This window comes from Salvelinus alpinus, chromosome 8, assembly GCF_045679555.1.
Source record: "Salvelinus alpinus chromosome 8, SLU_Salpinus.1, whole genome shotgun sequence".
NCBI classification, from domain to species: Eukaryota; Metazoa; Chordata; class Actinopteri; order Salmoniformes; family Salmonidae; genus Salvelinus; species Salvelinus alpinus.
The window spans coordinates 37633451-37876957 of record NC_092093.1 but is presented as its reverse complement, the minus strand read 5'-3'; the positions used below and the strand labels follow the sequence as shown (position 1 = coordinate 37876957).

Here is a 243507-nt window from a genome sequence, read left to right as displayed (position 1 = left end):
TGTGATTTCCTTGACAGATCGAGTTCCCTTAATCCGATGGTCGTCACTTCCGGTTCTAATCCTCACCACAGGAAGTGCCAGCAGATCAGAGAGGGAGGGATAGGCGAAGCTACTGGAAAATCTTTAGTACTGTAGTCTCAGCTGGTAATTGCTTGGTATTCATAATCATAAACTATTTAATTTCCTAAACGAAATAGTATGTTTGAAAGTAACACGAACTTCCGTGAAGAAATTAATTCCATTGCCGTAAATTCCATACCAAGGTGTGGTGCACAAAGCAGCAGGTTGAATTGTTTGCGTTTTTCCATAAAATCTACATTTAAATGTATACAACTAAGTTGGACGAATAGTCATAAATTGATCAAATACAATATAAAAATATAAGACAGGGATGAAAATCAAGACCTTTATTTTTAAAATAAGTTTCACGCGCCTCACTTAACAGTATAAAACAATTTATTTGCAAGAATGCAAAAACAATTGTTAGCCACCAACAACTGTTTAAACTGGTAACAGCTTTTCAGAGTCAATTGTATACAAAACCTGATTAAGTTGTTGTCTCCTTTATGCGATCCAGGAAATACATTTTTTTTTTTAAGCTGCAGTATCCCATTTGAACTGGATAAACCAAGTCATATCCAGCTAACTCAGATACTAATTACATGCTCAACATGATTCAAAACACTTGTCACATACTTAAAATGTGACAAAAAGGCAGCTCATAGATGTCTGATCGATATTCATGTTGTACATCATGATTAGGCAAATTTCTGTACACAAAGTAGACTGATGGCTCTCAAACTTAAATGTGAATGCAACCTTCCAAATGGGTTGCCTGAAAACCCAATGTTGAATTGCATATAATGCTACATTGGGTTTCCAGGCAACCAAAAGGAATGGATCATATACAAAATACTTACTATCCTATCCCAGAAAGAAAAAGGGACAATGCAATGCTTCTGAAAAAGGCATGTCTTTCCTTCAAGCTTTTACAAGAATGTTGAATTATTATGTTGAACTATTATACAACCTGTAAATACATTATATGAATAAGCACATAGCCAATGCAGTTCAAACCATATGAAAGCAGGGTTTGTTCCTTCATTCACTCATTACATGAGATTATTTAATATGCCCAGCTTGACTGTTGGCAGTGTTAGAATAACAGCATGCAGCACCTATAATAAACAAACTACATGTGCTCTGCTGTTGCCCTTGTGCTTGTTAGTAGGTGGAACAAGCCCTGCTTTCATCAATTACGTTTCCATACTTAGAGTAGACAGGGCAGTTGTATCCTCTGTACTGAGGTAGTTAACCAACCCTTTAAAGACGAGTTCTGAAAATAACCACTTTCCTGGAATGCCTGACCATTTATGCCAGGTGGTTAAACCTAAAAACCTGCTAAACATTATATTAAAGCCAATCAAAATCAAAACAGAATTAAATATGTCTATTCCATCGTAAAGCTGCATTATGCATCAAAATATACATTGGCGTCAAGCTCCTCTGAGCCACTTCAAACTTAGACAAAGTGCAAAAGGCATAACTACATTTCGGGATGAACAGTCCACTGGGAACTCAACATCTTCAATAGTCATTTTAAAAATGGCATATTATTTGGAGACATGGGGGAGGTGGCAAGCTTATAATAACAAAGGCGTGGCTGTGGTTTAGGATTTTCTGGAACACTTGCCGTGGATAATGAGCTTTCTGCACATGTGCAGTATCTTTTTTTTTTTACGTAACTGCTGCCCACAGTAGTGTCTGCTCAGTGCTCCACTGCTGCTTCCACTTAATGTTGTAGCCTACACTATATACAGAGATATGTTTTTTTAGTCTATGCTTAAGACATGGTCAACATGTTCACCCTATGCTTTCCATGCCTCAAGCGTGACTTAATGTAATTATTTTCAGGAGGGGTGTTACATGCAGCCATCATGTTCGTACAAACTTTGTCGGTTGTAACAGGGCTCCGGGCAGCCGAGCGGAAATGGAGGAAAACTCGCCTCCCTGCGGACCTGGCATCCTTTCACTCCCTCCTCTCTACATTCTCCTCTTCTGTCTCTGCTGCTAAAGCCAATTTCTACCACTCTAAATTCCAAGCATCTGCCTCTAACCCTAGGAAGCTCTTTGCCACCTTCTCCTCCCTCCTGAATCCTCCTCCCCCTCCTCCCCCCTCCTCCCTCTCTGCTGATGACTTCGTCAACCATTTTGAAAAGAAGGTCGACGACATCCGATCCTCGTTTGCTAAGTCAAACGACACCGCTGGTTCTGCTCACACTGCCCTACCCTGTGCTTTGACCTCTTTCTCCCCTCTCTCTCCAGATGAAATCTCGCGTCTTGTGACGGCCGGCCGCCCAACAACCTGCCCGCTTGACCCTATCCCCTCCTCTCTTCTCCAGACCATTTCCGGAGACCTTCTCCCTTACCTCACCTCGCTCATTAACTCATCCTTGACCGCTGGCTACGTCCCTTCCGTCTTCAAGAGAGCGAGAGTTGCACCCCTTCTGAAAAAACCTACACTCGATCCCTCCGATGTCAACAACTACAGACCAGTATCCCTTCTTTCTTTTCTCTCCAAAACTCTTGAACGTGCCGTCCTTGGCCAGCTCTCCTGCTATCTCTCTCAGAATGACCTTCTTGATCCAAATCAGTCAGGTTTCAAGACTAGTCATTCAACTGAGACTGCTCTTCTCTGTGTCACGGAGGCGCTCCGCACTGCTAAAGCTAACTCTCTCTCCTCTGCTCTCATCCTTCTAGACCTATCGGCTGCCTTTGATACTGTGAACCATCAGATCCTCCTCTCCACCCTCTCCGAGCTGGGCATCTCCGGCGCGGCCCACGCTTGGATTGCGTCCTACCTGACAGGTCGCTCCTACCAGGTGGCGTGGCGAGAATCTGTCTCCGCACCACGTGCTCTCACCACTGGTGTCCCCCAGGGCTTTGTTCTAGGCCCTCTCCTATTCTCGCTATACACCAAGTCACTTGGCTCTGTCATATCCTCACATGGTCTCTCCTATCATTGCTATGCAGACGACACACAATTAATCTTCTCCTTTCCCCCCTCTGATAACCAGGTGGTGAATCGCATCTCTGCATGTCTGGCAGACATATCAGTGTGGATGACGGATCACCACCTCAAGCTGAACCTCGGCAAGACGGAGCTGCTCTTCCTCCCGGGGAAGGACTGCCCGTTCCATGATCTCGCCATCACGGTTGACAACTCCATTGTGTCCTCCTCCCAGAGTGCTAAGAACCTTGGCGTGATCCTGGACAACACCCTGTCGTTCTCAACTAACATCAAGGCGGTGACCCGTTCCTGTAGGTTCATGCTCTACAACATTCGCAGAGTACGACCCTGCCTCACGCAGGAAGCGGCGCAGGTCCTAATCCAGGCACTTGTCATCTCCCGTCTGGATTACTGCAACTCGCTGTTGGCTGGGCTCCCTGCCTGTGCCATTAAACCCCTACAACTCATCCAGAACGCCGCAGCCCGTCTGGTGTTCAACTTTCCCAAGTTCTCTCACGTCACCCCGCTCCTCCGCTCTCTCCACTGGCTTCCAGTTGAAGCTCGCATCCGCTACAAGACCATGGTGCTTGCCTACGGAGCTGTGAGGAGAACGGCACCTCCGTACCTTCAGGCTCTGATCAGGCCCTACACCCAAACAAGGGCACTGCGTTCATCCACCTCTGGCCTGCTCGCCTCCCTACCTCTGAGGAAGTACAGTTCCCGCTCAGCCCAGTCAAAACTGTTCGCTGCTCTGGCACCCCAATGGTGGAACAAACTCCCTCACGACGCCAGGTCAGCGGAGTCAATCACCACCTTCCGGAGACACCTGAAACCCCACCTCTTTAAGGAATACCTAGGATAGGATAAAGTAATCCTTCTAACCCCCCCCCCTTAAAAGAGTTAGATGCACTATTGTAAAGTGGTTGTTCCACTGGATATCATAAGGTGAATGCACCAATTTGTAAGTCGCTCTGGATAAGAGCGTCTGCTAAATGACTTAAATGTAATGTAAATGTAAATGTAACAGTTGTCTGTTGCAAACATAAGCAGTCTAGCGAGTCCATGTTCTTTTTAGTTGCCGAGTTAAACATGCAGCTACTTAGGCAAGAATATCAAACACAGGCAGTCAAAATAGTGATTTAATGTTATTTTCTCATCGCAAACATTGGCTAGTTATTTTTTCCAGCAATCATCGCTACGATATGGCAGCATACTATGAAGATTATGACAAATAGTATGCAGTCTAAGCAGTAGTTGACAAAACGACGCAAGCAATAATAAACGCGCCGGGCGATGCAAAACACTCGCCCATTGTCAGACACTGGTTACGGGTCAAAATACATGCTCAACTGTCCAGAGTTGGAACAGCTAGGCCGCTTACTCGTGCGGTACTTGCATGATAATTGAAACGCAAATTAGTAGTTAGTAGGGTCTGGGTGTGGTTGAAACGCAGATCATTTTTTGCCCCAAAGCAAAACTCAAGTGGGTAGTTCCATGCAGCTATTTAGGCAGCATATGAAACACAAGCAAGACACAGAGACACAGTCTAGTTAGCGATTTAATGTTATTTTCTCATCATTACAAGCATTGGCTAAGCAGGAGGCAGACAGGCAGACAAAGTAGTAGTGTTCTTTTCCCCCCCAGGAACTCTGGCTAGTGGCTACGATATGACTATAAAGCCTTAGCCTACTTCACACAAAAACCTGACAGTTTTTTCTCCAATGGAATGAATGTGTAAGGACTGTGTCCTGCTTGTGCAACTGCAATATCCGTTACAACAGACAATGGTTGTACAGCCTTCATAATATATTTTGGGGAACGTTAGATCAAATCACTTGGGGGTTATTTCAGCTGTTCAGAAATATGAGAAAGACATAGGCTACATCAGCATGGCCCAAAAGAGGGTGAGTAAAAAGAGAAACGTGAGGGGAGTGTGAGCAGCAGCTACAAAGTGTGCGTAAAAGAACATGCGCATGTAAAATAATATGTGCAGAATATGATCCCGATCCTTAGCTTTGAGAGAGGTTTTCAGAGGTGTGAAAACCCTATTTGCAGCAACGGTCTAAAAAGTCCAAGCAACAAGTGTCTTGAGTTTGCCCTTTTGATTATCTTCTAATCTGGCAGATATGCTCCTGTAAAGTTGGAATATCATTGGACCATTGAGTTGACCTTACCATCACTTCAATTGGCAGCTTCCAGTATAACCCCACATAGCAGGTCAGTCTTCATAGTGACAGGTCAGGACCGGCCTCGACCCCTTTTCCCTGCTAGTCAGGTAACAAAAGGACGCAATTAGAAGATAGATCACAACAGATGACCACATAACATCCAGCTAGCTACCCACAAGTAACTACAGAACACAGTCCAATGCACATTAAAGACAAACAAATTAACTTGAGTAAGGAAAAAGCAAAGGGTTCTAGTCATTCACCAAGACGTCTACACCCTTCAGCTTCACATGCAACAAGGCTATGCCGTCAGGAAAAGGTAGAGCAGAACAGTGGCCTTGCTGTGTTATTTTAAAGGTGACCAGTCAAGTGGTTGGGATATGGAAAGATTGGGGGTTATGTCCAAACTACAAGCACTATGTACAGACAGTTCATGCATGACAATTATTCCCATCGTTGCTCAATTTGAGATAGAGCCTTCGGGGACAAGAACATCTTCACAGACTAATTTTTTAATAGCCAAAGGGATATATTTGAACTGGCCATCAGAGAAAGACTCCACTTTATGACATTTCTTTAAAACGGGAATCCATTTAATTTGGGCTACGAAATTGTGAAATCTAAATCGAGAATTTTTGAGATACGGTCTCGAATCAAAAAACTTAACTCAAATGGAGAACGTCTCTACACATACGTAACACTTCAATTGTGGAATAAGCCGACTACTGAAATAAGTAATACATTTTTTTATGGAATGCAAAAGTGAAGTTGCTGCACGTGGCAAACATAGGCAAACCTTTAGTTATTTTCTTCCACAAGGAGCCTTAAATTTGAAGGTAATTTGAAGAGAATTTTCCGAAACATGAATTTGAAACACAATTTGAGGTTTTGTACACTTCTGCGTGTATGTTTATTAAAGCAGACAAATAGCAAAAAAATACAAGCCAAAATGTAAAGCCCAATAAATAGGACTAGTCTTTTTTTTTCCTTCTTTGATTTTTTACAAGACACGCCATTTCCTAGCATTATCTTCTGTAACATACAAATTGTGGTTTCATTTGTTTTAAATAGGTACATGTTTAGGAGACATTAGTTTAGTTGCTGTTAGCTACTTAAAACATGGAATCACTAAAAACATACATAAAACTACAGCCAAATAAAAACAGCTGGATCACATGATTGCACATTTTTAAATGTTTAAACCTGATTATGGAAATCGCATTAATCAACTTTGAAAGAATAAAAACCAGTTAGCCAAAAACAGTTGGAAGTGTGACTACTGTTCAAATCCAAGCGGATTATTAAAATATATACAAAATAAATCTTGCCAGATGTCACCAAATTGGGAAAAAAGTGAGGCAACTATATGGATTTAGGGCCAATCAGATCAAGTCTCTAAAAAAGGATTTGGAATTAAAGCCCTAATGTTCTACTTCCACTGTTGCCCAAAATAATCCTGATAAAACTCCTGGTTGTCAGATTTGTAACCATAGTTACCAGAACGATCACCACCTTGGAGCGGTTGCTGAGCAATGGGTTGAGAGCCCCAGTTCTGATTATTGGTCTGGCGCCGCTTGGAATCTGGCTGGTTGTACCCATCAGCTTTGCGCTTTCCTCCTACATTTCCACCGCGGTCACCCCTCGCACCACGTACCCCGCCGCGGCCTCTCTGTTGCACACCTCCTCTGCTTGATCCTGGACCACCACGAGGGGAAAAGCCACCTCTGCCCCTGGGAGCGCCTGGCCTGCCTCTGGCTGGGGATGCCCCCCGTGCACCTCTGCCCCCTCTTCCTCTAGCGGGAGCCTGAAAGTCATCATAGCCGTAGTAGTCGTAGTCGTATTCCCCGCGGTAGTTGGGGTAATCATAACCATAATAATCGTAGTAATCATCGTAGCCATAATAGTCGGGTGGGTAAGAATAACCTCCCCTACCTCGGCCGCCTCTTGTGGGAGGGGGCAACTGAGGGGGGCCGTAGTTGTAATAATAATCATCATCATCATACCTATGGGAGAAACAAGCAGAACCTGACAAAAATGTTCAAGGCACTGAACACACATGGACTCATTGTTCTGATTTGATGACTAAAGCCTTGTTCACACTGGCAGTTTAAAGTGACTCAAATCCAATTTTCATACATATCACATTAGAATCTGTTACTTTTCCTGCAGGCTGAACAGCCAAAAATCACATGGAATCAGATAATTCAACACACATTTCAAACCTTCATATATACATTCATGTACATACTACCCCAATTGGCCCGACCAACCAGTGCACCCGCACATTGGCTAACCGGGCTATCTGCATTGTGTCCCGCCACCCACCACCCGCCAACCCCTCTTTTACGCTACTGCTACTCTCTGTTTATCATATATGCAGTCACTTTAACCATATCTACATGTACATACTACCTCAATCAGCCTGACTAACCGGTGCCCGTATGTAGCCTCGCTACTGTTATAGCCTCACTTCTGTGTATAGCCTCGCTACTGTTATTTTACACTGTCTTTTTACTGTTGTTTTTATTTCTTTACTTAACTATTGTTCACCTAATACCTTTTTTGCATTGTTGGTTAGAGCCTGTAAGTAAGCATTTCACTGTAAGGTCTACACCCGTTGTATTCGGCACATGTGACAAATAAACTTTGATTTTAAACCACCTTCGTAGGTGGTTTGAAATCAGATACAAATCTGATTCCTGGCCATGCGACTTTTCTGAATGGTAAAATATGATTTATTTGCCCCCAAATGTTTTTTTAGACTGTTATTAGGCACATCTTGTTGCTTGTTAGCTGCTCTGTTGACAGTTTGACAAGAACAAACTGTAGGTAACTAGCTTGTTAACTGTTTACAAACAAATGATTGATAGGAAGCACAAGCACCGCCAAAACAGCCTACACCACTGCACACACACCCGTCATTACTATGACAACTAGCATAGCCATGTCAGCAAATAACTTCCATCTAAACACCCACAAATCTGATTTGGTCACTTGTACCTTGCCATTTTGACAGTCAGTACTTCAAAACAGATTTGAAAAACAAAACAGATGTGAACATTAGGGCCTGCAGTGTAAACAAGGCTTTAGAATCAATCAGTCATGCACCAATTTCAAATTGGGCGCAAAAAATATATTTTATAAAGACATGTCTTACATGTTTGTTTTGGCTGCTTGTCTCTGAGCTTTGCGTTCCTTCCTCTTCTGATCGGGGGGCTTTGCAAAGACTATGTCAATGTGCTCTCCTTCCAGAACTTTGCCATTCATTTGAGCCAACGCCTGTGGAGATGATGGCAAACTACAGTCATCATACAATTACACACCCTCAATGTCATTTACTTACCACAGTGTATTCTCATTATATTATCACTCAATATAAAGTACCTTGACTGCAGCGTCCCTCTCATCAAAGTGAACGAAGGCGTAATCTTTCAGCTTTTTCACTCGCTCCAGTTTCCCAAACTGGCCGAAGGATTTTTCAAGTATTTCTTCCGTAACACTGTTCGCAAGGTTTCGTACAAACAAAACTTTGACCTGTGGGTTGAAATGCACAATGGGAAACGTGTTAAGAACTTCAACTACATGGGTTACACACAGGCATCAGTGTGATCTGCACCCACTTAAAGACTAGTGGTTGTATTGTGTTAATTGAAAGACATCCAAGGTTGATCAAGCATCAACTGCAAGCCTATAAAGCGAGACTTCAGGTTGGAAATATATCAAATGAAAATCTCCAGTGTTGCTTACAGTTACAGTTTTGACTTAAAACCAGCTTGAAAATCTATGGCAAGACTTGAAAATGGCTGTCCAGCAATGATCAACAACCAACTTGACAGAGTTTGAAGAATATTACAAATAATAATGTGCAAATATTGTACAATCCAGGTGTGCACAGCTCTTAGAGACTTACCCAGAAATACTCACAGCTGCAAATCTGTGCCAAAGGTGGTTATAACATGGGTGCGACTACATATGAAAATGTGATACCGGCTGTCATTTTCAATAAATTTGCAAACATTTCTAAAAACGTGTTTTCACTTTGTCATTATGGGGTATTGTGTGCAGATGTGTGAGACATCTATTTAATCCATTTTGAATTCTGGCTGTAAGAAAACGTGGAATAAGTCGAGGGGTATGAATACATTCTGAAGGCACTGTATACAGTGCACTACTTTTGAGCAGGTCCAATGGGCCCTGGTCAAAAGCAGTGCACTATATAGGGAATTAAGTGCCCTTTGGGACATAACACCTTGTTTCTCCAGTGTTTCATCACTTTGTAGTCAGCAGATCACTTACCTTGGCCATAACCTCTGGATCTGGGTCCTCGATGGGGTCTGCCCATTCCACAGTAACCATGTTCCCCCACACTTTCACCTTGCCACTCATTAGCCTGCGTCTGGCCTGAGCAGCAGTTTTATGGTCCTCGTATTCCAAAAAGCAAAAACCTCTGTTCTTCTTTTTGTCATCTGGCTGATGGTACAGTATGACATCATTAAGACCCTCTGTTAGAAATAGAAAAAGTTAAGCGAGGTTTGAGCAAAATGTGATCATGTATTTAGTTACAACTACAAGACCTGTTGTTGACATAATCAAATGAAAAGTGCCCATCTCACCCATAAACAAAGATCTTTCTTACCTGTGACTTTAGCAAACTCCTCCACAATCTGTTCTTTCGTTTTACTCTTGGGGATGGAGCCGACGAACAGCCGGTTATTGGCAACAGATATACACACTCCAATGTGTTTGCCGGGGCGTATTTCATGATTATTACACTGGGGAAAGAGGAACTCATCAACCAGTGTGACAAGGATAAATATGAAACAGCCATGGCACAGACTATGCCAAAGTTCATACTTCCAAACTGACTGATAGGCTGAAGAGACAGACCATAACTGGAAGCATGGGGATACACTGACCAGGTTTACAGCCTCCGAGGCAGCCTCTTTAGTGCAGAAGGTAACAAAGGCGTAGCCCCTGTTCAAGCCACTCAGGGGGTCCATCATTAGACGTAGATCCCAGATAGGTCCCGCCTTCTCAAAGAGGGGCACCAGCTCATCCTCAAACAAGTCTCGAGGAATTTTCCCAACAAATATCTGCAAAGGGAGGTCATGAAACAAGTCATGAAAAAACATTTGTGAGCAGCTAAGAAAGTGGTCAGTTCTGGAAATGTAAAATATTTATGGGAATCAAGGAGACGAGCGGTATTTTTTTTTTTTTTTTTTTGGCCCAGTCAGATCTTAGCGGTAAGCTCTCAGTGTAACAAGAGTCACTCCAGAATTACAAACGTCATCATAAGGCCAAACAGAGATTTGTCGACATTTGATGGTCTTATTCAAAAGTGTTTGTTCACTGAAAGATAAAGACCTTACCTCTGTTCCAATAGTGGGTTGAGCACCTGAATACACAGACTCAGGGGGGGGGCCTCCATACTTCCGCTGACCCGTTGTCACATCAAGTGTATAGATGGTTCTATCAAGCAGAGCCTGTCATTATCAAAATAAAAATATTTCATGTTGCTGTAACCACACACAGACACCGCTTGATTTTTCACACAACCACAATAAATCAGCTATGCAAAAAATGTGACCGCGTAGCCGAAACTGACAGACTTTTGTAACATTGGTATAATACTCTGACGAGCTAAGTCAAGATCAAGTCTGCCAACAAATGAGCAAGACTCTTACAATCTGCTATGCCAAGATATTGGAAAAGAGGCATGCCTTCATCTCTACAAAGAGTAAACTTCCTTCCTGGTGTTGACATACTTTTATTTTCGCCTCATCTGGTCCTTTCGTGGGATCTGAAACTTTGGTCCCTTGCTTCTCCCTCTGTCTATAAGTCTTCATTACTCCACAGAGGAAGGCACTTTTGTTCTGAAAAGGAAAGTTTACGCTTTTAGTACTCCCTGCGTTTCATTAAATAATCCTCAACTAAGTGTAACGCAGCGGCCACTTACTTGCACATGCGACAGATCACTTTCCTTAAAATCAAGCAGGACTTGTAGAGCACCTTCTTCGTTAAATTCTTTCAATGCTTCAATAGCCCTTTCATCTAGGTCACTGTGCGCTACCAGGCCTGTAGAAGGGTGACATTTCAAATATAACCACTGTTTGCCAATGAAATCACAAAGAACTCATGGGATTATGTCCAATCAGATCTTAGCGGTAAACCATCACAGCAATGTTGAGTTGCTCCAGTATTTGAGTATAGAGATCATCATGTGGACAACCAAAAAAAAAAAAAATTGTCACCATTGCTAGAAATAGCAACCAGTCAGGCTAGTTGTACATTATAAAATTTGAAGAATAATGATTTATGCTTACAGAAACCAAGGAAATACACACGAACAAGCTCATCAAAGGAGGGAAAAAGTATCTCACTAACTGCACGGACAACCAAAGCATTAATCCTACTGCATGAACCAGGTCAGCTGTACATGCACAAGTCAATTCAGACATCTGAACACCCCCCCTACGCTTTTCTTTTGCTCCCCCCGGAGACCATATCAAGACAACAACACAACACCCTCCCCCCAGGATTCGCAGAGTTCCATCCTTAAATAAAGACATGCTCCGGAAACTTTGGTTAGCAACAACAAAGCATATTTTAAAGCTCCCGCTTTGGGCTGGATGTGTCAATGTGTAGTTTATACATGCATAGCCTATTAGCAGAATTATTGTTAGCCATAGCAAAGCTCGTCAACTCCACCCAGAAACAATGGATTCAAATTCACAGTTCTTTGTTCTTTGTTATGGTGGGGATAGCTTTGTTTGTAAATATATCACACAAAGTTGCAAAGGTAAATAAATACAGGTTTCTAATAGAAATACAAACTAAAAAGGAAGAACATGACAACAACAAAAAACAGTTAGGTTATGCATAACATGCACTTACCTGATATGTAAATTGCATCTAGTTTTTCTGCAACTTTCTGTGGTAAACCAGCATCTAATAAAGTCTGGAAATTGTCTGAATGGATAACTTCAGCTGTAGTTGTGTCCACTTCAGTTATGTCTATTGGTTCCTCTGTACCATTCCCATTTACATGATCGGTCATCTGATCGGTCGCCATCTGTTTAATGCAATGATGAGTAAAATTATTTGAATGACTGTTCCAATAACTTAAGCACCTACTGCACTTAGCCAATTCAAATAAGCAAAACATAGCATTCAGGCATATCATCATTGCTTGCCTGGATATCCAAAGTTGAATTGCATTTAATACTATGTCGGGTAGAAATGAGTGTTTGAATCAGGAAAGTTTCCTCCCTCTACAAGCCAGAGTGTTTAATAAAATTATATTTTAACGTACTTTAACGTTTGTCTGTGCAGTGGGTCCTTTTGTCGGCAGCAATTATGAGACAATATATTCACAGGAATGTACAATTACATCAACTCTGTAAAGTGCTGGTAGTGTTCAGATCTCTGAAGCATGCACAGAACCATGTAAACGAGCTCAACAAGCATGCATGCATCTCCTGCATATCTTTTTTATATTGTGCGCATGCTTCAGGTGAATGATTTCTTAATTTCAGGCGAAGGGTACTGCTATGGGATCCCCCATGGCTCCTAACTATGCTAATTTGTATGTGGGTTACATTGAGAAACATTCTATTTCCAATTCTTTCAAAAACAAATTCGTGCCTAACATAAGTATTTGGAAACGGTATATTGATCGTAAGTTTGTTGAGGGCTGATAGTTGTCACCCACTTCCCTTGAAAAACAGTTTGCCCTACAGCCAATTCTGTCAATCAAAAGAATTTGTAAAAAACAATCAGATTTCAACAGAAATATGGCTGAGACGCAAAGAAAATTCAAGGGGAGGGGGTACAAAAATGGTCAGATTAATACTGCCATTGAGAAAATTCAATTCAAAACAAAACGAGACGTGACCTTTTTCAAGGTCAGTCTTGCAAAAATAAGCATTCTTGCGTTCTAACTACCCGCTATTCAAAGTGCTCTGAACAAATTAAGAGAATCATTCACAAACATTGGCACATTCTAAGATCCGATGATAGTATCGGTAATGTGTTTTCTGCCCCCGTATTCTCGCGGGGCAGAAACCTCAGAGATCAACTGGTAAACTCTGATTTACCACCCCAAGATATCCCTGCACAACGTGTATTTGCTCCCCAACTGGATGGAAACTGGCTGTGCTCAATGTAATGGCACTTATAAATGTAGATCCTTCAAACACCCCCAAACAGGGAAACAGATCCCAATTAAAGGTGTTATCACGTGCTCCACTAAGGCAGTTATTTATCTTATAACTTGTCCTTGTGGTAAAAAATGATGTGGGTAAAACAAAGCGCGAATTAAAAGTACGCATCTTGGAGCATCGTTGCACCATTAGGCGCAAAAACTCGACATACCAGTTGCGGCCCACTTTTTGGAAGAAAACCACTCGATTTCGTCTCTACGTTATATTGGCATCGAACATGTCACCCTCCCTAGGAAAGGGGGTGATCTCGACAATTTATTGTTAAAACGAGAGGCTGCTTGGATCTTTAATTTAAAGACCCTTCAGACTTTGATCTGAAGCCATTCTTGTGATTATGATATTGTAAATGTTTGTAGACTTATGTAGCCAAATTGTATCTATGATCGTAAACTATCCATTTATGTTTTTTTGTATGCTATTTTAATATGAGAATTAACCAATGATATCAGGCCACACCCGGCCATGATTACAGACACCTGTGTGTCTTTTGACACTATATAAATGAGTCATCCCGCAGTGTTTGTCATTATACCCTGATGAAGACAGCTTGTGTGTCGAAACGTTAGCCATAAATATTTTTGCATCTGAGCTCCTAGGTTGTGCGGCTCTCCTTTATTTTCTCAAGTGTTCCACTCCCCTAGCCAGCACCTCGCCTAAAGGTGTGCGTTTCTTTAGCCTCTAGAATATGAATGCACTACCAGCGCTCTGAAAAGTTGATGTCATTATACATTCCTAATGCCAAAAAGACCAACCGGTAAAGTATGTTAAAATATAATTTTATTCAACATTCGGGACTGATTCAAAAGCTAATTTCTGTCCAACTTTTAGAATTAAATGTAATTAAACGTCGGGTTTCCACGCAACATTGCATACAGAGAAGCATTTAATTCATTGTCCTGGCAAGTTTAGTGCACAGGTGACAAATCAACCCACCTATGCTCATGCTAATCACGAAACTACTACAATGAAGACAAATAGCTAACGTGATAAAAGCCATCAGTTATGTTACGTCGATGGTCTTGTTTTAGCTAGCTACTATAGTGCCTGAACAATTTGTCAGGACACCAGGCATTATACTGAACATATTGCTACTTAACTTAATTGGGAGTCATTGGTTTACCATTAACTACATTCAGTTAGCTCGCTAACATTTGGTTTGAGTTGTTGGACTACCAATTCGAGCAGAACCAACTAGTTACTTACTGTAGTTAACGTTACATGTGCTTTTGTGCACAACGATATTTTTTCTGGCGAAGCTCATACGGTCTGCTACTTAATTAGCTTCCAATGCATTGCTAAACAAGCCAGCGAGTGCAGCTTAACTACGTTACTGTAACGTAATTGGAAACAATTAACGTTAGTTAAATAGTTAGCCAAGAAATGCTTGAATGTCAGTTAAATGTAATTGACTTAACTAACGATGTTAAGACTTCCGTGTTTGCAATCCCGTTAACCAGCCCATACACGAGACATCCACGCCGCGTAGCCAATGCTAGCTATAGTTCTACGTAACCGGTTGCTAGCTAAAGCGAATAAGCTAGCTAGCGAACGTTAATTAACCTTTGTCATGCGTTTCTCGTCTGAAATGTCACACCGCTTCCGCAACGTTAGTGGAACTACTCCATTGGCGCCGGCCTGGTCTCCAGGCGCAAAATATCTAGCAAACTCTGGAATTAATTTTCAAAATGTCGAGTAGGACTCTTAGGAGTAACGTTGTTAACGTTACTTAGCTAGCTAACCACTTTCCACATTGTTTTAAAAACACAGCCAGAACAAAAGTCAATTATCCGCGTGAATTCACCATTTAACACATGTAAATACTTACCATTCGATAGTTCACCAAGGTGCACGTTGCCGATTTTGTCTGATTTCAGGGTGTTTAAAAAAAATAAAAACTACGATTCCCGGCATAAGGTTAGGTCAGGCTCCTGTCCGGATAATGCGAAATGGCGGCTAGTTGACTGACGCTGCGAGTGTTGTCACTAGTTACCTCAGCCACAAAGTCAAAACTGACTATAAATAATGAAAACATACGTTTTGATCTCGATTTAGGTTAGGCATGTGGTTAGATTTAAAGTCAGATTTGAAAAATAGATTTGGTAGAAATGGGCGGGGTTTATGACTTTGTAGCTGTGGTAACTAATGACGTGCGCTCCGAGTGCTTCCACATATATGGGGTTTCAGCAACCGCTAACCACGGGCTGTTGTATTTTCGCTGGACTGGGAGCATGCACATTTTGGCACAGAACAGAAGCAATGGCATATGTGAGGATCTGTGTTTATTGCACTATAACCCAATACTATATCACATGTGATATAATATTAGTAACTGTTAGCCTGGGCGCCTGTGTGTGTGTGCTGAAAGTAACATTGTGCCCCAGATAGTGTGCTGAGAAGCTGTGGTTAACCTTGAGTGAGAACAGTATGCTTTCTATGCAGGTGCAAATAGCTCAAACAATGTTACAGAACTGTCTGACCTCAGTCTCTGGGGTGTGGGAGCATAATCTACATAGAAACAGCGCCGGACACCAAGGAGCGCCAAGAGGCTGGGACCAGTCTGAGCGCCGGCGATAGGCTGAGCAAGTTTAAACCACGCTCAGCCTCTACTGTGATAGGCCAACAGACGGGTTGGAACTACGTCTATCACCGTATAAGAACAGCTGTTTACTTACATCCTGCCAGTTCTCTGTTCTGCCCTGCGAGGTGATACAGAGAACCCGTATATATGAAAATTGCATTTACCATTTATCGCTTGAGTTTAATAAAAATACTTAAAGTATGTTCGGTGACGCTGAATCACATTTTGTCCTGATACCAGATTTGAATTGACGCAAATCCCTAATACATAGTAAATGTATTTGTCCAGAACAAACGGAGACAAAGGTGTTAAATATTTAAGGCATCATAGCTATCTTCATCACTCTTCATGTCCCATGAATTAGTTATTCGCACAAGAAAAGGTATTGGGGCATATGGACCCAAATGAAAGTGTACAGTGCATTTAGAAAGTATTCACACCCCTTGACTTTTTCCACGTTTTGTTTTACAGCCTGAATTTTGAATTGATTAAATATAGATTTTTTTTGTCACTGACCTATACACAATACCCCAAAATGGTTAGTGGAATTTGTTTTTTGACATACTGCGTAAATTTGTTATGGCAAGCCTAAATAAATTTAGGTTTAACCCCCCCCACAGGCAAAATCCTAAAGGTTAACCTAGTACAGTCTGCTTTTCACCAGACACTGGGAGATGAATTCCCCTTTCAACAGGACAATAACCTAAAGCAGAAGGCCAAATCTAAACTGGAGTTGCTTACCAAGTTAGTTTTGACTTAAATCTGCTTAAATCTAGGAAAGACCTGAACATGTTTGTCTAGCAATGATCAACAACCAATTTGACTGAGCTTGATTAAAGAATAATGGCCAAATGTTGTACAATCCTGGTTTGGAATGCTCTTACACAGAACCCAAACCGGCAATACTCCGACAATTAATCCACATACAACGGCCAACCGAATCGTTTCTAGTCATCTCTCCTCCTTCCAGGCTTTTTCATCTTTGAATTTATATGGTGAATGGCATCTACACTTACCACGACAACCGGCAAACCATTTTGTCTTTCAATCACCCACGTGGGTATAACCAATGAGGAGATGGCACTGGGTACCTGCTTCTATAAACCAATGAGGAGATGGGAGAGGCAAGACTTGCAGTGCGATCTGCGTCAGAAATAGAAATTAGTTCTATTTGATCCCTTGGCGTCGCAGACGCTCGTTGGCGCCTGAGCAGTGTGGGTGCAATAATTGAATAACATGGATTTCTAAATTTATTTTGCGGTGCACGCGACGTGTCCTGTCTGGTCAGCATGTTAAGAAAGGCACATAGCTGTAATCACTGCCAAAGGTGATTCTAACATGATTTGACAGGGGGCTGAATACTTATCTAATCAATATACTGTATAAAAGTGGAATTTTTCTTCCACTTTGACAGAGTATTTTGTGTAGATCGTTAACAAAAATGACAATTAAATCCATGTTAATCCCACTTTGTAACACCAAAATGTGAGAAGTCAAGGGGTGTGAATACTTTCTGACGGCACTATAGGTGGACCCAAGTTATGTAATCTTCAGAACAGCCAGACAAATAAGCATTTCAAAAGCATTATTTTTCAAGGCTTCACATAATTTCATAAAGAAATGTAAATTATTCTGGACAAGACAACCATAATTTCATATTACATTATGCAGTGCTAGTACTGATCCTTAGAGCTAATTTCATCTCATTCAGGTTTATGCCTCTGTCTCGGGGTCAGATGAATTGGATTCAGATTAAGTCAGAGTCATGAGTCAGACATTTCAGATGAGTCAGATGTAGAGTCAGACGAGGCCAACAATGCATCCAATTTAATATTTGAATCGCTTTCGGACTCTGTCTGAGATAAAGAGATCCTGATCCTTGATGGGGACTGTCTTCTGTTTGACTGGTTGGCTTATGGTGCTCGAGGCTTCTGACTCAGCCAGCGCAGTTCTGGAATCACGTTCAGGTGCATGCTCTTCTACAATTTGGTCTGTACTGTTCAGCTCATTAACTGGTACCTGCCTTTCAAGAGAAATACCTGGTAAATTACCAGTACCTTTCACCCCTTCAGGTCATCTATTGCATTTCACTAGCACCTAAGGTACACAATTTAAGATTTTTTTTAGGGGTTTCTAGGGAAGACACAATCTTCATTGAAAGTGCATTATAGTCCAGGAAACTGTCCATTGAAATAAAATAAAGCTAAAATGTATTCACTTTAAATTTGTAGCTGTGGTTAAAAACAGAATTACGTCAACAGGAGGATGTTCCTGGATAGGTTCTGCCTGATGTAGGACTTGCAACCTCTGGGGGACTATAGTCCCATGCGCTCCACCTGCCACTGTTCGGTTTTTGGGCTTGACCACAGCTACCTGGGGAGGGAGGGAACACAATTTGCATTGCTTCAGTTGTGCTGCTACAGTAAAATGAAAAACATAGCTACATTATTGCAAAGTGATGGAGGCCCTCCCCTATTACCTTTTCCAATGGCTTTTGAGAAGGACGGGGAGAATTGAGGAAGTATGAATTGACAAAGGGTCAAAGGTATTACCTTCTTACATCTCTCCTCGGGCTCCATGGACTCTTCGAACCCAACATCACATGTGATTCATGCATGTCATTACGACTTGCTCCAAGTGCAACACCATCTCAAGTCTATGGTAAGGTCCTTGGAACTATTAGTCTAATATCTTGTAGATCTCCACGTTGTGGATAATAAGCAATGCTGTGGGAAACTTTCACCCTTGAAACATGTTTTGATTGATAAGGTCCATGTTGAGAAAGCCACGTGCAAAGCATTTTAAATATCAGTTGTCAAACCGTACCTCTACAGAATAGTCTTTCTCCATTCTCTCAAATGACAATTGCTCCTTCACCTTGAGCCAATTATGCCAAATTCATTAGAGCTGTGTCATACCACTATGAAATTGAACATGGCGTGTTCCTTAGGAATTACATATCCCCAATATGATTTTTTAGAGAACTTAGCTCTATAGAATTGAAACAATGACACATTTTGTCATAAGATCAGACATGGTGAGGTCATTAGATTCCAAAAGCCATCATTCTCAGCCAAAGGAGAATGATGCTTAGGTGACAAACCCCTAAGCAGTGAAACCAAAAACTCAAGACAGAATGCACTTAGCTAAATTATCTTTATTAAAAGAAAAGTTAATACAGTTAATACACAAAACACTACAGTCAATATGAAAAAAACTCTGCGCTAATTTAGTGCTTTGTCATTTAGCTTTGTAGATTAAAATAAGGCAAAGCTGTAGTCTCTGCATTGCCAGTGATGGTCAGCCCTGATACAGATCACAATGAGTATGGTTACATGCACACAATAATACGATTATTGTGGATAGTCAGATTAATATAATAGTTAAAACATTTACATGCTTTGCAAGAAGATCAATTTCCCTAATAATCCTGTTTACATGGACACATCTGAAATCAGTCTACCTGATGCCATGGAACTTAAGTAAATGCACCTATACAAGGTGTCGAAAGCGTTCCACAGGGATGCTGGCCCATGTTGACCATCCTTCCAGCAGTTGTGTCAAGTTGGCTGGATGTCCTTTGGGTGGTGGACAATTCTTGATACACACAGGAAACTGTTGAACATGAAAAACCCAGCAGCATTGCAGTTCTTGACACAAACTGGTGCGCCTGGCACCTACTACCATTACCTGTTCAAAGGCAATTCAATATTTTGTCTTTCCCATTCACCCTCTGAATGGCACACATACACAATCCATGTCTCAATTGTCTCAAGGCTTAAAAATCTTTCTTTAACCCACTTCCTCCCATTCATCTACACTGATTGAAGTGGATTTAACAAGTGACATCCATAAGGCATCATAGCTTTCACCTGGATTCACCTGGTTAGTCTGTCATGGAAAGAGCAGGTGTTCTTAATGTTTTGTATACTCAGTGTACATCCAGTAAACTCATAACAATCTAAGCATAAGAGTGTAATAAGAGTGCAATAGCATGGCCTCTATTAATCAATCCATGCAGTGAGTCCAGATAAACGTTTAGAATTCTTTGGTTTAATTCCACCCATTCATATGAAGTGTCTCAGTCTCTTCTATTCTTCCTTTAGAATTATAGAATGTTTCACATAAACAATGTTCATCCATTAGGAGCAGTGGTATAGAGTCGGGAATCTTGATAGTCAACACACCAAAACAAAAGCAACAGTATGGTGCCTCAATAGTCAATGTATACAATCAAACACTGATATACTGTAGCTTCAGACTGATAACCCTCAATGAAAATAATAAAGAGCAGTGGACTGATTTCTCCAACTACCAGCATGAAACACAAAAAGAAAGTTGTTTCTCAAAACCACGTACAGTATTCATCAAGGCGTAACAAAGTATTTCTCACACTTAGTAACCCTTAATAACCAATACCAAAATAGTTTGTCACTACCTCGTTGGTGAAATATCCAAACAGTCATCCAACCCATGACCTTGTAGATAATCAACCTTTGATTATCAGAACCTGAAAGTCACAAGAATAATAGTCAATAAAAGAAAATAATAAAGCCAATTTTGTTTCAACTCAGTCTCTGTTGATTTATTTATTTCTGTATAGACAGGAGTAGGCTCATTAGGCTATATGAGCCTACTCCTCTGTAAACTGGTCATCTCGCTATACCTCTTCGCAAGACCCACTGGTTGATGCTTATATATAAAACCCTCTTAGACCACACTCCGCCCTGAGATACTTACTGCAGCCCTCATCCTCCACATACAACACCCATACTGCCAGTCACATTCTGTCAAAGGTATCCAAAGCACACACATCCCTGGGTCGCTCTTTTCAGTTCGCTGCAGCTAGCGACTGGAACGAGCTGCAAAAAACCACTCAAACTGGACATTTTTTTTTTATCTCCATCTCTTCATTCAAAGCTTCAGTCATGGACATTCTTACTGACATTTGTGGCTGCTTCGCCTGATGTATTGTTGTCTCTACCTTCTCGCCCTTTGTGCTGATGTCTTTGCCCAATAATGTTTGTACCATGTTTTGTGCTGCTGCCATGTTGTGCTGCTACCATGTTGTCATGTTGTGTTGCTGCCATGCTATGTTGTCTTGGGTCTCTTTATGTAGTGGTGTGTCTCTTGTCGTGATGTATGTTTTGTCCGATATTTTTTTTTTTTTTTTTTTTTATTCCCAGCCCCCGTCCCCGCAGGATGCCTTTTGGTAGGCCATCATTGTAAATAAGAATTTGTTCTTAACTGACTTGCCTAGTTAAATAAATACAATTTTGGCTTTTAATTAAATGTACTTGTTAGTCTATTATCCCCCATAGTAGAAAAGTTGACCTATGCTATTGGTCAACTTGTAGAGAAAGAAATAGCACAAACTGACTCTGGGACAGTTGTGGGATGATAGATCCCAAATGCATACAACCAGTAGGCCTAGATGGTGCCAGGAAAATAACCAGTAGGCCTAGCTACATGGTGCCAGGAAAATAACCTCTCCCTCAATGTCAACAAAACGAAGGAGCTGATCGTGGACTTCAGGAGACAGCAGAGGGAACACGCTCCTATCCACATTAACGGGGCCGCAGTGGAGAAGGTGCAAAGCTTGAAGTTCCTTGTCGTACACGTCACTGACAATCTGAAATGGTCCACCCACACCGACCATGTAGTAAAGAAGGACAAACAGCGCCTCTTCAATAACAGGAGGCTGAAGAAATTTGGCTTGCCCCCTAATACTCTCAAACTTTTACAGATGCACCATTGAGAGCATCCTGTATCACATTGCCTTGTATGGCAACTGCACCGTCCGCAACCGCAGGGCTCTCTAGAGGGTGATGTGGTCAGCCCAATTGCCATCACTAGCCGGCCTACACCCAGTACCCTGTCCTGAACTTAATCACTGTCACTACCTGGCAACCACCCGGTTACTCATCCCTGCACCTTAGAGGATGCTGCGCTATGTACATAGATATGGAACACTGGTCACTTTTAGGTTTACCCATTTCATATGTACTGTATTCTAGTCAAGGCCATCATATTCAACTATTGATGTACATATACCATTCTATCCATGTATTCTTTAGATATACACTATATATTCTATCCATAATGTCTAGACAGCCCATCACTCATATACACAGTGCAGTCGGAAAGTATTCAGGACCCTTGACTTTTTCCACATTTTGTTGCAGCCTTATTCTAAAATTGATTCAATTGTTTTCCCCAACACAGAATACCCCATAATGACAAAGCAGCAAAAACAGATTTAGAAATGTTTGCGAATTTATTACAATTTTTTTTTTTTTTATTCTGACCCTTTACTCAGTATTTTATTGAAGCACCTTTGGCAGTCTTCTTGGGTACAAGCTTGGCACACTTGTATTTGGGGAGTTTCTCCCAATCTTCTCTGCAGATCCTCTCAAGCTCTGTCAGGTTGAATGGGGAGCGTCGCTGCACCGCCATTTTCAGATCTCTCCAGAGATGGTCGATCGGGTTCAAGTCCGTGCTCTGGCTGGGCCACTCAAGGACATTCAGAGACTTATCCCGAAGCCACTCCTGCATTCATTTGGCTGTGTGCTTAAGGTTGTTGTCCTGTTGGAAGGTGAACCTTTGCCCAAGTCTGAGGTCCTGAGCACTCTGGAGCTGGTTTTCATTAAGGATCTCTGTACTTTGCTCTGTTCATCTTTGCCTCGATCCTGACTAGTCTCCCAGTCCCTGCCGCTGAAAAACATCCCCACAGCATGATGCTGCCACCACCATGCTTCACCGTAGGAATGGTGCCAGGTTTCCTCCAGACATGACGCTTGGCATTCAGGCCAAAGAGTTCAACTTGGTTTCATCAGAGCAGAGAATCTTGTTTTTCATGGTCTGAGAGTCCTTTAGGTGCCTTTTGGCAAACTCCAAGCGAGCTGTCATGTGCCTTTTACTGAACAGTGGCTTCCATCTGGCCACTCCACCATAAAGGCCTGATTGGTGGAGTGTTGCAGAGATGGGAAAACCTTCCAGAAGGACAACCATCCAAACAGAGGAACTCTGGAGCTCTTTCAGAGTGACCATAGGGTTCTTGGTAACCTCCCTGATCAAGGCCCTTCCCCCCCGATTGCTCAGTTTGGCTGGGCGGCCAGCTCTAGAAAGAGTCTTGGTGGTTCCCAACTTCTTCCATTTAAGAATGATGGAGCCACTGTGTTCTTGGGGACCTTCAATACTGCAGAAATGTTTTGGTACCTTTCCCCAGATCTGTGCCTCAACAATCCTGTCTCAGAGCTCTACGCAAAAAATTTTCAGCCTCATGGCTTGGTTTTTGCTCTGACATAGACTGTCATCTGAGGTACCTTATATAGACAGGTGTGTGCCTGTCCAAATCATGTCCAATCAATTGAATTTACCACAGGTGGACTCCAATCAAGTTATAGATACGTCTCAAGGATGATAAATAGAAACAGTACACACCTGAGCTCAATTTCGGGTCTCATAGCAAATGGTTTGAATGCTTATGTAAATATGGTATACTGTATATAAATACTCCAGACTCTGAGATTGCTCATACTAATATTTCAATATTTCTTCATTCCATTATTCACACCCTGATCAGTTTCACCTGTTTTTGTGCTTGTCTCCACCCTCCTCCAGGTGTCGCCCATTTCCCCATTATCCCTGTGTATTTATACCTGTGTTTTCTGTTTGTCTGTTGCTAGTTCATCTTGTCAAGCCTACCAGTGGTTTTCCCATACTCCTCTGCCTGCCCTGACCCTGCCTGCCGTTCTGTACCTTGTGACACTGCCCTGGGTTACTGACCTCTGCCTTCCCTGAGCCTGCCTGCCGTTCTGTACCTTTCAAACTCTGCTCTGGATTACTGACCTCTGTCTGCCCTTGACCTGTCGTTTGCTTGCCCCCTGTTTTTGTAATAAACTTTCGTTACTTCGAACTATCTGGGTCTCATCCTACGGTCTGAAAATACGAACTGGCCATGACTGACCCTGCAGACTCGGACCAGCTCCGCAATGCCATCTCCTCCCAAGGAGCCACTATTGGGAGACACGAGGAGTTACTTCGAGGTCTTCTGGACGGATTCCAGACCTTGGCAGAACACCTTGACTGTGCCTTGAATACATTGCTGGAGCAATTCCGCGGATTACCTATGAGACAGCTGGCCACCACAGTAGCCTTTCAGCCCCCCAGTAACACCGCTGTCAGCAGTGCGCCTCTCCAAGACACCCTTGCTTCCCGAGAACCTTCTTACCACCTCCAGAACGCTTCGCAAATGAATAAATCCGTCCAATATATATATTTTTTAAATAGTTATGAATTGAACTTTAATTAAATGAGTTGACTTCACATGGGATGATTTCACTGAACAAGAAAAGAAAGGGAATATTGAATGATCCCCAATGATCCATCACATCTCCCAAAAACCTTTTTCAACATACATCTGTAAAATGACAGTCTAGAAACTAAAACTTTGGTTGTCTTCCTCTCAGGCTTCCATGTCTTCTCCCTGGACCACCTCTTGAACATCAGACTGAGGCCTCATCTTCACTGTCACTTTCCAACCTTGTTGAGGATGGCTTGTTGTCAGGCGCAAAAAGCCTCAAATTTGCCCGGCTGGCCACCAATTTTTCAACCCTTCTACTGGTCAGCCTGTTGCGTGCTTTGGTGTGTGTGTGTTCCCAAACAAGGACCAGTTGCGCTCTGAGGCGGCTGACATTGGTGGGATTTGGAGGATGGAGGCAACAGGGGAAAGAGCCTCAGATCCACAAAGTCCCTTCCACCAGGTGGCTGATGAGATATGTTGGCACGACTGCCATATTGCATCTCCATCCCAAAGCCCTTGCTTGGAAGTGTACTTCGCCAGACTGCCAAGAACCTTGCCCTCGTCCAGGCCAAGGTGGCGAGACACGGTAGTGATGACACCATAGTCCTTGTTGATCTCTGCACCAGACAGGATGCTCTTGCCAGCATACTTGAGGTCCAATATGTACACTGCGTATGGGCTTTAGGCAGAAGTCTTCACGCTTTTTAAAAATGTATTTCAGAACTGCAGTTTCCTCTGATTGGAGCAACAGTGAAGTGGGCAGGGAGGTACAGAATTATTTTCTTACATCTGCAAGCAGAGTCTGAACATCAGACAGGATGGCATTGTCCCCCTCAATCCGTGCAATGGCTACTGCTATCGGTTTCAGGCTGCTTACCACTCTCTCCCAAAATACATCATCCAGGAGAATCCTCTTGATGGGGCTGTCGATATTGGCAGACTGTGATATGGCCATTTCTTGGAGAGACTCCTTCCCCTCCAGGAGACTGTCAAACATGATGACAACACCATCCCAACGGGTGTTGCTGGGCAGTTTCAATGTGGTGCTCTTATTCTTCTCACTTTGCTTGGTGAGGTAGATTGCTGTTATAACTTGTTGACCTTTCACATACCTAACCATTTCCTTAGCTCTCTTGTAGAGTGTATCCATTGTTTTCAGTGCCATGTCCTTGGGGAACAAATTCAATGCATGAGCAGCACAGCCAATGGGTGTGATGTGAGGGTAGGACTCCAGAAGTGAACCAGTTGCATACACCGCTCGAGCAAGACATTCATCAGCATTTCTCTGACTACGTTCCTCCATTGAGTCAAACACGTCTGATTCCAGGAGGACCATGAGCTGTTGCTATCGATAAGGTGTCTGATTCATCATTTTCACCTCGACTAGAAGTAGAGGGACTTTTGTCAGAGGTTGTGAGCTCTGAGGGAACTTTATATGCACTTGGCCAGATTCTGTGTCTTATGTTCTTCACATATGATTTGGCACAGTATTTGCAAATGTACACAGCTTCTCCTTCTACATTAGCTGCAGTGAAATGTTTCCACACATCAGATAGTGCCCGTGGCATTTTCCTTTAAAGATTAGAAAAAATAGATTTAAAAAAACAAATACAATTCCATGTACAGATAAATAGTTAAGCAGTTAGATTAAACAACTCCTTTGTAAGATACATGTTTCATTTTAAAACATTTATGGAAACTGTGTGGGCTCAATAGCATCTCATTAGGGTGCAAGATCTTGAGAATCAGCTGTACATGTGATGGGAGAATGCACTGTGCATGCAGAGGGTTGCAATTCCATTGAATTGGGGATAGTTTAACCAAAATATGCCACAAGACCTAGAAATGCCTTGTGTATCTCACAAAGGTTAACTGTTAGCTAACTTTTTTTGATGAATTTAAGCAAAATTCACAGGCTGAACTTCCCATGGAAATATTTCTGAAAAATTCCGGAAATTTACCCGAAAGTTTCCGACCCTTTGCAACCCTAGTCAGGAACCTGTCGGGCGTTTCTCTCCCAGTGTTCCCTCATCTTCGAGCTGCAGCCCTCGTCCTTCCTCTCGAACCGCTCGAAGATGGCGTGTCTCATAACGCTAATGTCCGGGAGGGCTCTTGCCTGGGCTACAGTGGTGTGGGAACAACAATCTGCCGTGTGTTTCAGCCTGGAGAAGTTCGTAGCTGAGGTAAAAAATGTTTTAGATTCTCTGTTGTCCGGGAGAGAGGCTGCCTGTAAATTACTCCAGCTTTGCCAAGACTCCCACGGTGTGGCGGACTATGTGGTTGATTTCCACACATTGGCTGCCGAGAGTGCCTGGAACCTGGAATCCCTGTTCGACACATTCCTTCATGGTCTCCGACCGGGATCCGCAGTTCTCGTCCCAGTTCTGGAAGGCGTTCTGCACACTCATTGGGTCGTCGGCCAGCCTGTCCTCCGGGTTCCACCCTCGGTCCAACGGCCAGTCGGAGTGAGCCAATCAAGATCTGGAGACGACTCTTTGCTGCCTGGTCTCTGCCAATTCCACCACCTGGAACCAGCAACTCGTGTGGGTTGAATACGCCCGCAACACCCTCCCCTGCTCTGCCACCAGGCTCTCACCTTTTCGATGGTTCCCTGGGTTATCAGCCCCCACTCTTTCCGGAGCAAGAGGAAGCGGTCGGCATACCCTCGGCCCAGATGTTTGTCCATCGCCGTACCTGGATGAGAGTCCAGTCGGCTCTTCTCAAGACTACCTCCAGGTATCAGCTACAAGTGGACCGCCACTGGACCCTGGCTCCCCGGTATCGTCTCGGGCAGAGGGTATGGCTGTCCACCCGAGATCTGCCCCTCCGGGTGGAGTCCCGCAAACTTTCCCCCCGTTTTATCGTCCCTTTCCCCATCTCCAAGATCATTAGCCCCTCTGCTGTTTGTCTTCTGTTGCCCCGTACCCTCCGTATACATCCCACTTTTCATGTGTCTTGACTGGGAGGGAGAGGTGCTGGATCCCTGCTAGGGACATCCTGGACCCAGGCCTCATCGCTGAGTTCCAACGCCAGCACCCCGGTCAACAAGGTAGGACACCAAGTGGCACCCCTAGAGGGGGGTGGGTACTGTCACACCCTGATCTGTTTCACCTGTCTTTGTGCTTGTCTCCACCCCCCTCCAGGTGTCGCTCATCTTCCCCATTATCCCCAGTGTATTTATACCGGTGTTCTCTGTTTGTTGCCAGTTCGTTTTGTCAAGCCTACCAGTGTTAACCGTGCTCCTGTCTTGCACTAGTTCCAGTTTTCTAGTTTTCCCGGATTTGACCATTCTGCCTGCCCCGAGCCTGCTTGCCATTCTGTACCTTGTGACACTGCCCTGGAATACTGAACTCTGCCTGCCTGCCGTTCTGTACCTTTCGGACTCTGCTCTGGATTACTGACCTCTGCCTGCCTTTGACCTGTCGTTTGCCTGCCCCCTGTTTTTGTAATAAACCTTTGTTACTTCGAACTGTCTGCATCTGGGTCTTTTCTTGAGGTCTGAACTTCTGATTTATGTGTATTGTTAGATATTACTGCACTGTTGGAGCTAGGAACACAAAGACAGGTGAAACAGATCAGGGTGTGACAGTTAACTACAGTACAAGGTGGCAGAATGATATCATGAATGATATATAGAATGATATCATTTACATCAATCCAGTGGGTATTTGTTTTGCAAAATACCATCACGTGTGCTACAAAAATGCCACTAAACAGCCTCTTGCTAGGTGCCCATTGGAATTAAAGGGTATCCACTCAAAAATCAAAATTTGGGGGAAATGGAAACCTGGAAAAACTAAACAGAGACAACGGAATTTGGGGAAAAACTCAACTGAATCAGGCAAACATTTTTGCAGATTTTATAGGGCCATAAATGTTACAGCGCTTGTTTACGGAAAACAATACATTAGTAAAACCAAAAGCTTACTTTGAAGTGGAAGATTGCCAGTGTTTTGTTGATAGTCATAACCAGCTAGCTAACGTAGCATCCCTCTGTTTGAGCAGGGTGTTTGATTAGGCTAAATAGCTGCATTTGCTAGCTAAGTAAGTGAAACTGAAACTGGGGATAAAAAGACTCTCTATCTCTTGCTTCTCCTTCATTTTGGAAGAAACTACTCACCACATAATATAACCTGCAGTGCTAGCTAGCTGTAGCTTATGCTTTCAGTACTAGATTCATTCTCTGATCCTTTGATTGTGTGGACATGTCAGTTCATGCTGCAAGAGCTCTGATAGGTTGAAGGACATCTTCTGGAAATTGTCATAATTACTGTCTAAGTCTATGGAAGGGGGTGAGAACCACGAGCCTCCTAGGTTTTGTATTAAAGTCAATGTACCCATAGGATGTCGGAAACTAGCTGTCCTGCGGCTACACCATCGTGAGGAAGAGGAAGAGAGAGGCCCAACTTGGCAGAAAATCTGTCTCCCTTCAACAGGTGGCGTTTCTTTGTTGGTGATATGGTGTGATTGGGACACCAAGGAACTTGAAACTCTCTACCTGCTCCACTACAGCCCCATCGATTTTAATGGGGCTACCACTGTTGTGACATCAGCAAACTTAATGATGGTGTTGGAGTTGTGCTTGGCCACGCAGTCGCGGGGGAAGATGGAGTACAAGAGGGGACTAAGCACGCACCCCTGTGGGTCCCCAGTGTTGAGGATCAGTGTGGTTGATGTGTTGTTACCTACATTTACCACCTGGGGGCGGCCCATCAGGAAGTCCAGGATCCAGTTGCAGAGGGAGGTGTTTAGTTTCAGGTTACTTAGCTTAGTGATGAGTTTTGTGGGCACTATGGTGTCCGCTTATTTCTACAATTTCTCTCCTTATACAGTGGGGAGAACAAGTATTTGATACACTGACGATTTTGCAGGTTTTCCTACTTACAAAGCATGTAGAGGTCTGTAATTTTTATCATAGGTACACTTCAACCTATGTTGTTACACAAAAATCCAGAAAATCACATTGTATGATTTTTAAGTAATTAATTAGCATTTTATTGCATGACATAAGTATTTGATCACCTACCAACCAGTAAGAATTCCGGCTCTCACAGACCTGTTAGTTTTTCTTTAAGAAGCGCTCCTGTTCTCCACTCATTACCTGTATTAACTGCACCTGTTTGAACTCGTTACCTGTATAAAAGACACCTGTCCACACACTCAATCAAACAGACTCCAACCTCTCCACAATGGCCAAGACCAGAGAGCTGTGTAAGGACATCAGGGATAAAATTGTAGACCTGCACAAGGCTGGGATGGGCTACAGGACAATAGGCAAGCAGCTTGGTGAGAAGGCAACAACTGTTGGCACAATTATTAGAAAATCGAAGAAGTTCAAGATGACGGTCAATCACCCTCGGTCTGGGGCTCCATGCAAGATCTCACCTCGTGGGGCATCAATGATCATGAGGAAGGTGAGGGATCAGCCTAGAACTACACGGCAGGACCTGGTCAATGACCTGAAGAGAGCTGGGACCACAGTCTCAAAGAAAACCATTAGTAACACACTACGCCGTCATGGATTAAAATCCTGCAGCACACGCAAGGTCCCCCTGCTCAAGCCAGCGCATGTCCAGGCCCGTCTGAAGTTTGCCAATGACCATCTGGATGATCCAGAGGAGGAATGGGAGAAGGTCATGTGGTCTGATGAGACAAAAATAGAGCTTTTTGGTCTAAACTCCACTCGCCGTGTTTGGAGGAAGAAGAAGGATGAGTACAACCCCAAGAACACCATCCCAACCGTGAAGCATGGAGGTGGAAACATCATTCTTTGGGGATGCTTTTCTGCAAAGGGGACAGGACGACTGCACCGTATTGAGGGGAGGATGGATGGGGCCATGTATCGCGAGATCTTGGCCAACAACCTCCTTCCCTCAGTAAGAGCATTGACGATGGGTCGTGGCTGGGTCTTCCAGCATGACAACGACCCGAAACACACAGCCAGGGCAACTAAGGAGTGGCTCCGTAAGAAGCATCTCAAGGTCCTGGAGTGGCCTAGCCAGTCTCCAGACCTGAACCCAATAGAAAATCTTTGGAGGGAGATGAAAGTCCGTATTGCAGAGCGACAGCCCCGAAACCTGAAGGATCTGGAGAAGGTCTGTATGGAGGAGTGGGCCAAAATCCCTGCTGCAGTGTGTGCAAACCTGGTCAAGAACTACAGGAAACGTATGATCTCTGTAATTGCAAACAAAGGTTTCTGTACCAAATATTAAGTTCTGCTTTTCTGATGTATCATACTTATGTCATGCAATAAAATGCAAATGAATTACTTAAAAATCATACAATGTGATTTTCTGGATTTTTGTTTTAGATTCCGTCTCTCACAGTTGAAGTGTACATATGATAAAAATTACAGACCTCTACATGCTTTGTAAGTAGGAAAACCTGCAAAATCGGCAGTGTCAAATACTTGTTCTCCCCACTGTATGCAGAAATAGCTCTGCCATTTTTTGGTTGCTAAAATTCTAATAGTTCCCCTAATTTCAGTTTATATGACAAAACAAGCAATGTATAGTGTAGAGAATCATTGTACCATCTGTAACGCTCGTCCTCCTCCTCGTCTGAGGATGAGCATGGATCGGACCAAAACGCAGCGTGGGTTGAATACATATTTGTTTATTTAAGAAAGACGAAACAACTCTTAAACAAACTACAAAACAATAAACGACGTGAACAGACCTGAACTTGTGAACATAAAACATGAACGCACGAACAGGAAGGAACACACGAATGAAATAAACGAACGAAAACAGTCCCGTGTGGCACAAACACTGACACAGGCACAAACACCCACCAACAAACAGTGAGAACAGCCTACCTAAATATGGTTCTCAATCAGAGGAAACGTAAAACACCTGCCCCTGATTGAGAACCATATCAGGCTAATTGAACATGAACCCAACATAGAAACACATAACATAGAATGCCCACCCAGCTCACGTCCTGACCAACTAAACAAAGACAAAACAAAGGAAATAAGGTCAGGAACGTGACACCATCTAAACTAATGTGAAATATATTTTCAATTACCAGAAATATTGTATTTTTAGGTGTTTGAAGCTGGTGTACAAAACCGAAAGTAAAAGATGCAAAAATGAAACTTAATTAAGAACTGGATGCATAGAAATAGCTGAAATAGAACCGTTCTACTGCTTCTTTGACTTGCTTTCAATGAGAGACATATCTATAACTCACCTTTCTATGTGAATTTGGTCAGTCTCCCAAAAAGTTACATATTACAGCTTTAAAATCTGATTTTAAACATAAACCTAACCCTAACCACACTCAGTGTTGGGGAAGCTACTTAGAAAATATTATGTAGTTAACAAGCTACCAATTACTTCACACTGGAAGAAGTTAAGCTACACTAAAGCTACCCTTAAGAAAAATATAGTTTACTTAACTAAGTTACTTTGAGAAAGTAGTTCACTACATACAAACTACTTTGTGATAATTATCATATTTAAATCTGAAGTGTCAGACAACAAATTGAAAGAATAGATCCCTCTGGAGTCAGATGTTAACAGAATATGTAATGTAGCATATTAAACACATAAATTATGTTTCAAAAGAGAATTAGGCAGTTCTGATGCCGAAAAATAAAGGAAATTCTTCCCTACTTCACCCATATTTTATTTTTGCAAAACAAGTAGTGTGTAGTTTCAGTAGCTAGATACACATCAAAACAGTAATTAACCACTGAAAACACTACCAAGATTTGAATGTAGTTCTACAACCACCATGCTACTGCAAAATGGAGTTAAATTAGTAGTGGAACTACATGTGGTTCACTACTCACCAACACTGACCACAATGCTAACCTTATCCCTGATTTTAAATTAAGACCAAAAAGCATATTTTTGTTGTCATTCCTTTTTAAGATATAGCACTTTTTTATTTGCACATTTTGTAACATATTTATAATCGAATTCATCAAACGATTCAAAATGGCAGATTCAGGCATTGGCGAAAGTTTCACGTAGGTGAATATCTTTTTTTTCATCCAGCCAATGAAATCGCGTTTACTCGCTCCAAAGGCGCTGATTGGATGCATTCATTTATGATGCTGATTTTTGACGTATCAGCTAGGCGCGGAATTTGAAATACCCTACCAGCAAAGTCCGTTCTTATTATAGATCAATGGCAAAGACAGTTTCACAGTACTCTGTGACACCAGCCATGCTAGCGACACAGATAGAATAAGCCACCAGTGTCTTTGTTAGCGACGCGAATGCAATACTTGGTATTTAGCTACTGAATTCATGTAACTTAGATTTGCGTGTAATTGCTCATATTTGTGTTGTTGGAATTTGGAGTGGGAACCGCCAGTCTGCTGTTCAGTCCACACCATGAATGTTGGTTCACATTTACAGTAAGTTCGGTAACTTAGCTAGCTAACTGCTTTTATTTTTCCACACCCAGCTAACGTTAATCCTGATTCCTTGCTAGCTAACAGTAGCTAGCCAACTAATGTTAAGTAACTATTTCCTATTTTGCTGCTTGGTGAATAATACAAGATTTGATACTAGAGTTTCTTTGCTGATACAATTTACAGTAATACTTTGTTTTGATTGACATAAACGTATTGTCATCCATGCTAGAAGTTAGCTAGCTACAGTAACAGTTAAGCAGAAGAGGAAGGGGTTCAAACTGCGGTTGAGTTTTTAATCAAATTAATTGGCTTTACAGGAGCTTTGAGGAAAGTTTGAGCAACTATACTGGAGACGACCCCCTAGATCCATGGGACAGGTACTGTAACTTGTGCATGCGTTTTATTCCATTATTATCTTCATAGAGGGGGCCACAAACAAAAGTAAACAATAAAGGGTTATGCATCTGTCATTGATGGGATATTTTTGCATGCAAATCTCACCTGGTTTGTGAGTAACAACTTTTTTTTGTGTGTGAATATTTATTGGTGTGTAACTATCTTTACCATACTTTTACATTATTTCAGATTTATTGAATATCTAGAGAAGAGATTACCTGCTGAAGACGCCAAGGGGATGTCTCTTGTGCTAGATCGTCTAGTACAAAGATTTCTCCAAGAGGAGCGCTACTCCAATGACATCCGATACGTAAACTACTGCATCAAATGTGCAAGTTATTATGATGAGCCCATCAAACTGTACAGTCACATATACAGTAAGGGTATTGGCACCAGAGCTGCAGTCCTTTATGTGGCGTGGGCTCAACAGTTTGAGCAGCAGGGCCTGCTTCAACAGGCTGACGCCGTCTACCAGAGAGCCATGGAGAACCAAGCTGAGCCAGTTGACACTGTCCTTCAGCAATACAGGTTAGTTTGAATTACATGTCAAAATTAAGGACTCTATTGACTGAAAGTTTTAGCCTTTCCATGTTGGGTTTATTGTTGATACATCTAAATGTATTCACAGGAGGTTCCAAACCAGCGCTTCTAGAGGTGGGACAGGGGCATCAGGTGAGACTGTTTTCTTCCTTGTGGACTGGTTCTTTGACTAACGTATCCACAATCTAACCTGAATTTGTTTATGAAAACAGAAGGTGTACGGAATCCTCTTCAGACTTCTCACTTGGTAAATCAACTGCAATCCCACAGAGAGCCTGGCCCACAGTACAAGGTGAGTTACCACATTTTTTTGTCTTCAAAATGTTTATAAATGGCTTCAGAATCATTTCTCATGTTTGTTCATAGAAAGTGATCAACAGAGAAATATAAATGTTTCTGCCACAGGACCCCGAAGGTCTGTCCCAACTCCCTGCAGACCGAACAGTTCGCATGTAAGTCTTTATAACGTAATAACAAAACGTTTTAGTGTGCGTGTGTGTATATATTTTTTGTTTGTTGAAAAGTTACATTGTATTCCCTCTAATGAAACGACTCTCTCGCAGAATCTCCCGGTCTGAAAATGTGGTGGTAAATAAACCCAATCAAGGCCCGGCTGTAAACTTGCAAACAGTGTCGATGTACCATACTGAAGACCTCATCTGCGAAGGGTCTGAACTTTGCTTCGAGGAGGTCCGAGCCAGACGATACTTTGTGAGATGCAAGCAAGTGGAGAAGCAGAGAGAGTTTGGTAGGATCATATGACTTTCTAACGCAGCGATGTTGCATCCCACTCCTCTAACAGTAGAAATGCAAGGCTGTATTTTATCGTGGAGTCAGACATCAATATGAACTGGCCACATGACATCCTTTACAGACACCCGTTATCTAAATCAAATGCACCAACAGCTGAGTGTGTGCCTCACTACCACAGTGCCAACTGTGAGCTTTGACCAATGTTTGTTTGTGTTATATTACCAGAGGAACGTCAGAGGTTGGCTAGAGAGCAGGAGGAGGAAGTGATAAGGATGAACCAACTGCTGGAGGAGCTGGAGAGTAACCTCGGTGTGAGCTCTACAGTCCAGGGAAGCTCAGCTATTGCTCCACAAGTGCAGGTAAGAGAATCCACATGGCTCCTTAACTTCAGTTGTTTCTATTGTCGTGGTTCCCAGAGAATTTGTATGACCCTTTTTTTAAATGTGGCATGCACTTCTGTTTTCAGGCATCCTGCACACCTGCAACAGGACTGAATCCTGGGTTCCTACAACAGTCCTTTAGGCACCCTCCACTCTCAAACAACCTCGGAATCAAACCCACTCCAGGCTTGAGACTGAACAGTGGACAGGACCCCAGAAAAGGCACGGTGAAGGAACCTGCGGCCCACACTCAGCGCGTCCATCTCAGGGTTCCCATCACAGACACCCTGCTCTCACAGATGTCCTCTCCCCCATCTGGACATGTGGAAGAGGAAAACACCTCCCATAGCTGCTCCTTTCAGCTGCCAAAAGAACCAATGGGTCACTTGCGTCAATGTACAGAAGCACCAAAACCATCTGCAGTTGCTCCCCAGGCATATTCTCTACAGGCCTCTCTGGTTCAACCCCAACCAAGACAAAACCCTAAGCCTATTAGATTGTCATTTGGATCGGCCCCAAAGAAGCCAGCAGCCTATGAATCTGAGTTGCAGCACGGGGCAGATCCTCTCCAGGATGTTCGCTCCCAGTCCCAACTCGGTGGCTTAGTGAACTACCTCAGCAGCAGCTTCCAGCAGCACAATGGCAGAGATTCCCAGTAAGTGATAATGAGTCATCATGTCTAAAGATTAGTCCGGGTTTCAGATGTCATTATTCACAACCAGAATTTATTATGTGTCTCTAGCCTATTTAGCTCTGGCAGGGCGAGACACCTCAGAGATGTAGATAATGAATTTGTTTTAAATTATTTAGCCTTTTATCGTCTAAGCTAATCATTTCCCTTTGTTTTTCCAGTGAGGTGTCTGTCAGTGAAGGTACTGAGTCGGAGGTGAAATTAGATGGTAAGTAAAATATCATAATCTGGGCTCTTTATTCCCCTAATTAGTTTCCGTATGTGAATTAAAAGGTTTAATTACACCGTCCCTCACTCTCTCTGTCAGTATCACAGGGAGGGACTGGGAACCTGTCCCATATCACTCCTAACACTTCTCTGGGACTGGTGCAAGCCACCCCGTCCCGGGTTCTCCCATCCCCAACAGTCAACACACGGGAGGCACTTGGTGAGTGGGGTACTCAACTCTTTTCATTTACTGAAATGAAGGCATTTCTTCATACATGTATTGGTCAATCAATCATAGTGTGTTGTGTTCAGATATTGGTGATTTAAATTCAAAGGCAGAAAATTGGTGCTCAAATCAATCACTTCCGTTGTGCTATCTGCTACACTCAATCCCTTTTTTGGTGGAGATATTCAAATGTATTACCACCATACATGTGTATGGTAAAGGCAGTACAACCAATGGAGATTTAGCATAGAGAGATCCTATTAAATTACTAGAGGGGCTATGTCATGAACCTGAATAAAAGTTCCAGAATGGGGTGAAAATGGCAGCCATATTGGTCAGGGAGGAATGAATGGCAGTACAGTGATAATCCTGATTTTTCTTATGCAGGAAAATAAAAGTAAGGCATGTGATGCAGTGCATTTGGAAAGTATTTAGACCTCTTCCATTTTTCCACATTTTGTTACTTTACAGCCTTATTCTAAAATGGATGATATAATTTCTTCCCCTCGTCAATCTACGCACAATACCCCATAATGACAAAGTGAAAACAGGTTTTTAGAAATTTTAGCAAATGTATTACAAATTAAAAACAGAAGTACCTTATTTACATAAGTACTCAGACACTTTGTTATGAGACTTGAAATTGAGCTCAAGTGCATCCTGTTTCCATTGATCATTCTTGAGATGTTTCTACAACTTGATTGGAGTCCACCTGTGGTAAATTCAATTGATTGGACATGATTTGGAAAGGCACACACCTGTCTATGTAAGGTCCCACAGTTGACCGTGCATGTCAGAGCAAAAACCAAGCCATGAGGTTGAAGGAATTGTCTGTAGAGCTCCAAGACAGGATTGTCGAGGCACAGATCTGGGGAAGAGTACCAAAAACATTCTGCAGCATTGAAGGTCCCCAAGAATGCATGGCTCTCGACCTTCACCTCTCCCAAGTCCGTACGGGAGTTGCAGCGATGAGACAAGACTGTAACTACTACAGCTAGCACTGCGATGCAGTGCCTTGGACCACTGCGCCACTCGGGAGGCCCCACAAAGAGATTCTTGATGAACACCCCAGCCTGAACGCTCTGGAGCAGGTTAAGGTTCACCTTCCAACAGAACAACGACCCTAAGCACACAGCCAAGACAACACAGGATTGGCTTGGAGACAAGTCTCTGAATGTCCTTGAGTGGCCCTGCCAGAGCCCGGACTTGAACCCGATCGAACATGTCTGGAGAGACCTGAAAATAGCTGTGCAGCGACGCTCCCCATCCAACCTGACAGAGCTTGACAGGATCTGCAGAGAAGAATGGGAGAATCTCCCCATATGAAGGTGTGCCAAGCTTGTAGCGTCATACCCAAGAAGACTCGAGGCTGTAATCGCGGCCAACGGTGCTTTTACAAAGTACTGTGTAAAGGGTCTGAATACTTATGCAAATGTAAAATTTCAGTATTTTATTACATTTCTAAAAAACAGTTTTTGCTTTGTCAGTATGGGCTATTGTGTGTAGATTGATGAGGGGGAAATAACTATTTAATCAATTTTAGAATAAGGCTGTAACGTCACAAAATGTGGAAAAAGTCAAGGGGTCTGAATACTTTCCGAATGCACTATATATCAGAAATTGTGTAATGGAATTGTCAACCTAAAATATTGTCATATAATTATACATACTATATACAGGTTTTATACACATTTTCTGTATAAATAGCCTCTAAAATATATGGAAACAGACCATAAATATATCAGATTTGGTTTTCTTGGAAAGCTGTGAGTGCTATTATATGATAGAATATCAGTAGTCGTTGTATTTACAACATGTCTAATCCTATCGTCAACTGATTTCAGCCAGTATATGGATAATGACTGTGGATTGACTATTGTTTGAATGGAATGTTGGCATATTGGCAGTTAATTAGAAAAATTGATGCAATTATTCCTGTAAAACTAGCTGGCTAGCTACAGTAGCTAACAAACATGCAGTGCAGGTAAATGATTCAAATTCATTATTTTACACCCTATCTTATCACAGCACTGGCAAACCATGGTTTACCAATTCCCTGACCAAAATGGCTGACCTTTATCATCCCATCCATAAGAAGGTTCATGTCCATTCTAGAATTCTAATTCCTAATTATATGGTCCTTTTTAGTATCTCACCTCTCTTTATCTTCACCTCCAGATGCGATCATGGACATGTTCCAGGCTCCAACCCTCATGCAGGAGGAACAGTTCCCCAGCATGTCAATGCATCAGGCTGAGAAGAGCTTTGATGCTGTCTACCACAGAATGGGTAATTCAATTCCCCCTTCGATTGTAACTTCTCAACTTTTTGTTTGTCTGTAGGTCAAATCAGAAGTGTATTTACAATTGCAAAACACTTCACAGTAAAATGAGAGGTAAAAGAAAACAACAATCAATAAAAGATGCATAATGGCAGGTCACCCTTTTTGATTTTACATTGTGGTTAAATGTCTTTCTTTCTCTTTTTTAAATTATTATTTAAAGGAAGCACCTCTTTGTTCAGCAAGCCCCCCAATGCAGTGCCTTTCGCAATCTTTCAGGATGAGAACGAAAACAAGGAGAACTGCAGGTGAAGCATTCTTCTCCTGCATCCCATTTTCTTTGCTATCAAAGTAAATTTATGAACACTGCTTTATGATGCTTTTCCTGCTCCATTTAGTGCTACTATGGTGGACAAGGCTAAGCCACCAAGGGCTCTAGCAGAAATCGCTGTATCTAAAAGAGAGAAACAAGATGTAAGTGCAAAATTACATGGTGACATACTCATCTTCATTTAGCAAGGACTCAATGAAAGAATATGGTTGGGTTATGTTAAGTTGTGTACACAATGCAAACCTTTATCGTTTTGTGTGTGTGTGTTTGCTTAGGAATCTCCTTCGGAATTGATACCAGATGAAAGCACTATGTGGGGAGCACGCTACAACTCCCTGGCCACCTGCCCCAACAGCACCAGAGACTTTTCCCTGTCGGCCCACCTGGTCTCCACGCCCTTCCAAAACAAAGCTCCTTCCTCCTGGAACTTTGAGCAGGACCAAGGTAGCCCTCTATCTGAGCTCATGCATAGTATGCATGCATCCCAATTGCCACCATAGGGCTCTGGTCAAAAGTAATGCACTACATAGGGAATAGGGTGCCATTTGGGATGCAACCATGAGCTGTTCAGAAATCAAATGCCCTCACCTGGTAAAAGGTGTCTGTAGTTCAGAACAACAATGTGGTCTAAAGCAAGTACTTGACCTTTTTTGTCTGACTTTTTATTTTTTCTCCTCCCTCTAGAAAATGATCACCCCAGAGGCTTTAGTGGTCCAGAAGAGGGCCCTTTCCTGCGACAGCCCACTAAACTCAGGTACTTACTGGTAACCTGATATTGTAGACTACCAGTAACTGCAGTGTACTGTACATTTTCACTCGAATGCTCGTTGGTCAATGTTTTTGAAGTGTAGTCAAGTGTTTGGGTCAAACGCATGTAGTTGCCTCCATGGTGGAGATAATGAGTTTGTTTCCCTCCCTCAGCCCTATCATAGAGCAGAGCCCACCTGATGGGATATCTGAGACCGGCGCTGAGTGCTCTATGAGGGCGCAGGGCTTTGCTGAGCAGGGCACCATCGTGGGGGAAGGGCTAGCCCTGGCCCAGCGAAGCCTGGCTGCCTGCTCCATGACTGAGGTGCAGCATCATGCCCCGGCCGCACTGTCCTTCAGAGACCAGACTGCCCCCCTGGCTCATACTGAGGGGGCAGGGGCCAAAAGCCCTCCTCCCAAGGCCTCTAAACCAGACTGGGATGTCTATGTGAGCCCAGAGCAGTCTTTAAAGCCAGCCTGTCCTCTCTCACAGCGTGCACCTGTGGAAGAGGCATCCCTTTCAAAGAGCCAGATTGATGCCTTCAAATCCAACTTTGATGTTTCAACTAGTCCAGAGAAAGCCCCAACACCTGCTTTCGATATCCCAATGAGCCCAGAGTGTGCACCCAAGCCAGACTGGTTAGTGGTAAAAAGCCCAGAGGTTGGGGTTGAACTCGATCTGGACTTGGATGCCTTCATGAGTCCCTGTCAGGGTCAGAGAACAGATGGCTTCCCTCTGAAGACCATGGACATCCCTATGAGTCCAGAACCATCAAAGTTTGGCTTGGATGTTACCATGAGTCCAGTCCATCCGTCATCAAAGTTCAGAATGGATATTCCTATGAGTCCAGCTCCAGAGGTGAGGTACGGCATGGATATTCCTATGAGCCCAGAACAAGGGTCAGAGTTGTTCTCTGACCCCTGGGATGATGAGCTGATCTCCTCCCTGCTCTCCAAACTGCCCATGCCACTCACCTCCCAGCCAAACTTCATCACCTGGCAGTGCAAAGTCCCCAGCATCGCACCCAAGATGACCATCAAGATGGGTAAGAAAGTCTTGGTGTGTTTACTGGCAGTGACTTAAAAAGAATTCACCCTATTTTTATATATTTTTTATATAAAAATCGCTTTGATGGTCATCCACAGGTGAAGTCTCCTTACGGGTTGACTGCGTCCTCGGACAGGGTGCCTTTGCCACGGTCTACCAGGCAACTGACCTGACAACCTCAGAGAAGATGATTTTAAAGGTAGGAATGATAACATGATGGCTTTATAGTGACCGTATCCTCACAATTCATGCACTCCTATTGAATGCTTGATTGTCAGTTCTTGTATGTATCTTGATCTGTACATGTAGGTGCAGAAACCAGCCAATCCATGGGAGTTTTACATCAACACTCAGCTGAATGCCCGGCTGCAGCCCAGCGTGCGCCACCTCTTCAGCAACATCCACTCTGCCCACTTCTTTCAGAACGGCAGCGTGCTATTGGGCGAGCTCCACAACTGTGGCACCCTATTGGTGGGTAGTAACCGCTCTTCATCACCCACCATATTTTCTCAAACAATTGAACGTCAGGGCTACGTCTGTGTGCACTTGTTCACTTCCCTTCACTGATTTGAAAGGAAATGACTGGTATTAAAAATAGGATGGAAACTCCCTGTAGCCCATGTCTCTACCAATCCAATGCTTTTAGATATGTGGAAAGTAATGAACAAGTTTACACTAAAAGAGAAAGGAGATTGGGATGCACCCAAAGACGCCACACCGGAGGACTAAATGGAGTTAAACATGTTTATTACTCCCCTCCAGAACGCTGTGAACCTGTACAAAAACCTGACTGACAAGGTGATGCCCCAGCCTCTGGTGATTTACTTCACTGTCTGCATGCTGCACATGGTGGAACAGCTGCACAGCATCCACATCGTTCACGCTGACATCAAACCAGACAACTTCCTGCTGGGAGATAGGTAGGGATGGCTCCTTACTGGTGGTTATGTCTCTCGGATGTATTTCTGTTTTTGTTTTCCCTGTAGTCATTTCTAGTAACGGGTGGATGCAGTACTCTACCAGGGATTACCAGTGGCTCTTCACTGTGCTAATTGTCTGTTGTGTTTTAGGTTCCTGGAGAACAAGTCCTTTGACCCAGATAACCTGAATCATGGCCTTGCCCTGATTGACCTGGGTCAGAGCATTGACATGACTCTGTTCCCAGAGGGCACTTCGTTCACTGCCAAGTGTATGACCTCTGGCTTCCAGTGTACAGAGATGAAGAGTGGGAGACCATGGAACTACCAGGTAAAGTGTGTCTGTCGGTGTCAAGTGCGTGTCCTGTAGTGATATGGGTGGATGTCCGATACGACCGGTTGAGAATATTAACTACGTTTCTTTGTGTTTTAGACCGACTATTTTGGAATAGCTGGAACGGTGTACTGCATGATTTTTGGAACATACATGCAAGTAACACAGGAGGGTGGTGTGTGGAAGACAAATGCAGTATTTAGAAGGTAACCCTTGAGTAGGAGTGCTAATGGCTTTTATGGTTTCCCTACTTTTTGTTGCTCCAAGTAATCGCTTGAATATTTTTGTTTGGGTTTTGAAAACATCTCCCCCTTTTGACCCAAAATATTTCTAGCATAGTTCAAATTCACACTACTTTCTCCTTCCCTCTCTCTTCTCCAGAAATCCCCACAGTGATCTGTGGACAGAGTTCTTCCACACTCTGCTGAATGTGCCTGACTGCAACTCCCTGCCATGCCTGCGGAGCCTGCGCAGTAGACTGAGCACCGTGCTCCAACAGAACTACAGCAACAAGCTGCCGTCGCTGAAGACCCGCCTGGTCATCCAGCTGTTAGAAAGCCGGTCGGCACGGAGATAGAACTCCCTGAGAACCTTGATACTCCTGGGTGCTGTTCAGTAGGTATAGAATGGAAGAAAGTGGTCTGAAACTGAGTGGAACAAGGAGATGCTGTGTGAACTTGTCCACTAAGAAACACTTGTTTTTGTGTTTCGTAACAAAACGTTGTCAACACGAGCCTAATGTACACAACCATGGATGATGGGTATTACTGCCATGTCTCGTCTCTACTCCATTTGTAAATACAAAAGATTTACCTTGAGTTGGGTCTTGAATTGGCTACCTTGAATAACCTTTTTATGCATTTTTTATATATTTTTGTCCATTTTGTAAATGACATAAATAGGGAGATTGATGTTGGAGATGTTATGGTGTATTTTCATTTGTAAATAATTAAAAACCTTTTCAGTCTGCCAAGTGTAGTCATGGTCAAGTCATGGTCATGGACTCTGGCTTTCAGTTGGGTCCCAACAGAGATCATTGGAGTGCGGTCCGCATTTCTGATGCTTCTGGGTGAGCACGTGCAGTCGGACTACATGGGGATTAAAATATTTGTATTGTCCTGTAGATTATTTGGATATGGTTGTCTTTCTGCTTTATGAGTTGGCCTACCTATTGTATTACATTGAAACAGTGGGCTGCCTATGCGTGGGCAGAGAATGACGTGGCAGTTCTATTTTCAAGGAATGTAACTTTTAAAATGATTACACCACAGGAGGTTGGTGACACCTTAATTGGGGAGAACAGGCTCGTGGTAATGACTAGAGCAGAATCAGTGGAATGGTATCAAATACCCCAAACACATGTGTTTGATGCCATTCCATTAGCTCAGTTCCAGCCATTATTATGAACCGTCATCCCCACAGCAGCATCCACTGGATTACACTATAGTTTACTACAGAGTCTGTAAAATATATATTGATAATGGAAAAAAGTGGAGGGCGCTCAACCAACGTGACCCAAGTGCAATCAAAAAAACATGATCAACATAGAAAACGCGAGCGCCAGCTACGAGCGAGCATTGCGTCTTTTATTTAACTTTTGATTACCCATTTGTCTGCCTGCAAGTCGTCCTCCTAAAAGGTAGGCTATATCCTATATGCACTATTTAGCGCAAGAGAAAGTGCATGTGTCCTCTTTCATCATTCTTGCTTCAAATTCCGTAGCCATACGTGTGAGATCAGGTGCGCCTGTGGTCTCAATTACAGAGTAGGCTAGAACGGGACAGTTATATTTTCAAGGAAATGTTCTTCCCAAATATGATTAGGCTGTAGCTTACTACGTTTCCTATAAATACATAATGATCACCTATATTTCTCCGTCTTAAAATCTTCCCACCTCTAAAAGGTAGGCTATAAAAATAGCTCAAAAGGAAGTGCGTGTCTCCAACTCTGCTCTCGTCAAACTACATCTAGTATATTGGCTAATATAGCCCAGTAATACCCATGGTCTAATATAATGGGCCACGTGAGAATCTGGTCATTTAACCTATTTAAGTTATTGTTGCGCATTTTAATATTGCTTATAGGGCGCACAATTGCTGGGACCATGGCTAGAAAGTGAGCTGCGTCACATACGCTTATAATAACATTGCGGAACAGTGGTTGGCTTTGGGACCCGTTTTTGCGATTGCGGATGTCGTATGAAAAGATGTGGTGTAATGAAGAAATGTGTCCAGCACAGACCTCTAAATCCAATTTTAATGCAGGATGATGTCACTAGGCGTCGCGCTTGTTCATAAAGCTAAGCAACGTGCTATAGATTTAGTGTGTAATTTTAAATCCGGTATTTGATATCTAGCTAAATACTAATACAGAGCATATGTGTGTGTGTGTACAGTAAACCGAGTATTTCACAGGCCATTTACCAGTCATTTTCCTGAGACTACAGTAGAAGGTAAATGAAGGCAAGGCAATTATTAGTGATTGTTTCCATACATGAATCCTATCTGGATCTAGCTGTGTCATGATTATAGATGGGTTAATGCACCAGCAGAATACAGCAATCATAATGGTTTTCATCCTAAACACAGAGCTAGAATGCATTCTAATGAGTCAATTCTATTTCCATGATCTAGACTGAGAGAACATAACAGATCAAAACAAACGAAGCAGGTTAATGAAGCTTGTATTCTGTTGTTTAGTCTATCAAAAGAAACTCCAGGTGAAGATTTTCACTAGATGTTATCCATACTCTATACCAGAATCTGGACATGTATTATAGTGCATTACATAATTGAAGATTAGGAGGAAGTGATATATGAAATGACCACAGTTACTAGCCTGGATCCGAACCAAATTTTTCAATTGGAGCAATTCAGTTTCGAGTCATACCAAATATTTAAAAAATGTGACCGATACCTCTGCTTGGCACTCAGCGTTAAGGAAATGGATTGTGTGATAAGCCCCCTTTGGCAGACTAGCGTCCTGTCCTGGGGTTGTACTGGTGCATCAAACTGCCTCGTGCTACAGAACCAGGAGATAGGCTGTTCTATGAAGGCTTTCTTACAATTTAGTTTGGATCCAGGCCACATACTTAGTTACCACAATCTGTGCCCCTACCATACAGTTCCCTCAGAAGTGCCTCTAGCTTTGCAACTGACTGTCCCATTGCCAGCCAGACTGTTTGACTCCCACTTACAGCTCTGGTCTCCCTCTGATGCCCTCTGCTCTCTGCATGATTCATGAGATTCTTTGTTGTGTTTGGTCACAGGGTCTGAGTTCCAAATATCAACCTAATTTCCCTGTTGGCCCTGGTTAAAAGTAGTGCACCATAGAGTGAACGGGGTGCCATTTGGGACGTATACAGCATTGTCAATCATGTCACTATCTGAAGCCTGAGAGAGGAGCGCAGCAGTGACGTGCTGCTCTTGGTATTGCTGCTAATTAAATCTCCAGGCAGCTGGAAAGGTGATGCTGCAACAGACCTGCCTTTTTAGGGCGGACGCTAGTCAACCTCTCAAGGGGGTTGATGATAAAAACGTGCCTCGGTCGGTTTTTCCTTTTCCATCCCCTCAGGTGCGAGTGATGTCAGAGAACATCAGAACAGGTGGTTCTCAATAAACTCCTGAGAAAGCGCACTTTGAAAGTGACCCTCTTTTATAAATATTGGATTTTATGCCGTGGCTCACAGTGGGGTGTTTTACATACATTATCATGATCTGCTTTGCATAATATTGTCCATCCAGCGGAACAAAGAGCAGAGGAACAGAAAGGCAAAAGCCATTTGTTTGTTGAATGGATGTACTGTAGGCGCGCAAGGACAAGGGTCGGGTGTGACTGATCATTTGAAATGCATCCAAAAACTTGAAAGAAAATAATTATCCAGTATATTCAAGCCACTGTGCTGACACCTTGAAATGAGAACCTAGCCACCCTAACGAATGGGGGGCATTTACACATAGCAAAAACCTCATAACATTGAATATTCATCAAGGGCAATTACTTTTTAATTTGGTGTATTCCATTGTGTGCGATATTCATGTCACAAACTGAAAATGTAATTTGTAATTGTGTGGTGGCTTTAATAGGCAGCCTTGTGTGAGACTGAAGCCACAGGTAGCAGAAGAGGGATGTGTCATGCCTTGCTTCTGCTGGCTGCCCTTAGTGGAATTAGTACTTCCCATTTTAAGGGCATTAAGATGAACTGCAAAGGTGTTGATTAATGAGCGGTTTCTGAGGGATTTGGGATTCCTACAAGTTTTCTTCCAATGCACCATAGCATGTGCCTTGGTTCTGAGGGCCAGTTGCCAGCTGAAGTACCTCCCATGGTCTGCTGTGGTCACATCAGAGCAGAGTAGTGAATCATAGCGACACTACTGAGAGGTTTGATGTTAAAGTGTCCTTTGGTTTGATGTTATGTGACTCTCTACCTTGGCAACAGCCAGTACATTTATGAAAAGAGCCACTGACATGAGAGACGTGGCTGAGCTATGAAAACCTCACCAAGGTAACCAATTATCAAGAAGTCTCCTTGCTTTTGTTTCCCCAAGGTCTCTCTGTTCAATGTCGTTTGCAGGATCACAGACAATGGTGTCGTTCACAGCACCACAGGGGAATGAAAGCAACTGTATTCGAGACCGTTTCCCCTGTACTGATGATGTGCTCATGATGTTATCATTCTGACCACAGAGCTGTAACCCTGAGTGCAGGGCAGTGGGTATCAATATTACATATCTCATTCACTTCGGAAAAGAGAGGATCAGCATCCATCCTGGCAACGTTGAGTCTATCGTTTTGCCACCAGGTTATCTACATAGAATTCTACTCATAGACCCCATAGACACTCAGAATGTACAACTGATGATTTGACACAATGGTTTTGATACAGCTGATATTTTTGTGATATAACAGTTTTACACAACCATTGTATGTTGCGATTTATTTTTGGGCAGAATAACTTTATTGTATCACAAGTGACTATTGTGCCAACTGTGTGGTACATCAGTTCTGTGTACGGGCCGTAGAGAGGTGTGATCTCCTTCCTGTACATCAGGCTCAGCATTTTCAAAGGTATCTCTGGGTCCCAGTCCAACACTATATTTCACCCACAGCGACCAACTCTGTTGTTTCCTTCTCAGCCACAGCTGCCTGCTAGAAACTGTCTGCAGGGGTGTTTACTAAGCTCATCATTATTGGCTTTCTCATCAAAATCAGATTAGGGGGCACTGCATAATACATTGAAGCATGGTATGTGTCACATCTGTTGAAGTGCGTATCTGAGAAGAACGCTCTTCTGGAATACCCTGGCATATAATGAATAAGTCTGCACCCCCAAATGGCACCCTATTCCCTATGTAGTGCACTACTTTTGACCAAGAGCCCAGGGCTCTTGTCAATCGTTTTGCACTATGTAGGGAATAGGATGCCATTTGGGACACATAAGTTTCCATGCATGGCACAGGTGGCTCAGAATTGCAGGTTGTGCTCCTTTCTCTATTTATTGTGACCTTTTTACCATCGCTGACACCTGGGTTTTGGGATTCTCATTAGCATAAATATATTAATAGCAAGAGAGCACAGTGGGGATGTAAATGTTAGCTGTCAAAAGATGATGCAGCACACAGTTAGTGAGACAAACACCCTCTGCCCCCCCCCCCCCTTCCCCCTCCTACTCTCCTCTCATTCCCAGTCTGCTGGAGCGTGTGACAGGACTCCAGGGAGAGAGCCATAGCACTGTTCCTGCATCAGCCTCATCAAGGCACTGTATTCTCAATCTGCTCCATTGTCTTTGTTGGAGGCTGAGTAACAAGGTCCTACTCCTTGATTCGGAGACTCGGGACCCATCCTGAATTGCACCCTATTCCCTACACAGTACACTACTTTTGACTGGTCAATCCTAGCTGTTTATAGTAACACTCCAGCTAAAGGGGTCAGGCATAATTTAGCATGTACCCTTCTCTTTGTTCTGGTATTGTTCCATGTGCACGAAATATAAATACTTGTATGTGGGGGGTGTGCGACAGGGAGTGGGAGTATAGCTCTGTCTGTCTGCTCTCACTGTCTCCAAGGTAGTGTCGCTTTGTTCTGACATCTGGAGGAATCCGCAAGCATAGACTGAAACATAACACAGGGGAATGAACTGGTCTGTTTACATCCATAAAGATAGACCTGCACCTGTCATTCCAATAGGCTAACTGGACAAACGGGTGACTTGGAAAAGAGCTCATTGGGCTAACGGCTCTGAGATGGAAATGGAAAGCGGCAGTAGACCTTCAAGAGGCACCACCTCAGACCAAAATAGCTCAACATGTCAGTTTGTTACTGTAAAGTGCATTATAGCATCAATATCCCTGCTATTTCATCTCCAGTCAGCTGTGTTTGCTTGTGTCTATGTGGCCATCTAAGACTCAGTTTTGACTTTGTGTATTTTAAACTATGCATGTTGTATTTAAAACAAACCGAAATGAATAAGCCCAAATTAATATTCATCAGGAACAGACACATACTCTACTCATAGACCGCTGCGCCACTCGGGATACTCTAAGGCAGTACATCTCAGTGCAAGAGGCGTCACTACAGTCCCTGGTTTGAATCCAGGCTGTATCACATCCGGCTGTGATTGGGAGTCCCATAGGGCAGCGCACAATTGGCCCAGCGTCGTCCGGGTTTGGCCGGGGTAGGCCGTCATTGTAAATAAGAATTTGTTCTTAACGGACTAGCCTAGTTAAATAAAAAATGTCATAAATAAAAAGAACAGAGTCAAATCATGTGAAATGCAAAACTCTGTATTTGGTAGAAAGAATACATACTATTCACTTCTGGATACATCTTTAGCTAAAATATGCAGGAAATGAGAGGCCTAATCAAAGGAGGCAGCAGGAGCCCAATGGACCTCAGTGCTGGATGATGCTGCTGCAGATTCACATGATGCTGCAGCGTCTTCTCACCTTGACTGTGGCTGAGCTAGGCTTCACATTGTACTGCTGTGGAGCCTGCAGTGTCTTGCTCTCCCCGGCACCTTGTTCTAAACCATTCACCAGCACCAGCTGTTTAATGAGGGCAGGGTAGGGATGTGAGACGGTGGTGTCGATCGAGGTCTCTAGGGCCAGGCTGTGAGAGCTTTGCGAGAGGGCCGAGGCGGTTGTCACTCCCTGGGTGTGGGTCGAAGGGGTTGCCACTCCCTGTCTCTGAAGGTGCTCCATGTGTTTCATGATCAGGTTGTCCGCCAGGTGCCTCAGCTTCCCCTGGTCCATGAATGATACCTTATCTCTCTGTCTGAGTGGGGCGGGGCATTTCGGAACAACAGTGGAGGCTTTTGCCACCTGGATGGGCTTCCTGGTTGGCTGGCTGGTTGTCCAGGCAAGGGCGGAATGGTGTGACTGGGCGACCATGCCAGGGAAGTGTTTGAGCTTTACCTCCATACACTTACTCCTCACCTTCTTCTCCAGCCATTGTCTCTCCGGGGTCAAGGTTATCACAGGGGAGGGCTGGTTCAGAGTGGCTCTGGTCTGGGGTGGTTTAGTAGCATGAGTCTCAGCTGGCTGGAGCATGGTGCTGATGGTGGTAGTCTTCTCCACAGTCCTGGTGGCTGGTGAGATGTCCTTTGGTGCAGCTACAGCTGCAGTAGCCTTCTGCTCCCCCGCTGGCTTGGTAGTCTTGTTCTTCAACCTGAACTCTGTGTTGAGGTGCACTCGTCCAGAGAACACTGCCTGGCGGTCAGTCACGTTGCCCATGATTTTCCAGTTGCCTTCGCTGCAGGAGGTGGGGGGCTGCAGGGGCGTGAGGTCGCCCACATACCTGGTGACCAGCTTGGGGAAGCCCCAGAGGCGCTGGCTCTGCTTGCGGCGGACGTGGGACTCCAGCTTCTCCCGAACCTCCTGGGAAATTAAGGTGATCCTGGCACCCTGAGCGTACATCATAAAGAGTTTACCCTCCGACCCTGGAAACTGGCATGGAGCCTGGGAGTGAGATGGAGGGTTTACACCCTGCGAGCTGAAGGCTGGAATGCTGACAGTTTTCCTAATGATCTCGGATCCTTTCTTAGCCTGAGAGGTGGTTGAGGTGTTGGAGTGGGTGGTAGTGGTGGACGTTGGGGGGGAGGTTGAGCTGGTGGTGCCTCCTCCCTTCAGCCTCTCGGCAAGCAGCCACCTAACGATGGAGATCATCAGCACGGCAATCCTCCAGCGATTGCGGGCCACCTTAGATTATAGTTCGGATTCGATTAGTTTTATTGTCTTCCGAGTATATGTTACTTTTCACAGACTTGTACATTTAGACGAACACCTAACCAACAACTCATCACCCAGACATTTTAACAGTAGTGGTTGTGTCTCAAATGGCACCCTATTTCCTTTATTTGTACACTAGGTAGGAAATAGGGTCCCATTGGGGATGCAGATTAACAGTACATTTCTACAGACCTTCTGCGTCACGTTGAGTTCCAGGCGTCTGCGGTGCCAGCGGTGCAGGAGGGGTGGGTCTGCTTTCCTCGGCACTACCTCAAACAGCTGTCTCACCGTCAGAATCTGTCTCACAGTCGGAGACTTGGAGCAGTCTGAAGTGGTCTTGGAATGGTCTGGAGTGGTCTTGGACCAGTTTGTATGGTCTGTGAGGTCAGCAGCTCTGTCTTTGCAGTCAGGGAACGTGACAGTAGAAGGAGCTGCCACAGGACTAGCCCCAGAGTCCACTTTGGTTTCCATCAAAGTCCAGTTTCGCCTCCAACCAGTAGCAGCAGGCTGACGAGGGCTGGGCTGGTATTCAAGGGGCAGAGGGGAGTCAGAAGGAGACACGTACCTAGAGGAGCTGCAGGAGGAGCTACGGGAGGAGAGCGTGGAGCCATGGTAACTGTCCTCATCATCCCCACCTCCTGGTAGCTGGAGGCAGGGAGTGGCCTTTGAGCTAGGACTACCCACTGGGCTAGGATTAACCGGAGGGCAGGGACTATCTTGACTATCTTGACTATCTGGACTACAGCCTTTCGGGTATTTAAACCTGTCAGGTGGAGGCTGTTTCTTACAGGTTTGGCATGTGCTGCCGTCACTAGATCTAGAGGATACAGAAGATCTAGAATGTGATCTAGAAGAGGATCTTGAAGATGATCTTGAGCAGCATGAGTCAGAGAACGACTCGGATTCAGAGCAGCAGTCCAGGTCCATCTCCGAGGTGAGGTCCTCTATCTGTAACTTCTTCATGTCCAGAAGTTCCTCCAGTTGTTTGAGGTAGCTGTAGTTGAGCTGCACTCCCTCTGTGAACTTATTGACCAGCTCTCTGAAAGAGAAAATATAAGACTGGGTTTAAATTGAGTTCAGAGGTATTCATTTTGATGATTTTTTTTTTTACCCACATGTAAGATCCCATTGAATTCACAATGACTTATGAAGGATGAAACTTATGAAGGATGAAACTTACGGGTCTATCTCCCCGAAGACATCATCCTGTGAAGGAAAAAATGCACGGGTGTATAAGATAAGGATTTTGAAATATACATTCTAGTTGTAGTGCATGCAATTTATATGGAGAGCTGAGGTCGTGGTCGTATAGTGGTAGTCACTCCGCAGTGCTAAAAGGACAACGCCACTGCAGCTATAGTTCTCATGTTTGTGGGCATGGAACAGTTTGTGGGAAGTTTGTGAGAGCCTGGCTGATAGTCCCGAGTCAAACACCATTACATAAAGAAGTAAAGTCTACTGGCGGCGCGCACTTACATCGTTTTTACGCAGATGGATAGCCCAGAACAGGAGCAAGAGGAGAATCAGGAAAAGGTTGAGCCCGATGACACGATCTGAGCCGAACTCCTCCTCAAATGTTTGCAGGAGCTGGGGCACACGGAGGCCCAGGTATTCTACTGCAGTTGCAAACATGTTAAGTTCTTCTGTCAGACATCGTCATGATCACTCGGATATGAAAGATACGCGTCCGCTTCGATCCAGTGCTCTTCTGGTGATTGCGCGCTCTTTTACCAATGGAAAACGTGGGGTTGAAGCAACGTTACTGCTCTGTCCGATAGAAACCTACAGTGTATCTGACCGTTACAGGTGGTTGTGGGCCACATAAGTAGCAGGTGCGCGAAACGCTATTATGACGCAAGCTTGATGTGTAGCATAGAATGAGGAATTAGAATACAATTGAATATAACGAGTTGAATAGGGTCTCTATGATGTGTAGTGCGTTGCGCAATCAAAGTAAACAGTAGATGGGTATCCCAACGCATCCTGAATCGAGAACTCTATGGCCCAATATGCCTCAAAGAGAAACTCCCGTATACTGTGTCACTTTATATGCCACTCTAATTTACCCTATGGACAATGTATTTCATAGGCTATTGCTGTTTGCTCTTATGGTAGACCTACCTATTGTGTTGTTTGAGAATTCCACAAATGAAAGCAAAACATCCTCAATTTAGAATATTTTTTCCCCAGCGTGGGGTTTGCTAGTCTACGCAGTCTGATTTTGAATATTTGAATAGTCTATGGGCCAGTGGGGTCCACTTGGGTTAACTATGTCTAATAGTGATATTCCTGAATGTCTATGTCCCTAGAGTTGGAAAATGTGTGATAGCATTGCAGCAATGACAGCTCTGTGTGTTATCACTCTTTCTTTCATTCCGCCCCCCCATCCCATTCACTTTTCCATATGAATTTAACCCTATGACAAAAAATGTCAGTATACAACAAGTTATTGCTCAAGTGTAGCCTACCCTTGACTTTCAATCGTATATCATTGGAAAGCGTAGATCAGCTATCCATCAGAAACATTTTTGGAATGTAAAATTCGAATCAAATCCAATTTTATTAATCACGTACACGGTTAACAGCAAGTATAATAGGTGCAGTAAAATGCTTACTTGTGAGCTCCCTCAACAGTACAGTACAATGTCAATATCAATAATAATCAAAAGTCAAATATAAAATATAAAGTAAGACGGTAGTATGCATAGTAATTAAACTGTACACAATAAGATATATACAGTATAAATGATGAGTGCAATTTCAACTATGACTGTATTTATACATATAAAGTGGATAGTATCTTGGTTGTGTAGTTGTATAAACAGTATATAAGTAGAGCAGCAAATCAAATCAAATATTATTTGTCACATGCACCGAATGCACCGTGAGATGCTTACTTACAAGCCCCTAACCAACAGTGCAGTTAAAGAAATAGAGTTAAGAACATATTTACTAAATAAACTAAAGTAAAAATAAACAAATATAATTTTTTAAATAAAAAGCAACACAAGAAAATGGGAACCTAGTCAATGTGTGGGGGTACAGGAGTGTTGAATGGAGTAGCAACGTTGACTGTGTGTGTGCTTGTGTGTGAGGGATATATGTGTGGAGAGTCAGTGGAAATAGTCTCTATAAGGTGCAGGTCTGTGCAGGAAGACAGCTAAGGTTCTGTTGAACAGTCTGGTGGCCGGATGCTAGAGGCTGTCTCAGAGCCTGTTGGCTCAATCAGGGGCATCATGCACTCCAAAAACCGGAGGGGGCACAAAGTATGTGAGGATGGCTGGGGGGTGGTCCAGAGGGGCTAGGACCCCCGATCGTAAGTTGGGTAATTTAGCATTTTTCAAACACCTGAAACAGCCTTTTCCTGCAATCTAGAGACATAATCATTATTCTTAATTCAAAAAGATGTCTATTTTTCTGCATATCTAAGCATGCCTCTTCAGCTGTCTGTATCCTCCTGACTGGTGATTATTTTCTTATAGAAACTAAATATGATTATCTCAACAACAACAAAATGCTATAAATACATCTGGGTAAAAGATTGAAAGGAATGTGAGTCTTATTCAGTACATTTAGTTATTGCTTGCTTTTCTAAAGGCTACCAACCTTGCCAGCAAGCATGCCAGATAAGATTCAGATGCTGTATCTTAATTTGATCATCCTGTTGTTGCAGGAAAATAAAACTTGTAGAGTATTCAAGGTTTAAAAAGGCTTCTAAAGTTTGTAATTTCCACTTAAAAATATCACACTTGGTTTTCACTAACGAAAAATGTATCAACCCTTATTATAATCTACATAATAATCCACATTTCCTGTTGCTGCGGGATTATTTTCCTGCTGTAGCAAACTGGCTCAAATTAAGATCCTACATCTGTAGTTAGACAAGCCACCTACTCTAACTTGATAGCTAATTATGAGGTTGGGAGATTGGGAACCTATCTGGGCTAGCTAAAGCCAACTTCACAAAATTGCTAGGTGTCTAGTAGTATTAGCGAGAACCAAACAAAACCAACAACAACAAAAAAAAGATAAAAACTGTCAAGATTATTATTGCCCTCCCCCTGGAAGATGGAGTAACAGTTTGGGTGCTCCTCAGACCCGCAGGTTAAGAAGCAGAACAAGTCTGAAGACAGAAATGCTAAGGGAATACATATGCAAACACATGGTGCACACTAGTTCACAAACAGTATGGAAAACAGGCAGGATGAAAAGTTCTTGCTTGCCCTTAAGCAACAAAAGAAAAGCAACAAAAGAAAAGCAACTAAAGAAAAGCAACTTGGCACTATCCCAAATGGCACACCTATGGCCCCTGGTCAAAAGTAGTGCAGTGTATAGGAAATAGGGTGCCATTTGGGACGCAGACACAATCATAGTAACAACCATCTTATATCTCCATCTATACTGGTATGTTGCTAGGATACTTTAAAAAACTCGAGAGACCTTTCCATTATATTGCCTGTGGTACTGGCCACTTCTCAAAAAAAAGCAAAATGTTTCACTCCACATTCCCGTAGCACTTGTGTCTTCAGACTTGTTCTGCTTCGTCACCTGTGGGTCTGACGAGCACCCAAACTGTCACTCTGTCTTCCAGGGCGAGGGCAATAATAATAACTTGTATCAGTTTTTCTTCTTGCCTTGGTTCTCTTCCCTGTCCCCAAGCCCCGAACTGAAGACAATTTCAGCCTTACAACCTACTGGGCAAAAACTGGTAGAGTCAACGTTGTTTCCATGTGATGACTGTTCAATGTGATGACCGTGCCATGTGATGACCGTTCAATGTGATGACCGTTCAATGTGATGACTGTTGAACCAATGTGGAAAACTGATTGGATTTGCAAAAAGTCATCAACGTAATGGAATTTAGTCTTTTTTTCCACCCAACTTTTAACCTAAATCCAATGACATTGACATTTTTTGTTGATTTCACGTTGAATTGACATTAATTGACATCTCAACCAAATGTAAATTGAAATCAAATCAAATTGTATTAGTCACATGCGCCAAATACAACAGGTGTAAAATTGTATCATATTACTCCAGTGCTAGCCTCTCTACACTGGCTTCCTGTTAAGGCAAGGGCTGATTTTAAGGTTTTACTGCTAACCTACAAAGATAGCATTACATTGGCTTGCTCCTATCTTTCCGATTTGGTCCTGCCGTGCATACCTACACGCTACGTTCACAAGACGCAGGCCTTACTGTCCCTGGAATTTCTAAGCAAACAGCTGGAGGCAGGGCTTTCTCCTATAGAGCTCAATTTTTATGGAACGGTCTGCCTATCCATGTCAGAGACACAGACTCGTTCAACCTTTAAGTCTTTATTGAAGACTCATCTCTTCAGTAGGTCCTATAATTGAGTGTAGTCTGGCCCAGGGGTGTGAAGGTGAACGGAAAGGTACTGGAGCGACGAACCACCCTTGCTGTCTCTGACTGGCCGGTTCCTCTCTCTCCACTGGGATTCTCTGCCTCTAACCCTATTACGGGGGCTGAGTCACTGGCTTACTGGTGCTCTTCCATGCCATCCCTAGGAGGGTTGCGTCACTTGAGTGGGTTGAGTCTCTGACATGATCTTCCTGTCCGGGTTGGTGCCCCCCTCGAGTTCGTGCCGTGGGGGAAATCTTTGTGGGCTATACTCAGCTTGTCTCAGGGTAGTAAGTTGGTGGTTGAAGATATCTCTCTAGTGGTGTGGGGGCTGTGCTTTGGCAAAGTGGGCGGGGTTATATCCTGCCTGGTTGGCCCTGTCTGGGGGTATAGTCGGATGGGGCCACAGTGTCTCCCGACCCCTCCTGTCTCAGCCTCCAGTAATTATGCTGCAATAGTTTATGTGTTGGGGGGCTAGGGTCAGTCTGTTTATATCTGGAGTATTTCTCCTGTCTTATCTGGTGTCCTGTGTGAATTTAAGTAGGCTCCCTCTAATTCTCTTTCTTTTTCTTTCTCTTCTCTTGGAGGACCTGAGCCCTAGGACCATGCCTCACGACTACCTGGCTTGATGACTCCTTGCTGTCCCCAGTCCACCTGGTCGTGCTGCTGCTCCAGTTTCAACTGTTCTGCCTGCGGCTATGGAACCCTGACCTGTTCACCGGACGTGCTACCTTGTCTCGGACCTGCTGTTTTCAACTCTCTCTCTCTACCGTACCTGCTGTCTCTAACTCTGAATGATCGGCTATGAAAAGCCAACTGACATTTACTCCTGAGGTGCAGACCTGTTGCGCCCTCTACAACCACTGTGATTATTATTATTTGACCCTGCTGGCTATCTATGAACGTTTGAACATCTTGGCCATGTATTGTTATAATCTCCACCCGGCACAGCCAGAAGAGGACTGGCCAGCCCTCAGAGCCTGGTTTCTCTTTAGGTTTCTTCCTAGGTTCCTGCCTTTCTAGGGAGTTTTTCCTAGCCACCGTGCTTCTACATCTGCATTGCTTGCTGTTTGGAGTTTTAGGCTGGGATTCTGTATAGCACTTTGTGACATCGTCTGATGTTAAAAGGGCTTTATAAATACATTTGATTGATTTGATTGAGTGTAGACCTCACAGTGAAATGCTTACTTACAAGCCCCTAACCAACAAAGCAGTTTAATAAAAGTAACAAGTAGTTACAGAGCAGCAGTAAAATAACAATAGGGAGACTATATACAGGGGGTACCGGTACAGAGTCAATGTGCGGGGGCACCGGTTAGTTGAGGTAATATGTACATGTACACTACCGTTCAAAAGTTTGGGGTCACTTAGAAATGTCCTTGTTTGGTCAGCAATACAGTGTAGACATTGTTAATGTTTTAAATGTCTATTGTAGCTGGAGACGACAGATTTGTTATGAAATATCTACATAGGCATACAGAGGCCCATTATCAGCAACCATCAGTCCTGTGTTCCAATGGCACGTTGTGTTAGCTAATTCAAGTTCATCATTTTAAAAGGCTAGTTGATCATTAGAAAACCCTTTGAAATTATGTTAGCACAGCTGAAAACTGTTGTTCTGTTTAAAAAAGCAATAAAACTGGCCTTCTTTAGACTAGTTGAGTATCTGGAGCATCAGCATTTGTGGGTTCGATTACAGGCTCAAAATGGCCAGAAACAAAGAACTTTCTTCTGAAACTCGTCAGTCTATTATTGTTCTGAGAAATGAAGGCTATTCCATGCGAGAAATTGCCAAGAAACTGAAGATCTCGTAGAACGCAGTGTACTACTCCCTTCATAAAACAGCGCAAACTGGCTGGACCCAGAATAGAAAGAGGAGTGAGAGGCCCCGGTGCACAACTGAGCAGATGACAAGTACATTAGAGTAGATTTTTTAACACTTTTTAGGTTACTACATGATTCCATATGTGTTCTTTCATAGTTTGATGTCTTCACTGTTATTCTACAATATAGAAAATAGTACAAATATAGAAAAACCCTTGAATGAGTAGGTGTTTCCAAACCTTTGACTGGTACTGTATATATACAGTTGAAGTCAGAAGTTTACATACACCTTAGCCAAGTACATTTAAACTCAGTTTTTCACAATTCCTGACATTTAATTCTAGTAACTGAGTCAGGTTTGTAGGCCTCCTTGCTCGCACGCATTTTTTCAGTTCTGCCTACAAATGTTCTATAGGATTGAGGTCAGGGCTTTGTGATGGCCACTCCAATAACTTGACTTTGTTGTCCTTAAGCCATTTTGCCACAACTTTGGAAGTATGCTTGGGGTCATTGTCCATTTGGAAGACCCATTTGCAACCAAGCTTTAACTTCCTGACTGATGTCTTGAGATGTTGCTTCAATATATCCACATAATTTTCCTTCTCATGATGTGATCTATTTTGTGCACCAGTCCCTCCTGCAGCAAAGCACCCCCACAACATGATGCTGCCACCCCCATGCTTCACGGTTGGGATTGTGTTCTTCGGCTTGCTAGCCTCCCCCTTTTTCCTCCAAACATAACGTTGGTCTTTATGGCCAAACAGTTCTATTTTTGTTTCATCAGACAAGAGGATATCGACTCCAAAAAGTACGATCTTTGTCCCCATGTGCAGTTGCAAACCGTAGTCTGGCTTTTTTATGGCGGCCTTTCAGGTTATGTCGATATAGGACTCGTTTTACTGTGGATATAGATACTTTTGTACCTGTTTCCTCCAGAATCTTCACAGGGTCCTTTGCTGTTGTTCTGGGATTGATTTGCACTTTTCACACCAAAGTACGTTCATCTCTAGGAGACAGAACGCCTGTCTGTAAACAATCGTTGGAAAAATTTCTTATGTCATGCACAAAGTAGATGTCCTAACCGACTTGCCAAAACTATAGTTTGTTAACAAGAAATTTGTGGAGTGGTTGAAAAAACATGTTTTAATGACTCCAACCTAAGTGTATATAAACTTCCGACTTCAACTGTATATATATATATAATTTTTTTAGCTAAAGAGGTAGGGCTCAAAACAGGTAGAGCTCTGCCCACCTGCCCTGAATGACGGGTCACCACTGATCATTGTTAGAAAACCATTTGCAGGTCTTGCTCTAGATTTGAGTCAAAACTGTAATTCGAACACTCAGGAACATTCACTGTCTTCTTGGTAAGCAACTCCAGTGTAGATTTGGCCTTGTGTTTAGGTTATTGTCCTGCTGAAAGGTGAATTCATCTCCCGGTGTCTGGTGGAAAGCAGACTGAACCAGGCTTTTCTGTAGGATTTTGCCTTTGCTTAGCTCCATTCCAATTGTTTTTTATCCTGAAAAACGATTGCAAACATAACCATAACATGATGCAACCACCACTATGCTTGAAAATATGGAGAGTAGTACTCAGTACCCAGTCATGTGTAATATTGGATTTGACTCAAACATAACACTTTGTATTCAGTTTATTGCTTTGCCACATTTTTTCCAGCATTACTTTATTTTCTTGTTGCAAACAGGATGCATGTTTTGGAATATTTTATTCTCTTCAGGCTTCCTTCTTTTTACTCTGTCAATTAGGTTATTATTGTGGAGTAACTACGATGTTGTTGATCCTGTCACGCCCTGACCTTAGAGAGCCGTTTTATTTCTCTATTTGGTTAGGTCAGGGTGTGATGTGGGGTGGGCATTCTATGTTTTGTATTTCTGTGTGTTTGGCCGAGTGTGGTTCCCAATCAGAGGCAGCTGTCTATCGTTGTCCCTGATTGGGAATCATACTTAGGCAGCCTGTTTTGCCACCTTAGTTGTGGGTAGTTGTCTTTGTTAGTGGCCTGTATAGCCCTAGTAAGCTTCACGTTCATTTTTGTTATTTCTTGTTTTGTTGGCAACATTTATAAAGAAGTAAAATTGTACGCTGACCACGCTGCACCTTGGTCCGGTAATTTCCTTGACAACGTTCGTGACAGATCCATCCTCAGTTTTCTCCTATTACAGCCATTAAACGATGTAACAGTTTTATAGTCACCATTGGTCATGGTGAAATCCCTGAGCGGTTTCCTTCCTCTCTGGCAAATGAGATTTTGGGCAAAAAGGCAAAATTGTCTACATCATTCATTGACTCAGATGGCTCATTCTCATTCATCAAAAACCCACTGATATTGCCAACTACTTTAATAATTTCTCATTGGCAAGATGAGCAAACTTAGGCATGACGTGCCAGCAACAAACCCTGACACTATACATCCAAGTATATCTGACCAAATTATGCAATTTTGAATTCCATAAAGTGAGTGTGGAAGAGGTGAACAAATTATTGTCTAGCCACTGGGGTCTGACAACTTGGATGGAAAATTACTGAGAAAAATAGTGGACAATATTGCCACTCCTATTTTCCTTATCTTCAATCTTAGTCTACTGTGTGCCTTCAGGCCTGGAGGGAAGCAAAAGTAATTCCTCTCTCATCTTTAATCCAAGATGGCGTAGCAGTCGGACGTGTCTTTGTCTTGTCCTGTCCCGTGTAAATAGTCTTCGTATTTTTCGTATACATTTCGTATATATTTTAATTTCACTTTCCATCTAGGAACTGAATATACATTCCTACATTCCGCCTCACCCAATGTGGTACGGACCTGCTATTTTTTATACTTTAGAACCGTAACCCCAATCAGAAGCTAGCCAGATAACTAGCTACTAGCTAGTAGTCAGTTAGCCACTGCTGCGGTCTTCACCCTCAACTCGGACACAGCCAGCTTCAATACCGGGCCAATACCTGCCAGTCTGCAAGCGCGATATCAACCCAGAGCATATAGGACTGCTTTTTCTCTACCACATCACCGGATTCCTGACGCAAGCTCTGGACAATTATACCGTATCATCACAGCTAGCTAGCTGCAACCGAGTGGCTACTACTGGCTAACACCTCTGTCCCGAAGCAAGCACCAGTTAGCCTTGAGCTAGCCTCGAGCTAGGCCCATCTGCCGGCTAGCTGAAGAGGTCTACCAGCGAATTCTTGGGCTACAATACCAGCTACAAGCTAATTTAGCCATTTTTTTTGCCGCTGCTAGTAGCTTTCACCTTCTGCACAGACACCAGCCCTGTTATTAGCCTGGATATTACTCACCAATTTACCAGCATCGGACTGTCTCTCGACAACAACGCCGGATTCCTGCCGTAATCCCTGAGCCACTACTTCTGATCCTCACAGCTAGCTTGTAGCTAGCACAGCTAGCGCCACTGCCACGAAGCTAGCACCAGTTAGCAAACACAATTCTACAATTCACAACCTCTCTTTCGCCATCGCCATCTGGCTTGGATTCTCTGTCGACACGACCACGTCTGAGCAGACCCCCTCCGTCTGAGCAGACCACCCCCCGGGCTACTAACTTTAAACGCCGCGTGCTAGCTTAGTGGAGGCCTCCCTGCTCCATCTACGGCTGCCCCCTGGACACTATGATCACTTGGCTACATAGCTGATGCATGCTTGACTGTCCATTAATTCACGGTACTCCATTCTGTTTATTTGTGTTTTATCTGTCGGCTCTGTGCTTTAACTCAGGATCTGTGTGTAGTTAATCCGACCCTCTCTGCCTAGTCGTCGCCATTTTTACCTGTTGTTGCTGTGTTAGACTAGCACCCTGTTATTGCTGCTGTTATCTTACCTGTTGTTTTAGCTAGCTCTCCCAATCAAGACCTGCAATCACTTTATGCCTTATTGTATGTCTCTCTCAAATATCAATATGCCTTGCATACTGTTGTTCAGGCTAGTTATCATTATCATTGTTTTGGTTTGCAATGGACCCTGTAGTTCCACTCTCCGTACCTCTGATACCTCCTTGGTCCCACCCCCCACACATGCGGTGACCTCACCCATTGAGACCAGCATGTCCAGAGATACAACCTCTCTTATCATCACCCAGTGCCTGGGCTTGCCTCCGCTGTACCCACGCCCCACCATACCCCTGTCTGCACATTATGCCCAGAATCTATTCTACCACGCCCATAAATCTGCTCCTTTTATTCTTTGTCCCCAACGCTCTAGGCGACCAGTTTTGATAGCCTTTAGCCGCACCCTCATCCTACTACTCCTCTGTTCCTCGGGTGATGTGGAGGTAAACCCAGGCCCTGCATGTCCCCAGTCACCCTCATTTGTTGACTTCTGTGATCGAAAAAGCCTTGGCCTCATGCATGTCAACATCAGAAGCCTCCTCCCTAAGTTTGCCTTACTCACCGCTTTAGCACACTCTGCCAACCCTGATGTCCTTGCCGTGTCCGAATCCTGGCTTAGGAAGGCCACCAAAAATTCGGAGATTTCCATACCCAACTATAACACTTTCCGTCAAGATAGAACTGCCAAAGGGGGAGGAGTTGCAATCTACTGCAGAGATAGCCTGCAAAGTTCTGTCATACTTTCCAGGTCTATGCCCAAACAGTTCGAACTTCTAATTTTAAAAATTAATCTCTCCAGAAATAAGTCTCTCACTGTTGCCGCCTGCTACCGACCCCCCTCAGCTCCCAGCTGTGCCCTGGACACCATCTGTGAATTGATCGCTCCCCATCTAGCTTCAGAGTTTGTTCTGTTAGGTGACCTAAACTGGGATATGCTTAACACCCCGGCAGTCCTACAATCCAAGCTTGATGCCCTCAATCTCACACAAATCATCAAGGAACCCACCAGGTACAACCCTAAATCCGTAAACATGGGCACCCTAATAGACATTATCCTGACCAACCTGCCCTCCAAATACACCTCTGCTGTCTTCAATCAAGATCTCAGCGATCACTGCCTCATTGCCTGTATCCGCCACGGGTCCGCGGTCAAACGACCACCCCTCATCACTGTCAAACGCTCCCTAAAACACTTCTGCGAGCAGGCCTTTCTAATCGACCTGGCCCGGGTACCCTGGAAGGATATTGACCTCATCCCGTCAGTTGAGGATGCCTGGTCATTCTTTAAATGTTACTTCCTCACCATATTAGACAAGCATGCTCCGTTCAAAAAATGCAGAACCAAGAACAGATATAGCCCTTGGTTCACTCCAGACCTGACTGCCCTCGACCAGCACAAAAACATCCTGTGGCGAACTGCAATAGCATCGAAGAGCCCCCGCGATATGCAACTGTTCAGGGAAGTCAGGAACCAATACACGCAGTCAGTCAGGAAAGCAAAGGCCAGCTTTTTCAAGCAGAAATTTGCATCCTGTAGCTCTAACTCCAAAAAGTTCTGGGATACTGTAAAGTCCATGGAGAACAAGAGCACCTCCTCCCAGCTGCCCACTGCACTGAGGCTAGGTAACACGGTCACCACCGATAAATCCGTGATAATCGAAGACTTCAACAAGCATTTCTCAATGGCTGGCCATGCCTTCCTCCTGGCGACTCCAACCTTGGCCAACAGCCCCGCCCCCCCCGCTGCTACTCGCCCAAGCCTCCCCAGCTTCTCCTTTACCCAAATCCAGATAGCAGATGTTCTGAAAGAGCTGGAAAACCTGGACCCATACAAATCAGCTGGGCTTGACAATCTGGACCCCCTATTTCTGAAACTGTCCGCCGCCATTGTCGCACCCCCTATCACCAGCCTGTTCAACCTCTCCTTCGTATCATCTGAGATCCCCAAGGATTGGAAAGCTGCCGCGGTCATCCCCCTCTTCAAAGGGGGAGACACCCTGGACCCAAACTGTTACAGACCTATATCCATCCTGCCCTGCCTATCTAAGGTCTTCGAAAGCCAAGTCAACAAACAGATCACTGACCATCTCGAATCCCACCGTACCTTCTCCGCTGTGCAATCCGGTTTCCGAGCCGGTCATGGGTGCACCTCAGCCACGCTCAAGGTACTAAACGATATCATAACCGCCATCGATAAAAGACATTACTGTGCAGCCGTCTTCATCGACCTGGCCAAGGCTTTCGACTCTGTCAATCACCATATTCTTATCGGCAGACTCAGTAGCCTCGGTTTTTCTAATGACTGCCTTGCCTGGTTCACCAACTACTTTGCAGACAGAGTTCAGTGTGTCAAATCGGAGGGCATGTTGTCCGGTCCTCTGGCAGTCTCTATGGGGGTACCACAGGGTTCAATTCTCGGGCCGACTCTTTTCTCTGTATACATCAATGATGTTGCTCTTGCTGCGGGCGATTCCCTGATCCACCTCTACGCAGACGACACCATTCTATATACTTCCGGCCCTTCCTTGGACACTGTGCTATCTAACCTCCAAACGAGCTTCAATGCCATACAACACTCCTTCCGTGGCCTCCAACTGCTCTTAAACGCTAGTAAAACCAAATGCATGCTTTTCAACCGTTCGCTGCCTGCACCCGCACGCCCGACTAGCATCACCACCCTGAACGGTTCCGACCTAGAATATGTGGACATCTATAAGTACCTAGGTGTCTGGCTAGACTGCAAACTCTCCTTCCAGACTCATATCAAACATCTCCAATCCAAAATCAAAGCAAGAATCGGCTTTCTATTCCGCAACAAAGCCTCCTTCACTCACGCCGCCAAACTTACCCTAGTAAAACTGACTATCCTACCGATCCTCGACTTCGGCGATGTCATCTACAAAATAGCTTCCAATACTCTACTCAGCAAACTGTATGCAGTTTATCACAGTGCCATTCGTTTTGTTACTAAAGCACCTTATACGACCCACCACTGCGACCTGTATGCCCTAGTCGGCTGGCCCTCGCTACATGTTCGTCGTCAGACCCACTGGCTCCAGGTCATCTACAAGGCTATGCTAGGTAAAGTGCCGCCTTATCTCAGTTCACTGGTCACGATGGCTACACCCACCCGCAACACGCGCTCCAGCAGGTGTATCTCACTGATCATCCCTAAAGCTAAAACCTCATTTGGACGCCTTTCCTTCCAGTTCTCTGCTGCCTGCGACTGGAACGAATTGCAAAAATCTCTGAAGTTGGAGACTTTTATCTCCCTCAACAACTTTAAAAATCTGCTATCCGAGCAGCTAACCGATCGCTGCAGCTGTACATAGTCCATCTGTAAACTACCCACCCAATTTACCTACCTCACCCCCCATACTGCTTTTATTTATTTACTTTTCTGCTCTTTTGCACACCAGTATCTCTTCTTGCACATGATCATCTGATGATTTATCACTCCAGTGTTAATCTGCTAAATTGTAATTATTCGATTTATTGCCTACCTCATGCCTTTTGCACACATTGTATATAGATTCTCTTTTTTTTCTACCATGTTATTGACTTGTTTATTGTTTACTCCATGTGTAACTCTGTGTTGTCTGTTCACACTGCTATGCTTTATCTTGGCCAGGTCGCAGTTGCAAATGAGAACTTGTTCTCAACTAGCCTACCTGGTTAAATAAAGGTGAAATAAAAAAATAAAATACCTAAAAATAGTAAAGCCCCCAATACTGGCTCAAATAGCCGACCAATCAGACTGTTACCAACCCTGAGTAAACTTTTGGAAAAAATATTGTTTGACCAGATACAATGCTATTTTACAGTAAACAAATTGACAACCGACTTTTTGCATGCTGATATTCAACAAGCACAACACTTACACAAATGACTGATAATTGGCTGAGAGAGATTTTGTTAGACTTCAGTGCGGCTTTTGACATTATTGATCATAGTCTGCTGCTGGAAAAACATATATGTTATGGCTTTACACCCCCTGCTATATTGTGGAAAAAGTGTTACCTGTCTAACAGAACACAGAGGGTGTTCTTTAATGAAAGCCTATCCAGCATAATCCAGGTAGAATCAGGAATTCCCCCATGGAAGCTGTCTAGGCCCCTTACTTTCTTCAATCTTTACTAACGACATGCCACTGGCTTTGAGTAAAGGGTGACTCAACACTATACACATCAGCTACTACAGTGACTGGAATGACTGCAGCTCTTAACAAAAAGCTGCAGGTAGTTTCAGAATGGGTTGCAAGGAATAAGTTAGTCCTAAATATTTCAAAAAATAAAAAAGCATTGTATTTTTAACAAATCATTCACTAAACTCTAAACCTCAACAAAATCTTGTGCCTTGGCAGCAGCTAAAGGGGATCCACAATAAATACAAATACAAACTGAGTTACGAAGGATGCTTGTATCATTGTAGTGACTGGGTGTATTGATACACTATCCAAAGTGTATTTAATAACTTCACCATGTTCAAAGGGATATTCAATGTCTGCTTATTTATTTACCCATCAACCAATAGGAGCCCTTCTTTGCGAGGCATTGAAAAACCTCACTGGTCTTTATGGTTGAATCTGTGTTTGAAGTTCACTGCTCGACTGAGGGACCTTACACATAATTGTATGTGTGGGGTACAGAGATGAGGGTAGTCATTAAAAAATCATGTTAAACACTATTATTGCACAGAGTGAGTCCATCAAATAAAATAAAATGTTATTTGTCACATGCACCGAATACAAGAGGTGTAGACCTTACAGTGAAATGCTTACTTACAAGCCCTTAACCAACAATGCAGTTTTAAGAAAATAAGAAATAAAGTAACAAATAATTAAAATAAGAGTAGCGTAAAATAACAATAGCGAGGATATATACAGGGGGTACCGGTACAGAGTCAATGTGCGGGGGCACCGGTGTCGAGGTAATTGAGGTAATATATACATCTGGGTAGAGTTATTAAAGTGACTATGCATAGATAATAACAGAGAGTAGCAGCAGCATAAAAGTGGGTGGGCAAAGCAAGTAGTCTGGGTAGCCATTTGATTAGATATTCAGTCTTATGGCTTGGGAGTAGAAGCTGTTTGAGAAGCCTCTTGGACCTAGACTTGGCGCTCCGGTACCGCTTGCCATGCGGTAGCAGAAAGAACAGTCTATGACTAGGGTGGCTGGAGTCTTTGACAATTTTTAGGACCTTCCTCTGACATCGCCTGGTATAGAGGTCCTGGATGGCAGGAAGCTTGGCCCCAGTGATGTACTCGTACAAAGGAATTGGTACATATCTAGTCAAAAAGGCTATCTATGCTATGCTCTGTAGTGCCTTGCGGTCGGAGGCTGAGCAGTTGCCATACCAGGCAGCGATGCAACCAGTCAGGATGCTCTCGATGGTGCAGCTGTAGAATCTTTTGTGGATCTGAGGATCCATGCCAAATCTTTTCAGTCTCCTGAGGGGGAATAGGTTTTGTTGTGCCCTCTTCACGAAAGTCTTGGTGTGTTTGGACCATGTTAGTTTGTTGGAGATTTGGACACCAAGGAACTTGAAGCTCTCAACCTGCTCCACTACAGCCCCGTCGATGAGAATGGGGGCATGCTCGGTCCTCCTTTTCCTGTAGTCCACAATCATCTCCTTTGTCTTGATCACATTGAGGGAGAGGTTGTTGCCCTGGCACCACACAGCCAGATCTCTGACCTCCTCTCTACCTTAGTGTTCTTGGGCACAGGGACTATGGTGGTCTGCTTGAAACATGTTGGTATTACAGACTCAGACAGGGAGAGGTTGAAAATGTCAGTGAAGACACTTGCCAGTTGGTCAGCGCATGCTCAGAGTACACGTCCTGGTAATCCGTCTGGCCCTGCGGCCTTGTGAATGTTGACCTGTTTAAAGGTCTTACTCACATTGGCTGAGGAGAGCGTGATCACACAGTCGTCCGGAACAGCTGGTTCTCTCATGCATGTTTCACTGTTACTTGCTTCAAAGCGAGCATAGAAGTAATTTAGCTCGTCTGGTAGGCTTGTGTCACTGGACAGCTCTTGGCTGTGCTTCCCTTTGTAGTCTGTAATAGTTTGCATGCCCTGCCACATCCGACGAGCGTCGGAGCCGGTGTGGTATGATTCGATCTTAGTCCTGTATTGACGCTTTGCCTGTTTGATGGTTCGTTGGAGGGCATAGCAAGATTTCTTATAAGCTTCCGGCTTAGAGTCCCGCTCCTTAAAAGTGGCAGCTCTAACCTTTAGCTCAGTGAGGATGTTGCCTGTAATCCATGGCTTCTGGTTGGGATATGTACGTACAGTCACTGTGGGGACGACGTCATTGATGCACTTATTGATGAAGCCAGTGACTGATGTGGTGTGCTCCTCAATGCTATCGGAAGAATCCCGGAACATATTCCAGTCTGTGCTAGCAAAACAGTCCTGTAGCTTAGCATCTGCTTCATCTGACCATTTTTTTATTGACCGAGTCACTGGTGCTTCCTGCTTTAATTTTTGCTTGTAAGCAGGAATTAGGAGGATAGAATTATGGTCAGATTTGCCAAATGGAGGGCAAGGGAGAGCTTTGTACGCTTCTCTGTGTGTGGAGTAAAGGTTGTCTAGAGTTTTTCTCCCCTCTGGTTGCACGTTTAACATGCTGATAGAAATTGAAATATTCTGTGACTTGATAAGCACATTTCTACTTCTGAACTTATTTAGGCTTGCCATTTTATGCTGCTGCTGCTAACATTTTTACAAATGAATTAAAAATGAAAAGCTGAAATGTCTCGAGTCAATAAGTATTCATACTTATTGACTCGAGACATTTCAGCTTTTCATTTTTAATTCATTTGTAGAAATGTCTAAAAACATAATTCCACTTCGAGATTATGGGGTATTGTGTGTAGGCCAGTGACAAAAAATCGAAATGTAATCCATTTTAAATTCAGTCTGTAACACAACAAAATATGGAAAAAGTCAAGGGGTGTGAATACTTTCTTAAGGCTTATAGGTCAAATGGGTTCGTTCGCTGCTTCAATCTTTATCTGTATCTTTCAAGATTGGAACTCCGTTTAAGTGTTTACCTCAAAAGGTAGACATTGATATACAGTACTTCTCAGAGGATGTGAGAATAGGTAATTGGTAAAGATGTGTCACTTTTACTGGGACAAATGACTCCAGGTCTTTACCACATATGAATACGCAAGGGCTATTTCAAATGTTCAATCAATAAATATTTCAAACATTCTGTGTCCCAAATGACACTCTATTCCCTATGTCCTGCACTACAAAAGCCGTATGCTCAAAAGTAGTGCACCATAAAGACCAGGGAATAGGGTGCCATATGGATGCACCCACACAGTGTGATTAATGTGGGGGTTAACGGAGTTCACGTGGAACATTCGTCTCAATGTAAAAAAATAAATATGGATCTGACCTCTATGGCCTAAGCAGATAAACAGGGCACCTGTGATTGATCTTCAGATTCCTCATAATCAAATTCATCAAATAGTCTTGTTCATCATACACAATAAAAACAAATGGTTCTATCACAGGAGGTTTGTGGCACCTTAATTGGGGAGGACGGAGTAAGTGGAATGGTATCAAACACATGGTTTCCATGCATTTGATGCAATTCCATTCGCTCCATTCAAGCCATTATTATGAGCCTTCCTCCCCTCAGCAGCCTCCACTGAGTTCTATATGATGCCAAATAAGGATTCTTTGGCTTTTAACCATTTTTAAAGGTTCTATAGAGAACCATTTTCCCAAGGTCGTAAATGGTTCTATTAAGGACCATTAACAAAAGCTTCTACATAGCACCAAAAAAGGGTTCTGCTATGGTTACATCCCTTTTTGGTGCTATATACTGTAGACCCCTTATTTTATGATTCATTTTAGAACCATTCTCAATATCAAAGGTTCTTTGTAGAACCATTCATGTCTTTTTTTATGATGGTTTAAAAACCATATTATATATATTTTTTTAATTCCATAGGTTTTATTATTGTGTTTAGTAACAAGTTGAATCAGGTGTGCTAGCTTTGGGATGGCTAAAGGTCCCCGTTGATTTAGTCATCCTTCTCAATTAACACAAGGCCATACATGAGTCTTTAATATTTAGTCATATACATAACACAACAGAATACATAAACTAGAATGACACTCTCACTCATGGTTGCACAAAAAGAGTTGTTAGCAAACCACGCCCCAAAATATTCAAATAAGCCTCCGTCCATACATTTGAATTATTACTAAAAGAGGAAAGAACCATTTTTTGAACTGCAAAGAACCATTGAAGGGCTCAAAGGGTTATTTGGGTCAGTATGGTTCCAGATATAACCATCACCCTTCCTAAAGAACCCTTGAGGAACCCTCATTTTTTAGTGTGTAGGGCAAAGACACAGCATTTCCCATTCCTAGAGGAAAGCTATTATATGCTGATGTTTTCAAGGTGCCCTTAAATTGTGACCTTAAAAACTCTGATTTTAGAATGCACTTGTAGTAAACTGATGGAATTACATATAGAGCAGAATATACTCTAATGAATAAAATAGTCCAAAAGGGACTTTTTGGCTTACTGTTTGGCTTGCTCCTCAATTATGCTTTTCGATGCTTTGTCCCAGCTTGTCAAGATGTAGGCTAGATCCTTGTTTCATCTTACCACTTTTTTTATGCAATAGATTCATGAATAGTGCCATCCAAGGCATAATTAGGTTCACAGCTGAGAGATAGGCTATAAGCTGTGCTTGCCCATGTATGGTGCTCAGAGGTTCAGCAGAGACCTGTCCTACCAGCCAGCCAACAGATATGGGCCTCACAGAGAAAAGAAAAATCACACCAATATCATGCCAAACTCAGATTGTGGGGCCCGGACATAAGAGGAGTGAAAGAGACCAGATGTTTGTGGATTTCTCCTTCATTTGTTGGAACATTCATACATTGCCTAAACCTGGTTATTGGTGATCAGACCTGTTGAACTCTGTAACATACTGTAGGCTACCATCTGTTAGTCTGATTTGTCTAACAGTTATTGAACATGTTGTTGAAATGTTAAAAATGGGACTCTGCGTTTGCAGAGCAGGAAAATCTATTCCATGGGTTGATTATTGGGTTAAGTCCCCCACTGGTCCAGTCAGATGAATCATAACCACTCAGAGAGAATCCATTATGCTTGCCAGAAATAAAGACGGGGAAAGTAGGAATGGTTGTGATGACATGACATTGACCATTGATTGAACCTGGAGTGGTTGGGTCCAGTCTTTGGAAATGTCCTGTGAACCCTCAAGCAGTTTACTCCCCAAAGGGATTTTTAAATGCAAGAAAGACTTTTAATAATGAAATATAAGCTGAAATTATATGTCATTGCTCAAGGATTCAGTCCTTTTCTGAATCTGAATCCTCTTATGGCTCAATTAAAATAACAATCAGAAACATTTTGGGATCACGAATCATGACCAAATGTCCTGTGAACCCTTAGCAGTTCACTCTCTAAAGGGATTTGATTTAATGTAAAATTAATTGCAAAAATTATTGGATCATGAACTCTTGAAGGAGTGGTTTTGAAACAAATCTCTATTTTTGCATCCAGACACTTTTTTTCACTTGGTTTTGAGAAACACCACATCAGCAATTACTTTCTTATTGCTCGTTCTGCAGTGGATAAACATGAATAAAGGCACCAAAAACACCCAAATACTGTCACGAACGCCGTCGTGGTGGAAATGACCGGACCAAGGTGCAGCGTGGTGAGCGTACATTTTTCTTTATTATAAATGTCGCCAACAAAACAAGAAACAACAAAAATGAACATGAAGCTTACTAGGGCTATACAGGCCACTAACAAAGACAACTACCCACAAAATCCAAAAGGAAAAAAGGCTGCCTAAGTATGATTCCCAATCAGAGACAACGATAGACAGCTGTCCCTGATTGAGAACCATACCAGGCCAAAACATAGAAACACAGAACATAGAGTTTCCCACCCGAGTCACACCCTGACCAACCAAACATAGAGAATAAAAAGATCTCTACGGTCAGGGCGTGACAAATACGTCCTTTACGGCTATACGGCAAAGCGCTCAGTGTAGTGATGCAGGTCTTTAGATGTTGTACATTTTGTAATTCAGAACTTTATCCTCAACATTATGTTCCAATTTGTTGGACTCAAGCGATACTTTTCTGTGTGAGAGCATGCGCATGCTTTCCCATTGTGGTGATACGAGAAAGCATTTGCATGCTCGCATACGGAAATGTATCGCTTGAGTCCAACAAAATGGAATATAACGTTGCGAATGAGGAAGGCAGTTGAACGGTGTGTCCTCCGACACATTGGTGCGGCTGCCTTCGGTTTAAGCGGGCGGGTTGTTAAGAAGCGCGGTTTGGCGGGTCATTTTTCATAGGACGCATGACTCGAACTTCACCTCCCGAGCCCATTGGGGAGTTGCAGCGATGAGACAAGATCGAAATTGGGGAGAAAAAGGAGGTAAAATACCCCCCCAAAATATTTTTAGAAGTCAACTACTCCTTTAAGGATCCAACCCTTTTTTTCAATTTTCGCCTAAAATGACAAACCCAAATCTAACTGCCTGTAGCTCAGGACCTGAAGCAAGGATATGCATATTCTTGATACCATTTTAAAGGAAACACTTTGAAGTTTGCGGAAATGTGAAATTAATGTAGGAGAATATAACACATTAGATCTGGTAAATGCATCTTTGAAATGCAAGAGAAAGGCCATAATGTATTATTCCAGCACAGGCACAATTTAGATTTTGGTCACTAGATGGCAGCAGTGTATGGGCAAAGTTTTAGACTGATCTAATGAACCATTGCATTTCTGTTCAAAATGTTGTATCAAGACTGCCCAAATGTGCCTAATTGGTTTATTAATACATTTTCTAGTTTTTGTTACTTACAACCTCATGCTAATCACATTAACCTACGTTAGCTCAACCGTCCCGTGGGGGGGGACCGATCCCGTAGAGGTTTTAAGAGGGTTTTAAGCTGTGACCACTCGTGCTCATTAGCCACAGCCCAAGGCGTAATAACAGTCACCACATTGGACTGGAGCACCAATGGGGAAACCTAACCAATAGCCAGACACTTTTAAGTTGTACACTACAGCGTTCAAACACTAAGCCCCTTTGAGATTTTCAAAACAAATATGACAGTTGGGACCTAATTATAAATAATTATGAGTTCAAACATGTTCCTGTGCCAGATGAATGATACTCTGGTTTGGTTTGATCCTTTAATAAATCTCTGGGGGTTTTCTAGAGTCCCTCATAACCTCTGGAATGAGCAGCAACATGCTCTAAAACACTCTAACACATTTTTCAGACAGGCAAAATTATTTTGTTGTGCTGGCTGGTATTTTGTTGTTTGTTTTGTTCACTTTACTTGACACTATTGTGTGTGACTTTTTTACATAGGCCTGTCAAATCATTGAATTTCCAAGGGAAAGCAACACGTGCCATGATCCCACGGGAAAGTTTGGACAAAGTTCTCCGGAACTGAGACTATTAGCATCCTGTATAAACAACACATCTTTTCAGGGGGAAGGGTTTGTTTATTGGTTTGAAGATTCTATGGAAGTTACTTCACTGTCTTTCCTCAAAGATGAAATTGCATTGAATCAAATTAATCATTTCCAATTAAGTTTAGCACACATAAGGGTGAGTTGCTAGGAGTAATTTAGAGCCACAACGTCACATGGTGATGGTCATACTGTTATTGTCTGTTTGGGGACATTGTTCTTTTCTCTTGGAAGAGAACTGGAAGACAGAATTGGAAGACAACAGATGGAGGTGGGCCACTAAGAGCTTGTTAATGTCATCGATCCATAACAAGAACACTTTTTGCTACTGCCATGGATTATTTAACACAAGCTAATTCCATTTAGGACAAAACCCAATATCTGTATTAGCCGATTATTCAGTGTTGTTAAATCTGGGATTTTGACAATTTGTCTCTGTAAGACAGGCTTTTATAGCATAAATCCAAATCCTTTCTGCAATTGTCTCATTTTGTCCTCTCAATAATAATTGTTTGAATAAGCAGAGTAACTGTAAAATCCCGCATTACGAATTACAGGGTGCCAGCAGGGGGCTAAACCCCCCTGAATGAGAGATGAGCCCCCTTAAATGCAACAAAAGTCCAACTTTGGACTAATTTAAACATTCTCCTTTTTGTTAAAAGGGCAATTTGTACTGCTGTAGTGGTAAATATGTAAATAAAAGCTTATTCCAAATTTAACAAACACCCCTACCTCTGTGTCAAGGTTTAAAAAAGAAATCCCCATGTGTCTGCACTTGTCATCCCGGGAAAGTCCCGTATTTAAGCCTCTTTTCAGGTGTGCGAAAAGGTCCTTTTGTCAAGCAAGACGCATCAATTAATTGAGGCTACAATAGTGTAGACCCAATGACAATCGCCGAATGTCATTACACTTTTTGGTGTTTTGTAACAGATGTCCCTTTCCATTCATCCAATGGCTGGTGCACTGTTTGGATGCTGGAATTATTTTGGAGTGGATGAACATGTGCAGGTAGCCTACTTTTTGAAGTGATTTGTTTGACAATAAGATGAAAACATCATGACTGGTTGTGTTCATGGCAAATTAAAAGGTAATACTAGTTTTTACTGTTAATGACGTCTTTAATATTAGGCCCATAAAAGAATTGTGCAACAGAGGTCCCGTGAAAAAATTGTGGGCGGTGGCAACAAGTGGACGGTGGAACAGGTGATATTGATTGGAAGGCACTGTCACAATCCTTCTGAATACAGCAGTTTTATCTAGTTCTCATTCAGTCCCTTCTTGTTTTAGGGTTCGGCCTGAGAAATAAAACGCAACAATATTTAGTGAGAGTGAGAATATTCTTTTAAATAAATAGCTGCGTATAAATAGGTTTGAGAGAGAGACTTGAACACTGCACCTTCTGAAACGATTATCTCTAAGTACTTGTTACTCCTATTATTACAGCCATTACCACTCACTGACACCTCTTCAGTTTGTAAATGAGACAGCATATACATTACCATGCATTATTTACATAAATCAATCCATTTAACTGATCATTGACACGCTGATTGGCAGTAATCTAACATAATCACACCACTTTTCCTCTTTGCGGGGCTGACTTCCAGAAATATCTATATTTGGCCGGCTGTTGACTCCATCACCAGATCCCCTGAGACACAATGTATAATCCAACCCACTATCACTAATTATTGTGAAATAGACACAAATGACTTATGCGAAATTTGTGACAGACACATGAAAAGTATTTTTTGGGGGGTCCACAACACGATTCTGTATACAGTGCATTTCAATCACAGGTACAGGCAGTAGAAACGATAGGAGGGAGGTTGGCTGTGTTCATAATCAGCCTGATGGAGCCTTCCACTGAGATGCAGCCATGTGCTGTCAATTGGCCCCAGCATCGCGTAATGCCTACTGTCTGTGTCCCAAATGGAACCCTCTTCCCTATTTAGAGCTTTTATTGACAGTAACCAACAAATGTAAATGCCTGGAGCTTGTTAAATGGCATTGGCATGTGGACTGTAACCAAGTGCTATGGTGATATGAGATGGTAATAAAGGTCTTTGGCCAAAGAAGGATGCGTATGCTGAAAATAGCTTCATACCTACTGTAAAATATTGTGCCAGATGTTTGATATCATGGAGCTGTTTAGTTTCCACTGGTCCTGAGGGGTATCTTACGAAGCAGGTTTGAGGAGTTAGCGAGGTATCTTCAGTCAACTGTGACTTCAACTCGGATAACTGACCATACGAAAGTGGCTCACCTTTAAGCCAGGTACATTTCTATGGCAACAAATCCTCCAGAACTAACCTGCTCCGGGGCAGGCTAACTCCACGTACCTTGAATGAAAGAACTGAGCCACGAGTTGAGGACCAATGAAATCAGGTTCCTTCCCTTTTGCAAAGATTGCGTCATCATACCCTATATTTGAGGAAGACAACTGATTAAATATTTTATTAATTCAATGTTTATTTGTGTAAAAAAAAATTTATATATATATATATCACATTACACATTTAGTAATGGCAGAATGCATTTTAAACTTCACACAATGTAACGCTTTTGTATGACTTTTTAAAAAATCAATAGGCGTGGGAAAAAAGGAGCTTGTGCATAGATAAGCACACTAAAGATGGCATTAACGATAAGTAAGTTAAGTTCCTCGGTGTCCACATCACTAAGGATCTATCCTGGTCCACACACACCAACACAGTCGTGAGGAGGGCACGACCTCGCCTCTTGCCACTCAGGAGGCTGAAAAGATTTGGCATGGGCCCTCAGATCCACAAAAGGTTATACATCTGCACAAATGAGAGCATCTTGACTGGCTACATCACCTCTTGGTATGGCAACTGCTTGGCATCCGACCACAAGGCGCTACAGAGGGTATGGCGTATGGTCCAGTACATCACTGGGGCCGAGCTCACTGCCATCCAGGACCTCTATACCAGGCGGTGTCAGAGGAAGGCCCTAAAAATTGTCAAAGACTCTAGCCACCCTAGTCATAGACTGTTCTCTCTGCTACCGCACAGCAAGCGGTACCGATGCACCAAGTCTGGAACCAACAGGTTTTACTTTCTATTATTTCTCTATTGTCTTTCTCGCTGCCTTTTTGGGAAGCGCCTGTAAGTAAGAATTTAACTGTACAGTCTACACCTGTTGTTAACAAAGCAATTGACAAATCAAATTTGATTACCAATAAACTAAAGATGGCACTTCTGAAAGCCTATTTCACACCATAGCCTGCTGAATTTGCAAGATAACTTTCCTTTCATTTGGATTTCGGCACAAATAATGGTCACTCCTTGCATCCATAGCTTTGTCTTTGAATTTGATAGTGGTTACATTTCTCCAGCTCCGTCCCTCAGCTTTTTACTGAAGCAGTGGCGGGATGACACACTTTGTTATTGTTTCACCTGCTGATTGCTGCTTTAAGGTTACAAAGTACCATGACATTTTAGCCAAACACCTGGTTGCCTCTGCCAGGAGGCTGAAACTTGACGACAAGTGGATTTTCCAGCAAGACAATGACCACAAGCACACATCAAAATCACAAAATCAACCTTTTGCAATGGCCATCTCAGTCTCCGGACTTGAACCCCATTGAAAACCTGTGGTTTGAATTGAAGAGGGGAGTCCATAAGTGCAGATGAAGGATTTCAAGGATCTGGAAAGATTCTGTATGGAGGAACGGTCTAAGATCCCTACCAATGTGTTCTCCAATCTTAAACAACATTATATAAAAAGGCTCAGTACCATTAGCATTGCAGCAGGAGGGTGCACAAAGTATTGAAAAACACCATTTAAACATAAAATACGTAAAAACATAATTTTGATACCTATCTTTCTGAAAAATAAAAAGTATTACTTGTAAAATAAAATCTCTTTCTCTTAGAATTTGTGTTAGTATAAAATAGTCAACATTTCTACATTTTGGGAGCATACAATTTAGCTCAGTATTTGTATTATTTATTTTATACAGTCTTTATGAAGGGTGGCAATAATTTTGGAGGTGACTAAATGTCAAATGTGATCCAGGGGTCAACTTGCCCTGCCTCCCGCCTGGCCTTCTGTCAATGTTCGGTTCCAGTGATGACGGACCCTGGAGCAGACAGAGTCGCAGTCGCAGGACTGCTGCCAGTTTGGAGCATTAGCTACAGTGGACATTTCCTCAACACCTTTAATAAGCAGGTGTGGCGACTGGTGCTGTCTAAGCCAGTTACTGTTAGCATGTTAGCACATGCTCACTGTAGCCACGAGTTCTTCTTAATTCACATTAAGAAGAACCCGTGGCTGAAAGAAGAACTCGTGGCTGAAAGAAGAACTCGTGGCTGAAAGAAGAACTCGTGGCTGAAAGAAGAACTCGTGGCTGAAAGAAGAACTCGTGGCTGAAAGAAGAACTCGTGGCTGAAAGAAGAACTCGTGGCTGAAAGTACAATATTGAATAGGATGCCTTTGTAATTGTGGAGTAAATGTATGCCTAAGGAAGGCATTTAATGCAAATTAATTTGCCTCTGGAATGTTTTCATATTCAATGCTGTGAAAATATGAAAGGTGTGCGCCTGCCAATGGAGAGCCATATATGCAGATCTAAATATATGGCACCGTGCCAATGGAATATTTCAGAATGCAAAGTGTGAGGATCTACTGTCAGAAACCACATTTCTTCCCCCGTTACTTCGCCTCAGAGAGTAATGATGAAACATCTTCATTTTCTGTTTTGCTTAGAAATAAATCCCTCACACCACTGGTTTGTTAAATTGCAGTACTATAATAAGCGTTTTTTCATTTTGTATGAGGACAATTCAGTTAGCTAGCCATTCTGCATCATTCTGAATTACTTTTGTTTTCATGTGTCGGGCTGCAGTGCATCTGGAAGACTTAGGGGATTTAGGACAAGACGTCCAAAACCGTGAAATAATCGCGGTAGTAATACGTTCTGGGAGAGATGTGGGGATTTGGATATGTATGTGGATATGTATCCAAAATGTAAAAAGAACTTGGGCTCTGGTCAAAAGTAGTTCACTACTGTATATATAGGCAATAGGGTGCGTTTTTTGGAGTCTCGGGATCCTGCACAGTTCAACGGTTTCGGGTTTGGGGACAGCCAGAGCCAGTGAACCCCTGCAGATAAACATGTGCAGAAGCACAGCTGCAGTCCTGCAATGCTACTGTTCTTCTGGCATACAAAGCTTGCTCAGAATCTGCTAATACGGACAGAGAGGTTGTATTGTAATAATGCTTTCTCTTTGGCTGGCTCTTTCACCATACTACAAAAAGAGACCCACTGTGAATTGTATTCTGATTTTCTGAAATGAAGTCTCGAAGATTAAGTTTGGCTGCCAAAAACAATGTTCTCATTCCAATCATCATTTAGAGCACATATTAAACAGGTTCACTAAAGGGCAGAGAAAAAAATACAATAATCTAATTGTCTATATTTGAGCTGAGCAATCAGAGACTCTGGAGAGTCTTCGAAGTAAATTGTTACACACAACAATCAAGCTGTTCCTCCATTCCACAAACCCCAAACCTGACAGACTCAGAGGTCAAAACCAATCTCGCAAACTACATCCCAAAAGGCATCCTATTCCCTAGTGCACTACTTTTGATCAGAGCCCATGGGATGCAGACCCACACTAACTGACTACTGCTGAACAGGAACAGGCTGCTCTGAGGTCAAATCCTACAACCAGTGCACTGCGATGTCAGAATCATTTATCTTCATGTACATGTGATTTATTAACAACCTTTTCATCTGATTATCCTGAAGGGAAGCATGCCCTCAGAGAACAATCCAACATGATTGACAAATCAAGAGTTCTCCGACATCTATACCCACTAAGCATTTACAGGCGCTTGATTTCAACGTCCAAGAAAGTAGATTTTTGATCTGGTCCAGATCAGTCTATAATTAGTTCAGATTTGGTCTGGTTCGGGCTGGACCAAATCTGAACCAATCCTAGTAATTTATGTTTCACAAGTTTGGACAGCACAGTACACCACAATACAGTATAGTAGAGCACAGCAGAGTACAGTACATTACAATACAGTACAGTACACAGTACATTAAAGAAAAGTAAAGCATAGTACATTACAGAACAGTACAGTACAGTAGAGCACAGTAGGGTACAGTAAATTGAAGTAAAGTACAGTGTACTCTACTCTACTGAATTAACCATCCTGCTGTGTTCAGGTCGAATTGGACCAATTTACAAGTTCTCTCTCTGAATCTTTTTTGTTAATTTAATCTGATTGTCATAAGGTTCCATGACATACCTTCAAACAATGAATCCTGATCTAGGATAACTTTTAAAACATGAAATTATTTGGCATCTTACCTTCAAACAATGAATCCTGATCTAGGATAACTTTTAAAACATGAAATTATTTGGCTTGCTCTAAAAGGATTTGGCTAAAAGCAAATCTACCCGCTATCTATCTGAACACACAAAATACATTTAGAAGATTTTCATAACATTTGGGGTGTTTTATTTAACTTTTATTTAACTTTTTGGTGTTCCCAGTCAAAAATGACCGGTCATTAGAAATTAATGGGTGAGACTACAATTAGTGTATAAAATTGAGTTCAGGCACATGCCCATTCATCAGATGGACAGACTTCCTCTCCCAGACCCCCACATGCATGTATGTTTGAACACACACACGCACGCACGCACACACACACTCTCTCCTCTTGGCTTCCATGGCAACCCTCACGGGAATCTTTAACCCTCACAAATAATCACAACATCGTTTCAATAATATATAGAACTTTTCTCACAGCTCTGGTATATAAAGCTTTTGATTGGCATCTTACCTTCAAACAATGAATCCTGATCTAGGATAACTTTTAAAACATGAAATTATTTGGCTTGCTCTAAAAGGATTTGGCTAAAAGCAAATCTACCCGCTATCTATCTGAACACACAAAATACATTTAGAAGATATTCATAACATTTGGGGTGTTTTATTTAACTTTTGTACACCTGTGGTGTTCCCAGTCAAAAATGACCGGTCATTAGAAATTAATGGGTGAGACTACAATTAGTGTATAAAATTGAGTTCAGGCACATGCCCATTCATCAGATGGACAGACTTCCTCTCCCAGACCCCCACATGCATGTATGTTTGAACGCACGCACGCACGCACACACGCACGCACGCACGCACGCACGCACGCACGCACGCACGCACGCACGCACGCACGCACGCACGCACACACACACACACACACACACACACACACACACACACACACACACACACACACACACACACACACACACACACACACACACACACACACACACACACACACTCTCTCCTCTTGGCTTCCATGGCAACCCTCACGGGAATCTTTAACCCTCACAAATAATCACAACATCGTTTCAATAATATATAGAACTTTTCTCACAGCTCTGGTATATAAAGCTTTTTTGAGGCCTTGCTCACAATTCATTCAGTGGCAGCACAATGACCAAACGATATACTGTATGTGAGGCTCTTGATCATATCTTTGATCATGACACTGGGGAGGAGAGAGTCCTTGTTAAACTTTGACACAAAGTAGTCTGTGATAAATAGCACAATATGTTTCATCTGAGTACTTGTTATAGTCAAAATAATCCATACATTATGCTTTTTTTAAACTCAAAAACGAGTTGTATGAGCTCAGGTCATGCTGACCATAAATAGCAAATAGAAGTTCAAAACTTGTAATGTTCACAATAACTTAAGTTGATAAAAAATCTAACACAACATTAGGTGATATTATATGTATTATTATGGATTTATAATCATCTATAATGGGGATGGTCATTTTGGACCGGGAACACAGAATTAATTAACATGAAACGAACACAACAGGAGGGTTAACTGTACTGTACACTACTGAATTAAACTATACTGTACTGTACTGTTCTCTACTGTACTTTACTCCACTCTACTGAATGAAACTATACTGTACTGTACTGTTCTCTACTATACTCTACTCTACTGAATTAAACTATACTGTACTGAACTGTTCTCTACTGTACTTTACTCTACTGAATTAAACTATACTGTACTGTACTGTTCTCTACTGTACTTTACTCTACTCTACTGAATTAAACTATACTGTACTGAACTGTTCTCTACTGTACTTTACTCTACTGAATTAAACTATACTGTACTGTACTGTTCTCTACTGTACTTTACTCTACTCTACTCAATTAAACTATACTGTACTGTACTGTTCTCTACTATACTCTACTCTACTGAATTACACTATACTGTACTGTACTGTTCTCTACTGTACTTTACTCTACTCTACTGAATTAAACTATACTGTACTGAACTGTTCTCTACTGTACTTTACTTTACTGAATTAAACTATACTGTACTGTACTGTTCTCTACTGTACTTTACTCTACTCTACTGAATTAAACTATACTGTACTGTACTGTTCTCTACTGTACTTTACTCTACTGAATTAAACTATACTGTACTGTACTGTTCTCTACTGTACTTTACTCTACTCTATTGAATTAAACTATACTGTACTGTACTGTTCTCTACTGTACTTTACTCTACTCTACTGAATTAAACTATACTGTACTGTTCTCTACTATACTCTACTCTACTGAATTACACTATACTGTACTGTACTGTTCTCTACTGTACTTTACTCTACTGAATTGAATTAAACTATACTGTACTGTACTGTTCTCTACTGTACTTTACTCTACTCTATTGAATTAAACTATACTGTACTGTTCTCTACTATACTCTACTCTACTGAATTACACTATACTGTACTGTACTGTTCTCTACTGTACTTTACTCTACTGAATTGAATTAAACTATACTGTACTGTACTGTTCTCTACAGTACTTTACTCTACTCTACTGAATTAAACTATACTGTACTGTACTGTTCTCTACTGTACTTTACTCTACTCTACTGAATTAAACTATACTGTACTGTTCTCTACTATACTCTACTCTACTGAATTACACTATACTGTACTGTACTGTTCTCTACTGTACTTTACTCTACTGAATTGAATTAAACTATACTGTACTGTACTGTTCTCTACAGTACCTTACTTTACTCTACTGAATTAAACTATACTGTACTGTACTGTTCTCTACTGTACTTTACTCTACTGAATTAAACTATACTGTACTGTACCGTACTGCACTCTAATCTACTGACTAAAACTCCACGGTCCTGTACCATACCATACCGTACCCTACTCTACTCTACTGTGCTCTACTGTATTAAACTGTGCCGTACTGTACTCTGATGTTCAAACTTGTAAAACATAGCCTAGACGTCCATGATTCATTCAGATTTTGATCTGTTCCACACTGACCAAATTTGTACTTGTTTGGGAGTGGAGCTCATTAGAATAATACCCAGTTTTTACTACTTTGAACATCATCGCTGCCAATTTTAAAGCTTTTGAAAAAGCTAACATAAGTGCATATAACAGATGGGAGCAATAATACATATTCTGCTGAAATTTTCAGTTGGCTCCTTTTTCCTATATTAAGAGGCTTGTGCTATAATGCTTACTTAATTGAGAATGTTTGTGCAGTTGAAATTTGGCCGTAGAATCAACGACTGAAAAATACGGATTTTCCACATCGGGGAAAAAAGAATCGAAAAACGTATACACCTTTCATTCAGCACCTTTAATGCACCTAACATCAACGCAGGGCCGTCAGAAAACATGTGGCGAGGCAGCATTTGCCACAGCACTTTTCAATCAGGTGTGGCATCGCAATACCGCTTTTGGTTCAGTTTAATAAAATATATTGACACAAAGCGCTGTTTTTCAAATCGATTTGCTTCATGATTTGTCAAATCCCGCACAATTTCTCTGTCCTTCACATCCGAGTGCTGTTGTTGGCTCTTTGCGTGTCTTGACCAATCAGATTCCCGGAAATTTGTTGGTTGTACGGGCGGGGCACAATACAAAAAAGCTCTCCACTTTCCACCAGTATTTTTGGGCCTGGGAACTGGCATTCAACTTACTCTTGAAAGTTGTAATAGTAGAATGCACAGGGTGCAATTTCGAAATTGGGTAGTGCATCATCAGTTTTCCTCTTGTCATTTCAGTCATTGTATACCTCAGAGAGCTATTTATAACTTGTAAGAAATGTCCAGATAAACCAGCCCATTTCAGATAATGTTTTTTAGCTCGGTTTTTTAGCCCATAGATTTTATTCTAATGTTTGAGTCACTCAAATATCACATGAATACACATTAGACATGGCAAAATGTATTGAATTGCACGCAAATAAGCTTTAAAATGGCAAAATATTCTCTGCACCCCATGACAAAATGTGTAGAATTGCAGGAAATAAGCTTTAATTTAAACCTGAAACAGTTTGTTTCATTAACAGTGCTTGTGCCCATAGAAATAGACGTGGCATGCACGCAGGATGTTCCACAATGGTGGAAGGGGGGTCTGAGTGAAAAAGTTTGCTACTATGTGCCATGTCCCTCTGGCCAGGGTAAATTAAGTCGATAACGTTGTGTAATTATAGCCCATTTGTTTGCGAGAAAATGTGAATGGGATCAAATTTGGTTTATATTCAAACGTGGGCTGACTAGGCTACCTAGACTTTTTCAATCCAAAATTATTAACTGGAGTTAATGAATAAACACAACAGCTGACATAGACTGTGAGTAAATTTTTTATTAAGCCTACAGTTGCATAGGGCAGTACTACATGATGCAAACCTGCATAAAGCAAGCTCAGCCCTGTGAGTTTTATTATCCAACCATGTTGCTTTCTCTGTCTGTGTATAGGAAACCCCTATAGTCCAGGGTTTTCATCCTCCCCAAGGCCAGGAGTTTTTCCAGGAGTTTTTTAAAACCATGTAACCTGATTCGAAAATCTTCGGTCCCATCATAGCCCACATTAGGACTCCCGAGTGGCGTAGCGGTCTAAGGCACTGCATCTTAGTGCAAGAGGCGTCACTACAGTCCCTGGTTTGAATCCAGGCTGAATCACATCCGGCCGTGATTGGGAGTCCCATAGGGCGGCACACAATTGGCCCAGTGTCGTCCGGGTTTGGTCAGGGTAGGCCGTCATTGTAAATAAGAATTTGTTCTTAACTTATCTAATCACTCTAATGAGCTCTTTTCAACCTGCCACCCATGATGTTGAGTCATGAGCCCCCTCCCAAATGGCACCCTATTCCCCTACATAGCGCTCTACTTTTGACCAAGGCCCATTGAGCACATAATAAGTCATGCATGCACAGACTGTGGGCTGATTTCCGGGACAGAGTTGTAGTGATTTATGGTTCTGTGGAATCCTTGCGATGGTTGACCCATGGAGAACCAATAGGAACCTGCTGTCTCCAGGTGACATTTATCCCTGCATGGCCCTCCTTTCCTAAGTTAATTGTGATATGATTAAGGGGAAAAAAATATCCTATTAGGTGTGATGCCTCGCCAATCGCCATATAACTAATATAGCGTGTCAATTGTACACGGTCTAATGAACAATAGCAGCCATATCAACCATTTCCTCTTTAGATAGATTTATCTACAACATTAACGGGTACCCCAACAACAATAGGAGGATTACATTTTGTGCAGCTTGGTAGACATCTCAGGGCGGCATCATATTTCACCCCCACTGTGTTTTGCTGGGCTCAGAGAGCTGTTAATGGAAAAGTATTTGTCTGACCTTGTCGCAGACATAACTCTCCCAGACTCCATTTCATTTACAGGCTTGGACTGAGTAGGAACTTAGTTTATCTTAAAGCATATTCTTCACAAAGTGCACATCCAGGAAACCATTCTTATGCACACAATGCAGTGGAGATTGGGACTTTTTGACCTACTGCTTCTTTTCTCCACAACAATGTTTTGTGTGGTGTTCTTCTTGGTTCCACTCTTGTATCGAGGTAGCATTTGTCTGATGCAGACTTCCATATATAGACAAGTACTGCTGCCCATTAGATCCTTGTGCTGTACTCATGCCTCTTTTCCTGATTTCCTGACGACAGGTGATTGATCAAAGTACCAGCGCAGAACTGAGTTCCAAAGCTCCCCTCTATCAAGAATTTGAAACACCATTTCTAGTCTACTCGGCTATAGGTTCATATTACTTACACACCCTGAGAAGCTGTGGATGTGAATCCATTTGAATAATGCAACAGCAACCACTACACTAACCTACGTATTAGTTTTCTATCTGCATCTGAGGTAGATGTTCTCCTCTCCCACTGATCTATTCACCTGTCTGGTAGTGCAGTGGCTTATGGGTACTGACAGGAAAAGGGGGACTGTAAATCAGACCTGTGGTGGACCTGTAGTCTAATTAAATATTCTCCCTGGTGAGCCACAGGCTTATTAGTGATAAGCTCACCACAAGAGAGAAGAGAAATGAACACAAAATATATTAATAAATAAATCATATTAAAGGCCCCTACTGTTCAAAACAAAGTTAGAGTTCAAAGGGTGCCATTTGAAATTAATGAATGGTGTGCACTTAGGATCTTTGTAGAGCAGCGCTGGGTGAATTAGCTCTAGACTACTACCTGAGAGATAATGATAGAGATAATGTTTAGTCCCTGAGCGATAATAATATAGAACATCAAGTGTGTGTGTCATAGACAACGGGCTATTTTGTTTACCATGGTTATGTATGGATGCTGTCTGGATGCTGTTACCATTATTGTTGTTTTGTTTTCCCCCCGATAATTCTTAAACAAGCATCATACATTGGACGCTCTTTTCTATGTAATTAGACACTCTTAGATTTGGGTGATACAAGGATACAGGAGGAGGGAGAGTATAGTGAACAAGAGAACAGCAGATCCGATTGTGCTGTTTTATTCTACGATCAATTCTGGAAACTGAGGTTTTTAAAGATTAAATGCCATGTTTCATCATTCCATATGGAATAGAATAATTAAAGTCATAATATGCTGTTTGAACAACTTACATAATGATTGTAGGTAGGGTAAGGGCTTGTCAAGCTCAAAATGACTAAAGCCAGTAAGAATAAGCTTGATAAGAGACTCTTGCTTTGAAGAGACTCTTGCTTTGGTGTGACTCAGTTTGCAGTGGACAATAAGTATAGGGAAAACCCCAGGTTTATTTACGTCAAATGCTGGTTATTGTCAGGCAGTATTAGCTACTGTTTCCACTTTGGTGAAGAATATTTTCATTTAATCTCCATCCCACTGGGCACAGATGTCAATTCAACGTCTATTCCACGTTGGTTGAATGTTATTTCATTGACATGGCATTGGCAGCACTAATGATGACACACCTATGGCCACTGCTCTGCATGTTACTTCCTTTGACTAATCCCCAGCAGAGGAGAGTTCCTAAAGGCATATAATTAGAATAAATAGAACAGGCATTCCCATTCAGGTCAATTATACCATAATGGTCAGTGGTTCCAAGCCTGTTCTACTCATTCTATTTCTATGCTTAAAGTTTGTTCCTCTTCTGTTACGTCACATCAATGTGAAATATGGCCATCATAATGAACGGTTCAGGTTAACCAGAAAAATTTGGCGAGTATAGAAACAATCTAATCACTCTAATGAGCTCTTTTCAGCCTGCCACCCATGATGTTGAGTCTCAAATGGCACCCTATTCCCCTACATAGCGCTCTACGTTTGACCAAGGCCCATTGAGCACAAAATAAGTCATGCAAGCACAGACTGTGGGCTGATTTCCGGGACAGAGTTGTAGTGATTTATGGTTCTGTGGAATCCTTGTGATGGTTGACCCATGGAGAACCAATAGGAACCTGCTGTCTCCAGGTGACATTTATCCCTACATGGCCCTCCTTTCCCGAGTTACCGAATTAGACGCAAGGAAACCTGTTCCTGACCTATGAACCTGTTCCTGACCTATGAACCTGTTCCTGACCTAATGAACCTGTTCCTGACCTAATGAACCTGTTCCTGACCTAATGAACCTGTTCCTGACTTAATGAACCTGTTCCTGACCTAATGAACCAGTTCCTGACCTATGAACCTGTTCCTGACCTATGAACCTGTTCCTGACCTAATGAACCTGTTCCTGACCTAATGAACCTGTTCCTGACCTAATGAACCTGTTCCTGACCCTGTTCCTGACCTATGAACCTGTTCCTGACCTAATGAACCTGTTCCTGACCTAATGAAACTGTTCCTGAGCTAATGAACACTCAGAAGTAATCAATTAACTTGAGAGGGATGGATGATGGCCTACTCCAGTAGAAATGCTCTTCAGAGTCAGACTCGTTCTTTGTTAAAGCTATTGTTAAAGCTATTGTTAAAGGCCCTTTCAAGCCCAAACTCCTCATACTCCCACTAGGCCAGACAGAGCCTTAAAGGGTGATTGCAATGTCTCACCCGTTCCATGTCAACTACGACATGCTATAATTAAGGGAAGACATCAGTCCAGTCCAGTCCCAATGTGGACAGCTCCTCGCCCATTCTGCACCTATGTGAACTGTTCCAAGATGGACAAATTCCATATTATGCCCCAGTTTACATCTCCAAAGTTTTGATAAGGTTATTAATAATATATATATATATATTGGTGCATATATAAAATATACAAAAGTATATGGACACCCTTCAGATTAGTTGATTTGGCTATTTCAGCCATACCCGTTGCTGACAGGTGTAAAAAATCGAGAACACAGCCATGCAATCTCTATAGACAAACATTGGCAGTAGAATGGTCTTACTGAAGAGCCGAGTGGTAAAGCCCGTAGCGCATAAAAATTGCCTGTAACACTCACTACCGAGTTCCAAACTGCCTCTGGAAGCAATGTCAGCATAAGTAAGGTTTGTAGGGAGCTTCATGAAATGGGTTTCCATGGCCGAGCAGCCGCACACAAGCCTAAGATCACCATGTGCATTGCCAAGCGTCGGCCTGAGTGGTGTAAAGCTCACCGCCATTGGACTCTGGAGCAGTGGAAATGCGTTCCCTGGAGTGATGAATCACACTTCACCATCTGGCCGTCCGACGGACGAATCTGGGTTTGGCCTGGCCCCTTAGGCGAGGTCCATACAGAAATGGTTTGTCAAGATCGGTGTGGAAGAACTTGACTGGCCTGCACAGAGCCCTGACCTCAACCCCATCGAAAACATTTGGGATGAATTGGAACTCCGACTGCGAGCGTGGCCTAATGGCCCAACATCAGTGCCCGACCTCAATAATGCTCTTGTGGCCGAATGGAAGCAAGTTCCCGCAGCAATGTTCCAACATCTAGTGGAAAGCCTTCCCAGAAGCGTGGAGGCTGTTATAACAGTAAAGAGGGGACCAAATCCATGTTAATACCCATGATTTTGGAATGAGATGTTCGACAAGCAGGTGTCCATATGCTTTTGGTCATGTAGTTTACATACACATTACTGTTATCAAAGTAAGATGATGTAAATAGACTTCCTGATATGGCTTTCCATTAAAAGTGTACAGCTCCCATGGGATCTTATCCCCAAACTAATTCAACAATGCACATGCCGGTGGCACACTACACCCATGGCTACATGGGTAATATATGCAAACCCTGACATTTCATCCCTCCAGTATTGTTTTACTTGGAAATAGGAATTCCTGGAGGTCCTCCAAGATGTGCTTCAATAAACGTAATTGTATGGGGCTGAATCAATTATCTAGACCAAGTCAGTTGGATCATGTTGATACTTTTAAGAGTTTTTAAAGATATTCCTTGACTGCTGGATGCAGTAATATGTGAAATATTGGGACCTAATACAGCACTTTTTGTGAGCAAAAGCCATCTTGCTTTAGATAATGACCAAGAAATGGCAATGATAATTTCATATGAGAGATGGACTAAATGGGCTTTCTGTCTGTGTGAAGACTCATCTCTCTCGTCCTCTCTCATTGATTTTCAATATTACGGGTGGAAGCTGCGTTTCCTTTTATTCACTTAAAAAATATATTTGACTTCCTCATTTGCAATTCTAATCAGATTATCAAAAAGTCGACTGTTTAGTATTTCGACCAAACATTGCTTTCGTCTTTTTGCAGCTGGAATATTTTCCGCTTCCTCTGCCTAGGCACGGGGTGCATTATGACGGTGATCGGTAGAACCATAGAAATATACTTTTTTTTAGTTCTGCAGGAAGAACGCAATACGTTACAGATACACTTTAACTCACTGTCTAAGCTGGTAAAGAAAGAAACATGAGCTTTCCTTACTCACTTCCGCACAATCTGAGGCTATTTCTCACACTGTCATTTTCACACTATTAACATCTACTCATGTAAACACCTATTTTTCTATAATGAGATGCCATGACATTAATGGAGTTCTTGCTTTCCTCCAATATTAGCTCACACCATCTGTTATCCTTGAAGCATCCTTGTCACGGGCTTGTTTCAAATGACTTAAACACCAACTTAAATGCTCCCAGTAATTATCCTTATTGTTGTCAAGCAACCTGGTCTCAGATAAAGATACAGTATAATACTATATATAATAGTAATATATGCCATTTAGCAGACACTTTTATCCAAAGCAACTTACAGTCATGCGTGCATACCAATGATGTATATAAACCCTGGATTGCTGATGCTATGTACTGGGCAATGAGAGGCTTTGAAGCCACGGTCAGCCATATTGGAACTTTCAAAACATTATACTTTAAGGAAAATGTTTTTATATACCTAAGTTTTTTATGTTTAGCCCACATGATATAATTTAAAAGTATGCACTAAGGTGTCTGTAATATAATGCATGTGGCAAAAACAATACATTAATAAATACATTTATGTAGCTTCCAAAATATTTTTTACAATGGTGCCATGATGGAGGCATGGTGGCTTCAAAACAGCACCACCTATTGGTCATCTAGTGTATATATAAATCATTGGTGCATAAATGTTACGCATGGGTGGTCCCGGGAATCAAACCCACTATCCTTGCATTACAAGCACCTTCCTCTACCAACTGAGCTATCGAGGACTGTCTGGGTGTAGTTGTTTTTATATACAGCGTGTGACCTGCACATGGTGCCGGAGGGGATGGCTGCCGTTTTACAGGCTCCTAACCAACTGTGCTATTTTGTTCGTTTTTTTGTGTTGCTTGTAACTTATTTTTTTTCCTTAATTTGTACATAATGTTGCTGCTACCATCTCTTATGACCGGAAATAATTTCTGGAAATTTCTGGATTGATCACCTCGAACTGGATGAAGATTCTTTCTTTAACGCGATGGATATACTGCTTTCTCGGGAACGGGCCCAAATTCCCGTAATTTGCGTGAAGAAAAGATGGAGAAAAAGGGGGGGGAGTTCGGGCTGCCTTCTGAGAAACCTCCACTGCCATCCGTTCTATCGGACAACGTGCAATCATTGGAAAACAAAATGGATGATATATGATCAAGATTATCCTACCAATGGGACATTAAAAACTGTAATATCTTATGTTTCACCAAGTTGTGGCTGAACGACGACATGGATAATGTAGAGCTGGCGGGATTTTCTATGCATCGGCAGGACAGAGAAGCTACGTCTGGTGTCTATTTGTCAATAACAGCTTGTGCGCAATGTCTAATATTAAAGAAGTCTCGAGGTATTGCTCATCTGAGGTAGAGTACCTTATGATAAGCTGTAGACCACACTATCTACCAAGAGAGTTCTCATCTATATTATTTGTAGCCGTCTATTTACCACCACAATCCAATGCAGGCACTAAGACCGCACTCAACAAGCTTTATAAGGCCATAAGCAAACAAGAAAATGCTCATCCAGAAGAGGCCCTCCTAGTGGCCGGGGACTTTAATGCAGGGAAACTTAACCTCTACAGGATCGGTGTCACCCCCACGGGATGGTTGAGCTAACGTGCGCTGATGTGATTAGCATGAGGTTGTAAGTAACAATAACATTTCCCAGGATATAGACATATCTGATATGGGCAGAAAGCTTACCATGCTATTGTTTGAGGAGAGTGCACAGTTATGAACTTTAAAATGTATTAATAAGCCAATTAGGCACATTTGGGCAGACTTGATACAACATTTTGAACAGAAATGCAATGGTTCATTGGAGCAGTCTAAAACCTTGCACATACACTGCTGCCATGTAGTGGCCAAAATCAAAATTGCGCCTAAACTGGAATAATAGATTGTGGCTTTTCTCTTGCATTTCATAGATGATGCATAATCTTTTACCAGATCTAATGTGTTATATGCTCCTACATTAATTTCACATTTCCACAAACTTCCAAGTGTTTCCTTTCAAATGGTATCAAGAATATGCATATCATTGCTTCAGGTCCTGAGCTACAGGCAGTTAGATTTGGGTATGTCATTTTGGGCAATATTTTTGAAAAGGGTCTGATCCTTAAGAGGTTTTAAATCCGTTTTTACCTAATTTCTACCAGCATGTCACATGTAATACCAGAAGGAAAAAACTCTAGACCACCTTTACTCTACAAAAAGAGACGCATACAAAGCTCTCCCTCCATTTGGCAAATCTGACCATAATTCTATCCTCCTGATTCCTTTTAACAAGCAAAAACTAAAGCAGGAAGTACAAGTAACTTGCTCAATACGAAAGTGGTCGGGATGCTACGCTACAGTGGCTTTGAGGAGTATACCACTTCAGTCATCGACTTCATCAACAAGTGCATCGATGACATCGTCCCCACAGTGACTGTACGTGCATATCCCAACCAGAAGCCATGGATTACAGGAAACATCCGCATCGAGCTAAAGGCTATAGCTGCCACTTTCAAGGAGCGGGACACTAATCCGGACGCTTATAAGAAATTCCACTACGCCCTCAAATGAACCATCAAACAGGCAAAGCGTCAATACAGGATTAAGATTGAATCTTACTACACCGGCTCTGACGTTTGTCGGATTTGGCAGGGCTTGAAAACTATTTAGGACTACAAAGCGAAATCCAGATCCGAGCTGCCCAGTGATGCAAACCTATCAGATGAGCTAAATGCCTTTTATGCTCGCTTCGAGGCAAGCAACACTGAAGCATGCATGAGAGTACCAGCTGTTCCGGATGACTGTGTGATAAGACTCTCGGTAGCCGATGTGAGCAAGACCTTCAAACAGGTTAACATTCACAAAGCCGCGGGGCCAGATGGATTACCAGGACGTGTACTCAAAGTATGTGCGGACCAACTGGCAAGTGTCTTCACTGATATTTTCAACCTCTCCCTGACCGAGTCTGTAATACCTTCAAGCAGACCACCATAGTTCCTGTGCCCAAGGAAGCTAAGGTAACCTGCCTAAATGACTACCGGCCCGTAGCACTTACGTCGGTAGCCATGAAGTGCTTTGAAAGGCTGGTCATGGCTCACATCAACAGCGTCATCTCGGATACCCTAGACTCACTCCAATTTGCATACCGCCCCAACAGATCCACAGATGACGCAATCTCAATTGCACTCCACACTGCCCTTTCCCACCTGGACAAAAGGAACACCTATGTGAGAACGCTGTTCATTGGTTACAGCTCAGCGTTAAACACCATAGTGCCCTCAAAGCTCATCACTAAGCTAAGGACAGTGGGACTAAACACCTCCCTCTGCAACTGGATCCTAGACTTCCTGATGGGCCGCCCCCCAGGTGGTAAGGGTAGGCAACAACACATCTGCCATGCTGATCCTCAACACGGGTGCCCCTCAGTGGTGCGTGCTTAGTCCCCTCCTGTACTCCCTGTTCACCCACAACTGCATGACCAAACACGACTCCAACACCATCATTAAGTTTGCTGACGACACAACAGTGGTAGGCCTGATTACCGACAACGAGGAGACAGCCTATAGGGAGGAGGTCAGAGACCTGGCAGTGTGATGCCAGGACAACAACCTCTCCCTCAATGAGAGCAAGACAAAGGAGCTGATCGTAGACTACAGGAAAAGGCGGGCCGAACAGGCCCCCATTAAGGGCTTGTAAGTAAACATTTCACGGTAGTAAGGTCTACCTGTTGTATTCGGCGCATGTGACAAATAAAGTTTGATTTGATTTGATTTTATCTTATCAGCTAGCCTGGCTTAGCCTCTGCCCAGGACTGATAGGCAAAAGTCTGGCAAATGACAGATCTTTATTTCTCCAATTATCCCTCTGTGCAGGGTGTCCTTTCCCTGTTTCACACTCCGGCAACATTCCAGATGGCTTTGTTAAGTTGGATGGGGCCTTGGCTGGCTCACTGCCAGACACCTAAAGATGACTCTGTACTCTGTAAACAGTGCTTAGCAGAGGTTATGATTACTAAACACCCTCCAGGCATTCCGTTAGAAAGTGTACTGGAGGCAGAATTTAGCGATTTCCCCTTAGATAGGCCAGCTACAAAGTAAAAATTGTCTATATTATAACAATTCATGAATTCATCATTCTTAATTTAAGGTTAAGGTTACGCATTAGGGTTAACAGTATGGTTAAGGTTAGGGTTAAGGTTAGTGTTAGGTTTAAAATCTGATTTTACTACTTTTTGATTGTGCCAGCTAGTGACCACTCTGCAGAGCTTCCTCCAGAACATGATTCATGACGAAAAACGCAAACCTGCTTAGAAATTGTTCTTCTTTGCACTCCACAGCAGCTTTGTCTCTCCTCTGCATTCCCATGATGCAGTGGTTGTAACCTTTCTCTCTCTCTTGCTCCTGTGTGTCTTTGATCATGGGTAACCTTTTGGACTATTACGTCTCCTCACATATCAGATATGTTTCCTTTCAATGGCAATCATGTTGGCGTCCAAGAATCGTTTCACTGCCTTGGTTTTCAGAGGGCTGCTACAGGGGTGCTGCACTGTAGTTGACCTTGTGCTCCAACCTTAAGGTGGCTGTATGTATGTGTGTCTCGGGGGGGTTGGTATAATGCAGAGAGACATGTTTCCTTTTCCTGTGGACATAGACAATAAAGTAATCATCTCTCTTAATTGTGAGTGAAAAATACAGATACTAGGGGAAAGATCTGGTTTAGTACAGTGTCAAATGGTTTGAGTCATTCTAACCTCATTTTAAAATCCATGAAGAGTTATAGTAGCTAATTCCACAAGTCATCCCGACTTGTAGCAGGCCTGAAATTAATTGCCTACTAGACTAGACCACGCACACACTGCCCCGGATAACATCACCTAATCCAATGTAACGCAACATGATGCTAACAAGTCCCCTGCTTGCCTGACACTCCCAAGGAGATGTTTCCTGTTTAGAGCACTCAACACTTAGCTGCTCCGCCACTGGGTCGGGTCACCAAGGTTAATGGATTCTGATCCGAATGGCACCCTATTCCTTACATAATGCAATACTTTTGCCAAGGGCCCACAGGGCTCTGGTCAAATGTAGTGCACTATTTAAGAGACGCAGCCCTGGGCTTTTAACGTCTTGCTGGAGTGCACCCACAACTTGTTGTCCTCAGTTCCCTTCCTTTCAGACCTCTAGTTACATCTTTATGAGATTGTGATTCATTACCGTAACAGCATTCATCAAAGCTGTGTAGTAGTCCAATGTCTTTTTACTTGCTTTGATACCTATCTGGAGCAGGTCGCATACGGGCAGCCTTTCCTGGGAGGAGGGATGGAATAGTAAATATAGTGATTGTGTGAGATTCAAATCTCTACAGCTGAAAAATATTTTATTAATAGATTATAACGTGTATACAGAATCTACTCAATATTGTCCATTTAAAATCTTATTTTTTTTTACAGGCCAAATATGTGTGAATAATGTTTTCCACCATCGCTCCAAAAGACCTACACCACTGTGATAAAGAACTTTTCAAATTGTCAGTGTGTTATCATTCTATCAGACTTTTTCAATGCATGAAGGAGAGCGCCACCCGGTGAGAGGTGGATCCATAGAGTTGCTAGTAAAAGGTGGATGGAAAAACTACCCTAGGTCCCCGGTAAGAGGGAGATGGATCAGTAGAAGACAACGGTAAAGAACACAGGCTTATTGCCAGCCTAAACACACACCAGCATAACAGGAGGAGAGGAGTGATGTGTGAAGATAATATCTGATGTGAAGCGTGATGTGTGGTATTTTAGGCGGTGACGCAAACACACTAAAGGAGACCAGAGTAAATGTGTCCAGGGGTGATAGTCCTTGGATGGAGAAGTCCAGAGGTGAAAGGGAACAGCACAGAGACAGAAGAGCATCCGCTCTCTCTGTGCAGCTGGAGGAGACTGAGGTCAGAGCAGCCTGAATTGGTCCAAACCAGGTAATTGGCTTGGATAATCACCAGATGTCAACCAATCAGAGGTCAGTTGACCAAGGTCAGGGAGGTGAGGGAGTTCAACAGCCAGACACCTTGGCACCGGAATGAGGAGGGGTGTCATAGTGGGCAGTAGACAGCTCTTAGTTTTGGGGGAGCCACAGGGAGTTTTTCACATGTGTCATTCAGTCAATTGGCCTTGCTGTACATGTACAGTGGTTATAAAGTACTTAAACAAACTCACGAGGAAACCTGAGTGGGACTTGCATCTACGACATGATATCTGTCAGTTCAAGGAGTGCCGGATTTAGGTATAGGTGACATGGGGATTTAGGTATAGGTGACATGGGGATTTAGGTATAGGTGACATGGGCAGCCGCCCCAATCTCAGGTCTCCCCACCGAAAGCCCGAGGTAGGGGGAGCGGGGCAATCTATCAAATAGCGCACCTAACTTTGTACAGCACAAATGCAATTAGTAAAATCAGTTACAGTACGAAATGCTACTAAATAAACAACAATTCATTCATAATACTGAATATATAGTTGTATTTAAAAATATTTAAAAAGAAATATATATTTAACCTTTATTTAACCAGGTAGGCCAGTTGAGAACAAGTTCTCATTTACAACTGCGACCTGGCCAAGATAAAGCAAGTTTCAGACATATCGTTGCATTTTTTTCTGGTTTGTGCGAAATCATTAAGAAAAATATAAAACCAGTCTGCACACCATCAAGGGTTAACGTCTGCTTCCAGCTCACACTCTCAAACACATAGGTCCCCTGAACGCAGCTCACTCTCCAGACCACTTTCCAGCTCACACTCTCAAACACATAGATCCCTTGAACGCAGCTCACTCTCCAGATCCCAATCACCGGAATTCTGATCACCTGTTCACACACCTGTACGTTATTTACACACACTGTTTAGTTCAGTTCTTTGCACTTTTTTTTTTCATTGTGAGGTATTGTTTGTTTTGATACGCATTCTAGGCGGAGTGCTGTTTATTTCTGTATTAGTCCTCCCGTGTATCGTAGTTTTTGGCCATCCTCACTAACGATGCCTTTTTGCCTATTCCCTGCCTGTACTTTTGCCTATCAGATTTCCTGTCATAAACCTCTTGCCTGATCTTCCGGACTACGTTATTAGCCTTTTCCCTGCCTGTACTGTTACCTTTTTGGAGTCCCTGTGTATGACCTTCTGCCTGCCCTTGGACCCAGCTACCTGCCTCCTCCTGTGGTCCTTTACTAATAAACACCTGCTGCGCCCTGCGCTTGAAACCAGCACTCTGTCTCCCATCGTACTCATTACACAAGGTGAATTGGTTTAGTCTTGACTCTTGGTTGACAGTGTTGGGGGATGGGTAATGTACTGATGCTCGAGTGCCAATATCAGCACATTTGTTTCTATTTGTCTTAGTTACTACTTTTTTATATTTGAGTCTTATTTTTGTATATATTCATATAGTTTTAAATGTTATGATTATTTATTTGTGTTCCAAATGAATAAAAATGACAGTTAGTGCAGAATGGTGATAAAGGGGTGGGGGGGGTTGTCCAGGGAGCCATACAAGCTAGAACCGCCACTGAGTTCAACGCCTGACCGGGTCGCTGGTGTTGTATTAAATACATATTTTTATTAGACTTTTAGCACAGACAGTCTATCAGAAATGAATGGGGTAGCTTAGAGAATTATACTGAACAAAAATATAAAAGCAACATGCAACAATGTCAATGATTTTACTGACTTACAGTTCATATAAGTAAATCAATCATTTGAAATAAATTCATTAGGCCTTCATCTATGTACTCTATTTCACATGACTGGACAGGGGCGCAGCCATGGATGGGCTTGGGAGGGCATAGGCCCAGCCAATTAGAATTTGTTTTCCCCACAAAAGGGCTGTGCGACAGACAGAAATAATCTTCAGTTTCATCAGATGTCCGGGTGGCTGATCTCAGATGATCCCGCAGGTGAAGAAGCCGGATGTGGAGATTCTGGCCTGGCGTGGTCACACGTGGTCTGCGGTTGTGATGCCGGTTGGATGTACAGTGCCTTGCAAAAGTATTCATATTCAAGTGAAATGAAAAAAATAACTTGTTCATAAAATGGAAAAGTGGTGTGTGCATACGTATTCACCCCTTTGCTATGAAGCCCCTACATAAGATCTGGTGCAACCAACTACCTTCAGAAGTCACATAATTAGTTAAAGTCCACCAATCTAAGTGTCACATGATCTTATATATATATATACACACAGCTGTTCTGAAAGGCCCAAGAGTTTGCAACACCATTAAGCAAGTGGCACCAGGAAGACAAAGGAGCTCTCCAAACAGGTCAGGGACAAAGTTGTGGAGAAGTACAGATCAGGGTTGGGTTATCAAAAAATCTGAATCTTTGAACATCCCACGGAACACCATTATTAAAAAATGGAAAGAATATGGCACCACAACAAACCTGCCAAGAGAGGGCCGCCCACCAAAACTCATTTTTTTCTTGTTTCACAATAAAAACTATTTTGCATCTTCAAAGTGGTAGGCATGTTGTGTAAATCAAATGACACAAACCCCCCCAAAAAATCTATTTTAATTCCAGGTTATAAGGCAACTATCATGACACTAGGTGAGATGCAAATGCAGACACAGGAGGCAGATGGTTGGAGTTCAAGATGTTTAATAAATCCAAAGGGAATAGGCAAGAGAATGGTCGTGGACAGGCAAAAGGTCATAACCAGATCAGAGTCCAGGAGGTACAGAGTGGCAGGCAGGCTTGAGGTCAGGGAAGGCAGAATTGTCAGGCAGGTGGGTACAGAGTCCAGAACAAGCAAGGGTCAAAACCAGGACGAAAAGGCAAAGCAGGAAACCGGGAAAAACCACTGGTAGGCTTGGACATACAAGACGAGCTGGCACAGAGAGACAGGAAACACAGGGATAAATACACTGGGGAAAACAAGCGACACCTGGAGGGGGTGGAGACAATAACGAGGACAGGTGAAACAGATCAGGGTGTGACAGCAACAAAATAGGAAAAATGCCAAGGGGGGTGAATACTTCCGCAAAACACTGTACTGCCGTCAATTCCCTGGCAACAGCTCTGGTGGACATTCCTGCAGTCAACATGCCAATTACACGCTCCCTCAAAACTTGAGACATCTGTGGCATTGTGTTGTGTGTCCTTTTATTGTCCCCAGCATACCTGTGTAATGACCATGCTGTTTAATCAGCTTCTTGATATGCCACACCTATCAGGTGGATAGATTATCTTGGCAAAGGATAAATGTTCACTAACGGGGATGTAAACATATGTGTGCAGAAAATGTTAGAGAAATAAGCTTTTTGTGCATATGGAGAACTTCTGGGATCTTTTAATTCAGCTCATGAAACCAACACTTTACATGTTACGTTTATATTTTTGTTCAGTGTATACACTACCGGTCAAAAGTTTTATAACACCTACTCATTCAAGGGTTTTTATTTTTACTATTTTCTGCATTGTAGAATAATAGTGAAGCCATAAAAACTATGAATAACACATATGGAATCATGTAGTAACCAAAAAAGTGTTTAAAAAATATATTATATATTTGAGATTCTTCAATTAGCCACCCTTTGCCTTGATGACAGTTTTGCACACTCTTGGCATTCTCTCAACCAGCTTCACCTGGAATGCTTTTCCAACAGTCTTGGAGTCCCCACATATTTTCAACCTCTCCCTGTCCGAGTCTGTAATACCAACATGTTTTAAGCAGACCACCATGGTCCCTGTGCCCAAGAACACTAAGGTAACCTGCCTAAATGACTACCGCCCCGTAACACTCACATCTGTAGCCATGAAGTGCTTTGAAAGGCTGGTCATGGCTCACATCAACACCATCATCCGAGAAACCCTAGACCCACTCCAACTTGCATACCGCCCCAACAGATACACAGATGATGGAATCTCTATTGCACTCCACACTGCCCTTTCCCACCTGGACAAAAGGAACACCTATGTGAGAATGCTATTCATTGACTACAGCTCAGCCTTCAATGCCGAGTGCCCTCAAAGCTCGTCAATAAGCTGAGGACCCTGGGACTCAACACCTCCCTCTGGAACTGGATCCTGGACTTCCTGACGGGCCGCCCCCCAGGTGGTAAGGGTAGGTAACAACACATCCGCCACGCTGATCCTCAACACAGTGGCCCCTCAGGGGTGCGTGCTCAGTCCCCTCCTGTACTCCCTGTTCACTCATGACTGCACGGCCAGGCACAACTCCAACACCATCATTACATTTGCAGGAGACACAACAGTGGTAGGCCTGATCACCGACAACGACGAGACAGCATATAGTGAGGAGATCAGAGACCTGGCCATGTGGTGCCAGAACAACAACCTCTCTCTCAACGTGATCAAGACAAAGGAGATGATTGTAGACTACAGGAAGAAGAGGACCGAGCACGCCCCCATTCTCATCGATGGGACTGCAGTGAAGCAGGTTGAGAGCTTCAAGTTCCTTGGTGTCCACATCACCAACAAACTAACAAGGTCCAAGTACACCAAGACAGTCTTGAAGAGGGCACAACAAAACCTATTCCCCCTCAGGACACTGAAAAGATTTGGCATGGGTCCTCAGATCCTCAAAAGGTTCTACAGCTGCACCATCGAGAGCATCCTGACCGGTTGCATCACTGCCTGGTATGGCAACTGCTCGGCCTCCGACCGCAAGGCACTACAGAGGGTAGTGCGAACGGCCCAGTACATCACCATGGCCAAGCTTCCTGCCATCCAGGACCTCTATACCAGGTGGTGTCAGAGGAAGGCCCTAAAAATTGATAAACGCATTATCTACCAAGAGAATTCTCTTCGATTATAATCACAGCCGCATATATTCCCCCCCAAGCAGACACATCGACCGCCCTGAACTTTATTTGACTCTATGTAAACTGGAAACCACATATCCTGAGGCTGCATTCATTGTAGCTGGGGATTTTAACAAGGCTAATCTGAAAACAAGACTCCCTAAATTCTATCAGCATATCGATTGTGCTACCAGGGCTGGTAAAACCCGAGATCATTGTTATTCTAACTTCCGCGACGCATATAAGGCCCTCCCCCGCCCTCCTTTTGGAAAAGCTGACCACGACTCCATTTTGTTGCTCCCAGCCTATAGACAGAGACTAAAACAGGAAGCTCCCGCGCTCAGGTCTGTTCAACGCTGGTCCGACCAATCTGATTCCACGCTTCAAGATTGCTTCGATCACGTGGATTGGGATATGTTCCGCACTGCGTCAAACAACAACATTGACGAATACGCTGATTCGGTGAGCGAGTTTATTAGCAAGTGCATCGGCGATGTCGTACCCACAGCAACTATTTAAACATCCCCAAACCAGAAACCGTGGATTGATGGCAGCATTCGCGCGAAACTGAAAGCGCGAACCACTGCTTTTAACCAGGGCAAGGTGACCGGAAACACAACCGAATACAAACAGTGTAGTTATTCCCTCCGCAAAGCAATCAAACAAGCTAAGCGTCAGTATAGAGACAAAGTAGAGTCGCAATTCAACGGCTCAGACACAAGAGGTATGTGGCAGGGTCTACAATCAATCACGGATTACAAAAAGAAAACCAGCCCCGTCGCGGACCAGGATGCCTTGCTCCCAGACAGACTAAACAACTTCTTTGCTCACTTTGAGGATAATACAGTGCCACTGACACGGCCCGCTACCAAAACCTGTGGACTCTCCTTCACTGCAGCTGACGTGAGTAAAACATTTAAACGTGTTAACCCTCGCAAGGCTGCAGGCCCAGACGGCATCCCCAGCCGCGTCCTCAGAGCATGCGCAGACCAGCTGGCTGGTGTGTTTACGGACATATTCAATCAATCCTTATCCCAGTCTGCTGTTCCCACATGCTTCAGGAGGCCCACCATTGTTCCTGTTCCCAAGAAAGCTAAGGTAACTGAGCTAAACGACTACCGCCCCGTAGCACTCACTTCTGTCATCATGAAGTGCTTTGAGAGACTAGTCAAGGACCATATCACCTCCACCCTACCTGACACCCTAGACCCACTCCAATTTGCTTATCGCCCCAATAGGTCCACAGTCGACGCAATCGCAACCACACTGCACACTGCCCTAACCCATCTGGACAAGAGGAATACCTATGTGAGAATGCTGTTCATCGACTACAGCTCAGCATTTAACACCATAGTACCCTCCAAACTCGTCATCAAGCTCGAGACCCTGTGCAACTGGGTACTGGACTTCCTGATGGGCCGCCCCCAGGTGGTGAGGGTAGGTAACAACACCTCCACCCCGCTGATCCTCAACACTGGGGCCCCACAAGGGTGCGTTCTGAGCCGTCTCCTGTACTCCCTGTTCACCCACGACTGCGTGGCCATGCACGCCTCCAACTCAATCATCAAGTTTGCGGACGACACTACAGTGGTAGGCTTGATTACCAACAACGATGAGGCGGCCTACAGGGAGGAGGTGAGGGCCCTCGGAGTGTGGTGTCAGGAAAATAACCTCACACTCAACGTCAACAAAACAAAGGAGATGATCGTGGACTTCAGGAAACAGCACATATCGACATCGACGGGATAGTAGTGGAGAGAGTAGTAAGTTTCAAGTTCCTCGGCGTACACATCACGGACAAACTGAAATGGTCCACCCACACAGACAGCGTGGTAAAGAAGGCGCAGCAGTGCCTCTTCAACCTCAGGAGGCTGAAGAAATTTGGCTTGTCACCAAAAGCACTCACAAACTTTTACAGATGCACAATCGAGAGCATCCTGTCGGGCTGTATCACCGCCTGGTACGGCAACTGCTCCGCCCACAACCGTAAGGCTCTCCAGAGGGTAGTGAGGTCTGCACAACGCATCACCGTGGGCAAACTACCTGCCCTCCAGGACACCTACACCACCCGATGTCACAGGAAGGCCATAAAGATCATCAAAGACAACAACCACCCGAGCCACTGCCTGTTCACCCCGCTATCATCCAGAAGGCGATGTCAGTACAGGTGCATCAAAGCGGGGACCGAGAGACTGAAAAACAGCTTCTATCTCAAGGCCATCAGACTGTTAAACAGTCACCACTAACATGAGTGGCTGCTGCCAACATACTGACTCAACTCCAGCCACTTTAATAATGGAAAAGTTTATGTAAAAAATGTATCACTAGCCACTTTAAACAATGCCACTTAATATAATGTTTACATACCCTACATTACTCATCTCATATGTATATACTGTACTCTATACCATCTACTGCATCTTGCCATCTTTATGTAATACATGTATCACTGGCCACTTTAAACAATGGCACTTTTATATGTTTACATACCCTACATTACTCATCTCATATGTATTTACTGTACTCTGTACCATCTACTGCATCTTGCCTATGCCGTTCTGTACCATCACTCATTCATATATTTTTATGTACATATTCTTCATCCCTTTACACTTGTGTGTATAAGGTAGTTGTGAAATTGTTAGGTTAGATTACTCGTTAGTTATTACTGCAATGTCGGAACTAGAAGCACAAGCATTTCACTACACTCGCATTAACATCTGCTAACCATGTGTATGTGACAAATAACATTTGATTTGATTTGATTTGGTACTCTACCACACTGAGGTATTGAATTGGTTGAGATAAAATACACTCATTTTGATATACCAGACCCAAGGTCCTCTGATTACTGCTTTCTGCTCCTTTATGTCAAAGATACAGTACCATTCATCATGCCTGCTCTCTGCATCTGCTTCAGGCTGTGTGTTATCTCCCTCCCCAGCAAGTGTTCATTCATACAGACTTGGCATAATTTCATTACGTTATCAACACTCCGCCAAGGCCCTTTTCATCGGCACACCTGTTCATTACATTGTACCCTAAGCCCACTGTCATGTTCACAAAAGATCACAGGGGGGCAATTTCAGCACATTCAGCACAGCACTCCATTTGTAGCAAAGCAACAGGCACTGAGGATGTGTCTGTCTGTCTGTCTGTCTGTCTGTCTGTCTGTCTGTCTGTCTGTCTGTCTGTCTGTCTGTCTGTCTGTCTGTCTGTCTGTCTGTCTGTCTGTCTGTCTGTCTGTCTGTCTGTCTGTCTGTCTGTCTGTCTGTCTGTCTGTCTGTCTGTGTCTGTCTGTGTCTGTCTGTGTGTGTGTGTGTGTGTGTGTGTGTGTGTGTGTGCTTGTTTTGGGCAGCATGGCTCCCATGTGAAGTCCAGAAGTGTCAGACAGGCAGCGAAAAAACACAAGCTGCTCCAATCGATAATGTTTTTTGTCCATTTGAAAGCAAAATAGAAATGGACAGAGCAGCTGATACCTGACCAACGTGTTCAGCTTTCTTGGAGAGGGAGATTTAGGCACATTAAGTAAGTAAAGCTTCGAGCCAGAGCGGCCCATAGAGCAGGAGCCTAACAAAATATTTTGTTTCTGTGTGAGGCAGCTTGATGTACAAGTACACCCCCTGGACAGGAGGGTGTATGTCAAATTACCTCACAGTCTCACAACACTAGTGTGGTAGGGTAATTAGAGAGCAAGTACTAATTCAACATTTCTCAGTAGGAAGTTATTAATTGAGCCAACATCTCTGACTGTGCAAGCACTCTTGATAAAGTATAGGCCATACACCCTATGACAAGAGCACATTCCCCTCTCTCAGCCTTAACCAAACAGGCTTTCTATATTCACACGCTGAACAGCTGTTACTTTAAACATACATGTAAACACATATAATTATTCATATTTTACTGAAGAGCTTCAGCAGAGGGTGTGCTTCGAGTGGCTCCAAAATAGCAATTTGTTGTTGTTGTTATTGTTATTATTAGTAGTTGCTTTATCGTTTACCCTTTCATGTCTGTGAAGGTATATTTTTGGTTGCAAAAATGACTATTTATATCAGTCCCCCCACCCCCTCCATCTCCATTACAGTTCTTGCACATTAACACCATTGGTAGTCAATTATTAATCTCCTCATTATAACTAATAAAAAATACATCATCCAGGATTCAATTACATCTACAATCTCAGGATAATCTAATCATTTTGATTGCAGACTTCTATATTGATTGTGTGCCCTTATCAAATATCATAACACATTTCTATGCAACAAGTTTATATTCTTAGGTCTACAGTACATACAGAAACAGAAGTACTGTCTGAAAACAAAGCAGATTGTAAGACATGAATATCTACAATAAGTACAAAGAAACTTGCCGTAACCTGTCACATTACAAAACTAAACAGAGATCATTGACAATGTTGTAGTTCGTGCTCGCCTGGTCCCAGATCTGTTTGTAATTTTGGCATGACAATGAGTGACAAGGAGTTGGCATGATAGCACAAACAGACGACTGGCACTGGCTACCTCCATATTGCATCATAACCTACCCTTTAGCTGTAGCCTAGGCCATTTATTTGTATTTATTTTATTTAACCTTTATTTAACTTGGCAAGTCAGTTAAGAACAAATTCTTATTTACAATGACGGCCTACCAAAAGGCAAAAGACCTCCTGTGGGGACTGGAGATAAAAAAAAAAAAAAATATATATATATATATATATATATAAGAAGCAGGTACCCACGTGCCATCTCCTCATCATCTCCTCATTACCTCTTTCCAAGATGGCGTAGCAGTCAGACGTCCTTTGTCCTCGTCTTGTCCCGTGTATATACACTGCTCAAAAAAATAAAGGGAACACTTAAACAACACAATGTAACTCCAAGTCAATCACACTTCTGTGAAATCAAACTGTCCACTTAGGAAGCAACACTGATTGACAATAAATTTCACATGCTGTTGTGCAAATGGAATAGACAAAAGGTGGAAATTATAGGCAATTAGCAAGACACCCCCAATAAAGGAGTGATTCTGCAGGTGGTGACCACAGACCACTTCTCAGTTCCTATGCTTCCTGGCTGATGTTTTGGTCACTTTTGAATGCTGGCGGTGCTCTCACTCTAGTGGTAGCATGAGACGGAGTCTACAACCCACACAAGTGGCTCAGGTAGTGCAGCTCATCCAGGATGGCACATCAATGCGAGCTGTGGCAAGAAGGTTTGCTGTGTCTGTCAGCGTAGTGTCCAGAGCATGGAGGCGCTACCAGGAGACAGGCCAGTACATCAGGAGACGTGGAGGAGGCCGTAGGAGGGCAACAACCCAGCAGCAGGACCGCTACCTCCGCCTTTGTGCAAGGAGGATTAGGAGGGGCACTGCCAGAGCCCTGCAAAATGACCTTCAGCAGGCCACAAATGTGCATGTGTCTGCTCAAACGGTCAGAAACAGACTCCATGAGGGTGGTATGAGGGCCCGACGTCCACAGGTGGGGGTTGTGCTTACAGCCCAACACCGTGCAGGACGTTTGGCATTTGCCAGAGAACACCAAGATTGGCAAATTCGCCACTGCGCCCTGTGCTCTTCACAGATGAAAGCAGGTTCACACTGAGCACATGAGCACATGTGACAGACGTGACAAAGTCTGGAGACGCCGTGGAGAACGTTCTGCTGCCTGCAACATCCTCCAGCATGACCGGTTTGGCGGTGGGTCAGTCATGGTGTGGGGTGGCATTTCTTTGTGGGGCCGCACAGCCCTCCATGTGCTCGCCAGAGGTAGCCTGACTGCCATTAGGTACCGAGATGAGATCCTCAGAGCCCTTGTGAGACCATATGCTGACACATGCACATTTGTGGCCTGCTGGAGGTCATTTTGCAGGGCTCTGGCAGTGCTCCTCCTTGCGCAAAGGCGGAGGTAGCGGTCCTGCTGCTGGGTTGTTGCCCTCCAACGGCCTCCTCCACGTCTCCTGATGTACTGGCCTGTCTCCTGGTAGCGCCTCCATGCTCTGGACACTACGCTGACAGACACAGCAAACCTTCTTGCCACAGCTCGCATTGATGTGCCATCCTGGATGAGCTGCACTACCTGAGCCACTTGTGTGGGTTGTAGACTCCGTCTCATGCTACCACTAGAGTGAGAGCACCGCCAGCATTCAAAAGTGACCAAAACATCAGCCAGGAAGCATAGGAACTGAGAAGTGGTCTGTGGTCACCACCTGCAGAATCACTCCTTTATTGGGGGTGTCTTGCTAATTGCCTATAATTTCCACCTTTTGTCTATTCCATTTGCACAACAGCATGTGAAATTTATTGCCAATCAGTGTAGCTTCCTAAGTGGACAGTTTGATTTCACAGAAGTGTGATTGACTTGGAGTTACATTGTGTTGTTTAAGTGTTCCCTTTATTTTTTTGAGCAGTGTATATTTAATATCTTTTTATCTTTTTCTTCGCATATCTTTTTATAGATTTTTTTCTAAAAACTCAACTTCAAAACACTCTCTTGCAACCCGCCTCACCAAATGTGGTGCGGATCTGTTTTTTTCCCAAAAGTATTATTCACCTCGTATCCGAAATCCACAACAGAAGCTAGCCAGAAGTTAGCCAGCTCACTAGCTAACGTTAGTATTCAGCTAACCACAGCTAGCGGTCATCAGCAATCCTTTAGCTCAGAAAGCTATCACCAGTTTTGTACAACGCGACTCAGACCAGAGCATACCTGACCTATTTTCTCTCCATATCCCCGGATTTCTACCGCAAGCTCCGGACATTTACACCTGGATCTTGCAGCTGCTATCCGAGTGACTATTGGCTAACGTCGATTCCGGAGCAAACACCAATTATCCCGGAGCTAGCCAGCTGAGTTCCATCAGCCACTCCTAGGCTACAATCACCTATCCGGACCCGTTTTACTGCCGATGCGGAGCCCCACCGGGCCTTCACGACTGGAATACCGATGTTATCTGCCCGAGGGAGTTATTCAACTGGCCCCTCCATCGCGACGTAACCTGAACGCCCATCTGCTAACTGCGGCCCGCTAATCGTTAGCTGTCTTGAGCATATCGGCTGCTATCTGAACAGGTCTATCGAACAATCTTCTTGGGCCACTATAACTATAACTATTTTGACAATTGGATTGGTACCCTCTACCACACGGAACCCCACTAATCTACCGACGGAAACGCACGGGGTGGCTAAAAACAGACCTCCATCTTCTGCTAGCTTGCTACCCATGGCTCGGCTAGCTGTCTGAATCGCCGTGACCCCAACCAACCTCACTACTCACTGGACCCTTATGATCACTTGGCTAAGCATGCCTCTCCTTAATGTCAATATGCCTTGTCCATTGCTGTTCTGGTTAGTGTTTATTGGCTTATTTCACTGTAGAGCCTCTAGCCCTGCTCATTATACCTTATCCAACCCTTCACTTCCACCACCCACACATGCGATGACATCACCTGGTTTCAATGATGTTTCTAGAGACAATATCTCTTTCATCATCACTCAATGCCTAGGTTTACCTCCACTGTATTCACATCCTACCATACCTTTGTCTGTACACTATACCTTGAATCTATTTTATCGCCCCCAGAAACCTTCTCCTTTTACTCTCTGTTCCGGACATCCTAGACGTCCAATTCTCATAGCTTTTAGCCGTACCCTTATCCTACTCCTCCTCTGTTCCTCTGGCGATGTAGAGGTGAATCCAGGCCCTGCAGTGCCTAGCTCCACTCCTATTACCCAGGCGCTCTCTTTTGATGACTTCTGTAACCGTAAAGGCCTTGGTTTCATGCATGTTAACATTAGAAGCCTCCTCCCTAAGTTTGTTTTATTCACTGCTTTAGCACACTCTGCCAACCCGGATGTCTTAGCCATGTCTGAATCCTGGCTTAGGAAGACCACCAATAACTCTGAAATCTCCATCCCTAACTACAACATTTTCAGACAAGATAGAACGGCCAAAGGGGGCGGTGTTGCAATCTACTGCAGAGGTAGCCTGCAGAGTTCTGTCCTACTATCCAGGTCTGTACCCAAACAATTTGAACTTCTACTTTTAAAAATCCACCTCTCTAAAAACAAGTCTCTCACCGTTGCCGCCTGCTATAGACCACCCACTGCCCCCAGCTGTGCTCTGGATACCATATGTGAACTGATTGCCCCCCATCTATCATCAGAGCTCGTGCATCTTAAATAAGCATGCCCCATTCAAGAAATTTAGAACCAGGAACAGATACAGCCCTTGGTTCTCTCCAGACCTGACTGCCCTTAACCAACACAAAAACATCCTGTGGCATTCTGCATTAGCATCGAACAACCCCCGTGAAATGCAACTTTTCAGGGAAGTTAGAAACCAATATACACAGGAAGTTAGAAAAGCCAAGGCTAGCTTTTTCAAGCAGAAATTTGCTTCCTGCATCACAAACTCCAAAACGTTCTGGGACATTGTAAAGTCCATGGAGAATAAGAGCACCTCCTCACAGCTGCCCACTGCACTGAGGATAGGAAACTCTGTCACCACCGATAAATCCACTATAATTTAGAATTTCAATAAGCATTTTTCTACGGCTGGCCATGCTTTCCACCTGGCTACCCCTACCCCGGTCAACAGCACTGCACCCCCCACAGCAACTTGCCCAAGCCTTCCCCATTTCTCCTTCTCCCAAATCCAGTCAGCTGATGTTCTGAAAGAGCTGCAAAATCTGGACCCCCACAAATCAGCCGGGCTAGACAATCTGGACCCTTTCTTTCTAAAAATATCTGCCGAAATTGTTGCAACCCCTATTACTAGCCTGTTCAACCTCTCTTTCGTGTCGTCTGAGATTCCCAAAGATTGGAAAGCAGCTGCGGTCATCCCCCTCTTCAAAGGGGGGGACACTCTTGACCCAAACTGCTACAGACCTATATCTATCCTACCCTGCCTTTCTAAGGTCTTCGAAAGCCAAGTTAACAAACAGATCACCGACCATTTCGAATTCCACCGTACCTTCTCCGCCAGGCAATCTGGTTTCAGAGCTGGTCATGGGTGCACCTCAGCCACGCTCAAGGTCCTAAACGTTATCTTAACCGCCATCGATAAGAAACAATACTGTGCAGCCGTATTCATTGACCTGGCCAAGGCTTTCGACTCTGTCAATCACCACATCCTCATCGGCAGACTCAACAGCCTTGGTTTCTCAAATGATTGCCTCGCCTGGTTCACCAAGTACTTCTCCGACAGAGTTCAGTGTGTCAAATCTGAGGGCCTGTTGTCCGGGCCTCTAGCAGTCTCTATGGGGGTGCCACAGGGTTCAATTCTTGGGCCGATACATCTCTTCTCTGTATACATTAATGATGTCGCTCTTGCTGCTGGTGAGTCTCTGATCCACCTCTACGCAGACGACACCATTCTGTATACTTCTGGCCCTTCTTTGGACACTGTGTTAACAACCCTCCAGACGAGCTTCAATGCCATACAACTCTCCTTCTGTGGCCTCCAACTGCTCTTAAATACAAGTCAAACTAAATGCATGGTTTTCAACCGATCGCTGCCTGCACCTGCCCGCCCGTCCAGCATCACTACTCTGGACGGTTCTGACTTAGAATATGTGGACAACTACAAATACCTAGGTGTCTGGTTAGACTGTAAACTCTCCTTCCAGACTCACATAAAACATCTCCAATCCAAAGTTAAATCTAGAATCGGCTTCCTATTTCACAACAAGGCATCCTTCACCCATGCTGCCAAACATATCCTCGTAAAACTGACCATCTTACCAATCCTCGACTTCGGCGATGTCAGCCTCCAACACCCTACTCAACAAATTGAATGCAGTCTATCACAGTGCCATCCGTTTTGTCACCAAAGCCCCATATACTACCCACCACTGCGACCAGTACGCTCTCGTTGGCTGGCCCTCGCTTCATACTCGTCGCCAAACCCACTGGCTCCAGGTCATCTACAAGACCCTGCTAGGTAAAGTCCCGCCTTATCTCTGCTCGCTGGTCACCATAGCAGGACCCACCCGTAGCATGCATTCCAGCAGGTATATCTCACTTGTCACCCCCAAAGCCAATTCCCCCTTTGGCCGCCTCTCCTTCCAGTTCTCTGCTGCCATTGACTGGAATGAACTACAGAAATCTCTGAAACTGGAAACACGTATCTCCCTCCCTCACTTATCTCCCTCACTAGCACTAAACACCAGCTGTCAGAGCAGTTCACAGATCACTGCACTTGTACATAGCCCATCTATAAATAGCCCAAACAACTACCTCTTCCCCTACTGTATTTATTTATTTATTTTGCTCCTTTGCACCCCAGTATTTCTACTTTGCACACTCATTTACTGTCAAATATACCATTCCAATTGCTATATTGTATTTACTTCGCCACCATGGCCTATTTATTGCCTTTACCTCCCTTATCTCACCTCATTTGCTCACATTGTATATAGACTTATTTTTCTACTGTATTATTGACTGTATGTTTGTTTTACTCCATGTGTAACTCTGTGTTGTTATATGTGTCGAACTGCTTTGCTTTATCTTGGTCAGGTCGCAGTTGTAAATGAGAACTTGTTCACAACTTGCCTACCTGGTTAAATAAAGGTTAAATAATAAATAAATAAAAAGATAACATATAAATATAGGACAAAACACACATCACGACAAGAGAGACAACACAACACTACATAAAGAGAGACCTAAGACAACAACATAGCAAGGCAGCAACACATGACAACACAGCATGGTAGCAACACAACATGACAACAACATGGTAGCAAAACAACATGGTAGCAGCACAAAACATGGTACAAACATTATTGGGCACAGACAACAGCACAAAGCAGCCACAACTGTCAGTACGAGTGTCCATGATTGAGTCTTTGAATGAAGAGATTGATATAAAACTGTCCAGTTTGAGTGTTTGTTGCAGCTCGTTCCAGTCGCTAGCTGCAGCGAACTGAAAAGACGAGCGACCCAGGGATGTGTGTGCTTTGGGGACCTTTAACAGAATGTGACTGGCAGAACGGATGTTGTATGTGGAGGATGAGAGCTGCAGTAGATATCTCAGATAGGGTGGAGTGAGGCCTAAGAGGGTTTTAAAAATAAGCATCAACCAGTGGGTCTTGCGACGGGTATACAGAGATGACCAGTTTACAGAGGAGTATAGAGTGCAGTGATGTGTCCTATAAGGAGCATTGGTGGCAAATCGGATGGCCGAATGGTAAATAACATTTTGCCGCTCAAGAGCACCCTTTCTTGCTGATCTATAAATTATGTCTCCATAATCTAGCATGGGTAGGGTGATCATCTGAATCAGGTTTAGTCTGGCAGCTGGGGTGGAAGAGGAGTGATTACGATAGAGGAAACCAAGTCTAGATTTAACTTTAGCCTACAGCTTTGATTTGTGCTGAGAGAAGGACAGTGTACTGTCTAGCCAAACTCCCAAGAACTTGTATGAGGTGACTACCTCAAGCTTTAAACCCTCAGCAGTAGTAATCACACCTGTGGGGAGAGGGGCATTCTTCTTACCAAACCACATGACCTTTGTTTTGGAGGTGTTCAGAACAAGGTTAAGGGTAGAGAAAGCTTGTTGGACACTAAAAAAGCTTTGTTGTAGAACATTTAACACAAAATCCGGGGAGGGGCCAGCTGAGTATAAGACTGTATCATCAGCATATAAATGGATGAGTGAGCTTCCTACTGCCTGAGCTATGTTGTTAATGTAAATTGAGAAGAGCGTGGGGCCTAGGATTGAGCCTTGGGGTACTCCCTTGGTGACAGGCAGTGGCTGAGACAGCAGATTTTTTTACTTTATACACTGCACTCTTTGAGAGAGGTATTTAGCAAACCAGGCCAAAGATCCCCTCAGAGACACCAATACTCCTTAGCCGGCCCACAAGAATGGAATGGTCTACCATATCAAAAGCTTTGACCAAGTCAATAAAAATAGCAGCACAACAATGCTTAGAATCAATGGCAATGGTAACATCATTGAGGACCTTTAAGGTTGCAGTGACACATCCATAACCTGAGCGTAAACCAGATTGCATACCAGAGAGAATACTATAGACATCAAGAAAGCCAGTCAGTTGCCAAGAGTGTGCAAGGCTGTCATCAAGGCAAAGGGTGGCTACTTTGAAGAATCTTAAATATAAAATATATTTTGATTTGTTTAACACTTTTTTTGGCTACTACATGATTTCACGTGTTATTTTATAGTTTTGCTGTCTTCACTATTATTCTACAATGTATGAAAATAGTCAAAATAAAGAAAAACCCTTGAATGAGTAGGTGTGTCCAAACTTTGGACTGGTACTGTAAATCTGAGACACTCCATTTAGTATGATATGTTACATTGCATATGATATGTATTAATTTGTGGATGTCCATCACCCATTTCGTATGAAATGCTACAAATTACAATTCGTATATGTTACGAATTTTCAAAACGCATGATATGTTATAAATGCTAGCTAGGTGGCTAACGTTAGCGAGCTGGTTAACGTTAGCTAGGCTAGGGGTTAGGGTTAAGTTTAGGAGTTAGGTTAAAAGGTTAAGGTTAGGGTTAGCTAAAAGGGTTAAAGTTAGGGGAATGGTTAGCTAACATGCTAAGTAGTTGCAAAGTAGCTAAAAAGTAGTAAGTAGTTGAAAAGTGGCTAATTAACTAAATGCTAAAGTTGTCAGTGATGAGATTCAAACTCGCAACCTTTGGGTTGCTAGATGTTCGTGTTATATGCACACCCATACACCCCGGCCTATGTAACCATACCCAACGTAACATATCATACTCATTTGAGTGTCCAGATTTACATTTACTATGTTACGGCTAGTTTATGAGACCAGGCTGTTGATATAGATCTCCCTCATACTGATACTGTACGTCCTCAGAGGGTCCTCACCAATGGACCAGTAGTGTTCTCGTGCCCTAGGGGCCTGCCTGCCTGGTCTTGATATCCTTTCAGACCTCAACTCCCATTTTCCATGGGCCTATTCATATCAGCTAAAACCTATTGAGTTGGAAACATCACTCAATATAAATCATGCAGTATGATTGCTATACTAAAGGCGGGCCGAACAGGCCCACATTAACATCGACGGGGCTGTAGTGGAGCAGGTCGAGAGTTTCAAGTTCCTTGGTGTTCACATCACCAACCAACTATCATGGTCCAAACACACCAAGACAGTCCTGAAGAGGGCACGACCACACCGTTTCCCCCTCAGGTGACTGAAAAGATTTGGAATGGGTCTCCAGATCCTCAAAAAGTTCTACAACTGCACCATCGAGAGAATCTTGACCGGTTGCATCACCGCCTGGTATGGTAAGGCACTACAGCGGGTAGTGCGAACGGCCCTGTACATCACTGGGGCCAAGCTTCCTGCCATCCAGGACCTATATACTAGGCGGTGTCAGAGGAAAGCCCCCACAATTGTCAAAGACTCCAGTCCCCCAAGTCATAGACTGTTTTCTCTGCTACCGCATGGCAAGCGGTACCGGTGCCCCTAAGTCTAGGACCAAAAGGCTCCTTAACAGCTTCTACCCCCAAGCCATAAGACTGCTGAACAATTAATCAAATGGCCACCGGATTATTTACATTGACACCTCCCCTCCATTAGTTTTTTACACTGCTTCTACTTGCAGTTTACTATCTATGCATTGTCACTTCACCCCTACCTACATGTACAAATTACCTTGACTAACATTTACCCAGCACATTGACTCTGTACAGGTACCCCCCTGTATAGCCTCCTTATTGTTATTTTATTGTGTTTCTTTTTTTAATGTTTTTTTATTTTATTTTATTTGGTAAATATTTTCTTAACTCTTTCTTGAACTGCACTGTTGGTTAAGGGCTTGTAAGTAAGGTCTACACTTGTTGTATTCGCGCATGTGACAAATAAAGTTTGATTTGATATTGCCTGGTCAATTTTTATGAGAATGCTCAACTGCTTCTAGCAAAAGGTGACCCCTAGTGTTTGCGTGCGTTTCATTCAAGTGCAACTCACTGACAACCTTGATATTTGTAAGGAGACGACAACCAAAGCATCCAAGTGTCTGTAATAACCGGCAGAACGATTTTTTTATGAGTTCTCCCGATAAACTCGGCAACGTCCGGATTTAGATCAATGAGATCAGTGCACTCCTATGTGCAGAGCTAATGCGGCGGATTATTCGAAGGTTCTGCAGACCCTCAGTGGAAAATCTTCAGTTCGCAAATGTAAGGACACCTGATGAACGGTTCAGCGCGGTTCACCGCCGGAAATTGCGCTCAAAAACCTACTGGCTCGTTGAGGACAACCAACGTTCAACGGAGACAGATTTCTTCATTTACATCAAGAAATTGAAATGATGACGCTCCAAAAGAGTTTGGAAAAACGATACACGGTAAGCGATGCGTTGCGCACAAAACTTACCAACACTTCTAAATGAGCACACTATACCTTTGTATTAGGATGTTGTAGTCAGACTGTAGTCTGATCAATCACAGTTATCTGTATAGGTAAATGTTGCCTTCTTGGTTATCGACTGCTCGATTACGTTTAGAATAGCTGCATCTGGTTTCTTTTTAAATGTTCATTGTGGCGAAATGATCAGTGAAAATGAACTTACTTGTCTACGCAAGCAAAAAAACTAAATAATAAGGTATATCTGACTTCTTTAGATATTATCTGGCTTACTGTTTTGGAATGACTTGTTAATTAACTTGAAGAACAAATTTGTTTAGTATTTTCTCCTTCAGGGAATTTATGTTTTATTTATGTTTATGTTTAACTGTTGTAATATAATAAAAGGGATCAAGGGTGTATCTTTCCAGAAAAACAAACATCTAAGATGAATGTGTTTTAATTGGACAATGCTCAACAGAATGCATGGAAAATCCCTTATCGTTCATAAAATTATGATTGTCCTTTTCATTGATGCGTAGGCCAATAGCCAATCATTGAAAAATTAGGCTATAGGCTTCAGGCTGTCTAGGACATTTTAAATAAATGATTTCCCATTCCTTTAATGAATGTATAATAACGTATGATAATCCAATAGAAATCTACGGATTCGTCCATATGTTTAACATAAAGTCCCAATCCCATAGTTTATCCATGAGGGTTAATGAATATAATGTCGTTTTGGAACGTTAACAGATTCATGCTTTAACCTTTACCTCGAAAAGTGAGTAAATGGAAATTAAACGGAAATTGCAAAGTGGTGTATTTCGGACTGAAATGACACCTTGGGGAATTGTGTAGGAGAGACCGTGCCAGCCATGGACTGCTGCACATCATTTTGTCAAGTTCGTAGTTCGTAATGGAGTGTGTGCGAGCGCGTACTAGTATCTGTGAGATCCAAAGCTTGGAGTGGGGGTTGGGGGTAGTTGAAGTAACCTCTTCCATCCTTCTTTTGAGATCACCATTAAATACGTCTGCACTCTGTCCAGTAGATGATCTAAACAAAGGTTACATGTGACAGGAAAGATAACACAAATGTGTGTATCTTTGAATAGACATATGGCTCTGGCCCCAATAATTCAACTTTACTAGCACTGGGAAAAGCACAGGAAAGAGAATAGGCATATGGCTATGGTAATACTTTACTAGCACACCAGGAACTTTTCACTGAGGTAGCTAATACAATCTTTGTACTAATACAATCTTTCTTTGGGGTGCTAATGCTAAAGGGGGCTTCGGCACCTTCAAGCCCGTCCCTGGAGCCGCCCATGTTTACTAGATGAACACAGATAAACTCTGAGGTGAGGGCATTCAGGCACTGGGAGGGCTTCGTCTCTTTCGATGAATCACCCTACATTTAGAATGAGATTGTGCTTAGCCTCACATGAATGATAGGAAAGTATTATGTCCTCTTTTCACATAAATCACATAATGTTGTATTTTCTGTCTGGATGATTAGGATAAATCATTAGTAACACCTACAGGTGTAGTATCTTACTTTTCTGCGTGCCTTCCTCCGGCACCGTTTCGAGTAGATGTCCTGGATGGGAGGGAGCACGGTCCCAGTGATTCACGGCCCGCTGGAGGGCCTTGAGGTCATGAAAGGAGCAATTCCCATATCAGGCTGTGATGCAATCGGTCAGGACACTCTCTTGATGATGGAGTTGGTGTCATGCAAAGCCACGCAGTTGTAGGTGAACAGGGAGTACAGCTGAGGACTGAGGACACACCCCTGGGGTGCCCCTGTGTTAAGAGTCAGTGTGGAGAAGGTGTTGTTGCCAATCCTCACAGCCTGTGGTCTGCCCATCAGGAAGTCCAGGATTCAGTTACAGAGGGTGGTATCCAGACCCAGGGCTCTGAGCTTGGTGTCGAACATGGAGAGAACAATAGTGTTGAATGCTGAACTGTAGTCATTGAACAGTGTTTTCACATAGGTGTTCCTCTTGTCCAGATGTGTTATGGCCATGTGAATAGCGATCGAAATGGCAACTACCGTGAATCTGTTGGAGCGGTAGGCAAATTGTAGTGGGTCCAGTGTGCCTGGCATGCTGGCATTGATGTGGGCCATGACCAGCCCTTCGAAGCACTTCATGATGATCGAGGTGAGCCCGACGGGGCGATAGTCATTTGGGCATGTCACCTTGTTTTTCTTGGGCACTGGGACGATCGTGGTCTCCTTAAAGCAGGTTGGGACTACAGCCTGGAACAGGTTGAAGATGTCCGAGAAGACACCCGCCAGCTGGTCAGCACACACTCTGAGGACGCGGCCAGCGATGCCATCTGGGCCGGCAGCTTTGTGAGTATTCACTCTTTTGAGAGTGAAAGGACCTGGTCATCCGGAGTAGCAAGTGTCTTCCTGGATGGCTCGGTGTTGTGGGCCTCGAAGCGAGCATAGAATGTGTTAAGCTCCTCTAGGAGGGAGGCTTCGGTGGTCACCGCACAGCTGGATTTGCCTTTGTAGTCTGTGATACGATTGAGTCTGTATTGTCTTTTTGCATCCCTAATGGATTGCAGAGCTTTTACCTGCTTGCCTTGTACGTGTCGTGCGCCACCGAGTCATTGGGGTTCGTTCTGCTGACATTAAATGCTGCAGTACGGGCTCTCAGCATTGTACAGATATCTCCGTTCATCCAGGGTTTTTGGTTGGGGTATGTCCGGATTGTTATTGTGGGTACAACACATTTCCTAATGAAGCCTGTGACTGACGATGTATGTTCCTCAATGTTGATGAATGAGTCCTGGGTGGATGAATCTTTGAACATATTCCAATCAGTTATGTCTGCATCCCATATTATACTCTATTCCCTATATAATGCACTACGTTATACCAGGGCTCTATGGCTCTGGTCAAAGTAGTGCAATGTGTAATAGGGTACCATTTGGGATGCACACCATGGGCTGTATTTTCGGCAAGTGTCAAACGCACGTTAGTTTGCAATTTCGTCATGTAAAAAAACCCGGAAGGTTCGACAATTTACCTGTCTAACATCAGCTTGCTTGCGCTGAGGTGGGAGGGGTGGCAATATTTGAGGTGCGTCCTTAAAAACAAAATAATTTCATGCAGCACTAATAGGACGTTTTAAGACCCACGAAAGGAGGTCTAAACGGAAATAATATTGGTATGGATTTTTAGAGCGGAAGCACAGCCTATCCAGCTGTGATGCACAGTGCCCATAAAAGAGAGATGTGCCTTTTGTGCCGGTGAATCTCGTATTTAGAAACATAAAACAATGATTGTTTCTCCTCATTCCTGTATCACATCAAATCCAATTAATCCAACATCCACACAAACAAACAGAGCTTGATTATGTATTCATGTCTGTAATTCTTATGCTCCACGGTTTAGGTTCTGCTATTCTGGCAGGGTGGGGATGTCTGCAATGACAAAAAACTATAACAAAAACAAGGAGATCAGGGGTATAAGTATTAGATCGATGTCTTAGTGCTGCTGTGTGACTGATTTCCCATTATGATCAAATGTTATTACATTTTAGGAGCAGGAAGTCTTACCACCAGCCAAATTTATAACAGATACGAGTTTAGTGCACTACTTTTGACCAGAACCCAATGGGCCGTGGTCAAAAGTAGTGCACTACAGTATATAGGGAATAGAATGCCATTTGGAATGCAACCAGAGAGTTCTAATTGAGTAAAGTGAAACTTTCAATACTCATTCATTCTCTCCCAGGGAGGGACATTACACCTCTAACAGGCATTGAAGGAAATGAATAAAAAGTCTAATCTCCAAAACATTGTTCATAACTTTGACAGTGCATTTACAGTATAGTGACATTACTGCCTGGCGTTTGGAAGACAATCAAAACAGGAGTTTATATCAAAGCATTCGGAGGATTGTTATCCGGCTGGGTTGTGTTAAAAGTCCTACTCAAGTCTCCTTTTCGGCTCATTTATCACCTGATTTACTTAAAGTTCCAATGCAGTGGTATTTATCTCAACATCAAATCATTTCTGGGTAACAATGAAGTACCTTACTGTGAATGTTTTCAATTAAAATGGCTAAGACTGTCTGGAAGTAGTCTGGGTTGGGAGGGGAAAACTGAAAACTAGCTGTTATTTGCAAAGAGGTTTGTGGTCTAATGGTCTAGTTACTAAGGCCAAAACTCCATCCCACCAAAACAGGCTGACATTTCAGGCAGTCTTTTCAAACAGCTCTTACACTAAAATGGCATGATCATCATTTTCACAATTTCACAGTATTATTCCAACCTCATAGTGTGGAAATATACACTACATGGCCAAAAGTATGTGGACATGCCTTCAAATTAGTGGATTTGGCTATTTCAGCAACGCCCGTTGCTGACAGGTGTATAACATTGAGCACACAGCTATGCAATCTCCATAAACAAACATTGGCAGTAGAATGGCCCGTACTGAAAAGCTCAGTGACTTTCAACGTGGCACCGTCATGGGATGCCACCTTTCCAGCAAGTCAGTTCGTCAAATTTCTGCCCTGCTAGAGCTTGCCCGGTCAACTGTAAGTGCTGTTATTGTGATGTGGAAACGTCTAGGAGCAACAACGGCTCAGTCGTGAAGTGGTAGGACACACAAGCTCACAGAACAGGACCACCGCGTGCTGAAGTGAGTAGTGCGTAAAAATCGTCTGTCTTCGGTTGCAACACTCACTACCGAGTTCCAACCTGCCTCTGGAAGCAACGTCAGCACAATAACTGTTCGTCGGTCGCGTCATGAAATGGGTTTCCATGGCCGAGCAGTCGCACATAAGCCTAAGATCACCATGTGGAATGCCAAGCGTCGGCTGGAGTGGTGTAAAGCTCGTCGCCATTGGACTCTGGAGCAGTGGAAACACGTTCTCTGGAGTGATGAATCACGCTTCACCATCTGGCAGTCCAACGGATGAATCTGGGTTTGGCGGATGCCAGGAGAACGGTACCTGCCCGAATGCATAGTGCCAACTGTAAAGTTTGGTGGAGGAGGAATAATGGTCTGGGGCTGTTTTTCATGGTTTGGGTTAGGCCCCTTAGTTCCAGTGAAGGGAAATATTAATGCTACAGCATACAATTACATTCAAGACAACTCTGTGCTTTCAACTTTATGGCAACATTTTGGGGAAGGCCCTTTCCTGTTTCAGAATGGTCAATGCCTCGTGAACAAAGCGAGGTCCATACAGAAATGGTTTGTCGAGATCGGTCTGGAGGAACTTGACTGGCCTGCACAGATCCCTGACCTTAACCTCATTGAACACTTTCGGGATGAATTGTAATGCCGACTGAGAGCCAGGCCTAATTGCCCAACATCAGTGCCTCACTAATGCTCTTGTGGCTGAATGGAAGCAAGTCCTCACAGCAATGATCCAACATCTAGAGGAAAACCTTCCCAGAAGAGTGGAGGCTGTTATAGCAGCAAAGGGGGGACCAACTCCATATTAATGTGTAAATAAAATACATAAACATCACATCTTTGACTGCATTGGGCCTTTATCAAAAGGTACATCTCAATAGGTGGTCCAAGTATCCTCATGTGACAAATGTGTGTGTGTGTAAAAATAATCACTGGAGGACGTCTTTAAAGATCCACCAAACATGCCGATTGGCTTGTGTGTTTTTAGAGAGCAATCACCGCAGCTGTTCAACCCATGTTAGTGGGCAAATGGACATCGTCAAATCAAAATCCAACATCCATGTGTTACCCCTTGTGACACATGGATGTTACAAACTCAGTTTTAGACGAGACTAACTTTATGATCAAAATGATCCAATTTACACTTTGTAGTCAATTTTGAAACTAGAGTAACTGTTTCGGACTCATATCGATGCCAATGTCGTTTTCAAAGGGATTTTCAAAGGCAGTCACTCTTTAAAGCAGAGCAAAGACATGGAAGTGGCAGATGGGATTTCAGGACATGGACAGTACCCCCTGCTGGTTGACCATCTGTTCCTCCACAGCAAGATTTACATCACAACTTTGATATGGTGACATTAAGAAAAGTTAAACACAAAAAGTTTAAACCAAAACATTCTGAGGATTTATCTGGCTGGATGGGTTTATGTGTGTTTAAATCTGAGTTGGCCCTCAGCTCATCACTAAGCTAAGGACCCTGGGACTAAACACCTCCCTCTGCAACTGGATCCTGGACTTCCTGACGGGCCTCCCCCAGGTGATAAGGGTAGTTAACAACACATCCGCCACGCTGATCCTCAACACGAGGGCCCCTCCTGTACTCCCTGTTCACCCACGACTGCACGGCCAGGCACGACTCCAACACCATCATTAAGTTTGCTGATGACACAACAGTGGTAGGCCTGATCACCGACAACGATGAGACAGCCTATAGGGAGGAGGTCAGAGACCTGACCGTGTGGTGCAAGGACAACAACCTCTCCCTCAACGTGATCAAGACAAAGGAGATGATTGTGGACTACAGGAAAAGGAGGGCCGAGCATTCTCATCGACGGGGCTGTAGTGGAGCAGGTTGAGAACTTCAAGTTCCTTGGTGTCCACATCACCAACAAACTAACATGGTCCAAGCACAACAAGACAGTCGTGAAGAGGGCACGACAAAACCTATTCCCCATCAGGAGACTGAAAAGATCTGGCATGGGTCCTCAGATCCTGAAAAGGTTTTACAGCTGCACCTTCGAGCATCTTGTCGGGTTGCATCACTGCCTGGTATGGCAACTGCTCGGCCTCCGACCGCAAGGCACTACAAAGGGTAGTGCGTACGGCCCAATACGGGGCCGTACGGGGCCGAACAACAATTTTCAGCTGTACTAACATAATTGCAAAAGGGTTTTCTAATGATCAATTAGCCTTTTAAAATTATAAACTTGGATTAGCTAACACAACGTGCCATTGGAACACAGGAGTGATGGTTGCTGATAATGGGCCTCTGTACGCCTATGTAGATATTCAATAAAAAATCTGCCATTTCCACCTACATTAGTCATTTACAACATTAACAATGTCCACACTGTATTTCTGATCAATTTGATATTATTTTAATGGACAAAAAATGAGCTTTTCTTTCAAAAACAAGAACATTTCTAAGTGACCCCAAACTTTTGAACGGTGGTGTACATAATTACCTCAATTACCTCGACACCGGTGCCCCCGCACATTGACACATTGACTCTGTACCGGTACCCCCTGTATATATCCCCGCTATTGTTATTTACTGCTGCTCTTTAATTATTTGTTATTCTTATCTCTTACTTTTTTGTTGTTGTATTTTCTTAAAACTGCATTGTTGGTTAAGGGCTTGTAAGTAAGCATTTCATTGTAAGGTCTACACCTGTTGTGTTTGGCGCATGTGACAAATACAATTGTATTTTATTTGAAATAGTACTGTAGACTTGTTGGACTCTGGAAATTACAAGATGCTCTCTGCCCCAACTTCGACAGTGCATTTATATGGTGACATTACTACCTGATGTTTTGATGACAAAGTAAACGATTATGATCAGAAACAGGAGTTAAAACCAAAGCATTTGAAGATTGTGATCTGGGATGTGTTTAAATTAGAGCCATAGCAGTGGCATCATCTCACATCCGGCGCCGAAACGAGATGGCCGCCTCGCTTCGCGTTCCTTGGAAAATATGCAGTATTTTGTTTTTTTATGTGTTATTTCTTACATCGGTACCCCAGGTAATCTTAGGTTTCATTACATACAGTCGGGAGGAACTACTGAATATACGATTAACGTCAACTCATCATCGTTCCTACCAGGAATATGACTTTCCCGAAACGGATCCAGTGTTTTGCCTTCCACCCAATACAATGGATCTGATCCCAGCCGGCGACCCTGTGCGACGCCGTAAAAGGGGCAAACGAGGCGGTCTCCTGGTCAGGCTTCGGAGACGGGCACATCGCGCTCCACTCCCTAGCATACTACTCGCCAATGTCCAGTCTCTTGACAATAAGGTTGATGAAATCCGAGCACGGGTAGCATTCCAGAGAGACATCAGGGATTGCAACGTGCTCTGCTTCACGGAAACATGGCTAACTCAAGAGACGCTAACGGAGTCGGTGCAGCCAGCTGGTTTCTTCATGCATCGCGCCGACAGAAACAAACATCTTTCTGGTAAGAAGAGGGGCGGGGGGGTATGCCTTATGATTAACGAGACGTGGTGTGATCATCATAACAACACATAGGAACTCAAGTCATTCTGTTCACCTGATCTAGAACTCCTCACAATCAAATGTCGACCGCATTATCTACCAAGGGAATTCTCTTCGATCATAATCACAGCCGTATATATTCCCCCCCAAGCAGACACATCGATGGCCCTGAACGAACTTTATCTGACTCTTTGTAAACTGGAAACCACACACCCTGAGGCTGCATTCATCGTAGCTGGGGATTTTAACAAGGCTAGTCTAAAAACAAAACTCCCTAAATTCTATCAGCATATCGATTGTGCTACCAGGGCTGGAAAAACCCTAGATCATTGTTATACTAATTTCCGCGACGCATATAAGGCCCTCCCCCGCCCCCCTTTCGGAAAAGCTGACCACGACTCCATTTTGTTGATTCCAGCCTACAAACAGAAACTAAAACAACAAGCTCCCGTGCTCAGGTCTGTTCAACGCTGGTCCGACCAATCTGATTCCACGCTTCAAGACTGCTTCGATCACGCGGATTGGAATATGTTCCGCATTGCGTCCAACAACAATATTGACGAATATGCTGATTCGGTGAGCGAGTTCATTAGGAAGTGCATTGACGATGTCGTACCCACAGCAACGATTAAAACATTCCCAAACCAGAAACCGTGGATTGACGGCAGCATTCGCGTGAAACTGAAAGCGCGAACCACTGCTTTTAACCAGGGCAAGGTGACCGGAAGCATGACCGAATACAAACAGTGTAGCTATTCTCTCCGCAAGGCAATCAAACAGGCTAAGTCCCAGTACAGAGACAAAATCGAGTCGCAATTCAACAGCTCAGACACAAGAGGTATGTGGCAGGGTCTACAGTCAATCACGGATTACAAAAAGAAAACCAGCCCCGTCGCGGACCAGGATGTCTTGCTCCCAGACAGGCTAAACAACTTTTTTGCCCGCTTTGAGGACAATACAGTGCCACTGACACGGCCCCCTACCAAAACCTGCGGGCTCTCCTTCACTGCAGCCGAGGTGAGTAAAACATTTAAACGTGTTAACCCTCGCAAGGCTGCAGGCCCAGACGGCATTCCCAGCCGCGTCCTCAGAGCATGCGCAGACCAGCTGGCTGGTGTGTTTACGGACATATTCAATCAATCCTTATCCCAGTCTGCTGTTCCCACATGCTTCAAGAGGGCCACCATTGTTCCTGTTCCCAAGAAAGCTAAGGTAACTGAGCTAAACGACTACCGCCCCGTAGCACTCACTTCCGTCATCATGAAGTGCTTTGAGAGACTAGTCAAGGACCATATCACCTCCACCCTACCGGACACCCTAGATCCACTCCAATTTGCTTACCGACCCAATAGGTCCACAGACGACGCAATCGCAACCACACTGCACACTGCCCTAACCCATCTGGACAAGAGGAATACCCATGTGAGAATGCTGTTCATCGATTACAGCTCAGCATTTAACACCATAGTACCCTCCAAACTCGTCATCAAGCTCGAGACCCTGGGTCTCGACCCCGCCCTGTGCAACTGGGTCCTGGACTTCCTGACGGGCCGCCCCCAGGTGGTGAGGGTAGGTAACAACATCTCCACCCCGCTGATCCTCAACACTGGGGCCCCACAAGGGTGCGTTCTGAGCCCTCTCCTGTACTCCCTGTTCACCCACGACTGCGTGGCCATGCACGCCTCCAACTCAATCATCAAGTTTGCGGATGACACTACAGTGGTAGGCTTGATTACCAACAACGACGAGACGGCCTACAGGGAGGAGGTGAGGGCCCTCGGAGTGTGGTGTCAGGAAAATAACCTCACACTCAACGTCAACAAAACAAAGGAGATGATTGTGGACTTCAGGAAACAGCAGAGGGAGCACCCCCCTATCCACATCGACGGGTCAGTAGTGGAGAAGGTGGAAAGTTTTAAGTTCCTCGGTGTACACATCACGGACAAACTGAATTGGTCCACCCACACAGACAGCGTCGTGAAGAAGGCGCAGCAGCGCCTCTTCAACCTCAGGATGCTGAAGAAATTCGGCTTGTCACCAAAAGCACTCACAAACTTCTACAGATGCACAATCGAGAGCATCCTGTCGGGCTGTATCACCGCCTGGTACGGCAACTGCTCCGCCCACAACCGTAAGGCTCTCCAGAGGGTAGTGAGGTCTGCAGAACGCATCACCGGGGGCAAACTACCTGCCCTCCAGGACACCTACACCACCCGATGTCACAGGAAGGCCATAAAGATCATCAAGGACAACAACCACCCAAGCCACTGCCTGTTCACCCCGCTATCATCCAGAAGGCGAGGTCAGTACAGGTGCATCAAAGCAGGGACCGAGAGACTGAAAAACAGCTTCTATCTCAAGGCCATCAGACTGTTAAACAGCCACCACTAACATTTAGCGGCCGCTGCCAACATACTGACTCAACTCCAGCCACTTTAAAAATGGGAATTGATGGAAATTATGTAAAAATGTACCACTAGCCACTTTAAACAATGCCACTTAATATAATGTTTACATACCCTACATTACCCATCTCATATGTATATACTGTACTCTATATCATCTACTGCATCTTGCCATCTTTATGTAATACATGTACCACTAGCCACTTTAAACTATGCCACTTTATGTTTACATACCCTACAGTACTCATCTCATATGTATATACCGTACTCTATACCATCTACTGCATCTTGCCTATGCCGTTCTGTACCACCACTCATTCATATATCTTTATGTACATATTCTTTATCCCTTTACACTTGTGTGTGTATAAGGTAGTAGTTGTGGAATTGTTAGGTTAGATTACTTGTTGGTTATTACTGCATTGTCGGAACTAGAAGCACAAGCATTTCGCTACACTCGCATTAACATCTGCTAACCATGTGTATGTGACTAATAAAATTTGATTTGATTTGATTTGATCATTGTGATTTCAGCACCATGGACAGCACTCCATATACCATCTGTCCCACTCTCCATCCCACCAAGATTTACATCCTGAAAGCAACAGTCAATCAATGTCTGTGTGAAAGACTAGGTGAATATGGGGACAGAGGGCCCTGCATCGATCAATGTCCTCCTCCTCCTTACACAGTAATATATTGTTCCTGGGGTTCCATCTTAAATGCTCACAGCTGGTTGTTATATTACCTGTTCTTGCTACCTTGAGAAAATATGATGTTTCCATTCATGGTCTCGTTGTTCAGGAGTGAATTATAGGCCAATTGTTTATGTCAGACATTTATTTATTTTTTGTGTTTAAGGCGGTCACATTTGATTTGTTGCTTCTCTGGGTGGGTACATCAGTTGCGTTTAAACTGGACATGAATTGTGTTCTTGACAAATAGAAGTGTCATCCCTCCATACACAGCCGAAGAGAAACTTTAAGAGTCCCAAAATACCACCTATTCTTCCTCTACCAAAGCCAAGAATAGGTTAACCAGTTTTCCCCATAAATATATGATCTCTCCCCTGTCCATTTGTATCTGTCATGCAGAGTTCTCCCTTCGCCATGGTCCATCATATTCAGCGCCTGTTTCTGTGTCTCAAATGGCACCCTATTCCCTACGTAGTGTACTTTTGATTTGCCATTTGGGACGCACAATGTTTCTCAGCTCCCTAATGGTCAAAATGCATTCCAGAGCAGGAGGCTAGTGGGTGGAATAGAGGTGCAAGTAATATGCCTGGATGTCATAACGTATCTAATTGGATATGAAATGGAAATGGAGATACATTTGACCTCTCCCTTCACCTACAGGTGTGGGATCTTAATTTGACCAGTTTCTCACAGCAAGAGAATAATCCTGCAGCATCAGGAAATGTGGATTATAATGAATTGAAATTAATTAATTAGATACCATTTTAGTTGGGGCAAGTCAAGTCTGTAATTTTTAAGTGGAAAATACAAACTTTACTGCAACAACAGGGTGATCAAATTAAGATCCTATGCCTGTATCATTTTTCCATTTCTATTTCCTGTCATCTCTTTGCTCCAGGCTGTTATTTGTTCCACTCATCAGGTACTCCTGTCTATCTCTATTAATGTCCCCTTTTCCAACAGCAGGCTTAGCAAAGAGATCATTAACGGGTTTGAATGATTGAATCGGATCATTATTGGCTACAGTGTATGTTGATGATGGATTGTTCGCCCACAACTTGTGATACAGAGCCACAGGGACCTGGCAGTTTTATAATAATGCAAGATCACCATTGCAATCTCCACTCCTGAAAGGTCATCCATTTCCCTGGTGAGATGATAGCTGAGTAATAACATCATTTGCCGACTTCTTGAGTGTGATTTGCCTGGCTCCGTACAAAATTAAGCACAGTCAGCATAGTCAGTGAGTGATTTAGATGTCGTCCATCAGTCTTCTACCTTGAATGTGCAAAAGCTGTAAAAGAAAGTGTGTACATCCCAAATGGCACCCTATTCCCTATGTAGTGCACTATTTTTGACAAAAGCCCTATGGGGAATAGGGTGCCATTTGGGACATAGACAGTGTGTTCTGTCACAACCTGGTCTCTGGGCAATCCATAGGATTTGGTAGGTAAATGTATTCCCTCCATTTAATATGATATATTACATTAGGTTACTTTATGAATGGAATAGCGGTCATACAATATCATACGAATTGGAGGATGTATAGTATCACACGCCTTACCTAGTCGAACAATATAATACGAATTGGAGGATGTATAGTATCACACGTCTTACCTAGTCGAACAATAACATACGAATTGGATGACATAACTTATCATACGTTGGCAGATGTATAGTAGAGGACGTATAGTTTTATACGTCTTTCTCTGAGACCAGGTTACGTGTTGCGTTGTAACACATTTACGTTGGTGGTTACGAGAACTAAAACAACAAAGGTAAGGAGAATTAGGTTAAGGTTAGGAAAAGGAATAGGGGAAGGGTTAGCAAAAATGCAACAGTTCTTCCCGATGCGACTCGAACACGCAACCTTTGGATTGCTAGACAGTCACTGTATACACCCCCCCAGTAAGTCTAGCAGCCAGCTATCTAAACTTGTATTAAGCATGGTCGAATTACAAACCGGGGTGGGGCCCATTGATCATCAGTTATCAAACATTTTCTTCCACCTTATGAAAAAATGTCTAGAATTGTGGATATGGGTACGCAGACCCACGAGCAACTGAGGCCCCTCATGATCTGTTTTTTTTGGGGGGGGGGCCCAAAAAGTAACTAGACCATTAGTACATCATACATCTTGGAGGTGCATGAAAATAGGTATTGTATCAGCGCTCTGATTTACATGAATTTGCCATTTTCCTGGCATACTCTTGTCTCATTATCTGAAACCGCCAAACTGCAGGATATGTGCCCATATCTAGAAAGATCAACACCAGCATAACATTGGATATGTGATGCTGCAGCTGCCCTCCGTAATGCGTTGGTCCATATTTTCAGCTTCTGTTTTAGCCCAGTAGACAGGTCATAGACTTGGGTTAGCATAGGTCATGTGAAAGAGATATGTGCCCTTGGAGTTTTTTTTAACTTCCTTCCCAGTAGAAACGAATGGGGCATCTGAGTCCAAAGCAGAGTTATTTCAGTCACTGAAACAGAGTTTTGCATTAGATTTGAGAGGGATTTGGTGCTCTACAGAGGGATGACTAAATGCTTCTTTAATTCCCATTTTAATCACATGTTTAATGACAGCCTTGCAGCAACTTTGCTTGAATCAGAGAGGAAAATACTAAAAAAGGGGAAAATGATTGTTTGGTGTGTGAGAACCTTTTGATGTTTGACAGTCTCAAAGCCCCACAGATTCTATTTCAATACAAAGTGATGGGAGTGTTTGAGACATGCTTTCATTTCCCCGGAGAGGTAAAGTATAGTAAAGCAAGGGGTGTTCAAATGGCATTATATCATAACTAGGTCAATGAGAGGAAATTTCTTGGATCTTTTATTTCCATGAATCATGGGACCAACACTTTACATGTTGCGTTTATATTTTTTGTTCAGTGTATTTTGAGTCATACTTTAATAAAATATCAGGCTCACAGGAATGTCTTTAAAGCCATGGATAAAAGCAAAATGTGCTGTCTCTTTGCTCTGCTCTACCATGGTATGACAGTGGTGTGCTGAGACCTTTTTCCTCAGTGGAAATGTCATTTCAGATGCCAGACTGAGTGGTTACATGAAAAGGCACTGAGGGGGAGGCAGTAGGATGTATTGCACACACACCTCTGTATTCTCCCAGAGAATGCTTGACAGGTTAAGCCTGTGATGACTTACCTTCAGATGAGCAGAAAGCATTTTTGAAAAGTACTGTATTCTTTGAAAAGCAACTTTCAGGCCTCTGCACACCTCCAATGTTGACTAAATGGTAATACGAACTAAGGCATGTTTTACTGGTACTTCCAAAGTAAGTTAGATTATATTTTTCAAATAGAGATGTATTATGAATTCAAAGTTTTCTTTTTTTTCTCTCCACTCTCCTTTCCCTCTACTCCCACCAAGTGGATAGTTTTAGTAACTAGTTACGTTACGTTTTACTGGCTCATGCAAATCATTATCAGCAGGGTACAAGACTGAGTATTTTGCTTATTCTCAGTATGAAACCCAGGCTAAATCAAATCAAGAACTAGGGATATCTTCTGTATACCACCCTTATCTTGTCACAACACAACTGATTGGCTCAAAAGCATTAAGAAGGAAAGAAATTCCACAAATTAACAAGGCACACCTGTTAACTGAAATGTATTCCAGGTGACTACCTCATGAAGCTGGTTGAGAGAATGCCAAGAGTGTGCAAAGTTGTCATCAAGGCAAAGGGTGGCTACTTTGAAGAATCTCAAATATAAAATATATTTTGATTTGTTTAACACTTTTTTGGTTACTACATGATTCCATATGTGTTATGTCATAGTTTTTATGTCTTCACTATTATTCTACAATAAGGGGGATAAATTACCCTATTAGGGTGTGGTGCCTCACCTTAAGTTCTCATTGTTATTTTACAACTGTATCAGTCTATGACCTTAGTTGCTCTGCCTCATGTTGAGTTAGACAGACAGATGGCTAGGACTAATCTGCACATGCCTAATTCACACCATGCCCTGGCTTGGCCCACCTGTCATGTTTATATTGACTCAGCTGAGGTGTGCGTTAAGAGGTGCACTAAAGGGCAGTAGTGAACCATGTCCATGTTGACAGCTACCATTGAAATGTTTTGTCTACCTGGTCTAGCTAAGGCCTGCGTCCTAAATAGCACCATATTCCCTACATAGTACCATGGGGATCTGGTCAGAAGTAATGCACTATGTACGAAATAGGGTGCCACTTGGGATACAATGTCCTTCAGCAGTCTCCTTCAACAGTCTCATGCCCTCTTGCAGATATAAAGCCCAATATTTCTGCCTCTCAGAGAGGATAAGAGACATTGTATGAGATAGATAAGCCTTAGAGCGATATGCCTCATTTACACTTGCCCCATTGCTACATTTACTCACTGTAACATAGATTATTCTCTTTATTCTTTGTCTCAACAGTTTGCGCCTTATTAACTTTTATAAGAAGCAATTACTTTGTCAGATTGTAGGGTATTTTATGTTGGATAGAATTGGAAATCTGGTACAGTAAAATATCTTTATATGTCAGTGAAATAATGGAGCGTCAAATGAATGTTTTCTGGAACAGCGTTTAATTACAGACAAACAACAAAATGCTGTGATAATTAGCAGTGTGGACTCTACTTTAGGAATTCTCCCCTCGGTTTTATAACTACTCTCTGTGTTAAGTGGCTTTTCATCTCCCAAATGACATTGCTTAAAAAAGTTTCCAGAGTATAAGTCCGAACCCTTCACCTTTCAGAAGCTCAATTACTGCTGTGGGCTGCACTATTTCACCTTGATTGTCAGTCATTATCCTATTTTATAACAACCCCCAATAACCAAGGGCGGCACCTTCGATTCGAAAGGCAGGTGAAAAATACAAATACTAATTTAATGTTTGCCAGAGCAAAGAAACTTTGTGCCTTCTATTATGTAGCAGTTATTGCTAAATATATACAATATATAATGATGTCTAGTGTACTTGTTAGAATTCTTATAAAGTATCATACTGAAAAACACATTTTCACCAAGGTCTCTGTGATAGTGTAAAATATTTGTTCTGAAATAATAATATTTATGCACTTTTTTGTGTGTTACAGAGTGACCTTTGACCCATAGTGTGGATCATCCTATCCTTGGGAGAGATTGTATCCAGCAGAAGGGGGAGATCTGGCCCTGTCCAGAGATGGAGATGGAGAGGTACCATGGAGACAGCTCCACAGGGCCCAACATCACCAACAGCACAGGAGCCCCAGCCAGCGCTCTCCCAGCGGTGCTGGTTACAGACAGGATGGTGGTGCTGGTAGTTCTACTGGGGCTCCTCACCCTCCTCACTGCGCTGGTCAACGGTGCTGTCATCACAGCCATCTGCACCACCAAGAAGCTCCACCTACCTGCCAACTACCTCATCTGCTCGCTGGCGTTCACTGACTTTCTGGTGGCTATCCTGGTGATGCCAGTCAGCATCCTCTACATCGCCACGGAGACCTGGTCGTTGGGCCAGGTGGTGTGTGAGGCCTGGCTGAGTGTGGACATGACCTGCTGCACCTGCTCCATCCTGCACCTGTGTGTCATAGCGTTGGACCGGTACTGGGCTATCACCAAGGCCATCGAGTACGCCCGCAAGAGGTCGGCCCGCCGGGCAGCTGTCATGGTGGGCATCATCTGGGTCATCTCAGTCTTCATATCTATACCGCCCCTCTTCTGGAGACACAGGCCCGGTAGCCATGGCCCAAAACAGTGCATCATAGAGCACAACCATGTGGGCTACACCATTTACTCCACTTTTGGGGCATTTTACATCCCCATGACCCTTATTCTCATATTGTACTATAGGATTTACAATGCCGCAAAGACACTTTACCAGAAACGGGTCTCGTCCCGGCACCTGAGCAGCCAGAACTCTCTAAACCACTGTCGTGTGGCACACACCTTCTGTGTATCGGACCTGTCCAACTCAGACCCTACTCTGGAGTTTGACAGGCTCAATGTCACCATCCGTATCCCCTCATTTGAGACAGAGATGGAGGCGGCAGATGAGAGGCACCAGATCTGTACCTCCCGGGAGAGGAAGGCAGCACGTATCCTGGGCCTCATCCTTGGCGCTTTTATCCTCTGCTGGATGCCTTTCTTTCTGAAGGAGCTTCTTGTAGGCTTACAGGTCATAACTGCCTCCCCACATGTATCTGACTTCTTAACCTGGCTGGGCTACATCAACTCACTCATTAACCCTCTCCTTTACACCAGCTTTAATGAGGATTTTAAGTTGGCCTTTAAGAAACTGCTCAGACGAAAGGAGCATGCATAGGTTTGCAGGCCCAGGTTGAACGTACAGTATTGTCCCATCAGAGAATGTATTAGGGAAAGTTACATGCAGTGTGTCCATTGGCTATATGACTTGTGTGATGTTGTGCGTTTCTAAATAAAAGTCTTAAATGATCTGCTTCTTATTCTTTGCTTGAAACACAAACTTTGACCAAGAATAATCATGGCTCATAAATGCACATCCATACACAAAGACATACAGTCTGGTCCAAAATGATTTGCACCCTTGATAAAGATGAGCAAAAAAGACTGTATAAAATATATAATACCAATACTGAGCTACAGTATACTGTATGCTCCAAAAATGTTTTATTTGATCCTAATACAATTGCTCAGAAAAATTGATTTTGTTTAACAAGTAATAAGCCTTTTTCTAAAATGTTTAATGAGATGGAGAACACGTTGGTAGGGATCTATGACCATTCCTTCATACATAATCTTTCCAGATCCTTGATATCCTTCATCTGCACTTATGGACTCCCCTCTTCAATTCAAACCACAGGTGGGAGGCAGTCTGGAGACATTGCAACATTTAGATTTTTTGTGGTCAATTAACAATTTCTTTGTGGATTTTGATTTGTGCTTAGGGTTATTGTCTTGCTGGAAGATCGACTTGCTGCCAAGTTTCAGCCTCCTGGCAGAGGCAACCAGGATTTTGGCTAAAATGTCCTGGTACTGGGTAAAGGTCATGATCCTGTTGACTTTAACATTAACCAATGGAAGCAAAATAGCCCCATAACATCAAAGATCCACCACTATATTTTACTGTAGGTATGAGATACTTTTCTGCCTATGCATCCTTATTTCAACGCCAAACCCACCACTGGTGTGTGTGACTAAAGAGCTATATTTTCATGTCATCTGACCATAGCACCGGTTCCAATCCAAGTGCCAATGCCGTTTAGTGACCTCCGGGTGTTTGCATTTGTTGGAGGACATGACAATAGAGCTCTTTGGCCACACACACCAGTGGTGAGTTTCGTGTAGAAAGAAGACTGCATAGGCAGAGGACCCCATCTCCAGGCCATCAGACTGTTAAACAGTCATCACTAGCTGGCCTCCACCCAGTACCCTGCCCTGAACCTTAGAAACTGTCACTACCCGGCTACCACCCGGTACTCTACCCTGCACCTTAGAGACTGCTGTCCTATGTACATTGAGTCCTTGAACACTTGTCACTTTAATAATGTTAACATACTGTTTTACCCACATTATATGTATATACTGTATTCTAGTCATGGCTCATCCTATATAACTACTGCTGTACACAACTTTTCTATTCACACACTGTCTATACACACCATTCACATACAGTGCCTTGCAAAAGTATTCAGACCCCTTGGATTTCTTCACGTTTTATTGTGTTACAAAGTGGGATTAAAAGACTATTACACAAAATACTCTCATGACAAAGTAGAATTTTTAAAATATTTTTGGGGGATTAACAGAATTTACATAACTAAAATATAGTCGTTGCATAAGAATTCCGTTACCTGAGTTAATACATGTTAGAAACACCTTTGACTTCGAATACAGCTGTGAGTCTTCTTGGGTAAATCTATAAGAGCTTTCCACACCTGGATTGTGCAATATTTGCCCATTATTCTTTTCAAAATTCTGCAAGCTTTGTCAAGGTGTTAGGGATAATGGCTAGACAGAATTTTTCAAATCTTGCCATAGATTTTCAAGCAGATTTAAGTCAAATCTGTAACTTGCTAAGCAACTCAGTGTCTGGTGTGAAGCATACTGAAACAGGTTTTCCTCTAGGATTTTGCCTATGCTTAGCTCCATCCCATTTCTGAAAAACTCCACAGTAATTGCCGATGTCAAGCATGCTCATACCATGATGCAGCCACCACCATGCTTGAAAATAAGGAGGCAGTTACTCAATGCTGTGTTTTGTTGTTGTTGCAGTATTACTTTAGTGCCTTGTTGCATACAAGATGCAAGTGTTTTTATATTTTTATTCTGTATATTTGTATTCTTCCTTTTACTACGTAATTTAGGCCATTATTGTGGAGTCACTACAATGTTGTTCATCCATCCTCAGTTTTCTAGCATCACAGACATTGAACTCTGTAGCTGTTTTAAAATCACCAATGGCCTCATGGTAACATCTCTGAGCAGTTTAATTCCTGTCCTGCAGCTCAGTTCAGGACAACTGTATATTTGATGTGTTTAGGTGGTTTAATATATAATCCACAGCATAGTTATTAACTTGATCATGCTTAAAGATATATTCAATGTCTGATTTGTTATTGTTACCCATCTACCAATCACTGCCCTTCTTTATGAGGCTTTTGAAAAGCCTTCTGGTCTTTGTAGTTGAATCTGTGCTTGAAATGCAATACTTGACTGAGAGACCTTACAGATACAGGTATAGTCACTCAAAAATCATGTGATTTGTTAAGCCAATATGTACTCCGGAAATAATTTAGACTTGCCTAAACAGAGGGGATGAAAACTTATGTAACAACTATATTTTAGTTATGAATGTTTTATTTATCAAAACAGTCATTTACCACTTTGACATTACAGAGTATTTTGTGTAGATTGTTGACAATAAAATTACAATTAAATCAATTTTAATCCCACTTTGTAACACAATAAAATTTGAAGAAATCCAAGGGGTCTGAATACTTTTGCAAGGCACTGTACATATCAGACTCTGTTCCAGAAACGAATTTCCTACAATATCAAATCAAACCAAATGTGATTTGTCACATGCTTCGTAAACAACAGATGTAGGCTAACAGTGAAATGCTTACTTATGGGTCATTTTCCAACAATGCAGAGTAAAGATTGTAGAATTTTCGGAATTCTCTGTCATCAGCAAACTTGATGATGGTGTTGGAGTCGTGTGCGGCCACACAGTCGTGGCTGAACAGGTAGTACAGGAAGGGACTAAGCACACATCCCTTCACAATTCAACGGCTCAGACATGAGAAGTATGTGGCAGGCTCTACAGTCAATCACGGACTGCAAAAGGAAAACCAGCCCCGTCGCGGACCACGATGTCTTGCTCCCAGACAAACTAAACAACTTCTTTGCTCGCTTTGAGGACAATACAGTGCCACTGACACGGCCCGCTACCAAAACCTGCGGGCTCTCCTTCACTGCAGTTAACGTGAGTAAAACATTTAAACGTGTTAACCCTCGCAAAGGCTGCCGGCCCAGACGGCATCCCCAGCCGCGTCCTCAGAGCATGCGCAGACCAGCTGGCTGGTGTGTTTACGGACATATTCAATCAATCCTTATCCTAGTCTGCTGTTCCCACATGCTTCAAGAGGGCCACCATTGTTCCTGTTTCCAAGAAAGCTAAGGTAACTGAGCTAAATGACTATCGCCCCATAGCACTCAATTCCGTCATCATGAAGTGCTTTGAGAGACTAGTCAAGGACCATATCACCTCCACCCTACCTGACACCCTAGACCCATTCCAATTTGCTTACCGCCCCAATAGGTCCACAGACGATGCAATCGCAATCACACTGCACACTGCCCTAACCCATCTGGACAAGAGGAATACCTATGTAAGAATGCTGTTCATCGACTACAGCTCAGCATTTAACACCATAGTACCCTCCAAACTCGTCATTAAGCTCGAGACCCTGGGTCTCGACCCCACCCTGTGCAACTGGGTCCAAGACTTCCTGACGGGCCGCCCCCAGGTGGTGAGGGCAGGAAACAACATCTCCACCCCGCTGATCCTCAACACTGGGGCCCCACAAGGGTGCGTTCTCAGCCCTCTCCTGTACTCCCTGTTCACCCATGACTGCGTGGCCATGCACGCATCCAACTCAATCATCAAGTTTGCAAACGACACTACAGTGGTAGGCTTGATTACCAACAACGACGAGACGGCTTACAGGGAGGAGGTGAGGGCCCTCGGCGTGTGGTGTTAGGAAAATAACCTCACACTCAATGTCAACAAAACAAAGGAGATGATCGTGGACTTCAGGAAACGGCAGAGGGAGCAGCCCCCTATCCACATCGACGGGACAGTAGTGGAGAAGGTGGAAAGTTTTAAGTTCCTCGGCGTAAACATCACGGACAAACTGAATTGGTCCACCCACACAGACAGCGTGGTGAAGAAGACCCAGCAGCGCCTCTTCAACCTCAGGAGGCTGAAGAAATTCGGCTTGTCACCAAAAACACTCTTACCAAAAACTTTTACAGATGCACAATCGAGAGCATCCTGTCGGGCTGTATCACTGCCTGGTACGGCAACTACTCCATCCACAACTATAAGGCTCTCCAGAGGGTAGTGAGGTCTGCACAACGCATCACCGGGGGCAAACTACCTGCCCTCCAGGACACCTACACCATCCGATGCCACAGGAAAGCCAAAAAGATCATCAAGGACAACAACCACCCGAGCCACTGCCTGTTCACCCTGCTATCATCCAGAAGGCGATGTCAGTACAGGTGCATCAAAGCGGGGACCGAGAGACTGAAAAACAGCTTCTATCTCAAGGCCATCAGACTGTTAAACAGCCATCACTAACTTTGAGTGGCTGCTGCCAACATACTGACTCATCTCTAGCCACTTTAATAATGAAAAATGTATGTAATTAATGTATCACTAGCCACTTTAAACAATGCCACTTTATATAATGTTTACATAGCCTACATTACTCATGTCATATGTATATACTGTACTCTATACCATCAACTGCATCTTGCCTATGCCGTTCGGCCATCGCTCATTCATTAATCTTTATGTACATATTCTTATTCATTCCTTTACACTTGTGTGTATAAGGTAGTTATTGTGAAATTGTTAAATTACTTGTTAGATATTACTGCATGGCCGGAACTAGAAGCACAAGCATTTCGCTACACTCGCATTAACATCTGCTAACCATGTGTATGTGACTAATAAAATTTCATTTGATTTTGATTTGATTTGATTAAGGTGCCCCCGTGTTGATGGTCAGCATGGCGGATATGTTGTTGCCTACCCTCACCGTGCCCCATCAGGAAGTCCAGGATCCAGTTGCAGATGGAAGTGTTCAATCTCAGGGTCCTGAGCTTGGTGATAAGCTTGGAGGGGACTATGGTGTTAAATGCTGAGCTCCAGTCAATGAACAGCATTCTTGCATTGGTATTCATTTTGTCCAGGTGGGTGAGGGCAGTGTGGAGTGCAGTAGAGATTGTGTCATCTGTGGATCTGTTGGGGAATAGGGCTAAGCACAGGCAAAATCCTAGAGAAAAACCGGGTCTAGTCTGGTTTCCAACAGACACTGGGACACAAAAAAAAAAAAAACTTTCAGCAGGACAATAACCTAAAACACAAGGCCAAATATACACTGGAGTTGCTTACCAAGATTACATTGAAAGTTCCTGAGTGGCCTAGTTACAGTTTTGACTTAAATCGGCTTGAAAATCTATGGCAAGAATTTAAAATGGCTGTCTAGCAATGATCAACAACCAACTTGCCAGAGCTTGACAAATTTAAAAAAGAATAATGTGCAAATATTGTACAATCCAAGTGTGCAAAGCTCTTAGAGAATTACCCAGAAAGACTCACAGCTGTAATTGCTACCAAAGGTGATTCTAACATGTATCGACTCAGGTGGTTGAATACTTACGTAATCAAGATATATTTGTGTTTTATTTTTCATATTTTGTTTTTTACAAATGTTAGAATTTTCTTCCACTTTGACATTAGAGTATTTTGTGTAGGTCGTTGACAAAAAAATGACAATAAATCAATTTTAATCCCACCTTGTAAAACAACGAAATGTGGAAAAATTCAAGGGGTGTGAATTTTTTACTACTGTAGATTGCATTTTAGCTACACTTGTTTATACACACTGCATATTTATTGAGATACTGTATTCTTGACATAGCACACTCTAACATACCTACAGTACTGCTGTACATATCATTCTTAGTATATCTTGAGTAAATTATTCCGGTATAAATACGTATAGATTGTATTTGGATTACTGTTACAGTGCTACTTGGGTTGTTAATTGGATTCGTATTTTTTATTTTATATTAATACAAAATTGTCAATAAAGTTTTTTATACATTTTGTATCAATATGTCGTTACATCATTACATAACACTAATATCAACAAAAACACAACATACAATTATTGTTTTATTATCTGTGTACTTGTTTCACATTTTATTGTATTGTTAGGCGCTAATAACATTAGCATTTCGCTACGCCTACGCGACCAATAAACTTTGATTTGATTTGAACTACATGGAAAACACGTGGTTTGAATTGAAGAGGGCAGTCCATTAACGCAGACGAAGGATGTCAATGATCTGGAAAGATTCTGTATGGAGGAACGGTCTTAGTTTCCTTCCAGTATGTTCTCCAATCTCATAAAACATCCAAGAAAAAGTCTCAGAAGTATTGAAGACATGGGTGCCAATCAGTTTGACCTCTATATTTTTTTGAGAAAAAATATATTACTTGTTAAACAAAATCTCTTTCTCTTTGTGTTAGGATAAAATAATATAATTTTCAAAATTTTTGGAGCATACAATATAGCTCAGGAGTATTTATTTTATACAGTCTATTTTGCTCATCTTTATCAATGGTGCAAATAATTTTGAACCTGACTGTACATTAACATCAATTTTAAAATAGCCATGTGGGTTAGTTATGTTTTTGTCTCAATTGGTTTTACCACACCCTCAACATAAAATTGTTCTCCACTTAATTCACTGTAGGTATACCTCCATATTGGCTTCAATAGACGGTAGCCTATGTGAGTGACCAAAGACCTGTACAGGAAACTGACATTTGCACCCATCAATTGTATTTTTTTCCCCCTAAAAGGCCCGATAAGACTGATAGATGAGTCACTTACCTGCAGGGTGGTATGCCAGTAGCATGCCAGCAGCATACCACCCTGCATCCCACTGCTGGCTTGCTTCTGAAGCTAAGCAGTGTTGGTCCTGGTCAGTCCCTAGATGGGAGACCAGACAGTGTTGGAGGGCCAGTAGGAGGCACTCTTTCCTCAGATCTAAAAGAAAAGAAAAAAAATACACACTGCCCTGTGTAGGGTGCCATCTTTTGGATGGGAAGTTAAACGCGTGTCCTGACTGTCTGTGGTCACTAAAGATCCCATGGCACTTATTGTAAGAGTAGGGGTGTTAACCCTGGTGTCCTGGCTAAATTCCCAAGCTGTCCCTCATATGGTCACCTAATCATCCCCAGCTTACAATTGGCTCATTCATCCCTCTCCCCTGTAACTATTCCCCAGGTCGTTGCTGTAAATGAGAATGTGTTCTCAGTCGACTAACCTGGTTAAATACAAATTGTGGGACCAGCACGAAGCTTAGAAATCAGAGGGGTGATGAATACAATCACTAGTGATGTTTTGAACTGATAACCTAATCTACAAAACTCATGGTAAAGAACCAGTTCATAATTTTTTGGCCACTTGATGTCTTCAAGTTTTGTTGATTTAGAATAGTTGAGGCACATACAAAAAACATAACGCACGCAGCCTTCTACTACCACTTAGTTTTCAATGTAGCAGTGGTATAGTGCCCCGCCGTGGACTACACTTGATTCTGCGTCAGTGCGTAAACGATTCTGGTCACATGTTGTTTGCGTACGCGGCAGTGGTACGCGACTGAGTTGGGTGTGAAGATGGCGGACGAAGAGGCCGAACAAGGCAGCGCACATACTCATAGCAGTGCAACGATTACGGCACTTCGAGAGAAATTACAAGAATTAGCAATCGCGCTGAAAAACAGTACGGAATCTCCGACTCAGTCGTCTTCTCAGTATTGCCAAGACTTTTGCCAGGTTAGTTATTTATTTCGCTGTGCGTGCTGGTCAATCCAAAATAACCCCTCGAGCCTGTCAGACATTAGCATAGCTAACGATAGTTGCCAATCAGACTAACGTTAGCGAGTTGGTTTTCATACTGTGTGTCGACATAATTGCATTATCATATACGCAATTAGGTGTATCATCCTTGCTTTGTCATGTATAATTTATGCAGGGATTTATACTGCTGTTGGTAAAACTATACTATAACAATGACTGTCCGTTTTTGTAGCTACCTAGCTAGTTAGTAATGTAGCTAGTATGATAACGTTAATCAAGTAACGTTAACTAACTAGCGACATTAGTTAGCTAACAAATTGCTTTGTTCTACTTTTATTGTAATGGGATATGCCTTGCACACCGCAGTTTTTGTTGATATGTCTCAAATAAATGTGGCGACGGTGTCCCTGCATTACCTCGGATTATCAAAAATGTAACACTAGCTACCCAGCTTGGTAACGTTATCATTGTTCCTAAATGTCCGGTATGAAATACATTTCTTCTTAGCGTTAGTTAGGCTATTCTGTTTCTCAAACTCCCCCAACCCCTCTCCACATGACCAGTTTACCTTACTGTGAGAATGTCAACATGTCAAAGGGATCGTTTTGATTTCGTGGAACACATTCTCCCGTCAAGTCTGGCGCTCTACTGAAGGTGCTTCACTGGTTTCCTGGCCCTTTCATGTAACTATTGGTTTATTATAATAATTTGGTGGGTACTTAGATTTGTCCTATTTCACAAATGTACAAGTGTGTATTTATACGCACTGCGTGAATTGGAACTGTGATTTGGGCATATCCCACTCTCCCTGAGGCACACTAGGAGAGTGGGGTAACGGCCAGGGTTAGCCCAATATTGGACTGAAGGAAGCCTAACGTTACTCCTTATTTCAAGGACCTTACATGTTCAGTTTAAAGGGCGAATGGCTCTGGAGGTCAAAACGGCCAAGTACTCCATCTAAACTTGACTATATTCTCCATTATGGTACGGTTCTAGAAATCCCTCTACTTTCATATCGCATCAATATAATTACTGGCCCAACGCTCTAACTGCTATGCTACCTGCCGCCCCTTTTTCTGTTGTGTAAGCATGAAGCTTGCCACGGTAATCATTTGCATAGTAACAGAAACCTGAACATAAGTCTTTACCACACTGTTTACAATGGTAAATCAGCTAAACCGTTGTTGAATCCGCTAAACCAATACTTACCTAAGATTTCTGTAATAGTAATCATTTGCTTTGTAACAGAAACATGAACAGTGGTCTATAAAGTATAAACTGTTTAATTTTGTGAAGAATATTGTTCAATCAAAAATAGCCTGGGTATTTCTAAGACTGTAGGCTACATACATTATTTTCAAGTGCAGTGTGTTTGATTTAGTAATCACTGCCAATATAATAATATGCCATTTAGTAGACGCTTTCATCCAAAGCAACTTAGTCATGAGTGACCCCACAACCCCTGGCGTTGCAAGCGTTCCCATTTTGGAATAATATGTAAGGATAAAAAGGAACCGATTTCAACCCAAGACCTTGGTCTTTCTAATAATGTTGAAAAGAGTCATAAGATGTGACGCACATCTCCGGTCTCCCCAAATATGATGCGTTGCGCTGTTACCCACAACATTTTACGGAGAGGAGAAACCAAATTAAATTTCATTAAATCATAAAATTTAACACTGCATGAGCTTTCAGTTCACCTGGGTGGGCATCAAAAAGTATGCTTTTGGAATGTCCTGAATTCTGTGGTGATTGACTCATGAGTTGTCAAAGTCAAACCATTAGATTCTCCGGGAGAATTTCAACAAACGGCCTCAAACACACTCCCGACATGCTCCGAATTTTCATTCACCTACGGTTGGGTCCAAAATTATTGGCACCCTCGATAAAGATCAGCGAAAAAGACAATAAAATAAATTGAAATACTGAGCTATATTGTATTAAAGTATATATATATTATTTTATACAAATACAATTGCTTAGAGAAAGATATATTTCTTTTTTCTTAAAGATGGGGGTCAAAATTATTGGCAGCCTTGTTTTCAATACCTCACCATGTGAGGATAACGGCACTGAACCTTTTTCGAAAATGTTTTATTAAGTTGGAGAACACACTGGGAGGGATCTTAGACCATTCCTCCGTACAGAGTCGGATCCTTGATATCCTTCGCCTGCGCTTATGGACTGCCCTCTTAAATTCAAACCACAGGTCCGGAGACTGAGATGGCAATTGCAAAATGTTGATTTTGTGGTTAATTAACGATTTCTTTGTCGATTTTGATGTGTGCTTGGGAATATTGCCTTGCTGGAAGTTCCACTTGCGGCCTAGTTTCAGCCTCCTGGCAGAGGTAAATCAGGTTTTTGGGTAAAATAGCCTGTTACCGGGTAAAGTTCATAATGCTGTTGACCTTAATTAACAAGGACCAGTGGGAGCAAAATAGCCCCTTAACCTAAAAGATCCACAACCATATTTTACAGTAGATATGGGATTCTTTTCTGCACAATACAATCCTTCTTTCAATGCAAACCCCAACGCCGGTGTACATGGCCATGAATCTCTATTTTCGTCTTCTAATTTCACCAATGCACTTGTATCTTTTGAATCGGGGACCGATGTGTATCGGTGAATCATTACATCCCTAGTACTTAAAGGGATACTTCAGGATTTTGGCAATGAGGGCCTTTGATTAATTTGTGGATACCATTTTTATGTCTCTGTGTCCAGTATGAAGGAAGTTAGGGGTACTGCTAGCAGATACCCGTAGACTTCCAGCCATTGCGCTAGTTAGCATTGGCTTGCGAAAGTACCTATAACTTCCATCAGGGCCAAAATCCCGAAGTATCCCTTTAACTCCTCTGAGTTGGCTAATCTAAATTCACCTTAAAAGCACTGTAGCAGACCTTATTAGCATCCGGTTTCTTACTCTGTTGAAATGTGTTACTGAGTGTAGTTTTTTTAGTCTTTGATGTTGCAGCCATTGTTACAGTAGAATATCAAGCATGGATGATTATCTGTGGCTAGAGGCAATGACTGTCCTTGTGCTGTGTGGGAGGATGTAAGGACAGAGAGAGAGAGAACAGATGAGCAACATGGTTCTTCATCTTAACACTTAAATCATGTACATTTGAATTCAACGCAGTGTGTTTTACAAAATAACATCTGTTATTTTAAGTCTCTGTTGGAGATTCATGATAATACAGCATTATTTTTCAAAGAGCCTACATTGTTTTGCATTTTCCTTTGCTGTCTGTGTTGGAGGGCTGTTTGTTTTCCACCCTAGCACGCTCGGCTGCACTATGCACCACCACCTTGGTGAATGATCCTTGAAAGAGCATTCTCCCCAGGTGCCCAGCTGGGTTCTTAGATACACTGTGCCAGTGTTGTCTGGAGAGTGGAGACATTTGAGATGCGCCGCTGCCCCTGGTCTCAGCATGGAGTGTGATGAATATGGATGATCCCACTTTGCTGTTAAGGCGTCTGCATACTAGGTTTCGGTTTACTCCTATCAGAACTCGGCTAAGCCAAAGTGAATGTCTGTGCCTCGCTTACTCCCTTAAAAGACCTTTGCTTGAAAAACAAGTCAAATGCAGCAATAGTAACGTTTGTCCCTCTTGAGACACCGTAGCCAGCATACACTTCCTCAAAATAGTCAGAATTAATCTAAAATTACTCAAGAAATCTGTAATTAATTTAGACGTTTTTGCAGAGGGGTCTTAGCCATGCAATTTTTAAATCGAAATAAGATGTTTGTTGCAGTATTTCTCAAGTGAAAAAATGTGCATGAAAATGAGTAGTCTCTCGTTGAATGACAACAAACACTTAATTGAAGAATCCCTACTATTGCCCTATTACAGACGAAGGGGTGTAGACTTCGGCTACCGCACTTTGGCTCGCCTCAGGAAAAATGTGTGCACTAACAGCCCAAAAAACTAAACCAACAGAAATGTCATAAAAGGTCATAATATATGCACAAACTGTTTCGGATTTGAAGTATGCGGATGCCTTTAGTCTGGCGGAACTGTCTGGCAGTGTGTGTGCTTTCTACCAGATGTCTGCCAGTGCCAGCCCAGGTCCCCCTCCTGCCTCCTTTCTCTAGGTCAAAATGGAGGGGTAAATAGGATTCTATGTATCTAGTTTACATGAGGCTTATTCCATCCATGAGCCTTTGGAATAAGGATGTAAGTCTATTACATTAAATAAAGATTGTAGCCTATAGCCTAAATAAGAACACTTGATCATTTGATTTATTTTCATTTGTTACTTTTTCTTTTGATTTTGGTCTCACAGATGTGTGAGGCAAACAACCAGTTAAAGTGAATTTTGGCCAGTGCATTTTATTTTCTCTGTTTATAGGGACTGTGTATGGAGAGATTTACACATTTTAATGTCACATGCACAACTATAGTGAAATGCCTGTCTTGATAACTCAAAACCCAACAATGCAATAATCACAATGGCAATGTAATAGTAGAAAGATAGAAACACGAGGAATAACAAATATGAAATACACAATTTAAGTAAGCATACTATATACAGGAAATATTTAAAAAGTCAGTTCCAATAGCTTATTTACATACTGGAGTGATGGAGGTAGAAGTGTATAGGTGTAAGGTGACTAGGCAACAGGATGTAAGATAAACAGAGTAGCAGCAGCTTTCATGTGAGTGGGTGTGCGGATGTGTAAAGTCAGTATAAATGTATGTACATATTTTGTACGAGTGTATGTGTGTTGGAGTGACTGTGTGTGAGAGTGTAGGGCCCTGTGAGTGCACAGAGTGCAAATACTGACATAAAAGGTCAATAAAGATACAAGGTGAACTCAGTCTGTGTAGCTATTTTGTTAGCTACTTATCAGTTGTATTGCTTGGGGGTAGAAGCTGTCAAATAGTCTATGGCTTGGGTGGTCGGGGTATTTGACGATTTTCCAGGCCTTCCTGTCACACCGCCTGATATAGAGGTCTTGGGTGGCAGGGAGCTCGACTTAGTAATGTACTGGGCTGTCCGCACAAACCTCTGTAGCGCCATGCGAACGAGGGCGGTGCTATTGCCATACCAAGCAGTGATGCAGCCAGTCAAAATGCTCTCAATGGTACAGCTGTAGCTTTTTCAACCTCCTGAGGGGGAAGAGGAACTGTCACGTCTTCATGACTATGTGTGTGGTTGGACCATTTTAAGTCTTTAGTGATTTGGACACCAAGGAACTCGAATCTCTCTCTACCTGCTCCTCTGCCGCACTGTCGATGTGGATGGGGGCGTGCTCGCCCCCCGTTTCCTGTAGTCCACGATCAGCTCCTTGGTCTTGCTGACATTGAGGGAGAGGTTGTTGTACCGGCACCACACTGTCAGGTCACTGACCTCCTCCATGTAGGCTGGCTGATCAGGAGAATAGCAGGGTAAATCCTAGTCCAGTCACAGTTTACGGTAGGCACACTGGGCAGCTCACAATTAAATTAAATACAGATGACCTCTGACCATAGCTGTGTCTGGCAGCTGTGATACAGTTCAAGTCTGAAGTTTACACGCACCTTAGCCAAATATATTTAAACTCAGTTTTTCACAATTCCTGACATTTAATCCTAGTAAAAAATGACCTGTCTTAAGTCAGTTAGGATCACCACTTTATTTTAAGAATGTGAAATGTCAGAATAACAGTAGAGAATGATTTATTTCAGCTTTTATTTATTTCATCACATTCCCAGTGGGTCAGAAGTTTACATACACTCAATTAGTATTTGGTAGCATTGCCTTTAAATTGATTAACTTGGGTCAAACGTTTGGGTAGCTTCCCACAATAAGTTGGGTGAATTTTGGCCCATTCCTCCTGACAGAGCTGGTGTAACTGAGCCAGGTTTGTAGGCCTCCTTGCTCACACACGCTTTTTCAGTTCTGCCCACAAATGTTCTATAGGATTGAGGTCAGGGCTTTGTGATGGGCTCTCCAATACCTTGGATTTGTTGTCCTTAAGCCATTTTCCACAACTTTGGAAGTGTGCTTGGGGTCATTGTCCATTTGGAAGACCCATTTGTGGCCAAGCTTTAACTTCCTGACTGATGTCTTGAGATGTTGCTTCAATATATCCACATAATTGTCCTCCCTCATGATGCCATCTATTTTGTGAAGTGCACCAGTCCCTCCTGCAGCAAAGCACCCCCACAACATGATGCTGCCACGGGGGTGATGGTGTTCTTCTAGCTTGCAAGCATCCCCCTTTTTCCTCCAAACATAACGATGGTAATTATGGCCACCAGTTCTATTTTTGTTTCATTAGACCAGAGGACATTTCTCCAGAATGTACGATCTTTGTCCCCATGTGCAGTTGCAAACCGTAGTCTGGCTTTTTTATGGCGGTTTTGGAGCAGTGGCTTCTTCCTTGCTGAGCGGCCTTTCAGGTTATGTCGATATAGAACTCGTTTTACTGTGGATATAGATACTTTTGTACCCGTTTCCTCCAGCATCTTCACAAGGTCCTTTGCTGTTGTTCTGGGATTGATTTGCACTTTTCACACCAAGGTACGTTCATCTCTAGGAGACAGAACGCGTCTCCTTCCTGAGCGGTATGACGGCTGTGTGGTCCCATGGTGTTTATACTTGCGTATTATTGTTTGTACAGATGAACCTGGTACCTTCAGGCGTTTGGAAATTGCTATCAAGGATGAACCAGACTTGTGGAGGTCTACACTTTTTTTCTGAGGTCTTGGCTGATATCTTTTGATTTTTTCCCCCATGATGTCAAGCAAAGAGACACTGAGTTTGAAGGTAGGCCTCGAAATACATCCACAGGCACACCTCCAATTGACTCATGTCAATTAGCCTATCAGAAGCTTTTAAAGCCATGACATCATTTTCTGGAATTTTCCAAGCTGTTTAAAGGCACAGTCAATTTAGTGTATGTAAACTTCTGACCCACTGGAATTGTGACAGTGAATTATAAGTGAAATCTGTCTGTAAACAATTGTTGGAAAAATGTCTTGCACAAAGTAGATGTCTTAACCGAATTGCCAAAACTATAGTTTGTTAACTTCTCTGGCATATGTGGGACGGTAGCGTCAAATGTAGCGCGCCAAATTCAAATATATTACTATAAAAATCAATCTTTCATGTCACACATGAAAGCCAAAAACGAAAATACCGCCCCCTAGTCTTAAGAAGTTAACGCCATTGCATTGGGTGGTTGGCTGCACTTTGTCCCAGACGGCTCGGTAACAAAAGCCTGCAAGTGGAAAAAGCATTTGCAGATTTCTTAAGTTATTGAGAGTTCACTCCAGTAAGAGCTCCCTCGTTTGTTCTTCAGGAAATAAAGGCCAGAGCTGAGGCTAGCTAGATGCTAGAACACGACCCTATATGACACGTAAAAGGTAACACAAGGTGAGAGGATAGCTGCTAGACATCAGAAAGTGCTTCAGCAGGTCTGTAACTCAACCACCACAACAAACAGTTTATTGAATCTGTCCCGGATCCGGGATAACTGTCATCAGAAACGCTGACTAGCATAGCCTAGCCTAGCGCCACAGGGATATAATATAATGTATTGAAATCACAAGTCCAATACAGCAAATGAAAGATAAACATCTTGTGAATCCAGCCAACATGTCCGATTTTTAAAAATGTTTTACAGCGATTACACAACATATATTTATGTTAGCTCACCACAATATCCAAAAACACACCGCCATTTTTTCACAGCAAAGATAGCTTTCACAAAACCCACAAATAGAGATAAAATGAATCACTAACCTTTGAACAACTTCATCAGATGACAGTCATATGACATCATGTTATACAATACATTTATGTTTTGTTCGATTATGTGCATATTTATAGCCACAAATCGTGGTTTTACATTGGCGCCATGTTCAGAAATGGCTCCAAAATAGCGAAAGTAATTACAGATAGCCACGTGAAATACGGAAATACTCATCATAAACTTTGATGAAAGATACATGTTTAACATATAATTAAAGATACACTGGTTCTTAATGCAACCGCTGTGTTAGATAAAAAAAAAAAAAATACTTTAGTAAAAAGCACAGCATGCAATAATCTGAGACAGTGCTCAGCCATTCTCCGCCATGTTGGAGTCAACAGAAATACAAAATTACATCATAAATATTCCCTTACCTTTGATGATCTTTCATCAGAATGCAGTGCCAGGAATCCTAGTTCCACAATAAATAGTTTTTTTGTTTTATAATGTCCATTACTTCTGTCGAATTAGCAACTTTGGCTAGCATGTGTAGTTCACGTGTCCATAGAACTTTACGCTAATGAACGAAAACTTCAAAAAGTGATATTACACATCGAATAAACTGGTCAAACTCAGTTGAGAATCAATCTTCAGGATGTTTTCCTCATATATATCCAATAACGTCCCAGACGGAGCATTTCTTCATGTCTATCTAACGCATTACAGACAAGGACATGACATTCCCAATGTGCGTGGCCGAGAACTGGCAATATGCCTGACCTGTCACTCCAAAGGCTCTCATTCGGTCCCACATCAGGCGAGACGCTTCATTCCACGTTCTACTCCCTGTTGACATCTAGTGGAAGGCGTATGAAGTGCATACAGATCCATAAATATAAGGCAATTGAATAGGCGATGCCTTTCACAGCGACCCATTTCAGAATTTTCACTTCCTGTTTGGAAGTTTGCCTGCCATATGAGTTCTGTTTTACTCACAGAAAAATTCAAACAGTTTTAGAAACTTCAGAGTGTTTTCTATCCAATAGTAATAATAATATGCATATCATATGATCTAGGACAGAGTACGAGGCCGTTTAATTTGGGCACTAATTCATCCAAAAGTGAAAATGTCGCCCCCTAGTTCTAAGAAGTTAATATTGTCTGTGAGTTAAACAGAACTGATATTGCAGGCGAAAACCGGAGGAAAATCCAATCAGGAAGTACCCCTGTTTTTGAAACCTCTCTGTTCCTATGCATCCCTATTGCCCATTTAAAGGGATATCAACCAGACTTCTTTTTCTATGGCTTCCCTAAGGTGTCAACAGCCTTTAGACATAGTTTCAGGCTTTTATTTTGAAGAATGAGCGTGAACGACCACATTGCGTAAGTGGATAGGTGGGGGCTCTCAGAGTGAGTAGTGCGCAAAAGGGAAAGGCGGCCATTGTTACTCCTGGTCCTAGTGAAAAGCCAACTGTCCCGGTTGATATATTATCGAATAGATATTTGAAAAACACCCTGAGGATGGATTATAAAAAACGTTTGACATGTTTCTGTAGACATTATGGATATAATTTGGAATTTTTGTCTGCGTTGTTGTGACCACTCTTTCCGGTGGATTCCTGGGCATAACGCAGCAAACTAACGGAGGTATTTGGATATAAAAAATATCTTTATGGAACAAAAGGAACATTTGTTGTCTAACTGGGAGTCTCGTGAGTGAAAACATCCGAAGATCATCAAAGGTAAACGATTAATTTGATTGCTTTTCTGATTTTCGTGACCAAGTTACCTGATGCTAAGTGTACTTATTGTTTTGTCGAGCGATCGATAAACTTACACAAACGCTTGTATTGCTTTCGCTGTAAAGCATAATTTCAAAATCTGAGACGACAGGTAGATTAACAAAAGGCTAAACTGTGTTTTGCAATATTGCACTTGTGATTTCATGAATATGAATATTTTCTAGTAATATTATTTACCTGTGGCGCTATGCTACGCTATGCTAGTCAGCGTTTCTGATGACAATTATCCCGGATCCGGGATGGGTGGTTCAGAAAGGCTGTTTCTATGCCAAGGTGCACTGAGATTGTGGAATTATTCCACAATACTGAGGTTTAACACACATCTAGTATAGGCTAGGCTACATGTTCCTCCATTGATGGATAGGCGAGAGGACGTTAACCACGTTAACCTCTCGCCAACAGCCAGTGAAATTGCAGGGCGCCAAATTCAAAACAACAAATCTCATAATAAAAATTCCTCAAACATACAAGTATTATACACCATTTTAAAGATAAACTTCTTGTTAATCTAGCCACAGTGTCTGATTTCAAAAAGGCTTTATGGCGAACGCACACCTTGCGATTATGTTAGGTCAGCGCCTAGCCACAGAAAACCATACAGCCATTTTCCAAAGAAGGAGAGGTCACAAAAGACAAATAGTGTTAAAATGAATCACTTACCTTTGATCTTCATCTGATGGCACTCCTAGGTCTCCATGTTAGACAATAAATGTTCGTTTTGTTCGAAAGTTCATATTTATGTCCAAATACCTCCTTTTTGTTTGCGTGTTTAGTCCAGTAATCCAAAATGCACAAGGCGCGGGCACTAAGTCCAGACGAAAAGGAACTTGAGCGAGTGACTAAACTAAAGGCTTTCAGCCAGACCCCTGATTCAAACAGCTCTTATTCTCTCCCCCTTCACAGTAGAAGCCTGAAACAACGTTCTAAAGACTGTTGACATCTAGTGGAAGCCTTAGGAAGTGCAATCTGACCCCATAGTCACAGTATATTGGATAGGCAATCACTTGAAAAACTACAAACCTCAGATTTCCCACTTCCTGGTTGGAATTTTCTCAGGTATTCGCCTGGCATATGAGTTCTGTTATACTCTCAGACATCATTCAAACAGTTGTAGAAACTTGGGAGTGTTTTCTATCCAAATCTACTAATAATATGCATATCCTAGCCTCTGGGCCTGAGTAGTAGGCAGTTTACTCTCGGCGCGCTTTTCATCCGGACGTGAAAATACTGCCCCCTACAACAGTGAGGTTAAACGTTCAGCCTGCTGCACAGACCCTATGAACACTAGTCTAGAGCTCCTGGTTAAATTGTGCTTAGGAGCATTTTTTTCCTAATCTAAATGGTTAAACTTTTGAGAGAGATATGTGGTTATTTAACAAATCGGAGTTTGCTTAATTTACTTTACTCATTATTTTGCCATATCTAATGATTGAATGCATTCGGAAAGTATTCAGACCCCTTGACCTTTCCCACATTTAGTTACATTACAACATTCTGAAATTGCTTAAACCGTTTTTCCCCCTCATCAATCTACACACAATACACCATAATCACAAAGCAAAAAGTTTTAGACATTTTTGCAAATATATTACAAAAAGAAACGTAAATATCACATTTACATAAGTATTCAGACCCTTTACTCGGTACTTTGTTGAAGCACTTCTGGAAGCGACTACACCTAGAGTATTCTTGGGCATGACGATACGAGCTTGGCCCACCTGTATTTGGCAAGTTTCTCCCATTCTTCTCGGCAGATCCTCTCAAGCTCTGTCAGGTTGGAACGGAGCGTTGCTGCACAGCTGTTGTCGGGTTTCTCCAGATATGTTCGATCGAGTTCAAGTCAGGGCTCAAGCTGGGCTACTCAAGGACATTCAGAGACTTGTCCCGAAGCCACTCCTGCGTTGTTTTGGCTGTATGCTTGGGGTCGTTGTCCTGTTGGAAGGTGAACCTTCGCCCCAGTCTGGGGTCCTGAGCGCTCTGGAGCAGGTTTTCATCAAGGATCTCTCTGTACTTCGTTCATCTATCCCTCGATCCTGACTTGACGCCCAGTCCTTTCCGCTGAAAAACATCCCCACAGCAGGATGCAGCCACCACCGCGCTTCACCGTGGGGATGGTGCCAGGTTTCCTCCAGATGTGACGCTTGGCAGGCCAAAGAGTTCAATCTTGGTTTCATCAGACCAGAGAATCTTGTTTCTCATGGTCTGAGAGTCCTTTAGGTGCCTTTTGGCAAACCCCAAGCAGGTTGTTGTGGCTTTTACTGAGTGGCTTCTGTCTGGCCACTCTACTATAAAGGCCTGATTGGTGGAGTGCTGCAGAGATGGGAGAACCTTCCAGAAGGACAACCATATCCACAGAGGACCTCTGGAGCACTGTCAGTTAGAGGTCGACTGATTATGATTTTTCAACGCCGATATCGATTATTGGTGGACCAAAAAAAAGCCGATACCAATTAATCAGCCGATTTTTAATATATTTTTGTAGTAATGACAATTACAACAATAATGAATGAACAATGAACCCTTTTTTATTTTAACTTAATATAATACACAAAAAATCTATTTAGTCTCAAATAAATAATGAAACAGTGTTGGAGAAAAGTAAAAGTGCAATATGTGCCATGTAAAAAAGCTAACGTTTAAGTTCCTTGCTCAGAACATATGGTGGTGCTGGTGGTTCAATATTCCCAGTAAAGAAATATTAGGTTGCAGCTATAGGAATTATGACGCGTCGACTATTTCTCTCTCTACCATTTGTATTTCATATACCTTTGACTATTGGATGTTCTTATAAGCACTTCAGTATTGCCAGACTAATCTCGGGAGTTGATAGACTTGAAATAGGTTGACAGATTATGATTTTTCAACACCGATACAGATTATTGGAGGACCAAAAAAAGCCGATACCGATTCATCGGACGATTTATTTTTCTATTTTTAAATTATTTGTTTTAGTTATATTTTTTACATTTTTATTATTTTTTATTTATTTATATATTTTATATAAAATACACACACACACACAGTTGAAGTCACTTAGGTTGGAGTCATTAAAACTAGTTTTCAACCACTCCACAAATTTCTTGTTAACAAACAAGTTTTGGCAAGTCGGTTAGGACATCTACTTTGTGCATGACACAAGTAATTTTTCCAACAATTGTTTACAGACAGATTATTTCACTTATGGCTTTAGAAACTTATGATAGGCTAATTGACATCATTTGAGTCAATTGGAGGTGGACCTGTGAATGCATTTCAAAGCCTAACTCAGTGCCTCTTTGCTTGACATCATGGGAAAATCAAAAGAAATCAGTCAGGACCTCAGAAAGAAATGGTAGACCTCCACAATTCTGGTTCATCCTTGGTAGCAATTTCCGAACGCCTGAAGGTACCACGTTCATCTGTACAAACAATAGTACGCAAGTATAAACACCATGGGACCACGTAGCCGTCATACCGCTCAGGAAGGAGACACGTTCTGTCTCCTAGAGATGAATGTACTTTGGTGTGAAAAGTGCAAATCAATCCCAGAACAACAGCAAAGGACCTTGTGAAGATGCTGGAGGAAACGGGTACAAACGTATCTATATCCACAGTCAATCGAGTCCTATATTGACATAACCTGAAAGGCCGCTCAGCAAGGAAGAAGCCCCTGCTCCAAAATCGCCATTAAAAAGCCAGACTACGGTTTGCAACTGCACATGTGGACAAAGATCGTACTTTTTGGAGAAATGTCCTCTGGTCCGATGAAACAAAAATAGAACTGTTTGGCCATAATGACCATCGTTATGTTTGGAGGGAAAAGGGGGAGGCTTGCAAGCCGAAGAACACCATCCCAACCTTGAAGCACGGGGGTGGCAGCATCATGTTGTGGGGGTGCTTTGCTGCAGGAGGGACTGGTGCACTTCACAAAATAGATGGCATCATGAGCAGGAAAATTATGTGGATATATTAAAGCAACATCTCAAGACATTAGTCAGGAAGTTAAAGCTTGGTTGTAAATGGATCTTCCAAATGGACAATGACCCCAAGCATACTTCCAAAGTTGTGGCAAAATGGCTTAAAGACAACAAAGTCAAAGTATTAGTGGCAATCACAAAGCCCTGACCTCAATCCTATAGAAAATTTGTGGGCAGAACTGAAAAAGCATGTGCGAACAAGGAGGCCTACAAACCTGACTCAGTTACACCAGCTCTGTCAGGAGGAATGGGCCAAAATTCACCCAACTTATTGTGGGAAGCTTGTGGAAGGCCACCCAAAATGTTTGACCCAAGTTAAACAATTTAAAAGCAAATGCTACCAAATACTAATTGGGTGTATGTAAACTTCTGACCCACTGGGAATGTGATGAAAGAAATAAAAGCTGAAAGAAATAATTCACTCTGCTATTATTCTGACATTTCACATTCTTAAAATAAAGTGGTGATCCTAACTGACCTAAGACAGGGAATTTTTACTCGGATTAAATGTCAGGAATTGTGAAAAACTGAGTTTAAATGTATTTGGCTAAGGTGCATGTAAACTTCAACTGTGTGTATATATATCTCAGGTTGAAAATTGTGTGTGTAACTATATATATATATTTGAAATAATGACAATTACAACAATACTGAATGAACAATGAACACTTATTAACTTAATATAATACATTAAGAAAATCTATTTAGTCTCAAATAATGTAAGATGCTCAATTTGGTTTAAATAACGCAACAACACAGTGTTGAAGTGCAATATGTGCCATGTAAAAAAGCAAATGTTTAAGTTCCTTGCTCGGAACATATGAAAGCTGGTGGTTCAATATTTCCAGTAAAGAAATATTAGGTTGCAGTTATTATAGGAATTATGACACGTCGACTATTTCTCTCTACCGTTTGTATTTCATATACCTTTTGACTATTGGATGTTTTAATAGGCACTTTAGGCCAGCCTAATCTCGGGAGTTGATAGGCTTGAAGTCATAAACAGCGCTGTGAGTCAAGCATTGTTAAGAGCTGCTGGCAAACGCAGTAGAGTTTGAATGAATGCTTACGAGCCTGCTGCTGCCTACCACTGCTCAGACTGCTCTATCAAATATCAAATCATAGATTTAATTATAATAAACACAGAAATACGAGCCTTTGGTCATTAATATGGTCAAATCTGGAAACTATCATTTCGAAAACAAAACGTTTATTCTTTTAGTGAAATACGGAACCATTTCGTATTTTGTCGAACAGGTGGCAACCTTAAGTCCCAATATGGCTGTAACATTGCACAACCTTCAATATTATGTCATAATTATGTAAAATTCTGGCAAATTAATTACCGTCTTTGTTAGGAAAAAACACAGTTCGCAACGAGCCAGGCGGCCCAAACTGTTGCAAATACCCTGACTCTGCTTGCACTGAACGCAAGAGAAGTGACACAATTTCCCTAGTTAATATTGCCTGTTACCATGCATTTATTTTAACTAAATATGCAGGTTTAAAAAAAAATATATACTTGTGTATTGATTTTAAGAAAGGCATTGATGTTTATGGTTAGGTACATTTGTGCGACGAATGTGCTTTTTTGGCAAATGCGCTTTTGTTAAATCATCACACGTTTGGAAAAGTTGAGGTAGGCTTTGATTCAATGATAAATTAACAGGCACCGCATTGATTATATGCAACGCAGGACAAGCTAGTTAACTACACCTGGTTGATATTACTAGGTTAACTAGTGATTATGTGAAGATTGATTGATTTTTGTAAGATAAGTTTAATGCTAGCTTGCAACTTACCTTGGCTCATTTCAGCCACAAGGTCCTTTTGACGCTGTGCTTGCGTAACAGGTGGTCAGCCTGCCACGCAGTTTCCTCATGGATTGCAATGTAATCGGCCATAATCGGCGTCCTACAAGGCCGATTACCGATTGTTATGAAAACTTGAAATCGGCCCTAATTAATTGGCCATGACGATTAATCGGTCGACCTCTATTGTCAGTATGACCATCAGGTTCTTGGTCACCTCCCTGACCAAGGCCCTTCTCCGATTGCCCAGTTTGGCCGGGCGGCCAACTCTAGGAAGATCTTGGTGGTTCCAAACTTCCATTTAAAATGGAGGCCGCTGTGTTCTTGGGGACCTTCAATGCTGCAGAAATGTTTCCTGTCTCGGCTCTCTACGGGCAATTCCTTCTACCTCATGTCTAGGTTTTTGCTCTGACATGCACTGTCAACTGTGGGACCTTATATAGACCAGTGTGTGCCTTTCCTAATCCTGTCCAATCAGTTGCATTCACCACAGGTGGACTCCAATCAAGTTGTAGAAGCGTCTCAAGGATGATCAATGGAAACAGGATGCACCCGAGCTCAATTTCGCGTCTCATAGCAAAGGGTCTGAATATTTATGTAAATAAGTTATTTCTGTTTTTTATTTGTAATTTGCAAACATTTCTCAACCTGTTGTCACATGTCATTATGGGGTATTGTGTGTAGATTGAGGACCATTTTTTATTTAATCCACTTTAGAATAAGGCTGTAACGTAACAAAAGGGGAATGGGTCTGAGTACTTTCTGAATGCACTGTATATTACTACTTTCCATGATGTGGACAGTATGTGTTACTACATTACACAAACTGACAGTTTGACCACATCGAATTGGGGGGAATTACAATCCTTTTTACCGCAGATTGGTCATTTTAGTATAAAAGTTTATAGTCAACACGATGACGCGATCAATTGCTTAAAACCGTTCAATATCTTTGGTTTTGTACTGTTCCTTTCTCTTTCTGTTTTGAGAAACCCTGTATCAAAATACAACATTCCAAAATGTAGCTGACTGTTTTGCAGGTTGCCCTCTGACCAGTGATGTAAAAATATCTCCAGTTCACGTGTATTTTTAGTTGTGGTAATTTCAATAGCACATATCTTCTGTGTGTGGTCAGTGTTACAGGCTGTCACTTCCATTCTATGCATTGGAAAGCGGCTAGACACCTTTTCTGTACCATGGGCGAAACATTGCTTCAAGTTGTGCTAGACCACATCCGCCATTATGTGGTTGGTAGCTTAGCGCCGTCTGTTATTCTCGTGGTACATTACAACTGCTTGTAATTTCACGTCGGCTACAACAAACTTTTATAGGTTAATCGTAGCAAATTGTCCCCGTCCTGTTGCAAATTGCTTTCGTCAGTAGAGTGGGATGTGCTATATTACATCTAATGATATCAAACCTCTGCATTTGTAGCTTTATTAGTAGATTCTGGAAAACTGACTGTGTGGGTGTAACCTTTCCCCACCTCTCTCTCTGTCTCTAGACTCTGGTGGAGTATGCTGGTCGATGGAGGATGGAGGAGGACCCACTGCCCTTGGTGGAGGTGTACACAGTGGCTCTGCTGAGCTATGCCCAGGCTTCCCCCTGCCTCTCCTCCCAATGTGAAAACGTTCCCCTCGTACTTGGAAGGCTCTCACTGTAAGTTCACCCGTCTTATTGGAGGGGTTTAATGTGCTTGTTGTTCTCCGTGTGCTTGCAAGATTATTACCCGTGACATTTTTTAGACGAACCTCATTATACACCCTACATGTAGAAAATAAACATTGGTTAAAGTAGCTAATACCTCCTCCCAGTTATTTTTTTTTATTGTGCTTTTTTACTATTCTTGATTATTACAAGTCAGACCTGGCTTTATTCTTCAGATGATCATGTTTAAGTCACTGCTCAAGATTTCAAAGGGTTTAGTCATCATGAAGTTAGCTGTTTGGGTTGCCTCATTTAGTTCCCTATTGATTGTACAGGAGCTGTGTGGAGCTGCTGCTCTCCCTTCCAGAACACTTCCCAGGTGTCTTGTGGGAAGAGTTCCAATCATCTGTTCAGGTAAAGTGCAAAATTGTCATACAGAGGGTGAAATGTTTCTATTTTTATGTTCAGTGAGATATCTTGTCAACTACCCTTGTTTTACTGTAGAATTACTGGATTTCTGAATGAGTTACTTTATCTGTTCAGGACGTTATTATAATTTTGTCTAAGAGATCTACTACATAATATATTGTGTGTGTTGCTTGGCTGCACCATTTTTAAATGCATAATTGCTTCTAAAAGTACTTACTGTGATGGGAAAAGTGTCAGAGTGAATCCTGTGTTGCAGTCAGCCCAATCCCAGCTGCAGGAGAATGGCATCACACAGCTGTCCCTCCTGTCTACCGTGGCCCAGGAGACTGGTGTGTGGACCAACGGCACCCTGCGCAGTCTCCTCTCTAACGAGTCGCCACAAACAGAGAAAGGTGAACGTTCTTTTAATATGCTGCATCTAAAATTGCACCCTTTTCCCTATATAGTGCTCGAGACTATGTAGAAAGTAGGATGCCGTTTGGGACGCCCCCTGCATTGTTATTCAAGTCTTGAACCCGTATTTTATACAACAATGATATTTGTGTTATCGTTGAACCTGAATATCCCCATCATTCCCTTTAGTTCATAAGTTCCTTGAACTGGAAGGACCCATTCTGTTGGAGCTGAGAGTAAAGCACCTTATCAAGGAGAACTACATGGAGAGGGCTGCACTGCTGGCAAAAGCATGTGCAGAGTATCCTGAGTTTGAAGGAAAAGGGCACTTTAAGCAGATGTATCTTGTCTGCTTGTGTGCCATTTCAGCACAGGAACCACTAATGGAGGAGGTAGGTTACTTGGGGCAGTCTGTAAAAAAACAATGTTTTTCAGTGTTTAACTGTCAGGCCCGTGTTTTCATTGCATCATTCAGAATTGCTCGGTCTGGACGAAATTGAGGATATCATCCACAAGAGGGCATGGAAATATTGAAATGTTCATGGCAGCTTAAAGCTGGAATCAGTAGCGGTGAAACTGCCACGTCCGTTTGCTATATTACAAGAGCTAAGCCATTTTATTGTTCTCGGACATCATTGCACATACGATACAACTAGAGTATGTACTATGATTGTCTTTTTTTTTTTTTTCTTTTTTTCAGGATGCCCCGTTGAAATGTTTTATTTTAAATAAAATTTAAAAAACTATTACAAATGTGCCTGGGACGACCAGTGGCGCTGTTTTACCTTATGCGGATCTTAGCTTTAAGGAAGCTATTAGATACCACAGACATCTAGTGGACAGTGAAATATGTTTTGAATGCAATTACTCTTGCTTTTTTTTTCTCCACACAGCTCTCCAACGTGGATTGCCGCGATGCACTAGAAATGATCTGTAACCTGGAGTCAGAAGGGGATGAGAGGGGAGCCTTCAGCCTATGCTCGGCCTTTCTGACACGACAGCTTCTCCAAGGAGACACTTACTGTGCCTGGTAACACTGCAACATTTCATACGTCAAAGCCTGCCTTATTGAAGCCCTTCTATCTCTGTTTGACATATGCAATGTATGAATATTGTGTTATTAATCCTTCCTACTTAACTTAAAAAATAAAATATATATATATATATTTTAAAGCATTGTCTGTACTTTACTGTAATCTAATCTCTCTTCAGATAAATTATAGAATTATATCACGATTATTATTTATTTCCTCAAGGGAGCTGACACTGTTTTGGAGCAAACTGCTGAAGCGGTTAGAGTCGTCTGAAGAGACTTTCCTGGACAGATGTCGTCAGATGTCCTTGCTGTCCAAAACAGTCTTCCACATCCTCTTCCTCATCAAAGTCATTCAATCAGAAGTAAGCTTCATTCCAGATACATAAATGGTTTTGTTCAGTGTTGTGCATGCAGATACAAATAAACATGAACATTGTATACTCAGCACTCTACACCTTCTTGCTATCTACTCTTTTGTTGAATTCATATTCAATTGAAATTCAGTGAGACTCAAAGAATATCCCTTTTTGTTTATTTTACAGTTGGACAAGGTTGGACTGCCAGTGTGCGTTGACATGTGCATACGGGCTCTACAGTTGGAATCAAGTGACGTAAACACCAAGGCCACCATTTGCAAAACCATCTCCTGTTTGTTGCCCACTGATCTGGAGGTAAAGCGCGCCTGCCAGCTGACAGAGTTCCTCCTGGAACCCACAGTGGACTCCTACTACGCCGTGGAGACTCTCTACAACGAACCAGACCAGAAGCTGGAGGAAGAGAATCTTCCCGTGCCCAACTCGCTCCGCTGTGAGCTTCTGCTGGTGTTCAAGACCCAGTGGGCTTTTGACCCCGAGTTCTGGGACTGGAAGACACTGAAGCGTCACTGCCTGACCCTTATGGGCAAGGAGGCCTCCATTGTGTCCTCCATTGACCTGCTGAATGACAATGAGAGCCCAGAGGCCACTGAGGAGGAGGACACAGCCCAGGGTGAGGAAGGATTCAGAGACGTCACAGACTGCTTTATTGACACCACACATGAACTGAATGAAATAGCCGATAAAAGACAGAAAAACCGAGAGACAAAGAAACTGAGAGAGAAAGGGTTCATCTCGGCCAGGTTTAGAAACTGGCAGGCATATATGCAGTACTGTGTTCTGTGTGACAAGGAGTTTCTGGGTCACAGGATTGTACGTCATGCTCAGACTCACTACAAAAATGGACTTTATAGCTGCCCGATATGTGCTGAGACCTTCACCTCAAAAGACACATTGGAACCACACGTGGCATCACACGTAAAGCTATCATGCAAGGAAAGACTAGCTGCAATTAAAACAAATAAAAAATTGGCTAATCCCAAAACGGCTGCTCCTGTTATAGCGGCTCTGAAAGCTAAGACTGAAAATCAACTTTGGACAAAAGATGCAAATGGCGAATCTCAAGAACACAATGGGCAGTCGCTTCAGACAGAAATGGTTCAGACCAAAGTCTCTGGACTTAAGACAGAAAGCAGCACTGAGGAAAACACATGCCCTATTGCGAACTGCAAAAAGGGATTCAAGTATTTCCGAAATCTTCTTGTCCATGTGAAAGCACATGGAGAAAACGATGAAGCCAAGCGCTTCCTTGAAATGCAGAGCAAAAAGGTGATTTGTCAATATTGTCGTCGCCAGTTTGTTAATGTCACCCACCTTAACGATCATTTGCAAGTGCACTGTGGTGTCAGACCGTACATTTGCATACAGTTGAACTGCAAGGCCTGCTTCCTATCCAACACAGAGCTGCTTGTACACAGGGAAGAACATGTCATATTTAAAGCCAGATGCATGTTTCCTAGATGTGGAAAGATTTTCAATGAAGCCTATAAGCTTTACGACCATGAGTCACAGCATTACAAAACGTTCACCTGCAAAGTCCCTAACTGTGGGAAAGTGTTCCATTCTCAGTCACAGTTGGATCTGCACAAGGAAGAACATGTCACAAAAGAGGAGGAAGACCCAGCCACAGACTCCGACCTTTCTCATTCTCTGGACCAGAGGATGCTTTCTGATCAGGCTTCCTTCTCAGAGGAGGTTGAGGCTTCTCATCCACCAGCATCTGTTGCGGTGAAGCACTCGATACACAACCTGCTGAGCGCTTCTCAAGGTCCTGTTCAGAATGATCGACGATACATGAATAACAGTGAGCCGCAAGAAAAGGAACTTTACCCATGTTCAGAAAGCTCTGTGATTCGGTCGACCAGAAATGCACAAATGCACGACCCAAATCAACTGAGACGTAGACCCCAAGACCCCTCAGTGGTGGCTGCATATGACTATATGAGACCCAAATCACAGCCACATAATCCATTAGCTTCATACCAAGATACTGGGGATTTGCACCTTGCCTTACAGCCAAATGTGTTACAAGGTCAGGACCAGGGTTTGCTGAAAGGGGGCAGTTATGGATCCAGGAACTACAATTCGGACTACAGAGTACCAGTGCAAGTACAACATCAACAGCATCCACACATGTCTGTTAACATGTCAGCAGCAAGCCAGACCTCCAATTACCTGTCAACTCCAATGCCTCAAACTCTCCCATATGCATCTCATACACTTCTTCCACTAGTCACTCATTTGCCAGCCACTGGTTGCAGAACAGAGAATTCAATAACACAGTGCCTGTTACCAAGCACTCCTGCCCCACAGCAGAGCCCATTACCAAGCACTCCTGCCCCACAGCAACACCCATTACCAACGGCTCTTGCCCCACCCCAAGGACAGAAAGAAAGACACCACTGTGCTTTGGAGACATGCGATCGCAACTACAGCTCCTACAAAAGTGTTACCAAGCACATGAAAGCAGTTCACGCAGAGTTTTATACAGAATGGAAACTTGCTAAAAAAAAAATCAGGGAACAAGAAAAAGTTGAAAAGGCCAGGAAAGCTACCCCATCGAGTGTGCCTCTGATTGGGAACCATAACTATGTTGCTCCACTACAACATCAACAGGCTAATGTTGCCCCAGTCCCAGTTCATAGGCAGAATGTCATTCAGCCACCCCAGTACCCAAACTCACACCACTCCTATGCGTCCCATTCAGCTGCTGTCCAAAGCCAGGCTTTTCCCAATCAAATGGACAACATCTTAGATCCAATTGTACTCTCCCAGCTAGGAAACAACCCCAATCAATATGCACCACCTAGTATGCCATGGCTACAAACACCGGGAAACGACCAAATCCAGAATTGTTACGCCTCCCAAGTATACCCTTCAAACATTCAAGGGATGCCACAAATGGATGCTGCCGGTGGAGGAATGGATGTTTATGTTATTCCGTCCCGTCATATGATGGGATCTAATATGGAAAGACCAGCAGAGTCACTCCAACCATCACCTATGGATAATGGTCTCCAGCCTGTTTTCCCGTCTTACATGGACATTCTGAAAGACTCAAGTCTTTCAAATCAACTGGAAAATGCTGCACCTTCCTACAAACCACAGTCTCAAAATAATCCAGGTTCTAAAAGTAGAGGATTGCAGAAAACCAACATGGAATCCCACTTTGCCCCTGCAGGAAACTTGCTAGCAAAAAGCAACAGTAAATCTCAAGATGTCACGATAAACTCTGGAGATGCAAAGAATCAGATGGGCAAAAAAGTAAAGCGTAACAAAAGAACAAAGTGGCCTGCCATTATTAAAGATGGTAAATTCATTTGCTCTAGGTGTGGTAGAGGATTTACAAATCCCAAATCACTTGGAGGCCATTTATCCAAGCGTGCACACTGCAAAGCTTTTGATGAGACTGAACTCCTGACAGCAGACTTGCCTTCATCATTTCTTGATCTTCTGAATTCAGAGCAACTTCTCAATACTCAGCCCCCGCCATCTTCACTGTATAACCCTACTGCACCATTTGCAAATGATGGCGAACAACCTGATGACATTCTTAAACAAATTATGGATACTCCAAATATTCCCAATGTGTTTGAGCCCTTAGCAATTCCCCAGCCAACATTCCAAAATGCATGCTGCCCCTACGGACCTGGTGGACGCTTGCCAGAAAGTACAGTTATACAGCACACAGGAAATATCCAAGTGAAGAATGAAAATGAGTCTTATAGAGATGGTTATCTTCCACAGTCATGTGACCCTGGATTTGGAAGCAGTGCGTTCTCTGATCCACTTCTCTTTCAGATGCTTGCAGAAAACAACCCCACCGTCTCACTTCACAGACTTCCCACTGACCATATTGATCATTTACTCAGATCAGAAACACTAACGAAGATGAAAGAAGTAAAGGGAACTTCTGATTCTGTCTCCAATTCAGGAGGGCTGTCTAATGATGGACTTCTGGCTGCAATGGCCAGTTTGGCACAAAATCTTATGACAAACCCCATGTTGCAGATCACTTCACCAGACCCTCCGCCTCAACAAAGTTCAGCAGCAACAAGTAGTGAACTGGCAGAGACACAGAGGAAGAGTACAGAACAGAATGTCAAGAAAAGATTGCGTGAACAGATTTTAACTGGAGACTTCCAAAGAAGAAGCAGTTTATCGCAGGCAAGCAGCACTGACACAAATTCCAGTTTGAGTCCGGTGTCATCCAATCCAGTAACCAATGTTGTACAACATTTTGGAGCTCATCAAAGTCCTCAGCCTTCCACGACGATTGATCACGGAATCCCCTCTGTGTCCTCTGCCCAAATGAACGGAACCGCATCCATGCAGAGTTTCACTAATTTCAGAGAGGCTTCCTCTCAACACCATGAGGCTACTGCACCTACCAGCATTGTTGCAAATGATGTTGATCTTGGTCCCAATCTAACACCAGTAAACCAACAGCACTGGATGTTGGACATTCAGACTGCATTAGAGAGGCTAGACTTAGACAAACAGGTCTGTGATATTGCTCCAACGTATTCCTCCACAAAACCTAACGGCACTGATATTTCCAATGACACTGAGTCATTCAGGCCTAACGTCTTAATAGAGAAGGACACACAGATTCCTGACGGCTGTTTGAAGCCGTTTGCCTGTGAGAGTGACAACTGCACTTACAGGACCATGACAAAATGTGCCATTTTAAAACACCTCACCAAGACTCACAATTACACCGATGAGATGATCAATTTGATTAAGAAAGACCATGGGAAATTTGCTCCATTCTCTTGTCAAATGTGTGATAAAAATTTTACCCGGAATTCAAACCTTAGGGCACACTGTCAGACAGCTCACAGATTGACACAGCAGGAGATTGCTCAACTAAAAATGAAGTGCCAGTCAAGCAACACGGTTGGATTTGTTAATAACGACGATAAGCCAAGTGTACATTCAGATCCTCCTTTGTCTGGTCAGATGGTCACAGCTCCCCACTCAATAACAGAGGATATTACACGTCAATATTCACTCCCGGATGTTAACCAAAATCAGGATGGGACTGGAAACAACTTGTTTGCTTCAGGAGAAAGGACAAAGCAAGAATACCACTCACAACAGCAGACTTCTCGAGGCATGGCTAACTCGAGATTTAATGATAACAGTCTCTCCATGGGAATGCAGCCAATGCAAAGGATACCCATGCATGATCAGACAGTGACTCCGTTGATGCCAACGTCTGAATATCAAATGAATGCACACTGCTCAACAATACCCCAAGTCCCCTTAATGACTGCTCCTGATACAGATCAATGGTCAAACGGACAAAACATACCAGTTCCTTCTATGCCTAGTCATTACAGTCAACAGTCTGGAGGCTATCTGACAGACAGAGCTGCTTCAATGACACCAGCTTCGTCAGATCCCCTTCAGGTTTGTGGTCCCTCGCTAGAAACGTCACCCAAAGTCAAGCAGCAGAGAGGACCAAAGCCTAAAGTTGACATTTCCAAGAAGACTAAAGAGAAGAAGTCTGAGGCAAATAATGCTTTCAGTCCATACAGGCCATATCGCTGTGTTCATCAAGGATGTGCAGCAGCCTTCACCATTCAGCATAATTTAATCCTCCATTACAGGGCTGTCCATCAGTCTGCTCTGTCCACGTGTGAAATTCAAAATGATGAACCGGCTGAGAAAAAAGACATCAAGCAGGAGAGAGTTATGGATGAGGAACCAGAGGGTGAAGTCAACCAGCTAACGGAATTCCGATGTCAAGTGAGCGACTGCTCGAGAGTATTCCAAGATGTCCCCAACCTGTTACAGCATTACCTCCAGCTTCACAAGTTCAGCCTGGATAAAGCAGGATCTCTAATGTCCAACATCAACCTAGGCAGATTCAGTTGTGATCAGCAAGGGTGCACAACGTCCTTCACTGCTTTCTGGAAGTATATAGGACATATTGAAAAAGAACACGACAAGGCAAAACTATCCAAAATGGAATCTGTGGATGGGATGTTCCAATGTGATGTTGATGGCTGTGACCACGCTTATGCTACAAAGTCAAACCTGCTGAGGCACACCATGAAAAAGCATCATGACCTTTACAAACTCCAACTGATGAGCCAACAGAAAAGTGAAGATCTTGGGAAACCCAGCTCCAAGAATTCCCATTACCAACTGACTAAATCAAGTGATGGGAAAGAAAACATAGAGAGCAACAAAAAGATTACAGAGAAGGGAGGTGACAAAAAGAAAACTGACAAGACGGAAAAAAATCATTGGACTAAATATGGAAAACCTTCCTTGAAAACTAAGGATGAAGCATCTGCGATGTGCATAAAGAAGTCCACCTTGCAATACCCTTGCATGATAAAGGGCTGTGATTCAGTGATGAAGTCCGAACGGAGCATCATGAAGCACTACATGGGGCACGGACTGTCCGAGCGATACTTAGAAGAGCAGAGAAGCCACTTCATATTCTGCAAGAAATACCCCCGACGTAGGAACCCTCGGTCTGCCAGGAGCGATGACTCCAAGTCTGAGACAACCTCCGAGATATCCGACAGTGAGGACACAGCAGACACGGGCCTAGAAGGAAGTGAGTATGATGAGTATTCAAAACCCGCCTTACGGAGAAGGGGGCAGGGCGGACTGTCTGACACCAAACCCTCGTATGATGAAACTTCAGAAACCGTATCTGATAGCTCTGTGGTGGTGAAACGCAAGAGAGGGCGACCACGGAAAAGTAATTTAGAAAAAATTGTCAAACGCAAGAGAGTGTCCAGACTGACTAGGAGTAATGCAGTTTACTGTGGAGAAAATGGATCAGACTACGACTCCTCTAGCACTGTCCTTACCCAGGATGAAATGAACGATCAAAGTGAAACATTGACCTCCTTTAAGCCCATGGGATTCGAGATGTCTTTCTTAAAGTTCTTGGAGCAGTCAAACCCACCTAAAAATTCTGTAAAGAAGAGGATTCAACTAGGGAACGCTACAGTGTTGTGCAAAAGGTCAGAGGCATATTTGCATTACCCAAAAGGCTTTGATACCCTTGAGTTCAGGAACCCTCAGAAGCTGACATCTCTTAACAATGTGAAAATTGTAGTAGACAAAGCCTTTTCAGACGTTGCTGATATTCTGCTAAAGCAGCTCCAGGAAATGCGACCCACAGTGATATTAGAAAAATAGATTGCGATTAGTATCAACTGAATGTTTTGCTTGTCGAAACACGGTAACTCAGGATTAGAACGGTTTTCAACCTGCAGCTGAATGGTGCCCAAAACAATAATACAAAACAATATTCATTTTTCACTGCAAAATATAAATCCATCGTTTTTTTAGTGGACTATGTGAAAGTTGTTTTAAAAATATACAATAATACAAGTTATTTACTGTAACCTTGAGTCTGTAAAAATCCTTCTTATACAGTGTATATATTGAGCTCATTTTATATGATGTTATGGGGTAGGATAAATTAAGCATGCTTGTATTTATGAAGCTTCCCAGCACATTGTATGGCCTTTGCAAACAACATTTTAAATGGAGGGGAAAAAACATAACGGATGTTAAGTATCCCCATGGGACTTTTAATGAAATGGTCTTTCAAAAAAAATGGAATGTGACTTTGTGTATAGTTTGTGAATGTTGTTTCAACATGCCTTGTATATTTTAATTTGTATGTAGACAATGTTGTGTGTACATATTGTTTTTTGAATCAATTACTGCCACCAGCAGTCTAACTTAATTGAGATAAAAGTTTTATTATAGCTTGGATTTCTCACTGGTGTTTATTTTTTATCAAGTGGTCATATGTAATTTTGTTTTAATTATAGGGGATTAGAAGACATATTCCCCCACAGGAAAAATTGTTTCCAGGGAAATTGGTAGAATGATCTATTTAAAAATGTACTTTGTATTATGGCCCAGACACACGTAAAACCACTCAAGTACAAGAGATGCATTGCACAAGGAGGAGTGCTGGAGCTCTTATAATCAGCAAAGAGTCAGTAAAAAGTGCTTGGTGTAAAAGAGGAACGTAATCTAACAATAGACTTGTGATATCACACACTAAACAGCATACCATTTTTTTATGCAAGTTTTATGGGGGTCTATTCATCATTAATCATGAAAGATCAGCAGAGTACTGCATTACCTAAAATTCAACCATATAGATATTTCTACCAATCAAGGTTGTTTATCATAAAAGCTAGCACAGGCACTATATCCCATGAAAGATGAAAGCAATGGAATGAATCTACCAATTTATAGATTAGAATTACACTGACAGTCATATTTACGTAAATGGCCTCCACTAGAGACATGACATGAACACAAAATGAATGCTGTGATGTCAGTAAGGAAAAAGGCGTGTTCTATGTATGAGTGCAGTCCATCAACACTGAAAGTGGAAGCATAAAGGTTGAATTTGAGATTTCACCATAAACATAATACCAAAGGTGATTAGCAAATAAATTATACTAGTTACGTGTATCACACAGAATTGAGACATAAATGCCTTCAATACAACCCTAATACTAAAAGTAACAGTATACGTTTAAGGTGAATAACTTCAGCTTCTGAAATCATTAAAGTTTTTTTTTTTTTTTAGCAGACGCTCTTATCCAGAGCGACTTACAGTAGAGTGCATACATTTTATTATTCTTTTTTTTTACATACTGAGACAAGGATATCCCTACCGGCCAAGAGCAGACGCTCTTATCCAGAGCGACTTACAGTAGAGTGCATACATTTTATTACATTTTTACATACTGAGACAAGGATATCCCTACCGGCCAAACCCTCCCTAACCCGGACGACGCTATGCCAATTGTGCGTTGCCCCACGGATCTCCCGGTTGCGGCCGGCTGCGACAGAGCCTGGGCGCGAACCCAGCCCAGCCTGGGCGCGAACCCAGAGACTCTGGTGGCGCAGCTAGCACTGCGATGCAGTGCCCTAGACCACTGCGCCACCCGGGAGAAGTTCAATGAATTCCTGAGCACACTTAATAAATTAGAATGTAATTTAAAAAGCTGCAATATGTAACTTTTAAATGTCTAACAAGTGCTATTTCTATGATATTTTACTTTTGGTTTTGTACACCAGCTTCCAACAGCTGAAAATACAATATCTTTGGTTATGTAAAATATAGTGGTTTAGATGGTACAGTGATTCTCTACACTACTCACTTGTTTTGTCACAAACTTAAATTAGGCAAACTATTAGAGTTTTAGCAACCAGGAAATGGAGGTGCAATTTCTGCATAGTGGGTCTTTCAAGAGGGGATGGGTTGGTTGTCCTTTGTTGCTGGATCTTGAGCTCATCGTATCTTAAGTGTGGGCTGAAGTGCTGAGGTACTGTTGCTGATGGGGACAATGCTGACTAGCTCTCTCTTCAATAGGGATGTAGTGCTTGCTGAAACACTTCCAGCACTGTTTTGATAGAATGTACACCATCTCTGAGACATTCAGCACAATATGGATGTACAGCCCATGATGTAAAGAAAGACCTCAGTGGCTTTGGCGGTGTAGCAGTCGACGGTGTTTGGGCTAGAGTCCAGGCTGCAGCGAAGCAGTCTGGGAACGTCAAAGCCACTGTTGAGGAAGTAGAAGGCCAGGAGGGAGCCCACCTCGAAGGTAGTCTTGAAGACGAGGCTGATGATATAGGTGCAGAGCAGGCCTCGGTCAATCCTGCCTTTGTCCTCATAGAGCTTCTTCCCATGCCTCCTCTCCCTGTTCTCGTGGTAGGCCACGTGTAGAGCCACCAACAGGGAGGGAGTGGACACCATGATGAGCTGGAGGGCCCACATGCGGAGATGGGGAAGAAATGGTCGAAGCACATGTTCTCACAGCCAGGCTGCTGGATGTTGCAGACAAAGTCCTTGTTCTTGTCCTTCCGGACATGCTCAGCAGCCGACACGTACACAACGATACGGAAGATGAAGACGATGGAGAGCCAGATGCACCCGATGACTGTGGGGTATTTGTTCACCCCACTCAGGATGTTTTCCAGAAACCCCCAGTTTGACATCTCTCTAATTACATGAGCCTGTGGAGGATCGACAAACTGTAGAAAGCAGCATACGTCCCAAATGGAACCACATTCCCTACATAGTGCACTACTTTTGACCAGGCTGTTCAAAAGTAGTGCACTATGTACTAGGGAATAAGCTGCCATTTGGGACAAAACCCTGTAGATACAAGGCCAATACTAAGTTCTGCCTGTTATGAAGTCATCGTCTAACAATAGAAATCGTTTACAATCATACATAGGACATAATAGAGTTCTACTGTAGGTTTTCTGTTGCTCCGTGGCTACATTTCTATATTCACCATTATTCTCTCCACTGTAAATAGAAACAAGTATTATATATACTTGTTAACACTGTAGGCTACTTACACATATTACAGTGTAATAATGACAATGTTATGTAAAGTGTAACCAAATAAAAGAAAATGGAAAGGGCAAATATCAAGTTGACAATATCTGTGTAGGAATGAATATGTTCCTCTTTAATATGCTTGTTGCACTTTTTACAATGAGAACTTCTACTGGCTCTGTATTTCCTGGGTAGCAGTACAGTAGCATCATGTATAAATGAATTACCCTTTTACAAAAACCGAAAGCTTATATCTTTACTATTACTCTCCAGTGAATAAATTGCCATTGATTAATTTCAAGTACTAACTTGATCTGTGACAGTGTGCATTTTCCAGTAGCATAGATTAGATAGGTTTAGCCATCTTAGGATCACTATTATGTTCAGACAAATACAATATTGAAAGAAAATAATTAACTCACCAACTAGAAACCGGCTATTGCAGTTTTTTCTGATGCTTGCTACTGCAGTCGATTTCCAAGTTAATAAACACACCTGTCGAAGAGGCCACACCTATTTGGTACGCAGAGGGCTTATTTGGATATTCTATTGCGTACGAGCGGCACTATAAAAATCCTTAGCATAGTTAATTAAATGTACCCTGTATGTGTAATTTTCTTTTAGCATATATGGCCTATCATTATCTTTATTAGATTGTAGGTTTAACATTAAAGACTGTTTCTGAAGGTATGTTGAGAAATGTGACAAAGGTAAATAAAAATCATCCTAAATTGAACACTATGTCTATTTTCTGAACATCAGTGGTAGGAAATATCAGTCAATGAGTTCAAATTGCATTGCTGAAATAATTTAAAAAGTCCTACAGAATTGTATCTAAGTTAAATTGTTATTTGAATGTCCCTTTCAAGTGCTGACTTCTATGTGGCTACTGGTCATTATTTAATTGTCATTCCAGGTGTCCTGTGACTTGACTGTTAATAATGGGTCTTCACCTGTCTCCCTGTGTAAGGCTCAATAGCTATTACACTTTTTTCTGAATACGCGGAAATAACGTACAATTGTTTATGCTGAGTCTTTGGTATAGGCCACTGTAAAGCTAAATGCCAAACCAAAGGCTGTTCCGTAGCAGTGTACTCCATCCACGCGGTGGCGCTGTATAATTGTATCATACAGACATTTCTTGTTGCATTCGTTGACTATGACTTTCAAAACAAATGGACGTTTTGTGCATGCGCTTTTGATTTTTCGGAATGTTTTCCATCAATAACGTTTCCTCAAACGCTTTGCACTCTTTCATACAATAGGGTTGCACGAAAAAGACTCAACATACTTGTACAATGGCATCTGGAAGCGATAAGGATGCTCCGAAAGAAGGGAATTTCAGGATTCCTGGCCTGAGAGGAGCGAAGACCACCACACTTTTCCGAGCTGTTAACCCTGAGCTCTTCATTAGACCAGTAAGGCCTACTGACGAACTCCTCGGCTACAATTGTATTAGGTACATAGGAGTTTGTTATCAGTATCGTCTGTTGTTCACATGTCATTAGATTTGTGGTTTATTTGTTTTACAGAACAAGCCTGTGATGGCCTTTGGACTTATAACTATCACATTGTGTGTGGGCTACCTGGGCTACCTTCACGCCACGAAAGATAACGACCAGCAGCTGTATGAAGCTATTGACAGTGAAGGGGAGAAGAACATGAGGAGGAAAACCTCGAAATGGGACTGATCACACCAGATATGCAATATATCCTGAACATTATTGTGGGGAAATGGCATGGCTTGAAAGCACTGGATCTGTGTATAAAATGATTATGGTTATTAAATATTGTTAAAATTAGGCAATAGCTGTTGGATTCATTTATTAAACTATTGAAACAACAATATACTTTAGAGAATAAATACAATAAGGTAAACCCATAAAAAGCCTATAGATGATTCCACGTCAAGAAAGAGCTGACCAGTGTTAAAACAGCACAATAGGATGCATCACAATGAGTTTTTCCTTTTTCAGATACATACATTTGAAGTCACACGTTCTTATAGTTTTTTCTTCTTCTACAAGGCAGCATTTTAAGTACTTTAAACAGATCTCTGTAGCTAGTTTTAAATAGAGCAAGATATCCCACCCTATGGGTTGGGAGATAATACTTCAATAATTATGTACTTTGTGAGGTGAGGTCCAGTGTAAAATGGACAGAGTCAAAGAGCAAGGGAAACCCAACGTGGGAATAGAAGCTTCACAGAATCCTTCCTGTGTGTCTAGAGGTGAAAGACAAACTGCAAGAAAGCGAGAGCCCACAAGCCATACTCACAGCTTTGTATGGCAACACTGATAAAGCTGAAGCAGTTGAGTACTCACTCAAACCTCATTGGTATGTCCAAACCTCCTTTATTAGATTCACTCCAATGATACTACTTATCAGTGATGGCAGTCTGTAACAGATGTTTAAGTGACTATCACATTGAATTGTAGATAAAAGAGAAAACATATGTAACGGATGTGAAATGGCTAGCTAGTTAGCGGGTACGCGCTAGTAGCGTTTCAATCAGTTACGTCACTTGCTCTGAAACCTAGAAGTAGTGTTGCACCTTGCTCTGCAAGGGCCGCGGCTTTTGTGGAGCGATGGGTAACGACGCTTCGTGGGTGACTGTTGTTGATGTGTGCAGAAGGTCCCTGGTTCGCGCCCGTGTCGGGGCGAGGGGACGGTCTAAAGTTATACTGTTACACATACACCAGTTGTAACGATTGTCGTCTGGAGAAAGAGAGGAGGACCAAGGTGCAGCGTGGTAAGTGTTCATTATTTTAATAAACTGAACAAAAAAACGACAAACGAACAGTCCTGTAGGGTGACGAAAAACACTAAACAGAAAATAACCACCCACAAACAAAAGTGGGAAAACAGGCTACCTAAGTATAGCTCTCAATCAGAGACAACGATAGACAGCTGCCTCTGATTGAGAACCATACCAGGCCAAACACATAGAAATAGAAACCCTAGACCTACAACATAGAATACCCACCCACATCACACCCTGACCAAACTAAAAATAGAAACATACAAAGCAATCTACGGTCAGGGCGTGACAGTACCCCCCCCAAAGGTGCGGACTCCGGCCGCAAAACCTGAACCAATAGGGGAGGGTCTGGGTGGGCATTTCACCGCGGTGGCGGCTCTGGTGCGGGACGTGGACCCCGCTCCACCTTAGTCTTGGCCCACTTAGGTGGCGCCTCTGGAGCGGGGACCCTTACCGCCGACCCCGGACCGGGGACCCTCGCAGCGGGCCCCGGACAGGAGGGAGACTCTGGCTGCTCCGGCCAGGAGGGAGACTCTGGCTGCTCCGGCCAGGAGGGAGACACTGGCTGCTCCGGACAGGAGGGAGACCCTGGCTGCTCCGGACAGGAGGGAGACCCTGGCTGCTCCGGACAGGAGGGAGACTCTGGCTGCTCCGGACAGGAGGGAGACTGGCTGCTCCTGACTGAAGCCCGTCGCTGGAGGCTCCGGACTAGAAGGTGTCGCTGGAGGCTCCGGACTAGAGGGTGACGCTGGAGGCTCCGGACAGGAGGGAGACCCTGGCTGCTCCGGACAGGAGGGAGACCCTGGCTACTCCGGACAGGAGGGAGACCCTGGCTGCTCCGGACAGGAGGGAGACCCTGGCTGTTCCGGACAGGAGGGAGACCCTGGCTGCTCCGGACAGGAGGGAGACCCTGGCTGCTCCGGACAGGAGGGAGACACTGGCTGCTCCGGACAGAAGGGAGACCCTGGCTGCTCCGAACAGGAGGGAGACCCTGGCTGCTCCGGACAGGAGGGAGACTCTGGCTGCTCCGGACAGGAGGGAGACTGGCTGCTCCTGACTGAAGCCCGTCGCTGGAGGCTCCGGACTAGAGGGCGTCGCTGGAGGCTCCGGACTAGAGGGTGACGCTGGAGGCTCCGGACAGGAGGGAGACCCTGGCTGCTCCGGACAGGAGGGAGACCCTGGCTGCTCCGGACAGGAGGGAGACCCTGGCTGCTCCGGACAGGAGGGAGACCCTGGCTGCTCCGGACAGGAGGGAGACCCTGGCTGCTCCGGACAGGAGGGAGACCCTGGCTGCTCCGGACAGGAGGGAGACCCTGGCTGCTCCGGACAGGAGGGAGACCCTGGCTGCTCCGGACAGGAGGGAGACTGGCTGCTCCTGACTGAAGCCCGTCGCTGGAGGCTCCGGACTAGAGGGTGTCGCTGGAGGCTCCGGACTAGAGGGTGACGCTGGAGGCTCCGGACAGGAGGGAGACCCTGGCTGCTCCGGACAGGAGGGAGACCCTGGCTACTCCGGACAGGAGGGAGACCCTGGCTGCTCCGGACAGGAGGGAGACCCTGGCTGTTCCGGACAGGAGGGAGACCCTGGCTGCTCCGGACAGGAGGGAGACCCTGGCTGCTCCGGACAGGAGGGAGACACTGGCTGCTCCGGACAGAAGGGAGACCCTGGCTGCTCCGAACAGGAGGGAGACCCTGGCTGCTCCGGACAGGAGGGAGACTCTGGCTGCTCCGGACAGGAGGGAGACTGGCTGCTCCTGACTGAAGCCCGTCGCTGGAGGCTCCGGACTAGAGGGCGTCGCTGGAGGCTCCGGACTAGAGGGTGACGCTGGAGGCTCCGGACAGGAGGGAGACCCTGGCTGCTCCGGACAGGAGGGAGACCCTGGCTGCTCCGGACAGGAGGGAGACCCTGGCTGCTCCGGACAGGAGGGAGACCCTGGCTGCTCCGGACAGGAGGGAGACCCTGGCTGCTCCGGACAGGAGGGAGACCCTGGCTGCTCCGGACAGGAGGGAGACCCTGGCTGCTCCGGACAGGAGGGAGACCCTGGCTGCTCCGGACAGAAGGGAGACCCTGGCTGCTCCGAACAGGAGGGAGACCCTGGCTGCTCCGGACAGGAGGGAGACTCTGGCTGCTCCGGACAGGAGGGAGACTGGCTGCTCCTGACTGAAGCCCGTCGCTGGAGGCTCCGGACTAGAGGGCGTCGCTGGAGGCTCCGGACTAGAGGGTGACGCTGGAGGCTCCGGACTAGAGGGCGTCGCTGGAGGCTCCGGACTGACGTCCTTCGTTGGAGGCCTCGTGCCATAACTCCTCACAGGAGGTTTCGTGGCATGGATCCTCACTGGAGGCTTCGTGCCGTGTATCCTCACTGGAGGCTTCGTGCCGTGGATCACCACTGGAGGCTTCTTGCCGTGGATTATCACTGGAGGCTTCGTGCCGTGGATCATCTCTGGAGGCGTCGTGCCGTGGATCATCACTGGAGGCTTCGTGCCGTGGATCATCACTGGAGGCTTCGTGCCGTGGATCATCACTGGAGGCGTCGTGCCGTGGATCATCACTGGAGGCTTCTTGCCGTGGATTATCACTGGAGGCTTCGTGCCGTGGATCATCTCTGGAGGCGTCGTGCCGTGGATCATCACTGGAGGCTTCGTGCCGTGGATCATCACTGGAGGCTTCGTGCCGTGGATCATCACTGGAGGCGTCGTGCCGTGGATCATCACTGGAGGCGTCGTGCCGTGGATCATCACTGGAGGCTTCGTGCCATGGATCATCACTGGAGGCTTCCTGCCATGGATCATCACTGGAGGCTTCGTGTCATGGATCACCACTGGAGGCTTCTTGCCATGGATCATCACTGGAGTGGAGAGACACAGGAGGCCTGGCTCTGGGAGAAGGCACAGGACTCACCAGGCTGGGGAGACGTGCAGGAGGGTTAGAGCTTAGCACATGCACAGAACTCACCAGGCTGGGGAGACATGCAGGAGTCCTTGGCCGAGGCACCGGATGCACTGGACCGTGGAGGCGCACTGGCGGTCTCGAGCGCAGAGCTAACACCACTCGTCCTGGCTGGATCCCCCCTGTAGCCCGGCAAGTGCGGGGAGTTGGAACAGGCCGTACTGGGCTGTGCTTGTGAACTGGGGACACCGTGCGTAGGGCTGGTGCAGTATACCCCGGGCCGAGGAGACGCACTGGAGACCAGATGCGCTGAGCCGGCATCATCCCTCCTGGCTCGATGCCCACTCTAGCCCGGCCGATTCGAGGAGCTGCGATGTAGCGCACCGGGGACACCTTGCGCTTCCCCGCATAACACGGTGCCTGCCCAGTCACTCTCTCGCCACGGTAAGCACGGGGAGTTAGCTCAGGTCTCCTACCTGACTCCGCCAATCCCCCCGTGTGCCCCCCCCAAAAAAAACATTTCTGGGGCTGTCTCTCATGCACTTCTCCTCGAGCCAACTCCTCATAGCGTCGCCGCTCCGCTTTAGCTGCCTCCAGCTCTTCTTTCGGACGGCGATACTCTCCCGGCTGTGCCCATGGTCCTTTGCCGTCCAAAATTTCCTCCCATGTCCAGGTCCATGTTCCCACGCTGCTTGGTCCTTTGTTGGTGGGTGGTTCTGTAACAATTGTCGTCTGGAGAAAGAGAGGAGGACCAAGGTGCAGCGTGGTAGGTGTTCATTATTTTAATAAACAACTGAACAAAACAACAAAAACGACAAACGAACAGTCCTGTAAGGTGACGAAAAACACTAAACAGAAAATAACCACCTACAAACAAAAGTGGGAAAACAGGCTACCTAAGTATAGCTCTCAATCAGAGACAACGATGGACAGCTGCCTCTGATTGAGAACCATACCAGGCCAAACACATAGAAATAGAAACCCTAGACCTACAACATAGAATACCCACCCACATCACACCCTGACCAAACTAAAAATAGAAACATACAAAGCAATCTACGGTCAGGGCGTGACACCAGTATTACATGACCGAGTTTTAAAATGAGAAGGAGAAGTGTATTAAAGCTGCTACCGAAGAGGCGTGTGGTAAGGTAAAAACTACGGTTTGCAACTGCACATGGGGACAAAGATCGTACTTTTTGGAGAAATGTCCTTTGGTCTGTTCAAACACATAATAGAACTGTTTGGCCATAATGACCATTGTTATGTTTGGAGGAAAAAAGGGGAGGCTTGCAAGCCAAAGAACACCATCCCAACCATGAAGCACGGGGGTGGCAGCATCATGTTGTGGGGGTGCTTTGCTGCAGGAGGAACTGGTGCACTTCACAAAATAGATGGCATCATGAGGGAGGACAATTATGTGGATATATTGAAGCAACATCTCAAGACATCAGTCAGGAAGTTAAAGCTTGGTCGCAAATGGGTCTTCCAAATGGACAATGACCCCAAGCATACTTCCAAAGTTGTGGCAAAATGGCTTAAGGACAACAAAGTCAAGGTTTTGGAGTGGCCATCACAAAGCCCTGACCTCAATCCTATAGAAAATGTGTGGACAGAACTGAAAAAGCATGTGCGAGCAAGGAGGCCTACAAACCTGACTCAGTTACAACAGCTCTGTCAGGAGGAATGGGCCAAAATTCAACCAGCTTATTGTGGGAAGCTTGTGGAAGGCTACCCAAAATGTTTGACCCAAGTTAAACAATTTAAAGGCAATGCTACCAAATACTAATTGAGTGTATGTAAACGTCTGACCCACTGGGAATGTGATGAAAGAAATATAAGCTGAAATAAATCATTCTCTACTATTATTCTGACATTTCACATTCATAAAATAAAGTGGTGATCCTAACTGACCTAAGACAGGGAATTTTTACTCGGATTAAAGGTCAGAAATTGTGAAAAACTGAGTTTAAATGTATTTGGCTAAGGTGTATGTAAACTTCCGACTTCAACTGTATGTCACGTTCTCCTGTTATCTTTCCCCGCCCTCCAATTTTGAAGTTATAAATTAGGGCTCGCAGCATCCACTCAATGGGTTGCTCAACCGCATGATCCCCTTCTCAATGGATGCAACATGGTGGAAACAAGTGGACTAGATCCCAATTCTCTTTAAAAACCGTAACTAAAATAGAATGCTATGTTTGACATGGTTTTATTTGGGAAATATGAGTGGATCGTTTATAAATTGTTTGGCAAAAAAATTATCATAAAGCCTTCATTTGGATAGGACTGAGAGAAGTATACAATGAGCCGCCGCCACGCAAAACGTAAGAATCGAGCTTGATAATTTGTTAGCAACATTATAACTTTGTAAATGTGTATCTACTGTAACGTGTGGCGGTAGCGTTTGTGTTTGTGATACAATGAAAGGTGTAAAGTGTGTCTGCAAATAAGCTCTGTTGTGAATGATTTATTGTAGTGAGAATAGTTTTTCTACAAGTTGGGAGGGGGCTAGGAATGCGCCGGTCGCTCAGGTTTCTACAGTTAGTGGGGAAAGGCCAATTAAATTGTTCTCCGGCATGTTTCTAATGTAAGTATTCGTTTCCCACAAATCCTTTCAGAATTCCAAGGGTCCTCCCCCTCCCCGCCGTTGCCTCCAGATCATGTGTTGAACTCGGGAGCAGTGGTTTTCCCTGGTAGGCTATAATAAACATGTGCATTCAATTCATCATGGCTACAAGGTGCAAAATGTAACATTCAAACTTGACAAAACAACAATAACACGATATTAATTCTACTAACTAACAATGAGACCATGAAATTATTTCAACAGGTGCCTTTGATCAGCATGGATATCCTCTGGTTATGTTCCCTGTGGATGCTCATGGCAACCTTTCAGATCTAAGCAAAGCTGAAGTGGTTGACTTCATACACGACTTTCTCTGTTTGCACAAGTATGTATCAAGGCTACAATGTAATGTGTGTTTTAGATGTAATTTTAAGATTGTACAGACATGCATGGAAGTCATGTTAAGCTTTACTAATACCACTTTTTTATAGTAAGAAACAGGAGGAGAGCTTGGTTTCAGTTGTGGCTGATTTGAGACAAGCCACTCTTACTACTACTAGGTTCATCTCTGAAAGTCTTCTTCTCCTTGAGGTACCTTTCTTAGAATGTTGTTCTAGGTTGATTGTAAGTATTGCTTTATTATACAGTAACAAACATCATAATTTGTTCATAATGTCAATTAGTAGGCCTACACCTTAGTCCACTTTTACATAAATCTTTGTTCTTTTTTTATAGAATATTGTGTGGGAATTGTTCACATTATTTATTGTTGTGTCCAGTTCAACCACATAGATGTTCAGCAATAAGATGCCTCGCCTAGTTAAAGGTTAAATAAAAAATACAACCTATGATTGGCCTTTCTGTCACTCCTATGTAATTCAATGAAATTTAGCCAATTTAAAGGGATTTTGTCTGAGGTTGCTCTTCAGGGCACAACGCAGTTTGTGATTGTTCATAGTGGAATTGTTCTTGGGGCTAAAAAAACTGGATCATATGCCTCCAGTTATTTAAAAATAGACTAGCTCTAGTGGAATTGCATTATCTGAGCTAAATCGGTTGTTTGGAAATCTGCAATACACAGTTCACCGTGGCTTTATTTGTCTGATTACTTTTAGTAGAACGACCTTATCATTTTAGTAATCATACTCAATAGTACATTTTGTTTAGTCATTTTTGAAAATAGTGCTGTGAATCTTCAGGTCAGTTTGTCATCCTCATTTATCATGGCCACAGACAAAAGTGGTGCTCATTACAATTTCAAATCTGGGGACGATTTCGGTGTTCCCTATCTTCGTACTGTTAGAATGAGTGTGATTTTTGACTTGTTGTCATTAATTAATATTGATGAAAATGTAACATGCATTTCTCACCCCATCTAGCTGCGTACACTGTATACATGATTCAACCGGAAACAAAAGATGTTCTGAAACTATTGTTGAAACTGGTACCATCAAAGTCTTATGTTGCTCCGTTCAAGGTAAGATGATTTCACTCACTGACTGTGATTTCACCTTTCACGAGTAGCATGAAATTAGTATGTGTGTGGGGCTAAACATCCTTTTAATACCAACAGAGAGTTCTGCTGAAAGAAGTCTTCGAACTTTCCAATTACATTGATAGAAGCCAGTTGACTGCGGCTTTAGGAGGCTACCTGGTTTACTGTCATCGGAGTTGTGTAACATTTATCAGGGTATGTCTTTTACAATCATTTACATGGACTGTATTGTTATGTTAATAGTATTGTCATTTCAACCTGTGTTATTTTACATCATGGTCAAGTGAATAGTTATGCCAGTTGTAAAATGCTTATTGTTCCCATTAATTTTCCTGTAACCTCACCAGAATTAATTTTCTCATGCCAGTTCTTGCAAAGAATTCCATGGATTACTTGTGCCACTACTCGTTCTGTAAAATGATGTAACCTGGACTTTTCTCATACATTTTAGTCAATACAAGACTACTCTTGTCAAGACTGTAATGTGTGATCTTAAAAGGGCAGCAAGCTTTGATGGGTTGATTATCTGGAGGTTTTATGATGAGTCTTAACTTCACGAATAGCAGCATTGTCCTCCTCTGCGCATCAGTGGTCGATGGACGGCCTCGCTGGGGGCTCCAATCCTCTGTTCTTTATTTTCTGCCTGCCTTGAGGATGAAATGACTAGATGGACAGAACTTTGCTTTCAATACAAACTATATTCCTTTCAAGTGAACAACCGACAAGGGATGTTACACCTCCAAGCACAAAAACATTATTGACACCCACATCTCAGATTGTGCTGAAATTGTTTCTGTAGTTGGAAACAGATAAGATTAGCATTCCTGAAACATTATTTTGCCACCACCCTGTAGTACTCACTTCTGTCATCATGAAGTGCTTTGAAAGACCAGTCAAGGATAGTCACCTCCACCTTACCGGCCACCCACTTCAGTTTGCATACCGCCCTAACAGGTCCACAGACGATGCAATTGTCATCACACTGCACATTGCCCTATCCCATCTGGACAAGAGGAATACCTATGTAAGAATGCTGTTCATTGACTACAGCTCAGCATTCAACACCATAGTACCCTCCAAGCTCATCATCAAACTGGAGGCCCTGGGCCTCAACCCTGCCCTGTGTAATTGGGTCATGGACTTTCTGATGGGCCGCCCCCAGGTGGTGAAGGTAGAAAACTTCTCCACCTCGCTGACCCTCAACACTGGGGCCCCACAAGGTTGTGTGCTCAGCCCCCTCTTGTACTCTCTGTTCACCCACGACTGCATGGCCATGCACGCCTCCAACTCAATCATCAAGTTTGCAGACGACACAACAGTAGTAGGCTTCATTACCAACAATGACGAGACAGCCTACAGGGAGGAGGTGAGGGCACTCGGAGTGTGGTGTCAGGAAAACAACCTCTCACTCAACGTCAACAAAGGAGAAGATTGTGAACTTCAGGAAACAGCAGAGTGTCACGCCCTGACCTTAGAGATCCAGGGCGTGAGTTGGGGTGGGCATTCTATGTTTTGTGTTTCTATGATTTTCTATTTCTATGTTTTGGCCGGGTATGGTTCTCAATCAGGGACAGCTGTCTACCGTTGTCTCTGATTGGGAATACTTAGGTAGCCTTTTTTCCCACCTGTTTTTGTGGGAAGTTGACTTTGTTTAGGGCACATAGCCTTTGAGCTTCACGGTTTGTTTTGTATTGTTTATTGTTTTGTCGGCGTCAGTTCTAAAATAAAGAGAAAATGTACGCTCACCACGCTGCACCTTGGTCCGCTCCTTTCAACAGCCGTGACACAGAGGGAGCACCCCCCTTTCCATATCGAAGGGACAGTAGTGGAGAAAGTGGGAAGTTTTAAGTTCCTCAGCGTACATATCAACGACAAACTGAAATGGTCCACCCACACAAACAGTGTGGTGAAGAAGGTGCAATAGTGCCTCTTCAACCTCAGGAGGCTGAAGAATTTGGGCTTGTCACCCAAAACCCTGACTAACTTTTATAGATCCACATTCGAGAGCATCCTGTCGGGCTGTATCACAGCCTGGTATGGCAACTGCTCCGCCCTCAAGGCTCTCCAGAGGGTAGTGCGGTCTGCACAATGCATCACCGGGGGCAAACTACCTGCCCTCCATAACACCTATAGCACCCAACATCACAGGAAGGCAAAAAATATTAAAGACAACCACCCGAGCCACTGCCTGTTCACACCGCTACCATCCAGAAGGCGAGGTCAGTACAGGTGCATCAAAGCTGGGACCGAGAGACTGAAGAATAGCTTTTATCTCAAGGCATCAGACTGCTAAAAAGCAATCACTAAGTCAGAGAGGCTGCTGCCTACATGGAGATCCAATCACTGGCCACTTTAACAAATGGATCACTAGCCACTTTAAACAATGCCACTTTAGTAATGTTTACATATATTACATTACTCATATATGTACAGTTGAAGTCGAAAGTTTACATACACTTAGGTTGGAGTCATTCAAACTCGTTTTTCAACCACGCCACAAATTTCTTGTTAAGCAACTATAGTTTTGACAAGTTGGTTAGGACCTCTACTTTGTGCATGACACAAGCATTTTTCCAACAGTTGTTTACATACAGATTATTTCACTTATAATTCACTGTATCACAATTCCAGTGGGTCAGAAGTTTAAATACACTAAGTTGACTGTGCCTTTTAAACAGCTCGGAAAATTCCAGAAAATTATGTAATGGCTTTAGAAGCTTCTGATAGGCTAATTGACATAATTTGAGTGGATGTATTTCAAGGCCTACCTTCCAACTCACTGCCTTTTTGCTTGACATCATGGGAAAATCAAAAGAAATCAGCCAAGACCTCAGAAAAAAATTGTAGACCTCCACAAGTCTGGTTCATCCTTGGGAGTAATTTCCAAGCGCCTGAAGGTACAGTAAAATAAGGTTGCATGAATGCTAATGTTCTGTTTCTAACTATAGAAACTATTTCAGAACAATCTGTGATGGTGGGTGTTCCATGGTAGATTTAGTTCATCTATCTGGAGAGAAAAGTGTGCAGTCAGTGGCCATTTCTCATTTGGGAAAAAGTCTGCCCTCCACCCTCTCCTCTGTCCTCCCTCCACCCTCTCCTCTGTCCTCCACCCTCTCCTCTGTCCTCTCTCTGTGAGTCGGAAACCGATAAGTGGTCGAAGAGATGCCAATTCGATGCCAATTCGTTAGTAGGTGAACGGACGAGTCCTCCCCTCTAGCCACCTTTCATCAGGATAGTCATGTGGGTCCTTTGTGGAAGAGTTTTGAAGTCTGCCACACCCCCTTTCAATCTGCTTTTGTTTTGTCTAAGGAGAAAAACATGTACACATTTAAAACGATAAGTAGCAAATTGTTTAAAATGTCTTGCACATCTAACTTAATTTATCACTTTACACTTATTTGGGGATTCACCCCGTAAATGGAATTTACTGACGTGCGAGTGAAGAAGTCTCATTTCATACAAGCGCATTTTCGTCCATGTTTCCTCTTCTCGATTTACCTTTTTCAAAAGGAGGTGAGAGAGGACTGAGGAGACAGGAGATGAGCAAATCCAATTGAGAAAAGGCCAGTGATTCAACTGTCATCCTGTATGGAGATCTTTCATTCATTAATCCATTCATGCGTTTCAGTGATGCAGCCCCAGAGCCATTGTTTGTTACCTTGGTGAAGCTTGCAGAATTGCAGACTGCAATCAGTTGACCTCATTACCAAGTGAAAGGCGGCCCCCTCTCACCATTTGGTCATATTCACTCGTTCGACTGGGCATTCATCCATGTTGACAGTATTCATTAGTACTGTGAGGGCAGTCTGTTTTGGGACGCTATAATGAATGTTTTCGCATACTATACTGCGCTGTAACAGTAACTAAATGCACATTCTTGGCAAAACAATCTCCTCTATATTTTTAGTAGGTTATCAAACTTTAGGTTTGATATGGCTGTATATTTGGGTTTTATTTCGGAATAATTGGTTTGTGGTTGTACAACTTAAACAAGTATATGAATAATGCTTTTCTGATGCAACAGGACTGACATAATTTTTTTTGACCTACTTTATAATCACCCTCTGATTTTTCCCTCTAACATCTCTTCTTGGACTTTTGTTTATGCAGGAGATTGATGCCTTTGTCCAAGAGTTTCTCTCAGTGGTCCAGAGGCTCCCGTCGTGTATTTCCACCCTGCAGACACTCTCCAGACAGCCTATGCCCTCTGCCTTCACCGAACTGAATGACTTCTGTTACAGCAGCGAAGCCAAGTTCCAACTGCTGCGGAGGTGAGGGTCTCCATTTTCACCTTTGCTCTCTCTTTCAGTTGGACATAACAAGGGCCTACTTTGGGTAGTACAGGTGTAAGCTGAGTTGATCTGCACCTATAGCACTGCTCACTTCCTACTGTAACGGTGCTTTTTAAGGGCTTAAGTTACCTGCCTCTCAAGTTGCAACGCCTGGTGAATGATCTACCTGTGTAGTTCCATGTATATAAGTCCTGAGCCCCTGTATTGACTGCCCCTGTATGTTTTATAAAGTTGATGGAATGGCTGTTTTTGTGGTGTAGAGAGCTGGGCTTGGATGAGCTGCTAAAGCACTGTGATCATGTGGTGGAGAAGCTGCGCTACCTTGAGAATGACTCGTGCTATCAGGCCATGGCTGGGACGGCCCTCTTCACCCACACAGCCTTCAATATGCTGCAGAACTACAGCAGGTACTGTACTGTATAGCAGGGCCCGGTTTCCCGATAGCGATGGAATTTAGGCTTACGAGTGTTTTTTTTAACGATGCAGCTTTCCAACAAAACATGTTGCATGCGTTTCCTAAAACGCCACGCAGAGAGAACGTTTGCTAAGTGCGTCGAGGCATGTCGATACTGATCGGATCTAAGTAAATGGTCAGTATTTTCCCTTTCCAATCCCTCTAACGTTCAAATGATTCCACAATAGTGACGGATCAGCTCCTAGAGATATTATCACCTACAGTGCATTGGGAAAGTATTCAGACCCCTTGACTTTTTCCACATTTTATTACGTTACAGCCTTATTCTAAAATGGATTAAATCGTTTTTCCCCCCTCATCAATCTACGCACAATACCCCATAATGACAAAGCAAAAACTGGTTTTAGATTTCTTTGCAAAAAAAAAAATATATATATATATAGATATTACATTTACATAAGTATTCAGACCCTTTACTCAGTACTTTGTTGAAGCAGCTTTGGCAGCGATTACAGCCTCGAGTCTTCTTGGGTATGACGCTACAAGCTTGGCACGCCTGTATTTGTGTAGTTTCTCCCACGCTTCTCTGCAGATCCTCAAGCGCAGTCAGGTTGGGTGGGGAGCGTCGCTGCACAGCTATTTTCAGGTCTCTTCAGAAATGTTGGGTTCAAGTCCGGGCTCTGGCTGGGTCACCCAAGGACATTCAGAGACTTGTCCTAAAGCCACTCCTGTATTGTTTTGGCTGTGTGCTTAGTGTTGTTGTCCTGTTGGCAGGTGAACCTTCGCCCCAATCTGAGGTCCTGACCTGAGGTCCTGACCTCAGAACCTGTAGCAGGTTTTCATCAAGGTTGTCTCTGTACTTTGCTCTGTTTATCTTTGCCTCGATCCTGACTAGTCTCCCTGCTGCTGAATAACATACCCACAGCATGATGCTGCCACCACCATGCTTCACCGTAGGGATGGTGCCAGGTTTCCTCCAGACGTGACTCTTGGCATTCAGGACAAAGAGTTGGTTGGTTTCATCAGACCAGATAAACTTGTTTCTCATGGTTTTTATGTTCCTTTTGGCAAACTCCAGCGGGCTGTCATGTGCCTTTTACTGAGGAGTGGCTTCTGTCTGGCCACTCTACCATAAAGGCCTGATTGGTGGAGTGCTGCAGAGATGGTTATCCTTCTGTAAGGTTCTCCCATCTCCACAGAGGAACTCTAGAGCTCTGTCAGAGTGACTATCGGGTTCTTGGTCACCTCCCTGATCATGGTCCTTCACCGATTGCTCAGTTTGGCCGGGCGGCCAGCTCTAGGAAGAGTGTCGGTGGTTCCAAACTTCTTCCGTTTAAGAATGATGGAGGCCTATGTGTTCTTGGGGAACATCAATGCTGCAGAATTGTTTTGCTATCCTTCCCCATTGTAGAATAATAGTGAAGACATCAAAACTATGAAATCACACAGATGGAATCATGTAGTAACCAGCAAAGTGTTAAACAAATCAAAATATATTTTAGATTCTTCAAAGTAGCCCCCCTTTGCCCTAATGACAGCTTTGCACAATCTTGGCATTCTCTCAACCAGTTTCGTGAGGAACTTTTCCAACTGTCTTTCCAGAATGCTGCATATCACTGCAGAATGCTGTGGTAACCATGCTGGTTAAGTGTGCCTTGAATTCTAAATAAATCACTGACCGTGTCACCAGCAAAGCACCCCCACACCATAACACCTCTTTATGGTGTTCCACACTTCACACTTCACGGTGGGAACCATGCATGCAAAGATCATCCGTTCACCTACTCTGCGTCTCACAAAGACACGGCGGTTGGAACCAAAAATCTCAAATTTGGATACTTCAGACCAAAGGACAGATTTCCACTGGTCTAATGTCCATTGCTGGTGTTTCTTGACCCAAGCAAGTCTCTTTCTTATTCTTATTCTCTTTCTTATTGGTATCCTTTTAGTAGTGGTTTCTTTGTGTGAATCAGGCCTTCGAATTGCTGCAGTCTCCTCTGAACAGTTGTTGAGATGTCTGTTATTTGGGGCGGCAGGGTAGCCTAGTGGTTAGAGCGTTGGACTAGTAACCGAAAGGTTGCAAGTTCAAATCCCCGAGCTGACATGGTACAAATCTGTCGTTCTGCCCCTGAACAGGCAGTTTAACCCACTGTTTCTAGGCCGTTATTGAAAATAAGAATTTGTTCTTAACTTAGTTAAATAAAGGTATAAAAATACTTGAACTCTGACACATTTATTTGGGGTGCAGTTAACTCTAATGAACTTATCCTCTGCAGCAGAGTTAACTCTGGGTCTTCCTTTCCTGTGTGGTCCTCATGAGAGCCAGTTTCATCATAGCGCTTGATGGTTTTTGCGACTGCACATTTTCCGTATTGACTGACTGTCTTGCTTTTTTGAGCTGTTCTTGCCATAACATAACAGACTTGGTCTTTTACCCAATTTTTGTATTTTAATTTAACCTTTTATTTAATTAGGCAACAAAGAACAAATTCTTATTTACAATGTCCAAACCTGGACGATGCTGGGCCAATTGTGCGCTGCCCTATGGGACTCCCAATCACAGCTGGATGTGATACAGCCTGGAATCGAACCAGGGACTGTAGTGACGCCTCTTGCTGAGATGCAGTGCCTTGGACCGCTGCGCCACTCGGGAGCCCAAATAGGGCTGTCTTCTGTATACCACCCCTACCTGGTCACAACGCAACTGATTGGCTCAAATGCATTAAGAAGGAAAGAAATTCCATAAATTAACTTTTAACAAATCACACCTGTTCATTGAAATGCATTCCAAATGACTACCTCATGAAGCTGGTTGAGAGAATGCCAAGAGTGTGCAAAGCTGTCAAGGCAAAGGGTGGGCAACTTTGACGAATCTCAAATAAACAAATCAAAATATATTTTCGAACACTTTTTTGGATACTACATGATTCCATATGTGTTATTTCGTAATGTAGAAAATAGTAAAAATACAGAAACTCTTGAATGAGTAGGTGTGTCAACTTTTGACTGGTACTGTAGGTCTGTAGCCTATACCGTTTATCTTTTAATACAGTCATCTCTGGTTTAATCTGCCGCGTCTTTATATCCTTTGCCATGTTATGCAAAAAAATGGGCAAGTTTACTTGTAGTCAGTCAAATTTTGTTCAAGGTCACAAAGACAGATGAACATTTTGATTTTGCGTTTAGCGGAGATCTTCTGTGTATAAAGTGACGTGGAAGGCCAAAAAAAAGCATCAAACGACGTACTTAGCTGTTCCTCGACTGGTCTGAGGCAGTCGTTAAATAACAAGCGTTTTCAAGGTCAACTTTGGTAACGATTGTTTTGAGAAAATGTGAACTTGACATGCAACAATTTAAGATTTTACTTAGTTACAGTTCGTATAAGGAAATTAATTAATTAGGCCCTAATCTATGGATATCACATGACTGGGAATCTGTTGGTCACAGATATCTTAAAATAAAAAATGGGCCTCAGGATCTCGTCACGGTATCTCTGTGCACTCAAATTGCCATCGATAAAATGCAATTGTGTTCGTTGTACTTAGTTCATGCCTGCCCATGCCATAACCTCACCGCCACCATGGGGCACACTGTTCACAGCTTTGACAGCGTTTCGCCCATACGACGCCATACACGTGAGTCCGGTTGGACGTACTGCCAAATTCTCTAAAACGACGTAGGAGTTGGCTTATGTTCTCAGGCATCAGCTCTGGTGGACATTCCTGCAGTCAACATGCCAATTGCACGCTCCCTCAAAAGTTAAGACATCTGTGGTCTTTTATTGCCCCCAGCACAAGTTTCACCTGTGTAATGATCATGCTGTTTAATCAGCTTCTTGCTATGCCACACCTGTCAGGTGGATGGATTATCTTGGGAAAGGAGAAATGCTCACTAACAGGGATGTAAACAAATGTACATGGGACCAACACTTTACATGTTCTGTAGATTTTTTGTTGTTCAGTGTAGCTTTTGGAAAACCAGGCCCAGGTAGAGTGCTTAACCAGTACATTTTGACCAATAATTTAGAGGGAGGAGTATAGTGTGAGTTTAAATGTATTGTTGAGGAGACGAATTATGCATTTTACACACATTTCTAACTTTCTATGCAAAGCTGTCAATGGATACATTATGCTGTTCTATTTCAAGGTTCAGCATAGTAGTCTTCTACAATAAGTGTTTTCCACAGGTTTAAGGTCTCTTGTCTTTGTTGAAAGGATAACTGCGGCTGCTGAAACAATAGAGTTGCTGTGGCAACAGGCCTTCTCTAAGGCCCACCTCCAGGTGCAGGTCTACCAGCTGCGTGATGAGGCACAGCAGGTGGGTTATAATACATAACAATTACTCCAGGGTTGTGTTCATTAGGGCACGCAACAGAAAATATTTGTGCAAAATATCCAGGTAGTCCCTCACTGTTTTAAGTGCCATTTGGTGCCCAATGAAAATGACCCATCATGTGTTTTTGTTTATTTTGGTTCATTTACCTCCACTTGCAGATAACTGAACAGATTAAAAGTTGTCAGAAAGAGAAGCTCCAGCCTTACAGAATAGAGATCGCTAAAGATGCGAGGAAGGCTGAGACGTTAACATCTGAATTTGAGGCATCCATCTATACACCCGCCATGGTAAATATAGGCTACTCTGATATTTTCCTCCTAAAATGGGTGCATTGACGTATTAAAGCTGCTGTATGGATGTCTTCTCTCCCTGCTGCCAGGCTCTAGTCCACTGTGCTGAGGATGTGATCCACACGTTAGCTGACACTCTGCCTCCTGGTGATGCCCAGACCAGGGAAGAGTGGGTGCAGGATCTGGACAGACTGAAGGAGAACTTCCACGCTGCTGTAGAGCTCCCTCATCAGACCCTCGGAGCAGTCGCCGACTTTTACCACTACTACACCAAAGTAGGTATTCTGTTGGACTGACCTTTTTGCTTAACAAGTCACATAATAAGTTGCATGGACTCACTCTGTGCAATAATAGTGTTTAACATGATTTCTGAATGACTACCTCATCTCTGTACCCCACACATACAATTACATGTAAGGTCCTTCAGTCAAGCCGTGCATTTAAACCACAAAGTCCAGGGAGGTTTTCCAATGCCTCGCAAACAAGGGCACCTATTGGTAAATGGGTGTATTAAAAAATATATATATAAATACATTTTTAAAAAGCAAGCAAACATTGAATATCCCTTTGAGCATGGTGAAGTTATTAATTACACTTTGGATGGTGTCGTCACTACAAAGGTACAGGCGTCCATCCTAACGCAGTTGCTGGTGAGGAAGGAAACCGCTCAGGGATTTCCCTATGAAGTCAATGGTGACTTTAAAACGGTTACTTTCATGGCTGTAGTAGGAGAACTGAGGATGAAACAACAACATTGTAGTTACTCCACAATACTAACCTAATTGACAGAGCGAAAAGGAAGCCTGTACAGAATAAAAAATATTACAAAACATGCATCCTGTTTGTAACACGTCACTAAAGTAAAACTGCAGAAAAGAAATTCTAAATTTTGTCCTGAATACAACGTGTTATGTTTGTGGCAAAGCCAATACAATACATTACGGAGTATCACTGTAATGGATTTCCTCTTCGTCTGAAGATGAGTAGCAAGGATCGGACCAATGTGCAGCGTGGTAAGTGTCCATAATTAGATTTAATAAAGAACGAATACAAAATACAAAAAAACAAGAGAAATAAATGAAAACCGAAACAGTCCCGTATGGTACTAACACAGGGAACAATCACCCACAAAACACAATAGAAAACAGGCTACCTAAATATGGCTCCCAATCAGAGACAACAACTGACACCTGCCTCTGATTGAGAACCATACTAGGCCAAACACATAGAAATATAACATACAGAACAAAACATAGAAAAACAACATAGAATGCCCACCCCAAACCACGCCCTGACCAACCTAAAATAAAGACATAAAAAAGTAACTAAGGTCAGAACGCGACAATCACTCAATAATAAAAATTATAAAAATTAACAATGGCTCTAAGCACAGGCGAAATTCTACAGGAAAACCTGGTTGTCTGCTTTCAACCAGATACTGGGAGATGAATTCACCCCTCAGCAGGACAATAACTTAAAACAAAAACACAAATGTACACTGGAGTCACAAGTCAGTTTGTCAAATTTTTGCCCTGCAAGAGCTGCCCCAGTCAAATGTAAGTGCTGTTATTGTGAAGAGGAAACGTATAGGAGCAACAATTTTGGAATGAGATGTTCGACGAGTAGGTGTCCACATACTTTTTGTCATATAGTATGTATTAGTGTTTTATTGTTCAATTCTAACATTTGTAAAAAATATATATATATTTTTTGACCTTAGAGTATTTTGTGTAGATAATTGACAAATTACAATTAAATCCATTTAAATACCACTTTATTACACAACAAAATTTGGAAAAAGTCAAGTGGTGTGACTACTTACTGAAGGCACTGTAAATGTGTTCCTGTAGGCCAGACTTGGATCATGGGACCACTTAAGCTAGTGAACTACAAAGTAGACCACTGCCCATACATTACAAATTAGATTCCATAAATTAGATTGTGGGTATTTCCTCCAATTAGAAAATGCACAGGTCAACAAACAACCATTTGTACTATTTTGGTAGACTCCCTGCACATTTGTAAGAAAAGAATTGTTTTTACAAGACTGAACAGGGATTTAACTTAATGCAAGGCAATTGTTTATCTTGTTTAGTGGCCTTTAAATCGTAATAGATACCCCATCAGCCGGTTATCTCCACTATTATTGTTTTTGTTAAATCAATAACAATGTTATTGTTCTGTTTTCCAGATGTCCGCCAGTGATTTTAAAGCGGCGGGTGTCCTGGGTCTTGATGACAGTCTTGACTCTGCCGACACTGACAGCCATAGTGAATGCAGGTCATCAGAGGCAGCCAGTGAAACTGAGGCATCAGAATGCAGCATGAGCCACAATGGAAGGCCGATGGAGAACGGGCCGACGGGGTTGAGTCCCCCTCAAACCAACAGGGGACAGTTCCTGAAGGAGCTTAAAGGACTGCACGTTCTAGATGAGCTCATCATGGAGGAGAACCTCAAGATCCACAAGCTCAGACAAGCTGAGAACGAGAGCCTTGATGAAAAGCCCCCTCAATTGGCGGGCTCCCGAATTACGTGCAAGGAGAGGCAGGTGTTTCTATTCGAACTAGAAAGGGAGAAAAGGGAAGTGGAGAGGATGGAAAAGAACCTAGCTAAAGAGATGACCAAAGGATGTCAACTCACGAAGAGGATAAGCAGAACCAGGATAGTAGTGAAATGCTCTATAATGGACAGGATTTCTAAACTGAATAACTTGGAGGTTGGTGCTCTCTATGATGATCTTATATCAGACCATAGAAGCCAACACCTCAACGTAAAGCACTTGCCAACCCTGCCCAAAGACACCATAAACCTTGATCCTAATGAATCCCTTGTTATTACTGCAACCTTTTCTGCCATAATGCCTGTATCACAAGACTCTGTTCAAAGTGTAAATGGTCAGTCTCCACATGCGGACTCTAGTATATCTGGCTGTGGTGATGCCATGGTAGAAGTAGATGCTCCCAGCCATAGTGAGTTCACGGAGCCCAGAGCATCACAACCGGTCTTAACTCCACCACAAAGCTATTCTGATCCCAGTGAATTTATTGAAGAGGTTGGAATCCAACACCAAGAGGGTACAGATGAGGAAGGCTTAGATTTCAGATTGGTGTACAAATTGCAGTTTCCCCAAGAGGCCACCTTGACACCTGAAATGTTCCCAGAACATGGAGTATTTGACCCGAGTTGGAATTATAACCCCCCAGTTTCTAAACCAAGAAAGGCATCACTTCCTGTGAATGACAAAGGGCAAGAACTCAACATCTCTACAGAAACCATGTATTTAACCCTCTGCTCTGCCCTGATAGTGATTCAGCCCCTGACCCTAGACTCACATCACAAGTCATGCCAGAGTTCAGTACTCATCCGAAACCTAAAGGGTGAAGCCTCAAACCTGTGAAGGAGCACAGCAATAACCACAACAACAAACCCCTCACAGCTCAACAGGCATCCTTATGCAATAACCCTTTGGAGTCCCATGAACAGTCCTCTCTAGACAATTCCTCTGTTGAATCAACATTAACACCTGTTGACTCTGCCGGTGTTCAGATAGAAATCCAGACAGAAATCCACCTCTCCCAGATATCTGAGGATATTTCAATGGCACATTCTGGGTTTTATTCTGAAGAGCTACCTCGTATGTTTGCTGAAGGGATATCTGGATCATGTGAACCAAGCGAAGCTGATGAGTGGAGAGAAGTAGAGAGCCCTGATGGGTTTCAGAGGTGTAGGACTGCAAGGAGGGCCATCTCTAGGTCACCTGTCAATCAACCCAATGTCCAAATAACCACCAGAGACGTAAGGATTAGTAGTTGTTGGGAAAGACATTCACGTTATTCACCATTTGAATATTATGCGTTCTTTCAGTTAAATGGGAAGTATTATATCTCTGAACTTGTATTTACAGATGACCAATTTCAAGACTCCAATAGTGCTGGACACAGGGTCTGGTTTGATGAAAGCAGGGTTTGCTGATCAGGACCTCCCAAATACTATATTTCCAAATATCATTGGGCTGCCTAAATATGAGGTAATTGTATGAGCAAAGTATTTGGTGTTTGTCCTCGGTCATGTGGCTATTCATATGCTAGGCCGCCACCATACGTTTCCCTACATGGAGACTGGCTTTCTGATTTGCCTATTTTTTTGTCAACAGGAAATAATGAATGACAACTTTGAACGGGAGACTTTCATTGGACATGAGGCTCAACACATGAGAGGAGTCCTGGCACTGAAGTATCCCATGAGAAACGGAATTATAAGCGACTGGGATGAAATGGAGAAGGTTTGTCTACTGTTGACATAATTCTATCCCATGGATGTTCTGATGAAGCTGTAGTTACCTCACTGGTCTCGTTTCAGATTTGGCACCACACGTTCCAGCAGCTGCAGGTCGATCCAGACGACCACCCTGTCCTATTGACCGAGGCAGCCATGAACCCGCAGGAGAACCGCCAGCGCATGGTGGAACTTGTTTGAGTGCTTTAACGTTCCCCTCGCCTATGTGGCCATGCAGGCAGTGCTGGCGCTCTACGCAGCAGGGAGGTCCACAGGTAAACTAACTTTTATCTAATTTGTTGGTGTAAGTAAATATACAGTGGAATCAGTTAATAAATGAATCCATCTAATCCAGTGATTATATTCCTGAGTAAAGGATTGCATGCTTTCACTCTTGTTTAAAGTTCAAATCTAGGAGATTGCTAACAATCTGGGAGAGAAATAATGTATTTTTGCTTTAATAATGGATAAGAATGCTAATCATTGTAGCTTTTTTCTTCTAATAGGTGTAGTGTTTGACTCTGGGGATGGAGTGAGTCATAGTGTGCCAGTGTTTGAGGGATACTGTCTACCTCACTCAGTGCAGCGCTTCACCCTGGCTGGCTATGATGTTACAATGCACCTTAAAATGGTATTTGATAACAGTTTATGTAATTTTTACAGGGACTCTGTCAAATATGCTCATTTGGTCAATAAAACAGTTAGTTATATTCACCTTTGTTTTCTGCTATCCTGTGTCCCAGCTTCTGCAGGAGCAGGGAGTGTGCATGCGCACTTCTGCCGAGATGGAGATTGTGAGAGAGATAAAGGAGAAATGCTGCCGGGTGGCCCAGGACTATGAATCGGAGTTAACCTGTGGGAGGTCGGCTAGCAGTGAGATGTATTACACCATGCCTGATGGACAGGTCGTCCACCTCAGCACAGAGCGGTTCAGGTAAGCCTCTAACCGACCCCCTGTATCCCCACTTTAAAGAACACTCGCCCTTATGAGTGGTGATGGTTAAGTGATCTGCTGCTATGTATTGAGGAAATTGAGACTAAGAACTGCAAGTGTTTAACTCTGCAAAAAGCTTTTGATTATGGTACTACCAAGTAAGCCATTGGATGGCCACCAGGGGTCAGCTATGATCTGTTAATCAGTGACAAATTCCATCCACAGTGCTCCTGAGATACTGTTTAAGCCAGATCTGATTGGACGAGACCATTACTGGATGCATGAGAGTATTTTCAAGTCAATCCTCCTTTCAGACATTGACCTCCGGCGGAGCTTTTTGGGGAACATTGTCCTATCAGGTACATAGTTTTGCTTTATCAGTTGCTGAATACTTGTCCACTCATCCACCCATGTCTACTACTGTGTCCCAAATCTCACCCTATTCCTATGTAGTGGTCAAAAGTAGCCATTTGAAACAGCCTTAAAGTCTCATTTCCTCTGTGAAGGTGGATATGTTGGCTTGTTGGCTGGACTGCCTGAGCGGCTTCAGAGTGAAATTAGAACCATGGTGCCTACAGACTTGAGGTGTGTGTGCGTGTGACCAGCCCTAAGGACAGAGATTTCTCTGCTTGGAGTGGAGGTCCAGTGCTAGCCAACTTGTCGTCCTTTGACTCAGCCTGGATCAGCCAAGAGGAATATGAGGAACATGGCCCACAGATCGTCTTCAGGAAGTGCTTCTGAGCTGGACTCATCATCTGGACTGGATGGTCCTGAAATGGATGGTGCAATATAGCTCTACTACATAATGACAGACTTTTTTTTTGGTCGAGAGGACATTTCAGCACTGAAGCTTCCAACACTCTATTACTTTGAGTGTGATATCAAATGTTTCTACTGTTGTCAGGCAGATTAGACAATAGTTGTGAATGTTCTGATTCATGCTTAGTGACATAAATCCTGACTCAAGACAGTTGCATTCCTTAAATTGATGTCTTTGTCAAAGATGTCCTGAGGATGTCCAAAGATTTACTTAGAATCCTCTTATCAGGGTCTGGCCACATGTAAAGAAAGGTTACAGATTTGTACGCGCGATTCAGAACAGGTTTGAACATATTTCTCCTCTGTGTGCCTCTTGAAATATTTGTTTGTTTCCCCACCCTTTTCTCCTCTTTTCAAATTGTTTGGGTGGGGGGTGGGGCAGCATATGAACCAGTGATGGTAGGGAAATTTTTGTGATGGTAGGGAAACTAATCTACTTTATTTAAAGGCCCATTTGATAATTCTTCTCAGTTTCTGAGAAACTACTACATATGCCATGGTTTTGGCAAGGTCCATGACATAACTGTACACGATGGCCAAATTGTAATAGTTTTCTGTACATTTGATTAGCTTTCTTAATTTTATCTGGAAATAACTTCAACCTAAAATATGCATGTTTATCTTTTCAGTGTTAACTTGGTGAAAGGTAAGTTACTGTAGTTTCCCCTCCAAGACGTGTAGCTAAATCAATGCAGGTGAAGTGTTGAGTATGTGCAGTATGTTGATACTGCCACCACACCTAAATGGTAGGCTGACTGTTTTCATTTTACTTCTCCATTTGAGTTGTCCCTCTTGACTCTCCACTTAACCGCGTTCAATGTTGCATGTCCCAAAATAAAGGCCTATAACGCAAGTCCTGTAGCCTAGTGGTTAGAGCGTTGGACTAGTAACCGAAAGGTTGCAAGATCGAATCCCTGAGCTGACAAGGTGAAAATCTGTCGTTCTGCCCCTGAACAAGGCGGTCAACCCACTGTTCCTAAGCCGTCATTGAAAATAGGAATTTGTTCTTAACTGACTAGCCTAGTTAAATAAAAAAGAATGTGCATAGATCTTTTATACCTATATTTTATTTGTTTGTGAAGGGTCCCTTTGATTCAATTCACAACGTCACCTATTCTTGACTCGGGTACATGTTTGTTGACAATATAGACGAGTATTGATAAATCTTTCTACGTTTTGTAATGAATTGGGCATATCTGTTAAGTGCATGTTTTTCTACTATAAAAGTGTTTTGACAGCAAATACCCTAACTTGATGAGAACGTTGTATGTTGATTCATTGTGGCTATGACTTTCCCATTTGATGGTTACCTTGTACTCTTCCAAAAAATGGCCTGTTCATATGGATACTATTGACACGCAATTGGCCTTATTAGTTTAGACCTTGCAGCATTTTGATAAACCTGCGTATCAACCCCATTTTACTGACAGTAGACCCACTACCTAGTGTATGATTCACGTGTTACTTAACCAGTCTTTGATGCACCATTTTTACATGTACTCTTCTGTGTTTTTTAAGAACTGCCATGTGTTTTTCTACTCTAAAGAAGTGGGGTTGCCATGTGATTTTAATCTCAGGTCTTAAGTGGAAGTCCGTAATCAACCCCTGTGAAATGGAAAGGCCTTATCCAAGGGCTAAAATATGGAGACCGATAAATACTCAGCTCATTGACGTTAGTTCTTGGTCAGAGGTTGAGTTGAAGTTCCAGTGTCTCCTTTTCGAACTGTACATTCCATGCTTGAGTCTTGCTACCTTCATCTAGACCAAGTTATGTCTGTTTTTATAATAAATGTTTTTATCAAAATGTATCTTGTTTCCATTATGTCCTGCATGACAACGTTATGCAAAGTAAATTTTTTAAATGAGCATTTAATGACATGGAATGAATGAGAAGGCCAGTAAGATATGTGCATCAATGCATTATGCTAGCTACTACTGTTACAACATTGCAACTTTTACATCCTGTGGCTCATGCAGTGTTACATTGATTACCATGGCAACCATCATTGAACCATGAAGATGTGGGGAATTTCCATGGTCTCTAGTGTAGCTTGCAGGCTAAAAACATGTCTCGTACTCGACCAGAAAGTGTATTTAAAAAACAACGTTTTGAGAAATTGCTCAAAAATGTGCAGAAAAAGGGGCATTGTGTCGGCAACGCTAGTGGCTTACATGGTGGGTCCCTGGCTTACGATACTGCACAAAAATATAAACACGTCAAATCAAGGTTTATTTGTCACGTGCGCCGAATACAACCTTACAGTGAAATGCTTACTTACAAGCCCTAACCAGCAGTGCAATTTTTAAGTAAAAAATAGGTATTAGGTAAACAATAGATGAGTAAAGAAAAAAAAAAACTGTAAAATAACAGCGAGGCTATATACAGGTGGTACTGGTACAGAGTCAATGCACCGGTTAGTCGGGCTAATTGAGGTAATATGTACATGAATGTAAAGTGTTGGTCCCATGTTTCATGAGATAGATTAAAGATCCCAGAAATGTTCAATTTGCACAAAAAGCTTATTTCTCTCATTTTATGCACACATTTGTGTTAATGAGGAGTTCTTCTTTGCCATGATAATTCATCCACCTGACAGGTGTGGCATATCAAGAAGTTGATTAAACAGCATGATCATTACACAGGTGCACCTTGTGCTGGGGGACAATATAAGGCCACTCTAAAATGTGCAGTTTTGTCTCACAACACAATGCCACAGATGTCTCAAGTTTTGAGGGAGCGTGCAATTGGCATGCTGACTGTAGGACTGTCCACCAGAGCTGTTACTCTGCCTCCAATGTCGTTTTAGAGAATTTGGCAGTACATCCAACCAGCCTCACAACTGCAGACCACGTGTAACTACGCCAGCCCAGGACGTCCACATCTGGATTCTTCACCTGCAGGATCGTCTTAGACCAGCCACTCGGACAGCTGGTGAAACTGAGGAGTATTTCTGTCTGTAGTAAAGCCCTTTTGTGGGGAAAAACTCATTCTGATTGGCTGGGCCTGGCTCCCAAGCACCCATGGCTGTGCCCTTGTCCAGTCATGAAATACATATATTAGGGCATAATTTTTTTATTTCAATTGATTGATTTCCTTATATGAACTGTTACTCAGTAAAATTGTTTAAATTGTTGCATGTTGCATTTATATATATTTTTTTCAGTATAATTACTAACATGGCTAGCTTGTGTGATAAAGGCAAGCAGTGTCAGTGACAGTGTTTAGCTACTTTGTTAAATCAATGTTTTTCCTATTCGGTAAAAATGTTGTGTTGGACCCACAAGATCTATTCAAAGTTGATCGGACTCTTCCCCAGCAAGATGTTAGAACTACTGGAAGTGTGTAGATTCACTCCATTTCATTATAACAACCAGGTTTGGCTGGTATCATGCCTGAGATCTCCGAGCAATGGGCTCGTCGTCATCAGTGTTGTTTTTTACAGTGCGACGTAATTGGGGGCTTTAAAATGCTCAAAGGATGTATAAACCAACGTTTGATTCATATGGCCTACTAACTAAACCCTATCTATGTTGAGACATGAGGCCATTGTCAAGTACCTTCTAAAGACATGGCATACTGGTCTTGTACCTATTCATCAGTTTAGCAAAGGTCGTGTTTTGTGTCCCAGGTGAGTTCCTTGAGGATCACCAGCGGGTACTTCAGTCGACAGCCGAGTGAAAACACGTGAGGATCTGGAGGGCCTTTACCATAAGATTGTCAGTAATGTTCTGCTGAGCTCAGGTCTGGTTTCCCCCACAGACATCACAACAGTGCGAGAGGCTACAAGGGCTATTTCATTCTCATTTAGTACAAGTTAAAGTAGTCATCCTTAGTTGCTACATACATTTTTTGGACTTATAAATGAATTATATTTACCCATTGATTTTTGAAGAAAAATAAATGCCTCAGAAACCAAAATATAAGCTTGTTTTACTTCAGTGTTTGTAATAAAAGTACATTTAAACAAACACTGTAAAGCCTAAAAATATGATTAAAACTATTATGTTGATATCATGGATGGTCAATCCTTAAACCCATAGCGCTGTCTATGAATTTGAGTGCTTACATTTCTCCAGCCCCATCCCTCAGCTTTTTACCGGAACAGAGGTGGGGAGTATGCTTAGTTATTGTTTCAATTAAGGTATCCCTATTCACAAAGAAGGGAAAGTGCAAAATGGTAAGTTGTAATTACACTGGCCATGGAAGTGATAGTATTTACAATGTGGGAATCATCCCATTTTCCACCATTGATCAGTTTGTTCCTGTTTTGCTCACGCATGTACGTGTGTGTGTGTGTGTGTGGTGTGTGTGTGTGTGTGTGTGTGTGTGTGTGTGTGTGTGTGTGTGTGTGTGTGTGTGTGTGTGTGTGTGTGTGTGTGTGTGTGTGTGTGTGTGTGTGTGTGTGTGTGTGTTTAGCAGCTGCCTTACAAATCATCTTTCATGACCTTCATGTCCCTCATAAAGAAAATCAAGGAGCAACAGCTCAACTGAGAACAAATGAGAACAATCTATAACATTCAGCATAAAGTCTAGTAACCATCAACCCGCAACTAAAATGTTGCAAACAGAACAATGGAAAGCATGTGTATTACAGAAATATACATTTGATCACTCTTAATTAAATATGAACTTTAGTCATCTTAAATATTCCCATTACAGGGCAGTTTCCCAGACACGGATTAAATCTAGTCCTACACTAAAAAGCAAGGGAATCTCCATTGAAAGTGCTCTTTAGTCCAGGGCTATGCTTAACCTATAGTATGTTTGGGAAACCGTCCCTTAATCTCTAGACCTCAACTCTCATACTATGTGTCCTCTTCCAGACCCATTTCACAGCTCTAGCAAAGTATTGATCAGGTTTTCAGGATGAGATGGTGCTGTTGAGCAGCCTCAGTAACATGATGGTGAACCTGCAGCCCTTCCTGGTTGCTTAGTCCCAGCTCTTCCCTGATGTTCAGTTGGAGGACATACTGGTGTCGGAGATCAAGAACGACGAGAAGAAAATGAAGGAGTCGTCAGGTAAGTACTGTGTTAACACCCTCACATTCACCAACACTATAGCTCTGCGTTTCCTACATCTCTATCAATAGCTGAAAACCATATTGACCCCCTTTGAGATCGAAACACAAGAGTATCTCTTGCCTCAGATAACAGCCGACTTTGACAAATTACCACTGCAATACAAGGGAATTTGTGGTTATACACCAGTGGAGGCTGCTGAGGTGAGGACGGCTCATAATAATGTCTGGAACGGAGTCAATGGAATGGTATCAACCACATTTCATGTGATTGCTCATGTGGTTGATACCATTCCATGGACTCCGTTCCAACCATTATTGTGAGCCCTCCTCCCCTCAGCAGTCTCCATTGTTATACAGTACACTCGTGAAGGATGGGCTTTTACTGCCAGGTGTGTAGATTTTTGGAGGTGGCAATTGTATATATTGCTACATTGTTGTACAAATAATACATTTCCCCCCTTTATTATAAAAAATATTCAAAATAAGTGACTATGTTTTTACATGCAACCCAAGCATAGGAGGCCTGAAACATAGGGAGAAATACTTTGTTTTCAGCTCCAAGGAAACAGCTTTAAGATTTGGATCCAAGCCAGATGAGTACATAGCCCGTGTGGCAGAGAAAGCAAAGCGGTCCCCTGAGCTTATCCAGCTCCTCCAACTGCCTGTGTCACTCCACATTCTGTGGTATGTTCACTTACAATATCATTATTCTTAAATTCCATCTTCAGAACTTGGCAGTGATATTTTTTTTACCAACGGTGCACTGAAATTCTGTCTCTGCAGATCCAGTCAGGGGAGAGACTGTTGGTAACAGCAGCACTCAGGTGGACACTTATCTGTTGGAAACCAACATTGTGAACTCGTACGAGTGGAATGAGTGGGAGCTGAGGAGAAAAGCAATCAAATTGGTCAGTGATTTAATTGACTCATTATTGAGTGTACTGTTCTATTTGATCAATGGTAGGGTTACCATGGTCTTCTTGCTTGGATCTTTTTTATTCAAGAAGGTAAACCTTTTAACAGTCTTATGTCCTGCCTTTTTTTTCAAGACAATCTTCATAGTAAAGTGGCCCACTCAATGCAGGCTCATCTAATTCACATGAGGGATAATGTCACCCAAACCTACCTCCCCGAAGATGGTGCGTGCCAGTGCAAGAGGGATGGCAAGAGCAACGTCCCCAAACCTCAGGTGTTCCTGGCTGGTCTTCTAGGAAGGAAAACCAACACTACACATATGATTAAAAAAAAAAACTTGACCAGATCAGTACATTAATATGTTATGTCTTCAAGTTAAAAAGATAATTTTGATCGAAATCCCAGTGTTGATTTTTTAAAGAAATGGTTAGGCTCATTGAGCTGGGTGCATGCTGCCCACTAAAAGCTGTTGTGTCAGTAAAAGACACACACATCATGTCATATTGTTTGCACTGAGGATAACAAAGAGGGATACACTTGGTCAAAACAGTGTCTGCCAAAACTGTCCACATAGCGACTGTAGGAGTAGGTACATGCACACGACACAGCCTATGATGGGATGTAAAGTTTGCGGGGCATGACCTCCACCCACCGGTGGCCCGGCTTACTCCGACTTGAAAGCAAGTGCACCCAACACACCTTTCCCCTCGTTGCATCCAGGGAACATTTTGCAAAGCTGTCACTAGCTAGCTAGCACAAGACTAGAACCAGGCATACAATGGTTTGAAGACTGGCTAGTTCTAACCTTATTCAGGGCCTTCGAGGTTGATGACGAGGAGGAGACCTGGCTGACTACTGTGGCATGTTTTGTGAGCATAGAGAGGCCAGAGATAGCCAGACTAGTAAATTGGGCTGAGGAACAAAAGTTGGATATTGGAAAAATGCCATCAATGATTGTTCTGAAAACAATACAGCTGCATGAGTGTGGTGAGCGGATAGATGTGGTTATGGACAGTGAGGGAGAAGAGCCGAATGCAGACGGTAGATGTGTGTTGAAGAAGAATGGCGCCTAGTACTACAACAAACCATACTCTGATGGCTCTGAAATTTAACCTGACAAGAGTGAGGATGAATTACCTGCATGTCCGAGCCTCGCCTAGATGGTCATCCAAAGAATGATTCTGGCCCAGTGGGAGTGACATTTTTTGGAGAAGTTGAAACCCTTCCTTTTTGCTGATCTATAAGTAGTCAGGTTGGGTAGAAAATAAATAGGGTATTGTTAAATCGCTGAAAGTAGCTTGAAGTGTGATGATTTTCTGTGTTTCTTCCCCCAGAAAGACAAGATATCTGACTTGCTTTGCTCTCCGGAGCAGGGTGCCTTTGAAAAGAGTGATTACTGGGGTGGCGTTAAGTGTTGAAGTGGAGCAATTGAAATGTAAGATTCCCTGTGTCTGTGACGCCCTCCGTTTGGTGCGACGCAGACGCGGTGGTGTGCGTAGTGAAACTGAGAAGCCATTGTCTGTCCGATTGAGTTTTGAAGCGGTCTTTACCTGACAAAGTCATGTTAGGATATGTCAGTTGTCCCGTAAGAGCTTTTGTGCCGAACCCACTAAGCTGTTTTAGATGCCAAGCTTATGGTCATGTTGTAGCAGTGTGTAGGAGGGAGATTCCGAGATGTGTGCAGGAGGGCATGGAATAAAGGAATGTGTAGAATAGGTGTAAAAAACGGTGTGTTAATTGCTGAGGTGCCCATGTTGCTGGGGATCAGAAGTACTCTGTGCGAGAGTGCCAGGTTAAGGTTGCCAGGGTCCGAATAGAACAGAAGGTGTCATATCCTGAGGCAGTGGAGAGTAGAGGATGGGTCAAGGGTGAGTAGTAGGCCTAGGCCAATACAGAGTGATACGAATTAGTGCTTCGGTAAGGTTGGCTTTAGCATTCATTACCATGATTATCAACTGTACCGCAGAAATGGAACGTAAATAACAGAAAATGTGATGGCAGCTGCAGATAAGTACTTGGGTGTACAAGGTTTTACTTCAAAAGAGTTACAAGTTGTGTTGAACAAAAGAGCCCTGTCTTTAGGAAATAGTAGCAGTGGTGTAAAGTACTTAAGTAAAACTACTTTAAAGTGCAACTTAAGTAGTTTTTTGGGGTATCTGTACTTTACTTTACTATTTATGTTTTTAACTACTTTTACTTCACTAAATTCCTAATGAAAATAATGTACTTTTTACTCAATACATTTTCCCTGACACCCAAAAGTACTCATTACATTTTGCATGCTTAGCATGACAGGAAAATGATTCAATTGCAATTTAGTAATTTTCTATTGAGGTATCTTTACTTTTACTTAAGTATGACGATTGCGTACTTTTTCCAACGCTGAATAGTGGTATATAGGTGAAGCGGTGTAGTGGTGCAATTTTTTCCCTTTTTATTTTGTATCACAAAATGTAACGTGAGCGATCACACACTCCCGCACTCTAGGTGGCGGCATGCACAAACAAATGTGCGAACGCCATGATACCAAAGAAGAAGAAGACAACCTTATTCAGGATTTCATATCTGATAAGCATACTTGTAAAGTTCAGTCAGACGTGTTGTCAGACACATCGGTAGGTGATCACGTTAAGTACCCAAGCATTCGTCTAACAACGGATCACAACAATCAAGTTAACCATGGCTAACGGTAAGTGAAATCTGCTAGCTATGCTTAACGTTATTTGCAATGTTATTTACTAGTTCCTGTTTCGGAACTATTTAACGCAACAAGTTAGCCTAATGCACTAAACTAAACAAATTGTCTTTGGTATTTTGCTATCTAGCGAAAAAAATACAGCTTCTCTGAACGGAAGGGCAATGCGAAGTAGCTAGTTAGCCACCTGCTAGTCCAGATACAGTCCAGATACAACTAGCGTATTACTAGCTAGGTGACTGTCTAAACTTATCCCCCGGCTATATAGATTGTTCTTGTAACGAATGCGAATATCGTCAGTAGGTGGCCGTCCACACTGATTTTCGGTTCCTTGCCTCATTGTCTTACTTTCTGTGAGCTTCACACTTCATGTTGTCAATAATCATTGTCCTCTCTCTACAGAGCCAGTGAGTGTGATGTTCAAGGTCTACTGTCTGTCAGTGATGACACTGGTGGCAGCAACGTACACCGTGGTATTACGATACACAAGGACAGTATCTTCAACAGCTATGTACTTCTCTACAACAGCAGTATGCATCACAGAAGTTATTAAATTGTTCTTGAGCCTTGGGATGTTGACCAAGTAAGTATATCCAATGTACTACTTTTTTCATGACGTCCATGTTCCAAATGCACTTGGATAGCCTCTTTACTTGTGGTCTCTGCCTTGAAGAAATACTGTAGAACACCCTTGTGTTGAGTATTTTGTTGAATTAATGAATGCCCCTGTAGCTCAGCTTTTATACATGCTTGTCTTCATTTTCACCTTGCAGAGAAACTGGCAGCTTTGGCAGGTTAAAAGCGTCCATAGTTGAACATGTATTTTGGAGTCCAAAAGAGCTGCTGAAACTGAGTGTTCCCTCTGTGGTCTATGCAGTTCAAAATAACATGGCCTTTGTTGCCTTGAGCAATCTTGATGCAGCTGTGTATCAGGTATAAACTACACATTTCATGATTTCTGCAGAAAATGTCACATTAAGAATTTATGTACAGTACCAGTCAAAAGTTTGGACACTTACTCATTCAAGGGTTTTTCTTAATTTTGTAAAATATTTTCTACATTGTAGAATTAATAGTGGAGACATCAAAACTATGAAATAACACATATGGACTCACGTTGTAACCAAAAAAGTGTTAACCAAATGAAAATATATTTTTGATTCTTCAAAGTAGCCACTCTTTTCCTTGATGACAGCTTTGCACACTATTGGCATTCTCTCAACCAGCTTCATGAGGAATGTTTTTCCCACAGCCTTGAAGGAGTTCCCACATGCTGAGCACTTGTTGGCTGCTTTTCTTTGACTATGTGGTCAAAATCATTCCAAACCATCTCAATTGGGTTGAAGTTGGGTGATTGTGGAGGCCAGATCATCTGATGCAGCATTCCATCACCCTCCTTCTTGGTCAAATAGCTCTTACACAGCCTGGAGGTGAGTTGGGTCATTGTCCTGTTGAAAAACAAATGATAGTCCCACTAAGCGCAATCCAAATGGGATGGCGTATTGCTGCAGAATGCTGTAGTACCCATGCTGGTTAAGAGTGCCTTGAATTCTAAATAAATCACTAACAGTGTCACGAGCAAAGCACCATCACACCACCTCCTCCATGCTTCACGGTGGGAACTACATATACGGAGATCATCCGTTCACCTACTCTGCGTCTCACTAAGACATGGTGGTTGGAACCAAAAATCTCAAATTTGGACTCATCAGACCAAAGGACAGATTTCCACCGGTCTAATGCCCATTACTCGTGTTTCTTGGCCCAAGCAAGTCTCTTCTTATTATTGGTGTCCTTTAGTAGTGGTTTCTTTGCAGCAATTTGACCATGAAGCCCCTGATTCACACAGTCTCCTCTGAACAGTTGATGTCTGAATTCTGAAGCATTTAATTGGGCTGCAATTTCTGAGGCTGGTAACTCTAATGAACTTATCCTCTGCAGCAGAGGTAACTCTGGGTCTTTCTTTCCTATGGTGGTCCTCATGAGTGCCAGTTTCATCATAGCGCTTGGTTTTTGAGACTGCACTTGAAGAAACTTTCAAAGTTCTTGAAATGTTGCGTATTGACTGACTTTCATGTCTTAAAGTAATCTTCTCTTTGCTTATTTGAGCTGTTTTTGCCATTAATATGGACTTGGTCTTTTACCAAATAGGGCTATCTTCTGTATACCACCCCTACCATGTCACAACACAACTGATAGTTTTGATGTCTTCACTATTATTCTAAAATGTAGAAAATAGTAAAAATAAAGAAAAACCTTTGAATGAGTAGGTGTGTCCAACCTTTTGACTGGTACTGTATCTATACTTCCCCTCTGGCTCATATTCTCACTGTATCTTCCTTACCTAGGTGACCTATCAATTGAAGATCCCGTGCACAGCCTTGTGCATGGTCCTCATGCTGAACCGCTCTCTCAGCAGGCTGCAGTGGTTCTCAGTCTTTATGCTGTGTTTGGGCGTCACACTGGTCCAGTGGAAACCAGCAGAGGCCACTAAAGTCCAGGTACCCTTGGTGTTTTGGTTTTTTATTTAACATTTATTTATCCAGGAAGTCCCATTTGAGGTCAGAATACCTATTTTACAAGGGAGACTTGGCCAATGGGCATGTCAAGTGTATACTGGTTCGTTGCTGATGTTCTTATGGCTTGTTTACAACCCAAGTCTGAGGTTTGGAATTCTCTGCCTTGTCTATTTGTTAAGAATCTTATACACTTTTCACATAGGATTTATGGTATGTTGCCTTTAAAAAAAAATGTTTTACATGTTTGGAGTGCAATGTTTATATGACCCCCTTTCAAACAGGCCCATTTTTACCACATTATTGCCAGCATAAACCTTTTAAATACATCCAATGGCATGAATAGAATATCATATTTTGAGTTTAATTATGTTACTGGTTTGTGCAACCTATAGGCTACATGGCTGCCCCTTGCAAATGAAATCAATATTTTGTTCATTAAACAGACAAGACACACTGTGCTTTAGAAACCTTAGAATCTGCTCTTTATGATCATGTAAAGAAATACGAAATCTGACCTGGATGATCCTCTGTAGGGTCATTTGAAAAGGTAACTTTTATTTCTTTTTTTATCCACGTTTAATCTTTTTTGACAATCCTCATTCCGCTTTGTTAGGAAGCAGGGATAGTTTCTTACTCTAAATGTATCTTCATCATGATCCCCATTTCGAAAATAATATCAATTTATATTTTCCAAAGCGTTGTGTTCACATTTCAACCTTTTGGAGTTGCCTATACGCTGATCGAGCAAACTAATAGGTCTACACTTGATTTCTGCTACATTATTGCATGGTAAACGTTTCTCATCTGTGATAGATAAGCAAATGAATAGATTACATTATCTATGCGTTTCCTCATTATCTCACATTTCTTTTAGACTAACATTTAGTTTAACAGCAGAGATTTGTATACACCTTGCTGTCTCCGACATTTGCAACATTGTTTAAATATTCAAATTCGATCACCAGCTGTCCCATAGTAATGAACGGGTCGGGACGAGACAAGGGCAGCGTTTCTCAGCCAGTCGAAATCATGAATTAGCTGGCATAATTTTATGGCTATATACACAACCGTTCAAAAGTTTGGGGTCACTGAGAAATGTCCTTGTTTTTGAAAGAAAATATATATTTTTTTGTCAAAATAACATCAAATTGATCAAATACAGTGTAGACATTGTTAATGTTGTAAATAACTATTGTAGCTGGAAACGGCATATTTTTTAAATGGGATATCTACGCACAGAGGCCCATTATCAGCAACCATCACTCCTGTGTGCCAATGGCACGTTGTATTAGCTAATCCAAGTTTATAATTTTAAAAGGCTAATTGATCATTAGAAAACCCTCTTGCAATTATGGTAGCACAGCTGAAAACTGGCCTTCTAGGCAGAGTTCCTGTAGATAATCCATAAAAAATCTGCCGTTTCCAGCTACAATAGTCATCTATAACATTAACAATGTCTACACTGTGTTTCTGATAAATGTAATGTTATTTTAATGCACAAAATGTGCTTTTCTTTCAAAAAACATGGACATTTCTAAGTGACACCAAGCTTTTGTGTGTGTGTGTACAAAGGAATGTCAATTGAAAAAAGGTCAAACGAAACGATGTGCAGCTACTTTCCAGTCTTTCCAGCCTTTCCAGCATCAATTTGAAAAGGTTGTTAGATGTGTTGTTGGCCAGCTCCTTTGAACTACAGTGTCTTGACGAGGGAGCACATTTTCTATGCCAGGAGAAATCACGCCTCATTAGCTCATTGTTATAGATGTGTCTAAATAAATGTCACTAGAAAACTACTTAAACAAATGCAAATGCCATCGCACTTGTTATTCTGGCTGCACTGTTTGACGCGACTGTAAATTAGCAGTAGTTGGCTAGCTAGCAAGCAAGGGATAAGAACATTGCCAGACAGTAATGGAACATTTAGAACGAACGACTGGGTTGCGTCCAAAGATACAGAACAAAAAGACTGAACGACTGGGTCGCATATCTGGCAACCGAACCGATAGAACGAACGACCAGCCGGGTTGGGTAGCAACCCTGGATTTGTGTCGGGACTATATTTTGTGGAAGGATGAAATAATATGAATAAATTAATCAAAATAGTTTTTATTTAACTGTCAATCATTATTTCAATATGTTGGAAAACCCGGTTTGCCAGCCATCGACTTTGTCTCGGGACTAACAACACCCATGCCAATATCCTCCAAACACCGGCTTCTCGGACATTATCACTTAATTATACCATGGCATTGTTGAATACTTGTTTCTGATTGGTTTGAAGGACATTCTAGAGCATGCATTATTTCCCTATAATGCACAGTATATTTGCATGGTAGAATTCAGTGGCTATAGTTCATTTTTACATGTTTGAGTTGCTTTTGAAAGCAAAAGTAGAATTGAAAACATTATTGGCATTGTTGAATTTGATTTTCATAATAGCAAGCTAGTACTGATGGTTTGGTTAGCTGAACAAGCAAGTCTGTTTGTTTGGCTACCAAGGCAACTACTGTCGCTATCAAGTAAACTTGCTAGCTACTTCAGTGGATGTTGAACACATTTCTAGCGGCAAATGTGTTGCATTATAGCCATGGTATTAAAGGGATAATCAACTCGTGGCTCATGCATTCTCTGAAAAAGAATGCAACTCCTTGGACGGTTAGTTCCACTCCTCTAGACGTCATGGAACACACCTTCCACATTGTTAATTATTTTCCATAGAATGCATAGCCGCTTGTTGTTTATTATCCCTTACACAATGCTGATTACTATAATGTGAAGCTGGGGAAGTTAATGCATTATCCCATAATGTTTTCAACATTTCTGACCAATTTAAGATCAATCTGATGTAAATCTATTATAACGCTTGGATGACTGGGAGTTTCATTAAGCAGCCATTTGATACATTACTTTTTGCATTAGCCTACTTTATTCCAATATTTTCATCATTCAGTGGTATTCAACCCCACAGTAATTCTTAATGGATTCATCCAGTTGTGGTTCAGAAAACAGCCCACCACTAAGCATGCACTATGTAAAGTGATGGGATGGTTACAGTCTAGTAATGGGTGCTGTCTAGCAAATAAATGTCTCTATGTGCTATTATATGATACAATATCAGTACTTGTTGCATTTACAAGTTGTTGAAGTCCCATCATCAAACTGATTTCAGCCTGTAGAATGACTGCGTGGTTTGAATGGAATATTGGCAGTTAATTTGCCAGTTCCTCTAAAACTGTCTGGCTAGTGCAGAAATTCATTATTTTACACTTATCACAGCACTGGCAAGCTTTGGTTGACCAATTCCCTGACCAAAATGGCTACCTTTATCGTCTCATCATAAGAAGGTTCATGTCCATTCTAGTATTCTTAACTCTATGGTAGTTTGTGCCAATGCCGCTTTGGCATTATGGCTACGTTTCATACTAAGCCGTAGACAGAACTTTACCGCAATCATGAATTGGTCGGTAGGCGGAATTAAAAGTACAGGCGTTCCTTTGTTTACTGGCAATACCTAAAGAAAAGCGTCAAAAAGTTGGGGGCTAAATGTCTTGGTATGTAAGGTGTATTCAACATGTTCTAATCTTTTTAGGTGGAGCAGAACCCATTTTTGGGGTTTATGGCCATTGCTGTGGCTGTGTTGTGCTCCGGGTTTGCAGGTAATCTTGCTTTATCTTTATACCTTTTTAATATTCTATGATGATAATGGCAGGTAATCTAATGGTGTCCCTTTGTGTTTGAACAGGTGTGTACTTTGAGAAGGTCCTAAAGAGCTCAGACACATCCCTATGGGTGAGAAACATCCAGATGTACCTGTCTGGCATTGTGGTCACCCTCGCTGGAGTTTACATGACTGAGGGTGCTCAGGTCATAGAGAAAGGCTTCTTCTATGGTTACACACCTTGGGTGTGCTTTGTAGTCTGTAAGTCAAACTTCAATATTGACACATGAACATATTCCTGATTTTCTACAATGCACGGAGAAATGTATATTAAAAAAATAAAAAAATGTCCTAACCTAAATGTGTGCGGTACATTGAATTTACATTTGGTATTTTCTTCTTCCAGTTTTGGCCAGTGTGGGTGGTCTGTACACATCAGTGGTGGTGAAGTACACAGACAATATCATGAAAGGCTTCTCTGCTGCAGCCGCCATCGTTCTCTCTACTGTGGCATCCGTCACTCTGTTTGGGCTACAGATAAGTGAGTCAAATCATTCACATCTTGGTGGGCATGGACTATCATAAGTTACTGTTCAGCCACTAGGCTTTGTGTGGTCTCTGACACTCGAGTACTAATATAGGATATTTTTTTTCAGCCGTTGTGGCAAGTGTCGTGGGGGGTGCATTGCTACTAGCGCAATGACATGCTACCTGTTCCCATAAACTTCCAGTCATTAAGCCAACCACTATCCATTTGTGTGTTGTGGCAGAAATGTATCTTTATTTCTAAATTAATGAATATAGGGGAAACATTGCTTAGAAAAAAATAATCTGAAAATATTTTTGAGTGAATTCATCAATAGTCCATGGCAGGTTTTCAGTAACTATTTTCCCTTTTCATGCAGCTACTACCTTTGCTTGTGGAGCAATGCTGGTGTGTGTCTCCATATACCTTTATGGACTTCCGAAACAAGACACCACCAAGCTTCCAAGAGCAGACACCGACAAGGAGGCCAGGCAGAAACTGATCACTGTTTGAAGCCTGGGTCTGGAATAACAAAGGTTTATGGTCTTTCCTGACCTCTGTGTTGGAGCTGCCCATGAGGCTCTCTTTTCACACTGCGGTCTACTGTTGTCCCATAAGAGCGTCGGGCAAGGAACTTAAATAATATAGATGAATCATTATATCAGTAATGATGGAGCGTAAGGGAAGTGTGGCGCTGAGGCAGAATGTATGCGTAGACAATAAATACCATTGGGTTTTTATTCCTTATTTTTGTTTACTGTGGGACTGCTGTTAGTAATGGACAACAATATTTTTCATGAACCACTGTCAATGTCAACTACTCCACTATTGACAAAGTACTGAATGTATATACACAGCTGACAGAATCTCACCTGGGAGAGAGCTTGTCCATTTGCAGTGCATTCGGAAAGTATTCAAACCTCTTCCATTTTCCCACATTTTGTTACGTTACAGCCTTATTGTAAAATTGATTCAATTAATTACTTTCCTCAATCTATACACAATACCCCATAATGACAAAGCGAAAACAGGTTTTTAGAAATGTTTGCAAATGTATTAAAAATCATACTTTATTTACATAAGTATTCAGACCCTTTGCTCAGGTGCATCCTGTTTCTATTGATTGTCCTTTATGTTTCTACAACTTTATTTGGAGTCCACCTGTGGTCAATTCAGTTGATTGGACATGATTTGGAAAGGCACACACCGGTCTATATAAGGTCCCACAGTTGACAGTGCATGTCAGAGCACTTGTGGCAAGTGTCGTGGGGGGTGCATTGCTACTAGCGACAACCATCTTTGCAGCACTCCACCAATCAGGCCTTCATGGTAGAGATGGAAGCCACTCCTCAGTAAAAGGCACCTGACAGCCCGCTTGAGGTTTTCCAAAGGGCACCGACGATGAGAAACAAGATTCTCTGGTCTGACGAGACCAAGATTGAACTCCTTGGCCTTAATGCCAAGCACCACGTCTGGAGGAAACCTGGCACCATTCCTACAGTGAAGCGTAGTGGTGGCAGCATCATGCTGTGGAGATGTTTTTCAGCGGCAGGGACTGGGAGACTAGTCAGGATCGAGTAAAATACAGAGAGATCATTGATGAAAACCTGCTCCAGAACACTCAGGATGTCAGACTGGGGCGAAGGTTCACCTTCCAACAGGACAATAACCCTAAGTACACAGCCAAGACATGATTGGCTTCGGAACAAGTCTGAATGGCCGAGTGGCTTTCTTTCTTTCTAAATTTGCAAAAAATAGTGTTTGCTTTGTCATTATAGGGTATTGTGTGTAGATACAATTTATTGTTTTACATTTTAGAATAAGGCTGTAACAATGTGGAAAAAGTCAAGGGGTCTGAATACTTTCAGAATGCACTGTAAGTGCCTGTACAGTTACATGTTAAAGTCATGTTATTGGTGTGGCTGTCCTTGTCCGTGTATACTGTATACAAAAATATAAACGGAACATGTAGAGTTGGTCCCATTTTTCATGAGCTGAAATAAGAGCACACATTTTGTGCACAAATTTGTTTACATCCCTATAGTGTTCATTTCTCCTTTGCCAAGATAAATCCATCCACTTTGATAGGTGTAGCATATCAAGAAGCTGATTAAACAGCACGACAATTACACAGGTGCATCTTGTGCTGGGGACAAAAGGCCCCTCTAAAATGTGCAGTTTTGTCACACACAATGCCACAGATGTTTCAAGTTGAGGGATCATGCATATGGCATGCTGACTGCAGGACTGTCCACCAGAGCTGTTGGCAGATAATGTTCATTTCTCCAATGTTTTAGAGAATTTGGCAGTACATCCAACTGGCCTCAACCGTAGACCACGCCAGCCCAGGACCTTCACATCCGGCTTCTTCACAAGCTAGGTAGCATCCCTGAAAACCGGATGCATCCGCTTGTTGGCAACTCGGCTAAGGGTGTCTAAATTAAAGATCACTTGTAATTCTGATTAGTAAGCAGCTGAGTTACTGCACGCATTTCCCAAACTCGGTCCTCGGACCCGAAAGGGTGCACGTTTTGTTTTTTGTCCTAACACTACACAGCTGATTCAAATGATCAAAGCTTGATTAGTTGGTTATTTAAAAACCCCTTGGGGTCCCGAGGACAGAGTTCGGGAAACGCCGCCTTAATGTGTGCAGTAACTCAGCTGCTTACGATAAGAATCTGCCTTTAGTGTTGAGTAGATGTGAATAATTGGGAAACCCTGCATTAAGTGGTTGGGCAACAAGGAATACAGGTAGGACAGGCTGTCAAATAACTTTGCATATTGAGGATTACAGTAAGCGGGATCGTCTATTGTAGGCCTTGCTCTAACAACAGTGTGGAATGTACAGTGTGGTTGGATTGACAACAGCATGGTTGCAAAACGAGATCTGTCAGGAATATATCATCAGATATTTAGCCAGTTCCCTAACCTGTCAAAGCAAAGACCATTGGATTTGATGCAACCAGTCATTTATCATGTAGAAGTGTTAAATCAAGACTACATTTATTTACATTAATACAATAACAGTAGTTACATACACAGGAACATTGATCAAGCAGGCGTTGATTGGTCACATTTTCTCGACTGGTGTGATGCCTAATATTTTCATCCCATTGGCCAACACAGTGCAGACACCACCGAAGAGCCGCAGCCTAGCCTGTCGACGAGGATGAACAAATTATCTGAATCATCATCTCAACGGTTTACGTAATGAACATGTTCCTTGTCAAAGGATGGTACTAAAACCTGTTGAAAATGGTCACAAGTAGATTTGTAATCTATATGGCTATGCCCGTATAAAATACATTTTCCAAGGAAGGCCATTCACAATTAATGGATAGCATTGAATCGGAATACACCAGGCCCTAAATACATCCATTGACTGAAATTACACTTATGCACATTGTGGAATTTCCTACCTTGGGTCTCAGGCTATTTGTATTGAATAGGATACATGAGCAAATTATCAGTGTTTATCTACCTGTGCAACAGCTTGAGGGCTTCCCTTCACTGGCAGCTCCCTGTGTGCTGACGCAGCCAGGTGACTAGCCAGGCAGGAGAACAAAGACATTTTATGATTAGGTAATATAATCATGTTCACACTGCCTGCATGTCAGACATTAAACACCCTGCTCCTTACCTCAGTGTCATAAGGAAGTTAACGAGATGTTTTGGCTGCAGATCCTGTACAGACTGGTATAGAACTTCGTCATAGCTGAAAATAGACATTGTGAATGATGTAGGATAAATATTTTGATCACAATGGAAAACAGCATGTTCGGGTGTGACTGCATTTATTTAGTGACAGTGACATTTTCATCTGAATACCCCACCCACACATGCTTACATTCCTCTATGATGTATTCAAATGCAACAGGAATGAGAGCATGTTATATAATTGGCATCCAGCACACAGTAATTAGGGCTCAGAATAGTTCCTGGTTAGGGAACCATCCCGGCCCAACACGTAATCAGTGAAGAGTAACCCTGACCATTCTCCTATGTGTGGGGTTAGAGGGCATTCGCTTACCGAAGGAGGTGCTGGAGTATCGAAATACTCCTCTGATCTAGAAGAAGTGACGGGTCAAAGGCACCTTCCTCTCCGTCGCCATACCGATGTATTAAACTGAAATGACAACAGTTGGTGAGAAGTCAGACAATGAGTTGCTTAAATCAAGAGTCAGTTCATGTATTGTACTAACGTTCTATATTATTGAAAGTCCTGCAGTTTGTGAAATGATGAATGCTTCCTCATCACTCACCTACGGAGTCTGGCATGTGTGTACTGTAGAAACACCCCTGTATCACCTTGGGCCTGGAGGATCCTATCCCAGTCAAACTTGTAGTCTGATCCTAGAGGCCCTTTAAAGTCCTGAGACAAGAAAGACAGAAAACAGGGTCATGCCTGAGCATAACCTGGAGCAATCTTCCATTGTTTTCATGCTTCAATAATCTATTTCCAAAGACACAGCTGTCGCTACACCTACAGACCCACACTCGTGTTCTTACCCTTTGTTTGTCCTTCGTTTCATACACTAGGTAGGTAAGTTTGAAGAATAAGATGTTTGGTTGGTATGTCTTATTCTTTAAGGTTGGGTAAAATTGGTTCACCTGAACTATAAGCGCGCTGATCCCCACTTTCTCAGCTGTGTCTTCTGGATACACCATTTCCTTGGTGGCTGAGGAGATAAAGAATGTTAACTGACAGATTATTAATGACCAATAACTATACACCTAGGCTGAATCCCAAATGGCAACCTATTCCCTGCATAGGGCACTATTTTTGACCAGAGCCCTATGTCACCTGGTCAAAAGTAGTGGACTATATAGGAAATAGGGTGTAATGGGAATATTTAAGATGAATAAAGTTCATATTCAGTTTAGAGTGGTACATAGTTTAGCGTATTCATATATTTTCCCTTTCTGTAATACACATGATTTACAGTGTTCTGTTTGTGACACTCAGGTTGATGGTCACTAGACTCAATGCAGTATGTTATGGATTCAACTCATATCTGTTGATAGTGATTGACGCCAGACTGGAGGTACAAGGACTCTGAATATGATGGAATTCTGTGAAACGTTGTGCGATTCTTTAGCAGCTGAGGAAGTCACTGCCTTTTGTTTTGACTTCCTACAAGCCTATTGGGCTGGTGTTTACAGAACAGTCGCCAGCTGATTATGGTACTGTATAATGAAGGCCAATTAGACATTTTCTCCGCTTCTGTGCTGGGTGGCATCTCCCTGTTGCAACTTGTAATAAACCCGATTCATTTTTGATTGACTTTTATCTGGGGCTGCCCTTCTCTTTTGTTCACCTGGAAATTACTATTACTTAGGGTTTCATTTGGGACGCAGACAAAATCTCTATAATGAATCCCATGTCATGTCCTTACTCTTGGACTGGCTCATGTTCCTGAGCATCCTAGCCCGGGCTTCATCCAGGACATCTTCCAGGAAAACCACCTCTCCCAGCCTCGTCTTCATACCCTGCACCAGGCCAAATGGCACATGCTGGCACCTGCAGCCAAACAGATAAAACAATACCTACATATAAACTCAGCAAAAAAAGAAACATCCTCTCACTGTCAACTGTGTTAATTTTCAGCAAACTTAACATGTGTAAATATGAATGTGAACATAACAAGATGCAACGACTGAGACATAAAGTGAACAAGTTCCACAGACATGTGACTAGCAGATATGGAATAATGTGTCCCTGAACAAAGGGGGGGGGGGGGGGGGGTTCAAAATCAAAAGTAACAGTCAGTATCTGGTGTGGCCACCAGCTGCATTAAGTACTGCAGTGAATCTCCTCAAGGACTGCGCCAGATTTTCCAGTTCTTGCTGATGTTGCCCCACTATTCCACCAAGACACCTGCAAGTACCCGGACATTTCTGGGGGGAATGATGCTGTGACACACCGCCCCAGACCATGACGGACCCTCCACCTCCAAATCGATCCCTCTCCAGAGTACATGCCTCAGTGTAACGCTTATTCCTTTGACAATAAACGTGAATCCGGCCATCACCCATACCTCGGGCAGTTGTTGTTGCCATCCTGTTGTTGCCATCCTGTACCTGTCCTGCAGGTGTGATGTTCGGATGTACCAATCCTGTACCTGTCCTGCAGGTGTTGTTACACGTGGTCTGCCATTGTGAGGACGATCAGCTGTCAGTGCTGTCTTCCTGTGGCGCTGTCTTAGGCATCTCACAGTACGGACATTACAATTTATTGCCCTGGCCATATCTGCAGTTCTCATGCCTCCTTGCAGCATGCCTAAGGCACATTCACGCAGATGAGCAGGGACCCAGGGCATCTTTCTTTTGGTGTTTTTCAGAGTCAGTAGAAAGGCCTCTTTAGTGTCCTAAATTTTCTTAATTGTGACCTTAATTGTCTACCGTCTGTAAGCTGTTAGTGTCTTAACGACCATTCCACAGGTGCATGTTAATTCATTGTTTATGGTTCATTGAACAAGCATGGGAAACAATGTTTAAACCCTTTACAATGAAGATCTGTGAAGTTATTTGGATTGTTACGAATTATCTTTGAAAGACAGGGTCGTGAAAAAGGGACGTGAGTTTACATAAATATAACATAGGATAAACATAACAGATAAAACAACTGCATAACAGTGGGGGGGAGACACACCAAACCATGAAACCAGATAGATTTACTATGGGACTATCTGTAGAAACAATCGATTGTTTGTATTGTGACAGCTGCGTACACAGCGTTACCTCTCAGCCCACGAGTGTCCCATAGCCAAGAGGATCTGGAACAGCTGCTGGAAATGAATCCCTTGACTTTTGTCTGTCTTCACAAAGAAACAAATGACAATACGTTTAGATAAAAGTTCATATAACACTGCTTTTTGTAGTCATTGCTGAGTGTTAGAGCAGTTTGGCCGAATGCTTACCACATAGATCATCTCATCGAAATTGTACCTTTCCTTTCGATCTATGGCTGCAGCAAGATCTCTGGAAAGACACAATATGACAAAAATGACCATCAAGACTCACGTGTCACTTGATAATTACTAAGGCATTGCACACCAGTCATAACAACACTGTCAACCTTCTAAAGCAGCACAGACCTGGTGATATAGAGAGATGTCCCATCACTGCGTAGTACTGTGGAGTAGCTGGACATGTCTCCAGCTGAAGAGAGATCCACTACGCCTGTCCCCTTCCTGTTAACCGTTTATATATATATATATATATATATATATATATATATATATATATATATATACACACACACAATTTATTCACCATATATATCACTTTTGTTTGTTAATCGGACACGCTTATTCTACATATACTATCACTGTTACCTGTGATCAATGCACACTTTTGTTTTATTTCTTATTCATTTCTACATACTTACCTATAAATAATCCATAGATTATTTCTCTGCTTAATTTAACACGTAGTAGTACTAGATGTTGGGTGGGAATGTTTACTTAAAGGTATGTGGTGACAGTTTGCTTAGTGTATGACATTTACCCAGACTTTTTACACAATGCTCTTTCATAACTCATAAGGATGTTTGCTTCCGTGACATACTCTGTGGTTTTCAGCAGGCCTCGTCTCTGTAGCTGCTGCACCACCTCCTGGGCTTGTTGTTGGTGAAAGGACTCTCCAGAGTAGACGTCAAAGTGAACCCCTAAGCGCTGAGGAACAGAAACACATTGCATCAATATTGACATCTGATAACAAAACGGTGTGTTACAAAGGCGCTAACGTCTTGTGCACTTCCCTGGAATGACAACCCTGTCTGAGTTCATATAAGGCAGTGCATGGACATCAATACAAACAGTGTTTGCTTGAGTAGTGTAAATTACTGTTTTAATTTAATAAAACAGTTTAGCCAAAGGTTTAGTCCTACAACAGCCTTTTGGCTAGTTGGTCAGATGCGTGCAGGCCGGGTCAATACCTTGTAGACTTGTTGGTACTCCTCCACTGTGATCTCTCTAAACTGTTTCCATAGTAACAAGGCCTGGGGTTCCTGCTGTTCCAGCTGTCTAAAGAACTCTCTGGCCGCCTGTCCTATGACCTCATTGTTCTCCGCCTCCTTGTTCACCTGAACGTAAACCTACAGGACATGTATACACACAAACAAACTTGTAAGGGAAGGCCGCCAAAGATGTGTTCACACGTACTGACATGACTGCATAACAAAACATAACACAAGAGGGCAGTGGTTCAACTTTTCTCTCAGAACTACTATGATTCTCAAAACTTACATCAAATAGGTGTTGTAAGGGATTATTTTTCAACTTCTCCTGACACCCAAAGAGCTGAAAGCCAGCTCCCAGCAGACCTAAAATCCACAGGCAAAGAAGAGGTTATGGAAACCTGGTCCCATTTCCCAAGGCAATGGTTTACTATACCTTTCAGCGAAAACTATCATTCTTATTTTCAAAAAGTTGTGGTACCAGTAATCAAATCACATATAGATGTATATTGCTTAAAGGTAGACTCAGTGATATGACGTAGGTGTCCAAAGTAAAATCCCCCAAGGATTTTGGGGAAGTTGAAGCTCGCTTACTGCATTTCTACACAATTTATACTCTAAAATGCTATTTTGAAAAAATTAAAATAAGGTTTAAAGGTCTGTGGAACGGCATATACCATGTCAACCACTACTCAACCTCCTCATAAATTGACTCAATTGAGGAAAGGCGCATATATTCCAATGTAAAATAGATACGTAACCTACGTAGATGTTTCTTCTCCTTTCTTTGCATGGGAAGAATTTGGCATTTTATAAACACATTTCATGCAATTTTACTACACTTTACATGACTGGAGACACAAGCAACATCTTTTTAATACGACACAAATTAGTAGCTCACTCTGCTGATACTGACAAGCAGATCAGTAAATACGACCTTGTCTTGAATGCAACCATCTAATATAGATCTACGAAAACAAAAGACACAAATTGTACAATATCACGTCCATCTAGTGTGGAGGACATGATTGTCCCCCAAAAACATTTCAGGTGTACTGATCCAATAATAAAGACAGTGATATGTGTGCACTCACTGTGTGTGACGTTGTGGGAGCGAAGTCTTGCATCTCACGCATCGCAATATCTGCTTTGACGCTCGTGGCAACGTCATTTCACTGAGTCTACCTTCTCAGTGTATTCCTTTATGTTCTTCTTCTCTGCTTTACTCACCAAACTGCATGCCCCAATCTCCCAGGTAATTCACTCTAATGACATGATTTCCAAATGATTCTTTCAGGTTGGCAATGAAGTTACCTAAAAATAACATTGTGCATTTTTCAGTCACAATAGATACAATATTTCAAACACATCCTGAATTTAGCCTGAGGTCAGGAACAATATCAAAATGAACTCTGCCCTCTCTTGGTACGCTAAAGAACTTCAACTGAGTCTCACCAATAATGGTGGAACGCAGGTGTCCAGCATGAAACTTCTTGGCAATATTTGGAGAACTGTAAGAAAAGTAAAAGGGAAATGTTGTCAATAAATTCCTAAAAAGAAGGTAGCTATTTCTTTAGTGCTTGCCTCTTAACACTTTGCCTCAACATCCTAGACAAACGAATGGAAGTTGGAGGAGAACATATTTCAATACCTAAACTCCACCACGGTTGTTCCTTTTTTGAGGCCATCGAAAAGTTCACTTTTCACACCAAATTTGTGACGTTCTTGGCACAGCTGCTCTAAAACTTTCTGAAACAAAACAAAAACAAACGTGTAGACTTCCAGATGGTTGTCTTGTTCATTTATATACATTCTATTCCTACACGCTGGTTGCTAAAAATATTTCAAACAGAGTCTGCAGTTTTCCGACTGACATGATCAAAATGAAAAGAGTAGGGAAAAAGGCATATTCACCTGTACTAACAGATTCCGACTAACTCTAAAGTGTATCACTCCCCGTCCAGCAAATATTTCTTCCACCACACTGTCTTGCTTTAACTGAAAGGAAATAGCATGCACTGTAATTCTGACAGGAGGGTGAAATCTAAATATCAGCAAAGTGTGAGTATGTGACTGACTAAACGTTTCAGGGTGAAGTTTCCCCTAGGTACCGATCTAGGATCAGTTTCTCCTCCCCCAATCAAAACCTTAACAATTAGTCGGGAAAATGTTAACCTGACCCAAGATCCGCATCTAGACTACAACACTATTGGTCCCACCTGACTGGCCAGAGCCTCTGTCTGTGCCTGGAGGTTTCCATTAGTTGGCAGGATCCCATTCCTCAGCAGAGTGTTTACTGACAACCGAAAATCTGGGGATTGCCTGAGATGAACAATATCAGAAGAACCATTGAGAAACATGGTGACTGTGTAGTGATAATCATGTTTGATTGAGGGATCTGTAAGGACCAGACTAGGACTGAGACTTCATTCAGTAGATCTCTCTCTCTCTTTCCCTCCCTCCCTCCCTCCCTCACACACACACACACAGGTGTAAAGTACTTATTAAAAATACCCCAAAAAACAACTTAAGTAGTATTTTAAAGTATCTGTACTTTACTATATATATTTGACGACTTTTACTCTACTACATTCCTCAAGAAAATAATGTACTTTTTACTCCATACATTTTTCCTGACACCCAAAAGTACTAGTTACATCTTGAATGCTAAGCAGGACAGAACATTTAGGTGCCTTGTTTGTAAATTATGTCTGAGTGTTGGAGTGTGCCCCTGGCCATCTGTAAAATAATAAAACAAGAACATCTTACTGTCTGGTTTGCTTAAAATAAGGAATGTGAAATAATTTATTATTGTATTTTTTATACTTAAGCATATTTTAGCAATTACATTTACTTTTTAATAAATAAGTATACATGTATTTAAAACCAAATACTTTTATTCAAGTAGTATGTGACTTTCATTTTTACTTGAGGCCTTTTCTATTAAGGCATCTTTACTTTGACTCAAGTATGACAATTGGGTATTTTTCCACCACTGCACACTCACACTTAACTGTTTTTTGGAGACTGGGATAGCACAGAGAGCTGGAATGAAGGCATCTTCAGACCGTCCCAAAGCCCTAGAGAGCTAAACCAAGAGAGGTCAAATATGAAAACTGCAACACACATTGTTGTTATGTCAATTGAACACCATAGCATAGATTATTGGTATGTTTTGAAGTCATGATTACCTACATTGACCAGCTTGAAATATTCAGAATACTCGACTATCAATGTTAATTGGCCGATAGAAATTATAGTTATAAATTTAAACAAACCGAGGGCATCTTGGTTCTTAAGAATAAATAATGACAGGCACTAACATGCGGATACTATTTGCTAACATTATGTACTAAAGGAAACCCCACATAGCTAACGTTAGCTAACTACACAAATTACACAGAACACATGCACTACCTTCGATGCAATACTTCTTCTGAAATAACAAGCCATGTGCATACGTCGACATCAATGCCGTGTTTTCATAAATTACATTCAATGGTCATAAAATAGATTATTCCATATCACATTCATGCGTGCTTTTGCAGCTGATGACATTCAAACACACATTTCCTGCTTAAGTGATCTTTGAACTCAACCTCACACGTTTCATCCAATCGAAGTGGTGTATTTGCCGACTACGTCATAGAAGAGTGGGCACGTTAGATTTCCACTTCGACGCTCTCTGGCGTCGTCTGTCCTCACACAGACTGTGATACCAAAATGAAATATGCACTTGCAAATACTGATATATTTATGCAGCACTAACTTTTTCATTTATTTTGTATTCATAGTGATACATTTTCTTAAATTAATTGGCTCAAATAGGTCAGATATAAGTTCCAATACCATAGAATAAGAATTAAGAACATGTATATTTCTAAAGTCAATAATACACCAGATACTGTAACCACACAATTGCTATGAGAGCAGTGATTATTTGACCAGTAAGTAATAACTTAACAGATAAAACAGACCTTTCAGGATAGCCTATCACAGTGTTTGTTTGAGAACATTAAGTCATAGGCTTCATGTTCCTTACGCTAACCAGGTTTCCATCCAACCTTTTTATGCAAGTAAAGTACATGTTGGATAACAAAATGTCATGACAGGCCTGATGGAAACAGAAAATGTGTCAGTAAACTTTCCAAATGTCAAAAAATCTAAATACGCTGGACAAGGTGGGATATTTTTGTGTTGGTAAATTGTATGTGAGAAATTTTGATGGAGCGCTTTTATTGATATAATAAATCATATCAAAGTAAACACAATGACGTGGTCCGGGCGCCGAAAACGTGGATGTCGATAAAGGCAGCCCTCCGCACCTCTCCGATTCAGAGGGGTTGGGTTAAATGCAGAAGACACATTTCAGTGGACTGCATTCAGTTGTACAACTGACTAGGTATCCCCCTTTCCCATCCCACTTTGACTGGTTGGGAAAGCCTGCAGTTTATTAGGCTACAGATTAAACTAATTATGAACTTCACAGGGTGGTGAAAATGCAAGGTGATGAGCTTGATGCACCATGTCAATAAATATTGAGTCTTATTCTGGTGACAAGATCAGACGCTTGGCTGCCGTTTGAAATTAAAAAATTCTCATACATTTGTCCATAATAATCTCATGTACCCACACTGGATCTGCGAGCTGTTGCCTAGAACGCACATGCCAATATCAATGAGCACCGCTACATACATGTATTTTTTTGGAAAACCATCAGTAGAGCTGAAAATGTGACACAAACCCATTTAACTTTAATTTTTTATTCGATACATGGGAATTTAACCACAATATGTATTTGTATGTGCACTACGTCATCACGCACAGCCTTTTACCCATAACAAAGCAATTCGATGAAAACACATCTGGTGGGAAAAACTAACATTGTTTTTATGCAGATTATACAATATTCACCTGAAAATCTATCACCAACTGGATGGAAACCTAGCTACTATGAACATTTTTTATGTGTTTGGACAAGATAAAATACCTTCAAAGTACTCCTTCTCAAATGGTGGAGGAGATGGATTATACACAGTCCAAAATCAACACCATCAAAAGCAAATCACTAAGGTGGAACCTTCTCTGGCACACTTGGAAGAGATAAATTGAACAGAGATGTCAACTATTCTAGCATTTTTGACTATGAAAAAGACAATGTGAAACCGGAACACCCTTTAATGTAAACCTATTATTCATTCCCTTTACCCAACCCAAGTCCATTAAGCTACATAGGCAATAAAATAAACAGGGGAAAAATAGCACTCCCCCCCCCCCCCCAAAAAAGGGTTAACTGTAACAAAGGTCCGGCAAAACGACATAATTTACACAGACCATTTACCATTACAACGTAACCATAACTGATAAATGCTAGGATGTCCTCTCCTGGAGTCCAGTCCAGAAGCTTCCTTGGATTATCTGCTCTTTTGTAGTGGACCACCCCTCCCAACTGTACAGGTTGATTTGATTAAAATAAAAAAAGGTGTGTCTCATCATTGTTGAAACAAAGAAACATGTTTATGGAACAAGATAAATCTAAATGTGTGGTGGCAGAGTTGTAGCCTGAGTGCCAGTCTGTTTGGGCTATAATGCCAACTCCTTGTCACTCATTGTCTTAGCTTGACAAGGACAGCAATGTAGTTGGAAAGAGCACAAACAGATCTAAGACGAGGTTAGCAGAGTTGGGAATGGCAGGTCACTTTATAAAAAGGCCTAAGAAAAAAAGCCTAATAAATATCAATACAGCAATTAAAACAACGGAGGCCACTGGTAGAGTAATAGGTAGCAGAGGTCCATATATGTGTTGACAGCAGGAAGCACTCCAAGGCTTCATCCAAAATGGCACCCTATTTTATATATAGTGCACTAATTTTGACCGTAGCTCTATGGGCGCTGGCCAAAAGTAGTAAATTGGGTGCCATTTAGGCCGCAGCACAAATACCAGTCGCCGAAGAGAACGTAGTTGCCACTGACAGAAGCTTGAGGCATCCTAAGCCCACAGGGGAGATATGGCACTGCTACAAGTCCAACTAGAGCCCCTGAGTCTCTGGAGAATACGGTTGGCAGAGAATCAAATGGGAAGCTTTTAGCAATAATAAAATGGGAAATTGGTATTCCATCAAATATGAGGCTTCACTCAGGAAACATCTGGGGAGGAAGAGAGAGCAGCTATGAATACAGATTCATGGAACATAAAGTTCACAATACATTAAGCATGATACAGAAGTGACAGGGGTCTTTATAAAGAAGGGAGGACGCATGTCAGTGTTTCCCCTAGGTGTTTTTTTTCTTTCCGCAGTGGCAAGAGTCACAAAGGGGGGGTGTTCAGGTTCACTCTCCAATCACAATTTTTACATAGAAAAGCAACACAATTGGATGTTCTAAGTACACAGCAATCCTAAAACCACATCAGGAGACCACTTTCGAGGTCTGGAAAACATTAAGATATTTAGATTTAATGTTTTTTAATGTTACCCTTTTATTCAAGTGCTCACGCACCTAGGACTGTTTGGTTAGCAGTGTTTCTGTAGCACGTGATGGCATTTGAAAAACAATTGCCCATTGGATTGATGGAAATAATAATGATATCATTTTACCAGGTAGGCATAGGCTACTTTATAGCAAGTTAACATTTAATTGAGAAGGTTTTTGGGAAAGCCTTTCCATCTACCAAGACATACCATTAGAGTCGCTATATTTCCCCCAGTCAAATTGTAGGGGTGTGGTGGCAACAATTTAGCAGCGGCGGTGCGATGCTGCTAAAATAATATATGGGAAACACTGCACTGACAGAGGGAAGTTTATTACTCACAGCTAGCAGGTTGCTCTCCAAATCGCCGCATTAGCTGATCGTGAGTGAACTTAACGAAAGCATCATATTGCTCTGCAAAAAGAGAGAAAAAGGTCTGACAATAAATAGAGTGCTATATATTCTGCAGAGGTCACAGAAACAGTTTCTCCAACACACCTGCTAGTTTTGTTGTCAATATTTCGTCATATTCTTCCCTTATCTTCTCCTCTCGTTCTTTAAGTAGTCGTTCACAGATCATCCCAACCTGTCTCAAGGTAAATAGAGGTTGCTCTTTTCTAGATGGGGAGATGGCACCAGAAGATGTTCCTGTATAGAGAATAAGTATCCATTATCGGGGAGAACATTCTCAAAACCACATGTGAAACTTGACCCCAAAAAATTACGACATTAAATGAAGCCAAGCGACATACAACTGCAAGCTAACAAAAGGGATGACAATTGTTGTGAGGCAACCAATGGTTTCCATTTGATGAACCCCCTCAGATGTGTCTTTATTCCTCCTGATGTCCTTCCTGAGTAAAAGCAGACTGGACATACCTGGCAGACTGGATCCATTAAGGATGGAGCTATGGGGTTGTGACTCCAGGGGACAACAGCCCTCGGTCTGCTGAAAGCTGTTCTCCAGGTGCCTTCGCTTCTGCATCCGCTTGTACTCTTGCTTGATATTGTGCAGGATTTGCTCTGGAATGGAAAACAAGTGCAAGATGTGGTTAGGGCAAGCTAATCAATCATTCCAAATAACAAATTGCACAACATACTCAAGCAATATACCTTGTGAGTCATCTTGATACTTCACTAAGTAACTAACAACAATATGACCTTAATTCAAGGACAAAGGCTACAAAATTCGAGCTATCCACTTCCGTAGCAAATGAGAACCCCATCCCAACCCCTGCAGGAAGCAATTCCACTGCACAGACTAGGCCATGTTGGACCAGAGGTGGAAAAAGTATCCAACTGTCATACTTGAGTAAAAGATAACTTAATGGAAAATGACTCAAGTAAAAGTCACCCAGTAAAATACAACTTGAGTAAGCCTAAAAGTATTTGGTTTTAAATATACTTAAGTATCAAAAATAAATGTAATGGCTAAAATATACCTAAGTATCAAAAGTATAAATAATTTCTGATTCATTATATTAAGTAAATTTACAGACAGCCAGGGAGGGGCACACTCCAACATAATTTACAAACTATGCATGTCCACCAGATCAAAGGCAGTAGGGATGACCTCTTGATAAGTGTGTGAATTGCACCATTTTCCTGTCCTTTTAAGCATTCAAACTATAACAAGTGTCAGGGAAAATGTAAGGAGTAAAAAGCACATTATTTTCTTTAGGAATGTTGTGAAGTAAAAGTAAACAAATATAAAATAGTAAAGATACCCATAAAAAAATTTAAAATGTAAAGTAGTTTTACTAAACCTAAAGTACTTTACACCAGTGTTTGACTAATATATATGCCATCATCCTGTTGCTGTTAAATAAGTATTTATCAGATACATTTCTGGCTAAATGTAAAATGCTCATTTATAAGATCTATGCTAGCTAGCTTAGCTTGAAGGTTTAGCACCGGCCTCCTAGCTGCCATTAGTTAGCAAGCTAGTTGAACAAACAGTTGTGTCTAAGTCACAGGTTTCAACAACAAATACAAGAAGTGTTTCAAGTTTATCAGTAGCTACTAGTCAGGCATTTGATATTGCTTAGCCAACTAGTTAGTAGTTAGCTACGCTAACATAGCTAACCTCACCAAGGTGCCCTAACAACACCTTTCATTCATAGATTCCCACTCATGCCTTCAATCTAGTAGCTATTAAATGTTGCTAACCCGTTGTGAGTCTGGACGACACTTCTCCAAATGGTGAGGGCTCCATACGCAGATATTTCTGGGGTGATGAGGTCGAGGCGGCTTGAGACATTGGGGTGCACCTCCTCCTTTTGGGGGACGCCTGGTTCATCAATGGATCGAAATCCATAGTCCTTTTCAAAGTAGCCCCACAAGCCATTCCGTTGACAATATTATGGATCTATAAAAACGAGATAAAGCTGTGGTTTTCGCTATCAGAGGGCACACCAGAACTCCTGTGACTGGGTCCCTCCGCTGGCTTTCTTCTCCGACTACCCTCAAGGGAAAATTCAGGTTATGAACAGATGACTTCGATTTTTCGCCTCTCGAGTCTTAATACCATCCAAAACGCAGACCCTGTAATGACCTAATCTTAGTAGAAATTCATCCAATCAATTAGTGTATGTGAATTATCATATAAAACCAGATGACAGTAGATTTCGGACAAGTATTTCCTTCTCCCAGCACCGTCGTCAAATTCTCTCCTTGATGACAACCAACATGGCGTCAAAAACAACGTTCATTTTACATTCTGAGCTAATGGGCATGCGCACTTAAGGAACCTCGTGTTAGTTAATGTAGGTTATTTTTTTATACAGTTTATACTTGTTCATATGCAATACTTGGCGCCTTTGCACTACATTCCCCACATAAACCGTGAATGCCAAAAGCACTCGCCAAATTGAAATGGGTGGTGCAATCTGGTATCCTTGGGACGTCCATTGAAATTGAAATGTAAAATATTTAAGGTAAGGGTTAAGGTTTAGATAAGGGTTAGAGTTAGGTAAGGTTTAGGCTTAGGCTAAGGGTAGGGGTTAAAGTTAGGGTAAGGGTTTCGGGTAGGGACGTCCCAATGATTCCACATAGCACTGACCAATTTAAATGCCACAGTACTTTCAAATTATTTAAAGAATTGGAATAAAGCTATTAGTTAATTCCTAACGAAGAACAGAACGTTTGAAAACGTGTCCTCCAGTCATTGTCTCATTTCTGAATGTGCATATTTGATTCAACTTATTTTATTGTTCTTGTAAATAACAGTACTTTGCTAGATCTATTCTCTATTGTTCTGTGCTGCAATGTGACTCATTTACCAGCAGGAAAAAAGAAACATGAGCTGCGTTTAGACAGGCGACCCAATCCTGATATTTTTTTTACTCAGCTCTGATGTGGTTGGTCAAAAGACCAATTAGTAGAGAAAAAAGATCTGCCTGTTTAAACACAGCCCGTGAAATTTGCAGGAAATTTATTATTACAGCTAATCCCACAGACTTTTCAAATGATTGGACAAAGTAAATATTCCTTAAACGTTTCTCGTTCATATGGGACATCCCCATGTCAGTAGGCTACATACTTTCAGTTTAGGACTGGCCCCATTGTGTTTGAGGTGCACTTCCTTATTTAGATGTTGTTTATGTCCAGGTTCAGATTCAGATATACCTGAACTAATGTCGGTTAACCCAGAACTAAAGTCTCACGTAATACGTCAGCTGCTCGATTAAATTATTGGTTCATATGTATTAAAATAAGAGATGACGAGGAGCAGAAAAGCTCTCTCTTTGCAAATTACAGGCCGCATGTTCTCTCTTTTGAAATTCTAAAGATGCTAACACCAGCAAAACCATGAGTTGTGGGAACCAGTGACGAAAAATCGAATCAAATTGTAGTTGTCACATGCTTTGTAAACAACAGGTGTAGTGTTTACTTACGTGCCCTTCCCAACCATGTAGAGAAAAAATAATAATATATGAGTAAAGATAACTTGGCTGTATAACGTTAGGCAGTGGCGACCCCTCATTCAGGGCAGAATAAAATAAATATATTTTTTGTTTGTTTTTTGGGGTTGCCTGTTTTACATGTTACTTTAGCATTAATATGTGTCACATATCAGTTTGCAAACAATGTAAAAAAATATATAAAAATTCATTGTAAGGCCGTTTACAAACATGGTCTCTTTTTTGCTTTCTTGAGTAATGCAGCTCCAAAATGCAGGAGTTTCAGCCTAGCTTAGTGCTTTCTGTGGTGGTGGGGCAGCCAACAGCAAATACGGAGTGTAGGGGTAGGTAATGTTCTCTAGTTGTGACGTGATTGGCTCAGTGTTCTGTCACTCATGGGGACACTATGTCACCACCAAATCTAAGGGTAGAGCTCGAAAATTCATGCCCCTTGGGTGCTGCCATAGAGTTACATTAGAAGTGCCCATCCAAGAAGGCTCAAGGTAATTGGCCACAGATAAAAGGATTCCAAATCACGTTAGCTTTGATACTTTCAAAATCTTAGCTAGCAGTCATCATCATGAATCAAGTCTACAATCTACTGGCAAATCCTTTTTAATCCTTGCCATATGAAGAGAAAAAATGAAGAGAAATTATAGATAAAACGTATCAGTGCTCATCTGCTATTGGACATAAACAAGTTGGAAATCGCAAATTCAACAAGTTAGTAGTTTGGAAGGAATCAGTAGCTAACTGCAAGCATTGCAAAGCAATCACTAGCCTGCTATTCAGTGGAGTGGCTGTGTGGTCCCAGGGTCTCTTTTCCAAGCTTAAAATTATAAACATTCAACATTGGCCATGATTCAACCTTGTTTTTGTACCGAGTTCCAAGTTGTCTTGAAAGCACCATAAATCCAGAGAATGCCGGACTTTGAGTCCAAACATGTAATGTATGCTGCTGCATAAATGATGTAATATGCCAGGGAGATATGTATACGCTAGTTAAGAAAGTAATACTAAGTCTATGTTGTGTAGTAAGCTGTTTGTAGCCCATGTGCCTCACCCTAATAATTTGGTCTATTTTCCCTTCATTTCGCCTACTGTTCTTACTTGGTGGTGCACATGTAGCCTATAACCTGTTTTAGAGAAATGTAATCATTGAATATTGTAAGAGCTTTCATTGTCTGCTTATTTGCCCCCTTTATTTATTCTACGGTTCTGACTTGGTGTACAACACTGTAAGATTGGCCGATGTTCTGAATTCTGTCGCTGTACATTTCAAAAGTGCTGAACAAATAGCTATATTGACCACGTCCGTCCTAGCTCACTCAATAATGTCTTAATCGAAATTACGGATTGCCTCTTATCCGCTTGTCGTCCCCTTATGCCATAGTTTGTACATCTCAATTGTCAGTAGAAACCACATTTGTTGAAGCAAGTCAGCCATATCAGCTATGTTTTTTAAAAGGCAGTAAATGAGGCTGAATGAACTGTTTCACTGCCAGGCAAGGCTCCGCTGATAGCCAGGTGTAGCAGTGATAAGCTGTTGGGACTGCTGCCAGGACACTGCTGTTGGGACAGCTTTATGCAAGCCCTAACAGTTTGCGGGCACCGTTTGTCACCGTTATAGTGCAATTAATGTATTGTTTAGTGTTGCGTTGTGTAGTGGCTTTTCTGCCATGCCCCCCCCCCCCCCCCCCCCCCCCCCCAACAAGATTTACATACCTAAAATCGCCATAGGGTACATGAGGTACCAGTACCAACACCGAGTCGATGTGCAGGAGTACGAGGTAATTGAGGTAGATATGTAGGCTACATATGGTTAGGGATAAAGTGACTAGGCAACAGGATAGATAATAAACAGTAACATTTGTGATTAGTCAAACGAGCTAGTGCCAAAAAGGTAAATGCAGATAGTCCGGGTAGCTATTGGTTAACTATTCAACTGACTATTTAGATGTCTTATGGCTTGGAGGTGGAAGATGTTCAGGGTCCTGTTGGTTCCAGACTTGGAGCATTGCCGTGCCGTGCCGCAGCATAGAGAACAAACACCGGAACTGCTGCTCCTTATCTCATTCATCCCATTCCTCCCCAACAGATTCTATGGTAGGCCTACCAGTTATGTTCCGTTAAATCTGTCCACGAGAGATTATACCGGAACTGACATCCTATGAAATCCTATTCATAGCATTGTCTCGTTCATATGTCTCTGTTCAGCTGTAAATCTGAACGGTTCAAAAAAGGCTTGTCTGTTTATAATATGTATAGCACTGTCTCAAAGTCCCACGTAGGGGGCCCTATGTATCAAGCGTCTTAGAGTATGATTGCTAATTAAAGATCAGTTTTGCCATTTTTAGATCACAATGGATGAGATTACATGGAGAGTGGGAACTGATTGGAGATCAGCACTCAATCTGAGGTGCTTTATACGTACAACCCTAAAGCCTTCAGTTTATAACAACTGTATTGTATTATATTGTATTGTATTATAACAACTGTATTATCATTATTCATCCTGCAGGATTGTAATCATAGCAGGCCTGTTCTGATGAACTATCTTCCAAAAAGGCCTATAAGGTGGACAATGAAGAGTTGTTGGGAAATTCCCATCCTGTGATGTGAGACAGTGAGGGCAGTGTTGTATATCGTCCACAAGAGGGCGAGAAAGCGTCAGGACTCCATGCTTCCCTTTAAAGCCAACTTATGCTTGATCCAAAAATGTGTTCAGAGGCTTTGTATGGGGGTGTGACGCGATTGCGGAGCCTCTAGAGAGGTGCAGAGGCCAAATCAAGCTCCATACCACATCACCATGCCCTCTCAAATGTTGTAACAATGCGGAGGGCTCTGTATAGCTCCACATTGACATAATTGGTTGATGGTAGGTGGGAGCGGAAGGTCCTGTATATACACAAACGCACTTCCTTGAAAACGTCCTTCACAACAGCTCTGCTCCACGAAGCCAAAAAGTGTATTTTCTCTGACTTCTGCAGGCTGCATCATAGCGTTCTATTCTTGGGAAAAAATAGATTTCTGTTCAGTGTCCTTCCTTATAGCCTTCTTGAGACGGAGTATTAACATACAGTACCTGACATGGTTGGTGTAGGTGTATAAGCTATGGGTGTATGGTTGTATACGTTATATGAGTGGATCTCTGCTTACACCTATTTGTGACAGATCTAACGACTTGTTATCAGAGATTACTTAAAAGAAGTGAGGAAGGAAGGGTGCTATTCGAACAAGACCTTGGGGTCACTTATTACAGTTTATCAAATTTGTTCTATTGCGATTTTCTTCTCTTTTGTAGGCTGAACACACTATACCTACTAGCCTACAGCTTTTCATCAAATAATCATGAACTTGGGCAGAAGACATGATAACCAGCTGTGACTTTATTCAAAAGCTTGGAAACATTACATTGCAATATGAAAAGAAACAGTTGAATACCGCATATTTTTTCCCCCCCACAGACTTCTTAGATGCCACCACTGTACAGAAGCCACTTAACAGTTTGACATTTGATTTCCAACACTCAACATTACAAGAGGCAGCAAAGCATACTGGTAAACAGCTGTCGGTAGTAGTTTCACACCAAGATACATGTCTAAAGAACAATGTTAACTGAGTGATAGTTCTAGATTAAAAGTCCTATATAATATCATTGAAAATGACAATTTTCATCAACACTGGTAAGAGACTCATTCTAATGTTTTGTCAGCTAACGAATGAAAGGCTTGCTTTTGATAAGAATGAACTGCAGTCAACCTAAAAACTGACAGACAGGCTATCTTCTTGTTCTGTTGATCTAAAAGCTGTGCTGTATGTCTACTCTAGGGTAGCTTTTGTGATCTCCTCAAATGTCAAAAGAATCCTAATCAACAGTACTAAGTTATGTTTATGGTAACACTGACACAATTTGATGAGGTGTTGAACAGAAGGTAGATTTTTTTAACATCAAGTTGTAAGGTTATTCACAACTGTACTGAATTCAATTAAATCCACTTAAAAGTCATCTGAATTCAATCCATTGCATGTAGTTCTATGATTATTATGGTAGTGTGGTCAGCACACTGCAACCAGATTTAAATGTTTATGACCTGTGCTTAAGCTTTAGCCATACAATACATTGTTGCGTTGACAAACTGTTTTAAAGACAGACTCATAATTAAATAACTTTTTGGAACTGCATTGTATGTAACACTGTACAATTGTTTGGTATACATTCATTTTTATTGAAAACATACCACTATAGCCAAGAGTAGAGACAAAGATATGAAAGGCAGAATACCTTATAATGACATTGTAGATTTTTGACTTAGTGAACACATCTCACAAGTATTTAAAGCAGATTAGCTTATTATGGCTTCAAATGGCACATTTATTTCATTAAATTGAAGACTGTGGTTTTCAGATTCATCCAGCTTCTATATGAAAGATGACTCAAACAGTCAAGGGAGCTGTCTACACAGAGTCAGGTCAGATTTTATTTCCTGTTAGTTATTTCTGTATAAAATAAATAAACAAACTCAGACAGGTATAAAAAGAAAATACAAAGGCAACAGTTCCTCTGTCGCTTTATGGATCCTACATGTCTTAAGTAAATTAAAATTAAAGTTAGACCCTTATGTAAATAAAATGGAACTCTTCACACAACACTGTATATTTGTACATAATGCCTGGACAAAGCCAATGCCTGTTCTGGCTTCTCAAAGCCTAAATGATTTATCTTCTTTATGGAACACATATTGACATCTTGATAACATATTAAAACCTACTTCTAATCAAAAACTTAATTAGCCCATTATCCCATGAATGAATATATCATTGGTTCAGAACCTGAATTCACAGTACAAAAATATGCTAAGCCTTCTACTGTTTGATCATCATGAAGTCTATGGCCAACAGTCCCCATCCACTGTCTTCATCACCTTTAAAAAATCTATTTGGCACTTAGGCACTGGAACACTATACTGGCACACCTCATGAACGTAAAACAATTAAGTAATGAACCGCTGAAGCATTTAGCTATGTGTGTAATTCATTACATCCTGTGGAAGGTCCATCCCCATCTCGTGACGCAATATCGCTGTGACATGATGATGACCAGCTAGACAGCTTCTGCAGATGTCTCAGTGGAGACAGACATGGTCACTTTGGCTATTTTCACAGTGGTCTTCACACAGCTCTCTGCAGCCCTGTTGGCAGCAATGTGCCTGTTCTGGCAGTCAGACTCCAGGCTATTGTCCAGCTGCTGGGCACTGCCCCGGCACGCCTGGCATGAGTTTAGGAAGGCGTGTCGCATGTCCTTGCTCCTCAGGGCGTAAATTATTGGATTGACGGTTGAGTTGAGCAGACAGAGCATGCTGGCGAAAGCAAACACTGTCTTAATATCGTCATCCATCTTCCAAAACAGGTCGTAGACCATGATGGCCAGCACAGGGCCCCAGCAGATGACCAGCACCACCAGGATGAGGACCAGTGTCTTGGCCAGGCGGATGTCCATGCGCGTCTGCTCAGGGCGCATGGTCTGCGACTTAGTCCCATCCGCCGAGTACACCACCAGGCTCTTCTGGGAGGTGCGGCTCAGCATGCGCACGGCGTGGTGATGGGCCTTCCACAGGATGTACATGTAGGCGTAGATGATGAAGAAGACGAGCACACTAGTCACCCCGATCCAGAACATCAGGTACTTCTCGTCGATAAGCGGAAAGATGTCTGAGCAGACCGAGTTGAGCTGCTTGCAGTTCCAGCCCAGCAGAGGGAGCACTGCGAAGACAATGGAGATAGTCCACATCACGCAGAAGGCGATGACAGCCTTGGTCCGCGTGACGATGCGCCTGTAGGCCAGGGGCCTGTGGATGGAGATGTAGCGATCTATAGCAGTGAGAAACAAGCTTCCCACAGAGGCTGTGAATGAGGCGGTGACTCCACCCAGCTTGAAGAGGAACACATTGGGGCTGTCCTTTCTGTGGAACACATGGAAGTCCAGAAAGCTGTAGACGAAGATGACGCTGCCCAGCAGGTCGGCCACAGCCAGGCTGCCTATGAAGTGGTAGGAGGGGCGGCAGCGCAGGGTGCGGGATTGGAGTATCACACAGAGCACGATAAGGTTCTCCAACACCGTGAAGGTGCCCAGGGTGAGTGACATCACCGCCACAGCCAGCTGCTGGCTAGGGGTAAGGATCATGAAGCATTCCATGTCCATGAAGTTCTCCCCACACTGGATTCCGGTTCCCTCATCTCCAAAACCACTCCGGTTGCCAAACAGGTCTGTGGCATTGGTAGGGAAGAATGGAATACCTTTGAGGATGAGTTCCTCATCTCCAGGCACTTTGTCTGGGAAAGAGTTACTGAGGAAAGCAGAGAGAGGCTTCTGGACGGACAATCCACCCTTAGTGAAGTCAGCGTTGATGGTGGTGTCATCATAGCTGGCATCGTTGGAGCCCAGGTACTGCAGTCCAGATGTTATAGTCCGGAAGGTGGTGTCAGCCACACCATCTAGCACAGACTTCATGACTGGGCCTGAGAGGTGAACACTGCGGTTTAAGATGATTCCTGGTTAACCTATGAAATGATGAGAGAAAAATTTGTGGACAGACATAATTATGCTTTTCTTTTTGTTCTTTGGATCCCCATTAGCTTTTGCAGAGGCAGCAGCTATCTTGCTGGGGTCCACAAAAAACACAAAACATGACAAGTAACAAAACACTGGTGCACTAATAGACAAGGACAGTCACACAAATAAAAAATACCACCATATACAAACAATAAATAAAACAATAACAAATAAAATAATAATACAAACAATACAACCTCAAAAAATGCTGTGTGTCTGTGTGTGTCTGTGTGTGTCCCCTGACAGTCCCCGCCGTTCCATGAGATGTTGTTTAATCTTTTTGTAAAGGTAGTTTTGCTTATTGCTTGAGTAATTGGAGATGGAAGGGAGTTCCATGCGATCAAGGCTCTGAATAATACTGTGCATTGCCGTGAATTCTTTTTGGACTTGGGGACTGTGAAGAGACCCCTGGTGGCATGTCTTGTGGGGTATGTATGGGTGTCTGAGCTGAATGTTATTTGATGCTCTTTTATGACAGTTTAACTAGCATTGAATGGCACTGAATCACATATTCCGTGGCCAAAATTAAACCATGTCTTAGATTGGGTTTTTCTCACAATGCTTGAATGAGCAAAATCATCAGGGTGTTTTAACTACAACCTGCTATATCTCATTCTATAAATTATATTACATTATAATTATCTAAGGATAATCATTAGCCTGAGGGGCAGCCTTCTTTAAAATAAATGTTGATAGAGTATGCTAACCATTAGGGATGGGCAAAGGATGGGCAAAGGATAAGCCATTGCCCTGCATGTCACACAGAGAGAAAATTCCACTCCTGTCAGATAACTCATGTGCAACAGGAGACGGTCGATTTTGTTCATGTTTGAATACATGAGATCACTGAACACGGCTCCTGTTATACGTTCCATTTACTGTTCTTTTGTGCCATCGTTCTCATGCTTAGTAGTCGCCATAGGATGGTGCACACAGATGCAGTCATACCGAAGCTGATGGGGTATACTGTTATCTAAAAGTGAATAAAATAACATTGATTTAAATTTTACTAAATGTATTTCAAGAGTCCTAAATTCATGATCTTAACTTTTAACTGCATTTACAATTTCACAATATTAGACTAATAGGCTAAATGCCCTACTTTGTAAACGTTAGTTTCACTTTCACCACTATAGGCTTCCCTTAAATTGGTTATTGTTCTTTCAATGGGTTTCACCTTTTATTTTTCAAATTAATTATAGATCTACTATTCAATGCCATTGTATAGGCTTTGTTAACGTTTAGGTTAATGTGTTGATGTCAATACAAATGTAGGCTATAATAGCGTTTTTGTACTGTGAAATGAATGAGAGTCCTGAATTAGGACACATTGGCCTAAATAATTTATAAATCCCAATACATTTAATTATACATGACGCTGTAATTTGGGGGAAATTATTCCCTATTGAATTAAAACGGTAAATGAAATACAACAAAACCATGTATTTACCTTCACATTGCTCGCCCAGGTGTAGACTTCCCTCCAACCAAACTGTCTCCAATCATTAATCCAACCTTGACGCGCTGTACCTGACTAAATAAATATAAATTTAATCATCAAAACAAGGAAAGGTAAAAACATTTAACATTTTATAGAAAATATATGTATATGTATCTAAGTGGTTATTTATTGGTTTATAAGGTTTCTTGATGGGCGCTAATTTCCTTTGGCATCCGCGCTCTCATGTGCGCCCTTCGCACTGGTCTAAAGTTCTGGTTGCTGCGATGTCTGAGTTTTTTTTTTGTATGTGCGTATTTATGAAGCATCGCTTTAGAAAGCCACATCACGTGCTATGAAACGCGCTATCCATAGATTTCTATAATCAAGTGCAGGGATTGTGGTGCCGTCAAGTGCAAGAACAAGGGAGCATGCAGACACAATAAAAACACGGATTTAGTCCCCAAACCCCATGCATTTGGACAAAAGGACAGCTGCACATAGCCTACTGTTACAGGTTCAGTGCATTATGGCTCAAATAGGTTCACTTACAGATAGGCTTTGTATAAGACAATCAGTCATTTTCACATAATTTCACTGTCATTGATTTGTCATAATGAAAAACGACATTTACAATATTCTTGAAATTTAACTTGGTTGATCTGGTAAACTATTGTTCATTACTATCTTTATCGAATGAAAATCTTGGATTAAACAAGCTAATTGTGAATCCCACCAGTGATTGATCTGTTGGGTGTTTTAAAGACAGTGGAACACACAGCATATAAATTACCATGCATTGTAACCTAGTCAGTGTGTGTTCATGAACTGGGCCATAGGAGCGCTGTGAATGACCTCCTCAGTAGCACAGCATGTCAAACTATCATTAGGCTATTTGCATCATTAGGCCATGTTTTGCCATTCTTCAGGTACATTATCTGTTTCTTCTCAGACAGTCATGTTATTGATTAAGAACATTGCTGGTGGGATAGCACATTTTCAGTCTGTCTTTTCAGTCTGTCTTTAAGATCAATTTCTGTAGATATTGACCTCAAAAAGCACAGGGAAGAATACTGTAACAGAGTTTCAGAAGGTTTGAAATTCCCTCAGGAAACACTGCGATTTCAACAGCCTGCCCAATTAGAAAAAAAATAATATTTAACTGCAATGAATTATAAGGCTGGCCCTCTGTATGACTTTAATCATGATTATAAGCACAGACAATGAATGGATTCATTTCCATTTCATTGTCCATTGTCATCATTGAGTGGACCAACCTCTTATGCGTGGAATTTTATATTTTATTCTGCATCCTAAGCCAGCCGCAGGGGAAGAATGAATTGAATGGTCGGTTGGAGACATGAAAAACAGAACAAAAACAGAATTGGACATCGAATACATAGGCGGCCTCGCCAGTGCGTGACAACCTTGTCTGCCACTTCAGCAATGAGAGAGAGAGAGGGAGATGGAGAGAGAGGCTCTCTTAGTATTGTGACAGCAGGTTTAATCACTAATGTGGCTGGGCCAGGAGACTGTAGTGAGTGTCCACAATGTTCTCTACAGTCAACACAGCTCTAAATTATGTTTTAATAGGCTGAGGGCGGCAGGTGACAGCTAGGCCAGCCGTGACAGGCTGAAATAAAAAATGAGCTCTTGGTTTATAATTTTTCATTTGACCCATTTACTAGTGTTCCTTTTTTCATTATACACACAGATATAACGAGAAGTACCTGATGTTCTGGATCGGGGTGACCAGTGTGCTCGTCAAACTTATATGAGACGGAATTCAAAACTTTATTGAACTAAACATAAAGTAAGTACTAAGCATTTCATTAACACTTTCGTGACATTGTGGTAGAGCCTTAGTGGAGTATGGAGGCTCCTAAGAGGAGGAAGGGGAGGACCATCCTCCTCAGTGAATTTCCTAAAGATCGTGAAACATTAAAAAAGTTATTATTTTGGTATAAAACTATACAAAATATTTTCACGTCACCAAATAATTGATTAAAACACACTGTTTTGCAACGAAGGTACATAGAAGCCTCAACAGCAGTCTTTAGGGTAGCACCATGGTGCAGCCGAAGGACAGCTATGCTACGTCCTGTGGGTACATTGACTTCAATACAAAACCTAGGAGGCTCATGGTTCAGGAGACTGGACATACACAGTAATTGGACATACACAGTAATTATGACAACTTCCGGAGGACCTCCTTTGACCTATCAGAGCTCTTGCAGCATGAAGTGACATGTTGTCCACCCAATCAAAGGATCAGAGAAGGAATCTAGTACTAAAAGCATAAGCTACAGCTAGCTAGCACTGCAGTGCATAAAATGTGGTGAGAGCTGACTCAAAGAGAGAGAAAGACAATAGTTGAACAGTTTTGAACAGATTCATTCCTTCAAAAATGAAGGAGGAGCAATAGAGAGAGAGCGCTATCTATAATTTGTACACAAAAAACAACTTCTACTTACTTAGCTATCAAATGCAACTAGCTAGTTTAGCCTACTCAAACACCCGGCTCAAATAGATGGATGCTATGTTAGCTAGCAGGCTATGACTATCCAACACCGGAACTCTTCCCAGTCAAGGTAAGCTTTTTAGTTTTACTAATTATTGCCACTGGGGACCGCCAGTGTAACTGTTAAACTGCTTACTGGCTGTACACGGTGCTGCATGATTGTAGCGGGTTTACTAACGCGTTAGTTCTATTAGCTATGTGATTATGATGTTACTTTAGCTAATATTGTGACAACGATATAGGCTGTGTGTAGCGTTTATGATATAAAGGTTTGCCTTGGAAAGGTTTTTTCGCCTGGTCACGGACATCTGATGTGTTGTGCACTGAAGTCCACAAGTCAAGGGAAAAGGTGAGAGGACCTGTGTGCACCTACGTTGTAAACTTTAATTCACAGGCTAGGTTGTGGCAACCTCATGATGGGTATAGGGAAAATTTGCAGTAGCCTGAACCTATCAATGTTATTTTTAACTAGGTGAATGGAATATGAATGATAGTCATCCAATATGCTGTAATAGAAATAAGGCCATGCTCATAAAAAAAAATATTGTCCTCCCTTATCTTAAACGGCACCAACCGCCACTGTGGTGGACCTACAAAGAAGCTACTCTCATATGTGGTTTTTCATAGATGTGAGCGGACCAAGTACTTTGAGGTTGCTCTAAAACGGAAAGGTGGACTAAACGAGTCAGGAGCAGGTATTCTTAATTGACAAAAGTTCTCTATTGAGGTATTTTTTCCCTCTCAAACACTCCAACACTATCAAGGATGATCTCCCAAGGAAAACACAAATCTCCTTCTTTACAAGGGCAAGGAACATAAGGAGAGTATCTTTAAACTATAACATAAATCACGGGTGTGTTACCGCCTTAACGATCCGTCTGTGGAGAGCTCCTTTCGGGTGGTCGTTCGGATCCGGACGTGGTGGCCATTCCCAAGAGGTGGTGTGTCCCCTTCTGGCTATTCTGTTGTTATTGTTTCTCTTAACGGCCATCCACGTGAGGGGAGCATGGTCAGTAATGAGGGAAAACCTACACCCGAGTAGGTAGTACCGGAGATAATCGAGAGGTCACTTAATGGCTAGGGCCTCTTTCTCTAAGGTAGCATATCTCTGTTCCTGATCACTGAGCTTCCTACTTATAAAGAGAATAGGCCTCTCTGCTTTGCCTTCCCCCTGAGCTAGGATGGCTCCAAGCCCCGTATCTGAGACGTCTACCTGCAGAATGAACTCTTGGGAGAAGTCAGGAGCCTGCAGGACGAGATCAGAGCACAGGCTCTCTTTTAGCAACTGGAAGGCGTCTTCCGTCTCATCCTTCCACACCACACAGTTTGGCAGGTTTTTCTTGATGAGATTTGTGAGGCAGCATTTTTTTGGATTGCTTTCAGCCCTGTCAGTCCAGGCTCACGAGCACCGCCTGTGGTAGCAGGAGGTGGCTATCCCAGTCCTCACTGTGGATGACCACATTGTCTATGTACGTCGAACATAGAGATGGCATTTACACCCCCAAAGTTGTTGCAGAGCCTCATACTACCGTCGGGTTTGGGGGCCAGGACTATGGGACTGGACCACTCACTCGTAGATGGCTCGATCACCCTCATCATCTCCCTTACCTCGTTCTTTGCGATGACTCTGCGGGCCTCAGGAATCCTGTAAGGCCGGGTATGCACCTTCTTGCCGGGCTGATGAAACAGGACATCTGTTTGTCCTGGGAAGGGCGAGAATACCCTGCCGAATTGCGTAACCAGCTTGTCTAGCCATCTCAACTGCTCCGGCAGGAGAGTTCGGCCACAGCACACCTGTAGCAGGGCCTCCTCTTTTTCCTCATCCTCCACGGCCATCAAAGCCACACTCTCCTCTCTCCCATGGTACTTATTCAGCAGGTTGATATGATAGAGTTGGACCTTCTTCCTCCTGTCCGGTTGCTTGATGAGGTAATTGACCGGTGAGACCCTTTCCGTTACCTCGCAGGGCCCCCTCCACTGCGCCAGCAAGCGGAGTTCGGCCGTGGGCACGAGTACCATCACTTTCTCTCCCACGGTGAACTCCCTGGGTGTCGCTGACTTATCGTAGGCCCGGCCTTGAGTCTGTTGCTCCTTCTCCATATGTTCCTTTACTATGGGCCAGACTGCCAACAGGCGGTCCCTCATCAGGGTAACATGTTCTATCGTTGACCAGAATGGGCATGGTTGGGCCTCCCAGGTCTCCTTGGCTAAGTCGAGGATCCCTCGACATGGCCGGCCGTAGAGCAATTCGAATGGGGAGAACCTAGTGGACGCCTGGGCAAACATTAAGTGGGGCAGAAGCATGTCCCAGTTTTTCCCTGACTCTGGACACCATTCTGCTCAACATGCTTTTAATCATTTTGTTCAGGCGTTCGCACAAACTGTCTGTCTGCGGGTGGAATATGCTTGTGCGTATCTGTTGAACCTGTTATAACCGACACAAGTCCTTCATCAACCGGGACATGAACGGGGTTCCCTGGTTGGTTAGAATCGTCTTGAGAAGGCCCACCCGGGAGAACAGCATAAACAATTCCTTGGCGATCTCCTTTGACGACATGTTGCAAAGGGGTATGGGCTCTGGGAACTTGGTCACGTAATCTACCACAACCAGGATGTACTCATGTCCTCTGGCGGATTTCTGGAGGTGTCCCACGAGGTCCATAGGTATGCGTTCGAAGGGGGTCTCTATAATGAGGAGAAGAATCAAAGGATTACGCAGGTGTAGCCGTGGGACCATACGCTGACATTGAGCACACGTCCTACAATACCTGGGCACATCTCGGGTGACATGAGGCCAATAGAACCTCTGCATGATTCTGTTGATCATTTTGTCCCGTGCCAGGTGTCCTCTTAGGACGTGGGAATGAGCTAGCTGTAGGGCAGTATCCCTGTATGGTCTAGGCACCATTAGTAATTCCTGTTTTCCCCCCCTTTGTTGCACGACCCAATACAAGAGACCCCCCTGATTGCATAGTAGGGAAGAGAGGGCTCATCTTCCCGTCAACATTTCTCCCATTGATCACCTTCACCTTCCTCATGGCATCCCGTAGGTCTGGGTCTCTATGCTGAGAGGTGCCGAACTGTCTCTTTAATTCTTGCGGCAGGTCGACCTCAGTAGAGGGGTGGGGAGGTTGTTCCCCATCCCCGTCGGGGGTGCCCGAGGAGATTCCCTTCCATGTTCCCTCCTCTGATGGGGCTTCAAATATAGCCCTTAGCCTCTGGTTGCTCCTTCCTTCCTCCGTCGTATATAACCCTTCGCAGGTGTCTTCATCGGAGGTTTCCTGGAACAGCTGTCGGAGGCGTTGGGTCTGTATTTATTCCCCTGCTCCAGAGGACGAGGCCGAGGCTACGTTTTATTGTAGGGCTACTACTTTGGGCTTGGACTTGGGTTTTTTCTTTCTCTGCTTTCCTGCAGTGGCCCGGCTCTTGGTGTGTGATAGAGAGACCTGATACCCTTTGTCCGGTGCGTAACATCATCTGCCGAAGCGCCATATATAGGGGACAGTCTCTCCCGACCAATAATGGCACCTTCAGCTGGGGTACTTTCCCCGCCCTGATTGTGCACCTTCCTTTCAGGGTGAGAATGGACAGACTCACAGTGGGGTAATAGTGGGTGTCTCCATGGATACAGGACACGGCTACTTTGTCTGGTAGCAGTGTTGCTGTGGTCACCATCTGCTCCTCCACTAATGTAACCATACTTCCGGAGTCGAGAGTGGCTACCACGTCTCGTCCTTCTAGTCGAACTAAAATCTCTGAGGCTGGAGCAATTTCTGCTAACCAACAGAGATGATCCTGCCCTCTCGGACCGGGATGCGTGGGAACGGGTAGCAATGACTCGGTGGCCATGGACTCGTCCTTTCTGGGACATTGTGGGGCATAATGGTCCGGAGACTGGCATTTATAGCACCGACCCTGTTGTGTGGGTGATGACTTCTACCACGTCCGGAGTGGGTTTCGGTGACGGACGTGCCGGGGTTAGTCTGGGAACGGGCTTGGCAGAGTCCTTCCGGTCCTCCTTTTAACAACTCCCATGTAGATCAGTATGTTTCCACAGCCTGGGCTATGTCGTCGGCTGACGACGGGTTTGCTTACCCCATGACTCTTTTTAAGTCCCTTGGTAATTCCCTCAAAATCTTGTCCACTACGAGCGTCTCTACGGCATGTCCTACTCCCTTTCCGGGCTCCAGCCACTGTTCCGTTAGTCTTTATTTATTTTATTTATTTATTTAACCTTTATTTAACCAGGTAGGCAAATTGAGAACACGTTCTCATTTACAATTGCGACCTGGCCAAGATAAAGCAAAGCAGTTCGACACATACAACAACACATAGTTACACATGGAGTAAAACAAACATATAGTCAATAATACAGTGAAAAAAAAAATAAGTCTATATACAATGTGAGCAAGTGAGGTGAGATAAGGGAGGTGAAGGCAAACAAATATATGTATAAATAAATAAAAATATAAAAGGCCATGGAGGCGAAGTGAGTACAACACAGCAAGTAAAATAAAAACTAAAAAAACAATGGAATGGTTGGTTTGCAGTGGAAGAAAGTGCAAAGTAGAGACAGAAATAATGGGGTGCAAAGGAGCAAAATAAATTAATAAATAAATACAGTAGGTAAAGAGGTAGTTGTTTGGGCTAAATTGTAGATGGGTTATATACAGGTGCAGTAATCTATGAGCTGCTCTGACAGCTGGTGCTTAAAGCTAGTGAGGGAGATAGGTGTTTCCAGTTTCAGAGATTTTTGTAGTTCGTTCCAGTCATTGGCAGCAGAGAACTGGAAGGAGAGGCGTCCAAAGGAAGAATTGGTTTTGGGGGTGACTAGAGAGATATACCTGCTGGAGCGCGTGCTACAGGTAGGTGCTGCTATGGTGACCAGCGAGCTGAGATAAGGGGGGACTTTACCTAGCAGGGTCTTGTAGATGACCTGGAACCAGTGGGTTTGGCGACGAGTATGAAGCGAGGGCCAGCCAACGAGAGTGTACAGGTCGCAGTGGTGGGTAGTATATGGGGCTTTGGTGACAAAACGGATGGCACTGTGATAGACTGCATCCAATTTATTGAGTAGGGTTTTGGAGGCTATTTTGTAAATGACATCACCGAAGTCGAGGATTGGTAGGATGGTCAGTTTTACAAGGGTATGTTTGGCAGCATGAGTAAAGGATGCTTTGTTGCGGAATAGGAAGCCAATTCTAGATTTGACTTTGGATTGGAGATGTTTGATGTGAGTCTGGAAGGAGAGTTTACAGTCTAACCAGACACCTAGGTATTTGTAGGTGTCCACATATTCTAAGTCAGAGCCGTCCAAAGTAGTGATGTTGGACAGGCGGGCAGGAGCAGGCAGCGATCGGTTGAAGAGCATGCATTTGGTTTTACTTGTATTTAAGAGCAGTTGGAGGCCACGGAAGGAGAGTTGTATGGCATTGAAACTCGCCTGGAGGGTTGTTAACACAGTGTCAAAAGAAGGGCCAGAAGTATACAGAATAGTGTCGTCTGCGTAGAGGTGGATCAGAGAATCACCAGCAGCAAGAGCGACATCATTGATGTAAACAGAGAAGAGAGTCGGTCCAAGAATTGAACCCTGTGGCACCCCCATAGAGACTGCCAGAGGCCCGGACAACAGACCCTCCGATTTGACACACTGAACTCGATCAGAGAAGTAGTTGGTGAACCAGGCGAGGCAATCATTAGAGAA

At 42.8% G+C, this 243507-nt stretch overlaps 10 protein-coding genes, 1 long non-coding RNA gene and 3 pseudogenes across 22 annotated transcripts; 9 read left to right on the top strand and 5 right to left on the bottom strand.

Moving 5' to 3' along the window:
• Nucleotides 1–4555: 4555 nt before the first annotated feature.
• LOC139582261 (heterogeneous nuclear ribonucleoprotein Q-like) lies at nt 4556–15465 on the bottom strand. Of its 7 annotated transcripts, none has more exons than XM_071412277.1 (12): nt 15226–15377; nt 12073–12250; nt 11135–11253; nt 10944–11051; nt 10548–10661; nt 10095–10271; nt 9815–9950; nt 9475–9680; nt 8563–8712; nt 8336–8457; nt 6676–7181; nt 4556–5277 (listed from the first exon to the last, which is right to left on the bottom strand). In XM_071412277.1, exons 1-12 carry the CDS (start codon nt 15226–15228, stop codon nt 5249–5251), a joined length of 1848 nt encoding a protein of 615 aa, XP_071268378.1. In that variant the 5' UTR covers nt 15229–15377; the 3' UTR covers nt 4556–5248. The 7 variants fall into 7 exon arrangements, with proteins under 7 accessions (XP_071268378.1, XP_071268379.1, XP_071268380.1 ...); XM_071412278.1 differs by having other exon boundaries at nt 4556–5274; XM_071412279.1 differs by having other exon boundaries at nt 6691–7181.
• Nucleotides 15466–15536: 71 nt separating this feature from the next.
• LOC139582266 (uncharacterized) lies at nt 15537–16180 on the top strand. Its single transcript, XR_011676319.1, has 2 exons — nt 15537–15665; nt 15840–16180. It is a non-coding gene; the product is annotated as an uncharacterized lncRNA (long non-coding RNA).
• A 16263-nt stretch (nt 16181–32443) lies between these two features.
• On the top strand, nt 32444–42478 carry LOC139583075 (mitotic checkpoint serine/threonine-protein kinase BUB1-like). The gene is made up of 23 exons (XM_071413809.1): nt 32444–32654; nt 32972–33031; nt 33240–33578; nt 33679–33722; nt 33803–33882; nt 33996–34042; nt 34154–34338; nt 34569–34702; nt 34810–35378; nt 35576–35622; nt 35722–35841; nt 38026–38136; nt 38352–38436; nt 38527–38602; nt 38735–38903; nt 39144–39213; nt 39381–40252; nt 40353–40453; nt 40564–40725; nt 41017–41174; nt 41325–41502; nt 41605–41711; nt 41887–42478. The coding sequence occupies exons 1-23, from the start codon at nt 32632–32634 to the stop codon at nt 42080–42082; spliced, it is 3933 nt and encodes a 1310-aa protein (XP_071269910.1). The 5' UTR covers nt 32444–32631; the 3' UTR covers nt 42083–42478.
• A 71038-nt stretch (nt 42479–113516) lies between these two features.
• Nucleotides 113517–131311, top strand: LOC139582365 (5-hydroxytryptamine receptor 1E). Its single transcript, XM_071412340.1, has 2 exons — nt 113517–113631; nt 129972–131311. The coding sequence occupies exon 2, from the start codon at nt 130058–130060 to the stop codon at nt 131177–131179; it is 1122 nt and encodes a 373-aa protein (XP_071268441.1). The 5' UTR covers nt 113517–113631; nt 129972–130057; the 3' UTR covers nt 131180–131311.
• Nucleotides 131312–138792: 7481 nt separating this feature from the next.
• znf292b (zinc finger protein 292b) lies at nt 138793–165884 on the top strand. Its single transcript, XM_071412236.1, has 8 exons — nt 138793–138979; nt 155762–155916; nt 156240–156318; nt 156590–156725; nt 156916–157118; nt 157620–157756; nt 157983–158124; nt 158305–165884. Exons 1-8 carry the CDS (start codon nt 138821–138823, stop codon nt 165304–165306), a joined length of 8013 nt encoding a protein of 2670 aa, XP_071268337.1. The 5' UTR covers nt 138793–138820; the 3' UTR covers nt 165307–165884.
• A 1486-nt stretch (nt 165885–167370) lies between these two features.
• Nucleotides 167371–169223, bottom strand: LOC139582253 (gap junction beta-7 protein-like; annotated as a pseudogene).
• A 409-nt stretch (nt 169224–169632) lies between these two features.
• On the top strand, nt 169633–170295 carry smim8 (small integral membrane protein 8). Its single transcript, XM_071412242.1, has 2 exons — nt 169633–169911; nt 170026–170295. Exons 1-2 carry the CDS (start codon nt 169792–169794, stop codon nt 170182–170184), a joined length of 279 nt encoding a protein of 92 aa, XP_071268343.1. The 5' UTR covers nt 169633–169791; the 3' UTR covers nt 170185–170295.
• Nucleotides 170296–176979: 6684 nt separating this feature from the next.
• LOC139582251 (uncharacterized) lies at nt 176980–190934 on the top strand. Of its 4 annotated transcripts, XM_071412240.1 has the most exons (10): nt 176980–177095; nt 177202–177301; nt 178090–178187; nt 178284–178400; nt 182316–182476; nt 182758–182904; nt 187127–187229; nt 187406–187534; nt 187627–187812; nt 189729–190934. In XM_071412240.1, exons 3-10 carry the CDS (start codon nt 178107–178109, stop codon nt 190932–190934), a joined length of 2130 nt encoding a protein of 709 aa, XP_071268341.1. In that variant the 5' UTR covers nt 176980–177095; nt 177202–177301; nt 178090–178106. The 4 variants fall into 4 exon arrangements, with proteins under 4 accessions (XP_071268341.1, XP_071268339.1, XP_071268340.1 ...); XM_071412238.1 differs by having other exon boundaries at nt 177202–178187; XM_071412239.1 differs by having other exon boundaries at nt 176980–177301.
• Nucleotides 190935–191134: 200 nt separating this feature from the next.
• Nucleotides 191135–195373, top strand: LOC139582252 (uncharacterized; annotated as a pseudogene).
• A 319-nt stretch (nt 195374–195692) lies between these two features.
• On the top strand, nt 195693–200853 carry LOC139582293 (cilia- and flagella-associated protein 206-like; annotated as a pseudogene).
• Nucleotides 200854–202027: 1174 nt separating this feature from the next.
• Nucleotides 202028–209647, top strand: slc35a1 (solute carrier family 35 member A1). The gene is made up of 8 exons (XM_071413808.1): nt 202028–202191; nt 202600–202780; nt 202971–203130; nt 204546–204698; nt 208306–208372; nt 208459–208635; nt 208781–208915; nt 209280–209647. Exons 1-8 carry the CDS (start codon nt 202182–202184, stop codon nt 209411–209413), a joined length of 1017 nt encoding a protein of 338 aa, XP_071269909.1. The 5' UTR covers nt 202028–202181; the 3' UTR covers nt 209414–209647.
• A 2239-nt stretch (nt 209648–211886) lies between these two features.
• rars2 (arginyl-tRNA synthetase 2, mitochondrial) lies at nt 211887–220454 on the bottom strand. Of its 2 annotated transcripts, XM_071413805.1 has the most exons (20): nt 220278–220454; nt 219875–219948; nt 219080–219182; nt 218775–218858; nt 218512–218609; nt 218316–218371; nt 218091–218174; nt 217150–217226; nt 216840–216998; nt 216470–216576; nt 215998–216093; nt 215821–215881; nt 215642–215718; nt 214297–214421; nt 213512–213579; nt 213163–213272; nt 212931–213026; nt 212541–212615; nt 212382–212445; nt 211887–212057 (listed from the first exon to the last, which is right to left on the bottom strand). In XM_071413805.1, exons 1-20 carry the CDS (start codon nt 220317–220319, stop codon nt 211971–211973), a joined length of 1743 nt encoding a protein of 580 aa, XP_071269906.1. In that variant the 5' UTR covers nt 220320–220454; the 3' UTR covers nt 211887–211970. The 2 variants fall into 2 exon arrangements, with proteins under 2 accessions (XP_071269906.1, XP_071269908.1); XM_071413807.1 differs by lacking the exon at nt 218775–218858 and having other exon boundaries at nt 220278–220430.
• A 1153-nt stretch (nt 220455–221607) lies between these two features.
• LOC139583072 (akirin-2-like) lies at nt 221608–226068 on the bottom strand. Of its 2 annotated transcripts, none has more exons than XM_071413804.1 (5): nt 225499–226068; nt 224209–224352; nt 223828–223977; nt 223672–223743; nt 221608–223007 (listed from the first exon to the last, which is right to left on the bottom strand). In XM_071413804.1, exons 1-5 carry the CDS (start codon nt 225674–225676, stop codon nt 222997–222999), a joined length of 555 nt encoding a protein of 184 aa, XP_071269905.1. In that variant the 5' UTR covers nt 225677–226068; the 3' UTR covers nt 221608–222996. The 2 variants fall into 2 exon arrangements, 1 of the variants encoding a protein (XP_071269905.1); XR_011676477.1 differs by having other exon boundaries at nt 222930–223007; nt 223672–223765; nt 225499–226043.
• Nucleotides 226069–230598: 4530 nt separating this feature from the next.
• On the bottom strand, nt 230599–235685 carry cnr1 (cannabinoid receptor 1). Its single transcript, XM_071412235.1, has 2 exons — nt 235295–235685; nt 230599–233792 (listed from the first exon to the last, which is right to left on the bottom strand). Exon 2 carries the CDS (start codon nt 233740–233742, stop codon nt 232336–232338), a length of 1407 nt encoding a protein of 468 aa, XP_071268336.1. The 5' UTR covers nt 233743–233792; nt 235295–235685; the 3' UTR covers nt 230599–232335.
• Nucleotides 235686–243507: the final 7822 nt, after the last annotated feature.

Coding starts and splice junctions, on each gene's coding strand:
- LOC139582261 (XM_071412276.1), bottom strand. Junction 10,662..10,943: donor CAGATGAGGCGAAAATAAAA/GTATGTCAACAC, acceptor TGATAATGACAG/GCTCTGCTTGATAGAACCAT. Junction 9,951..10,094: donor CCTCGGAGGCTGTAAACCTG/GTCAGTGTATCC, acceptor CTCTTTCCCCAG/TGTAATAATCATGAAATACG.
- LOC139583075 (XM_071413809.1), top strand. CDS start 32,632: ATGAATGTTGGTTCACATTTACA. Junction 34,339..34,568: donor GGAGAAGCAGAGAGAGTTTG/GTAGGATCATAT, acceptor TTATATTACCAG/AGGAACGTCAGAGGTTGGCT. Junction 35,623..35,721: donor GTCGGAGGTGAAATTAGATG/GTAAGTAAAATA, acceptor TCTCTCTGTCAG/TATCACAGGGAGGGACTGGG.
- LOC139582365 (XM_071412340.1), top strand. CDS start 130,058: ATGGAGATGGAGAGGTACCATGGAGACAGCTCCACAGGGCCCAACATC.
- znf292b (XM_071412236.1), top strand. CDS start 138,821: ATGGCGGACGAAGAGGCCGAACAAGGCAGCGCACATACTCATAGCAGT. Junction 156,726..156,915: donor GTCGCCACAAACAGAGAAAG/GTGAACGTTCTT, acceptor CATTCCCTTTAG/TTCATAAGTTCCTTGAACTG. Junction 158,125..158,304: donor TCAAAGTCATTCAATCAGAA/GTAAGCTTCATT, acceptor TTTATTTTACAG/TTGGACAAGGTTGGACTGCC.
- smim8 (XM_071412242.1), top strand. CDS start 169,792: ATGGCATCTGGAAGCGATAAGGATGCTCCGAAAGAAGGGAATTTCAGG. Junction 169,912..170,025: donor CTGAGCTCTTCATTAGACCA/GTAAGGCCTACT, acceptor TTTGTTTTACAG/AACAAGCCTGTGATGGCCTT.
- LOC139582251 (XM_071412238.1), top strand. CDS start 178,068: ATGCATTTCTCACCCCATCTAGCTGCGTACACTGTATACATGATTCAA. Junction 178,401..182,315: donor GTTGTGTAACATTTATCAGG/GTATGTCTTTTA, acceptor TTGTTTATGCAG/GAGATTGATGCCTTTGTCCA. Junction 187,813..189,728: donor TTTACCACTACTACACCAAA/GTAGGTATTCTG, acceptor TCTGTTTTCCAG/ATGTCCGCCAGTGATTTTAA.
- slc35a1 (XM_071413808.1), top strand. Junction 203,131..204,545: donor TTGATGCAGCTGTGTATCAG/GTATAAACTACA, acceptor TTCCTTACCTAG/GTGACCTATCAATTGAAGAT. Junction 208,373..208,458: donor GTTGTGCTCCGGGTTTGCAG/GTAATCTTGCTT, acceptor GTGTTTGAACAG/GTGTGTACTTTGAGAAGGTC.
- rars2 (XM_071413805.1), bottom strand. CDS start 220,319: ATGCACATGGCTTGTTATTTCAGAAGAAGTATTGCATCGAAG. Junction 219,949..220,277: donor GAAGAAGTATTGCATCGAAG/GTAGTGCATGTG, acceptor CTCTTGGTTTAG/CTCTCTAGGGCTTTGGGACG. Junction 215,719..215,820: donor TCGATGAGATGATCTATGTG/GTAAGCATTCGG, acceptor TTCTTTGTGAAG/ACAGACAAAAGTCAAGGGAT.
- LOC139583072 (XM_071413804.1), bottom strand. CDS start 225,676: ATGGCTTGTGGGGCTACTTTGAAAAGGACTATGGATTTCGATCCATTG. Junction 223,978..224,208: donor TAATGGATCCAGTCTGCCAG/GTATGTCCAGTC, acceptor TTCTCTATACAG/GAACATCTTCTGGTGCCATC. Junction 223,744..223,827: donor ATTGACAACAAAACTAGCAG/GTGTGTTGGAGA, acceptor CTCTTTTTGCAG/AGCAATATGATGCTTTCGTT.
- cnr1 (XM_071412235.1), bottom strand. CDS start 233,742: ATGAAGTCTGTGCTAGATGGTGTGGCTGACACCACCTTCCGGACTATA.